Below are 288,358 nucleotides of genomic sequence, written 5' to 3' on the forward strand. Positions count from 1 at the left end.
CTCTGTGGTATCATCCTCTCATCTCTCTAAAGCCCTGCGTGAGAGGCAAAGCCATGATTATGATTTCCTTTTAGTGATACAGAAAGAGATGGATTTCAGAGAGATTGAAATGGCTCATTGGTGTGAACCACAGACTTAGGAATGAGAGGCCTTGGGCTCCTAGGCCTGCTCTGTCCCCAGAGCTGGGACCAAGCAGTCACCCTATCACAGGGCCTCAGTTTCCTTATTTGTACAAAAGGACTATTGCTTCTTTTGAGACACTGGTAGGTTCCAAAGGATGTAGCTTCTTTTTGATGATACTTTGAGAAACATCCAAACAAAACAAATAAAACTCGTCTCTATTATTCCAACGATCTACTAAATTGACAAATGAAAGAAGACAATGTTCAGGTACATTGTGGCTATTACGAATGAGCTCAAGGTAGCAAAAAAAAGTATTGTCCAAAAGCCTCTTGGGAGGAGTAGAGAGGCATATAACAGACCACAGGATCATTGTCTGGTTCCTTCTCTTTTAAGCCGACCATGGATGGCATATAAATGTCCCCATAACCATTCTCCACTTGCTAAATGTGTGATGTCCTTGATTACCATAATAGAGTAAGGACAGGAGAAAGGTAGTCTTGTTCAGTTTTAAAGGCAGCCTATCTCAAATCTGTTTTTTTGTTTACATATCATTTAAACAACCAACATGTCTTGCAGAAAAGTGATAATATTTTTTGGCAAGAAAGGATTGAGGGGTTATTAAACAAGAGTTGTATTTTCTGGCAATGTATTAGTATTATAATGCTATGACAAAATGACTATAATAAACTTATAAGGGAGAAAGATTTATTTTGGTTAAAGGTTTCGGAGGCTTTAGTCCATAGTCACTTGGCCCAATTTCTTTTGGGCCTGTGATGTGGCATTACATCATGGCAGAAGTGCATGGGAGAGGAAACATGTTCATCACCCAGTGGCCAGGAAACAGAGAGAAAGACAGGAAGGGGTCAGGGACCCAATATTTCCATTCAAGGGCATACACCCAATGACCTAACTTCCTTCCACTAGGCCCCACCCCCTCAAGGTTCCACCACCTACTAACAGTGCTAAGCTGAGGACCGCACCTTTAACATATGAGCCTTAGGGGGAAACTCCAGACCCACAATGGAGCATTTAGGTTGACTCTGTTTCCTTAGAAAACACTGGTTTAATCTATTTAAGTATTCTAAACTTTCCCTGTCCATTTGATTTGAGCTTTGACCATTCATTTGTTTTTCTTCAGTATATAAGTCTACAAGTAACTCTAAATAGTATGCAATGAGTAATTCCAGCCTCGTGCACACTGCTCACAAGGCCTGAGTTTTCTATGCAAAAAAAATGGCCTTATTTTTTCTAACACTTATAACAAGCATCGAGATTTTGCTTTATTGATTTTGATTTAATTTGGAATGTTTTCAGCCTTGAAACACTGGAAAAGCAGATGACTGAGTTGAAGAAATCTAGAAAAAATGTTCAAGTTTATATTACGGCTGTTTTTCCACTGAAGAAAACTTTGTGTGCATATGTGCTTAAAATGAATTTAGGGGAAATTTCTACTATAGAGAAATGGATTAGAATTCAGTAATGCTAATTCAAGAAGTTGTCTGTCAGTCAGCTTTTCATCACTATGACAAAAATACCAGACAAGAATGACTTAGAGGAGGAAAGATTTATTCTAGTTTATGGTTTTCAAGATCATGGCAGAAACAACATGGCGGAAGGGTGTGGTAGAAGAAAGATGCTCATATCATGGTAGCTAAGAAAAGAGAGAAAGAGAAAGAGTGAGAAAGGGTGGAAGAGAGAGAGAGAGATTGTGTGTGTGTGTGTGTGTGTGTGTGTGTGTGTGTGTGTAGGGAAAGGGCACCAGGAACAGATTTAGTCCTCAAGGCCATAGTCCCTAGTGAGCCACCTCCTCTAGCCATGCCTCATCTCAGAACTTTACTAAATTAGGGACCCTTCAACACATGAACTTTTGGGGGTTAAATTCCAGATCCAAACCATAACACTTTCCCAACTTGAGCTTCCTAAATTATTACTCAGTTCATCCACTTGAAGTTTCTTCATCAGGCACATATGCTTTATCTTTATGTATGGCCAAGATGTGTGCAATAGTTTATGAAGCCACCTATTGGGGAAATAAATCTGAGAAATATAAAATCTCAGGGATACAAGAAACTATAGATGTCCAATTTGAATTAACCAAGAGGGCTTTATCCTCACTCTAATATGTTAATTCCCACTTTGGGCTGTAAAGAAGAAGAAGAGAACTGAGCATGGTGGTGCACAGTAATGTCAGTACTTGGGAGGCTGAAACAGGAGTTTCAAAAGTTTGAAAACAGCCTCACCAAGTAGTGAGACTTTCAGGAACCTAGCGAGACTGTTTCAAAACAAAAAGGGTAAAAGGGCTGAGGATGTAGCTTCGATGTAGAATGTCCCTGGACTCAATATCTAGTACTACAAAAAAGGAAGAAAGGAAGGAAGGGAAAAGGAAGGAAGAAAGGAAGGAAGGAAGGAAGAAAGAAAGAAGGAAAGAAGGGATTGTCTCCTTCTGCCCTCTTTACTCGATAATTTTGATAACCCAACAGGTTAAGGCTTGATATTTTTTAGAATACATTTTACTGGAATGTCAGGCCACGGGTCTCCCTGCTAGGTGGGATGGGAATGGACAGGAGCACTAGTCCCTCTCCCTCTCACTCTGAGCCTCTTGGGACTGGATGCAAAGCTAATCTGTAATTCTTGGACATAGGCATTGATTTTTATAGTAAATGCAAGGAATATCAAGGAGCTAATGTGTTGGTTTAGGTTTTTGTTTTCTCATGGCAGTGTAAACATAGTTCAATAGACCAAACATTTTGTTCTAACATCCCAGATATGAAATGCTTTTAAAAATTTAAATTGAAGCCAGGTGTGGTGGCTCACGCTTGTAATCCCAGCATTCGGGAGGCTGAGACTGGAGGATCGCAGTTCACGGACAACCTCAGCTACTTAGTGAGGCTCTCTGCAACTTAGTGAGACCCTCTTTCAAAATAAAGAATAAAAAATAGGGCAGGGGATGTAGCTCGGAGGTCAAATGCCCCTGGGTTCCATTCCCAGACACGCAAAAAAAAAAAAAAAAATTAAATTGAGGCCAAGCGTGGTGGCGCACGTTTGTAATCCCCGTGCCTGGGAGGTGGAGACAGGAGGATCGCGCAGGTTCGAAGCCAGCCTCGCTGGCTTTAGAGACCCTGTTTTAAAAAACTATAAACGATAGGTTTCTGGGAGTGTAGCCCGAAGGTATAAGGGTTTCCAGGAACCCTAGTACCACCAAAAAAAAATTTAAAATTGAAAAACAATACCATGCTGTTTTATTACAATGGCTTTGTAGTATAAAGTCAGGTATTGTGATTCCTCCTGCATGGTTTTTGTTGCTGAGAACTACCTTGGCTATTCTGGGCTTTTTGTTATTCCAGACAAATTTAAGGACTGATTTTTCTATGTCTGTGAGGAATGATCTTGGTAGTTTAATGGGCATTGCATTAAATCTGTAGATCACTTTTGGGAGGATGGCCATTTTAATGATATTTATTCTGCCAATCCATGAACATGGAAGATCTTTCCATCTTCTAAGATCTTCTTTGATTTCTTTTTTCAGTGTTTTATAATTTTCTTTGTAGAGATCTTTTACCTCCTTGGTCCAGTTTATTCCTAGGTATTTTATTTTCTTGTGGGAGATCCTGAGTGGGAGTGTTTTCTGAATTTCTTTTTCAGTGGATTTATGGTTGGTGTACAGGAAAGCTTCTGATTTTTTAAGATTGATTTTGTATCCAGATACTTTGCTGAATTTGTTGATCAGTTCTATAAGCCTTTTGGTTGAGTTTGTTGGGTTTTCTAAATATAGTATCATGTCATCTGCAAATAGTGAAAGCTTAAGCTCTTCTTTTCCTATTTGTACTCCTTTGATTTCCTTTTCTTGCCTTATTGCTCTGGCTAGAGTCTCTAGTACTACATTGAAGAGAAGTGGTGATAGTGGACATCCTTGTCTCGTTCCAGTTTTTAGGGGGAATTCTTGAAGTTTTTCCCCCTTTAATATTATGTTAGCAGTGGGCTTATTATAGATTGCCTTAATAATGTTGAGATATGTTCCTTCTATTCCAATTCTCTGCAGTGTTTTTATCATAAATGGATGTTGAATTTTATCAAATGCTTTTTCAGCGTCTATTGAGATGATCATGTGTACACAATGGAATTTTACTCAGCCATCAAAAAAAACTCAATTACATCATTTTCAAGGAAATGGATGGAACTGGAGGACATTATGCTAAGTGAGATTAGTCAGTCACAAAAAATAAGAAATCAGATGCTTTCCCTAATATGTGAGAGTTAGGGAGAAATGTGTCATAGGAGGAACTCTGGAAAGAGGAAATCCTATAGAGGAGCAAACAAGACAACCTAAAGGAGGAGAAAGGAGGGGGGAAGAGGAAAATCTCTAAAACACATAAAGTACTTAAACATATCAAAGTCAATCACTAAGCCAAGCAAGGGAGGGAGGGACGGGGTGGGAGCGAAACAAGATTTTCCATCCAAAAGACAACTAAGATTAGTTATCTGTGGAGATTAATTATTTATGTTAAGTCTTTAACCTATCTAAATTGTATTGTTTGCTTTTATTGTTGTTAATTTTTAGGATTTCTAGTTGGAATATTAATATACCTTCAGATATAGCATTTGGAAATATTTTATCCCATTCTATCAGTAACTTTTAACTCTGTTTACATTGTCCTTGGATATACAATATTTTTTTTTATTTTTTAGGGAGTTTGTTTACCCTTCTGTTGCCTGTGCCATTGAAATCATATCCAAGAAATCACTGCCAATTTCAGTGTTGTGAGGTTTATGACCCAGATTTTCTTCTAAAAGTTTATAGTCTTAAGATTTATATTTAGGTCTTTTATCTATTTTGAGTTAATATTTGTATATGGGATTAGGTAAGGGTCCAATTTTATTCTTTCTCATGTAATTATTATTTTTCAACAATATTTAGTTAAAAGATTATTATTTCCTCCATCAAATGTTCGTGGAAACCTTGTCAAATATAACTTGACAATATATGGAAGATTTTAGCTCTATGATTTTATTTAGCTCCAATAGAGTTTATATATCTGCCTTTAGAACAGTACTACACTGTTTCAATTATTGTAGCTTTATATGGTTTGAAATCAGAAAATATACATCTTCTAACTTTGTTCTTTTTCGAGATTGTTTTGGGTATCTAGAGTCCATATTCCATATTAGGATAGATTTTTTTCCTGAAAAATAAATATATAAATATATGATAGTTTCACCTAAAAAAATATTCTCTGGTAAGAAAGAAAGCAAAAAGAAACATTGAAATGTTATCTTTAAGTTATCAAAAGCTTGGTATCAGACAAATGAAACTGTTATGTGAGATTATCATTTTTAATTTTGGATAAATTGCTATAATACTAGATGTCAACCACTAAGCCAAGCATGGGAAGGAGGGATGGGGAGAGAATGGGGTGGGGATCGGGTGGGGGTTGACTGGCGATGTGTGCATGTATGTCTACAAAAGTTTTCTTTGTATCCCACTATGATGTATGAATACAGTGCACCAATAAAAAATTAAAAAAAAAACAAATATACCACGTTGGTAACTTTAAAATAGCATTTGAGTACTTATTATGTTGGCAGAATTAAAAACTTGGAACTTAATGGGGTAAAGGATCAGACACAGAGCAAGAACAGTGGAAAGAAATTTCACAAGTACTAAAAGACAAAGGCAGTGATGGCTTGCCAGTGTCTAAAAAGCCTTGTTCAGTAACAGGGCACAATGAGGCAGAGGCAGCCCCACGTCCTGGAGCATTAACCACTTTAGGGCTTCTAATATTGCCTTGTTAGAAAGAGTCACTTATTAATCCTTAGGATTTTCTGCAGAAGATATGATTTATGCGATCATCAAGAAAATAATGCAAAGAGGTACAGATAAAAATCCAATAGATTAACTAAAATGAAATCCTAAAAAATATTCATTTAGCTAAAAAAGATGGTAAAATGATAGACCTTAAGTCCAATCATATCAATAATTATACTAGGTGTAAATTGACTAAACACTCAAATTAAAAGGCAAAGAATGCCAGGCTGAACAAGAAAATAATAACCAATATCATATCTACAAGAGACATATTTTATATACAAAAATATAGATAGGTTGAAACTAAATGATGAAAAAACATAGAGTGTGTAATTAGTAAACATTAGAAAAAATTGGCTGTTTAGTGTCAGAAAAGGATAGATTTAAGAGGAAGACCTTTACTTGAGACAAAGAACATTTTTAATGATAAAAGGAATAATTATCAGAAGTGCATAATAAATACAAATGTAAATTTACCCAATGATAGACTCTCAAAGAACATAGAACACCGACTAATACAATTAAAGTAAGAAATAGATAAATACACAATCCGCTGCTTTAGATTTTAATGACCCTCTTTTAGCAATATCTGCAACAAAAACATCATAAGAATACAGTTCTTTGAAAACATTATCATATGTGCAAATGAGAACCACTTATTAAAATATAAATGATTTAAAAAGACATATTATGGTATCTAATCACATGAAATACAGTTAGAAATCATTAAAAATAAGGAATCTAAAATATTTTATATTAAATAATGGACTTCTACATAAGTCATGATCCAAAGAGGAAATTATATGAGAAATTAAAAAATATTTGAGACCAAAAGATAATATAAATAAAAATTTTGTGGGTAAGAATTAAAATTGTGCCTAGAGAGAAGTTTATAAACTTAATTGCCTACTTAGGAAATGTCAAATAGAATTTATTGGGAGTCACGTTTTGGAACTGAATTGTACTAGGCCTCAGAGACCACTCAGGCCAAGTATCGCATAAACTAAGACTTTAGGAAGCAGAAAAATTCTTAAATAGACTTTTTTTTCCCCAAAAAACAGAAGATTCACAGCAACCAATCATAAAGGGCCCAGGCAACATAGGTTAATGTGAGAATGACCTTTCCTTTGCTTTAATTTTTTAAGAAAAGTTACCTGAAGTAAGCTGAATATTAGCCAGTCGTTTCATTTTTGTATTATTCTGCTTCCTTGTTCCTGCTCAAGTTATTTTATAAAAACCAACTTTTGGCCGAGCGTGGTGGCGCACACTTGTAATCCCCGCGCTTGGGAGGCTGAGACAGGAGAATCGCACAGGTTCGAAGCCAGCCTCAGCTTCTTAGTGAGGCTCTCAGCAACTTGGTGAGACCGTTTTCAAATAAAATATAAAATAGGTCTGGGAGTATAGCCCGGAGGCAGAAAGTCTCTGGGTTCCACCCCCAGTACCACCAATAAATAAATAAATAAATAAAAACACACAAAAAAACAAACAAACCCCCAACTTTTTGAGCTGGGCGTGGTGGCTCACCCTTGTAAATCCCAGCATTTGGGAGGCTGAGACCAAAGGATTGTGGTTTGTGGGCAGCCTTGGCAACTTAGTGAGGCCCTCCGTATCTTAGCGAGACCCTGTTTCAAAGCAAAGAATAAAAAATAGGGCAGGGCATATAGCTTGGAGGTCGAATGACCCTGGGTTCCATCCCCAGACTTGCAAAAAACAAAACAACAACAACAAAAAAAACCAACTTTTTTTGTGTGTGTGGTACTGGGTTTCTTGGAAGCCCTTCTACCTCTGGGCTATACTACCAGACCTATTTTATACTTTTTTTATTTCTGAAAACAGGGTCTCTTAAACCAGCGTGGCTGGCCTCGAATCCTCTTGTCTCGCCTCCCAAGTGTGGGGATTACAAGGGTTAGCCACCACACCCAGCAAAAAAAAAAAAAAAAAAAAAAAAAAAAATTGCTGTGTTCAACAGGATGCCTTTCTATATTTTTTATGGATAGGGTATTGCTGCCTGATTCATAAATCATTAATAAAAGACAGATATTAAATTCAAGTTGCAAAAATTTTGTCTTTTGACAAATATAAAGACTTAAAACAATAATCTAAATATTCATGTTAAATAGCTAAAAATATGAACAAATTAAATCCTAACCTAGAAGAAAGGTAATAATACAGACAAGAGCACAGATCAATTTAAAAGAAATTAAGCAACAGTTATAAGTAAAGTCAAAAGTGCTTTTATTCAACAATAAAATGAATAAAGCTATTAATTTTACTTATTTAAAAAAACCTGGCAGGATTAATAAAGAATGAGACACAAATTACCAACAATTAGGAATAAGAAAAAAGCTATCACGAGACCGTACAGATATCAAAAGGATAATATAAGGATTTTATGAGCGACATCATTGCAATAAATGCAACAACTTAGATAAATTTCCTTAAAAAACACAATTTACAAGATTAAAAATACTGACATCACCAAGACTGTAGTGAAATTATTGAGCTTAGCCATTAATATAAATTTATCATTTAGGAAAAAGTTTTGCAGTTTCTTATAAAGCTAAATCTATAGTGACTCAATGACCTAGCAATTTTGCTTCTAGATATTTGCTCAAAAAAAATAAACATATTTACCCACAAAAAATACTTATACGTGAATATTTGGAACATATTTATTAATCATAGTAAAAATTCAAGAGAAATGAAGTATCTATCATCAGGAGAATGGGTGAATAAGTCAACATTTATTCAATGGAATCCTACTCTATAACAGTATTCATCAAAAAGGATGAGTCTCAAATGTTATGCAAAAGAAGGTAGACAATAATAATATATTTATGTGCTAAATATATATACCTTATAATTTTGTTGGTAGGAATTTCTAGAGCCAGGCAAAAATTAGTTAGCAGTTAACACAGATAACAGACAACACCAGCACGCCCTAATTCCCAGCATGAATGAGAGAAAGCCAGTGTTCTTCGAGATCATGTGCGTCTGAACATTTCAGCCCAGACTCACTCTTATTATTTCCTTAATTTGGCCAGGACTTGGGGAACAGAAAGGACCTTTTAGGGACATAATGATGTTCTTTTTCCTTAAGGATGATATAGGTTTACATGGGTGGATCCAGTTAGGTATATGTATCTTAATGTGCATAAATTATAGTTAAAAGAAATTAAAAAGGACAAAAATGCCTGAACAAACTTTTCCTAAACATTCAGAAATCTTATATAGTAGTATTAAATTTGTATTATGCAAAAGAAGGTAGACAAAAAATAATATATTTATGTGTTAAATGTATATACCTTATAATTTTGTCGGTACGAATTTCTAGAGCCCGGCAAAATTAGTTAGCAGCTAACACAGATAACAGACAACACCAGCACACCCTAATTCCCAGCACGCACTGTTTACAAGTTCATGCTTAAAGACCTTCTAATAATCGTCCCATCACAGAACTCTTTTTTGTTGCTGTTGTTTGTTATTTTGTATTTTGTGTTTTGGCGCTGGACAAATTCAAGGACATTCTACCTCTAAGCTGCATCTCCAGCCTTTTTCATTTCTTTATTTTGAAATAGGTTCTTGCTAAGTTACCTTGAATTGGCATCACACCTGTGATCCTCTTGTCTCAGCCTCCCAAGTACTTGGGTTACAGATGTGTGCCACCATGCCTGACTTCATTACTTCTCTGAGGACTTTTACAGGTTTACCCTTTCATCCTCCTTCCTGACATCAATATTGCAGCTTTTGCTGCCGTCCTGTCATCCATGTGTCTGTGATTGTGCAATTTTGACTTCTCTATTCTCCAGTTCAATGATTCTTTCCTTTGTCTCTTCTATTCTTCTGTAGCCATTTGAAGAACTTGAAATTTTGACCATTGTATTTTTTTAGCTCTTAAATTTGATTCTTCTTTATATCTCCTATTAAACAAATATTTTTGCTGAAATTTCCTATTTTTTGTTTCAAACATACTTTTTATTGTTCACTAATAAATTTTTATAATGGCTGGTTTAAATATTTTTCAGATAATTCTAGCACTTTGTCATGTCATCTTGTTAACAATGTATTATCTTTTCTTATTCCATATAATAACTTCTTGGTTTTCAGTTAAAATTTGTCTTTGTCTTCATTCACGTCTGCTTTTTATCTTTACTAATTTTTCTATTCTACTTGGGTTGTTTCTATATTCTTTCTCTAATTATAAACACATAGCTTACTACTACTACTACTAGGCCTTCTTGTTTTTAACAATATGTCTCTCTAGCTATGAGTATTATTATATCCCACATGTTTAATATAGTATATTTTCCAGTATGTTTTTTATTTGCCACATGTATTATTTATTTTGATGTCTTTATTATTTATTTATTTATTTATTTATTTATTTATTTATTTATTTATTTATTTTGGTGGTACCGGGAATGGAACCCAGGGGCACTGTACCTGAGAGGTACACCCCTACCCCTAGTTTTTAGTCTTTTTATATTTGAAACAGGGGCTCACTGAGTTGTGAAGAGCCTTGCCAAGTAGCTGAGGCCGTCTGATAGCTGTGATCCTCTGGTCTCCGTCTCCCGAATGTTGGGATTACAAGCGTGAGCCATCACGCCTAGCAATGTCTTTAATTTTTTGAGGGCATTTTTTCCTCCCTAAATATCCACTACTGAATTCTAACTTGACTACATTTTGGCCAGAATCTTGCTTTATGCTTAAGTAGCAAAATTTCATGAATGTTCTATGTATTTTATTTCATTGTTTGTTTTGAAACAAGGTCTCACTAGGTTGCTGAGAGTTCTGCTAAATTGCTGAGGGTGGTCTCAAATCTGAGATCCTCCTGTCTTAGCCTCCCAACTGCTAACTCATGTCTGTTTTATTAGCAAAAGACGTTAAAATCTCCCTCTGTGATTATAGATTTTTAGTTTTCCTTGTGACTGTCGTCTTCTGCTTGCAAATGGTTGATGTTATATCATTAGGTGACTGTAAGTTTAGAATGAATCCTTATTTGAAAATTGTACCCTTTACAAACATCACGTAAGGACTCTCTCCTTTCTAATATTGTTTCTATGAAAGTTTATTTAAATACAAACTTTCTCTTTAGTGTTTGCATGGTCAAGTCTTCTGACCTTTGATTTTTTATTCTTCTTATACCTATTACAAACTACATAGCATTGGATTATTAACTTCTCTCCATCTTGATAATTTCTTTTAATGTTCAAGCTTAATATATTTATATCAATCTCATTACTTGCTAATTTGAATTTATTTTCTGCCATTTTTGTGACATTGCCTTGCTTTCCCCACACTTTTATCTTTATGCCTTACTTGCTTAAATTTTAATAAATTTTAAGTTAAAATTTTCACCAACATTTTGCATATTTCACCTTACACTTCTATTCTTCGAATAATTTCCCTTATAATTCATCACAATTAACAAAAATCTAACATAATTCATATCTCAACCTTACTCCTGACCAAGGCCTTAACACTGGCCATACCCTTCTCTTCTTTATGTTATGGATATAGTTTATTTTTTCTTTCTATCTAGTCAGTGACTCATTTCTCTCTCTTCCTTCCTCTTTCATCTTTAAAGTTAATATTTTAAAAATATTTTTCTAGCTGGGCGTGGTGGCACACGCTTGTAATCCCTGCACTTGGGAGGTGGAGAAAGGAGGATCGTGCTGGTTCGGAGCCAGCCTTGCTGGTTTAAGAGACCTTGTTTCCACATAAAAAGTACAAAAATAGGTCTGGGAGTGTAGCCCGTAGGAGTGTATCCCAGAGTTAAAAGGTCTTCCAAGAACCCCAGTACCACCAAAAAAAAAAAAATTTTTTTTTGTTTCTGGGCATGGTGGCCCACACTTGTAATCCCCACGCTTAGGAGGTGGAGACAGGAGGATCGCGCAGGTTCGAAGCCAACCGCGCTGGCTTAAGAGACCCTATTTCCAAATAAAAATATAAAAATAAAATAGGTCTGAGAGTGTAGCCCGGAGGTAGAAGGGTTTCCAGGAACCCCAGTACTATATATATATATATATATATATATATATATATATATATATATATATATAATCTGTTTATCATTTATTTACCATTCGTCCTTGAATTTTGTTCATTTTCCTTTCTCTTCAAGTAAGCACTTCAAAGGTTTCTTGAATGAATTCTGTTTGGGACAAGTTTTGCTTCTGTTTGAAAATAACTGTTTTATTCTGACTACTTAAAAGTGAGCTTAGTAGGGTACTCAATTCTAGGCCGACATTTATTTTTTCTCAGCACTGTGAAAACAGGATTCCATTGTCTTGGTATTCATGGTTGCTATTGACAAATCCATCTGTGCTGTTGACAAATCTCTTTCTTGATAAATAACACATTTACTACTTCTGGATGCTTTAAAGATCTTTTTATCTCTGCAGTCCACTATTTTGAATTGAGATGTGGATTTCATTCTGTAAATCTTCCCTGGGGCCTACTACAACTCTGAATTCATATATATTAGATCTAGAATATGATTACCTATGAGCTTTTTAAATAATGCCTTTCATCCTCACTACTCTTTCCTCCAGTTCCAACCGAGTGTGTGCTACTTATTTTCACTCTAGTTTTTGTCTTCTTTTCCATAATTTTCCCTTTGCCTCTGTATGTTCCATTTTTAGTATTTTTGACATCTATTTTCAGTTTCCTAATTTCTTTTTAATCTGTGTAAATATTTACAGTTTAACTTATCTATTTACTGTAGCATTTTTTTTTTTTTTAGAATCTCTATTTCTAGAAGCTCCTTCAAATAGAGGGGATCTTCCATGATACCAAACTCCTTTCTCATATTTCCCATCTTGCATTTCCTTAAAAATGTTTAAAGTCTTGTTTTAATTTTTATATTCAAAACTCTATAATCCAAAGAGTCTGGGATTCTTTCCTGATGTTTACTTATGTTGATTCTGCCTTATTTCCTTGTATATCTTGTCACTTTAGAGCTTTGGTTTGACTGAGCTTGACTTGGTGCCTGTTGGATTGAGGCTGGTCCTCCAGGGAAGATCTACATTTGCTTCTGTTCTTTATCCCAGAAAACTTATTCTGAATTCTCAGCTTAAGGTTTCACAGACAGTGTCAGCAGTCTAAATTTGAAACTTCAAATACACATGAGGCCAAGTTTGTGTTTTAGAGTGTGTTTGTGTGTGTGTGTGTGTGTGTACGTGCATGCACTACTCTCATGCACACACGCTTGCGCACACGCACATGCACACACCCAGAGATTGTTCAAGGTGCTTTTGTCTTCACCTTTGATGGAACAACTGGCATTGTACTGGACCTCCTGTCAAAAAAAAAGCATTAAAATGTACAAAACACATGAGACAACTCTTTCCAGACTTTAGGAAACAGGCAACACATGGTTTTGATTTCTGAGAGAAGGCAAACAAAGGAGAAGAGCTGATGAGACCACTGCAGCACTGTCTAGAGATCATCTGGACTGTTTTGTAGGGTGGAAGAGTCCAAAGGGAACACAGAAGTCTCTTAGCTAAAGAGAGGCTGGAGGCTGGGGAGGCCGAGTTGGTTGGAGGTGTGGAGCGCACTACTGAGAAAAAGAAGCTGTTTAGGTAAAGAGCTACGGGAATCTAGACAGGAAACTCCAGAGGTCTTCGGTTGGTCATTGTTATGGACTGAATTATCTCCCTTTCCTAACGCATATGTTGAAACTCTATTCATCAGTGCGGCTGTACTTGGAGACAGTGCCTTTGGGGACTGTATTTAATTAAGGCAACGTGAGGTCATAGGGTGGGGCTCAGAAGCAACAGGACTAATGTCCTTATATGAAGAGTAGACAGCAGAGTGCACTGACGCCTGTGTTCTCATTCTTTCTCTCTCCTCTCTCCTTTCTCCTCTCTCCTCTCCCCTCTCCCCCCCCTTCTCTCCTTCCTCTCTGTGCACAGAGAAGGCCATGTGAGGACACAATGAGAAAGCAGCTATTTACAAGCCAGAAAAGAAGCTTCACCAGGGACAACCCTGAGGGCACCTTGATCTTCAACTTCTGGCCTCCAGAACTATGACAATAAATTTCTGTTGTTTAAGCCACCCGGTCTGTGGTAGTTTGTTATGGCAGCCTAAACAGAAGAACAGAACTATTAAACTGCACATGTTGGTGATGAGTCTTCTTGACCCCAGATAAAGTACATCTACTGGGGAAAAAACGACTACAGAGTCGTTGTTAGTAGACCGTCTACTGAAGTTCACACGGGTTGCAACAGGTTTGGTTTCTAAATAGCCAGAGTGGAGAGACCTTGATAAGTACTTAGGACATTAAGAGAGGCCCTGGAAGGCCACACGTTAGGAGTAAGGCTAATCTAATCCTAGAGTAAGGAACACTAGGGAAGCTTTCTAACAGAAGTTTAAAATAAGCCTAGAAAGAACCAGACTGATCTACAAGTATATCAATTATCTGGCAGAATGTAACAGTCTGTGAGAATTATAGTCAAATCTAAATACCCAATAGTAGTGTCTATAATGTCCAGGGTACAATATTAAATTATTAGATAAGTGAAGAACAAAATGTGACTCATTGTAGGGGAAAAAATCAGTCAACAGAACCAGGAATGACAGAGATGAAGAAATAGATTACAAGACTTTAAAAGTTATTATAAATTCCAGAAATTACAATTTGTGAACACAGTGAGAGAACAAATCAGCAATCTTATTAGCCCAATAAAAACTATAAAAACTCTGAAGCACGTGTGTAACTACACACATATGTGTGTGTGTGTGTGTGTGTGTGTGTGTGTGAAATCTGAAGTATCTAAGTAAAGCATGTATATACTACTGAAGAAATGGCCAGTCAATTTGAAGAAAGAACAACAGAACTCATTAGGACCGAAGCACAGAGATAAAGAAAGAGAAAAAGAGGACTAGACTGAGTGTGTTAGATTTCTATTGCTGTGACAAAATACCTATACAAATTTAAAGGAGAAAAGATTGATTTTGCCTCACAGTTTCTGAGGTTTCAATCCATGGTTGCCTCAATTGGTTTTGGGCGAGGCATTGTATCATGGAGGTGGGAGAGTGTGGTGGAGAAGGCTACTCATCTGTGGCAGCCAGGGTTTCAATAACTCCTTCCAGGGCACACCCCCAGTGACCTAACTTCTTTCAACCATCCCCTACTTCCTAAAAGTTGCACCACCTCCCATGAGCAGCACAGGCTGGGGGGGGGGCAGGCTTTTTAACACATGAGCTTGTGGGGATATATAAGATCCAGACCCTAACATTCAATGACCTGTGTGGAAACCCAAGTGGTTTTGCATATGTGTAATTGGAGGAGATAAATGAGAAATATTAAGGACAGAAAATAATTATTTGAAAAAATAATAGCTGAAAAATTTTCATATTTGATAGAAACTCTAAACCTACAGGTTCAAAAGTTCCATAGAGAGTAAACATATGCTTGAATGGAGAGGTCATGAAATAGCCCATTGTTTTATACAATTATTATGTGCTAAAAATTAGAATTTTAAAAACTTATGAGAAAAGCTTACCTAGAGTTCTTTACCCTGCATAAATATCCTTCAAAAGTAAAAACTTAAAGGACATATTTAGATAAAAGAAAGCTGAGGGAAATTATTTTCAGGGGGCTTGAACAAAAATTGTTCAAGAAAGTTTTCAACACTGATGAAAATAATGAAAGGGAGAATTTATACGCACACAAATACAAAGTGCCAGAAAGAGTAAATACTTAGAAAAATGCAAAATACTCCCTCTCTCCCAATTTTTTACTTTCTCTTAAGGGTAATCGACTGTTGAGAACAACAATGATAAAAGTGTCTAGAAGAATTCAAAACACATAAACAATGTTTGACAATAACACAAATGATGGGGTGGAATAAAATAAAAGTATATTGAATCACATGTTATAGGTGAAAAAGTAAATTATTGCCAAGTGTGGTGGTGCTCTTTCTAGAACTAAGGCCAAGACAGAAAAATTTCCTTGTTGCCTTTCTTTGCCAGAAGATGGATTTTTCCAGTTTGATATTTTGCTGAGCACAGCCCCTTCAAATGTCTGTTGTATCTCTCCTGAGGACTCAGTTCCAAGTCTCAGTTTTGTATAAAAACCTTATCTTTTGTCTCCTCCAGCCACAAAAATCCTAAGCCTCTATTTCTGAGGCTAACAAACATCCTAGTGTCAGTTGTGAGCTTTGTGGCTGCACACAGTCCCGGCTTCCAGCACCCTGTCATTGCTGGCTGTTGAGGGTTTCCCTTCCGATCTTGCGCACTCCCCTATGCATTTAGAAATACGTGTGATGTTTTGTTTAGTGTCTAGGGGTTTTGTGGCTGGAGGGTTTTCAGATTATCTAGTTTCCATGTTTCTGGAACTTTAAGCCTGATATATAATTCTTTAGTTATTTTATGGGTTCAAATTACATTGGACTAATCAAAAGTTCCCTTGTCTAGAGCCAAATTTAGGCTTCAATTCCAGCCCTGGTATTCATGCCTTATGTAACTCTAAAAAGGGGGGTAAAACTTCTCTGAGTCTTAATTTCTATATGAGTTTTAGAGGTCATTATCCCAAGTTGTTTTTCAAGTTTGCTCTAAACATATTCTTAGACCACACAAAACACACCAGCAAAATATATTATCATTATTCATTCATTCACCAAACATTGAGTGTTCAGCCTGATATGCCTATAATCCCAGTACTTGGGAGGCTGAGACAGGAGGATAGCAGGTTTGAGGACACCCTCAGAAACTTAGTGAGGGTCTCAGAAACCTAGAAAGACCCAATTTCCAAATAAAAATAGATTCAGGGGTGTAACTCACAGGTAGAATTCCCCTGGGTTCAATCACCAATACCACACATGTACACAAAAAGATTGTACACTGTGTGGAAGACACCTTATAAGAGCTAGGAATAACAGACCTTAGATGTATATTTCACTGGTAAATTATTTAAGTTTAGGTGAAATAACAGAAGGGTGATAAGATTGAGAGTTTTTTTTTTTTTTTTTTTTTTTGGTGGTACTGGGGTTCGTGGAAACCCTCCTACCTCCAGGCTACACTCCCAGACCTATTTCACATTTTTTAAATTTGGAAACAGGGTCTCTTAAGCCAGGGAGGCTGGCTTCGAACCTGCGCGATCCTCTTGTCTCCACCTGCCAAGCGCGGGGATTACAAGCTTACAAGAGTGCGCCACCACACCCGGCAGAGATTGTCTTTGATAAGAGTTAGGAAATTCCTACTTGATGATGTGACATTTGACTTAAAATCTGAATGAAGATTAAAATGTTCTAAAATTAGATGGTGGTGATGATTATATAACCCTGGGAACCTACCAAAACATCCATTAAACTGTATACTTTAAATGGGTAAATTATACATATATGAATTATACTGTGATAGAGCTGTTGCTTAAAAATTCTGAAGAAGAGATAGCCAGGTGAAAATCTGGGGGAAAGAATAGTCTAGTCAAGGGAAGAGCAGCACAGACTCTGAGGCTGGAACTGGGCTTGGCCGGCGTGAGGGAAGGAAAGATGTGGTGTTGGGAGTTTGTGAGGGAGGAGACTGCAGTAGAGATCTTGTGTGCAGGTAGGAGTCAGATCCTGAAGGGCTTTATACTTCACTGAAGGTTTAAACGCGTTGATTCCATAAATCACTCAACACGATAGCTGATACATAGTAAGCATTCCAAACTGGTAGCCATTTCATAATGATGAAAGCCTGTTTCTTTTATAAGGGAAAATAAATATTTTTTAAAAGATGAAATCTACTTACTTTTTTTTGTGTGGTACTGGGGATTGAGCCCAGAGGCATTGTACCTCTCAGCTATAACTCCAGCCCCATTTTTTATTCTTTATTTAGAAACAGGGTCTCACTAAGTTGTGGAAGGCCTAAGTAACTGAGGCTACCCATGAACCTTCAATCCTCCTGTCTCAGCCTCCCAAGTACTGGGATAACAAGCATTTGCCACCATGCCTAGTTCTACTTACCTCTAACAGGCACAAATATGTTAACTACTACATCAAGTTAAAATTATAATTTTACAAGCCGGGCGTTGTGGCGCAGGCTTGTAATCCCCGCGCTTGGGAGGCTGAGACAGGAGGATTGCACAGGTTCGAAGCCAGCCTCAGCTACTTAGTGAGGCTCTCAGCAACTTAGTGAGACCCTGTTTCCAAATAAAATATAAAATGGGTCTGGGAGTATAGCCCGGAAGTAGAAAGCCTCTGGGTTCCACCCCCAGTACCACCAAAAAAAAAAAAAAAAAAAAAAATTGAATTAATCTTCTCTTTCTTTCTTTCTTTCTTTCTTTCTTTCTTTTAATGTAATCTATGTAATCTAGCATCACATAATGTTTTTCTGTAATAAAATGAGTTCAAAATCCATTTTAACAATCATAAGATCTTCAGTGGATTTTTTTTTTTAGAATTCAGAAAGTATAGCCAGGCGTGGTGGTGCATGCTTGTAATCCCAGCATTCAGGAGGCTGAGACCGGAGGATCGCGGTTCGTGGACAGCCTCAGCTACTTAGTGAGGCCCTCTGCAACTCAGTGAGACCCTGTTTCAAGAATAAAAAAATAAAAGAATAAAAAAATAGGGCAAGGGGTGTAGCTCAGAGGTCAAATGCCTCTGGGTTCCAGCCTCAGGCCCGCAAAACAAACAAACAAGAAAAAAGAAAAGTAGGATATAAACCAACATATACATTATTATTTTAAAAATGTAAGAATATCTGACAAAAAGTTGATGTAAAACATGTCAAATGTTAATAATACTTGGTTAAGGTGGTAGGGAGTAAATGTGATTTTTTGGTTTATTTTTCTTTCTCTTTTACACTCTCTTTTTAATATACATAGATTTTTTTATAATAATGCTGAGGAAATGATTCAGTTAACATGTTGTGAAAAATAGCAAGCTGAGTTTGAAAATGCCAGGGAGACAATTTGTTAGAACATTCTGGTTCCTACACAGACATTCGAGAAACATGTTGGGAAAGAATGATAGCATAGGCAATGAGAGTTACATTAAATGAGTTAAAAGGGCCAAAGCTCTTTAGGCTCTTACCCAATTTACTGAAATTTGTGATAGGTATATTAGATATATATCAAAAACTTCACAAAGTCATAACAAAACCATTTATTTAGCATTCTGATGTAACAATTTTACAACAAAAATTAGGAGTTTATCCAAGGGAACAAAAAGGAAAAAAAAAATTAAGATCATAAATACATTTGCTTTCCTAGGGAATGGTTTCTTACTAGTATGTTTTTATCCTCTTTGGTAATTGCTATATACAAAAATTATCCAACGATTTTATAGTAGAGAGCCCGTCTGTTCCAATATAGTCAATACCTCTGTATTTGAGTGTCCATTAATTACCTTCAATTAACCACTTTGCATTTGTAATAGTGTAAAAGGGAGAGTTCCTGAGTTTGGGAATCAGAAAGTTTTACTGCTGTGCCTCATACAGAAAGTAGACCATATGTCTTCTACAAGGGAGGCAATATTCTCCATTAGAGGTACCACCACTGTCTGTCACTGAGCCTTCCAAAGGTCTAAAAGCAGCAGCAGAGAAAGGTTAAACACACGCAATGCAAGCACCTTGCTCTATAAGCATCCAATATGTCACTATCCTCTAAGAGAACTGTTTTGATTGGAATTGTGATGACTTACAGGCTTTAGGACCTAGTTTTTTTCACTGCAAAGAGTAACTTTACCCTCAAGCTAGTATATAAAACCACACTGCATTTAGCTGATTTAATGAAATTTAATTTCTTGCTTTAAATCTTAGGAGAAGAAAAGCATTTCTGAAAGGTCTCTGTTAGGAGGGCAGATCGGGTGAGGCCTGTCTTATAGTAATGCTGATGATCATAGTTTGGTCATGACACGGTTCAACCTGTCAAAATCCAAGTTCTTTAAGGATAATTACTATTGCTTCTTTGGGTAAAACCTGAGTTTTTCATTAGAGTAAAATCATGTCTGACATTTCATAGAGCTCAAGTGCAAATAAAATGATTAATCATATTTATAAATATGCAAACTTATTCTCAAATCATATTAAAAAGGTATATTGCATTTGAGACGAAATGGCAAAACCCAAATTTTAACTGCCAAGAATTTTATGTAGAAAGTTTGTTTATTCAGTAATATAATCATAAAATAGTAATATTACAGTAATATAAATGGAAAGAAAGAGTGCAAAGTATTATTTTAAAACAGGAAAATGAGATTTTTTTTAAAGCCCACAGAAAGCTTTTAATTTGTAATGCCATTATTTCATGATAAATAAGATGTTTTTTCCATGATAGAAAAATCATGGTATGGTACCTGAATATTAAATAGAATCACTGCATATGATAGACATAATTAAAGTAATTACTTAATAATTAATTACTTATGTAATTGTTTGACCTCACTTAACACCTTTTTCTAAATGCTTTAACACATATAAAAAGCCAATAATTATCTACTAAAGGATGAAATTTTTTGGTATTCAATTACCCAAATACATATTTACTCATTAAATTAGAATACTAACTGCTTAATATGTAAAACTAGTTAAAATCGCGACTCTTCATTAAATATATTCCCCAACACTCTCATGAGGCTTAGCTTAAAAAATGACTTAAAAAAACTAGCTTGGGGGCAAATCACGAATACATTCTGAAACACAGCCAAAACAAAGAGTTTGATTTAAATGACTGAATTCAGAATAAGAACCAACTATTTTTGTACATTTTATTAATAAATTGGTTCTTTGTTCAAAGTCTCAAACATAAATGATATGAACAATATGCATGCATGAGACCTAATAAAAATGGCACTTCAGGGAAATTATTGCTTAACCTAGAAGAAAAATGTTACTGTTGGATTCCTGCCTGGGGCATAAATTGTGGTCTTGCATTAAAAAAGTAGGCTTTTGGATTCCCTGGCTTTTAATGATACTTTGAAACCTTTGTGTTTTCCATGTAGATATTTCAGACAAAATCTAAAATTTGAGAAGACACTTAACAAAATAAAACTTCCTCTTGGATGACAAAATATATTAATTGTACTATTACATAAATAGAATAAATCTGATTCATTGACTGGGCAAGTGCTGCCTGCTGAACCATCAATTCAAATTGAATTCAGTTCTGTGGCAAACAATTCATTTTCTCATTAGGCAATCCATGCTACCTTCAATAAGGCGAGTCCCACTTAGCCTCTGGCCATCTTTAAAACAAAGTTCTACCCCTGTAGATCATGCACAAAGATATGATTTCCTTAGCAGCTGGTTTAAGGAAACAGGTAGCAGAGATGCACATTTAAGAGAATATGAGTTCTTCAGAAGTTTCATCTAATTAGAGACCCCTCCCTTCCCATATTCTAGGATCAAGAAACTGAAACTTAAATGAAAAAATGAATCTGTGAAGTTAAAGACTTAAAGTTCTGTAATGCTTCTCAGACTCTTCATTGTTATTCTCAGAAGGAGAAGGAATTAGAGAAAACATATTATTACTGTTGTTTGAAGGAGAGTGTATTGTATATTATAAAGTGTTTATACTTTTTTAAGCTTTTTATAGCATTGATTAATGCACCAGTAATAACTGAGACCAGTATTCATTTGGTTATGCAAATTAAGTGGGGAAATCCGTAAAAATACATAGTATCTATCACTAGTAAGTTAACCAGTGAAGCACAAAGGAAAAGGAATATTACTTATAAATGCAGATGAATAAAAAGCATTTTTAGTAAGAAAATCTATCATTTTTATAAAACACGTTTCTATTTTAAACATCATTACTCAAGAAGCACACCAAAATACTATCAATAAGTGCTTTTATAATTTGAAGCAAAGCCACTGAGTTTTCTTCATTAAAAATACTGCTTTCAGGCATCTTTTTTGTCTGAGGTACTCTCTTCATGATGTTCGGGGCTGACTTTATTACTTGCAATGGGAGGAGTTGTCTGGACTTCATTTGGCAACGAAAACACATGACATGTCTGGAGGTCTAAGTATGTTGTGAATATCTTAGCATATTCTGGATGCCGTAGGGCAAAACTTTTGAATTCCTCTAGAAGAGGAGAAAAAATACAACAAATTAGGTGAATCTTCTTCTGGCAGAACGTAGATTAAAAAATGAACTCAATCATACAATTTTTGAAAAATTGTATTACTCAATTCATAGACATGGCTCATGGAAATCGCTTTTGGAAGATAGTTTTCCATTATCCAGTCAAGTTAAAGACATGCATACGTTCTCATCCTCTCTCTCTCTCTCTCTCTCTCTCTCTCTCTCTCTCTCTCTCTCTCTCTCTGACCCATTAGTTTTATTCCAAAGACTACAATCTAGAAAAATGCATGCATATTGTCTTCTGGAAGACAAGTATGATAATTCACAGTAATGTTATTCATAATAGGTTAAAAATGGAAACTAATCAAATTTCCATCAACAGTAGAAACAAATAGATTGTAGCATATTCGTGGAACATAATGCAATACAAGTGAATAATAGTCATGTGTCAACAAAGTTGATGAGTCTTAAAACCACAATGTTGAATGAAATAATCCCAATACAAAAGAACACAGATTGTGAAAGTCCATTTATATAAATTTCAAAAACTTAAGACTAAACAAAATATAGTATTTAAAGATATATACTTTTTCAGTAAAATCTTAAGATATTCTTAAGAGTAAGAATATCTTATAATGGTAAGATAAGGCAGATATTCTTCCTACCCACTCTCCTTTTTTTCCCTAAAGATAAGGTCTCCCTATGTTGCTCAGGCTGATCTCAAATTCCTGGGCTCAAGAAATTCTACCGCCTCAGCCCTCCAGGAGCTAGGACTTCAGGTGAGTGCCACTCTACCTAGCTCAGAAATTCCTCTTAAAGCTGGGGTAGCCATTCCTTCCTTTATGAGTGAGGAGGAGGCTGGTGGGAAGGGGCACACAGGATTCCTGAGGTTCTTGAAAAAAAGCTGGACCTGAATGGTCCAGCTTTACAAACTTCATTGTGCTCTATAATTGTTTTATTCTATTTACTATATTTTAGTAATAAAAATGTTTTAATAAAAGTCTTTACCCATGACTTTCTACTATTGGCTTTTAAAACTATTTTGGTTTTAACACTGGCATAGAAAAATAGAATCTTGAAAAGCTGAGTCCTGGCTTACCATCACTGATAGCTAGGAAGGGTATATAACAATCATATCATAAGAGTCTGAGCAGTGGACTTTAATCTCAAGTGTTTTAGGTTTAGGAACTAAGATAAAAGGTATAGAAGGCTTACTAAGGTAAATGTAAGGATTTGAATCTTAAACCTACAACAAGCTAGAGGTTTAAAATATAATAGTGCTCTCAATTTTTGAAATTTTTCTATACTATTTAAAATAGTATAGCCTATTTCAGTGATGGAGAAGAGGACTTAAAGGACTTCTAAGATAACTGAGCATGAGAGTTGATTTACTGAAAACAAAGACCTTCAATTTCAAGACCTGTCCTGTGTTCAAAAGATTAAGATTTCCTGTTGGGATGTCAGTGGCATGACATTTCTGGAAGTGTTGTGAATTAGCTGCATGTGAGATTTAGGCATTAACTGGACAAATGGGAAACCAAGATTAAAACAGTTTAAAGGATAATATTTATGATACATGCCAATGGCTAGGTTCAAAATAAAACCATACTTATATATCTCACACATTCCTAAAACCTGTGGACTTGTAAAATATTAGAGAAAGGAAGACGTTCCGTGTATTCTGAAAAGAAAAAAGCAGAAGTCCAAAGAACCAAAACAGACTTCCTCAAAAGTATTAGTACTACTTTCTAGTGAAATTCCAAATCATTTTTCAAAATTTGGTAGTTTCTAGTAATACAGTATTACTTATAAAAAGAAAAATCTCAAAGAATTAGCACACATGGGCTTAGGAAGCGTTATCATATACTTCCCCGTTTTATCCTTTCTCTCTCTCTCTTTTTTTTTTTAGTGAACTCAATAGATCAAGGGCCCTAGGCACTTAATTACCTAAAAGAGAAAATGGGACAGCCAAAATATCAGTAATTAAAAACAGAGTAAGAGAAATATGTGATCCACTTTCCCCATCCCATGGAAGTTAACAAGCCGAAACTCTTTGAACATCATAGGAAAAAGTAATTAAGTCATTAAGGAATCCCTCTCCAGGCTGAGGGGAAGGACTGGGGAAGATCAACCAGCCTGACTTCTATGGTATCAAGGGTAGGGCCGGAAGCAATCACCTACGCCTCTCCAGTGAGGTGTGCTTCTGCACAACTGTGCTATAAAATGCGGAGAAACTGAATTACCATCCTTCAGCCCTAAGTAACTTGTTTTGATGAGTGGATTTGAGCCACCAGGAGAAAGGACATTCACTAGTGGATGGGCCTTTCACTGTCTTACAGGACTTCCTCCACGGTGGTCTCTTTCTCACGAGGTTTGCTATTAAGATGAGACAATGAAAGTGAACACGGCTACAGTGATCACTGATACATGGCTTTATTGGTACCTTGGTCTGGATCCTCTCCAGTCATCACAACCAAGCCTGATGAATGTGTTCAGTGTTGACTGACCTTGCTGACAGCTGGTCACCATGATAGTAGACATGAGAGGCGCTACGGTACGAAGCCAGTAGTGCAGGCTCTAAGGCTCTAAGGCCAAGCTGTCTTGAGGCGTGACAGGAGGACTGACATGCCTCAGCTGGATGATCTTAGCAGAGTTACTTAGTCAAAAAGAATAAGTAAGTATACAGATTAAATCGGCTTTCTTTAAAGATTAAATGAGTCAATGTCTACAAAATGCTTAGAAGAGTTCCTGGCAGGTGAATTGTCAATAATTAGCTACTATTATTGCTATCACATTACTACTACTGTTATTTACAGCATCATTACTATCACATCATTACTATTATTTCTACTATTAGTGCTGAGTTAAGGGAAAAATGATTGTATAAGCTTCAATTCATAGTTCAGATGCCCTCCTTGTAAATCAGGCCAAACTGCCCACTCACCGTAGGAAATAGAGTCCCCTTGGGCAATTTCCTTGAAGAGACCAGAAACATCAAGGTCAGGCAGTCCCAGCGAAGCCTGTAGGATGGTAGAAAATTCTTCCTCTGTTATGTAGCCATCTTCATCAACATCAAAGAGCTGAAGGAAAAACAAATTATAAGAGTGAGTTCCCTCAGAGCACTACTGATATGGAATGATCTTGGAAAATAAACTCTTTAATAATTCAAACATTGATTGTGCCAGAGGATAAGATATGTACACGAAGAAAATATAGTCTCTGCTAATCTTAACAACACTTAAAGTTTAGAAAGAGACAGAATTAAAATAGTATCGCCGAGCATGGTGGCGCACGCTTGTAATCCCCGCGCTTGGGAGGCAGAGACAGGAGGATCGCGCAGGTTCGAAGCCAGTTGCGCACGCTGGCTTAGGAGACCCTGTTTCCAAATAAAAATGTAAAAATAGGTCTGGGAGTGTAGCCCAGAGGTAGAAGGGCTTCCAGGAACCCCAGTTCCACCAAAAATAAATAAATAAATAAATAAATAAATAAATAAATAAATAAATAAATAAAATAGGAACACAGGGACGTGGGCATCCTGTGGGAAACATGGTCAGAGGTTTTCCAGAGGAGCTGATATCAGAGATGGGTCTTAGACTATGAAGAGATGTTCCCAGAAGACACGAGAAATGGCATGTGACTGCCTGAGGCTCAAGTCAAGAGACAGAGGGATAAGTGGGAATCAGATCATGGTGGATATATAATGCCTCACCTAATCTTGTAGAATGATAATGGGAGGGGAGGTGATGTGATTATACACAAACTGAAGGAAATCTTTAAAGCAGTGTGGAGGATGAGCTGGAGGCAGGAGGCTGATAAGACTACAGGCAAGAAAACCAATTAAGTCCGGAGTATATGAACAGGAAGAACAGGACTTACAGAAGAGGTTTGTAGTAATGGAAAGGAAGGAGCCAAAATGGCTGAGGTTTTCTAGCTTGGGTACTTGGGTGAAAGCTGTTACATTAACAAAGAGAAGCATGGTAGCACAGGCACACACTTGTAACCTAGTACTGGGAGTCTGAGGCAGGAGGATTGAAGGTCCTGGACAGCCTTACCAACTTAGTGAGGCCCTCTACAATTTAGCAACTTAGTGAGACCCTGTTTCAAAATTAAAAAAAAAAATAGGGCTGTGGTTTAGCTTCGAGGTAAGATTATCCCTGGGTTCAATCCCCAGTACCCACCCCCATGCACAGAGAGGAAAGAGGGAGAGAGGGAGAGAGGGAGAGAGGGAGGGAGGGAGGGAGGGAGAGAGAGAGAGAGAGAGAGAGAGAGAGAGAGAGAGAGAGAGAGAGAAACAGTCAAAAGAACAAGTGCCAAATGAGATCCAGAGTTAAATCCAGACAAGTTAAATTAGAGCCAGAGGTGCCAGGAGTCAGTAAGAGATTCAGATATCAGTTCAGGAGATTAATGAAGCATGAGCTACAAATTCAGGTAACAACCGAAGCTATGGGCATGTCTGAGCTTATGTTAAAGAATGTGCAAAGGAAGGCAATACCCTGGAACAGCAGTCGAGGTGTGTGTAGGACAGAGGAACAGACAGATGAAGAAGTCAGACACGAGAGCCAGGAAACAGGAGCATGCAATGGTCTCGGAAGCTAGGGGAGAGTTTTCATAGCAGAGAAAGAGCTTCTGACAGTGGCAATGGCCAACAGAGTAAGATGCCACAGGAGGGCCAAGCAAGAAGTGAAATGGTTTGCTGGACTTGGTAATTAGAAGACTGTGATGATGTCAAGAAACATCAGGGGACTGGAAGGCAGATGGTAAAGGGATTCAAGAAAGGAAGAGAAGTGAAATGAGAAGGCAACTGGTATGGCCTCTTTGACAAAATTATAGAACAAAGGGTAGACTATAATAAAGTAGTAGCCAAGCATGGGAGGAGGTTGTCCTAGGAAGGGAAACGCTGAATATATTTTTAGGTGAAGGGGAAAAGGTAGTACAGTAGAATAGGTTGAGAGTCAAGCAGTAAAACAGGGATAAGTGGTAGATAATTAATATCCCTTAATCAGAATCTTCTCCTGGGTGTTAGGAATTTTAATGGTGTAAGCACTGACTCATAAGTATAAACTGATCCAAGTATTCAACAATACATGTAAAATTCACTTTACATGTATAATTCTTAATCCTCCTAACAGTCTTATGTCAGGGAGATCCCACTGTCAGCCTTGTCTTACAGATGGGACAGCTGAGGCCCGAGAGAGGTAACTTCTCCTAAGTCACCCAACTCGTAAGTGGTAGAACTAGAATTTACATCCAGGGAGATGACACCTAGAATTCCTGCTGTTGGAGTCAGTCTCTACTTCTGACCCAATGTAAGATCAAAAGCAGAGAAAATCAGGCACTATATAAGGTATGATAATCATGAAAAGAAAAAAAAAAGCAAGTGTTGAATAGTGTTGTAACTGCTCATGACAAGTGGGAAAAGAAAAGCATATTAACTTGACATTGTGATCTGCTGTCCCCAGCTGAGAAAGCACTGGATCCTAGTCCATTTTTTTTTTAACCACTTGGCTCCCAAACCAGGGGTATGATAGCTGGAAAGTGAGCAGTGAGTTAGCATCTGTTCTCACAAACTGTAAACTCCGAGCGAGGTCTTTATGTACTTTGGACTTCAGCAGTGGCTGCCAGGACTCAGAGACACCTCCTTCTTCACAAGCTCTAATGTTTCTTCAAAGGCCTCTGTTCCTAAACAACTGCCACCAACTCGTCTCAACAGTCGAAAGCCTTGGCACCAGTGGGTGCTTTGGTGGCCTGAACTTCTGTATACGCCCCTTCACCTGGTTCCTAATGGAGCTTTCACTTTTCCATCTGTCATGGCCACAACTACCCCTCCTCTCACTAAACTCTCCTTCTCCTTCACTTACTCATCGCTCCAACTGTCTCTGCTCCACAGCTCCTAGATCTGTAGCAAACCCTATTATCTGGGCTCTGGTAGAAAGTTTAACACCTCAGTTTCCTTTGGGGAATGATATCACCCCTGTTATACAGAATACTGTGGGACTCTTAATCGAAACACCCTGACTTTTCTATCAAGCACATAGTCCAAGACCATCCAGACCCTCCCTGGAACGTGAGTTATGAACTGAGATGGAGTGTGTGCACGTTAACTGCAGTGCCCAGGGGAGGGTTTGGGGCAGTTCCTATGGCTGAAACCTCTGCAGCTGCCTGATTCAAAGTTTGCTCCTCAGCCGACTCCCCGGCCTTATGACTAAGTCCACTTTGGTATCTGTCAGTCAGCCAGAGTCTTGTAACTAGAAAAACTATGAATGTTCTACCTCTCAAGGTCATTGTGAAGGTGAAATCAAAGATGGGAAGTTAACTATGAAGAGCCACCCCCCAAAAAATGAGATGTGAAAGAATCCTACATATAAAAGGTAACTAATAAATAAAAAATAAGAGTTTGTAAAAAACAATCCCCAAACATAAAGCACACATGAAAAAGGTTAAAAAGAACCAACAAAGAGTATGACCCTTGCTATCCTGAAAAAAAAAAAAAAACCTAATTATAGCCAAAACATCTTCCTTTCTTCCCTCCCCCATCCCCTAGCCAAGGCCTAGGCTAGATGAAATTCTCACGACTTCTTTAAAAACAGTAATTACTGTGATTAAGGGCCAAATTTTCTATCAGGTCTTTCATTGGTAAACCAAAAGTGATTATTTGCTCAGCTAAACTTATAATTACACATACAGTCCCAAAACAGAAACAGAAATATCTGGATTGGAATAAGTTAGCTATGTGTGTAATTTTAGGTTTTATGATGAATAAGTCTGCAAAAAGCTGGAGGTTTTAAACTTTAGAAATTTTCTGGCCCTTGCCTTATGGCCATCTGCTAAGAATCAACCACTTAGGTTCTTTATAGACTAAAAAGTTAACTTAGTTTAAACCAATCTGAAATAAAAAGTAAACTCAGGTGCTTCTCTACCAACGATAAGACACATGAAAATTCCCAAGGCTACTTATCGGCCTCTGAGGACTGAGAAGGAAGTCTTGGTGTCAGAGTCCTTCTCACTTCTGTGTAAGTTCCCTTCACATGGTCCCTCCTGGAGCCTTTATATCTGTCCTCGGCCACAACTACCCCAGGTCCCTCCCTTCACAAACTCTTCCATCTCCCTCACTCAACATTCCAATAGCTTCCCTGCTACACAGTTTCCTGAACCATTGTAAATTCCATGATCTGGGCTCTGGCAGAAAGTTTAACATCCCAGTTTTCTTTGAGGGAATGATATCCTCCCATTGTATAGAAAACTATGGGCCTGTTAATCAAAACATCTTTACTTTCCTTTCAAATAGTTCCAGACTAATCATACCTTTTTTTTTTTTTTTTTTTTTTTGGTGGTACTAGGGTTCCTGGAAGCCCTTCTACCTCCGGGCTACACTCCCAGACTTATTTTATATATTTTTTTAAAATTTGAAAACAGGGTCTCTTAAGCCAGCGAGGCTGGCTCCAAACCAGCGCGATCCTCCTGTCTCCGCCTCCCAAGCGTGGGGATTACAAGCATGAGCCACCACGCCCGGCTAATCATACCCTTTCTAAAATGTGAATTATGAATTGAATTTTTCCTCCTAGCATCAGTGGAAGAATACTCATTGGAATTACAGTGGGACATTCTTCTTAGAGAAAGTCAGGAAGAAAAGAGTAGGAAACATGAATAGAGAAGGTCATCGGCTTGTGCCCTGGTAGAAGCTGAGAGACCAATTAGCTACACAAGATTCCATGTACTCAGCTTGCTGAGGCAAGACGGAAGGTCAGGATTCTATTTTGCCAAAAAGATGGCCACAAGGGCTTAGAACTCACAGAGGACATCACCTGAGATAGTGACAGATGAAGCACCTTTACTCTCAGAATGAAAACACTGTGGAATGTCTTCCTCCTTCTCCTTTGGCACTTGTAAGTGGCAAATGGAGTTTACCACTCGCAATTCAAAAGGTCATCAAATTCTGCTGGGGACTGGGGCCACGGATTTTACTCATTTGCTTGCAACTGAGATTCCTGTGTTGCTTTGGTAAATAGATGTGATACTATAGCAGAAAGATATGCTGGGAGAGACTTGGAACATTTATGATGGTGTCCACCTGACATCACAAGAACAAAATAAATTCCTTCAGCACACTAACACTCAAAATACCTCTGATGCAAAGAATGAAAAATTAAGGACAGATCAGAACTTTCCCCACAGTAAATCAGGATGACTAGTGACAAGTGGTGTTTATTTATAATCCTCACTTCAGGGCTTCAAAATGAAAAGGCTGAAAAGAAAGAATTTCTAAAGTTAATTAGTTAAATCACCTGCTCTTCAATTTTGACGCTGTTTCTAAGGCTGCTTCCACTTTTGCTTAAATGAATGCTTGTGGTTTTTTTTTTTTATTCTCAGTAGCAATTGACTTAATCACATTATTCTCCTGTACTTGTCACAGCAGATCTATAAACTCATGTAACAGATTGACTGATTTTCAAATAATACACTTAGCGTCAACACTTGTTTATGAGGCCAAGCGAGATGCTGTCAGCAGGGTTGACAGTACCTTAAATGCCACCTGGATGATCTCTTCTGTGTTGGCTGGGTGGCACAAGACAGCCAGGCCGATCACGTATTCTCGGAAGTCAATACTGCCATCATTGTTCTATGAAAAGATAGGAAAAATAAATTAGGAAGGCCACTAGTTGAATTACTGCCAATCACACTGAAAGGTGAAATTCAAGTAAGCCACATAGTTCAACATCATCATGCATTGAGCTAATCTGGAGAAAAGTTCTCACTGAAACTGAACAGCAAGTAAGTGGCCCACCCATTCCCATCCCCAGTCCAGAGGGAAGACTTATTTTCTGTTTAGCAATAAACAATAGTTTTATCAATGAGACCATATACAGTGGTCCACCAGCGCCCAGTGTGGGTAGATTTCTCACCCTCATCTTGATGGGAGCCCCTGGGTTCAATGGTTCAATCCCCAGTGAGATAACACACACACACACACACACACACACACACACACACACACACACACACACAAACACAAACTGCCCTCTCTTTATATACTTGGTGGAATCAAAGCATTAATCCCACCATTAAGTGTCCTTCTAAGATGGCCATCATCAAAGAATGACCACAGGGTTCTAAAGAGTTACTGAAAAACCCTCCACATGTAGAAAACGGGAGAGAAACAGAAAAGGGGAAATTGGCAAATTAGGGCATAAATAGCAGCTACGTTCTTTCTTGTTTTGGCTTAATTTGTAGTAAGGCAGGAGTAACTGGAACAAACTTGGGCAAATTCAGTAGCTTCAAAAGATCCTGCACTTTTAAGCCAATAAAGATGAAACATGACTAGTAATGAGACACCAAGGATGAATTTGATGATAGCAATATGAAAAAAAGAATTAATAAATCCAATCCAGGCTAAGTACAGAGATTCCCTAAACATTAACTGCTCACCATACAGTACACTGATATAGTTTGACTGACAAATAGACACATCAGGGTAATCAGCACCACAGTCCGTAACAACATTTCACCATCTAAAAGTTTCAGAGAGGGCAGTTTGTGTGTGTGTGTGTGTGTGTGTGTGTGTGTGTGTGTGTATCTCACTGGGGATTGAACCATTGAACCCAGGGGCATTCTACCTCTGAGAGACACCCCCAGTGCTATTTTATTTTTACTTGGAAACAGGGTCTCACTAGTCTGATGGGAGTCTCAGTACTTGCCGAGACTATTCTCCAAACTGTGATCCTCCTGGCTCAGCCTCTCCGGTACTGGGATTACAAATGTGTGCCACCATTCTCGGCTTGAGAAGGCAGCGTTAAAGAACATGATTTCCTTCTTGTGCCACCACCATTTAATTTTTTATGTACCATGAAGGGCTATTTTTAATGAGTCTCAGAGGTTGAGAAGCTTATTGACACATAGCTAAATATTGCTTAACACTGATAAATTTCTTCTGCAATTGGCTTCTTCCATTATGCAATATAGAAGTCTTAAATAGAGGTTCTGATGAATAGGTCCAAAAGTGATTCATAGACACTAAAGTCACAATCATTGTTTGTTTGACCGGAAATACTTCTTTGGATTTATGTTGTATCTTTACTGTGAGGCATCCAATTTTTAGCTATACGACTAAGCCTTATGTATAATACAGGTCAAGCCTCATAACTCATTTTGCAGATGGAGAAATGGAAATATAATAGATCCTTAACATTACCACTAGTAATAGAACAAGGTAACATTCGAGACCCCTAATTTTCATCAAGTCATATATGAATGGTTTTGATGGACAAAATTATGTCAGACTCTTGATTTAATCACATGAGAAAGTATAGGCATGTTTTCATTCTAAGTAATATAAAGGGAATAGCATAAAATTATCCAGAGATATTATTTTACTGGATTAATAAAATAATACATCTGTAAGGTTCCAAATTAAAAATAAAATTTGGAATTAGGAGGATTCTTAGAAATTATTCAATGTCTTCATATTTACTAGTACAGACAGAAACTGAGACATTAGTTTCACTTCAGGTTACAAAAATCACTATTGCTACAATTGCAATTAAAATTTAGATAGTCTGACTACTAATCATTTAAAGTATGTAGCTTGATAAAATATATTCAAAACCATAAAAATTATACAGCTACATATACTGCTTTATTATATTTTTGAATAACATTATGATAAAAATCATCCCACAAATCCATGTTTTTTCTACTAAAAGCCTACTGAGTTCTTCAGGAAGAATTACAAACTTCATAAAAATAAAAATAACAAGACATTAAGACCTTTCAAGCCTTTTGCAGTTTTTATTTCATTTTTTTTAAGGTTCTTTGATTCTTAGCACCAATTTCTTTTTTAAAAAATTTTTTATTGGTCCATTATACATCATATTGGGGGTAAAAAACTTGTGTGGACATACATGTACTCATCACCGATTTAACCTCTACCCAATTCCAACCCCATTCCCTCCCCATCCCACCTTCCCTTGCTTGGCTTAGTAGCTGACTTCGATAAGTTTAAGTACATTGTGTGTTTTAGAGAATTTCCTTCTCCCCCCAACCCATCCCCTCATTTAGGTTGTCTTGTTTGATCCTCTCTAGAAGTTCCTTTTTCATCTAGAGTTCCTACTATGACCCATTTCTCCTTAGTTTTCACATATTACAGAAAGCATCCGATTTCTTATTTTTTGTGACAGACTAATCTTGCTTAGCATAATGTCCTCCAGTTCCATCCATTTCACTGAAAATGATGTAATTGAGTTTTTTTAATGGCTGAGTAAAATTCCATTGTGTACATATCCCACAGTTTTGTAATCCATTCATCTGTTGATGGACATCTTGGCTGGTGCCATAGTTTGGCTATGGTGAGTTGTGCAGCTATGAACATAGATACACATGCATTAGTTTGGTAGTTTGGTTTCCTTTCTTTTGGGTAGATACCCAGAAGTGGTATTGCTGGATCAAATAGTAGATTTGCTCCCATTCTTCTGAGGATTCCCCATACTGTTTTCCAAAGTGGTTGCACTAATTTGCAATCCCACCAACAATGTCTTAGAGTTCCCACTTCTCCACATCCTCGCCAGCATTTGTTCTTGTTTGTGTTTTGAATGATTGCCGTTCTAGTTGGAGTTAGATGAAATCTCAGGGTAGTTTTGATTTGCATCTCTCTGATTGTCTGGCCACATTTCAAAGCAAGAGACCAAGCTATCTGGAGGAAGGCCCTAATCCCTCCATAACCTATTCCAATTTGGACACAGACCAGAGTTGGAACCAAGGAGTTACCTTGAAGCAAAAAGAAGTATGACTAAGCCTCACTGAAGCTCCAGATGGATAAAAAAAGCATGGAAGTGTATGTGGGGTCACTGTGGGCCCACGGCCACGCAAGACCTTTCATCTGCCCAGCTGTGCCATATCGGCTGCCAAGGACAGTGGGAAGTTCCAGGCTACTTGTTCATATATTGTCCATTTAAAATTTTAGAAAGAATAAATGGTATGATTCTCAAGTGTCAGTTCTCCAAAGTTGTTTAACAGCTGTATTTATTCAATTCTTTTATTCATATCTAACAAGATATTCATCGCAACACTTTAAGTCTAGTAATGTCGTGTAATGGGTATTGTAGGCTATGGGTACTGAATCTTTTCCTTCCTTCCTTCCTTCCTTCCTTCCTTCCTTCCTTCCTTCCTTCCTTCTTTCCTTCCTTTCCTTTCCTTTCCTTTCCTTGCTTCCTTGTTTTTTTCTTGCTTTTCTTTCTGCAATACTGGAGATCAAACCCAGGGTATTTCTACCTTTGAGCTACACCCTAACCCTTTTTTTCTTTTAATTCTTTATTTTGAAACAGGATCTTGCTAAGTTGCAGAAGGCCTCACTAAGTAGCTGAGACTGGTCTTGAATCTGTGATTCTCCTGTCTCAGCCTCCCAAGTACTAGGATTTCAAGCATGTACCACTACACCCTATGAATGTATTTTTCAATGGTGAATTCCCAAGGGAGGAACTATTTTCTCTTTGTTGTGTTATAGTTATCATGTCTACATTGGGGAGATAATTTTTCAAAAGAATTTCAAAATGTTTGTATGAACAGAATTTACTTGTCAGCAACCAAAAAGAACAAAAAAGTCTTCAAAACTTTAAATGCAAAGGAAATATTCTTATCAAAATATAGTGAATTCTCATTTCTGCAAAAAAAAAAGTCAGAGGTATTCTGCCTCTCCAGATTACACACACACACACACACACACACACACACACACATATATATATATATATTTGGTGCTGGTGCTACTGGGAGTGGAACCCAGGGGCTTTTCCACCTCTGGGCAATACTCCCAGACCTATTTTATACTTTATTTGGAAACAGGGTCTCACTAAGTTGATGAGAGCCTCACTAAGTGGCTAAGGCTGGCTTCAAACCTGTGTGATCCTCCTGTCTCAGCCTCCCAAATGCTGGGATTACAAGCGTGTGCTACCACACCTGGCTGCCCTAGATATTTTGATGAAGAGTATATTTCTACCCATATGCAAATAAGTGTGCTACCAATTTCCTTGGAATTTGATTATTTTAATATACTTAGCATCAAAAGTAAACATTTCAAAAAGTAAACCTGAAAGTTCTTCAAAATCAACAGACATTAGATACCACTACCCTGCAGGTGCCTCCACAAATATTTTTAAGTGTCTACTTTGATTAGTTGTGCAATGCTATTGATAAGATTTCTTTCTTTCTTTCTTTCTTTCTTTCTTTCTTTCTTTCTTTCTTTCTTTCTTTCTTTCTTTCTTTCTTTCTTTCTTTCTTGGTGGTTCTGGGGTTCGTGGAAACCCTTCTACCTCTGGGTTACACTCCCAGACCTATTTTTAAACTTTTTATTTGGAAACAGGGTCTCTTAAGCCAGCACGGCTGGCTTCGAACCTGCGCGATCCTCCTGTCTGCCTCCCAAGCGTGGGGATTACAAGTGTGTGCCACCACGCCCGGCTTATTGATAAGATTTCTGACCAAGGTTGCTATATAAGTCAAGTTTTTAAAGCACATGTACTACTACTCGAAATACTTTAAAAGTGACCTTCATGAAATACAAAATCTGAATGGTTTTAGAAGTTCACTGCTGTTAGGTACAGAATACACGATTTCTTTTCCTATTTTACAGGTTACAGAATTTAGTATATTATATAAAGAAAAAGTTATTTTTAAAAATCATAAGATGTTTTGAAATTTAAAAATGTAAATGGCATAATTTCATATATTTTATCACTATTGGTTTCAATTTAATATATTTATTGTTGAGTGTTATAAATTCAAAAATAATGGGCTAAATGAATCAAAGACTATATCGTAGGCTATACGTAGTCTTCCATATAGAAGTAGATAACTTTTTTAAAAGTTGTCAACAGTTTCTCTAACACTGAAAATGTGCCTTTAAGATATTAAATACTTTATATATGTACACAGTGCCGATGCTAATCTCAATATCAGGTACAGAGAAGGGGAGGGAATGGGATGGGAGCTGGGGTAAGCTCACCAAGTTCTGTCTGCACATATGTCCCTATCATTCTGAGCTTCATTATGATGTGAGATTATAAAGTACCAATATAAGTATATATAATTAATTTTTAAAAAATCAAATATTGGAGCTGGGTGTGGTGCGCTTGGGAGGCTGAGACAAGAGGATCTCACAGGATCAAAGCCAGTCTCAGCTACTTAGTGAGGTTCTCAGCAACTTAGTGAAACCCTGTTTCCAAATAAAATAGAAAATAAGTCTGGGAGTATAGCCTAGAGGTAGAAAGCCCCTAGGTTCCATCCCCAGTACTCCCCGCAAAAAATCAAATATTGGGCGAAAACTACGAAATTCGACCTTTTTTTTTTTTGTGGTACTGGGGATGGAACCCAGGTCTGAGCTACACCTCCAGCCCTATTTTCTATTCTTTATTTTTGAAACAGGGTCTCACTGAGTTGCAAAGGGCCTCACTAAGTAGCTGAGGCTGTCCACGAACCATCAGCCTCCTGTCTCAGCCTCCCAAATGCTGGGATTACAAGTAAGCACCACCACACCCAGCTTCAACCATTTCTTAGGCTGTTGGTGATGCATAATGCGAAAGATTTGGTTTCTTTGAGAAATCTAGAGTTTTAGCTGAGTTTTCTAGTATGAATGCTGACAAATGAAGTTATTTATACAAATTCAGAAGAGAAACTCAGGTAATTTCAGAATGTTTCCCCATGTACATGCTATAAGAAAATTATAAAAGTAGGTAGTCTCCCAACTTGGGGAACAAGGGAAATGTTTAATATTAGTGTGAGATGATTGTCTTAACTTTTATAAAACACTGACAGTAAAGTTTAGAGCAAAGCTGCAGCCACATGTTCCCCTTTCCACAACCATCATGCAGAACAGCAAAATTATAAATTTTATGTTCCGAGTCTTTAAAAGACATTTTGGCAGTTTTTTTTTTTTTCTTTTCCTGGCTGCTCGCCTGTACCCATGCCCGACATATTCCTAGGCTTATTCTGAAATAGGGAGACCGATATTAATGTGCGGTTGTTGGCAGCAGTCCTATGCTTGCATAACCACACCTGGTGTAAGTAGCTTACCAGAACAAGTTAAATTATAAGTCCCTTGAGAAAAGTGGATGTGATCTCTGTGCTTGGCTCAGTTCAGAATGACGCGTGTGTGGTGTTCCATAAATACTATGTGATGGTGATGATGGTCCACACAGAGGCCAAATGCCCGCCTCTCCCGATTTCACTGCGGATTTCTAACAGGCAGACGGGGGCCCTTAACAGGCTAGTTACATCATTTCCACAGTTTCGGTTTTCTTCTAAAGAAGTCAAAAGAGGAAAGAAGAATTTATCTTTGAACTTAGGAGGACTTTTCAAAATAACTTGGGCTAGAGGGAATGCATTAAAAAGCAGAGCTGAAGGGGTAGAAATCAAACAGCAGACAGGTGAACAGAGCATTTGCAAATACAGCCCTGCTTGCTTACCAGGATCCTGGACTTTGTCTACTCCACTATAACAACCGGTATTGAAATTTTAAAATTGAACTATGGGCTACATACCAGAAAGGCAGGACTACCCCCGTTTTTGGTGGAAGTTTCCCAGTATTCCTTTTTTCTCCTGGATGGTGGCAATGCTGTTTTGGCTGGCACAGATTTGAAGGAAACAGCCACCCCTGAAGGGTTGCCAACTCTGGCTGCTCATTCTAATCACCAGAGAGCTATCAGAAAATTCACCTATGGGTCCCACCTCTCAAGAGACAGATTACACTTACTTGGAATGGGACTTCAGTATTCCCGAAGAATTCTCCTAGTGATTATAAACTGGAGCTAGGGCTGAGAACTACTAAAACAAGAGTCAGAAATCTCTGTTTATTTTTATCTGGTTACTGTTTAGGTGTTTTCTTTTTCTCTGTTGATTTTTTTCTCCTGCGTGAATCTTTCAAAGATAAGCAAAAGAATTTTCCTTGCTCTAAGGTAGGGCAAGACACAACAAGAGCCAGCTAACCTCAGCTGGGCATGCCTGATTTTGCATGAAGTGTGTGTGAGAGCAATCATTCTCGTTCACTAGGATAGCCAAAGACATCTGTGAACCACAGCTATGAGTTTTTATCCCTCAATGCCCTTGACCCTCTTTACTAATATAAGAATGAAACTGCTATACATTTATTTTACTAGAAAACATAACTGAAGAATTCTAGAATTTGAGCATAATATTTTAAAGTTACCCTTACACAAAACTGCTTCATTTCCCATTTCTGAACCTACTTCTATACAATTTATTAGGGTTCCTAGAAAGCACCTCTTATTTTTTTACATAATAGAAGGACCAGACGTGAAATTATGAGAAAAACAGGTTTTAAACTTCCCTCCTTATATTTTTAAAAGAAAATATATATCTCTTGAGTGTTTTTTGATTTATTCCAGGATTGAAAAGGAAATTCATTATTAACAACAGTCATGACAATGATAAAGTTCCAGGTCCTTAAAATTCATTTACCAAATAAACAATAACCTTTTAAAATCCACTCCATTAAAACTCGACACCTCCCCATCGCATCCATAAATCTAGTATCTCAAAAAGGGTAATATACAAACCACTCCCAACAGTGTTCATGAAAAAAAAATGTTTTAATGAAGCAGTAAAGAGTAGCATGCGATCAAAAATACGTGGGGTTGTGAAAACTCGCCAGGGAGATGACAGCCGTGGTCGGCTTGGCAAGGCTTTCCGCAGTCCCATCCTCTGGGGAAGGTCTGGACTCCTCCATCTGCCTCAGGAATACATGGTCAGCTGCAGCCATTCTCGGATAGACACCTGAATCAGGCCATCTGCATCTCTATCCAGAGACTTGAAGGCACGAAACATGGCATCCAGGCGCACCAGGCAGCCGATGAAGTTGTTAAAGTCCATGCTCCCGTCTTCGTCGGCATAGCGGCGGATGATCATCTGGTAAAGTTGTTCATTTAGCTGGAAGCCGGCTGCCTGCAGAGCTTCCCGCAGCTGAGAGTTTCCCAGGGACCCGGAGTGGTCCCTGTCGTACTGCTTATAGACACACTGCCACTTCTTGATGTTGTTCCACAGATACTTAAATTCTTCGAAACCCAGCTTCCCGGTAGTGTCGCTGTCCATGACAGACACGATGCTCCGGCAGGTGTCGAGGCTAAAGCCGTCTGTCTTCAGATCCTTGTGCTTGGCCAGGATTTTGTTAAGAATATTCATCAGGTCGGTGGCGCCCACCTCCATGTCTGGACCGGCCAGCTGGGCAAACTGCTGCCGAAAACGCCTGACTTCCTCGCTTTCGCAGGCTTCCACATTGGTGAAATGCTGGCGAGGGGGAGGCGGTTCGGGAGTGTATTGAGCTGCTGCAGCCTCGCTGATGAGATTCACAATCCCTCCAACTATCCCTCCAATATTTCCTCCTCCGCCTCCTCTTCTCTGCACACCTCCTCCAAGAAGGCCTCCAAGAGCCTCTCCAAGGCCTCGGTCTGCCCCTTCCAATATTGCCTTTGCAAGAAACATGTTCTTGGTTTAACAGGCAAGTGTAAAAGCTGCCGAACTCTTGGAGACGGTAGGAAGAGAGCTGAAATGGAGTGCAAGTGGCTCACTTGTGGAAGAACTGGCTTTTCTGTTCCAGCTTACACTGCACCACGCCTCAAGATGTGATGGTTCATCTCCAACCAATGCTGCCTGGATTCTGCTAGGTCCTAGCACCTGCCATATTTTACAGGGCCTCAATAAAATTGTTTTCTAGTCTTTCAGATGAATATTCATAAGTTATAGTATTATGACACATTCAAATTATTTTTAGGTGGAAAATATAATTATATAATTATGTAATATAATTATATAATTATATAAAAATAATATAATTGTTTTTAGGTGGTTCTTTTTCTTCGCACCTGAAAGATGGCATGTGTTTTCCTAACAGGTGAAGGTATTGGAAAAATATTTACCTGACACCCTGGGGTTAGCAAATATTTTCATATTGTGTGGTATTAGGGGTTGAACCCAGGGGCATTCTACTTCCAAAATACGCCCTCAGCCCTATTTTATTTTATTTATTTTATTTTGAAACAAGATCTCACTACATTAATGATATTATCACTATTTGCTGATGAGGTCCTCGCCTGATATCCTGACATCTAATATCATAGATTAATTTTCATATCTTAAGTAAATAAAATTACATAGGATATAGTTTTTATAATTTAAAAAAATTTAAATTGTGATAAAATATATATAAATGTGCAATTTATCATTAAGTGGCACTAACTATATTCGCATCATTGTTTAACCATTACCACTTCAATTTTTTTCATCTTGCCATACTGAAACTGTATCTATTAAACAAAACCTCCCATTCCTCCCTCCTCTCACCCTTCACAACCACCACTGTACTGTCTGTATGAGTTTGACTGCTCTACATGGCTTCTAAAAGTGAAATTATATAGTATTTGTCCTTTTGTGACTGCCTTATACCACTTAGCATAATGTGTTCAAAGTTCGTCCATGTTGCAGTATGCAGTCAGAATTTCCTTCTTTTCTTAAGATAAACATTCCATTGCATAAATATACCACATTCTGTTTTTTTCCATTGACCCATAGACACTTAGGTTGCTTGCTTCCCCCTTTTGGCTTTTGTGGACAATGCTGTTATGAACACAGCTGTATAAGCATCTGCTTAAGTCCCCGGTTTCAATTAATTTGGGTAGGTACCTAGAAGTGGAATTGCTGAATCAGGCAATAATTATATTATTACTCTTTTGAAGAATCGCTATACTGGTTTCCATCTGCACCATTTTACTTTCTCACAAGGGTTCAAATTATTCCATATCCTCTCCAACATCCGTTATTCTGTGTTGCTTTTGCTGATTTTTTAAATAATAGCTATCCTAATGAGTGTGAAGCAATATCTCACTATAGTTTTGATTCGTATTTCTTTAACAGTTTGTAATGTGGAACGTCTTCATGGGCTGACTGGCCATTTGTATATCTTTCTCGGAGAAATGTCCATTCTTGAATCATTTTTTAATCAGGCTATTTCTTTTCTGTCGTTGTTGGCTTGTAAAAGTTCTATAAATATTGTTGACGTTAATCACAAGATAGATGATTTCTAAATATTTTCTCCCCTCCTGTGGGTTACTTTTCCACTCTTTTGTTATTTATTTTTATGTATACAGGTTTTAAATCTTGATGGAGTCTTTTATTGCCTCTTCTTTGGGTATCGTAGCCAAAAATGTATTAAGAAACCCAGTGTTATGACACCTTTCCCTTATGTTTCCATCTGAGCAGTTTATAATGTCAGCTCTTATGTTCAGGTCTTTGACTCGTTTTGAGTTAATGTGTACATATGGCATAAGGTTAGGATCCAGCTCCATTATTTTGTGCGTGGATTTCTCAGCATCATTTGTTGAGTAGAGTGTCTTTTCTTCATTGAAGGGTCTTTATATCTTTATTGAAAACCACTTGACCATATATACAAAGGCTTATTTCTTGGCTCTGTATTCTATTTCATTAATTTATATGTCTGTCTTCATAATAATACCACATTATTTTGAATATTGCATATTTGCAGTAAATTTGAAATCAGAAAATGTGAGCTCTTCAATTTTGTTCGTTTTTCCCCTCCAAGAATGTTTTGTCCTATTCAGAGTGTCTTTATATTCCACATGAATTTTAGGATTGATTCTTCTATTTTTGTAAAATAAGTTGGGGTTTTGTTGGGAGTAGTCCTGGCATCTTAACCATATATATATTGCGGTACTAGGGATAAAACCCAGGGGAAAAGCTACCCCCCCAGTCCCATTTTTTAATCTTTTAATTAATTTATTTATTTTGAATTAGGGTCTCACTGAATTGCAAAGGGCCTCACTAAGTAGCTGAGGCTGCCCGTGAACTGTGACCCTCCTGTCTCAGCCTCCCAAATTCTCGGATTACACGCACATGCCACCATGCCTGGTTTATAAAATCTTTTAATCAATGAACACAGGTCATTTTTTCATTTATTTTTTTCTTCAATTTTTTAGCAATGCTTTGTAATTCTCAGTGTATAAGTCTTTAGTCTCCTTCATTATGTTTATTTCAAAGTGTTTTGTTCTTCTTAAAGCTATTATCATAGATTTGTTTTCTTAATTTATCTCTCAAATTGTTAATTGTTAGTGTTTAAAAACAGAATTAATTTTATGTAGTGATTTTACATCCTACAACTTTGCTAAATTCATTTTTTAGAACTAACCATTTTTTTGGTGGAACTGTATGGTTTATACAAAGAAATTCATGTCATCTGTGAACATAAATAGGCCCATTTCTTCCTTTCTAATTCATATGGCTTTTTTTCCCCTTTTTATTCTTTTTACCCTAACTCTGTTGGCTAGGACTTCTAGTTGAATAGAAAATGATATACTAGTTTTATAGTCTTGTTCCTTATTTTAGAAGAAAAGTTTTCAATTTTTACCACTGAATATGATGTTAGCTCTGGGCTTTAAATATATAGTGTTTATTAAGTTGAGACACATTTTTTCATTTCTATTTTGTTTTTAACTTGAAAGAATATTGAATTTTGACAAATGCTTTAAATATATGGTATTTATTAAATATATGGTTATTAAATATTTATTAAATATGTAAATATATGGTGTTTATTATTAAATATGCATTTATTATTTAATATGAAATTTATTTATATTATATTGTATATTATACATTGTATTATATTAATGTATTTATTATTAAATATAAATTTATTAAATATATGGTGTTTATTTTATTTATTTATTTTCTTGGTGGTACTGGGGTTCATGGAAAACCTTCTACCTTCGGGCTATACTCCCAGACCTATTCTTATATATTTTTTTTATTTGGAAACAGTGTCTCTTAAGACATCAAGGCTGGTTTCGAACCTGCGCAATCCTCCTGTCTTTGCCTCCTAAGCATGGGGATTACAAGTGTGCACCACCACGCCCAACTATGTGGTGTTTATTAAATATATGGTGTTTAAGTAAATGATCTTTATTAAATATATGGTGTTTATATATATGGTGTTTATTAAGTTGAGACACATTTTTCATTCCTACTTTGTTTTTAACTTGAAAGGATATTGAATTGTGTCAAATGCTTCTTTTGCATTAATTGAAAAGATAATAGGATCCCCCTCTTCTTCCTTCTTATAATGTGATGTATTATATTGAGTCATCTTTATATATTGAACCGTCCTTGCATTCCAAGAGTAAGTCCTATTTGATCATGGTATACAATTCTTCTAATAAGCTATTAAATGAATGCCAACATTTTTGAGAACTTTTATGTCAATTTTTATATGGCATATTGGTCTATAGATTTCTTGTAGTTTTTTATCTATAGTATTAAAGTAATACTGGGCTGCTGACTGACCGGACTTCCGGGAAGATGGAGACCTGGAAAAGCGGGGCTTAAGAGCCCTGCTAACAACCAATCTCCATTACCACAAAATCAGCGCCTTTCATAGCCAGAAAACACCATCACCAGAGAAACAAAAAAATCACCAGGCTCCAGAGAAGAAGGGGACTCAGAACGGAGCTCAGAGCCACAGAGGAGATACACCGGCCTCACGCCCGAGGACACGGCAGCAGCGCCATACTGCCGGCGGCAGCGGCAAATTCACCAGACAGCTACAGCGAGCCAAGGGACTCAGAGCGGAGCTCAAAACCAGAGAAGAAATACTCTAGCCTCACAGCCGAGGGTGTGGCAGCGGCGCCATATTGCCACTGGCAGCAGCAGCAGCGAAGTCACCGAGTCCACTACAGCTCCATCTGCATACTCAACAACAGTGAGTCAAATTGAGGGCCCCAGAGGAGAAATCCCAGTACTGCACTCCCAGGGATTTGACCTAGTGGGGGAGTGGTGGTGGCAGAGATCACACCATAGGAGAATGCCCAACCTGGCACCCCCCACGGTCTAAAGCAGCCTCATTTGACTCCCTGGGTCTGAGACTCTGCAATACAACCCAGTAAAGGAGTAGTAGGGACTGAGATACCACAGACTTGAGATCCAGAGCACCTTAAGTGAAGTCTTAGTGACCCAAGGGAAGAACTCAGAGAAGGCACAAACTTCTGAAATCATGGGAAAGAGGAATAACAATGGAGCAATGAATGCCCACAACCCCACAACTTCAGAACCCGATAAAACAGAAATCCAGAGATTTCTAGAAGATCAAATCAGGAAAATAACTGTAGAAATAATAGAGGTGTTTCGAAAAGAATTCAGAGAGAGCCAAAAAGAGATAAAGGATGCAATTAATGAAGTAAAGGCCTCAATTCAAAGTACAAACAACCGATTAGACCACATGGAGAATAGAATCTCGCTCTTAGAAGATGAGCAATCCAAAAATGAACACATAGTTTCTAATCTAGAAAAAAATATCCGACGGCAGCAATCTGACATTGAAGAAATATGGGCCCATTTTAAGAGAGCTAACCTAAGAATAACTGGAATAGAGGAGGAAAAAGAAGGTGAAACGGAAGGGATCAACAATCTCTTCAAAGAAGTAATAGCAGAAAATTTTCCAAACATAGAGCAAGAGGTTGATACACAGGTCCAGGAAACTTATAGAACTCCCTTTAGACAGGATCAGAGAAGAGGATCCCCACGCCACATAATTGTCAAAATGACCAATGTGGAAGCCAAGCAGAGAATCTTAAAGGCAACAAAAACAAAGGGCCAAGTGACATTCAGAGGCAAGCCAATTAGAATCACTCCAGACTTCCCAAACCAAGTCATGAGAGCCAGAAGGGCTTGGAGTAACATATTCCAAACTCTGAAAGAAAACAACTTCCAGCCAAAAATTTCCTACCCAGCAAAACTTTCTATCAAATTAGATGGAGAAATAAGAAGCTTCCATGACAAACAGAAACTGAAGGAATTTATGTCTTCAAAACCAGCGCTAGAGAAAATACTCAAAGAGATTAACTACAAAGAAGAATTAGGTAACACACACCAGAACCAGAGAAACAAGATTTTCCATCCAACAGACAACTAAGATTAGTTATCTGTGGAGATTCATTATTTATGTTAGTCTTATACCTATCTCTAAATTGTATTGTTTGCTTTTATTGTTGTTAATTTTTAGGATTTCTAGTTGGAATATTAATATACCTTCAGATATAGCATTTAGAAATATTTTATCCCATTCTATCAGTAACTTTTAACTCTGTTTACATTGTCTTTGAATATACAATATTTTTTTTTATTTTTTAGGGAGTTTGTATACTCTTCTGTTGCCTGTGCCATTGAAATCATATCCAAGAAATCATTGCCAATTTCAATGTTGTGAGGTTTTATGACCCAGATTTTCTTCTAAAAGTTTATAGTCTTAAGATTTATATTTAGGTCTTTTATCTATTTTGAGTTAATATTTGTATATGGGATTAGGTAAGGGTCCAATTTTATTCTTTTTCATGTAATTATTATTTTTCAACAATATTTAATTAAAAGATTATTATTTCCACCACCAAATGTTCGTGGAAACCTTGTCAAAAATAACTTGACAATATATGGAAGAATTTAGCTCTAGGCTTTTATTTAACTCCAATGGTTTATATATCTGCCTTTAGAACAGTACTACACTGTTTGAATTATTGTAGCTTTATATGGTTTGAAATCAGAAAATATATATCTTCTAGCTTTGTTCTTTTTCGAGATCGTTTTGGGTATCTAGAGTCCATATTGCATATTAGGATAGATTTTTTTTTCTGAAATATAAACATATAAATATATGATAGTTTCACCTAAAAAAAAAAAGAAAAAAAGAAATATTGAAATGTTATCTTTAAGTTATCAAAAGCTTGGTATCAAACAAATGAAACTGTTATGTGAGATTATCATTTTTAATTTTGGATAAATTGCTATAATACTAGATGTCAACCACTAAGCCAAGCATGGGAAGGAGGGATGGGGAGGGAATGGGGTGGGGATCGGGTGGGGGCTGACTGGGCAATGTGTGCATGTATGTCTACAAAAGTTTGTATCCCACTATGATGTATGAATACAGTGCACCAATAAAAAATTAAAAAAAGAAAAAAAATAAAGTAATACTGGCATCACAGAATAAGTTAGGACATGTTCCCTTCTCTTCAGTTGTTTGGAGGCGTTTAGGAAGAACTGGTATTAATTTTTCTTTAGATATTTTGTAAAATTCACCAGTGATATATCTGGTCTTGGGTTTTTCTTTGTTGTGAAGCTTTTGACTATTGACTTGATCTCCTTTCCAACTGATAGAGATCTTTCCAGTTTTCTATTTCTTCCTGAATCAGCTTGGTAAATTGTATAGTTCTAAAAATTTTTCTGTTATATCAAAGTTATTCGGTAGTTTGGTAGCAAAAAATAGTTTACAGTACTCATTTGTAATCCTTTTTACTTTTGTAGAATTCTTCTTTTTGGTCTAGCTTACATATCTATTGTCTTTCTAAATAATACACATGTGAAATTTAATTTTGTATTTTTTTTTTGTGCAGTGCTAGGGATTAAACCCAGGGGCATTCTAACTCTGAGCTACACTCCTAGCCCAATTTTATATTTTTTATTTGAAACAGGGTCTCACTAAGTTGCAGAGGGCCTCACTAGGTAGATGAGTCTGGCCTCAAACCCTGATCCTCCTGTCTCAGCCTCCCAAGTATTAGTATTACAAATGTGCACCACCACGCCCGACTGATTTTGTATTTTTAATATGCATCTTTAGAGGTCATTCTGTAACAGGAAGTCCCAGACAATACATTGAAAAACCTTGCCTTTGATACTAAATAAAATCAGAGTTCAAATCCTCTAAGGCTTTTTGGAATCTCTATTGGTGAACTGACAAATTATTGTATCACTTAGACCTTGGCCTTCAGTTTCAAATCTGCCAAATTATATCACCAGTGCAAACTTCAAAACAATTCAAATTACATTTTATGTACATATATATGAATGTGTCACAGTGAAACCTACCATTCGTAAATAATATGTACCAATAAATAAATATTTATAAAAAAAATTCACTCGGACTTGGGCTTAGTGCTTAGTATACATAAATAAACACAACTCAATTGTTGTGTCCAAGGATCAAGCAGATCCACAGAGACTGTTTGTAGTCAAAAGCTGATGTCTAAATTCACATTATACCATTACTACTAATCCACTATCTTCGCAGAAAATATATTTTGGTATTTAGTTCCCACAAATTCTGCTGAAAGACACAAGTGTTCCACACAAGAAAAGAAAACTCATAAAAGTTACGCTACTTATTTAAAATCGTGCCGCTAATACAGTGTAGTGCATTATCAAATCAGTATGGTTTTTCAAAGGGGAGCAATGAATTCTGCTGAGGCAAAAGAGAGAACAGGCTGATTATAAGCGGAATCAGAGTTCACTACATAGACAGGAGATCTAAAAGGACAGTAAAGTAAAAAACATAGAGGATCTGAAGGATGTAGAACTTATTAAAATTAAATTAAACATGTAGAATTATACACTGTAATGAAAATATATTTCTTGTGATCAATAAAATGGCATTGGATTGGAAAGGGCCTGAAATTGTCATGCTATAGAGTCTATCACAAAGGTTACTGCAGAACTGCTGTGATCTCAAATTTAAAGTCAGAGATCAGATGTGAAATTACTTTGGAAACTGTACAAGCCTAGAGCTGAATAATGATTATCCTAGCTATTATTTTAGAGTGAACAGGAACTAGGGCGCATTGTTCTCTTTACTACATGGGAGCAGTGTTCTATCTCCTTCTGCTTCACCCAGTGGTTTGTGTAAAACTCTGCAATGACTGGTTTTATTTTTCATGGGCACAATGAAATGGTCTCTGTGAACACCAAAGGACAGACAAATGTCTTCCTTAACCATATAGAAAAAGTACCACAAAAGGACTGCCTTCTTTTGAGGGGTTCACACGGGGCCATCTGGCCTTAGACATATTTGAACTCATTTACATAAGCTTCTCAGAGGAAATTACATGGTTTTGTTTTTATAATATTGCAAATAAACTTGATAGCATCCATGGTCATATACAATGTGCTTCCCTATGCCTGTCTAAAGTGTGTTTCTTTCTTCTTCTTCTTTTTTTTTTTTTTTGCATAGTCTAAATTCAATTCCTATCATTTAGTTTCTGCAAAAGCCAAGGGAATTTGGCTAACAGTTTCCCATAAGCTCTCAGAGAATTAAAAAACTCTTATTAGACTTATAAACTTTTTCTTCCCTGGACTATCTAATCTCTTATGGCTATTTATTAGAACATTAATAACAACCTTAGTTGTTATCTGGGAGAAAAGTCTATTGTCCAGATCTAGAGAAAAAGAGTAGAAGAAACCATAACTAATGGAAAATGAGTTATTTAACTTAAAAAGTAAACAATGACACATGAATGCTATTAGTAACATTATTCATAATAGCCCAAAGTAGAAACAAACTAAATGTCTACCAACTGGTGAAAGGATAATAAAATGTAATATATCCATGTAAAAAACATTATTCAGCAATAAAGTGGAATAAATTACTAAGTGCTACAGATGAACCTTAAAACATTATACTATGTGAACGAAACCAGATATAAGAGACTATATGTTGTATGGGATGTCCAGAAAAGGCGAGTCTATGGAGACAGAAAATAGAATTAATGGTTGCAGAGGCCTGGGACACAAGTAGGTGACAGGAATCTATAGTTCATGACACAGAAATTATATTGGGTTGATGAAAATATTCTAAAACTGACTGATGCCAATGGTTACATGACTTGGTAAATTCATTTTAGAATCACTGAATTGTATACCCGAAATGAGGGAATTATACAATGTATAAAATGAGCCTTAATATTTTTTAAAGTCAATTATAACACAGTTTATGGTAGAAAGGACACTGAGCTAGAAATCTTCATCCCAGGCCTGTATGTAAAGAGCTCTGTGGCCCTCGGCTTGTAACCTCACCCCATGCTAGAACCTTTCTCCAAATGAAGAGGACAGACACTTTGATACCAAAGCTTCTTTCAGTGTTACGGTTCTGGGAGTCTGGATTTTCATGTGCAGTGAAAGAGACAACAGCACCATTCTTATCTTGAGTTAAGTTGCCTTCTGATGCCTAGCCTTTTGATGCTATGTATTAATTTAACTGAATCATTCTGTATCCTGAATCTTGTTCCATGAATTTTAAAGACATACTTACTTGCCCTTATCCCACCTTAGCATACTTCCTGGTTTTCAAAAGTTTCCCTCATCATAACATATCAAGTATGGTGATCCTGCAAACAGAATTCCAAGATAAGAGGAACGGGCCTGGTTTGGACTAACACAGAAGGACTTAAAACTTCCAGTTTGGGTAATAGTTTTCTGTCAGGTGAGGATTTCACCTAGCTGTAACATGATCTGGACCAGACCCTCCTCATTTGTTAATAATTATGTCATAATGAATAAATTCACAAGCCTTCTAGAATCCATACAGAGATTATCTATTTTTCCCTTATCATTTTGGACTGTCAGGCATGGGGGAAATTAAATTGGTTTAACACAAACTGTACCTTACAAAGCCCTAATCTTTACTTCCTTATGCTCTTGAAGAGACTATTAACTGCTTACCTGCTCACTAAAAAATTTTTAATTGTTGCAGTCTGTTTATTCTGTTTCTATCCCAGGTAGACATGCGTTGAAAAGCCCAAAGTACTTAATTCTCATGCCTAAAAAGATTCCTAAGTAGAGCAATCGGAGAAAATACTATGATGGACTAAATGAGAGGGTTAAGTCAATCTGAGAATCAAAGAAATAAACGCTGTTATTTAGACTACAGAACTTCTAAGATAACTGAACGGAAAACTTCACCTGTCTCACCAAGGAAGCTATATCCACTTCTGAAAATCACATCATATCAATTAAGAGTAGATTTTATTTAGAAAATCCAAACTAACTGGGGTTAGAATCAAGATGAGGTCTTTTCATATGAATTGTGAAATGGTGTATGATCAAAAGGGAGCTGGGAATTTAAGGGACAGAAAATTTTACATTTATTTCTAATCATTTATGTCCCCTAATAATCCTGCACAAGATAACACACTACCTCCTCTAACAGGAAGGGGCAGGCTAGGATGCTTGTTATTGCTGGCACTCAAGACTTACGCTTGAACTAATACCAAGAACAGGACAGACAGGAAGAACCTGGGATAAAAACACATTCATTCCACATAATGAAACAGTAATAAAAGATCTACAGAAGTTTACAATAGCCAGAGGAGGCTCCATTGCCAAAGTGCTAAACTATACACACACATTTCCTGTCTAATATTTAAACAAACTACACAGTAATGCTGGAAGAACTCAGTACTAGGTAGCAGAAATGGGAAAAAAATCATAACATATGTCAATTTTTTACAGAACTAAAATAATAATCACTTAAGTTTTACTAGGCAATGGTCTATTGTGTACATAAGAGTAATGGAAAAAAGAGTCAGTGAGCTCATGCCAGACTAGAGCGAAGAAATTGGAAATCAATCTCCCTCCCTCCTTTTTTCTTTTATCTTTGAAGATGAGTGATATACCACTAGTTCAAACTGTGGAAGATATTAATAAAAGGTAGATTAGTAAAAAATAGAGATTCAAGCTGGGTGTGGTGGCGCAAGCTTGTATTCCCAACACTTGGGAGGCTGATACAGGAGGATTGCACAGGTTCGAAGCCAGCCTCAGCTACTCAGTGAGGCTCTCAGCAACTTAGTGAGACCCTGATTTCAAATAAAGTATAAAATAGGTCTGGGAGTATAGCTGGGAGGTAGAAAAGACCCTGGGTTCCACCCTCAGTACCACCAAAAAAAAAAAAAAAAGAGGATTCATAGTGGTCTGCTTTAAATCAGAAGTGAGATATTAAGCAAATTATTAATAGTCACTATAAAAAATAGTCATATGTCAGGTGTGGTGGTGTACACTTGTAATCCCAGTATTTGGGAGGTTGAAACAGGAGGATCACGGTTTGTGGACAGCCTCGGCTACTTAGTGAGGTTCTTTGCAATTCAGTGAGACCCTGTTTTAAAATAAAGAATAAAAAGCATAGGGCTAGGGGTGTAGCTGAGAGGTAGAATGCCCCTGGGCTCTATCCCCAGTACCACTCACACACAAATAAGTCATATAAGTACTGCCAGGCATCTTTCAATCCAGTCTGTAAATTTACCAATATGCTTTGTTTTCATCAGCTTATGAACTATAGCAGGGATCAGCAAATTACAGCTGGTGGGCCAAATCCAGACCAGTGCCAGAAAAGGCACAAAAAAAGGTAAATAAAATTGTATTAGGATTTAGCCATATCCATTTGTCTACACATTGTCTACAGCCATTTTCATACTACAGTAGCAGAGATGAATCTTTGCAGAGACCCTATGGCCTGCAAAGGAAAATAATTGTATGTGACTTTTTTACAAAAATATTTGCCAGCCGGGCATGATGGCGCACACTTGTAGTCCCAGTACTTGGGAGGCTGAGACTGGAGGATCAGAGTTTTCGGCCAGCCTAAGCTACATAGGGAGATCCTCTACAACTTTAGTGAGACCCTGTTTCAAAATAAAGAATAAAAAATAAGACTGAGGGTGTAATTCAGAGGTAGAATGCCCCTGGGTTCGATGCCCAGCACCACACACACAAAAAAAAAAACAAAACAAAAAAAAAAATTGTGCCAACTCTGGAATATAGTTTTGCCAGCAGTGAATATACATACTGTATGGTAAAAGCGTCAGAACAGTAAAACTGAATATATTCTGAAATATAGCAGGAAAGATATGCTAGTAGTAAGAGGTAAGAGGCAGATAATGTGGCTTGCTGGCAAGCTAACCACAAAATTAGGTTCTTCCTGAAATCTTTGAGGATGCAAAGGTGCATCGGGTACAGTGTCAGAGTAGCATAACAATCTACTCAACAACACGGTGCTCATGAGGGAGGGTGGACAAGGAGGCTCTTACAGCTATGATTTCAAGGCACTGTTAAAACTGTAAAAAATGACTGACTTAAAATTGTTTCTGACTTAGCCAGCATTATTTTTTTAACTTTAATTTTGTATTGGTATATTTTAGCCATACATCTTAATGGAGTATAAGATGGTGGAGGCATACATGCACCCTCCAGGGTGCTTACAAAATACCCAGTGATTTGAATTATGGATGTAAAAAGTTATTGAGATGCCACTATTTTCAACAATTGCTTCAGCTCTCACGCTTTCTCATCTAGACATCAGATTAATCTCCAATTAGCCTTTGAACTGGAGAGTTCAATACATGGTCATAAAAATAAATAAGATAAATTAAACCCAAAGATGAAAAGCATTTTCCCCCAGAGAAATAGGACCTTTCCAATTGAAACGATTACAAACTAGTGAACCATGCCGTACTTTGGGTGATGAATGCCATGTTTCTGATGGATCTGCACTGTCTGCTGTCAAATACCTGAGAATCTAAAGAACATGCTAGAAGGAACTAATAGCATTTTTTTTTTTTTGGTAGTACTGGGGACGGAACTCAGGGGCATTCTATCTCTGAGCAACATCTCCAGCCCTATTTTTTATTGTTTATTTTGAAACAAGGTCTCAATGAGTTGCAAAGGGCCTAAGTAGCTAAGGCTGCCTGTGAACCATGATCCTCTTGTCTCAGCCTCCCAAATGCTGGGATTACAAATGGGCACCACCACCCCCGGCTTCTAATAGCATATTTTTAAGAACAAACTGAGACCCCAAACACGATGTTTTTGTAGACCTGCAAAAATGTAGCTAAGAGGAAAGAATAAGGGAGTGGTAGTTGAATATAGTGGTGACTGAATACTCAGATCTGTTCTCCATGCACCAAATTCTAACCACAACTGCATTAGACTTGGGGAAAGACTGAGAAAAGAAGAGAGAAAAGGAGATAAGCTAAGAAGGGAACATGGAAGAGCTTGTGGTAGTTTTGCACAAGAATTTACAGCTGTTGAAAGAGCAATAGGAACACCTGCCTCCCACCAAGACCCTTCTTCCTTTCACACCCACCCCGCAGTAGGCATTCAACTTAGCAAGATGAGCTATTCCGAGAGAAACACACTATGAAGTGGCTGAGCTTCCCTGCTTTTCCCACCAAATGTTCACCAGCTAAGTTACTTACAAGAACTGAATAAACAAGCCTGGCATGGAGATGGGTATGTGCATAAGGTGTGGCTACAATTGCATAATTCAGCTTCTCAAAACAAAGACATCATCACAGGCATAGACATGCATGTGTGTCGAAAACAGAGAGAGAGAGAGAGAGAGAGAGAGAGAGAGAGAGAGAGAGAGAGAGAGAGAGAAGAGAGAAGACTCAAGTGTTTTAGTCATGAATTTTCCAGACTATTTTCTTCATCTTCTATATCAGAGATTAAAAGAAAAGCGCTTTATATACCAGCTTATCATTTATATCTAAAACTAAACCACAGCATACAAAGAAGTAAAGAAGACTCAGTTATGACTGGCGTGTGAGCTCACCGAGGCAGGACAAGGAGAAGTGTGATTGGCCAAATAGGCTGCAATTCTCAGCAGTCCCCCAGCTGCCTGGGTCCCTGTCTTCTCTAGTTCAGAGTGAGTCAGTCTAGCTACCTGGTAGTTGTTTTACTCCCACTGCTTCATGCGCCCTTTCTCACTCCCACATCATCCTATACCTAATGGTGCTACAGAAACAATGGGCTGTGGGTAGGGACCACCCCCTCATCACTACTCAGAGCTGATGGACACAGGCTGAAACTACAAGCCATTCTGAAACTACAAGCTATGACAGCTTGGCACCTGAAGGAAAGCAACCTCTAGAGATACTATTTTTAATTTTTTTATTAAAAATCTTGGTTAAGGGCCGGGCATGGTGGCGCATACTTGTAATCCCAGTATTTGGGAGGCTAAGACCAGAGGATCGTGGTTCATGGACAGATTCAGCTACTTAGTGAGGCCCTCTGCAACTTAGTGAGACCCTGTTTCAAAACAAAGAATAAAAGTCAGGGCAGGGGCTGTAGCTCGAATTCCCCTGGGTTCCATCCCCAGACCACCCCCCCAAAAAAAAATCCTGGTGAAGTTGGGCACGGTGGTATGTGCCTGTAATCCCAGTACCTGGGAGACTGAGACAGGAGGATTGCAGGTTTGAGGCCATACTTAGCAACTGAGCAAGACCCTGTTGCAAAACAAAAATAAAATAGGGTTGAGGGTAGGGTATTGCATGGAGGTAGAATGACTCTGGGTTCAATCTTCATTACACAAAATAAAATAATACTCTGGTGAGCATGATGCCCAACATGTGCTATAAACTTCCTTTGTCCCTGATTCGTGTCTCTTTTTCCCAAATTTTCTGGCATGTGCTGACCATATTCCTTCCTGTTACCAGTTTCATAGACAGAAAAATTTTATTTTAAATTACTTGCATGGTTTCTAGAGCCATCATGAAATATGCTACATAAATCTAACAGAAGACTAGTAGTTATACAAGAGAACAGGTACCTCTAATTTTACAACAGATACAGTTAATATCCAGTAATGTACTTGTATTTTCCTTTAAATCTTCATTACATTTTACAGGAATTCTGTGACATTGGTACATTATCATTTCCATATAGAAGGACAAATCTGTAAGCTGTCAGCAAGAGAGGCCCAGGTACTGCATGTACACGAAGGTTGTTTAACAGCATCACATTAACGAGTAGTCCATCTAACATCACACAGTAAGTCATTAGAAACATTGGCACTGGCAAGAAAGAAAGTAAGCAAACACAAAAATCCCTGTCTTCTATCATCAATCTATTATTTCTTTACAAACTATCTCTTCCTGGTAGTTTAAATAGGGAACTGGCTTCGGTACCAGCCAAAATGGAGTATGCTCTGTTCAGCCTCTGTCTTCCAATTACAACTAGAATCTCCGAACAAGTACAAAAACCAACTACGGATGGACAACATACTAGAGCAGGACTGGAGAGGAAAGTCAAAGCTTGAAGAACAACCATTGAGGCTGTAATACCGCAGAGGTGAGAAGGCAGGAGGACATTTTAAATTGTTAAAAGAAAAGAACAGCCAATTCAGAATACTGTATACAGTAGAAATTATGTTTCAGGAACATATTTGCATGGTTTTAGTAAAGTCACCTTCAGATAAGAAAAAGTAGAGAGATCATACTTCTAAATATTTACATAAGTGAAATGAAATTACCTACATTTACATAAATATGCATACATTTATGTTTATAAATATTTATATTTATAAATATATATGTAAAAATTATTAGGCTACAGCTATATTCCTAATTGCTTCAAATTACAAATGTTCTTCAGCTAGGGAATAAACTACCTACATTCACAAAATGGATTATTACTCAGCAGTAAAAGGGAACAAATTATTGAGATATACAACACCAGGGCTGAATTTTAAATGTATTATGCTAAGAAAAGAAGGCAGAATCAAAAGACTATAATACTGTATGATTCTACTTTTACAGCATCTGGAAAATTCAAACCTATAGGTATGGAGACTAGTGATGACCCAGGGTGAAAGGTGGGGGAGGGGCCTGACTACAGATGTAGCTACAAAGGGGCTTATTATTATTTATATAACTTTTGTAGATCCTAAATGTAGTGGTATTTAAAACCTCTATACATTTTCTAGAACTCACAAAATTGTAATTAAAACAGTGTATCTGACTATTGATTTTATATATTAAACAACAAATTGAAAATAGAGAAATATATATATATATATATATATATATATGTATGAATTTTTTTTTGCAGTTTTGGGGATGGAACCCAAGGGAATTCTACCTCCGATCTCCACCCCAGCCCTATCTTTTACTCTTTATTTTGAAACAGGGTCTCACTGAGTTGCAAAGGGCTTCACTAAGTAGCTGAGGCTGGATGTGAACTCAGATCCTCCTATCTCAGCCTCCCAAATACTGGCATTACAAGTGTGAGCAGCACCACACCCAGCTGAGAACTTAAAATCATGTATGGAACCAGCCAGGATGTCCATCAATAGATGAATGGATTACAAAACTATGGGATATTTATATAATGGAATTTTACTCAGCCATAAAGAAGAACAAAATTTTGTCATTTACGGGGAAAATGGACAGAACTGGGAGGACATTATGCTAAGTGAGATTAGTCAGTCACAAAAAAAAAAAAATAAGAAATCAGATGGTCTCCCTAATATGTGGAAGCTAGGGAGAAAATGGATCATAGGAAGAACTCTGGACAAAAAAGGAGATATTACAGATGAGCAAATAAGGAGACTTAACTGAGGGGGGTTGGGGAGGGCAAGAGGGAAATTCCCTAATGCACATTCTGTACATTAACAAACACATCAAAGTCAATCACTAAGCCGAACATGCGAAGGAAGGAGGGGGAGGGAATGGGGTAGAAACTGCGTATGGGCGAATTGGGGGATGTGCACACATATGCCTCTACCAGCTTCGTCTACTCCATTACAATGTATGATTACAACGCACCAATAAAAAATTTTTAACAAAAAGAGGAAAAAAATTCGATACACATTTCCTAAGAAAACTTTTGACAGTTCAATCACTTAATTGCATGTCCCTATTTATTCACAAGTAGCGAAGAGTTAAATTGAAACCTTCGTTTAAAACGTCATTTGAAAATTAAATCTATTTGATCTTCACATATTTGGGGGATGCGTTTTCACATATAAGTGTTAAAATTCTTCAAGTTATATAATATTAAAACTGTATACTATAAATATGGCTATATACTCATAAATGTTTATTTCAGATCTGGCGCTTAAATAAACACTATAATAAATGTTTTAATACCTATACATACAGTTTTAATTATTATTAATAGTCAGGGGAACATTGAATCATGCAATCAAACCACAGGCTCAGCCTTGATTCTTCCAACACTGCTCTAACAAATCTTTTGAATTCCTGCCAGTAACTCTTCTCTGTAGAGACTGGCAGAATAAAATATTAAATATTAAATTTTAACATACCCTGTCAAAGAGAGCAAAGAGTTGTCTCAAGACATCCGAAACAGGTAACTTTAAGTACTCTGCGAATTCTTCAATTCCAATTCTTCCTCCTTTTGAGGAACTTGCGATGGATGCGTACTCATCCAAATGTTTCCGAATACCATCCCAATCTAGTCTAAAGTTACAAATACATGTGGTTATCTCCTGCCGACTCACATGGACATTATACAAACACACTTGTAACACTTTGAGGGGAAGTATTTTATGTGTTAAATTTTAAAAGAAGAAAATAGGTATTTAAAAGTACATGCTGGATGCCGGGTGTGGTGGCGCACGCTTGTAATCCCCGCACTTCGGAGGCCGAGACAGGAGGATCGCGCCGGTTCGAAGCCAGCTGCGCTGGCTTAAGAGACCCTGTTTCCAAATAAAACTATAAAAATACATTTGGGAGTGTAGCCCGGAGGTAAAAGGGCTTCCAGGAACCCCAGTACCACCAAAAAAATGGAAAAAAAAACAAAAAACAAAAAACAAAAAAAAAACTACACGCTGGACATTTACATGAGCACTTATGTTTAAAAGCATAGTAGTACAACTGATAATTATCACAAGTATCTGAGTGAAAAAAGTAAATAAGAAGAGCATGTGGTTGAATAATAAATAATTCATGAGAAAAAATAAAAAAACAAATTTTAACCTAAAAACCTCTTAGTAAGTCATTAGTACCTATTAAGTTGTTATAAATTACAATTCTTGCTTTGAAGGAGTTGCCAGGCTGATAATGAATCTATATGTTACAAAATGTTATGATAGGGAGATTCACTAGAGTATAATCTCCTTAAATATTAGTTAAAAAATCAGGGTGGTAAAATACTAGAAAATATAGTAGTGAAGCTTATATCATTTTCTGTCTTTGTCATGTAGAATTAAACAAATAACCTAATATATCCAGTTTCAGTGTTTAGTTACACTTTTCAAATCTATGGAATACTGTGAACAAAATGGCAAAATGATATGTTTTTGTTATCTAGAAGATATTAATAATATTTTCTGTATCATTAAAATCTGAGCTTTGATATAGTTACTGGTTCTGCAACTCCTTTCTAGGAGGATGCCAAGGTCTATTAAATCAAAGTTCTTCTAATTCCTAAAAGAACTGACAACAGAATGAATGGTAATAAAATAGGGGTTTGGGAGTTATACCTTTTATACAATATAGGTCAAAGGAAATGTTCTAAGTGATATAAACTAGATCATAAGAATATAAAGCGGAGTTTTTACCTTTTAAAAAAAGGTACCCATAAGAGAAGAAAAAGGTAGATCAAAGGTAAATACAGAGAATTCAGTGATGGTCAGAATTGCTACCATACTGACATGTCAGTTACTGTTCCATATGTCTTGAAGTTCTGAGCTCCATATGCCAGATCACGTAATGATGCTGTCCTTCTTGTAAGAAAATGGAAGGACTGGGCAACTCCTCGGAGATATTTCTGAGTAGGGAGGCATATGAATCCATGTTTACTATCTCTTTAATTTCTTCCTCTGACCAGCATGCATATATTTCTGAATTAACTATTTTGTTTTGTTTTTGTGATTGAAACCGGGGCCTTGCACATGCTAGGAAAGGGTTCCACCACTGAGCTACATCCCTAACTTTTTAAACTTTCATTTTGAGACAGTGTCTTCCTGAATTACCCAGGCTGGTATCAAACTTGTGATCCTTCTGTCTTTGCATCCGAAGTAGCTGGGATTATGGGATTTTGAAAAATAAAACTAAATAAAATGGGAGATAATTTATAACCCTGGCTTTCCTAGTAAAGAACACCTGGTCCTAGAGCTGAGCCAAGAGAACACGTGGTCCAAGAGAAAATAAACATATAGATTTGCGGATTCCTTTTGATTATCTTTATAAAGTACAATGAAAAGAACATTATTTTAAAAGTACAGTAATTTAAAATACACTTACTTCAATTTCTGACTAATTTTAGTAAATTCCACCAACCCAGCTTCCATAGGCAGTGTGAGCTGCCCTGCTGAAATCATCAATCTGCAGTCTTCATAGGTGTGATCCGTGATTGGTATTCCCAAAGCTCTAAAAGTATCAAGGTGAAAATTGAAATTCAATTTTATTTAAATAAGCAATGACTTTTTATTATCTCTGAAATGGTAAAAAAAAAAAGGAAACCAAACTACCAAACTAATGCATACATATCTATGTTCATAGCTGCACAATTCACCATAGCCAAACTATGGAACCAGCCAAGATGTCCATCAACAGTTGATTGGATTACAAAACTGTGGGATATGTACACAATGGAATTTTACTCAGCCATAAAGAAAAACACAATTACATCATTTACAGGGAAATGAATGGAACTGGAGGACATTATGCTAAGTGAGATTAGTCAGTCACAGAAAATGAGAAATCAGATGCTTTCCCTAATATGTGAACTCTAGGGAGAAATGGGAAACAGGAGGGACTCCAGATGAAGAGGATCCTATAGAGGAGCAAATAAGGTGACCTAACTGAGGTGATGGGAGAAGGGAAGAGGGAAACTCTTCAAAGCACATGATGCACTTAAACATATCAAAGTCAATCACTAAGCCAAGCATGGGAAGGAAGGATGGGAAGGGAATAGGGTGGGAATCAGGTATGGGCTAGGGTGATGCCTGTATGTGTATACATGTGTATCTCTTTTATTCCATTAAGATGTATGACTACAATGCAATAATAAAAATTTAAAAAACAGTAATGAGTAGAAAGTATTTTCTACTTTTTAAGACCAGTAGACACTTTCCTTATGAAATAGTTGTATTTTTTTACTTCTTCACAGACTTAATATGACCCAAGAAAATCTCCTTCTATCTGCATGCTTGTTCACATATCTGATAATTTTTGCTTTGTGGTTTTTATTTTGTTTTGTATGTGGGGGGGGTATTGGAGATTTAACCCAGGAGCATTCTACCTCCAGCCACACCCCAGCCCTATTTATTTTTTGTTTTGAAACAAGGTCTCATTAGGTTACTGAGAGTCTCACTACTTTTCTGACACTCTCCTCGAACCAATGGTCCTCCCGTTTCAGCTTCCCAATGTCAAGCTGCTTTGTGTTTTAATTAGAAAAGTAACAATGGCTGACTTGTGTTTCATGAGAAGTCAAATGAAGACTTCAGCTGGGCTTCTAATGGAGTCTTTTACTAGCTGTGAACCTTGTGGCATTTAACCTAAGCTTCATTTTTCTCATCTGTACCTAGGTACAAATACTCTATTTCATAGGGTTATTTTAAGAACAAAAGAAAAATGCTAGTGGATAAATGGCATTTGTGCATATTGTAAGTATGCAATCTACCCAAACCACCAGCCATCTGTGTTTTCAGTTTTCATAACTAGACGTCACCTTCTTGCTACATAGCAATCTTCTAAAAGTACTGAAGCGAATTGATACGAAGCCAGTATTTGTTCCAGACCCAACATTCCCATCCTTGAAGGAAAGAATAACTTCTACTATCTACCTCACTCCTGCTAAAATACATGAGATAATTCCTGGAAGATGCTTCTCCATTAAATTTTTCTTCACAAATATTAACTGAAAATTATAAAATTATGTCTTCAGCTGTGTTTGACCATTGAATTACTTCTAGGAACACCTAATTTTGAATGAACACAATCAGAATAAAACATTTTCCCATCTAAAATATTTTTTTCTGGGCTGTTTTTCATTAATGCATATTTTGGCATAAGGATAAGATGGAAAATAACAGTTTAAAATATTTCAGAAATTATAATGTCAAATAGTATATCATAATAGTTAAGAAGAAGCCAGGCATGGTGGCTGGCATTTGTAATCCCAGTACTTGGGAGGCTGAGACAGGAGGATCGCAGGTTCGTGGCTAGTCTCAGCTTCTTAGTGAAGCCCTCCACAACTTAATGAGAACCTGTTTCAAAATAAAGAATAAAAAATAGCACTGGAGGTGTAGCTAGAAGATAGAATGCCCTGGGGTTCAATCCTCAGTACCACAAAAAATTATAATAATAACAATAATAACAGTAAGTAAGAAGTTGGGCTTTGGTATCAGGAAATATGGATTGGAGTCCCATTCAGTTCACTATCTATTATAATTGGGGGCAGACTACTTAGCTCCTGAGTCCATTTCCCTACATCCTCCATAGAGTTGCTTATGACTCCCTTTACACACTCAAGTGAAGGGCCTAACACAATATTTGGTAAGTACTTATTCACAATAGTAGTAGTAGTAGTAGTAGTAGTAGTAGTAGTAGTAGTAATACCACCATTACCGTCACATCTACTTTGCTTATTATCACTGTTGAATCCTTCTACCATATACTTTCCTACTTGAGTCTCATAATTATCATGGACACCGGAAAGAAAAGGAACTTTGGAAGGGACTTGTTCAAATTTGTGTAAATAATCAAGGTTTTTCTCAATTCTTCATGTAAGACCATTATACCCAGCTCCTCTCTAAAATTCAAAAAAAAGGCGGCCTAAACAACCCCTTCTCTGTTTTGAGGTATATTTTCAGAAGCCAAATTATCTGATATAAATTCTCTCAGTTCCAGATACGTGTGTGTTTGTGTGTGTGTGTGTGTGTGTGTGTGTGTGTACATACTGGGGGTGAAATTCTGAGGCAATCTACCTCTGAGCTATACCCCAAACCCTATTTAAGTTTTTATTTTGAAACAGGGTCTTGTGAAATTGCTGAGAGCCTTACTAAATTGCTCGGGCTGTCCTCAAAACTATGATCCTCCTGTCTTGGCCTTCCAAGTACTGGAATTACAAGCATGTACCACTATGCCCAGCTCATAATATTTACCTCTTAACTTGTGGATATAAGCTGATATGAAAACATATGTAACCGATGATGCAATAAAAGCAAATTTAGTATATAGAGTAGATAAAATAAGCACAATCAAGCACACTTAAGAGCAAAAACATTTTAGTAAACATTTATTCTACTTTATAAATAAATATTTTACTATGAAATGTTAAGATATATAAATCTGTCAGAATTACCCACACACATATACATATCTATCTGGCTACAAGAACAATTTCATCTCTGAAGCTAAATTCAGAGTTCCTGTTGAATGTTTATTAAGAGAAAAAATATTCCTAGTCTATTAGCTCCAAACCTCCTATTGGGGGATGACTGAGAGAGGAGTTGCCTGGGACAGAGAAGAAAGCTGGAGGGCCCTGGGGCTGCCTGGGTGGTGCTAAAGTGTCTTGAATTACAAGACAGGGGGTGATTTACCTAATTAGAATACTGGCCAGATAAAACTCCCTTAAGTGCAAGAAAATATTTACCTTATATTCTACAGTTTCTAAATCCTAAGTTTATAGCCATCCCTTCATAAGGATGACTTTTCCCTTCTTCTGTGTATATTTTCCCCTTGCACATTTTGTGGTGTTATAATCCCTAATGCCTTTGAAACACCCAGGCTTGGGCAACTCTATCGAAGTCAAAGGGACAGGAGGTGGGACTTGGTAGGCACAGCCGAAACCATCACAAGGCTCTGTCTCACAGTGACAGGTCAGGTTGGGAGAACCTCCCAGTTGCTGTGGAAGGCACTGACTGGTCTCTGTCAGCTATCCTATCCTGGTAAAGGCTCGACTGCATTAGTTTTCCATTAGAAAAGATTTGTAGATTGTTTTACTGACTATGTCCCTGGGCACATTATTTTACTTACCAAAATGTGTTGGGGAATAAGGTCCTGAAGAAAATATCCAAAAGTCTTAAAGCCATGTTAAGTGACATTTACCAAAACTTTTCAAATTATTTACTGTTTACAATTTCACCAAGGCACTTACTCAGCCATTATACTCCGCACTTTATTGGCATACAGGACAGGATCGTTTTTTTCTTCGTCATTTGGTACTTGAACAGGCATAAACTGAAAGACAAACACACCGTTTCTGTAACAAGCTGTAGGAACTAAGATATTAAATGCTAAATAAATTAATTTATAAACTACCAATATATTTAGTTTCCTTTCTAGAGCAGAGGTTATATGATGAAGCATAGAACTGGGCTTGGACTCAGAAGAGCTGTATCCAAGCCCTAGGCCTGCCTGTGTGTTAACTTTACTAAACTATCTCAGCTCTCAAGAGATAGCCATGATCACCGAAGGCCCTGGTTATTATGAGGGTGAGATGAGCCCACCTGAATTCTGGAAAGTATAAAACTGTGGCTGCTAACATGTTACTCTTGTAGCTGCATCTTCCCTGTCCATTTATGTGAAAATGTGCCTTCTTTTCTTTTTTGTCTTTTATAATTTTATCTTCTCTATTCATTTCAATGTCAACGTGTGTGTGTGTGTGTTTGCGCGCGTGTGTGTGTGTGGGTGCACGTGCGCTACTGGGGATTGAACCCAGGGGCATTCTACCTTTAAGCTATACCTCTAGCTCTATACTATTTTTATTTTGATAGAGGGTCTCACTAGGTTGATGAGAGTTTCACTACTTGCTGAGGCTGACTTCAAACCTGAGATCCTCCTGTCTCAGATTTCTAAGTACTAGGATTACAAGTATGCACCACCATACCTGGCTTACTATATTTTTATTATTTGATTAAATTCTATGTTTTGTTACTTCTTCTGTTTTAAAAAAAATAGTACTGGATTTCTGGCTCTTTCTTTAACACCATTTTTTGCTTTATTGTTTTTAAATTTTACCTTTTTTTCTCTACTTGATATTCTATGATGCCTCATTTGTACTATTCTTGTTTGTATTTGTGTTTTTCAATATTAAAAATGTTTTAGTGCAGGCCGGGTGTGGTGGCGCACACTTGTAATCCCCGCGCTTGGGAGGTGGAGACAAGGAGGATCGCAGGTTCAAAGCCAGCCGCTCGCGCTGGCTTAAGAGACCCTGTTTCCAATTAAAAAAAAAAAGTATAAAAAAATAGGTCTGGGAGTGTAGCCCGGAGGTAGAAGGCTTTCCAGGAACCCCAGTACCACCAAAAAAAAAAAAAAAAAAAAAGTTTTAGTGCTACATTCAACTCACTACATATTTTTGAGCACTTACTATATTCTAGGCAAGATTATTAGGACTCCTACTCTTGCTCTAAAGAAGATCTATATTATAATAGAATACACTAGATGAACACAACAATAACCAGATGCACTAAGTATCACTACCCCTACAACTTCAATTACAAATATGGCCTATAAGTTCAATTAACTTACCAAATGTCATACAAGTCACATGGCCCAATTCAACCCAAGGTTTATCATTTCTTATTTTCCTCACCAACCCATCCTTGCTGGAGTATAAGAGTGAGGGGTAGAGACTGATTAATTTATCTAGAGGGCAGAGAAATGTAGCCAAAGCAGGAGGTGGTGTCTGGGGAAAGGATACACACAGAAGACCTAATTCTGTATGGAATGCTCTACAGACAGCCAATACTTGATTGTGGTTTCTTTAGGATGTGTCATTTTGTCAACAGTTATTGTTTATTGAATTCTAACTATAAACCAGATGCCATACTAGATATTTCATATGCATCATTTTACTTAATTAACTTTTCTTTTATTTTACTATAAAGAATTAGAGTTCACAAAGATTAAACGACTTGCTCAAGGTGTCATGGCTCAATTCCCATTGCACAAATATCGCTTAGTCACCTATTAACAGCCCTGAAGACACAGCAAGGAAGTTCCTGCCCTCAAGCAGCTCTGCATGCAGTGGGGGTACACGCGTGATACCAGTAAGAGCCACCATCCATTAAGCATCTACTGTGTGCTGGGTACTCTATGTTAGGCACTTTCTGTGTTTAGTGTTCTTGAGAATTCCCTGAGGCAAGTTCTACCATTCTCATTTGATGATGAAGAATGGGGCTTAAAGAGTTTAAACAATACAGCCAAGGCCACATATAAATGGCACAGCTATGATTTGAAAAAAAAAAAAAAGAAAAATTTGTATAAAGAATTAACACTTTTTTTACTTGGACCAGTTTGAAATCTTGTTAATCCCATTAAAAGCTTTTGACACTGCCCCTACTACTATCAAGAGATAAAGTTTACACACAGGAATGACAAGACCAGGTCCCAGTGTCTGAACAGTAACCCCAGTAGTAGGAGCAAGAAGCGTGTGTGGAGGCTCCTGCAGTCGTTGCTGGAGGGACTCTAAGAATTAGAATGCAGGGAATGAGACTGTAGAGGGCAGCTGAGATACAAGAGGCATTTTTAAGATAAAACGTTTAAGACTTAACAGAATAATATGCTGTATGTCATCGTACTTTCCACTTTCATTTTATTAACTTATGCTCTGAGGGAGCTCTGCTATGTAATCCTGGGAAATTTGTTTAGTCTTTATGGGCCTCAGGTCCCTCCCCTGTCCAATGAAAACCTCTGACTAGGTGCACTCCAAGGTCCTTTCCAACTGGAATTCTATGTGTAGCTCTCCAATGAGCAGCCAGTTCTTCTTTAAAGTGGAAAAATACACTAAGCCACCAGAGGTCCCCATATCACCTAAATATCCAAGACAACAAGGTGTTTGCAAATAAATAAATACTACCCCAATTTCCCTCCTTCCTGATGTACTAACATTTCTTATATTTGCTTAGTATAAAGGTTCAAAAAGAAAACAGGTTAAAAATCAATACTTATACAACCTCTAACAAAATAGTGTAAGAAAAGAAAGTTTCAAATTATAAAATCATTCTTCAACAGAATTATTCATAAAAAGTCAAATGGCCATTTATAATATACTTGATTTATAGATCATGAAAACCCATACTAGAAAACCCTGAAAAATAAATTATTGCTACACTGTGAGCGTAACATAGTATAATGAACTATGATTTTGGTTTCTATTTGTATAGGTAATATTTTCCATAAAATGATTTTTGTAACTCTCATATTGGTATGGCATTTTATTTCTTGAAGAAATAAATTCCACTACAAACTAATTAAATGCCTTAATTTGACACTGTTGGGCCTTGGAGGTACCATGCTTCCTGAGAAGCAATTCAATAGAAATGTTAATAAAAACCCACCTCTCCTAGGATAAGACTTGACCCTCTAGACTATATTTCCTTTTTGTACAGTCATTCAAGGCTCACAACATAAACATACCTGTTATTTGGAAAGGAAGATCAACTAGAGAGGGAACTTACTGTCATAATCTATTATGGCCCCTAAGACACATTCAGGTGTCCCAGGGACTCCACCTCCCCCTGCTATCCCCACCTTTTCTCATTATACTAAGCACTCACTGACGACTCACGTGACATCCTGATTTCACAGTCCCTTCTCCTGCCCACAGACACTTGTCTCAACTCCATCTCAGCCATGGGGAAAAAAAATGCATATCACAATCTCCTCCTGACAGTTTCTTCAGTCATTTTCCCCTATGATCCACTAGTGTTTTCTTTTTTCCTAATCTGGTCTTGAATAGCTAATGACAACCTAATGATCACATCAGGACCTACTCTTCCTTCTGGCAACATCTGCCTGCCTGTCTACACCTTATGGAGCCAGACACCTCCACACAGCCCTTCTGTCATCTAGAGTCCGTCATTTCTGCCACACCTATAGTGACCCTGCTTTTTCACTCCTGTGAGAGCCACTGATGAGGGATGCCGAGTAAAGTCACCTGCACTCCAAGTGTGTCAAGTTGCAATGCCACGTCCATCTCACACCCCCCAGTCCACTGGCAGGTCACTTTCAACTTTGGAAAGAAGATCATCTACACCCTTTTCTACTGTACCTGAGACCGGCTCTTCAGCTCCATTCCCCTCTCTGCTTCAAATATTCTCCACACTTACACCAATTTTGTTCTGCACTACCCTGCCCCAGGTGAGGGAGAAACTGGCTGACGTGTTTCCCAGACTAACACATCCAGTCCTATAGTCCCCCACCTCTTCTTGGACAAAAGATGAAGTCCAAATTCCTTAGTTTACTTTTCAGTGCTAACTATTAGCCAGGGCTAGTCCTTTCCAAGGATGCTCAGTGAAACTAGCTTTTACTTCTTGTCCCTTGACCACATCAAGCACATTCCTTTCTCCCAAATGATGCCTAGAAAAAGGACGAGTGATGGCTGATGACACTGTCCTTGAGCTTCTCTTTTTCTTTTTTTATTCCTATTAGGAGAGAAATTTAAAAGGTCTTAACAAATATGCAATTCTAGTCCTTCTAATGATCTTTCTTTTAAGTCTTCAAAGACAGAAAATGCAAAAGAAGGAAATTATTTATGAATAACACTTGCTGCCTCCTTCTCAAAAGGAAAGAAACCTCCAGACGAGAAGGAAAATAAGATACTTACTGAACACTTACCACATGAAAGCACAGAAGAAACTTTATTAAATCCTTACAACTCTATTAAAGAGGTGTTGCTCTTCCCATTTTTTCAGGAAGAACATAGAGTTAGAGAGGTTTAAGTAATTTTCTTAAACACAAACAGGTGAAGTGGTAATACAATTGGAACAAAAACCCCAGTGAATACTCTTATAACACTCCATTTCTCAACTAGAACTTACAAATTCCAGAGTTTTATGAAGTTACAAAAGAAATTTGCTTTATTAGAACAAGTATATATTCGGTGTGTGTGTGTGTGTGTGTGTGTGTGTGTGTGTGTGTGTGTATGTGTAATGAGACAGAAGTTTAGTAAAAGATTGGGTTTAGATTCAAAATTAAAAATGATTTTAGTAGACCTGGATACTTAAAACATATAAAAATGTAGCCATGTGTTTCATAAGGACATTTTGATCAACAAGGGACCACATATATAATGGATACATACATACAATGGAGATCTTATATAAAATGAGGGTTTTTAGCCGGGCGTGGTGGCACAAGCTTGTAATCCCAGCATTCGGGAGGCTGAGACCAGAGGATTGTGGTTTGTGGACAGCCTCAGCTACTTAGTGAGGCCCTCTGAAACACAGTGAGACCCTGTTTCAAAATAAAGAATAAAAAATTGGGGAGGAGGTTTAGCTCGGAGGTCAAATGCCCCTGGATTCCATCCCCAGACCCACCCCCCACACACACAAAAATAAATAAATAAGTAAATAAATAAATGAGGGTGTTTTAAGATTACAGTGGAGCTATCCCTCCTATAGCCTATAATATGTTTGTATGTTAAGTATTATTATGAAAGAGTCAAAAAGTGTTTAAAAGCTACAGGTTTATAATGTTAAAAAGTTTTAAATAGCCATGGTGAATTTATTACTAAAGAAAGAAAAATTTAAAAGGACCTTAGTGTAGCCTAATTGTAGAGTGGTGACGGCCTTCAGCAGCCCTCCACCACACCTTCCCTCACCACGCACTCGCTGACTCGCCCAGGGCAACATCCAGACCCACACACTCTACTCAGGCGCCTTCTACAGCTGTGCTATTTTTTTTTTTTAACTGCACTTTTTCTATACTTTAGTCCACAAATATGTACCACTATGCTACACCTGCCTACAGCACTCGGTACAGTAACATACAAGTTTGCAGCCAACAAGCCATAGGCTATACCGTGCTCAGATGTGTAGTTGGCTATACCATCTAGGTTGTGAAAGTACATTCTATGATGTTTGCACAATGACAAAGTTTCCTGCTGACACATTTTTCTGGATATACATCCTTATCGTTAAGTGAGATATTAACTGTTTGAATCTTCCTTAAGTAACTGGCTTTTTGAAGACTTAAGAAGTAATATTTAAAGCTGGGCATGGGGGCACATGCTTGTAATCCCAGTATAGGTGTTGATCATAATGCTCGTTAATTTCAACCTTTTCTAAATGAAATATTCTCTTCAAATGAGAAAAAAATTATTTTTATTTCTTAGTGCAATGGAATGCCCCCCACCTCCCAGTTAGGATTTTGGGTGTAATGCTAGCCATTCTGCCTACTAAAAGCTTTGTAAAAGATTTTCCAAAGTAAAAAATGTTCTTATATATATTTATGCCTACAGAAAAAAAATTTATATATGTCTAATATACTGAGTGGCTTCTAAAGCCAACATGCTTTGAATGCATTATGAGATACAGCCTATAAAGAAAGTGGAGCCAGACATTGTGGCACAGACCTGTAATCTCAGTACAATGTGTTTGTATTGGAGACAATACAAAGGCCTGAAAGGCTGAGACTGGAGGATCAAAGATTTACAGGAAGATGAAAGGTTCACAGCCAGCCTCAGTAACTTAGTGAGGTTCTCAGCAACTTAGACTCTGCTTCAGAATAAAAAGTAAAAAGGGCTGGAGTTATAGCTTGGAGGTAGGAGTCCCTAGGTTCAATTCCCAGTATGAAACAAAGAAGGAAAGAAGAAAGGAAGGAGACTGGTTAGTCAATGCGAAAGTCCTATTTCCATTCATGAATTAGCTGCTACTCACATGGTGTTATATAGTCTGAGCATGAATATCCTTTAGTTAGACCATCTAGCAGGCTCTTAATTTACATCATACTCTGAGATGTTTCTTACTGGCTATCTTATTACAGTGCCTCTACACCATATGCTTATAAAGGTATGCTTGTGAAGTAGCTGGTTGACAAAAGTGATCACTAAAAGATACATAAGCACGTAGCTACTATGCCAATTACTAGTCAGAGATTAATTTTCACGGGCTGGGAATGCAGCTCGGTGATAAGAGAGCTTTCCCACCATGTGCAAGGTCCTAGGTTCAATCCCTAGCACTGAAAAAAATACAAAAGAATAATTTTCGATAGAATCATTCTGTAGACATCATTGCTCAAGGATGCCAGAGACCAACTCCACAAGGCATGAGGTTACATTTTTACAAAGAGCTAAGAGTCAAGAAAATAATAACTCTTCAAAACAAGTCACTATGTTGGTGAGGCAGAGAAGGATGGAGAAAAGGAGGTAAGAAAATATTCCTGTATTCCTAAAGAATTTGGTAATCATCATTCTTGAGGGGAAACTTGTGAAGCTAAAGATTAGAGCAGTCAATATACTGAGCTGTTCTGTGGCTCACAAAATTGTCTAAAAGGCCTCTTTAAAAATCCTCTCAAAGTTCACTTTAAAAAACCCACTTTTAATTACTTTAAAAAATAATACCGCATTTTAAAATTAGGTTTACCTAATATTCAAGAAATTCTAAAACAAGGATTTCTGTCAATTTTAAAGTAAAAGAAAAACAGAGGGGACTACTCTAAGTCAAATTTGAAAACAAGCATGGGATCGAGGGAGGGGGAGGGAATGGGATGGGGAGTGGATGAGGGCTAATTTGGATGTGTGTTTGTATATCCTCTCAAGTCTTGTATTCCAATGTGACATATGATTACAATGCACCAATAAAAATAAATTAAAAAAAAAGAAATTGGAACAATAAAATGAACCAAGACTTCAATCCAAGCTCCCCGTAGGGCAACTCAAGTTCTGCTCCATAGACATGGCGAAAAGCTGGAGCTTAAGCAGGGCCTAGTTCTTCACTGCATTGAGCCAGGGGCTGGATCTACTTAGTATCTTAGGTACTGCTTGGATATATTTTTAGTTGCATACAGAGGGAAAATAAGACATTCAGATATCATAAAGCAGGCAGTATCATACATGTAAAAATAAAGATATGTAAAATAAGAACATTAAATTTGAAGTCTATCATAAATTCCCGCCCTCTTACCCTGCATCACAATTCTAAAACATCCAATCTCTACTAATTCAATTCTTTTCAACCGGCTGAAAGCTATTTTTGTGAAATTACAGAACAAAGGGGACTTTCTTCTCATTGCTAGATAATACTGGGACTCAGAACCAGCTAGAGAAAGCAAATATTATGATTGTTAAAGCCAGCCAGCCACGACATGGAAAGGAAATGTGGTAATAGAGGGCAGGGCCAAAAAATAAAATGAGGAATTTACATACCTCTGTTGTATAATGTAGTTTGACCACGGATACATGTGCTAAACAAAATAAGTACAGTTCTGCGTGCATTTCCACATCTGTCGCTAGATCTTCTTTTAGCTAGAACAGGGTCAATTTAGAGAAAAAGACAGTGGTGGGGGTGGGGTGGGGGGAAGGGAGATATCTTTCAAATTTGCAGAGAAGATAGCATGGCTGTTTTAAGTATGGGTTGCGTTGTTTATTTAGAAAAGGAAACAAGGGTTAGACCACCTGAGCTGCCATTAAAGAAGGAAGAGAAATGCTCAGAGTTCTCAGGAACAATGTGATGCAGGTCTTCCTAAAATGTATTCTATAGAACACTGGTTCCAGAAGATCACCAAAGAAAAAAGGGTTCCGTGGTCAAACATTTCAAAGTACTGAGAAAGGAAAAATTTGGTTCATTTTGTTTATCCTGGTATTTCCTGAACTTCTTAGGACACAGGTTAGTGGTTAGTTTTTCTTCTCTTATTTTTCCCCTGGAATATCTAAGCAAGTCCTAAGAGCTGGTGTCATGTTTTTTAGTTGTACCGAGAAATACCATGCTAGTTTTAAAAATAAATGGTATGAAAAAAAACTGATAGATATTTTCAGACAATGTACAAATCTCAAGAAAAAATTCACTAAAGATAAAATCATTTTGAAATAGAATTAACTCTCCTGAATCATTCGCCATTGCCGACAACCTCTAAATGACTGGACAACTGAGCTATCCAACCAAGGAAAAGCACGTTCTTGTGAATTAAATTCCACAGTCCCGTAACTTAGAATACAGGCCTCCATTTGTATTATATGTGCAAATTTAAAGGTTTTTTTTCCCCCATAATCCATGGGTGTGATCAGAACACCCAGGCAAGCATCTTAAAGCCCAATATCCTAACCCTCTCCTTTGAGTAGTTTCTGAGGGTATTGCTTGGTATCTGAAACAATTCTAATACAACCAACCTTGGTCAGAAGTTTCAGAAGGCTCTAATTACTCTTCTGTTACGGCCATACCACTCTGAACGCACCAAAGATCATAATTACTCTTCTACTCCCCACCTGCCATGGGGCAGCTCAAACCAAAAGTGTGTCCTGCGAATGATTAATATGAGCCACCTCCACGTATGATTTCCTGAGGCCTCCCATGCGTAGAAGGATTCTCAGTGCGGACATCTGACCTCTGTGTCTCTCCCCAGCTCCCATCGGCACCTCTCAACTTCCACAGAACATGTTCTTCAAGGAGTTGTGGTGACCTTCTGGCCCTTTTGTATGGCTGTGAAGGCATACCATTCAACTTGACATTAAAGGGCATGGAGAGATTAAAATAAGGGAAACAAATCTGGACTCCAGGGTAGTTACATCTTAGAAGTTAGATATGTTTCCAAACGTGACTCCAAGGGCTAAATCTCACAGTATGGATTTAAATACACAATTTATAAAAAGATCAGAGCTGATTTTAACGGTAGTGGAACTTTTGTATCTGGTCTTTCCAAACTAGAAATTCAAAATTAACAGGCCAAATCTCAGCTTCCAAGGTTACATTTTAAATGACTTACCTCAACTTCTACCCTCGTGAAGGGCTGGCAGAGAGTAAGCACGGAAAGCTGCAGGCTGACAAGAAAAAAGAGAGGGACACCCTTATACGGTGATACAAGTATCATCCAATATTACTTCACAAACATTTCTTTACACACAGACACCCCCATACACACACACACACACACACACACACACACACACACACACTCTCAGTGTTTATAATGCTACACTGCAGTTGTGACATTTCTTGGGCCTAGACAAGTATTCGTATTCTGGTCATTCAAAAGTTAAATCACTAAATAAGAATTCATGATTCAGAACCACAGCTCAACAGACTAAACCCTAAATTTGCAGTTTCCTTGACAACATAGCCTTACAGGCCTATATCCCTAGAGAAACTATCCTATGGCACATTTTAAGGTACATAAATGTGTTTATGGAAAAAGTCCCAAGTAGAACACTACATTTCTAAAATCTTTTGATATTGAGAAATAAATCAGTGAACCTTTCCTTTAAAAGCAAAAACCTTATTAAAACTGCTCCAGATATTAATAAGTGTTTGGGTCATACGGGAATCACAGAAGTTTCAAATTTTATCATACAGCTGAACAAAGGCTTTCTTTAAAGTGGTTAACCAACTGTCTGAAAGAAATTTTTTTAAAGAGATGTTTCTACTTGTAGCTCTTCAGTGTATATTGACTTCCTGGATAAGATTTCTATGGGGTCTTTTTAGTTTAGACTCATTAGAGAGCTGACCCAGAAATTAGGCAGAATGGATTAGACTATATGTTTAATAAAACAACCCAAAGCCTTTTTGCTATTAAGAAATTAAAATATCTGCATAAATTACGTGAAAGGATTTACTTAAGAAAGTTAAAAATTTAAGCAAGGATTTTAGTTTAATTTTTTTTTAAAAGAAGGAAGCCAGGCATGGTGATGTATGCTTGTAATCCCAGCATTTGAGAGGCTGAGACCAGAGGATCACAGTTCTCAGACAGCCTCAGCTACTTAGTGATGTCCTCCGCAACTTAGTGAGACCTTGTTTCAAAATAAAGAAAAAAAAATAGGGCAGGGGTGCAGCTCAGAGGCCGAATGCCCCTGGGTTCCATCCCCAGACTCACAAATATATATATATGAACTTAGAAAGTTATATATATAATTTATATATTATTATATATTATATATTATATATATGTGAATTTAGAAAGTAATTTTTTTTGGTGGTACTGGGATTCCTGGAAACCCCTTCTACCTTCGGGCTACACTCCCAGACCTAATATATATATATATATATATATATATATATATATATATATATATATATATATATGGAGAGAGAGAGAGAGAGAGAGAGAGAGTGTGAGAGAGAGAGAAAATTTGGAAACAGGGTCTCGCTGACTTCAAACCAGGGCGATCCTCCTGTATCCACCTCCCAAGCATGGGGATTACAAGCGTGCACCACAACACCCGACTAGAAAGTAAATTTTTCAGTTTCTTTCTTTTTTTTTTTTTTTAGACAGGGTCTTGCTATGTCAATCAGGCTGGCCTTCAATTTGTAATCCTCCTGCCTCAGCCTCCAGAATAGCAGAGATTACAAGCATATACCACCACCTGGCATTAATTACAAATTGTTAATGGACAATTCTCAAACCATCCATCTTTAAGGAAAAAAATCTTTTACTATCTATAAACTCCCAACAAAATCAACCTACATTATTTACCATAAAGTAAATTATTTTAAAATAATTACTTTACTAATACATTGCAATTATATTTTTCTTTCCTTGAGCTACCTTTATTTGGTTTGGGTAGCAAGGATATTGGCTTTGGAGAATGAGTTTGGTAGTATTCCATCTCTTTCTCTTTCATAGAATAATTTTAGGAGCATTGGACTTAGCTCTTTTTTAAAGAATTTATAGAATTCATCTGGGAATCCACCAAGTCCCAGGCTTTTCTTTCTTGAAAGGCTTTTTCTTGCTGCTTCGATCTCATTGGTTGTCCCTGGCTTGTTTAGGTTTACTACATCATGTTGTTTCAATTTAGGTACTTTGAATGGGTCTAGAAATTGATATATTTCTTTTAGATTTTCTGATTTGTTTGAACATAAATTTTCAAAATATTTCTGATGATCCTCTGAATTTCTGCAGTGTCTGTGCTGATATCTCCCTTTTTGTATTTTATTAAAATGGGTCATTTCTCCCTTTGAGAATCTTCCAAGTTTGGAAAATTATATGGATATTCATGTAGATACCAGAAACATTCAGAACCCCAAATATATAAAATTAAAGATCTTCTGCAAGCCACATTATAATTGCAATGACTGACATGGCGATCAAGGAGAAAATCTTAAATTCAGCAAGAGCTAAAAGTCAGGTAACACTTAGAGGCAAACGAATTTGGATTACTACCGATTTCTCAGCCCAAATTCCAAAAGCCAGGAGAGCTTGGAATCACATTATCAAAAAACAAAAAACAAAAAAACCTACAACCAAGACTGTTATGGCCAGCTAAGTTATCTTTCAATGGAGAATGAAGAATCTTTCAAGAAGCAAAGGCTAAAATAATTCATGACTACTAAAGCTGGCACTTACAGAAATTGCTTAAGGAAATAATACATAAATAAGAAATAAAAATATATATCTAGAAAAGGGTCAAACTCTGTGAGAAGAGCAACTAAACAAATGAGAACTTAAATTGATTCTAAAAGCCAGGAATGGTGGCACACGCTTGTAATCCCAGTACTTGGGAGGCTGAGACAGGAGGATCACAAGTTTGAAGCCAGCCTCAGCAGCTTAGTGAGGCTCTCTGCAACTTAGTGAGACCCTGTTTCCAAATAAAATATAAAATAGGTCTGGAGGTGTAGCTCAGAGGTAGAAGGCACCTGGGTTCCATACCCAGTACCATAAAAAAATAAATAAATAAATTGATTTTACAAGAAGACAAAATTCAAAATGTCAGGAAATAGCAAACATCTCCTACAATAACAATGTAAATGGTCTCAACTCCAGTTAAAAGAATAGACTGGCTAAGTCAAGTAAAAATCAAAATCCAAGTCAATGTTGTCTGCAGGAAACAGGCAAAGATATAAAACAGTACAAGGTGAAAGAATGAAAAAAGAGACTCCACTCCATTCAAGTGAAAACCGAGAGCAAGCAGGAGTAGTTGCTCTCATACTAAATAAAGCAGATTTTAAGTCAAAACTTATCAGAAGACATAAAAACGGTCACCTCTTATTGATAAAGAGAATAATCCAACAAAAAACCATAATGATAACAAGCATTTATGGCCTAAACATCAATGTACCTACTTACATAAAAACAAACACTATTAAAATCCAAGCCCCCAAATACAATAATATAATAACTGGAAACGTCAAAACACCATTATCAACGTTAGATCAACCAGATAGAAGATCAATACTCTACAAACCTAAGTAATACTATAAGCCAAATTGATCTAATATATATTTAGAGAATATTTCACGCAACAGCTGAATTCACATTCTTCTCATCTGCTCATGGAACCTTCTACAAAACAGATCATATTCTAGGCCACAAAGTGAATATTAGTAAATTTTTTAAAAATGGATATATACCTTGCATCTTCTCAGATTATAATGGTCTGAAATTCGAAATCAACAGCAAGAAGATAAAGAGAAATTACATCAATGCGTGGAGATTGAACAATATGCTCTTAAATGAGAATTAATCGGAAGAAATAAGGGAAGAAATTTTTTTAAATTCTAGAATCAAATGAAAATGGAGACACAATATATGAAAATCTCTGGGACACTTTTTTTTTTTTTTTTTGGTGGTACTGGGGTTCCTGGAAGCCCTTCTACCTCCGGGCTACACTCCCAGACCTATTTTTACATTTTTATTTGGAAACAGGGTCTCCTAAGCCAGCGCGCGCGGCTGGCTTCGAACCTGCGCGATCCTCCTGTCTCTGCCTCCCAAGTGTGGGGATTACAAGCGTGCGCCACCACGCCCGGCCTCTGGAACACTTTGAAAGTTGTCTTAGGAGAATTTAAAGCACTAAGTGCCGACATTTTTAAAAAAATATTTAAAATAAAAAACTTAATGATGAATTTCAAGGCCCTTAAGCTTATTCACTGACTCTCTTCTTTCTTATGATAGATGTTTGGCATTAAATATCTTTCTTAGAATCTGCACATAGAATAGCACTCTGGAGCAAGGGCAACTGAAAAAGCTAATTTAGAAAATTAATTAAAACTAACTTTTCAATATAGTCCTCGAGACTCTTGCCACAGCAATAAGAGAAAGAAATCAAAAGAATTCAAATAGAAAGAGAGGGATTACAACTATTGTTGTTTGCAGATGACATGATTCTTTATCTAAAAGACCCAAAGAACTCAACCAAAAGACTACTGAAGCTGTTTAACCAATTCGGCAAAGTTGTAGTATACAAAATCAATCTAAAGAAATCAGATGCTTTTCTATATGCCAACAATGAATTCACAATGCACACACACACACACACACACACACACACACACACACACAATTTCATTCACTATAACCTTAAAACCAATGAAATACCTAGGAATAAACCTAACCAAAGACATAAAAGACCTCTACACTGAAAACTATAAAACTTTAAAGAAAGAAATTGAAAAAGATCTTGGAAGATGGAAAGATCTCCCTTGCTCATGAATAGGCAGAATAAATATCACTAAAATGGCCATTCTGCCAAACGTGATCTACAGATGCAATGCAATTCTTATCAAAAATACCAATGACATTCTCCATAGACCTAGAAAAATCAGTTATGGATCTTATATGGAGAGAGAAAAGACCCAGAATAGCCAAAGCAATCCTCAGCAATAAGAACCATGCAGGAGGTATCACAATCCCTGGCTTCAAATTACACTACAGAGCAATAGTAGTAAAAACAGCATGGTATTGGCACAACAATAGGAAAACAGACCAGTGGAACAGAATACAAGATACAGAAACAAACCCACACACCTATAGTCAATTGATCTTTGACAAAGGGGTCAAACTCATACACTGGAGAAAAGACAAATTTTTCAACAAATGGTGCTGGGAGAACTAGCTATCCATTTGTAGAAAGATGGAACTAAATCCTTACCTCTCATCATGCACAGGAATCAACGTGAGATGGATCAAAGACTTAGAAATTAGACCAGAGACTGTGAATTTAATAGAGGAGGGCACAGACTCAATACTCCAACATATAGGCACAGGCAGTAACATTCTCAACAAGACATCCAAAGCATGGGAAATTAAAACAAGGATTAACAAGTTGGATGGCATCAAACTAAAAAGTTTCTGCTCATCAAAGGAAACCATCAAGAACCTAAAGAGAAAGCCTACAAAATGGGAGATCTTTATCAGCCACCACTCTAATAGAGGGCTAATATTCAGAATATACAAAGATCTCAAAAGACTCTACACTAGCAAAACAAATAATCCAATCAAGAAATAGGCAACTGAATTGAATAGACACTTCACAGAAAAAGAGATAAAAATGGCCAATAGATACATGAAAAGATGTTCAACATCATTAGCCATTAGGGAGATGCAAATCAAAACTATTCTGAGATTCCAATCAGAGTGGAAAGCATAAAGAACTCTTATACTGTTGGTGGGAGTGCAAACTAGTTCAGCCACTATGGAGATCATTGTGGAGATTCCTTAGGAAATTGGGAATGGATCCACCATATGATCCAGCTCTACCACTCCTGGGTATTTTTCCAAAGATAACGAAATCAGAGAACTACAGTAACATATGCATACCCATGTTCATAGCAGCACAATTCATAATAGCCAAAATATGGAACCAACCTAGGTCTCCATCAACAGAAGAATGAATTGCAGAATTATGGGAAATACACACAATGGAATTCTACTCAGCTATAAAGACGAACAAAATCAGGTCATTAGCAAGAAGATGGAAAGACCTGGAGAACATAATGTTAAGAGAGATCAGCCAAGCTCAGAAAGAGAAGGGACATATGTTTTCTCTAATATGCCCAAACTAGGGACTATTAGGAATACCAGAGGGACTCCAGTTAGTGGAGGGGAAAGCTCAGCAAAGCTGAAATGGAAGGGTAGGAGAGGAAGAAGGCTGAGGTTGAATAATGGAGGAGCTACATTCAAATACGTGTAAAAGTATGAATGTAGCATGGTTAACCTGGACACTCATTGCTGGGAGAGGGGAAGGGGAAGTAGATCCACATAAAAAGAAAATAGAAAACACACACACACACACAAAAAGTAGATGCATAGTTATATGAGAAAGCTAGAGAGATATTCAGAAGTAAGGGTAATATCAGACAGATGAACAGAGACTTCAGGGGAATGACTGAGGGGGATTAGCGGAGTGGGGGAACAAAGAACATAATAGTAGAAATAATTATATGAATGCATACAAAATTACTAATACCAATCCCAATCTCAAAAATTGATAGGAATTACCAATTCCTCTCAACAGGTGAGGGCAAGGGGGGTACCTTGGTAGGGAGGGCACTAAGAGCTGTGTACATATGTTATTCTGACACTCTCCACCCCAGTATCACATTAAATTACAATGCACCAAATAAAAAAATAAGTAAACAAATAATAAGCTTATTATTTCAAAGAAATTATACACACATACAAAAATGGAAAAATTATGTAGTAATTTCTGCATAATTTCATAGTTTCAGAAGTTTGTTGGAATTTATAAAAGGTAATAAAGTCCAGCATACTTGAAGGGAAATAATGATTCCCTTTTAAATATTTCCATGTGGTTGCCACCTATGCATTAACAATGTTATTTGAGGTCTGGGTATCAAAACTGGGCAAGCCCCTGGGGAAAGTTCCCAAACCCAAGTTTGTCATATGGGTCTCACCAAAACTGAAAAAAGGCTCAGACTTTTATAAGCAGAACTAAACAAGAGATCTTGAAAGAAAGTTTAACTTTATATGATCGCTCTGATTTTTTTTAAAGAGGTCTTTTTCACTTCAATTTAACAGTGAAACTATATTCCTCTCTTAAATGCTTGCAGAAACTGCTGATCCATGTTCTTTTAAAATCCAAAACCAGAACTGAAATCATGATAGCTAGTTTTTCCACTTAAATCAAATACGTCATAATTATTTCAGGTTACGTAACTAATTTGACCTGAACTGAAATCATTGTAGCAAAGTATGGACAGAGACACTGAATAATGCTAAGTCTACAATGGGAATGAAAGTACAAAATCAGAGCTAAGTGTGATGCAAATGAGAAAACAAGAACTTGTGGACCATTTGAACATGACAGGTGACTAGAATTCTCCACTTGGGAGACAGCAGGGATTTGTTAATAGGCAAGCCAATGATGCTCTCTAAAATGGCATCGTTTACAAGATTTAAGATAGAGAAATATTTATTTTTATAAAAGCAAAGTTTTTGTTTTAAAAATAATTAAATTATCTTCCCTTTTCTTTACTAAAATAAAATGTGTATATTAACTTTCATAAACATAAGGGACTTACAATGTATACCCTTGCCATGTCCAGGTCACAGTATCCTACAAAAACAAGAGTATTTAAACTGTTAAACCGGAGGGGAAATAGCAAATAAAACAAAGGCCATATTTTAATATTAGCATACATGTATTTTTTCATAAAATTAAAGCAACGCGTTGTAAAGTAAAATAGGTGTACTATTATTAAAGAACGGTGAACTAATCTATGAGCTTTGGGATCATATGTCTACATAGCAATGATTCACCTTCCTATGTTACTATCTTTTTATGGCACAACTTGTTCTGATTTTTTTTAAATTATTGTATAGGCACAGCTATTTTTCTCGAAAAATGAACACATCTGGAAAACTAATTTGCTTATAAAAACAAAATATACTGATTCTCAGTAAAAGAGAGGGTTGTGCGGAAGAAAAATTAAAGTAGTAATATAGTGAAAGGATTTGAATACACAATAAATTCAAACTTGTAGGCAAAAGTACAACGTGTAAAAATCTGATAGATTTTGTTTTAGCCATAAATGCCCAAGGTTGAGAAACCAGCCACTTGAACTGATATAGAACTTTTAAGTAGTATAGATAACTAACAATTTCTCCTCATCTTTTTATATAAATTCTCTAGGAAAGAGTCCTCTCAGAACCAAAACCTCCCTTCAAGAGTCTTTATTGGGAAAACGGTGGTATAATCTATATCTAGAGGTCAATGATGTACCCCACTGCTACAGAAGAGACTGCTTCTTCCTGAACTAACTGTAGACTTTACATAGGATACCAAGTTCTTTGGTACTTAATAAAGCTACTTGGTTAGTAAGTACCAAGCCAGTAGTTAAAGATCCAGTTTCTCCCAAATTTATCCTGCTAATTTAATCCTTCTCTGGCAATAATGATTGCTGAATCAGGAAAAGTTCTTGTAAGCTTAATTATAATTACAGATGTCTACTACGAAGACTCATAATACCCTAAATCTGAGACTTACGGCATTACCAACAGAAGAGAGGCTAAGAATTGTCTTCCTGAAACTTAATAACAAAACAATATTTAATACTGGTATCAACAAATATGTGCCTATCTTGCAATTGTGTGTGGGTGGTAAAAGGGACTGAACACCGGGAGCTCTACACTCCCAGCTCTTTTTATTTTAAAACAGGATCTTGCTAAGTCACTATACTCTGGCCTCAAACCTGCCATCCTCCTCCCTCATTCTCCGAGAACTGAGACTATAGGCGTGAGCCGTGCATCTGATGCAGCATTTTTGAAGCTAGATGTGGCAATCAGAATGAATCTGCCAATCTTCTTCCACCATTTACCTACTCGGACCCTTATTCAACTATTAAAAAAGGCATCCTGGAAAATGCATGCTTGTTGGGCTACCTGAAACACTTCCCATAGTAAAACACTGTGCTTACCAGCTTGTTTGGGTATCTGAGGAGGACTGGCTGCACTGGAACTCCTGGAATGAAGGCTCCTACAACCACATTAAAATTTAATCACATGGATTATTTTATGCATAAAAGTTTTACAATAAGAAAAACAATTCTAAACAGTACACATATACTGATAGTTTAAGAGTATACATAACAGAAACTATCTGCTATATGTTGGTTAATTCCTAGTGTTTACCAAAATTTTTAAAATTAAAAATTAGAAATTTTTAAAATTAAGAATTTTTAAGCAAAATACTAAGTGCTATGCTTCAGGCATATATATATATATATATATATATATATATATATGATAGATATATTGATGATAGATATATTGATGACAGATATTGATTATATATATATATATACACATATCTACTGCTTTCCATTTCCCAATCATCCATTATTCAATAAGATTAAAAAAAAACTAGAAATTTGCCGGGCGTGGTGGCGCACGCTTGTAATCCCCACGCTTGGGAGGCAGAGACAGGAGGATCGCGCAGGTTCGAAGCTAGCTGCGCGCGCTGGCTTAGGAGACCCTGTTTCCAAATAAAAATGTAAAAATAGGTCTGGGAGTGTAGCCCGGAGATAGAAGGGCTTCCAGGAACCCCAGTACCACAAAAAAAAAAAAAAAACCAGAAATGACAAATTGGAGACAAAGAGAAAATAAGAATATCTAGATAAAACCAAATGACTGAAGCAAAAACTGCCCTACTTGATGGAAGTGAGTCAGAACTTTGGTACTGAGCATTCTAGCAGCCAAACAAAAACATTTTAAAGTGTTACAAGTTACAGTGAAAGCCACATTCAAGACTGTCTTCTAATCTTAAAAAAGAAGTGAACCTTAGAAAGCATTGAAGAAATTATAAATCACAATGAAAAAGGTTTTCTATTTCATGATACAGGACCCCAAATATCTGCTCAAAGTTCCTTGGAGGAAAAGAAGTCAGTGGTCTTTGCTCACAAGCACACGCACACATGTGTACACACACACACACACACGCGCGCACACACACACACGCGCACACACACACACACACGCGCGCGCGCACTCACACACACACACGCCAATATATGGATGTAGGGACTGAAGTAAGTTCTGTGGAATCATGTTAAAACTTTTTATCAGAAAAGAGAAAATGCTTAGAGTACTGGAAGTTATTTTGTTTATTACTATCTAAGCATTTGAAAAAGTTTCCATACTACTTTGTTATAATACATAATTTAATTTATCTCACCTGGTTTAAAAGTAATCAAACAGGAACGATTAGTACAAGTACCTTCTGGGAAAACTAGTATCTTGGGAGAAAAGGAATAGATTTAATATTTCAATCTAATTAATAGATTACTTCTTTACTCACTTTCCTCTGACTTCACAAACAGCTGCTAATGCTTATAAAACAAGAGTAAGATAAAAAGCTAACACCTAATTCTAATAAATACTAATAAATTCTAATAAAAACTGGAATCAGATCATTCACATTTTCTGTACAATACCGTCTGTCCATTACGATGATTCAAAAATAGATTTAGGCCAGGCGTGGTGGCGCATGCTTGTAATCCCAGCGCTTGGGATGCTGAGGCAGGAGGATCGCACAGGTTCAAAGCCAGCCTCAGCTACTTAGTGAGGCTCTCGGCAACTTGGTGAGACCCTGTTTCCAAACAAAATACAAAATAGGTCTGGGAGTGTAGCCCAGAGGTAGAGAAGTCCCTAGGTGCCACCCCAGGTACCACAAAAAAAAAAAAAAATAGATTTAGGCTTTGACTTGAGACTATACTTAACTTATAAATATACTACATTTTTTGTTAATGGTGAATACATTTTATAAAAAATATAGAGCGATGTAAGTCATGGTCAAAGTATATATTAGGTACACTATATTAAATTCTTTTTTCTGCTGTTATACATCCTTAAGGAAATAAGCTTTTAATATGTTTCAGTTTACCCACTCAATGACATTATCTCAAGCAACATATAGTTGAGGGACAATTTGAGGATAAAGGAGGATATGATTACAATGTGCTTTATGCTTACTAGAATTAGTTGGAATATGTTATATGATTTCTTTTTTGACATGTTTTAGCTTTTATTGCACTTCCTTTATGCTGTCCATGTAAAAAATACAAAGAATGATTAGTTTCTCCCTTTACTAAATAAGATAGTAGCTTGGTTTTCTGAAGTTTTTAAAGTTTAACCATAAGTAAAATGCTAAGTACATAAAATAAAAATAAAATATATGTACTCGTAGCAGTTAGTGATGGGTATTTTATAATAATTAGAAAAGGAAAACATTATTGGGCTAAACTGCTACAACTACAGATTACTTGTAAAGTAACAATCACGAACAGGTATAATTCTAATAATCAGATTCAATAGCAAATGTTCTATTCCTTGAAAATTCAAAGTTACATTATTAACAGTAAGTGGATATAGAGTGAATCATAAATCCAGAGCAGGAAGGGGCATTAAAAGTCACCTAGCAACTCTAAGGCTTAAATTCTTTCTACAACATCCCCCCCAAGTGGCTGATCAGCCAAAGCCTGAAAATTCTAGAAAAGGATTCCAAGTCAGAGCATCCTACCTTCGAACAGAGAGAAAGTTCTTCTTAAGATGACCAAAATGAGGTGAAATCGACCTCTTTTTTAACCTCCCACCTATTAACTAGCTATATTTCCCGGATCCAGAGAGAAAAGTCAAACCCTTATTCCAAATGCCACCTTTCCCCAACCATTTTAAAACCATGCCTCACATCCCGTGGTTTCTAAAGCCTCCTGGCCGGCCACACCTCTCCTGGGACTTTAATGTCTCCGTGTCATCGTGGGTGGACAGACCCTACAGCACCATTAGTTTGCTCAAGATCGCTTGCTTTCATCTGGGCACAGGCAGTGGAATACTAACTAGAATCATCTTTGGTTTCTTGTGTAATAAGTACTGCCCTCCTTGAACGGTAATTCCGGGGAGAAGGGTGATGGGTGGTAAAAGCACACAGTTTTTTATGTAATTTTGATACGGCCTCTGCACTGAAATGCCCTACCTAAATACACTTCAGAAAGGAGTAAAGATCTTAATCATCTTTTCAGTGAACCCAATATACCGTTGAAGATAATTAAACTTTATCTACTAAATTACATGATTTATCCATATTATTCAATAATAGAGTCAGAGGAAAAGAATCACTTTTTATGATAGAAAATAAAAATGGGATGCAAGGGTCTGACAAATAAAAAAGAATGATACTTTTAAGTTCACGGAGTATTTCACGGAACATCTTAATAGTCACTGGCTTATTCTCCACCCATTATGCTAAAGATACCTAGTATAGGTGTTCACAGACATTGCTGGGTGTGCATCCCAGTGAAGACATCTACAGATAACAAACTCACAATATATTTAAGCGACCATCTAGGTCGCCTTACCTGGGGCCATTCCCCTCCTGATCTTGCCCGCCTTATTATTTCATTTATTGTGTTCTTTCGGGAATCCGGATCTACCCGGGACACCAACACTGGCTGCATGGCCCGGAACAGTCCTTTACAATGAACAAAAAAAAAAACACAACCAAGTCATTCTTCGGCTAAAACCACCATAGCAGTAATGCTAGGTAAATCCTAAAGCAAATTTTATGAGAAATTAAAATGACAGAAAATCAAGGGGAATGATTTTAAAAATTACTCCAAATTTACTAAAACTTAGTTTCTAATTTTTAAAGAAGAAATGGATATTTCTATCTAAAAATATTCCACTGATTTTGCAGAAGTAACCTGCCCAAGCTATCAAGATGAAATGAAGCAAATGCAATTTAATCCCTACTGATCTTTTTTGTCAACTAACATTAAACCTTTGGAAGATACCGTGTCATTATCTTACTTGATTTTAGGAATAGACTGAAAATTGAATATATGAATTCATAGTACACAAAGGTAAGAGGCAATTATAACTCAGTTCACTATAATTTTCAGAACGTTTCCTAAATAACTTCCTACCACATACGAAAGCAGCCTCAATTTAAGAAGAGTTGCTACACAACTTTGCAGGAAAAAGAAAAACATATGATACAAAGCCTGGTAGTTACACTGAAGAAAAAAAATAAGAGTATCTCGGCTGAATGACGAGGCTGCCGGAAGGACTATTGTGCCTGCAGAGCCCCAGAACAACATCGGGCTACTTAAACACCCGATCTCTGCACGGGGTGCTCGCGATCACCGTGGGGCACCCAGGAGCAGTTACTTAGAGACAGATTCCTCAGGGAGCGACTGAAGCATGTGGCGGGGAAAACACTTCACTTGCTTCATTATTTTTTATGGCAGGAAGGACTTATTGTTCCACATCATAATTTTCAAAGAGTTTCGCATAGGTCCCTTGGGGAGATGCTGAGGCCAATAATGAAGAAAACAGAGCTAGGAAGAAAGACGTGGTACATTTATCAGTCTAATACTCTGAAGAGTAATTCATAACAAGAGCATGAAACCCGTGTTTAACCTGTGGCTAAGTAATCTCTCTAAAAAAATGAATAAATAAAAAATAAAGTATGTTTAGCATTTGAAAACTGGTCTTCTCGTCCTGGCTATATGTAAGAATAGAAAGATATAAGCCGGGCGTGGTGGCGCGTGCTTGTCATCCCAGCATTCGGGAGGCTGAGACCGGAGGATCTCAGTTGGCGGACAGCCTCAGCTACTTAGTGAGGCCCTCTGCAACTCAGTGAGACCCGGTTTCAAAATAAAGAATAAAAAAAAAAAAAAAAATAGGGCAGGGGGTATAGTAGCTCAGAGGTCAGATTCCCCTGGGTTCCATCCCCAGACCTGCCAAAAAAAAAAAAAAAAAAAAAAAGGATATGACAGTGTAGTGATATACAAAAGTTTAAAATAGAAGGATGAGGTTACAGATAAGGAAGTTCAACACTTCTTCATAAATTAATTCTTCTATATAATATAATATTTATTATTTATTTATTTATTTATTTATTTATTTATTTATTTTTGTGGTGCTGGAGAATGAACCCAGAAGCATTCTACCTCCAAGCTATACTCCCAGCCTGACTTTTTATTCTTTATTTTTGAAACAGGTCCTCACAAAGTAATTGAGGCTGGCCAAGAACCTAGAACCTTCTATCTCAGCCTCCCAAGTACTGGGGTTATAAGTGTTTACCACCACACCCAACTTAGAGAGTATCTTATTACAATAAAGATGCACTTGAAATACATACTGAAATGCAATACGCTTCAAATATCTCAAAGTTTTTAAAAAGTTTATGAAGAAACAATATATGATTAGTGCAAAGTATACGCATGAAAATATTCCATCTGTTAACCTAACTGGTACTTACTGCCAATCAGCGGGACCTGTGCATTTTCTTTCCTGGATACTAGAGAAGGTAACCCAGCTACGACACAGGCCACTCCATCAAAGAATGTCGAATGAGGGGCCACAACAAAAATTGGTGCTTCCAAGGGAGTTGCAATCTTTCCTTTCACAGAAACTGTAAATCCCATTGAAAAGAATACTGCATGACCAATAAACTTCAAAACCTTCTGAGATACTTTCCTTTGAAAAGACATAGACAAAAGACATAATTAGCTTTGGTGCTTGAAGCGGGCAGCGGGGCTTTACTCTAAAATACAATAAGAAATACAAAACAAGCCAGAGAATCTCATTTTAAAGTATTAGGTCTTGAATAATTTATGTATGTGTACGTACAAATAAACAAAAATGATGACTATTATGTATAACTATAGTAGACCAATGAAAAAGAAGAAACAAAAGTCTCTTAAAGAAAAATAATACAAGCGAAAGCGTAATAGCTAACACATGGATGGAGCTCTTTCTGCTAGGTGCCCCGCACTCTTCTAAAGGCTTTCTAGCTATCAACATCCTTAGCCTAATCTTTGAAGTAGGTATTGTTTTATTATTTTCCCCATTTTACAGATGAGAAAACAGAAGCACACAAGATACAGAAAGGTATTTTGACCAAGGATAAATGGCTAGTAAATGGTTCCAATATTTTATGACTCAAAAAAAAAAAAATGGTAAAAATGAGATCTCAGCACAGAAGCCTTCAAAGTCGTCATCTGAGGAATCCGTGTTGATGCACCTCCCCACTTTAGAACCCTCACACTGAAACTGTCCTCAGAATCATTTGAGAAATAAAATTTGGAAGTAAATCTTATCTGTATTACTATAGCTCTCACACATCATCAAAAATCTACAGAAGTGGGGGCTGGGGATGCAGCTCAGTGGTACAGCACGGCAGTACGCACATGGCCCTCGGGCCCAGCATGTGCAAGGCCCTGGGTTTGATCCTTAGTGCTCGGGTGCATTTACACACACACACACACACACACACACACACACACACACACACACACACAATCTTCACAAGTTAATTTGTCATTTCACTTCCATGGAACAGAGATGTACTTAAGCCATTCCAGAAATCTGTTTATTTCTTTAAAGATTAGCTCATGCATTAAAACAGTGCCTGGGACAGTGCTGAATATTCAAGATAAGAAAGATAAAGTCTCTGACTTGATAAGTTCAATGAGTTAGGGAAACAAAACAGACTCCTAGCAAGTACAAATACAGGGTGGCTATCTCAGTATGTGAACGAAAACACGATTTTTCATAAAAAGAAAAATAAAATATGTAGAGTGTCATCCACTGGTCTCTGTGGGCAGATGGTTTCAGGAACCCCCAGGGATAACAAAATCCTCAAATGCTCAAGTGCCTTATATAACACAATGTACTATTTGCATTTAACGTAAAATTTAAATAATCTCTAGATAACATAATATCTAATACAATGAAAATGCGATATAAATAGGTGGCACACTGCATTGGCTGGGGTAATCTTAAGAAAAATGTCTGTACATGTTTAGGATAGATGTATTTTTAAAATACCCTTGACCCACAGTTGGTTGAATCTGTGAATGTTGAACCCACAGATTTGGAGGGCTTATTGTATATCACCTAGAAAATACCGAAGGGGAGCTTTAAAATATAGCCTTCCTATTTACTTCCCTCAATATTTCTATAATAATACCATAAGAAACTATTATAAACTAACCTCTCAGGAAGTTTCTGTGACTTTTTTTCTCAGCAAGAAATTAGACACAGAAAACCTTTCATAAAACTTCAACTACCTTTAGAAATATGCCATATTCAGAGCCATTAAGCATTTTTATTCAAATATTTTAAACATGTTTTTATGTCTGGTCTACAGAATAACTTCAATGTTACCTGTCTGAGAGGAGAAAGATATACTGGTTTAACTGACAAAGGTAAAACTTTTTCTTCTAACATTTACTATATTTGTTTTCTGAATTCTCGGGCCATTCCTCCTGTCACTTCAGGTTTTCCTAAACCACTAACAACATACACCAAAGAGATAACCTAAAAGAAATTGGAGAACCATGAAAACCAGCCCTTGAAGTATCACTTTATACTACACAGCCTCAAGTTATAAAACAAAGAAATATAATTTGTAAGGACCGAGGCTTCACTGGAACGTCACCAACACTGGATTCGTTTCTACTTCGAACCAACTTTGTTTTTGATATTAACAGCTGTTCACTATAACAAGACCTAAAGAGAAAACTTCATATTATTAAAAACTTTCTGGAGCCGGGCGTGGTGGCGCACGCTTGTAATCCCAGCATTCGGGAGGCTGAGACCAGAGGATCACGGTTCGTGGACAGCCTCAGCTACTTAGTGAGGTCCTCTGCAACTTAGTGAGACTCTGTTTCAAAAAAATAAGGAATAAAAAAATAGGGCAGCGGGTGTAGCTCAGAGGTCAAATGCCCCTGGGTTCCATCCCCAAACCCACAAAAAAAAAAAAAAAAAAAAAAAAAAAAAAACTTTCTGGAACAGTATTCCTCCACAAAAAATTTTGGGGGATATAACCACATTTGATATTTGGATGAACGGGACATATCATTGTGTATGGAAAAAGAAAAAACTGTGCACAATTTCAGAGAATTCCTTAGTGTCCCAAAACAAATCTATAGATTTGGAATCTATGTGACATCCGTGAAGTCCACGTTAAGAAATCCCACTTACAAGACATACAGATGGCAGCAATTTAGTTCTGCCCAATAGGGATAAACTTCTACCAGTAGCTACCCTTGGAATTTGATAATACATTAGAAGCAGCTCCCTTCTGCCTCAGTGTTAACATTCAAAAAGGTAGGCTATACTGATGTAAACTGTTATTAATGATAATCGTTAAAGTAATCAATACAAATATAATTGATCGACTTAATTATATCAGTGTAGAAAGATATTACTGCAGAGAGACAAAAGCAAATGAAAAAGAACAGAAAAGGCAAAGGAAAGCAAACTGCTTAGTAGCTGCGATGGTTTGAGGCATCGTAACTGGATACCTTTTAGAACCAGAGGTAAATTGTTTTTTGACACTCAGAAAACAAAAGCTTTTAACACTGTGAAATTTACAACTTTAACAGAAGACTACCAGAGTATGTCTATACAGAAATTTTACATAAGTTAAGACCATTTTTATTTCAGAAGTTGTTAACATTGACTACTTATCACCGATTAAACTGTGAGAAACTTTTTTTATGCTTTTGATTTGCCTAGTATTTGGACATAATTTATTTCTTACCTCCTCCACTCAGCTATTGGGTGGGTCAACTTTTCAGGAGTAAACAGTGTGGCAATTAAGGCAAATGGCCATGACAATAATAAAAGTAATCCAACCAGTAAGGCACGAATTGGAAGCAGGACAATCCCAAAAAGGAGAATCTGAAAGTCAAAGTTGATAAAACACGAGTGACCATTATTTAAATACATTTCTTTTGAACAGAAATATACAGACAGGTGTGATAGTATACCTGATGCCAGCGACATGGGAGGCTGAGGTAGGAGGATCACAAGGTTGAGGCCAGCCTCAGCAACTTAGTGAGACAGACCCTGTCTCAAAATAAAAGATAAACAGGGTTGGGGGATGTAGCTCAGAGGTTAGTTCCTCTGGGTTTAGTTCCTCTAGCACCACAAAAACAAACAAACCAGAAACATGTAATAGGAAAGTTCCAAGCTATTTGTGTATTCACTCAAGGATGAATTGAGTACTATCCTGGACCGGACAAAGATTTAATCCCCCCAAAAATAAGAGACGTCATTTGACCTCACAAAGCCTATTATATACAAAACAAACAGTGGTGAAAGCCCTAAGACAGCTGAGCGCAGTGGTGCATGCTTGTAATCCCAGTACCTGAGAGGCTGACAGTGATTGTAGGTTCGTGGCCAGTCTCAGCTACTTAGTGAGGCCCTTCACAACTTACTGAGACCCTGTTTCAAAATAAAGAATGAGCTGGGTGTGGTGGCGCATGCTTGCAATCCCCGCGCTTGGGAGGCTGAGACAGGAGGATCGCACAGGTTCAAAGCCAGCCTCAGCTACTTAGTGAGGCTCTCAGCAACTCAGCGAGACCCTGTTTCCAAATAAAATATAAAATAGGTCTGGGAGTATAGCCTGGAGGTAGAAGGCCTATGGGTTCCATCCCTAGTACCAATAAATAAATAAAGAAAGAAAGAATAAAAAATAGGGCTGGGGGTATAGCTTGGAGGTAGAATGCCCTTGGGTTCAATTCCCAGCACCACAAAAAAAAAAGAAAGAGAGAGAGAGAGAAAGGAAGAAAGAGAGAAAGAATGAAAGAGAGAAAGAAAGAAACCTAAGATTTTTTTTTTTTGTATTTTTGTTTGTTTGGGGTTTTTTTTGCAGTACAGGGGATGGAACCCAGGGGCATTCTACCTCTGAACTACACCACAGCCCTATTTCTTATTCTTTATGTTTTTGAAACAGGGTCTCACTGAGTTGCGAAGGCCTCACTAAGTAGCTGAGGCTGTCCATGAACCGTGATCCTCCTGTCTCAGCCTCCCAAATGCTGGGGTTACAAGCGTGCGCCACCATGCCCGGCCAGCTTGACTATTTATCCATGAAAGTGAAAGAGCATGCTGAGGGCACAAAGGAAAGAGGCTGAGTTTGTAGCCAGAGAAAGCTAACTGGAGGAGTGGCTGAATGGTCTCACAACAAGCAAGTTACTAGTCAGGGAAAAGGGGGAAAAAGTGATTTTTGAGAGCTCTAAGTAGAAGAAAAAGCACAAATGAGGGTGCTAGAGTATGAAAAAGTAAATGCATTGTATGTACCTTCCAGCCCTTTGTGATTAATAACAATTAGGAGATAGAGGAGAAAATAAAAAATAAATATAACAAACGTAGCAGGAAATAATACATGAATACTTTCTATGGGCCAGGTACTCTAAGCATTTGCCATGTGGTTTTTCATTTGGTTGCAATCTCAAATTGCTTTATGTAAAATTTAAAAAGTGACATAGAGAAATAAATGTAATATTTTATTGCTTAATAAGATCATAGAGCTAGTAAATGGCAGAACAGGATTTGAACCTTATTTGGTTGGTCTTTGCTCTGCATTCTTACACCATACAGAGTTTCAAGTAAAATAAATTGTTCTTATATACAATATGCTGTCATTTTTCTATAAACAAATTACCCTTCTCAACCAGTGCCATCCTTCTGCCTTTTCTCTTGGCCCTCATATGAATCTAAGTACCATCAATTAACTCACAACGGCGCTTACCTGATTGCTGCCAGGTCACTCGCGTGCATGTGTGCTTGAGGTAAAAGTTACATATAAGGAAAAGCTCACGCAATCACAACCTGGATCGAGACACAAAACTTACGCACCACTCCGAATGTTACCTTTTCCCTCTTCCATTCAAGGCCCGTCCTCTGAGGCAGTCCACACTGAATATCTAGCATTACAGCTTAGTTTTGTCTGTTCTTCAATGTCACATAAATGCAGTCCTATGTGATGCATTCTTGTGTGTCTGACTGCTACTTCTCATAATTTTTAAAGTTCAGAGTTATATAGCTTCAATGTGAAATGTCTCCTGGAACCTCATGCTCCGAAGGCAGTCATATTCAGAGGCGGGTCCTTGTGGGCATCGCCAGGTATAATGTATACTATATAGTTCTATATACTGGAGCATGGAAGAGTTCAGCGTGTGTGTGTGTGTGTGTGTGTGTGTGTGTGTGTGTGTGTGGTCTGTCTCCCAGCCCCACTCAGCCGCATCATCTGGTGCCAATGCCCTCTGACCTTTTTCTGTCTCTCTTCTCCCTGTCATCATGCCCTAAGGACCTGCAGCCCCAGTTCCTGATTGACATGATTGATGGCAAGTAAAAAATGTACTATGTATTTATATGGACTAAAAAAATCTCCAGGCACATACACAAATAAGTTTTTCTTCCTCCATCTTGTATGGGTGTGTCAGGGGTTTGGGATCACATTGGTGGAAATACTGACTGAAACATTTAAATTATGTTGTTTTGTAATCAGTCGTTCATTCTTTCTGATTGAAGAGTATCATTCCACTGTATGACCATATGCTTACTTATTTTTATTTATTTTTGTAGTACTAGGGATTAAACCCAGAGGTGTTCTATCTCTGAGATATACCCCCAGCCCTCTTTTATTTTTGATTTTGAAACAGGGTCTTGCTAAGGTACCAAAGGCTAGCCTGAAACCTGTGATCCTCCTGTTTCAGCCTCCTAAGTACTGGGATTACAGGAGTGAGCCACATCTGGTCGACAAGTTGTTTATCAATTCTCCTGTTGTTGAACATTTTAGTTGTCTCCAATTGTGGGCTATGATAAATAAAGCCACTAGAAACATTCTTATACAAGTCCTTCTTTTTTCTGTCTCTCTATAAACATACATTTTCATTTTTCTTAAGTAAATACTAAAAAATAAAATTTCTCAGACATAGATGTTATTTAACTTTAAAGAAACTAACAACAACAACAAAAACTTTCCAAAGGAGTTGTAGCATCTTAAAGTATTATTGGCAATGTAACATCCTGTTCAACAGCTACTGTCAGTAATCTTTCAAAAAATCAACTCTATTAAGGTATAATTTACATTAAAAGGGACCTATTTTAAGCTCAGGGATGATGAGTTTTTAAAAGATATATGCCTATGGATATGAATATGACCTATTCATTCATCTATCCATCTATCCTTCTGCCACTACCTCAAGGCCTTAATTACTACAATTTTGAAATAAGTCTTTCACTCAGGTAGTATGTGACCTCCGACTATTTCTTCTTCAACATAATGATTTTTCAGGCAACTCTAGATCCTTTGCATTTCCACATTAATTTTAGAACTAATTTATCAGTTTCTAGACGCATATGCAAGCATGTTAGGATTTTATTAAGATTTTGATAAATCTACATGTCAATTTGGAAAGAATATATTAATAACATTGGTTCTTCCAATTTATAAGTATATATCTCCAATTATATAAGTCTTCATTAACTTCTCACTGCGATATTTTGTTTCTAGTATTTCCTATTTTACATATTTGGGTTAAAAATATTCCGAAGTAACTTATGTCATTTTATTGCTATTTTACCTGAGATTATTTCATTTTATTTGCAGTTGTTGAAAAGATCAGTCATTCTCCCACTGAGCTGTCTTAGCACCCTTGTGGAAATCAGTGGCTACAGATGCATGAGTTTACTTCTGGACTCAGTTCTATTCTACTGATCTATATGCTTAATGACTTTTATAAATGAATTTGGTAAAGCTTGCATTCATTGTCACATGTGGCTATTGACGTCTCTGATCGGTTAGCTTAGTTATCAGTTAGTCATCACTAACTGATAACTAACTAGTGGTGTTAGTCAGTCAGTTATCAGTTAGTGATAACTAACTAGTGACTCACCTTGTAATCCCAACATTTGGGAGGCTGAAACAGGAGGATCGCAGTTTGTGGACAGCATTGGCTACTTAGGGAGGCCCTTTGCAACCTGTTTCAAAAAAGAATAAAAAAATAGTACTGGGAGTGTAGCTCAGAGGTAGAATACCCCTGGGTTCAATCGAAGGAGGAGGAGGAGGAGGAGGAGGAGGAGGAGGAGGAGGAGGAGGAGGAGGAGGAGAGAAGAAGAAGAAGAAGAAGAGGAGGAGGAGGAGGGAAGGAAGGATGAAGAGGAGGAGGAGGGAGGAAGAAGAGGAGGAGGAGGAAAGAAGAAGAAGAGGAGGAGGAGGAGGAGGAGGAGATACCCTTAAGTACCTGAAACCAACAAGTCTCCCTGGGTTTGCAAATGGTTTCTGTGCGCATGTGCTGGCACACCTTCAATAGTGAGCCAGGCGATAGTTCACACTTCGCTGTCTTCGCTCTCCCCGTATATTTGTACAGAGCCTCCAGGTTAGTCAGAGAAGAGAGCTTAGGGCATTATTGGATCTTCTGGGGTATGTACATAACCTTCGGAATTGCACACATCTCTGCACAAGTGAATAGCAGTCTAGATTCTCAAGAATACAGCAATGCTTTTCAGAGTTCTCTAGGAACATTTCAACCCCCCTGGCTCTTTCTTTTAAGGTTTCTGGTTAACTTTTTGCCTCAGCAGTTACTCACTGTCCTAAGCTGCTGTGATGTTAAGCAATTGCTTCCGTTTTTGCAAACGCATCTGCAAAAAGGCTGCACGCACTGGCTGAGCTCCGCTACAGGTCAAAAAAGAGGCTTGGGAATGCAGTTTCCCTGGCAGCCAGCAGGCAGGTACAATGGTGGCATCTCTGTAGGAAAGGGGCTCTGAAAGAATCTTAACCCTACTCTTCTCCACTAGCAGACGCCAGGCTGCTGGTTTTCACCATGACTGCAGGCTGCTGGTTTTTGAGAGTAAGCTAAATTAAACTATCAATGCTTACTGTTTTTACCAAGACTTAGCATTTTTCTTGAACAAATGCTACTTGGATTACAGAAAACCACTGGTTAATTTTCAGAGATATCACCAAGTTGGTTCTTTTTGTTTTATTTTATTTATTTATTTTTTGATTTTTAAAATTTTTGCAATACTGAGAATGGAAACCAACCAGGGGCATTCTACCTGTTGGGGTCTGCTCAACTGCCAGACAGAACCTCCGATGAATTAGCTACATGTAGCGCCAAGCGCGTTGACATCTTCACAACCGCCTGACAAAACTTCCGATGAATCAGCTACATGTAGCGTCTTCATCAGAAGTTCTGTCTGGCAGTTGAGCAGACCCCAACACTACCTCCAAGCTACACTTCTAGCCCTATTTTTTTTTTTTTTATCATTCTTTAGTTTTGAAACAGGGTCTCACTAAGTAGTGAAGGGTCTAAGTAGCTGAGACTGGCCTCAAAATCTGTGATCCTCCTGTCTCAGCCTCCCAAGTATTGGGATTACAAGCATGCACTACCCCGCCCAGCTTATTCTTTTAATTTTTTAATTTAAATTTTTGCTAGTGTTCTCACTGCTTTCATGGAAAAGATGATTGTGTGTGTGTGTGTGTGTGTGTGGTACTGAAGGTGGAACCCAGGGGCTTTTCTACCTCTGGGCTCTACTCCTTGACCTATTTTTTTTATACTTTATTTGGAAACAGGGTCTCACTAAGTTGCTGAGAGCCTCACTAAGTAGTGGAGGCTGGCTTTGAACCTGCGCGATCCTCCTGTCTCAGCCTCCCAAGCGCGGGGATTACAAGCGTGCGCCACCACGCCCAGCAGAAAAGATGATTTTCACAGGACCTCACTTCACCACTTTTGCTGACATCCAATCTCAGTGTTTTTTCTGTTCTACTTTTTAGATTGAATAATTTCTGGTCATCCATCTTCAAGTTCACTGATCCTTTCTTCTACTGTTCCCAGTGTTCTGCTAAGCCCATTCAGTAAACTTTTCATTTTAGATATAACACCCTTCAGTTTCTGAATGTCATTTGGCTCTCTTTGTATAATTTCTTTCTCTATAGAGGTCGCTCCAACTATCTACTTATCACTTACTACTTACCTTTCTTATATCCTTAAGTATATTTATAACAGGTTAATAATTTTATTACCGGGTGTGGTGGTGCACTCCTGCAATCCCAGTACTTGGGAGGCTGAGACAGGAGGACTGCGGGTTCTTGACTAGCCTCAGACACTTCATGAGGCAACTTAGTGAGACCTTGTTTCAAAATAAAGAATTAAAAATAGGGTTAGGGGTGTAGCTTGGAGGTAGAATGCCTCTGAGTTCAATCCCTAATACTACAAATATATATATTCATATATACATATTCATATATATAAATCAATTAATTAAAAATAGTTTACCTGTAAATTCCTAGATCTGGTCATTTTAGTAACTATTTTAATGGATCAACCTTCATAAGTCATTTAGGCTTACTTTTTCTTTTGACTTTAGGACAAACTTTGCTATTTCTTTGAAATTTTAGTGGCCATTTTGTTCATTATTATTATTATTATTTTTATTATCATTATTATTATTATCATTATTGTTTTGGTGGTACTGGGGTTCCTGGAAACCCTTCTACCTCTGGACTACACTCCCAGGCCTATTTTCATATTTTTTTTAAAATTTGGAAACAGGGTCTCTTAAGCCAGCAAGGCTGGCTTCGAACCTGCGCGATCCTCCTGTCTCCGCCTCCCAAGCGCGGGGATTACAAGTGTGCGTCACCTGGTTTATATTGGCCATTTTGAATGCTATAGTACAGATATCTAGATTTGGTTATTTTCCTCTGATGAGTGTTTAAGTTTTTCCCCCTTAATGAGTAGATAAATTATCGTCTGATTACCTCTACCTTATGGAGGCTTGGTTTCATACTTTTTTAGAAAAAATTTTTGAAGTTTGCCCTTAGCCTTAGATTTACTTAAGCCTTGGTCTCAGGACATAACTTTTCTCCTAGGGTTTTATGGTTGTGAGGTTTTAATGGAAAGCCTGAGGTGTTTATCAAGGCCTTTATACTTGGGGTAATTCTAACTGTGCCTCCCCTATGGCAGTCACATTGGAAATATCTGCCATCTTCATTTTTTCCATTGTTTCTTCCCTCCAGGGCCCTTGAAGTCTCCTTTAATACATTGGTCCAAGTTCAGCCAAGAGCTTGAGAGACATTAACATGGCAATGTGGGGGCTGCTTTATTTCTAGCTCCCTTCTTTAATTTCCAGCTACTTTGACTAACCTGAATGCTGTCCTTTGACCCATGAGACCACAGGACTGAAGCTTTCTAGAAGTCCCCTCTCATGATGTTATGAGAAAACCCTCTGGAAAAAAAGAGGGGAAAGGGGCAGGAAATTTCACAGCATAATGCTGTTCGTTTAAGAAACAAATTCCCTCTAGTTTCTGTGTTTGTTGTTACTGTTCCATAGTACCCTTTTTATTTTTTTAGCCAGATTTAAAAATGTACCTATGGAAAGATTTATCTTGTTTAAGCTATTCCACTATTCCTGGGACCAGAACTAGTCTTGCTAAATTATTCTTCATTTGAAAGCTGGTGTGGATGTGTGAGTGTGTGTGTCAGTGTGTGTGTGAGTGTGCGCGTGCATGTGTGAGTGCGTGTGAGTGTGCGTGCGTGTGAGTGTGCGCGCATGTGTGAGTGTGTGTGCGTGCGTGCGTGTGAGTGTGTGCGTGTGCATGTGTGTGAGTGTGCGCGCGTGTGAGTGTGTGTGCGCGCATGCGTGAGTGTGTGTGTGCGTGCATGTGTGTGTGCTGTGTGAGTGTGTGCGTGTGCGTGTGTGTGTGAGTTGTGTGTGCGTGTGTGTGTGTGTGCACACGCGCGTGTGTTATTGGGGATGGAAATCCAGAGGTGTCCATCAGTGAGTTACAGCCCCAGTTTTTTTTTCTTTTCTTTTTTTCCATTTTGAGACAGAGTCTGGCTAAGTTGCCCAGGTTGTCCTTTAACTTGCGATCCTCCTATCTCAGCCTCCCAAGTACTACAGGCATGTACCACCCTGCCTGGCAAAGCTGACTTCTGAATATAGTAAAACTACTATCATTCTGTTTCCTATAAGACAACAGGCAAGACATATAGGAGCTCCAGAATAGAAGACATCTTGGATCCAGGAGGTTTTTCTTGAAGCTCTGTGAACGTGGCAGACCCACTATTTATTTGGAGTGTGTGACGTGAGGGAGAGTCAGGGAACAGGAGAGGAGATGAGATGATTAAAGTTTCCAAGTTCCTCTGGAATATCATTGGCTGAGATTCTCTCCTGAAAGATCTCATTACTAGAGTCCAAAATCTAATCTTGACTGCAACAAAGAATTATAACACAGACCCTGAAGAAAGATTTGGATTAAAAGTAAATTCCCATATGATTCATTCATATTCACATTAAGGAACCAATAAACAAGTTGTCAACTGTGGGGGTTTTGTGGACCATTTGCAAGGTTTGCTACAAATAACAGTATCAACTTTGAGGTAATTCTCCATCATATTTCCATTTGGGACTTTGTCATCTCTGTAGGGAGGCCTTCTCTCAGGTATTCTCTTATTTTCCTTTAGAGCACTTGCTAAAACATGAAATTATATATTGTGTTCCTGTTTTTTAACTTTCTTAGGGAAACGTAAGCTTTAGATGGGCAGGATCTTATTTCTCTTGCTCACTGCTATATTCCCAGAGATTAGCATTATTAATACCTAATATATTATAGGCATTCAAAAAATATTCTTGGCATAAATAAATGACTCCAAAATTATAGCCACTCATTTCAATCCCATATTCTAATGAAGAAATAAAAAGCAGGCTACCTTTAAATAGTAAAAAAAAAAAAAAAAAAAATGGAACAGCGGACAAAATTAAGCCTCATAATAATATGCAAAAGTGACAATAGTTTTTTTTTTTTGGTGTGTGTGTGTGTGTGTGTGTGTGTGTGTGTGTGTGTGTTACCAGGAAACCCAGGGGCATTCTACCTCCGAGCTACACCCTCAGCCCTATTTTTATTCTTTATTTTCAAACAGGGTCTCACTCAGTTGCAAAGGCCTCACTAAATAGCTGAGGCTGTCCTCAACCACAATCCTCCTGTCTCAGCCTCCCCAATGCGGAGAGCACCACACCCGGCTGACAGTAGTTCCTAAGCAAGGCACCGGTCATCATTCGATGTCTAACCTGAGTCTGAATTAATCACAGCAAGTATAAACTGGTCGTACTTAAATAAAAGGATACCCACTCTTTAAAATAAATAATATAGGCATCATTTTTTTCAGCTGTGTCTATTCAGATTTTCAGTTTACCAGTGATGCCACTGCAACATCTGATATATCGATTGAAAAATACAGATTGAAATACAGATTCAATATAGATTGAAAAAAATTTTTTTCAACAACACCAGGTTTAACACATTCCGTCTAAGTAGCAGAACTATCATTTTAACACTTAATTTGAGGCGCTATAATTTAATAATGCCTTTAAGATTTTACTTAAATTTAATAGATGAGTAGTCCGGGGAGGTTAAATAACTTGGCCAAAGTAACACAACTAATGGATGGCCAAGTCTGCTAAGCCTGATGATATTTCCATGGTACTACAATTCTTATAGAATTCTTCAGAAGAACTTTAGGCATTCACAGGCCCGATGATTAAAAACAAAATAAAAGCATCAAAACTTAGCAATTTAAGTGCAATATAAATATTTACAGTTATGCCGCTTTGGAGCCAACTAATGTGGACATACTTTCATTTAAATATGACCAATTTGACTAAATTTAATCCTGGATGTGTTTCAGACATTTCAGGATAAAGAAGGAACATCTATCCATTTAAAAACATGAACATCAACTTTTAAAACTTTCAGTGTCTTTACAAAGGGGTGTTACTACATCCCTGTATCTTCCTCTTCCTTCTCTCATACCCTTCTGCGGTCGGACATCCTTGTACCACGATTCTAACCATCACTCCGTGCTGCTTACTTAGCTCAGCACTTTACCTGGCCTTGCTAACAGCCCTGAGCTCTGCACACAAAAACGCTGGGAAAAGTTACACTAGTGTGAAATAGTGAAATTTGTGGGCTGGGCAATAAAACATCAAAACCATTTTTCCCCTGTGCAGAACCTACAGGACAAAAGTAGTCTCTCTCGTTCCGCAATCACTCATTTTATCAAAGAGGAAGTCCACAATGTGTATAACTGCTCATGGTAAGAGCAGCCCTTCACAAGATAGGAAAGGAGAGGACACTTGTGCAAATAGTCGTGTTGAACAGCGGAAGACTCTCTGGCCTGCCATTCACCTTTGAATCTTAAAAAAAAAAAAAAAAAAAAGCGTCCAGGTAAGAAACTATTTAAGATAAACTCTTGACCGCCTTCCACTGACTCACAGGTCTCCCGTTTCTTGGATTGTGATTCCTAGCCGGGATGCTCTAGTTCAACCAGATCATTCCAGCCTTACCTGTTGGTTCTAATTCCAGACCTGGGTTTTCCGCCTTCTCCCTGGCTCTCCCCACCCCAGGCGCACTCCTCTCCTCCCGTGAGGCAAAGACAGACTGCCCAAGCCCAGGCTCCTGCGGCAGCCAGCCCTCGCCGCGCTCACAAACGAAAGTCGAAATCCCTTTGGTGAAGTGCTCGTGTGGTTCACTTGCCGGTTTGGGGATGGAGTTGTTTTCGTGCTAAGTTTCTGCACTCCTCTCGGGCCCGCCTTGGCACCTCCACCTCGCACACCTCCCAGGGCCATCATCCCTCCCCTGGTCCAGTTTTCAGCCCCGCCCCCCGCCTGAGCCCCCGCCCCTCACCTGCACCCGCCTGGCCGCGCCGATCCGCGTCTGCTGCACGAAGGGGTTGCGCACCGGCGGCGGGAAGAAGGACGCCTGGCGGGGCACCATGGGCGGCCGCTGCGCCTCGTCCCCGACGCCGGCGCCGGGCACGGTGGCTGCCACCGCCGCCGCCTCCGCGCATCGGCTCATGGCCGAGCGGGCGTGGGACCCGGGCTGAGCGAAGGATGCTGAGCGAGCAGGCGAGCGCCGCGGCGCAGACCCAACAGGAGCCCCAGCCAGGGGCGCCGCTCGGGGGCCTCTGCGCACGCACCCAAATTACCTAGGCACCGACTTCGATGCCCCGCCCCCGGATCTAGTCACGCCCACTATCCTGGCCACACCCCCTCAGGTATCTGGTCCCTCCTCTTTGGTTGCATAACTCCGCCCCCTTGGAGTTGCCTGAGAGCAATGATCCTCAAGGCTACCCCTTAAGCTCCAGTGAGAGACACTTCAGGCAGAGTTCTCTGCGTAAGGCTCAGTCAGGCCTGGAGTTTAACTCGGTTTTACTGGCTCTGTGATGCGGGCATGTCCACAAACCTCTTCTGCCTCCTTCTGTGAAATAGGGACAAACAAACAAAACCTGGATCCAGCAATGCTACGGCAAAGACTTCAGGCTGGGTTGTTTGTCTGTGTTTGATTTCTGGAGTGTATTTTGGTTTTTTTTTGTGTGTGTAAACCGGTTTGAGTTGGGTGTCGGTAGGCTACAGCTGAAAGAGAAAACATAGAAATCGATACCAAGAGTGGAATCTGCCCACTCTGTACTTGGACTGACCGTGGGGAGATGGGACTCCAGAGGAAAATTGAGCTGTTACTAGAAAAGGCAGAACAGCAGCTGGCTTCCACAGATGAGGAACCTGACCCAGAAAAGGGAAATGATTCAGGGGTGGCTTCATTTCACCCTGGGGAAGTGCAAGAGCCTGTCTGAGCCTACATGAATGGAAGTGTGGGGGAGGGGTTGCCCCAGGACCTGAAACCAGTGGATTGAGCCCTGAGTGGCTGAGAGCTAAAGAGTTGAGATGATCCACTCATCTCAGAGCAGGCAAAGGGCCAGGATAACAATTAGTCTGGCCCTGGGAGAGCTCTCCTCCAAATCTATCCACTACTGAATCTCATTCTCTTGCTCTACCAGATAGTGTGCAGCTTTGAGTTAGTTAATGGTTTAAACTCTCTGGGCTTGCTGCCTCCTTTAGGAGTGGGAGATTAATTCCTACCCCATAGGATTATAGTAAATGCAGTAATGAATGTGTAATAGTAATAGCAAAGCACTCAAGAAATGGTAAGTTGGGGAGCAGCTGAACTTTCTCTCAATGTAATAAAGAACCTTAATATCAGCATATTATAAGCTGGGTGTGGTGGTGCACGCTGTAATCCCAGTACTTGGGAAGCTGAGGCAGGAGGATCGCGGGTTCACGGCCGGCCTCAGTACTTAATGAGGCCCTCTGCAACTTAGTGAGACCCTGTTTCAAAATGAAGAATAAGAAATAGGGCTGGGGGTGTAGCTCGGAGGACAAATGCCCCTGGTTTTCACCCCTAGTACTGCAAAAAAAAATTTTTTTTTTAATAGCAGCACATTAAGCCGGACATATGGCGCACACTCGTAATCCCAGCATTCGGGAGGCTGAGACTGGAGGACCGTGGTTCACGGACAGCCTCAGCTACTTAGTGAGGCTCTCTGCAACTTAGTGAGACCCTGTTTCAAATTAAAGAATAAAAAAAATAGGGCAGGGGGTGTAGCTCGGAGGTTGAACACCCCTGGGTTCCATCCCCAGACCCGCAAAAAAAAAAAAATAATAACAGTCCATTATAACTTTCCAGCCTAGGGGGGTCTTCATGCAGGGAGTAATACCTTCAAGGGATGCATGCCTTGTGGCTCTTTGCAGACACCTTCAGGAAGATTATCTGTCCAAGCCCTCAAGAGCCAAACCAGCAGGCAGACCATGGCAGGAGAAAAGGAGACTTTAGATCCATCCAGATCACCTCCAGGCAATCCTGTCCATTCCTCACTTCTTACCTGCCAGCTCCACCAGGAAAGGCCTAAAGCAACAGACTCTCAGATAACCAGAGCTGGCACGGACCTCCAAAAACAACCTGGGCCTTACATCTCTGCTTGGCAGCAGCTCCAAAATTTTATGTAGGAGAAGGCTTGGAGTGAAAAGTCTGGTAAGAATAAGGAGCAAGGTCACCATTAATCATAGCTGTGTTTAGAGAGCAAACACGTTATTCTACCCCCAGGTTTACTTAGAAAGATTTTGGGGGGGGGGTGTAGATAGTTCATGCTGCTGAGGAAACTTCTAGGCCTAGGACTAAAGTTTCTCTTCTAGGTCATTCTTTGGCCCTGCTTGTGAGTTCTGTTCCCTAACAGCAGGCTTCCTCATCAACAAAATGCAGTTAGTTAATGCTTTTTCCTTCTTTAGGTGGCTGTAAAAGTGAAAGTGACACATGATCAATTATGCATGCGAAGTATCTGGCACACTGTTAAGAAAAGGGTTGATGGTGTTGATCCTGGCTATACGCGCTAGCACTGTGGATGAAAGACTGCGACTGGGCTTTAGTTATGGCTTCACCGAACCCATAACTAAAGGATCGGAACTGCTGCTGGTTCACCTGCATCAAATCAGCAGGAGCTCGCCCACCCTGAGGTTCTCTTGCTGTTTATTTTGGCAGCACTGACCTTTCCTAGCACACAGCATCTGTACCCTGCAGGGAGCAGAGATTTGCTCTTTTTAAGTTTCCTCTTCTGGCTGGGGCTAGGGCTTTGCTAAAACAGATCGCAGACACTGCCACTCAATGGGTGTCTTTATTTATACTTGTTGCCATTTCCCATGGGGAACGGTTGAAGGGAGAGGGAGAAAGGGCTGAGCGGAAAGCCATGGCTTGGTTTTCCTCCATCCAGTGGAGGATGCAACTGAGTAGGATGGTCTAAATAGAGTGAGCGAGGAAACCATCGCTATTGTGGGCTGAGACGTACTGTGCAATGACCGGAACAACCTGAGTCCTTCAGATAGGGAGTGCAATACAGTAGAAAGATAAAAAGATCACAAGAGTAGGACAAAGTGCATACAAAGTAAACCGCTGATGTAGAGAAGGTTCTAAGGCAGCCAGCAGTGAGAAGCCAGGTGTCTGGGGTGGCCACCTGGCCAGGCCCCGTCCCACTGCCCCATGCCGGGCTGTCGGGCCACCAGTGCCCTCTTAAGATAGTCTGTTGGCTCCAAGGGTGCTGTGAGCCATTGAAGGCTGTAGAAAGAGAGAAAGCCAAACGTGGCAGCACCAGGGCAACCCAAACCAGGGCTGCATTGAGAATATTAAAGCATCTCTTTGGGGGTGGCTCTGAGGGGCGCTGGGATTGGAGGAGTAAGGAGGACCTGCAAGGTGGGGTACAGTCAGCACCTTTCTTTGGGTGAGAGTTGGAGATGCTCTCTGGAGTGTTAAATTACCAGGTGAGGGTGGGAATGCTGGTTAACTACAGAGCTGAGGGCAGAGCTGGCCAGGCCCCTCCAGGGCCTTTCCTGGTGCTCAGGGCCTGGTGTGCAGAGGGGTGGACAGGAAGGGCCGTGGGAGCCGTGGTCAGCTCAGCAGCCCAGCCAGTCTGATTTGACGCTTCCAAACTTCACGCTCTTCAGGCTTTGATTCTCCAGCTTCAGGTAGTAAGAACCCTTGAAGAAGTAGCTGTAACCTGGGACAGAGGAGGGAGAGAGGCTGTGACCACCCCATCATGGTTCACAGAAGGTACCTGGGAGTTTGGATGTCTGCCTAGCATAGGGAGGAAGCTTTTAAAACCGCAGAACCCCCCTCTGGGGCTGGAGGAGGAACATGGCTATGGAAGTAAGGTTTCTAAGGCCCTGTTTATGTTTCTGTAAGATGGGGACAGAGACATCGACCTCCTAGGGCTTGTGAAGGCATTAAATTAGCTAATATAAACTAATAATAACAGTACTGCCCTTCGCACAAGCACCAATCCAAGGGCTTTCCATACACGAGAGGTGAGGAGACAGAAGGCTTTCAGCTCTGTGAGGCTCACAGATGACTTTTATTTGGCTCCCCCAAGCTTTGTAATGTTATCCTTAACGTTTTGTCTAAAGTAGTAATTTATTTTTAATTCAGAGTAAGTTATAAAAGATGTAAACATCTAGAAATGTCACAGAAATATAGATTTCCAGCTTCTTTAAAAAAAATAACTAGAATATGTAAGAACAGTCGCCTGTTATTTCTTGCAGGCCACCAATTAGGAGAAGCTGAGAAACACCTGCCTGGTAATGAACCATATGTCCTCTGGTTCACCAGAGACCCCACCATTCCCTACTGTCTCCCAGCCTGCTTCACTCATTGTGCTGTCCATGTGACCCCTAGAAGTCTGGAAACTGTCCACTGCCCTTATTAACTATGATCCCCCTTACTTTGTTTAAAGTAGCACAGTGAGCACTTAGCAGGTGCTCAATAGATGTTTGACTGAAGATCATCCTTCACCCAGCACCTGACTACACACTGCCTTTTCTTGCTTGTCTGAACCCTTGAGCCGCTAGAGTTCAGAGCTATGTGCTCAGCATTTGACAGGGGCTCAAATATATCGTTGTGAAACTGAATTGGAATCTCCTCTGAAAAGCCAAACTGAACTCACTCCCAGGGCCCTCGAGAGCTCACAGGAAGCTACTTCAGGAATGTATCGTTTTCAAATTCTAAATTCCATCCCTTGCTGGCACTGGCCGTATTTTGTTCAGCAAAGGAACAGAGCTGAGTGGAGGCTCTCTGCCACACGAGCGACAGAGTGTGACAAAGTTTGCTTTGTCTGAAACAGAGCCATCCTTCTGCTAACAGGAGGTGGTCACAAGGCCTCCTGCAGAGCCCAGAAGGGCCTGGACCAAAACCCAGATTGGATCCGGGGCAGCAGGGGCAGCAGACCATGTTCCCTGCCCCCTCCTTCCCTGCAGCTGTGAGGGCCTTTCTAGGTCTCACTGCCTGGAGCCAGGCTGAGGAGAAGAGGTCAGGGGTCTGGATGCCTTCCCAGCCCTGGGCTGAAGGGGCTGCTTTGTTTTCCTGGGGCTCTCCGCTAGCCTGCCCCACACAATGAAGGAGGGTGGGTCAGGGGATCTGGGCCCTGGCCGGGGAGGGGAGTCCTAGAAAGCAGACAGAGTCCTGGGTAGCTCACCACTGCCCTGAGGGTCCAGGACGGCATCCAGGTTATCGGGGATGGCGTTCCAGGCATCTGCAATGAGCTTGGGGAAGCCGGGATCCATTTTCTTCTTCACCTCATTGTATCTGTAGGGACAGAGACGTGATGGACCAGTGGATGGACCAAGGGGCTTCTCTGAAGGGCCCTTCCCCCAGCCTGGAGAGGAGGGCACAGGCGATGGCTCCTGGGTGGACTTGGAAAACTGCACCTGGCCCTTCTGGGAGGCAGCCAGCAGTACTGCCTGTGCCTTTAGTCAGACCAAGACTGAATCCCAACACTGCTACTTCCTAATCACAAGAATTTGGACAATCCCATAAAAACAATCTACCCACATACATGTGCAGGCGTCTACCCCATGTCTAGTATTAAGTATTTGGAAAATGTTAGTTCTCTTAAAAACTTTGCTCGCTGCTGTAATCTCAGGAGTACTGGGACAGGGATCCAGAGATGGGGACCAGACTTATAATTCTTTCACTGTGTCATTTGAACAAGTGGAGATGACACCCCTTATCCTGGGAGATGACCAGGGCTGGGAGAGGGAGGTTACAGTGCAGGGTGGTGGGTGTGGGCCGAGACCTGTTAGTCACAGGGCAGACTACATGCCAGCCCGGTCCCAGCTGCAGCTCCTGTCAGCGTATACTTATCCCAGGCCCTGCCTTTAATTCACATAAATACCTTGAGCATTAGCTGGCAGGTTCTTCTCCCTGGCTAGCAACACCTGTCTTTTTAAATTTGGAAATGCTGCGATCACTTCAATTCCTTTGCTTCTCTGTTTACTCTCGACGTACTAGTTAGACTATAAATATGTAATGAGCTCCCACTCTGCACCTGTGGATAGCTCAGTTAACAAGATCAAGTCTTACCCTCACTTTTCTGGACAGATCTGTGTTTGAATGGCATCCTGATGGGAGTCAGGCTTTCCTCTGTGGTGCCTTTCAGCTGGTTCTCGTGTCTCCCTACCACCTCCACCAGGGACTCCAGCACCTCCCAAGGCTTCCTTTACCCAAGCTCTTCCTCTTTAGCCCATCCCCCCAGGAACCGCCATAACCATAGCTAACACTATTCTAGCAAAACCTGCTTCCTCATGATTTGAGTTACCCAAACCAAATTCCATAGCTTAAAACCAGTGTTCTCAGTCACCTCACCCTTTACCCCCTCAAACAACGTTCCCCAGGGTGATGATGGCTAGAGATGTGTTTCCCCCACTTGAACCTGCCCATATTTCCTTCTCATTCTACCCAGCAAGCAGGGAGGGCAGGAATCAATACTATTGTTCATGAGGAAAGTGAGGCTCGGAGTCATGAACCTATTTGCTTCCAAGTTCTTTTCATTCAGGGACAACACAGAGTTGTGGCACAGGATGTTGGCTCTGAAGGGGAATGCATCTCTTCCCTTTTCTTCTGTCCCCATTATCTTTTTTCCCCCCACGGGTCTGAGGATGGAACCCAAAGGCATTTGACTTCCAAGCTACACCCCCTGTCCTATTTTTTATTCTTAATTTTGAAACAGGGTCTCGCTAAGTTGCAGAGGGCCTCACTAAGTAGCTGAGGCTGTCAGAGAATCATGATCCTCCAGTCTCAGCCTCCCGAATGCTGGGATTACAAGGGTGTACCACCATGCCCGGCTGTCATCATTATCCAACCCATGGGCTATAACACTGTTTGGAAAGGTTTCACAGAAACTTTTCCTCTGCAGTGCACAGCAGGTATAAGAATGTGGACGTTTGTGTCCTGGCTTTTCAACTTTAGTCTCAGTATGCTTGACTTGGAAAATGAGCTAATCCTAGAATCTACCCTAAATGAGAAATCCAGGTGACATGCACAGCCTCGGGCCCAGGCTGGGCCCAGGCAGGTCAAAGAGCCTCTATTATTTCATTCAAATGTGTTCCAGCCACGTTCCCTGGCTGTGTTGTAAGCTGCAAGAGGGCAGAGTGGCTATTTCTGAACCACTATTCCCCAGCACCTAGCCAAGGGCCTGGCACACAGGAGATGTTGAATGTGTATTTGTGGGCTCAGTGGAAGCTTTGTGGGATACTAGAAATAGCTGCTCACCCTCTGTCACTTGGGGGCTCTCTATCTATCTCCAGCATAGATGCCTCCAGGAACTCTAAAGACCCATACCAGGATAGAGTCGCCATACACCAACCACGACTCCCATCTCCTGGGAGAAATCTATCCTTTAAAAGCCCAGCCCAGAGCCTGTGAGCAGCCCTTTAACTCCGCCCTCCTATGGGAAGCTCGCTGACCTTTCTCTGCAGAGCAGGCTCTCTGTCCTGGCTCCTGTCTCTGGGAAGTGGGTTTGCTATGGGCAGATAACTCCGCAAGGCACTGACATAGCTCGTGAGTTCCTATGAGCATGCACGCTCATGTCACAGGGACGCATCTGTTCTTGTGTGTGTGCGTAAAACGTCCTCGTAATCTGTGCTGCGAAGACTCTAGGGCTTTATGATTCTAAAATTCACATTTCCATGATTCTGTGCCTCCTGCCATCGAGGATTCTCAGACTTGGAAACTCGGAGCTGCGAAGCTGAGATGCCACTGGAGGTAGGTGGGCACGCTTGGGCCTGAGGCGGAGACCGGTGGTTTCCTGACTGACTGTTTTCCTTCTCACAGCTTGAGATACCAATCAGCTTAGATTGCTAAGTGTCTTAGCAACGTGCCCAGCCTTCTGCCCTGACACTGGCAGGCCCGGGACATAAGCAGCTTCTAAATTGGAGCAGCCAGGGAAGTGGGGGCGGGGAGCAGACAGAGGCCTGGGGGGAAACACGATTGTTCTGGGGAAAACACATAAAATTGCTCAGCAAGTCCTTCTACGTAGTTCTGGATAGAACCCAGAGGCAGTGGCAGTCACAGTGTCCACAGTGGACATTAGGAGAGAGGGAGGGAGAAGTCCACCAGGCCTCCCCCGCCCCACTGACCACATGACACAGGGGCCCAGTGGAGGGCCCTGGCGAGAACGCAGGAGAAGCATCCACAATCCCCGCTCAGGGCCAACACGCTTAAATGGAAAACAACTTGCCCAGGTTAGCTCATTTCCTGGGACTGAAGTTTCTTTGACTGACAAAGTGTGAAGAATTACAACCGAACTCCTGAGGTTCGGAATGCCTCTTACCACCACCCCTGAACACCGATCTCTAGGCCCCTTGGCCCTGACATCGCCTCTCAGAATGGGACTCTTCTCTTCAGATGACCTGGAACAGAGCCACCTGCTCCTACTGCTCTCCAGCCGGTCTGCGCCCAGAGCCACAGGGCCAGGCCTGGCCATGCCAGAGGGCTCCTGCTGCTCCCAAGGGGTGTGGTCCAAGTACTGACTCCCGTGGGTGGCTGCTGCACCCACCTCTCAGTCTTCACGTTTTTCCCTCTACCAGCCTCCAGCACTCCCTTCTCTGGGGACTCCAATACCTCAGGGATAGTGATGACTGGCTTGTTCTCTGGGAGCCAGCATGCCAGGGCTCAAAGCTCAACCTGGCACTATGGGGCTGTGTGACTTGAAGCTAGTTAGTTAGCCTTTCTGGACCCAGGTTTCCTCACCTACAAAATAAAAATCATAATGATGATGATGATGATGATGATAATACACACTTACATATACAGACTTTACAATACCCTTAGAACAGTGTCTATGGGCAGCTCTTATCTTCATTCTTTTGTTGTTGTTTTTGGTATTGGAGATAGAACCCAGAGGCATTCTACCTTTGATCTACATCCCCAATTCTTTATGTTTTGAAGTGGTCTCACTAGGTTACTGAGGATCTTATGTTGCCATGGCTGGCCTCAAACCTGTGATCCTCCTGTCTCCACTTCCCAAGTACTTGTATTACAGCGTTCACCACTATACCTGGTTCTCTTATCTTTAATCTTATTCCTTACCCTTCTTCATTGAATCCTAAAGTATGAGGCTCCAGACTAAATATTCATGGCCTAATCAGAGACAGCTGAGAAGGGAGATGCTGGCCAGGATTATAGCAGCCATGTGCACAGGGATGGTTAACCTTCTGGTGGCTGCTTAAAGGGCTGCAGCCCTGGCAGGTCAGATCAGAGAAGGGGCATCTTCTTCCACTCAGCCACAGCCGGCTGAGCTGCTACCCCGCCCCATCTCCTCACCTCCAGAATCTGTCTCCAGCGAAGATGTATGTCTTCTTGTTCTTGCTCCAGTTAAAGGCGGCGTCCACTCGCTGCACATCTGGCGGCAATCCCAGGCTAGTCAGCGGCTTGGGGTACCCTCGATCCAGAGTGCTGGCTGAATAGACCCAGTACTCATTCCCTGGGGTGGAAGACAAGGTGTGTTGGGGTCAGCACTGGCGTTCCCCAGGCCGGCCCGTGCCTCCTGTGCTCTGTCTGGCATGGGACCCGATGCAGCCGTTCTAACAAGACACGGCTTTCTGCTGGCGTCTGGGCTCAGCACTCGGAAGCAGGTCACACATACAGGGTTTTGAGTTGATTAGAGAAGATGTCAGGCTACAGAGGTAAGTAGCAGGTGAGACCCAGCATACAACAATGTAATACCTGCCATGATCTCCCTAATTTCCACAAAGGAGCCCTGAGAGGCAGAAGCTGCTCTGGCCAGGACCCACGGTCACTGTGGGATGGAGCAAACAGCTGTGGGAGATGGTAAGTACTCAAAAGTCTCGGCTGAGCTTTCAGCAACTCTTGGAACCTTCCCTGAGCCCCACCTCGGAGCAGGCAGGCTCCCCTTTCCTCCCATCATAGTGCACCCTGCCCTCTCTCCTAATGGCCAGCTTGTCTGTCTTCCCTATGAAGGAGCCGGGCGTGGCAGTGCACACCTGTTATCCCAGTACTTGGGAGGCTAAGACAAGAGGATCATAGGTTCAAAGCCAGACTTAGCAACTTAGTGAAGCTATCTGCATCTTAGCAAGACCCTGTTTCAAAATAAAATAGGGCTGGTAGTGTTGTGCGGAGGTATAATGCCCCTGGGTTCAATTCTCAGCACCACAATACATGCGTACGTACATACATACATACATACACACATACATACATATTGAAGGAGCAGGATTCCCAAACTTTAGCCACATGCACCCTTCCTTGTTGATTTTTCCCACTTTTAGAAATTCCTTGAACTATCATTTACTTAATATTTTTGCTTTTAATGCATTCATTTTGAAATCTTTAAATTTCTTTAAAAATTTTTTGTCTAAATATTTATTGAGTAATGCAATTCTTTCCTGATTTGAAAGGCTACCCTATTATTACCTCTGTTAAAATAAGTGTATATTAAGAATGAAAAAGGAAAAACCAATCAGTTTAAAAAATTTTAAAGTGATTGCTTGTCACAGGCTCTAGCACTAGAAAGATGTAAGAGACAGGCCAGTACTAAAGTGAGATTTTTTTTCCTTTCTTCTAGAAAAAGAAGTATCGGAAAAGGATTCAAAGGAAAGGAAATGTTCCCTCTGTAGGTTAAGCTACTTGATGCTGGGTTTCCGAACCATTCTCTCAGAAGAATCCCGTACTTTGGGAAATGGTGTTGAAAGAATGGATCCACTGAGGAGAGGGACCACCTGCAGGTGCCCAGAACTGTGGCTTGGGCAGAGGAGTGGGCCTGGGCCACGCAGGAGCCTGGGGCCATGTGCCCATGAGCCCAAGGCCAACAACACCCTCCGACACACCTGCAAAGAACACAGCCTTCTCCTCCTGTGGGGCCTCGTACACAGCATCAATCTTATCTGGGAGCTCAGGCCAGAATGTAGCCACCAGCAGGGGCCCGGTAGGCTTCTCGGAAGGTGTCACTGTCCGCCAAATGAACCTGGGGGTAAGAAGGGGACAAAGAAAGCTATACCTTCAGTATCTCGGCAGTTCTAACCACACCTGCCTCCCCAAGCCCATCCAGAAGCATCCCAGCGATGACTCCATGATGGGAGACGAAGGTAAGATCAAAGGAAGGTCAGAGAAGGAGTGGAGAATGGACAGAGTTCCCCCTGCAGTGTACCACACCTCCTCTAGAAAGCCTTCCTTGACTGCCTCCGTCTGTAGTGCTTTCCTTTAAGCTTCTCAAATCATCAGTTCTGAGTGCCTAGAACAATCTTTGTCTCATCCCTCCTATTTTATTAGAAGCCAGGTGAAGCAGGGGCTGGTGGTGCTCTAAAGTACTTCTTGAATTGAAATGGAATGAGTTCATGCACTTTGGCGAGAACAAGAGCTATGACTGATTAAGAGCCCACTAAGTTCCAAGCACTTCATATGCATTAAAAATCCAATCCTCATAATAGCATAATATGCACTGCTGATATTCTACCATCAATTATCTATTTTCCTCTCATTCTTCAGAATATCCCCATTCATGATCCATCACTAATACCACCTCTAGTCCCCACCCAAGCTCCATTCCCTAGAATCTCCTAAGAAAATACTGTAAGTCCAAGCTGTGGTTGTTTTGTTTATTTGTTTATTTTGTGGTGCTAGCAATTGTGAGCTGAAAGCCTTTCACATGCAAGGCAGTCACTGAGCTACATCTCTAGCCCTGTTTATTTTTATTTTGAGACAGGGTCTTGCCAAGTTGCACAGGCTGAACTCTTAACTTGCGATCCTTCTGCCTTGACCTCCAAGTAGCTGGGATTGCAGCTGTGTCATCTTGCCCAGTCAAGCCACTAGTTCTTTTTTTTTTTTTTTTTTTTGGTGGTGGTACTGGGGTTCCTGGAAGCCCTTCTACCTCCGGGCTACACTTCCAGACCTATTTTATATTTTGAAACAGGGTCTCATAAGCCAGCGCGGCTGGCTTCGAACCTGTGCAATCCTCCTGTCTCCACCTCCCAAGCGCAGGGATTACAAGCGTGCACCACCACACCTGGCAAGCCACTAGTTCTTAATGTATAGTCCCAGTCGAGCAGCCCCAGCACCCAGGGACTTGTTACAAATGCAACTTCTTGGGTTCACCTGAGATCTACGGAACACACTCTCTGGACTTGGAGCTGAGAATCTGTGTTTTGATAAACCTTCTAGATGATTCCAATGTATGGCAAAGTTTGAGAATGACTGGTGAAAAGCCAGTCAGAGTTTATCATTCCCTAGCAACTATTATTGATGTAGCTGCTGACACTTGACTTACGTTGGCAGGATGAGATTAAACAGATAGATTGGTATCTCATATCTAAGGATGTGCATTTGTGTGTCTGTATCTTTCTACTGGTTATAGAAAGCCTGTTGCCCCAACTGCCAATGGCGAACATCGCGTAACCATGAGGGGACACAGTCTTGGGATGAAGTCAATGTAAAGAATGGCAGTGGACAGAAATCGAGCCACTGACCCTGCTCTGCTCTTGGAAGCAGCCGTATCCTTGCACACTGTCATGTAAAAGGTATTTCTCGCCACTGTTTAAACTGACTTGAGTGGGGAGCAGCAGCAGGGAGGTGTCTCTATTGCAGCAAAATGATTCTTATTTGGCAAACCAAGTACATAGAGGTCATGATGTTGCCAGGATTCAAATCCAGATCTGACTCCAAAATCCATGTTGAATTATCCTGCAGTAATCTCTCTCTAGCACATGTTTATTGATTAATTCAATGAGCCCATTAAGCACTCATTTATGTCCTTTTAGAATAAAGTGTGAAGTGGCAGGTCAGGGGCAGTTCTGACTTGGGCCTGGGTGGAGTCCTTTCCTAGGTCCGTATTCTGACACGGGATGTGTGCTTGGGCTCCTCAGTGGGGAGTGCTCTGGGATACTTGCATTGCTCGAGAGCAGGGCTCTCACCTGCCTCTCCTTGTCCTAGGAAGGGGGATGCTGAGAAGAGCTGTTGCAGATCCCGACTTGGGCATTTAAGACCTAATGATACTTGATTTCTCACTGCGTTTCAGGCACATTTCTCTTTGTCTTCTGGCCATATCCCTGCTGGCCAGCAGACCCCGTGAGAGGAAGGGCACGTGTGCCCCAACACCTGGCCCCAGACCTGGGCAGGGGAGGCCCTTTGCAAGTTCATGAAACATATTCTAGCCTCACTAAGCTCCCTGTTTCTCTCTGAATATGCCAGGGACTTTTACATCTCCATATGTGGGCTTTGCGGTTTCCTGTCTTTTGCTTTTACCGACCTGTCACCCCTATGGCCATTCATCAGAATCTTGCTTCCTCCAAAAGGCCCTGTTCAAAGGCTGGTCCCTCTGTGAGCCCCCCCTTGACTGGGATGTGCCCACAAAAACATCTGCGAATGCTTCTGCAATCACATTTCTCTCATTCTGCCAAGTATTACTGCCAGTTTTCTATGCCTCGGTTTTCCAAACCACACTGATGATGGGCAAACTTTAATGTGCATGAAAAGCATTGCGGGAACTGGTTAAAATGCAGATTCCTGGAACCTTCCCACAGCGATTCCAGTCAAAAAGCTTGAGGCAGGGAGCAGAAACTCACACTTTTTTAATAAAAGCTTTTCAATGCATAATTGATGTCCAATAAACTGCATATGCTTGATGTAGAGAATGTGATGTTTTGAACTGTGTACACACGTGGGAAGCCACGGTCAAAACTGCGATCCACAGTCACCACCTTGTGCCCCCTTAGTCCCGCAGCCTCTCCAGCTGATGGGCATTCTGTCATGCTAGGTTAGTGTGCATTTTCTAGAATTCTATAGAAATGGAATTGCGCAGTATGCATACTTTCTGGCCTGGTTTCTTTCATATAGTATAATCATCTTGAGATTCATTCACATTGTAGTACAATCACTTTCTCACTTCTTGTAACTTCTGGGTAGTGGTCCATTGTGTGAATACATCTCAATTTGAGAAACCAGAGTTAGCACAGCCCAGGTGGTTCTGGCACTGGCAGACTATGTATCTGTCTTTGAGAGCACTTATCTAGCCACTCGGCAAACCCTCTGTCCCCAGCACATTGTCTTACCTCCTCCAGCTACTAAAGCCTAGCAATACAACTGTCACAGCAAGTAGCACGTATTTATTTGTCAATAATAATAGCAAATATGATTGAATACACTTATTGTGCCAGGCACTGTTCTAAGCAGTGACCTCATTTAATCCTTATGAATACTCTCTGGGATGCATTAGAATATTACCCCATTTTATAGATGTACCACAGGTCATTCTGTGACGCCCTCGGGGGTCCTCAGCCAGGGTTGAGGACATAAGAATGACGGGAAGGGGCAGAGGAGAAAGGACAGAAGGACAAGAAGCAAGCTCCCACACTCACCGGTCCTTGAAGAAGAAGATCTCCCCACGGATCTGAGCGATGCCATCAAAGACAATGTCCTGTTTGCAGATCTCAGGAGTGACAGGTCCCAGGGTCGGGGTGGGGCCGGTGCCGGTGCCCACGTCAGTGTCAGGGGAGGCCCCTGTGGGTGGGCGGGGACACCTGGCCTTAGATTCTCCCCAAATGCCAGGGTTCTCCCCACGAGGGTGGCCCCCAGCGCTGCCCAGTCAATCTGCCAGGGGTCAGAAGGACCGCGGGCCCAGGGAAATAAAGATGCTGTACTTGGAGAGAGGGGAGTGGAGAGAAACCGGAGTTTTACAGCCCCTTGCGCTGTGTAAAGTCCCTCCAAGGACATCACCTAATCAGCCCCCTCTCTGACCCCAGAAGTGGGTGTCATTATAATTCCTATGAGGAAACAGAGGCCCAGAAAGTTAATGTGGCTTAGACAAGGATTTAAACCCAAAGCTCAGGTTCTCATGCCCACAGAGTCAGGGCCGTCAGGGGCCACTCCTGTGTCCAGTATGAGGGTTCATTCTTCAAGGACTAATTCCTTTACTTCTTATAATTAGCAGCCACATCTCAGGAAACTGAGTCCAGAGAAGTAAAGACTTGCTCTCTCTTGCGGCTGGACAGTGGCAGGGGCAGTGCTCAAATCCAACACCTCTGGGTCCAGATCTTGGGTTCTCTCCCAAGTCCAACGTTGCTCAAGCTTCCTCACTCAAAAACCACGTTCATTATTTGGACCTAGTCCAGGTACCACCAGGACCACTATACATTCAATTTTTTTTTTAAAGAAATGGACCAACTTTTTAAATTCTAGCTTCACTGTAAGCACAAACAATAAAAATGAATCATTGATTTTTAGAGACTCATTGTTACACTTCTGCTACAAATTAAAATTTAAAAACATATTATCAAAACTGGGAACTTCCACTCCTATATCATTAAGGTCATTCCACACAATGAAAAACTGCCCTGTAGTCAGCTAACTGTCCTGGGTTCTAACCCCCACTCAGTTGATTAAAAACAGGTGACCTTGGGCTGGAAAGGTTGCCTTTCCGGACCTCGGTTTACACGCCTAAAAAATGGAGAACCCTAGAAATGGGAAGCCAAGAGGAGCCTAATCTATTACTGTTATTTAGAAAGGACAAGGTTTTCCAAGTGTCTCCTGAGAGCATGGCTCTGACCCCTGGATTAGGTCACCACCAACGGCCCCAGCTAGGCAGATTCTTGCTGGTGGCCACTCCCCGGGCCTCCCTCCCAGGTCCCCGAGCTGACACTTACCATAGAGCTCTTGGATGCCGTTGATGTCATCCTGGGACAGGCGGAAGTTCTTGGTGTAGGTGTAAATGGGAGCCATCAGGGCCCCAGGGTCCTGTGAGTGCTCCAGCCCCATGGCGTGGCCAAACTCGTGAGCTGCCACAAGGAACAGGCTGTACCCTGAGGGAGGGGGAGTTGAAATACAAAGAGAGAGGGGAAACTGGAGTCAGGACTGGCCCCAGCCAGGGAACTTGTGGGGACATCCCCAGGGTGGGGCTAAAAATCCTGACCATGTAACATCTTGATTTTTCCTCATCCTTGGGATTCTGGGATTAATAGACTATGCACATTGCTTTCCAGGAGGGTCAGCCAAAGTCCTCTTGCCCCTTTCCAGCACAGGCAGCCTTTGTGCTATAAAGGAGGACAAGGAGCATCTGCAAATCCTCTTTGTTAATAGGACTGTTCTGCTAAAAAATCAAACCATATTTTGAAAACCATACCTCCTGGCTGTTTGTGTTTCTATAAAGACTGGGGCAAAATCCTACTTCTCATTGTCTCTGAACAGGCAGGAGAGTGGGGATAGGCTGGCCCCAAGGCTCTCATCTCTGCTCCAGGGAAACAGTGCAAACCATCTCCACTTCCCCGGGGTCACCATAGACAGCAGGCGAACCCTGTGCCACACCCTGTCGCGGGTTGCATTAGGCTCTCTGCAGAAGATGCGTTCAAGCCTTAATCCTGGGATCTGTTTGTGTGACTTTCTTTGAAACTAGAGTCTTTGCAGATTCAATTAAGATGAAAGCTATGTTGATGTCACACTGGGGTAAAGCATGCCCTTCATCCAATATGGCTCCTGTCCTTATAAAAGGAAGAAAGACACATAGACAGACACAAAGAGGAGAAGACCACCCACTGACCAAGGTGGAGAATGGAACAGTACAGCCTTCAGAGGGAACAGGGCCTACCAATGTGTCGACCCAGACTCCAGAAGCCTGAAAGGAGCCATGTATGCCATTTCAAGCCACCATGTTATAACAGTTTGTCATGGCAACTGAAGGAAATGGATTCACCCCCCAGGGAGCCACCAATTATTCAGGGGGACTGAGAATTGCACCTTTAAGTAGAGGCTGATACAAATCAGGTAAAGTCAGGACCTGTCCCAGCATGAAATTTGGTGAGATGAGAAACACTCTTTGGACCAGCCTTGGGCATTCACCAAGATCCATCTCATTGTAAGTAAAAATTATAAAGCAACATCGAGAGGCTGGCCTAATCCCGGAAGGCCCTGGACCAGCCTTCTCACCTGGCCATTGTGGGTGACCAGGAGCTTTAAGCCCAATCCCCTGGGCATCATGGGCTATAAGGGGGACAGTGCCCAAGCACCCTGCTCACAGCACTGTTCATTATAAGGTCTGGGCAACCTCCTGGTCCCTCTGTCACACCAACGCGAGTTCCGAGGACAGAGAGTGGTCCCAGCAGCGGGTCCTTAGCACCCAGCACAGATAGGGACCCACCGAAGCAGGGGACCTGTCTTCAGCAGGCCTGGGCAGGACCTCAGCCCAGGTGGGAGGGATGGAAGTGCTGTATCTGGGGAGGCAGTGTCTGTGCTTGAGATAGGAGTGCCTGTCACAGACAGGTTTCCAGCCCAGGTTGGGGGATGTCCAGTGCCCAATGGCCCGATCCTCCTACCTTGGTCAGGGCAGAATCCCCACTTGCGGTCATCATCGTAGTTGGCTGTGGTACCGCACCACAGTTTCTCGTCACTGCGGCCGGCGCTGGTGCAGCTCTCGTAGGTGTTGCCCAGGAATTTGAAGGGGAAGACACAGGGGGCACCTTCCGAATTCCCGCCAACAGTGGACATGGCTGAGGGACAAGGGACATAGGTCAAAGGGCAGCAAAGGGTCTGAGGCCACCACCAGGGAGCTAGCCCTGGAGCCAATGTTAACAAACCACACCAAGGGCTAACTCCGCCCCAGGCACCGCGTCAAATGCTTTATCTACATCTTATCACCACCCCCAATAATCCTGGACCGTGGGGGGCACATGTTACTCACCTACAAAGAGAAACTAAGATGGAGAAACTGAGGCTTAGAGAGATTAAGAGACCTGCCTGGGCAAATATTACTAAGAAGTGTCAAATAGTTCAGGTTAAAACCCAGGCAGCCAGATTCCAGATGAGTCATTGGCCTCCCATGGATGGGGACAGAGAGGAGACAGGCCACAAGACTGAGCATCCCTGATGGCCCCAATGCACTTCCCTAGACCCAAAGGCACAGTCCTACAGAGACCAACATCTATGCCTACTACATAAAGCAGGCTCAGAAAACCAAGATGGAGGAAGGGAGAAGGAAGTCAGTCAGTCAGTCAGTCAGTCCTTAATGAAAAACAGAACCTAGGAGGAGATCCAGCTAGGAAAAGCAAGGAGGAGAGAGACTGCAAGGTGAGAGAGAGGGAGAGAGACAGGGGTACAAATCAGACAGGCAGACAGGGTCCCGGGCAGCCTGATGTTAAGTCATCAGCAATTTGGCAGAATTGGCTGGTGGTTCACATCTATTCTGGATTCTTTCTGTAAAAGCTGTTAAGGTCCTGTCTAGTCCCTATTCTGGGGAAGAGATGAGGAATGGTCAGGTGGGTTTTCTTCCATTCAGCAGGGTGGTTCTGGGCCCCACGGAGCAAGGGGAGGCGGTGACACCCACCAGTCTCGGGGCAGAAGCCGTACTTCTTGTCACGGTCATAGTCCTCGGTGGTGCCACACCAGCGGTAGCCATCCGTGCGGCCCTCGGTGGTGCAGCTGTTGTAGGAGGTGCCCTGGAAGCGGAAGGGGAACTTGCAGGGCTGTCCATCCGCGTTACCACCCATGGTGAACAGGGCTGTGGTGGGAGAGAAGAGAGGATGTGACTGAGAGACACCAGTTCACACCACAGAAATCATGGAGATTTTAAAACCATCTCTGCCGGCTGATAAAGCAGTTTCTCCCAGCTTCTGAAGAGGACCTCCGTCTCCTTGGGCCACCTGGTCCTTTTCCTGGGACCCTCATAGACATCAGCCTTGAAATGGTCAACCCAAGGTACATGGCAGGGGCCTCCAGAACCTACTACAACCCCAAGGTCACCATCCGCTCTGCCCAGTCAATACCCACACCATGTGGACTGCTCTGGGCACATCCACACAAGTCTCTCCATTTGAAAGATAAGGAAGCTGAGGCTCAGAGAAAGCTGGTTCTGGAACTTCTCATGGTCACATAAGAAGGGAATGGAGGTTGTAAATAAAAACTACAAAATGCACCCGATCTCTCTCGCACACCTTGACGCACGCACGCGCGCACACACACATATGTGAACACAAAGAGAAAGCTTCTCCTCCTTCAACCCTCAGCCCTTTCCTGGACATCCCTTCTGTGGTCCCTGCAGTAGGGAGAGGAGGAGAGGAAAGGAGGAGGCAGGCAGGAGGAGGGGGTGACTTTGGAAACCTTAGTACATACTCCAGGCTCCCACTCTGACCTCCCGAAGTCAGGCCATGGGGCTGGAGGACGGAGTGGAACTCAGGATCTGGCTTGTCTCTCTGAGGTTATCTCCTGCTTCCCCATCCTCTCATTTAACCCAAAGCTACAAAATGGTGTGTCTCTGGAGTTGCCAACTAGCAAAACCACAAGTGCATAACAAGGACCATCTGTGCACATCAGCGCCAGAGGTGACCTCACCAGCCCCCGTTAACTCCAGGGTGGCCAGAGTGGAGCCCAGTCCCCAAGCTACCCGCCGAATGACTTGGGGCCCCTGCTCACACTGTTCCACTCTCCCCCAAACAAGAGACCCCATCCTGTCATGCCAGAGCAATGGAAAAAGGCAAAACAAACCAGAGATGTTGGTGGCCTCAGAATGGGGAAAGGTAATATGTTAACTTCAACTGAAGCAGCCCCCGCCCGCGGCCGTAGCAGCTGCACTTCTGTTACCCAAGAAGCCCCCATCTCCTGTGGGATTCACCCCCCAGCAAGGAGAATGAGTGGCAGACACTGACTCAGCAGTCAGGAGGGGCTGAGTAATGACAGCCGCTGCTCGTGACTTGAACACGTGCGTGTGGTGTGCAGAAGCACCTGGCCAAAGCCCAAGTCAAAGTTAAGGCCCAATGCAGGGAAAAACCCTTCCAAACCCATGAAATACAGCTGCTTCTTTTCCCGCTATCAAGGCATCCTGTTCCAATCAGCAGATGACTCATGAAGGGTTAACGTCACCTGAATCCCTACTGGGAAATGTAAGATAAAGACAATATTTTTGCATAAAAATGTCTGACATATTAATGGTCAGTGGTTTGTGCTTTTACTTAATTCAAAGTTTGGATCTGGTAATAAAAGTATAAACAGGAAGACAATGAGCTAGCTATTTGTTTCTTTCCTTCAGTCATGATGGTTGGCACCCAGTGTTCAGTTGCAATGGGGTCAAAGAAACTCACGAACACATAAAATTAGAGCCCAAACCATGAGGAGCCTTTAAGTCTCTTTAGCTGGATGTGGTGGTGCATACCTGGAATCCCGGTACTTGTGAGGCTGAGACAGGAGGATTGTAGGTTTGAGGATGGCAATCTCAGCAACCTAGGTTGTCAGCAACTTAGTAAGACTCTTTCAAAATAAAAAATAAAAATAGAGCTGGGGATGTAGCTCAGAAGCAAAACACCCCTGGGTTCAGTTTTCAGCGAGAGAGAGAGAGGGACAGACAGACAGGCCTCTCTCTCTCTCTCTCTCTCTCTCTCTCTCTCTCTCTCTCTCTCACTCACTCACTCTCTTTCTCTCTGTATCTATCTCTATCTCTTCCCAGAGACTGAAAATTCTTTATCAAATGGGAAAGAAGGTAGTATTTAGAAAAAAATGTAGTTTTGGGGTTTTTTTATCTCTCGAATTATCAAATGTGATGACTTGAATATCAAGTCCAACATACTATTTATGATTTACAATTGTGAAGAGTGCCAAAGATGCTCTTAAAAAAGGATTGTGTGTGTATGTATGATGTCAATATCCTTATCCCCTCTTAACACTCTTCCTCCTACATGACTTCAAAATATTGTTTCAAACACTGACAACCACACACACATCAATACACAGTCAGGCCTGATGTCTTTGTTAAGACAGAGATGCAGACACAAGCCAGATAGTCTGGAAGAATAGAAAGATGGCCCTCTAGAGTCAGAGGGCACAGCTCCAGGACCACACGTTCACACACAGCCACTCAGGACCAGTGTAGGACCAGCAGCTGACATTCCCAGGGCAGCAGTTCCCAGATAGGCCAGGTACCTAGATCTGCCTAGATCTGCCTCCTTATCCCACTGCTGGGCCCTCCACCCATCCCCAGCCTCTCCTCAGGCCCTGGAGCCCTCAGTCCTGGGTGGGGGGAAGAGTGTGGTCCTAGAGACAGCCACTGAGCATTTTAATAATTCTAAATTAATTCTCGGATGTGTTATAAAAATAATCAGCACATCAAACCTGTGATTTCACAAATATTATTGCTAATAGTGAGACTTTAAAAAATCTGAACTGATTTAAAAAAGGTACTAAGTAAATGAAGTCTTCAGCCACACCACAGTTTCTATCAGCTATGGAAAGCATATACAACAATGGTCCCATACAATCTTATGTCCTATCATGGGTGGTGGTACATGCCTGTAATCCCAGTACTTGGGAGGCCGAGACAGGAGGATGGCAGGTTTTAAACTGGTCTCAGCAATTTAGTGAGACCCTCAACAACTTAGCATGATCTTTTCTCAAAATAAAAAGTAGAATAAGGCTGGGAGTATCACTCAGAGGTAGAATGCTCCTGGGTCCTGGATTCAATCTCCAATACCAAAAAAAAAAAAAAAAAAAAAGCAAAGCCAGGTACAGTGGTGCACACCTGTAATCCCAGTATTTGGGAGGTAGGGACAGGAGGATTATAGGTTCAAGACCAGCCTCAGCCACTTAGCGAGATTCTGTTTCAGTATAAAAGTAAAAATTAAAAACAGCTGTGGGTGCCGGGCATAATGGTGCACACTTGTAATCCCAGCGTTTGGGAGGCTGAGACAAGAGGATCGCGATTCACAGACAGCCTCAGCTACTTAGTGAGGCCCTTTGCAACTCAGTGAGACCCTGTTTCAAATAAAATAATTTAAAAAAATAGGGCTGGAGGTGTAGGCAGAATATCCCTGGGTTCTAGTCCCAGTACCTCAAAAAGAAAAATATAACAGCTGTGGGTGTAGCTTGAAGGTAGGATGCTCCTGGGTTCAATCCCAAATATGATTAAAAAAAAAAAGATGTATCTTCTAGTGACTTCATAGCCATCTTAGTAGGTGGATGTACAGTTCAGAATGTTTGCATAACAAGGTTGCCTAACTGAATTTCTTAGGATGTGTCACCATCGTTAGGTAATGCAGGACTATAGTGGTACAGATGAGAGGGAGGCCCAGCAATGCAGCACTGGTTCCAGGCAGCATGGAAGGTACCCAGGGGTTTGTGGGGGGATGCTGTGGACCACCATGGCAGGTGGACGGTGGGGGCAGTGAAAGCCTGAGAAGGCTGGAGGCTGCGCCAGGAAGTGGCCCAGGCGAATGCTCACCTTCGTGGGGGCAGAAGCCGTACTTGCCATCCTTCTCAAAGTTGTAGGTGGTGGAGCACCAGAGGAAGCCGTCGCTGCGGCCCGTGTCGGTGCAGCTGTTGTACTCCCGACCGTTGAACAGGAAGGGGAACTTGCAGTACTCTCCGTCCGCGTTCCCGTACTTCACTCGGACCACTGCAGGCGACATGGGTGGGGGCTCAACCTCTCCAGGACTTTCTTTGGAGGCCAGGGTTCTAAATCACCCATGAGCGTGACTCCCAGTCGCTTCCCATTGGAAGAGATGGAAGGGATCAAGTTTGCAGGGAACCATGCTCCCTGTTGCTAAGTAACGAGGAAGCAGCCGAGGACTGGAAAGGCCCGGGACACACTGAGGTCTCTCTCTTACCTTGCCCTTCTCCCAGGGTCCACAGCTCATCGTCGTCAAAGTGGGAATCTCCCCCAACACCAGAGCCCGGGGCAAAGGCATGCGCCAGGAGTCCGTCCTTGCCGTCGAAGGGGTACCCGTCCCCATGCTCTGAAACACACACGGGACCTCAGCTCTCCCTGCCCCACTGGACCCCAAACCTCACGCCACCCATGTCTGCAGCCCTTTAGCCCACTTAGCCTCTGGGCCCTTCCTCTGCCCATCAGGGCTGTGCAGGATGAGGAACACAGGCAGTGAGTGGAGATTTTCTGACCTGATTACCACCATCCTTTAATCCTGATTGCCAATCACTCCTTCAAATTCAAATGGCCCCTTATCTGTACCAACAACCTTTCCAGTCTATACTACCAATGACACTAAACCTACCCACATACTACAACATACCAGTGCCCTCACCACATGTCTCCAAAGGTCTATACCATCTCCCTCCCATCAATATTGTTCTCTTCGCCACCTCCTACCTTCACTATCAACCCCCGACACCCATAGCTCTATCCCTCATCCTCCTCTGCTACCATGGTCCAGCCCACCTACTCACGTCTACACTGTTCCCTCCAGCTTTACCCTCATCACCACACCACTCAGTGTCTACACCACCTACCCTCATGTCTATGCTGCTACCAGTATTCACACCACCAACTCACAAGGCAGCTTTGACCCTGGTTCCATTCGACTCACTCTCATGTCTCCACTGTCCACTGTGTCTGACCCTCTCTCCTACACAGCTCTGTAGTGTACACCGGTTATTCAACAAAACCACCTGTGATGGCGAAAATATTCTTTGTGCTGTATCACAGGTTCACAGGTTCCAGGCCGGCCTCAGCAACTTATCAAGACCCTCAGCAACTTAGCAGGACCTTGTTTCAATATAAAAAATAAATACATAAATAAAAGAGGCCGGTGTAAGCTGGTGTGGTGGCACATGCTTGTAATCCCAGCATTTGGGAGCCTGAGACAGGAGGTTTGAGGTTTGTAGACAGCCTTAGTTACTTAGTGAGGTTCTTTGCAACTCAGTAAGACCCTGAAGCCACAGGCCCCACGTGGCTATTAAGCACTCAACCTCTGGCTCGTGTGTCCAAGAACCTGATTTTGTTAATTTTTTTTTTCAGTACTGAAGACTGAACCCAGGGCCCTTGCTAGGCAAGTGCCCTACCACTGAGTCATATCCCCAGCCCTTTTTATTTTGTTTTATCACATTTCAATTTTCTTTTATTTTGAGACAGGGTCTCCATTAAGTTTCCCAGGCTGGCCTGGAACTTGCAATCCTCCTGCCTCCCAAGTAGCTAAGGTTACAGGCATGTACCACCACACCCAGCTAAGAAACTGAATTTTTTGTTGTTGTTGTTATGCTTCAAGGTATTAAACCCAGGGGAATCCGAACTCTGGGCCATACTCTCCCTCTCTCTCTATCTATCTATCTATATATTTAATTTTGAAACAAGATATCACCAAGTTGTTGAGAGTTTCCTTAGGTTACTGGGGCTGGTCTCAAACATGCAATCCTCCTGTCTCAGCCTCCTAAATACTGAAATTATAGACATGTACCAACTTGTCCACATTAAGGAGTCAAATTTTAATTAAAATCTTTTTTGTTTTGTTTTTGTTTTGTGTGGTACTGAGGATTGAACCTAGGGACATTCTACCTTCGAGCTACACCAGGCCCCCCTTTTTTGTGGTACTGGGGATGGAACCCAGGGGCATTCTACCTCCGAGCTATACTCCAGCCCAATTTTTTATTCTTTATTTTGAAACAGGGTCTTACTGAGTTGCCAAGAGCCTCAACTAAGTAGCCGAGGCTGTCTGTGAACCTCAGTCCTCCTGTCTCAACCTCCCACATGCTGGTATTACAAGTGTGCGCCACCACGCCAGTTTAAACCAGCCTCTTTTATTCAGGTATTTATTTTTTATTTTGAAGCAAGGTCCTGCTAAGTTGCTGAGGCTGGCCTGGAACCTGTGATTTTCCTATTTCAACCTCCCAAGTACTGAGGTTACAGGGATGTGCATTCACACCCGGCTTAAGAAGCTGAATTTTAATTAAAGTCTTTTTAACTAGTTTGAATGTAACTAACCACATGCATGCGGTGGCTGCCACCGGACAGGAAGTAGACCACTTGCTTCAGGGCTGCACTGCCTGCAGGCTGCAGCAGAGCACCCCCTCTGCCTCACATCTTGGTGGCTCTTCAGTGTCTGAGCCATGTTGTACAGCATCAGTGTCTACACACATCAGTGTCTACACACATCAGTGTCTACACACATCAGTGTCTACACGGGCTACTCTGCTATCCGAGCTGCCCTTGAATCCCCCTGCCTTTTTAATGTCCATGTTGCCCCCGGTCTCTACATCCTCTGCCTCCTCCACCAGCCCCTCTCCTACTTACCCCAGCGGCCAAAGTTGATCATGATGTCAGCCTCTCCATCGTGGATCCGTGAAAACCGCAGCGGGGTCACGTCACTCCAGACTTGGAAGGCGCGAGCGAAGGCATCGTCCACTGTCTCTGGGTCGAGATCGGGAGTGTAGCCAAGGATCCTAGGGTGGCGAAATGCAAGTGAGAGTGTTAGCACGTGTGCGTGTATGCTGGCGTCTGTGGGCAATGTCCCCGAGAGTGCATGAGCATACCGCAAGTAGTGCACACACCTAAGTGTGCCTGAGCACACACGGGTGTGTAAGCTTGTGTGGGAATGCGTATGTGCATGCTGACCAGAGCTCACTAAGAGGACAGCCTTTCCAAAAGGCCTCGAGGCCCCATGGAATCCACGTCAGTCAACGCTCTCAGGCCTGTCTTGGGAGCTTGATCTCTGGCTTCTCTGGGGAGTGAGGAGATGGGGGCCATAGAGTGCACTATGGGCCACAGGGCAGAGAGCTCAGCCTTGGAATTCAGAGCCAGCCACACTGAGAAAAGCTCTAAGCCCATTTAGCAACCGATTCTAACAAGTCTATATTATAAAGGCTAATTAGTAAACAGGTCATCATAGAGCTCCCTCTGCCTGCTCTGAGCCACCTAGTAGCAATCATGACTAATTCTTATTATACTCCCGCTGCATGTCAAACACAGTATCATACATGATTTAGCTCAGTTCCCCAGATGATCCTAGGAGGAAGGGATTTTACAGCCCATGTGTCAACTGGGAGGACAACGCTCAGAACACTGAGAAGCATGAAGCCCACACCCAGGCCTGCCTCCATCAAGAGCTTTGCATGCACTTCCCCTAAGAGGCTCAGCCCCAAAGGCCTCTCAGGGGTCCCAAATAGAGACAAGACACAGCAGAAGAAGGTTCAGTGTCCCTCAGCCCAGGCCCCTGCTGTGGCACCTGTATGTGATCTGGTTCTTGTCCCATTTGGGCTTGCGGGGAAAGAAGTTGTAGTTGGCCACGTCTGGGTTGCCGCAGCGCGGCTTCCGCATGGTCTCGATGGTGTTCTTGTCAAGGTCACCTGTCTCGGGCAGCCCGAAGAACTTCTGCATCTTCTTGAGGGCATCCTTCAGCACAAACAGGTTGCACTTCTCCCTGGGACAGCCGTAGTAGGTGTTCAAGTATTGCTGGAAGAAATGACAGCCAGGGCGAGGAGCCACGTTAGGACAGCACTGCACTCGTGGCCACAGGCTGCAGCGACCAGCCCTTCCTCCAGGTGGGACAAAATCCAGGGGTCCCTCAAGAGCTCTGTCACTCACCTGCTGATATAGCACAGCTGTAGAAAGCACAGCCACCCTATGGTCCTTACTATACACTAAAGTCAGTGTATGTTAACAATAACTCTTAGGGAAGATATTCTTGTCCCTACCATACAGAAGAAAATAGAGCCCAGAGAAGTTAAGAAACTTGTACCTCACAAATGGCACATCTGGATTTGGGACCATGCCATCTGATTCCAGAGCCCACGCTAGAATCATAACCACCCAGGACCCCTTCTTTACTTCCACCATCTCACTTAACCATCTAATTGCTGGGAACTGAGGATTCTTTCCTTTTTCCGTATTAAGGGTCTCAAAGGGCTGGGTGTGGTGGCGCACGCTTGTAATCCCCGTACTTGGGAGGCTGAGACAGAAGGATAGCAGGTTTGCGGACAGCCTCAGTTACTTAGTGAGGTCCTTAGTGAGACCCGGTTTCAAAATAAAGAATAAAATATAGGGCTGGGGTGTAGCTCGGAGGTAGAGTGCCCTGGGTTCCATCACCGGTACCGCAAAAAAAAAAAAAAAAAAAAAAAAAAAAAAAAAGGAGTCTCAAGGGCTATGTGCATTGGTTTAAGCAGCAGAACCTGGGTTCAAATCCTGGATCTGCCATTTCCAAAAATAAAATGGTCCTTCCTTCAGTGGTTCTTACACAAACAGAAGCCCCAACCAAACAGGCCCCAGGGACCAACCAATTCATTTATTTATTCAATGAATGCAGGTAGATACCTACATATGCCACACCTGTGCTACTGCTAGAGATAAAGGGGTGAACAAAACACAAAACACATTTATAGGTTCTAGGGTCCAAATCCCAGTGCAAAGTTAAATAAGTGGTAAGTGCTGTGTTGGAATGATAACAGGAGTCAGGAGACCTGTGATAGTGACTCTAACCTTGTTGGAGGGAGTTAGGAAATGGGAAGAAGATATAACAACAAGAATGATGACAGCTAATGCTTCTTGAATGCTCTCCAAGTGAAAGATACCCTTCTAAGTGTGGATGTAAGACTAGCTCTCCTTCAACCCTGAGAGAGGTACCATTATCATCCTCGGTTTGCAGGTGAAGAAACAGAAGCTACATCAGATGACCCAAAGGAGGCCCCAGATGACAGGTCAGTTGGCTAACACGGTCCCCCATTTGAAGCAGGTAGTTTAAGCCCAGAGCCCCTCTTCTCCAGCCCCCCACCGCATGTGTCTGAGCAACATGGACTTCCACTTGACTTGTAGTGGAGGTGTAAGGGGCCAGCAACCACTGGAGAATCCCGCTTCAAAGCTCCACTCTCATGGCCAACCAAGGGACCTGTAGTTAGGCCAGCCAGACCCTAAAATTAAGAAGATCTCCCAAACTATAAAACAGTGAAGATGGGGGTGTCACATTCTGAAAGTGTTCTCAGGTGGCCCTCAGGGCATGGGGTTCCTGCTCCAGAATGGAGAGGAGGCTGGAGGGAGGATAGGGGTTTCCAGAATAGCCAAGGCAGGAAGGGGTGAGGTGTCCGACGACCCACAACCTTATGAGCTTACAGGGTGCAGGCTGGGGGCACCAAGGGAGATACTTTTCAACTGCCTCGGAGGCCGCTTATGCAACGCCTTGGCCAAGAAGCCCCGTGAGCCAGGCGCAGGAGCCCTCACGAAATAACATCTGAGCCGCAGCTGGGAGCCCCGCCAGGAGGGAGGGCTCGCTGGCCGCTGGCTGCTCTCCGACCAGAGGGACCAGAGGGGCCCCAGCCCCATGCGACCAGGCCTGGGCGCCTGCCCCTCCTCCGAGCGTTGGCCAAACGCCCCTCCCTCAGGCCTCCGACCCCTTGGAGAAGTTCGAGGAAACTTTCCCCTGACCTTCCTAGCCAACTGGTCCAGTATGCCAGGCAAAAAAAAAAAAAAAAAAAAAAAAAAAAAAAAAAAAGGACCCTCTCCTTCTCTCCCTGCCCCGTTATTTGCCAAAGGGTCCCCTGGAGCTGTTTACCAAAGGCCCTTCTCCAGACTTACGCCAAAGTGCTCAGGAGCTTGCTAAGCTCCGCTTTGGCCAGCCTCAAATGTGCAAAAGTTTATCCAAAGTATGTGCCAAAGTACTCCCTCCCCCAAACTCCCTCCCCCAGTCCCGTTTGCAAGAGTGCAGGAGAGACCCCCTCACACTGCCTGCCAAAGGCCTACGGAGCCGCCTGCCAAGGGATCTGCTGCCAGCTCTCCAGATGTGTCCAAAAGCAGCGTACAAAGCCCGCCCCTTATCCCCAGATACAAGACAAAGTCCCCGTTATTTACAAACGGAGCCCTTTCCAGACGTTTGACAAAGCTCCCGCCCCCCTGCAGGGTCCCAGCCACCTCGATGTGTCCAGAAGGCGACCCAGCTGTCCATAAAACGCCACTTACCAAAGCTCCCCAAGTTTCCAAAGAAGACCCCTCCCCCAGCCTGCCGAGGACCCCCGGTCAGGGGTTCACCGAGGCTCTCCCCCACCCCAGGTGCCCACCGCGGGGGGCGCGAGGCCCCAGCCTGGGCCTCCGAAGTCTGTCTAAACTTGGCTCGTCGAGGCCGGCACAGCAACTCACCACGGCCAACTCTTTGTCAGTTTTGGGGGCGACGTCGCCGGGGAATTTGATGATGGGCGACGGCGCGGCGGCGGCGCGGCTCAGCAGGCAGGCGAGGAGGCAGAGGTACGGGCCGGCCAGCGCGCCCCGGGGCCCCGGCGCCCGCATCCTTGCGCTCCCGGGCCGGGTCGCCGGGGTCGCTGGCTCGCGCCGTGCGGTCGCGCCTCCGCCTGGCTGGCGCCGGCTCCGAGGGTCGGCTGCTGGCTGGGTCGCCCGGACTTAGCAGGGCTCAGCTGCTCATGGTCTGGTCCCTGCGCCGCGGCCGCTGCTCCTCCCGGTCCAGGCAACCCCTTTGTATATTTAAAGCCCCAGATGCACGCCCTCCAGCCACCGCCGGAGGAAGTCTGGATGCAGCGGAAACGAGGGCAGCCGCCAGATGTGGCCGGCTGGGCTGGGAGGGCTTTGGCACGCAGGGCTGGGGGAGGGGGCGCCTCGGGCCCGCCCTTCTCCGCCCCACCCCCACCCGCCCTGCTCGCTTCTCTTCGGTATTTTCTTCTTCACCCCCTCGCTCCCCAAAACACCAGACTTCTGAGTTCACCAGCAGTGCGACCTCAATCCGCCTAACAACTAAGGACCCCCTGCTGGTAAACATCTAGCGGGATTGCTTTAGGCACGGGATGCCCTGGGGTCGGAGGGTAACAGTACTTGGAGGGTCGTCCCGGGTCAGGTCTTGGTCCCTGGGGCAAGGGGCGGGGATGGGAAGGCTTGGTCAGAAACGTGATCAGAGGCCTTGAGCCAGAAGCCAGAGGTCCTAGATGTTGAGAGATGGGAGACCAGGGAGAGGTGACAGGCATCCAGATGGAGATGGATGGAAACACTGGAGAATTCCAGCCACCTTCCTGCCTTCCTCCTCAATCCCTCCTTCCTTTTCCCTTCCCTCCCTTTCTTCCGTGCACAAAGAGATAAGCATGTTACTTGGCCTCAGGCACAGCATTGGATGCTAGATGAATCTAGAGGACCACAGCCCTCAGGGCTCCCATCCCAGGGAAATGCCCCCTAAGTGAGGGAGGCCTGATCTTAGCCCCTAAACCAGGAGAGTCAGGGAAGGCTTCCAGAAAGCACTGACTTCCCAGCTGATCCCTCAAGAGCTAAAGGGGATGGGAGGATGCAGTGTGGGGGTGTGCAGGAGGCACAGGAGAAGGAGGTTCCAGAAAGGTAGAGGAAATCCAGCCGGACGTCAGCAGGGACCAGCCTGGCAAGGGGAGAGATGAGACTGGAACCTGCAGGGACTAGTTTGAGGCAAGGGCATGGGACAAGGTCCACAGGGCTCTGCCTGGGATTCAGGGTCTGCATTTCTGGGCTCAGGGGTCTTCTGACAAGTATGGGCTTGCCTGCCTGGCTTCCTGAGAGGAGGCTGTGGGAGGCCCGGGTGGGGGCAGAACAGCCAGGGAGAAGGCTTGGCTGTTGGGGGAGGGCGAGCCTGAGGTCCTCTAGGGAAGGGGATTGCCTCCTGGCCCACACCCATTTGGCTGGTGTCCATGTCCTGTGGATAGCCAGAGAGCCGACTTGGAGAGCCCAGAGCAAAGGGAGCTCGAATGGAAAATGTTGTCTCACTAAAGCAGGCCTTGCGAACTCGTGGCCTGTGGGCTGCAGCCAGCCAGAACAGCAATTTGAAATTTGGGAAACGCTATGTAAAAATCAAGACTTTCTGGTTTTCTTTTTTAAAAAAAATTTTCCCCAATCCTGGCAACACTAGGTACCAATTTCCATTTGGGAATCATCAGCTGAAGCCGGGTAGCGGCTATCCCCTCCAGATGAGGCAGGGAATGGGTTGGCCACAGTCCTCGCCGCTCTCTGGTGCCTTCCCTGCAACTCTTCTCTCTTTTGCTTCTTGTCATCACTTGCCTGCCTTTGTTCACAGAGAAGCGGGATCTCCAGAATGCTCTGAGAATTTCTCAGACAGAGGAGGGAACTGAGGACCAGTGGGGTCCCTGACATGCATGATGGAAAAGTTTTTCAGCATGTGGCCGTAGAGGTACAGAGATTTATTTAGAAAAGTAAGGAACATACATCCAAGGGAGAATGCAGGCCATCCCCAGAGAGAGGCGTGTTTGGGAGTTCCGGTGGTGTGATCACAACACAGTTTATGGTGATCTGGCCATCTGCATCCTTGACACTTGACATAATTTCCATTGTATGATCAATAGATAATGTTGGAAAGTTCCCCAACTTATAGGTTTCTCAAAATGTGTTATTTGCCTTGCTTTAACTTCTTATTGGAAAAGTAAACAGTGTACAAAGGTTAGCTAGCTAGGTTAGCTCTTTTTTTTTTTTTTTTTTTTTTTTTTTGGTGGTAATGGTACTAGGGATTGGACCCAGGAACATTCCACCTCTGAATTATACCTCCAGCCCTACCTAATTTTTTTTTTTGAAACAAGATCTCTAACCAGGCATGGTGGCACATGCTTCCAATCCCAGTACTTAGGAGGCTGAGACAGGAGGATCACAGGTTTGTGGCCAGCCTCAGCTATTTAGTGAGGCCCTCTGCAACTTAGTGAGAGCTTGTTTCCAAAATAAATAATAAAAAATGGGGCTAGGGGTATAGTTTGGGTATAGTTTGGGTAGAATGCCCCTGGGTTCCATCCCTAGTCCTACAAGAAAGAAAGAAAGAAAGAAAGAAAGAAAGAAAGAAAGAAAGAAAGAAAGAAAGAAAGAAAGAACTCACTAAGTTGTTGAGACCAACCTCAAATCTATGATCCTCCTGTCTCAGCCTCCCAAGTACTGGGATTACAGGTGTCACCACCCACAGCTCTGTCTAATTAATGTTAAGATTTACAGATTTCCCAGGAATTGCAGAGTGACAGGCCATGCAGAGATCATGGCTTGGGCGAGGAGGCATGAGGAACCTAGCACCAGGCTTTCATACTGAAGTGATATGTTCCATGTTTTCCCTTTATAGCTCCCTTCTATCTATTTCTTTCATTTTATTCTACCTCAATTCTAGTTTGTCCTTGTTTGGGGTTTTTTTTGGGGGGGTACTGGTATTGAACCCAGGGTTATTCCCCATCTGAGCTATACCTTCAGCCCTATGTTTTTATTTTAAAAGAGGGTCTCACTAAGTTGCAGAGGGTCTTGCTAAGTTGCTGAGGCTGGCCTTGACTTTACAATCCTCTTATCTGAGCCTCCCAAATTCTGGGATTACAGGCATGTGCTACCATAGCAAGCCCAGTCAGTTTGAGGTTTTGACCTTTCCTGAAAAGTCTCTCTTGAGACACAGAAGCCTTGCCAATGTGGCTTTAGTGCTCTTCAGACAAACATCAGTAAAGTTTTGGCCTTCCAAGAGCATCAATGCTCACTGAGGATGCTTGGTGCCTACTTGGCAATGACAGCAGCTATGGAAGCAGCGCTCATTGAGAGAGGCAAGGGTCCCCAGAGGCAAGGGTCCCCGGAGGCAGTGACAGTGCTCAGCAGAGGCAAAGGACCAGGAGGGTGTGGCCAGGATCTAGTGGTAATGGACTTGATGGTGAGCATATAAGGTGCACCTTGGGGCCTCTGAGCACCCTTGGGGTTCTCTTCCCATACGTGGGGACCCTGGGAGCATTCTGAGGCAAAGCCACAGAAGGAAGGCAACCAGATGCACTGCTGACTTTATATGTGAAAACCTCTTACCTAGCAAACCACAGAGACTGGGGCTGTGTTGCTGATGCAGTCCTTTTTAGTCAGTCCCAGTATGGATGCAAGAAGGCTGTGTTGTGGGTAGAACTGTGTTCCCCAGAAAGATACATCCAGGGCCTAATCCCCACGAATGAGTGTTTAAATGGAAATAGGGTCTTCGAGATATAATCCAGGTAAAATGAACCTGGGTGCGGTGGCACACACCTGTCCCATCCCAGCTATGCTGCAATCTTAGGCAGGAGGATCTCAAGTTCAAACTCAGCCTTGTCAATTTATGAAGACTTTATTACCTCAAAATAAAAAAAAGTAAAAAGGAATGGGGATGTATTTCTGTGGTAGAACATCCCTGGGATCAATCTCCAGTAGCACAAAATAAAAGTAAAGATGAGATCACGTCGTTGAGGGTTGAAACTACTCCAGTAACTGATATCCTTAAAGAAGATGAAAAATTTGAACAAGAAGCAAAAGGTAGAACTCCCTGTGACCATGGAAACTGAGATTGGAGGGATGCAGTTGCAAGACGAGATGCTGGCAGCCACCAGGTGCTGGGAGAGGCAGGGAGGGCTAATGTAGGGCATTCAGGGAGACTGGCCCTGCAGGCACCTTGATTTTGAGTTTCCAGCCTCCAGAATTGACCAGTTGTTTTAAGGCACTCATTCTCTCTAATTTGTTACAGCAGTCCTAATAAAGTATACAGGCTGCAACTGGAGGTATAGGGGTATAGCATGGATGTCAGTCATTCATTCAGGAATTTTTTTTTTTTTTTTTTTTTTTGGTACCAGGGTTTGAACCCAGGGATGTTCTACCTCTGAGCTACACCTCCAGCATTTTTGGAAAAAAATTTTTTTTGAAACAGTCCCACTGTTGCTGAGGCTAGCTTCAAACCTGCAATCCTCCTGTCTCAGCCTCCAAGTACTGGGATTAGAGGTGTGCACCACTGCGCTCAGCCAGGAATCTCTTACTGAGCACTGCTCCGCAAGAGACGGCGTAGGACAGTGTGTGTTGAAGAGAGAGGCTACGGTGCAGCCCGCATAGCCATGAAGCCGGAGCTGGGCGGCTGGTGGCCCTGGCTGGCTCCCCGCCGCAGCCCTTTCTTCTCTGGGACGCTTCCTTTCCCCAGCTCCAGGTTGGTGCCATCTCCTGTCCCCACAGTGGCAGTGTGACCCCAGCCAGGCTAGGAAGCAGATCCATAGCCCCTTGACGGAAGCCACACCAAAGAGAGCAGATCTAGGCAGGGAGAGAGAGGACAGACAGACAGATGGACAGGCAGCCAGCCAGCCCCGGGTTCCAGCCTTGCCCAAGGCCAGAATGGTCTGCATTTATTCTCTGTGAGCCCCTGAATCTCCTTCCCCAAGGCTGGGATTTGCTTTGTTTCTGCTTAAGCCGGAGTCTCTGTCACTGAAAGCTGAGTCTCTGTCACTTGCCACCCAAGAGCCTTGAGAGTGAGGAATAACTTAGCTGACAGGCCAGGGCCGAGGCCTCCGCCTGGGGCCAGTCCTCACTTGTCTCTCACTCTTGGTCCCAGGTTCATCTGAGAATGATCGCTCCGAGGGGTCCACACGTGTGCAGGACAGCCTTCCCCCAGGCCAGGGACTCCCAGGCAGGTGTAGGATTCTCATCTGGAGCCCCAAGCTCAGGCCCTGGCCGGGGATAGTGAATTCCAGCCACCAGCGGCCCTGGAGGCTGCAGCGGTTACTCCGCTTAAAATCCTTTGTGGACTTTGACTCATCAGAATAAAACCTCAAATCCTTGGCACAACTGGTAGGACCTTCCACGACCTGCCTGAACTTCCAGCAGCCACCAGGAGCCTAGGAGATGGCCCGCCCAGATAAGGATAATTTAAAGAGAGTCAACTGACAAAGGGCTAAATTCCAAACCCCCCGTGGGTGGCCCGCAGGGAAGCAGGAGGTAGAGACAGTCATCATCCCAGGCCTGGAGCAGGGGCCCTTGAATGAAGCAGCCAGAGAAGCTGACCTCAGTCTCCTCCCTCCCTGCCAACTCTTGCTGGGATCCCATTGCTGCACCCAGCTCAAAGCCCAAACGGGTGCACTTCCAGGCCCTGCGGCCCCAGGGTGGAGGTGGAGAGCCAAGGTGGGGACAGAAGTGCCCCCCAGCACTGCAACTCCTGTCCCAGCACACTGGCCCTGGCCCTCTAAGTCCGGGCACACTGCCCTTCTGTTTCTGCCTCCTGTGACAGCTCTAGAGGTGGCCGCTGAGATCTTTCAACTCAGTTCAGCAGCAGGGTGTGTGGAGCTGGGGGCCCAGGCTGCAGGGCCTTCAGGGTCTGCCTGTGCTTTGGAGCCCAGCCATTCTCCTTCCCGTCAGGCCCCGGCCCCAAAGTGAACCCAGCTCACTCCCTGTTCCCTTGGCCTGCAAAGCCACCACTGAGGTCTCAGCCTACATGTCGCCTCCTCCATGAAGCCTCCTGGAATGGCCATCCTCAAAACGATCCACTCCTCTCATTTCCTTGCTGGACAATCATCTTGAAGTAATTTTGCTATGTTAATTTCCTGTTTCCTTCCTGGAATGTCAGCTGTGCCCACCCAGTGCCTACAAGAGGGTTTCACACACAGTAGTTGTTCAGCAAATATCTGAATAAATGAAGGGTCTTATTCTAGTGTTGGGAGGAGGAAGCGCACAGTAAGTATAGCGTGCGGGTTTGCGGTCCTCCCCGCAGAAGAAGTCCTTGGGCTGACCTGAAATGCTGGAGCTTCTTTTGTCTTGAAAAAGCACAGACTTCATCTGGGCTCTTCCTGTCTGTTCTGCGGGATGCCTTAGATTCAGGAGAGTCTCTGGGTTCAAGAGCAGGAGGCATGTTGGTCTAGGTTCCTGGTGGGGCTTCCCTTCCTGGCAGTGAAGGGCGAGGCCTCGAGTCTGCGGGACCTTGGGGAGACAGAGGACAGGCAAGTCCCCGTTTGGCTTTATTGGTCACTTGGATGGACCCATGGACCTCCAGGCAGCTCAAACATCTTGCTGGGCTGCAGCTCTGACCTCCTGAGCCCCCACCTGCTCACACCTCCCCCTGCTGGATCTCTGCAAGCTGGGCCATGCTGCCGCCAGATCACTCCCCCATCCCTCCCTTCTGTGAGCCTGGGGGGTCAGGACTGGATGTGGTGCAGACCCCGCACGCCCCCATTCTGTGCACAGCTAGCATGCCTGGCTCATCCTGGAAGCCAGGTTTCCTCCCAGCATGTGATTCAGGCCCGGGGAGCCTTGAAACCTCCAGACCACTGTGCTAAAAGGACCCCACAGGGAGCCCATGGACAGTTTTAGGGGGTAGTTAATTCCTGCCTTAGAGTAGAAGAGGAAGTAGAATGAGGTCGGATAGAAGAAATAAAAGAAATAGGTGGAAGAGAGACATAAAAGGAAGGACAAGAAAAATGCAACTGCAATAGGAAAGCCTGTGCTAACTTCCTCCAGGCCTCATAGTCCAAGGAAATCGGAAAATCTTAGCTTTAACCCAAAACTTTACTTACCTTCGTGCACTGTTAATTAATCTCAGCATCTTGAGGCACGCCTGGCTGGAGGGTTGGTAGGGGCTAGGAAGGGCTGAGGGCTCTGGCGGGCATCCCTGGTTTAGTTTCTTCCCTTGGGCGGAGGCCATGCTGAGGCCCGTGGCACTCCATTCTCCTTTCTCTCTTGGCTGACTGCAGGGGCAGCCCCAAGAACTCTCCCCCAGGAAACTCTAATTTGCTGTTCTCGCCCTGTCCAGAGCTGGGCTTTGCAGGCCACCCATGAGACATCCCAAATGGCACCTGGGCTCATTCCTTTGTCCAGTAATTACACTAACTGCCTCTCGGGCCTCTAATGAGAATCTATTAATATTTACTAAACATTTGACATTGCCTGACATACATGCAGTAGGCACTTAAGAGTGGATCACTGTCTTTACAGCAATATTCGCTGGGCCTGTGTGCGCCCTGGCATGCTTAAGGGTCTTTGCTGAAGGTCTGGGCGCCGAAGCCTTTCACTGGGAGCGCGTTCCCCGACCACCGCTAGATGGCGCTCACACGGGGCGGGGTCGGATATCCATCACTCTGAAATAGAACCCGGCCTCCTCTGACCCCGGAGCTGCTCTCTGGGGCTTAGAACTGCCTAAGCAGAGATGGATGCCAGCAGCAGCTCCCAGAGCTCGGGTTCTCTAAGGCAGGCCTGCTCCCGCGCAGACAGACCTCGCCATCTGGTGGCCACTTCTGGAAAACCCGCCTCAGGTATGGGAGCCGCCTGGGCCAGACCATTTTCTGGGCTTGTGGCTCCATCTAGTGGCAATAATGCGAAATCACGCTTCAGCCGCCGAATCTCCTAAACAGGTTCTTAAAATTCTAGGACTAAGGCCGGGCGTGGTGGCCCAAGTTTGTAATCCCAGTATTCGGGAGGCGGAGACCAGAGGATCGCGGTTCATTGTCAGTCTCAGCTACTTTTAACGAAACCCGTCGCAACTCAGTGAGACCCTGAAAAAAAAGACTATAAAAGTATGACAGGGGGTGAATAAAAGTATGACAGGGGGTGAAGGTAGCTCGGAGGTAGAATGTCCCTGGTAGGAGCCTGAGGATGGGGGTTCTCCTACCAGCCTAAGCATCTTAGCGAAGCCCTTCACAATTCAGTAAGACCTTGTTTCAAAAAATGAAAAAAACTAAAAAAGAAAAGGGCTGGGGGTGTAGAATGCCCTTGGGTTCCATCCCCAGTACTGAAAAAAAAAAAAAATTCTAGGACTCTACCTTAGAATTACAGAATCAGAATTCTCTCGAACTCATAGAACTTACAACTCATAAAACTTACATTTTAAATAAGATTCTCACATGAGAAGCTAGACCTTAAAGGGAGTTCAGCTGATGCGCTTGTACCTAGGTTTCACCTATTCAGTAATAAAATCATCACTTTCCCTCTCACAAATATCACTGACTCCATGTTAGCACTACAGTCATCTTAGGGAGAATGGGCAGGCTGGGATTCTCATTTCTCATTTGAAGAAGACAGGCCTGAGTTATCCTGGGGCAGGACCACCTTGGCCCCGGGGTCCTATGATGCTCTTGTCTATCAGTCTGCTTGTTACTATAGCAACCTCATTTGCCCATCCTTCACCCAGTTGTAGTGAAGGTGGGGTTGAGTACTGACCTGTGAATTACTGACAGGGAAGGTACATAAAGCTACAATAATAATAGGTGCATTTGTAACACGTGCTACAAAATAGGGTCCATTCAAAACACTTTACATGTTATTGGCTTGTCTTATCCTCAAAATAAACTCCTGAAGATATATCATTATGATTATCACCCCATATACACCAGGAAAAACTCACTGAAGGTCTCAAAGTGAATGAGTATTAACCTGGGAAGCCTTCTGGGAAGCCTGCTTTGGAGCCCAGGTTCTCAGCCTCATGCTGCCCAGCAGCCCCAGAGCAGGCAATGTTTGGCCTGTGTACCATGGGCGGCAGCATGATCTTCTCTCTGGGCTTCTTTGGCCCGCATACCCTCTGTCTCTCTTTGGGTCTCTTCATTCTTGGCCACAAATTTGCCTGAAATGTTTATGAAGCCCCATACTGGGCACTGGAAATACAGCAGAAATGAACTATAGTCATTTCTTGTGGTGCTTACATTTCTTTTTTTGTCTTTGAGAAGTGTATTTTATTTTTTATTGGTGCATTATAGTCATACATCTTTATGGGGTAAAGATGGTAGAGGCATACATGCACATATCACTCATGTAGCCCTTCTCAGTTCCCACCCCGTTCCCTCCCTCCTCATGTTTAGCTTAGTGATTGACTTTGATTTGTTTGTGAAAGTACATCAGGTACATTAGAGAATGTCCCTCTTCCCCCTCTCAGCCCCCTGTTAGGTCTCCTTATTTGCTCATCTATGGTTTCTTCTCCTCTATCTAGAATTCCTCCGATGACCCTTTTCCTCCCTAACTTCTGCAGATTGGGGAGTGCAGACAATTTCTTACTTTTGGTGACTGACTAATCTCACTTAGCATAATGTTCTCCAGTTCCATCCATTTCCTTGTAAATGGCGTCATTTTGTTCTTTTTTATGGCCGAGTAAAATTCCACTGTGTACATATCCCACAGTTTTGTAATCCATTCATCTGTTGATGGCCACCTTGGCTCGTTCCATAGTTTGGCAATGGTGAATTGTGCAGCTATGAACATAGATACACATGCATTCGTTTGGTAGTTTGGTTTCCATTCTTTTTGGTAGTTACCCAGAAGTGATATTGCTGGATCATATGGTAAATTCATTCCCATTCTTCTGAGAATCCTCCATACTGTTTTCCAAAGTGGTGACACTAGTTTGCAATCCCACCAACAAAGTATTAGAGTTCCCACTTCTCCACATGCTCAGCATTTGTAGCTGTTTGTGGTTTTAGTCATTGCCATTCTAGTTGGAGTTAGGAGATGGGCACTCCATCGCAAGCAAACGAGATGATTTTAGGCTGTAAACACCTCCACATCTCTAGCCCCGCCTGGTGCTTCATTGAAAGATGAAGAGGGTGAGAAGGAAGGAGTAGAAATCCCGATGTGTGGCAGGGCCAGGGAGGCTGGGGGGGAGGCTGGAGGGATGCAGGGAGTCACGCTTAGCTGGGGTCCCTAAGTTCTTCCTGCCAGGAGCCAGTCGCTGTCTCCGACAGCCAGCTGGTGACCCCAATCCCTCTGGGCCATGCTTGTGTTTTTCTGAGAATCTGCTCAATCTTCTTTCCTGCCCCAGCCCCTCCCCTCCCGAGAGAACCTGCTGGACTCTAGTCCAGCACCGTCCCTCCCGCCACAGACCTCAGGCCCCATAGTGCACGGGGGCCCGCAGCCCTCCCTCAGGTCAGTTAGCTGGGCCTGCCCTCCCTGCTTGGCAGCATGAGGGACTGGCAGAGTACGGGCCTCCCTCACACCGTGGCCTCCCTGTGGCCAGTGCCTTCGCCCAGAACTTAAGAGGTCTTCAGGTAGAATTGCAGGCTGTGGAGGGGCCAGGGTTCTCAAGTGGACCTCACGAGCAATGATGAGTCCTCAGGCATATCCTCAGGCCAACGTGGAGTGAGGGAGGCCAGCCTTCCTTTCTCAGCCTCTATGTATCCAGGGATTCCCAGCCCAGGGCCCGTCATCGGCCTCATGCTGTGGGGTGGACACAAGTGTGATGTGCCCACGCTGCACCCAGAAGCACCCCTGCCCTGCTGACTCTTGCAGCAGGGTGGAGCCTGTGGTCTGGGCTGGGGAGGGGCTGATCCTCCAAGCCAGACAGAGGAGCCCAGAGGATGCCCAGAGGACGCCCAGGCCACTGGCCTCAAGGCCAAGAAAACTCAAAGGCGGGAACCAGAGGTAGGAAACGCCGTCCTGGACAAAGGACAATACACATCGCGTTTAAAGGGCCCTGGCTGGAGGTGTTTCACCATGCTGTGTTCAAAAAGTGAGGTTCCAAGTACAAGTGCAGAATTCCAGCCTCCTCTTTAAAGGCATTTGCGTATCTGATGCCCTGGTCCAGCACCCCGTGGCCACAGCTGGCTGGAGCTAAGCCCTGCGGGATCCCCATGCACTCGAAATTCACCCCAGGCCTCTCCACTCTCTGTCACACCCAAACCACTTCACACCTGTAGGCTGTCTCCTGTAGACAGTGGGAGCCACAGCAGGCCTTTGTGCAGGTGGGAAGTGTGTTCGGATTTCTGTGGGAGGCTGCAAGGGAGAAGAAATGAGGAAGACTGTGGAGTCCAGATGGAGAGGCTGAGGGTCTCAGCTGGCATGGCAGAAGTGCAGGGCGGTTTCCAGGGCCAGGATGTGGCCTGGCTCTGGCTCTTTGCTGGGAGGATGGAAAGGTTGCTGCAGCTGGGGAAACACGAGGGTCCCAACACGAGCTGCCTGGTGGTTGTACTGATCATAGTTAGCAGCTAACAAGGGCTAACCATGTGGCAGGCATTTTACAAAGTATTCGTCCACCCACTCATCCATCCATCCATCCGTCCATCCATCCAGAAGATATGAGCTGAGCCAGGTAAAATCATTGTCCCTGTTTTACAGATGGAGAAACAGCCTCAGTTTCCCCACCTGTAAAAGAAGTTTACCATATATCTACCTTGGGACATGGTTCAGAGGAGCTTGATTGAGATGATGTGCAGACTGTGCTTAGCCTGGAACATAGTAGCTTCTCAAATATTTGAGGCAGGGGCCAACTTTGTCAACTCTTGCAGTCCCTGCCATTTCTGTCTTTGAAACAGTGTTTCTATTTTTTCAGTCTGGCCCACTTTCTGATCACTTTGTAGAGAAGGGAATGAAGGGAATGAAACCTGACCACAAAGTGCTTGGAATTACTGCTATGTGGGGGTCAGGAGGCAGAGATTAGTTGCCCGGCTCTGTCTCACAAACAAATTAATGGAGTGGCAGCTTTTGGTGCAAAATACAACTCTTGTCAAAAGGATTATGTGAACTAAATCCAGTGAGAATATGCCGTGATCCTCTGAGGGTGTGTGTGAGCGCACGCACAGGCACATGTGCGCACGTGTGCGTTTAAAGCAAAGCTTTAATAATCATACGTTTACGACTAATAAATTGGGTCCTTTAATTCCATTGCAGTAAGCCTTTGAAATATAATCTCTCATTTCAGAACATGGCTTTTCGTAATTATAATTCTCCAGCACGCATTACTACTTATAATTAAATTCACTTTTAAGGAATCTGAAGCTTTTTTTTTTGGTGGATTATCTGTTTGTACAATGTCATGATGGTAAAATTAATTTATAATCTGTTGAAGACATTTGGTTAGTTTTTGGATAAAAAAACATGCATTCTGCTATTGATCAAAAGCTGCAAAGTCAGATAAGATGCACAAAATGTACGCTGTTTCTCATCGATGGGCTCCAGCAAAGACAGAGTAAAGCCAAACACGTCTCTCCCGTCCCTCCCTCCATAAAGCCCAGCTAGCCCCATGAAAGGAATGTTTGCGTTACTTGAAAAGATGTCTGCAAATGCTAAATTATAGTCAAATTATCTGCTGGAGATGATGCGGAGTCATAAATTTTGAGATGCAATTGACCAAAGGGCTGGATAACAGGCAAAGAGAGACCTTGAAAGGCCCCTAAGGGGTGAACATCTGGGGGGATGAGCAGATGAGCTGCACACACAAAAAGATAAGCAGACAAGGAAGAAGGAACCTGGAGCTCAGAGAGCCAGGCTGGGGAGAGAGGGCTGCATGGCCTGGCAGCTGCAGATACCAATGGGCTCATGCTTTATTACTGGGCCCAAGGTCAAGGCTGGGTGCACCCAGGAATGGACAAGGTCCCCACTGGGCTTCCAGAGGAGCCAGCATTCCTCAAAGAGGGGATGTCAAGGGTGATGGGGAAATTTCTCCCCACATGCAGAAATGTGCTTGCTAGTGTATTCCTGGGCTCAAGGCCCAGAAAATCTCTGCTTCAGTGACATTTTTTTTTTTTTCCTGTGAGGGGTAACTTGAGTTAGAAGTCAAGTATTTAGAATGAACCTGAGGACCTAGGTAACTTTTTTTCTCTTTCTTTCTTTCTTTCTTTCTTTCTTTCTTTCTTTCTTTCTTTCTTTCTTTCTTTGTCATACTGGGGATTGAACCAGGGGCATTCTACCTCTGAGCTATAGTCACAGCCTTATTTTATTCTTTATTTGGAAACTGGGTCTTGCTAAGTTGTTGAGGGTTTTGCTAAGTTGTTTAGGCTGGCCTCAAACCTGCAATATTCCTATCTCAGCTTCCAATGTACTGGGATTACAGGTGTGAGCCACCTTGCCTGGCCCTGGTTAACTTTTGGAGAAAGATATAGAGGGTACCTCCAGGTTTTGGGGTAACAGTCATAGAAGCCAGATGGCTTGCTGCTCCAATAGCGAGCTTCGGGAGCCAGAGGTAGGGAGATGGTCCGGGGGGTCAATGTATGTCTCCATGTGACTGCCTGTCTGTGTGTCCACATGTAAGCGTCTGAGTGTGTGTGTCTGTGCTGTCTCAGTGTCTGTGTGTCTGTTTTCTTTTTTTTTAATTTTATTTTATTGGTGCACTGTATTCATACATCATAGTGGGATACAAACTTTTGTAGACATACATGCACACATCGCCCAGTCAGCCCCCACCCGATCCCCACCCCATTCTCTCCCCATCCCTCCCTCCCATGCTTGGCTTAGTGGTTGACATCTAGTATTATAGCAATTTATCCAAAATTAAAAATGAAAATCTCACATAACAGTTTCATTTGTCTGATACCAAGCTTTTGATGTCTTAAAGATAACATTTCAATATTTCTTTTTGCTTTCTTTCTTACCAGAGAATATTTTTTTCTTTTTTTTAGGTGAAACTATCATATATTTATTTTTCAGAAAAAAATCTATCCTGATATGGAATATGGACTCTAGATACCCAAAACAATCTCGAAGCAAAAACAAAGCTAGAAGATGTATATTTTCTGATTTCAAACCATATAAAGCTACAATAATTGAAACAGTGTAGTACTGTTCTAAAGGCAGATATATAGACCATTGGAGTTAAATACAAGCCTAGAGCTAACTTCTTCCCTATATTGTCAAGTTATTTTTGACAAGGTTTCCACGAAGATTTGGTGGTGGAAATAATAATCTTTTAACTAAATATTGTTGAAAAATAATAATTACATGGAAAAGAATAAAATTGGACCCTTACCTAATCCCACATACAAGTATTAACTCAAAATAGATAAAAGACCTAAATATAAATCTTAAGATTATAAACTTTTAGGAGAAAATCTGGGTCATAAAACCTCACAACATTGAAATTGGCAGTGATTTCTTGGATATGATTTCAATGGCACAGGCAACAGAAGAATATACAAACTCCCTAAAAAATAAAAGAAAATATTGTATATCCAAAGACAATGTAAACAGAGTTAAAAGTTACTAATAGAATTGGATAAAATATTTCCAAATGCTATATCTGAAGGTATATTAATATTCCAACTAGAAATCCTAAAAATTAACAACAATAAAGGCAAACAATACAATTTAGAGATAGGTAAAAGACTAACATAAATAATGAATCTCCACAGATAACCAATCTTAGTTGTCTGTTGGATGGAAACTCTTGTTTCTCTGGTTCTGGTGAGTGTTACCTATTTCTTCTTTGTAGTTAATCTCTTTGAGTATTTTCTCTAGCGCTGGTTTTGAAGACATAAATTCCTTCAGTTTCTGTTTGTCATGGAAGCTTCTTATTTCTCCATCTAATTTGATAGAAACTTTTGCTGGGTAGGAAATTTTTGGCTGGAAGTTGTTTTCTTTCAGAGTTTGGAATATGTTACTCCAAGCCCTTCTGGCTCTCATGACTTGGTTTGGGCAGTCTGGAGTGATTCTAATTGGTTTGCCTCTGAATGTCACTTGGCCCTTTGTTTTTGTTGCCTTTAAGATTCTCTGCTTGGCTTCCACATTGGTCATTTTGACAATTATATGGCGTGGGGATCCTCTTCTCGGATCCTGTCTAAAGGGAGTTCTATAAGTTTCCTGGATCTGTGTATCAACCTCTTGCTCTATATTTGGAAAATTTTTCTGCTATTACTTCCTTGAAGAGATTGTTGATCCCTTTGGTATCACTTTCTTTTCCCTCCTCTATTCCAATTATTCTTAGGTTAGATCTCTTAAGATGGGCCCATATTTCTTCAATGTCAGATTCCTGCTGTTGGATATCTTTTTCTAGATTAGAAACTATGCATTCATTTTTGGATTGCTCATCTTCTAAGAGCGAGATTCTGTTCTCCATGTGGTCTAATCGGTTGTTTGTGCTTTGAATTGAGGCCTTTACTTCATTAATTGCATCCTTTATCTCTTTTTGGCTCTCTCTGAGTTCTTTTCGAAGCACCTCTATTATTTCTACAGTTATTTTCCTGATTTGATCTTCTAGAAATCTCTGATTTTCTGTTTTATCGGGTTCTGATGTTGTGGGGTTGTGCACATTCATTACTTCAGTGTTATTCCTCTTTCCCATGATTTCGGAGGTTTGTGCCTTCTCTGGGTTCTTCCCTTGGGTCACTATGGCTTCACTTAAGGTGCTCTGGATCTCGAGTCTGTATTATCTCAGACCCTACTACTCCTTTACTGGGTTGTATCACAGAGTCTCCGACCCAGGGAATCGATAGAGGCTGCTTTAAACTATAGGGGGTGCCAGGTTGCACGCTCTCCTATGGTGTGATATCTCTGCCACCACCACTCCCTCACTGGGTCAAGTCCCAGGAGGCACAATACTGGGATTTCTCCTCTGTGGCCCGCAATTTGACTCACTGTTCTTGAGTACGTAGATGTAGCTGTACTGGACTCGGTGAATTCACTGCTGCTGCCGCCGCCGGTGGCAATATGGCGCCTCTGCCACGCCCTCGGCCATGAGGCTGGCGTATTTTTTCTTCTCTGGTTTTGATTTCCACTCTGAATCCCTGCAGCGTGTTCTGAGCTCAGTCACTGGGAGCTTTAAATGCTGTCTGCGCCGAAAGATCCCGCCTGGCTGTTCCGCATCGGCTCACCTCGGCTTGCTGTAGCCGTCCGCTGAGTTCGCCGCTGCCGCCGGCAGTATGGCGCTGCTGCCGCGTCCTCGGGCGCGTGTGTCTCCTCTGTGGCCCTGAGCTCTGTTCTCAGTCCGCTTTCTCTCTGGAGCCTGGTGGTTTTTATGTTTTTCTGGTGATGGTGTTTTCTGGCTATGAAAGGCGCTCTTTTTGTGGTAATGGAGATTGGTTGTTAGCGGGACTCTTAAGCCCCGCTTTTCTCGGTCGCCATCTTCCCGGAACTGTGTGTCTGTTTTCTTTGTGGGGTGTGTATGTAGCTGTGCCTGTGTTGGAGGGTAGAAACCCATAAGTCTGTCTATCTGCGTGTCTGTGTCTTAGCCCACAAACTAGATCATGTATAAACTACAGAACTTATTTCTTACAGGGCTAGAGGCTGGAAATCTAAACTCAAGGTGCCGGGGGCCTTGCTGTCTGCTGAGGGCTCCTGGCTATCTGGAAGTCACTAGCTCCTTGGTGCATCCTTATGTGGTAGGAGGGGAGGATTCTCTCCAGCCTCTCTGTGGTGTGTGTGTGTGTGTGTGTGTGTGTGTGTGTGTGGTGCTGGGGATTGAATCCAGAAACATTCTACCTCTATGCTCCACCCCCAGCTCCATTTTTATTTTGCATTTAGAAACAGGGTCTGCCAACTTGTTGAGAGTCTCACTACATTGTTGAGGCTGGACTCTAACCTGTGCTCCTCTTATCTCAGCCTCCCAAGTACAAGGGTTACAGGTATTCACCACCAAGCCTGGCTCAGCCTCTTTTATAGCTGCAGAAATTACATTGAGGAGGGCTCAATGATAAACCTGTCTGGTTTATCACCTCCCCAAGACTCCACACCCTCATACCATTCAATTAGGAGTTAAGATTTCACACTGTGAATTGGGGGGGGGCATGAACAGTCAGACCACCACTGTGTGTGTGTGTGTGTGTGTGTGTGTGTGTGTGTCTAGTGCCTGAGTGCATGTGATGTTCCTTTGTATCTGTGTCTGTGTGGAAGTGTGTGAGTGTGTCTCTCTGTACGTGCTGTATGTATATGGTGTGTGTCTGGAATCTAGATGTGTGTTTGTATGCCTCACGCAAGTCTCTTCTCTTCTCTGGTCTTTCATTCTCCATCAGTAAATGGGTTTTCCCAAGGAGGTAGTAAATACATGAAGGTTGCACCTACTCTGCCCAGTCTCTGTGCTAGGCACGGGGGCCACAAAAGCAAGAAGCAAGGGCCTTGTCTTCACAAGGTACAAGCAGCATCGGGTGGGGGATTATGAGACTGGTGTCTTCCCGGGGTCCTCGGTCAAGAGCCAGGAGGCGACCACCTCTCAGGCAGACCCTGCCTTCCCACCGTTACCTGAGCGCCGCCTCCGCCATGCTCCACTGCCATGCTGAGGACCAGGGGGCACTGCCAGGGACTGCTGGACGACTAGCTCCCCTGACTGCAGCCCAGGCACCGCCGCTCTCTGAGGACACGATGGGCGTCACTTTCTCTGTCTTCCTTTGACTAGAGGCACACCGAGCTGCAGAGTGAGCCCTCGCTTGGGCGGGTCAAGCAGAGGTGAGGTCAGCGCAGGGTCAGCGCCGGCCTTGGGCCTGAGATGGAGTCAAGGCGGAGCAGGAATTGTCACCACGGGAACTCGGCCTCACAGAGATTCCCCAGCCTGTGCCCTGAGAAAAGAGACCCCTGAACAAGGGAGGTGAAGCCCGGCTGGTTGGTACACAAATGTGAGCTCAGAACTTGGGAGATTGAGACTGGAGGAACACAGGCTGATGGCCAGCCTCAGCAACATAGTGAGGCTCTCTGCTACTTAGTGCAGAGACCCTCTTTCAAAATAAAGAATAAAATAGAGCTGGGCTGTGGCTCATAGAGAGGCTGCCCCAGTACCACACACAAATATGCACGCACACACACACACACACACACACAGGAGGTCAGTAGATCAAGGTCAACAGCTCACGTGCAACTAAGAGGCCAAGATAGACCTGAAGATCTTGGCTTTTGAGCTCTGAACTGCACTTAAAAGCAGGCACATCATATTATTTTTTTTTATTTTTTTATTTTTTTGGTGGTACTGGGGTTCCTGGAAGCCCTTCTACCTCCGGGCTACACTCCCAGACCTATTTTATATTTTTGAAACAGGGTCTCTTACACCAGCGCGGCTGGCTTCGAACCTGCGCGATCCTCCTGTCTCCACCTCCCAAGAGCAGGGATTACAAGCGTGCGCCACCACGCCCGGCGGCACATCATATTATTAAAACTCTATCTGGATGCCTCTTTCTCTAGAGCCAAGAACAGCAGGACCACAATGGAGCTAGAGATAAAACTGGATTTGGGTTGCCCCAGGTGTGGTGGCGCACGCTTGTAATCCCCGCGCTTGGGAGGCTAAGATGGGAGGAACACACAGGTTTGAAGCCAGCCGCTCTGGCTTAAGAGACCCTGTTTCCAAATAAAAATATAAAAATAGGTCTGGGAGTATAGCCTGCAGGTAGAAGGGCTTCCAGGAACCCCAGTACCACCAAAAAATAAAAAAAGAAATTGGATTTGGGTTATCCCCATTCCCATTTTTTTATCGTATTACCTTGTACCTGAAGGTACTAATAAATATTCAGTTAATGAGTGTACAGATTGATCTATATATAGATAAACAGATGAATGAATAAGTAGAAGGATAGATAAATTGATTGATGGAAGGATGAATGGATGGTTGGGTGGGTGGGTGGGTGGATGAATGGACAGATGGAGAATGGATACTAAAATCAAGAAATGAGACCAAGGCCAGATGGTCCCTTCCTTGGATTAAAGACAAGAATTTGCCCACACATATAATTTTATTTTTGTCATAGAGTTGGGCCACAGAGAGTTTTAAATATTTAATAAGTAGCCGGTGTAAAATCAAGAGATTTCACATCTTAAACATGCAGGTGTGTAGATTTTCTTTTTTAAAAAAAATAATCAGAAGCCAGGTCTTGGTGGCGCACGTTTCTAATCCCAGCATTTGGGAGGCTGAGACAGGAGGATCATGGTTTGCAGCCAGCCTCAGCTACTTAGTGAGGCCCTTTGCAACTCAGTGAGACCCTGTTTCAAAATAAAATATAAAAAATAGGACTAGGGCGTATCTCGGAAGTAGAATGCCCCTGGGTTCCATCCAGCACCTAAATAAATAAATAAATAAATAATCAGAACACCTGGTGACACCAGGCATGCTTCCCACCTGAAGTAGAATAGCAGCTTCCCCTTTTGAAAGAATGATTTCTAGCTTACTGCAGTCCCTAGCATTCCTTATTGCCCTTGACCTGCCTCAAATTCTCAGTTACACCGCTTCTTAGCCCCATACGCATTTGTACTTTTTATACTATTATTGGTACATTATAGTCTCACATCATTATGTAGTTCATAGTGATGGTAACAAGCACTTGGGCTTCCCCCGGCTCCCTCCCACTCCTCCCTTCCCCAGACAGGGTATTGAGATTGACCTTGGTATGTACATGTCAATGGAAGTGCTTCCTTCATGATGCTCCCTGTTCCCTAGACCACCTCTCTGGCTCCACTGAAGCTTCCCTTCTCTGAAGTCCCTTTGGTATTCCAATTACTCCCTAGCTTCCCCATAATGGAGAGAGCATATGACTCTGCTTTCTGTGACTGGCTAATTTCACTCAATGGAGGCCTGGGGTTCTCAACATACTGTTTCCAGTTCCATCTGTTTTCCTATACATGACATCGTTTTGTTCTTCTTTATTGCTTAGTAGAACTTCATTGTGTGGCTACCCCATGATTTTGTGTTCCATTTATCTGTTGATGGACATCTAGGTCGGTTCCATAATTTGGTCATTGTGAATTATGCCGCTATAAACATGAATATACATATATTACTATAATTTTCTGATTTTGGTCCCTTTGGAATGATTCTCAGGAGTGGTATAACTGGATTATATGGTGGATCCATTCCCAGTTTGCTGAGGGATCTCCACATTGATTTCCATTGTGGCTACACTAATTTGCAATCCCACCATCAGTGTAGAAGAGTTCCAGTCTCCCCACGTCCTCGCCAGCATTTATCATTATTTGGCTTCTTGATGATTGCCATTCTGATTGGGTAAATGAAAGCTCAGTGTAGTTTTGATTTGCATCTCTGATTGTTAATGCTGTTGAACATTTTTATGTATTTATTAGCCTTCTGTAGCTCTTCATTTGTAAAGTGTCTATTCAATTCAATTGCCCATTTCCTGATTGGTTTATTTATTTTTTAGTGTTGAGTCTTTTAAGTACTTGTATATCCCAAATATTAGTCCTTTATCAGAGGGATAGCTGGTGAAGATCTTCTCCCATTCTGTAGGTTCTCCCTTTTTAGACTCTTGATGCTTTCCTTTGATGGGCAGACGCCGTTTAGTTTCATGCCATCCCATTTATTCACTCTTGTTCTAATTTTCTGTCATTCTATTTCCCTGAGCTCACTGGTCTATCTGAAGCTGGTGCTGCCTCTTTGGCCCCTTGGTGGCAGATGGGGTCGACCCAGCCTCAGCTTAAGATGCTGAGCCGCATCAAGCAGGTCTCCGCACGCGGCCTCCCTCCAGATTCCCACGGGGAGGGTCAAGGGTCAAGACAAGGGTCTCTCGTGGCAGAAAAGAAGAAAGAGGTGGGTGCCTGTGTCGAGGAGGCCAGCAGGCACTTTTGAGGGAAGAAATGCCAGCCTTCTGGAAGTAAAAAGCAAATGCTTTCTGAAAATGTCCCTTACGCATTTTTGTATTTCCCTGACATTTTAATTAAGGCTGGAGCACTCTTTGGGGAGCTCTGCTCTGAAGTTGAAATCACTTTAATATGCTGCCCCAGCATCCAGCCAGAGATGAATGGAGGCCTGGGGTTCTCATATGTTCCTGGTACTTAACAATTCTTTTTCACAATGCATTATGATGTTAAGAGGGTTTATGAGTTTCTATTGGCTAAGTACAGCCATATCAAATTATATTTTGCTCAGTGGATTTTGCTCTAAGAAGATTAAAGAACACCCAGGCCTTCCCCTGTAGGAAGCAGGTCCCCAGATCACCTCTGGGCAGCCCAGGGGGGTAAAGCAGTTGCTACGAAGGGACAAAGTGGCTCCAGTTGAGAGAGCAGGTGCATGGTCTTGGCTCTCAGGTCACAGTTTGCACTCGAGTGCCACATCCTCAACGGCTCTCCAAGCTGAGGAGGAGTCTATGTCAAAGAGGAATCAAATCTCCCATAAAATCCCCCTCAACTCAGCTGGGCATGGTGGCACATGCCTATAATCCCCATACTTGGGAGACTGAGACGGGAGGATTGCAGACTCAAAGCCAGTCTCAGGAAGTCAGCACTACTCTCTGCAACCTAGTGAGGGCTGGGGGTGTAGCTCAGAGACGAAATGTCCCTGAGTTTAAACACCAGTACCAAAACAAAACAAAACACAAACGCCTCGACTCTTCCATTACAATATTTTTCACCTACTTTGGCATGCACTGTTCTTCTCTTGGTGGCTGAAACGTGAACATAATCAAAGGTGGGCGATGTGAGGTGTCCTCACCATGCTTTGCATTCCCAGCGTCGGTTTGATGTAGTTCAGTGGCTGGCTCGTGCCGACAGTGCGCTTGTTCTCTATCAAAATAGCTTTTTCTACATCATCTAAACTTTGTGTGAAATGACTCCCACAAGCATTGTGAGTGATGTTGTCAGTGTGAGATCATTATGTAGCCTCCAAAACGGAGGAATGCTGAAATAGAAGCTGCTATCAAGGTTTGGGAATTTCAAATTAAGTGGGGAAAAGAGGACTCGTTTAATATGTGTTTTTGGAGAAGTGAGTACTTGCCTGGAAAAAAAAGTACATAAAGTTGGATCTCTACCTCATAACTCCTCCCCAAATAAATTCCACGGAAAATGTTTTTAGGCATACAATAAAATGCAAAATAATTAAAGAAAATATACAGGAATTTTAAAATAATCTCAGGGTAATTCATGGAAACTAAAATACTATTTTTCAATTATCTGACTGGCAAAATTACAAAGTTTGATAATGTATTGTATTTAGGAGGTTCTGAAAAAAATACCCACAATCTAATTAGTACATACTCTACCTTCTCTAGATAGATTCATGAAAAAGAAGTCCTTGTCTCTGGCGGGGGGACTGGGTGGCTGGGTAATATGTGAGAGAGACTTTTCAAAACTTCAGAGTCTAGAACTATGTATTACCTACTAATATAAATATACATGGATATGATATATGTGTATATGTTTATATACATACATGTAAATATATGCATATAATATGTAAATATAAATATAATCACTATATGTAAGCCATAATAAAACATGATTTTAGAGTACACGTGCAATATTGCTGGCATGATTCTTATACTTGTTTTTCCATTAATAGTTGCCAATGTGAGCTTTAGCCCCACAACAAACATTTGAGGATTTAAACTTAAGAATGACTGTTCTCCTTTCTCTGTTGCTCTCCAAGCCCCTCACAACCTCAGGCCTGAGAGAACTAGCAGAGAATAAGAACCCAGTAAATGCTGCTGGAGGATCCAATGCTCCAGCCTCTACTCAAAGGTGAACCAGGAAGAACCACTTTCTTGCCACTTTTCTTTTCAGGAGTTCAATCTAAACATTTAGTCTTTCTGGTATCTGAGAAAGATTGGATAGACTCAACTGACAGGCCAACCAGGGCCAGAGGTGACAGAAAAAAAAAAAAAAAAAAAGATTAGGTCTAGTCACACGACTTTGAACAAGCTCTAAGTCTCTGTTTCCTGTTCAGTAAAGTGGAGATAATAGTAACTACCTTCTAAAAGACTGGTGATTGCTAACTGAATTGAATTTAATACTTTTATTAGTAAAAAGCAGATACACATCTTGGTCATAATGGAGATCAATGAAAGTGAGAGACGGGAAAAAGGATCAATCAGTGGTGATGGCCTTGGACGTGGTGATGAAAAATGGCAGGGAGTGAAAATATTAGGAGTGTGTATTAGTCCATTTTCAGTTGCTATAACAAAATGCCTCCCAGTGAGTACTTATAAAGAACACAGGTGGCCAGATATGGTGTCACATGCCTGTAATCCCAAACTTCCCAACTAGGACTCAGGCTGTATCCCAGTTCTACTGTTTGGTATGTGGAGAACCTTCCATAAATGTAAATGTTTCTTTGGTGTGGGATGGGGTGGGGCAGGGTGGGGTGGTGTCTCACTGGTCTGAGTGGAAATAATTTTCCCTAAGTTCACTCATGGGTTTTGTTTTTGTTTTTAAGAGTCAGATGGAATAAAGGATGAAAAAGTGCAGACTGTGAAAACCATGCATATTAATAATTCCTAGAGTGTCCATGCCTCTCACCGACCCAGGCTCTGGATCTGTTTAAGTGCCACCTCTCTTGGTGTGTGTGCTTGGCCATTTATACAGCTGGTTCCTGACCGTTTGCACTTCAGGGTAAATGCAGAGGTTTGGAGAAGTCAGCAGCAGGGAAAACAAACCACTGTAGTCAAATAATAGCAGTAATGACAAGAGTAATAATAATAATAATAATAATAATAATAATAATAAATAACAGCCAGGTGTGGTGGTGCACAGTTGTAATCCCAGCACTGGGGAGGCTGAGACAGGAGGATCGAGGTTTGTGGCCAGCCTCAGCTACTTAGTGAGGCCCTTAAGACTCTGTTTCAAAATTAGGAATAAAAAATAAAGCTGGGGATGAAGCTCGAAGGTAGAATGCCCCTGGGTTCCATCCCCAGTACAATAATAATAATAATAATAATATTATTATTATTATTATTATTAATATTAATAGTAAACAGCAGTGAGCATTGAGTACTAACTCTGTGTTGGTCCCAGGACAGGCTTATCTAGGAGACTAGAGGTACAGAAGGAGAATCAATGGACAACATTAAATGTGCCAACAGAGGGCTCTGTGCCTCATTCACTGTGCATGCGTGATCTGTTTCTTGGCTCTCCTCCTCTCTTCCCCCTGTAGTGCTGCCTAAGGGGCAAGGAGACAGAGGGGTGGGGAAGAGGAAGCTGGGCTTCAGAGAGGCCTGCTTCCTCAGAAAGGCCAAGCCTGAGTGTTGGTCTCATCCTCTATCAGTCCTGGCATCTCTGATGGTGTAATAAATAATGAGATTTCCAAACTATGGGAGATCTAGGTCACGGCCTGACTTTGCCAGGGGTGTGCTATGTGCTGTGCGCTGTGGCCAGGTCTCATTTCCCCTCTTAGTTTTATCATCTGTTCTGTTGAGAGATCTGTGATTCTGCCCTTCCCTGGCCTTCATTCAGTAGCCCCTGCTCTTAAATCTGGGTGAATCGGGACAAGAGAGACACCTTCAGTCCCAGGTAGGCACATGACCTTGATCACTGCTATTGGATTCAGGATGGGCAGTTGCCCCCAGCAGAGTCACAGAGATGCCCAGTGGGATTTGTTGAGATCTCTGAGTGAGAACATAAGATGTATCCTGTGGTACTCAGTCCTATAAGCATGGGGGCTGGAGTTTCTGGCAGCCTTTTTGCTACCATGAGGTAAGCATCTGTCTGAATATGGAACCAATACAGCCAAAGTGATGCCAAGAGATAGGGAAACTCAGTCCTGGGGACAGTGTCAGAGCACCTGCTCCTGGTGCTCCTGACCAGACTTCTCTGTACTGTTCTGTTTATGAGCCAATACACCTGAGCATCATGGCTCGTATTTCTTGAAACCAATTTGACTTGGGTTCCTGTCACTTGATGCGCTTACGTTGTGATTATATGATTTACGCAGGGGCCATCATGACCCTTTTCAGTTTGGGAATCTCAAAGCGTCAGGCCACCTATGAGCATCCTGGGAGTGAGTGGGGCTGGTGCAGGAAACGGAGTCACAGGACCTCAACCACGGCTGCCTTCTCTCAGTGTGGAGCGGGCTCGCCCAGTGTCCCACGGGGAGAAGCACGTGTGAGTCCACTGGCTCGAAACCTTCGTTAGCATAACTGTTGTGATGCAGGAAGATTCATGATGTGACTGTGGTGCATGGCTCCAGACCTCACTCAGGTGTCAGGTAGTAAACAGTAGACACATTTCTAAGTACTGAAAAACACCTGGCCCCAGGGGTTTCAGACGAGGGTGGGCAGCCTTGGAGTATCCTCCACTGGAATCCTAGAAGCTGTCAAATAAGACACCGCCTTCCTGCTGTTCTGGAAGAGGTGGGAGGTCTGCGACGGCCACATGGGGGCACTGAGATGCACCCCAGGGTGACAAATGCTGGACACTAAGTTGCCTCCAGCCCTTGGGTCCTGCCTCTGTGTCGCAGCCCGATCCCCGCTGTTGCACATCACAACCCCACATCAGCAGCAGCCTTGAAGGCCAGTCTTCTTTACACAGGGTGGTGGGGACCATGGCAGGCTGGGGAGGGTCCTTCCTGGACACCCCTCTGGCCCGTCATTATCTTTGAACTGTGAAAACAATCTCCTTTGGTATCTGCTGGGCGGAGGAACCAGGGCGCCCTTCTGATGCCACTGCCTTCCGGTGCTCAGTTTGCTTATGTACAATGGCAATATATTTACATAAGATCTATGCCCATCTTCCCACAGACTTTAAGTAATCTCTAGATGACTTATAATATGTAATACAATGTAAATGGTATGCAAACAGTTGTTATACTGTATTGTTTAGGGAATATGGCAAGAAAAAAAAACAGCCTCTGTGTAATCAGTACATATGCAACTTTTTTCTAGAATCAGTCCACAGTTGTTTGGACCCATGGGGGGGGACCCCCAGATACAGAGGGCCGATGCCCTAACGCCAGCGGCTGTGGTCTGTGCATCAGCTCCCGCCCTGCTCAAGTCAGCCCTGGGTGAGGCCGTCTGTCTCATTTCAGACCAGAGTCCGAGGGCCCAACATGCCTTCTGTCTTACTCAGAGCCACAAGAGGAACACTGGGGCTGGGCAGCCCTTATCCCTCGAGAGCTTCTCTTGATCTGGTCCGTGTGCAGAGGTGACAGCCCGGTGGAAACCCTGGCAGGTTGGGTTTTGAGAGGAAGGAGATGGAGAGGAATAGGGAGAAGTAAGGGATTCAGTATCTCGAAAGGCCAAAATGAGAGGAGGCAGATAAGGCCCTTTCAGACCATTTGCTCCAACGCTCTTGTTTCCTCCACGGGGAAAATGTGGATGGTGACAGATTCAAGAAAACACAATAGGTTTGGAACAGAGAAAAGGGCTATGATAGCGGTTTCAGGGACGGGATCACAGAACCTGATAAGTTAATTCTGGGCTTTGCCCTTTGCCACCCTTTTGCCTGCAAAGTTCATGCACTTGCTTAGTGGAGGGAGGGTATGCTTCCACTAAGGCCTGGGGGCTCTGCTCTCTCTCCCCAGAACGACATCCCCTCGGGTGAGTTTCCCTTCCTCTTTTCCTCTCTGGACTTTGAGGAGCCCCGCCAGGTGGGGGGATAGTCACCCTTGTGCCCCCAGGAGGGCTAAACTGCAGAGAAGCCTGGATAAAGAAGTGGAGATCAAGACAGAAGGAAGAAATGGAATGAAGGGGCTGGCCTGAAAGTGTCCTGTGCAATAGAAAGCGTTTGGCCTCTGGCACGCGCATCCGCAGGAGACGGCTCAGCTTCTTTATAAAGTGGTGGGTTTTGTGTGAGCAGATGCAGCGTGTTTTCCTATGAGGAATCGATGATTAAATTATCAGAAACCAAGCTAGAAACCAGGCTGCCTGCATATCCCCCGCGTGTCCCCCGAGTCTCCCCGGCACCTCCTGCTTATGAGGTGCCAGCCCTGTCTCCGCAGCTTTAGTTTAAATGTCCAACACATCTTATTAATGAAAGTAATAAGCTGTTGTTTATTATATGTCATAATGGGGAATATGACTATTTAATATAAATCTGACATTTAAATTCCACTTAGTTCTGAGATGTGGACGATATCAAGGCAAAACTCTTTTACCCTGGAGTGAAAACTCCCTGGGTTTGCATTTTAAAGCATTGAAGTTTTCAAAGTAATCAGGTTCCTTCTTTTTTTTTTTTTCCCCTTCCAGAGGAACCAAATTGTGAAGACATCTGTTCTGTTATTAATTTCACATAAATCTTAAGCTCCTCAAGGCCAGAAATGAGGCTTCATTCACGTCGAATTAATGAAACATGATTGTAAGCCCCTTGCATGGAAATGCTGTCACCGGCTCTGAGCTGCTTATAAGCACTGAGTAATCTCGGAAACTGCCAGGGGACAGCCACTTGAAATCCGCCCTCCCCTCCCCCCGCCACCCGAAAACAATATCTGAAAATATCACAACACTAACTATATCCTGAAAGATTAATAGCAGATGAGAATTTCTGGGAAATGAATCAGACTTTCCCAGTAAAGGATACGAAGATCTCGGGCGAAAGCAGATTGCACAATTGAAGAGCTCTTTGGATACAGTTTAATAACTGCACCTCGGGCACCCGGTGATGCGCCCGCCTGTGGGAGGGGGATCCTGGAAGTCCATGTAGAGATGGCTTTTGGGGAAATGTTGCAATTGTGGTGTGTTTGACAAGGACTTGAAATGAAAAACATTGACTGGCCGAAGCTCGATTCATGTGTTGGGTGTGTGGAAGAATGCACGTGTGTGTATGTTGTGTGCACATGTGCATACTAAACTATGTGCAAATGTGCGCATGTGTATGATCGCATGTATATAAGCATGTGTATGTACATGTATGAGTAAGAAATGTCTGTTGCAAGTTCGTGTTTGTGAGTTGCATGAAAAGATGTGTGTGAGTTTGTGCATGTGGATGTGTCAATAATGTGTGTGTGAGTGTGTGTATGTGTGTGTGCTGAGTATATACATAGACACACATACAAGGTCTCTCAACATAGACATGAATCAGCCGGGAATGCATCTTAAACAGTAGCTCAACGTTATCCCATACCCATCTGAGCCATTCTTGAAAAGAACTTACTCCTGAGGTTTTGGGTGTGTGAGGCTTGAATATATATATATATATATATATATATATATATATATATATATATATCCGAAAATGCCAACAGGAAGATTGTCTGGAGGGGGGCTTGGGAGGGGGACCCTGAGATTTCTTAATCAAACTTCCAAGTGTTATTTTTGGTCTTCCGCTGAGCTGGGACCCAAAAAAGAATCTGCATATGATATTTACATCTCAAATCTTCAGAGTCTCATTAGCTTTGATATTTATTTATTTATTTATTTGCAAAAAAAGGAATTTAAATCAAACAAGAGAGGCACAAAAGTAAAACCTTTGAATGTAGTGCAAAATTAATTAAAACAGGCAGCCGATGGGTAGAGCAGAGCACAATAGATGTCAGAAGAAAGACAATGAAACGAATTAGACGCAGAGGGGAAAATCCTTCCTCATTTAGTGACCATCCATTGGTAATTAATAAGTCACAACTATTGATATTCAAAGAAAAATGTCAGAATTATAACCCTTGTTTTTCTAGAAGCTCCCTTTCCTTAGGTTCTATTCTTCCAAACCAAGCCAATCAAATGACTGGATGTTGTATTTTATTATGTTTTGGGGAGATGGTTTAGTCTCTTCCAGCAACTGCTTAGATCTCACTGTCCTCAAAATAGCGTGCAGGTGGACTGAATTTGACTGTCAGCAGAGAAAGATGCATTCAGACGTAAGGGAGGCCGAACTCCAGGGGTTCGCATGAGCCCAAACGGTGGAGTCAATTTGTATATATGAATAGATGCAATTCCAGCTACATTTTTTTTGCCCCTGGATATTTTAAGGTTTTGTTTCATGATCCATGATTGTAAATCTGTGATAAACAGTTTCATCCAGCCAGTTGAAAAAAACCCTTGACCATCAATATGAGAAAGACTTCCAGCTTGGCTTAGCATAAGACAGCATCTAGGGGTCTGGCTTTCTTGTTGAAAGCGCTTTTGAATGAAATGATCAGTCAATATTTATGCATTTTGTCCTTCTGTATTATGCAACAGCACAAATGTACAACTGGCCCATTGGGAGGACTTAACACATAGCCAGCCTGTCGCAAAATTTTCAAGTTGGCCACATGTGTCTCTGCAGGTCCCAGGTCTTTTTTCAGATTCTTTTGGAGTCTTCTTTCTACTAGTCCCCTAGCCCAGTGCTTAAAGCTTTCAGGATGACCCTGGGTCTCTGCTGACCTACTAGCAGCAGGCTTTGAGGACTACCTTGATGAGCGTTAGATCAGATTTTAAAGATGGTGAAGATGTTAATGGCACTTCAGGCTTGTGGCAGTTGGAAGAAAGGACTGCTTTGGAACAGAAGGTCTTTCTAACGATTCCTCAAAGCTCCCATGCACAGAGGTAGCCCTGTTTAGATATATCATAAGTTAGGCCGGATTTCAGTTTTTCTCCATGTAAAGCAGATGGAATTGAGCTAGAACTAGAATGATCTTTAAGATTTATTAAAGCTCATAAAATTAGCAACTGTAACCTATAGTGAGAGCAGGAAGGGGAAGGAAATGAAAGATTTGTCATGAACAAAGAAAACCAAAGCTCATACTTGTAAGTAATATATGGATTAATTGATTGACTGGTTCAGTGTGTGTGTTTGTGATCTCTATGAGCCAGGTCCTGTATCACAGTTTTTATTTTTACATCATTTTGCTTAACTCTTGTAAGAACATTTTGAGGTGGGCATTGCTAATAAGAGTGATGGTTACTGGACATGGTGGTACACACTTGTCATTCCAGCATTTGGGAGACTGAGACAGGAGGATCATGGTTTGAGGACAGCCTCAGCTACTTAGTGAGGCCCTTTGCAACTCAGTGAGACCCTGTTTCAAAATAAAGAATAAAAAATAGGGCTGGGGGTGTAGCTCAGAGGTAGAATGCCCCTGGGTTCCATCCCCAGAACGGAAAAAAAAAAAAAAAGGGTCAATGTATTTAACTATTAATGTGCCAGGCATTGGTTACTAGATGAGGAAAAATAGAAGAGGAACCAGGGTTGCTGGCTGGAATGGGGACAGGGAGACTGCCAGCTACCCTGTGGGATGTTTCAATTTTTAAACGACTAGTACAGGGTGTACCTTTGGATATAGCTGAGCTTCAGCTCTGATTTCCATTCTCCCTATTCTGCAGAAAATAAGGCTGAGGTTCTGAAAGGTCAAGTGAATTTCTCAAGGTCAACCCACCAGAAAGATAGGCCAGTTTCAAAAAGTGAGTTGGAAGGCACAGTAAGTCTTTAGGAGCCCAAAGTTCCTCTTCTTAACCATTATGCTGATTGCAGATTGCCTCTAAGTTGACTTCAGAGTGCCCCAGGCTGTTCCAGCATTTCTTCACAAACTTATAAGATTTCAGAATCCAGTTTGAATGGGGGAAGAGTTGCTGTATTTAGCAAATAAAAGTACGGGCTGCTCATTTAAATTAGAATTTCAGATAAACAACAAATAATGTATGTATCAAATAAAAATTCATGATGCTCACTTAAATTAGAATTTCAGATAAATAACAAATAATGTACTTGTATTTTTTTTTTCTTTTGCAGTACTGGGGATGGAACCCAGGGGCATTCTACCTCTGAGCTACACCTTCAGCCCTATTTTTTATTCTTTATTTTGAAACAGAGTCTCACTCAGTTGCAAATGGACTCACTAAGTAGCTGAGGTTGTCCAGGAACTACAATCCTACTGTCTCAGCCTCCCAAATGCTGGGATTACAAGCGTGTGCCACCATGCCCAGCCTGTACTTGTATAATTATAAAATACTGAGTGGTATATAGTTATTTAAAAAAAAAAACTTTTGCTTATCTGAAAATCTAATATAACCGGACATCTTAGGTATCATCTGGAAACCCTAAGTGGGAACAGGGTGGTCGGTCACAGGAATACAAAGAAATTTCTAATAACAAGACATTGCAATCTATAGAAAAACTTGATTTTCTAAGAAGACCCTTTTCCAAAGCCGATGCCCTCAGTTGTAATCAGGTCTCATCCAAACTCATCCTCAGTAGCTTCTTGAGTCTATAGTCATAGAATTCCAAAGCCAACCAAGGTCATCTAAGCCAACACCCCACCTCGCTTTCTGCCTCTTCCTAGCCTCTCTCCACACCAGAAGGCAGAAACCAGGGCACCAGCCCCGTGGCTTGGCTTTGAAGCCAGGGAACATAGTCCAGGAGGCGTGCCTCGTCTCCAGAGCACATGGAAACTATTCCCTCCTGAAGGCCTTCATGGTCAGCCTGCTGTGAGGCTCATGGTTGCTCAGCCGCAGTTATAATTTCTCCAGTACCCCCACCCCAGCCCAGATGGCATTTATTAGAACACAGTGCTTTTCAAAAGCAAACTGCATCCTAATTAAAGGCTGGCCATCTGAAGCCTGTTTGCAAATGAGAAAAAATTAAGCAACTACTATGAGCAGTGTAACGTGTCGCTTTCGGTTAGAACACTGCTGTCAGTCCACACAAGCCGAGGGTGTCCTCTGCCTGGGCTGTTCCTCGTCTGCATCCCATTGCTCTGTTGCACAACAGACACAGATGAACCGGGAGGCCAAACGGCATAGCTGAAATTGCTTTGGGGAAAAAGCCGCCTTGGCTTTTATTTTAATTTCTTCCTCTCACAGGCTGCAAACACCAGGCCTGGGATGAGGCCTTAACTAAAGACGGTCTGGAGTCCTTGAATTAGTCCACTCTCTCTGCCCATGGGTTGGTTTCTGGGACCAGGGGAACACAGGAAGAACAAGGCCTCTGTCTCACCTTTGCACCAGGAAGGAAATAAACTGGTGGAGAATAGAAGTAGCCCTTCTCTGGGGTGGAGCTTCTTATGCTTGGTTCCTGAGTCCCCTAAGGATTTCATGAAAAGAGAAAGCCTATGAGCTGATAGGAAACAAATGATATATACATATACATACATACATACATACATACATACATACATACATACATACATATATATATATATATACACCTTTTAGCAGAAAGCTGGCATTTACTTCCATTTCATTTTATTTATTTTTTTCTTTTTCTTCTCCTGTGCTACTGGCGATTGAACCCCGAGGCCTTTTATCTCTGAGCTCTGCTCTCAGCCCTTTTTAATTTTTTGTTTTGAAACAGTGTCTCACTAAGTTGTTGAGAATCTAGATAAGTTTCTCAGGCTGATCTGGAACCTGGGATCCTCCTGTCTCAGCCTCCCAAGTACTGGGATTATAGGCATGCACCACCATACCCAACTTTATTTATTTATTTATTTGGTGGTACCGGGGTTCCTGGAAGCCCTTCTACCTCTGGGCTACACTCCCAAACCTATTTGTATACTTTTTATTTTGGAACCTGCACGATCCTCCTGTCTCTGACTCCCAAGTGCAGGGATTACAAGCGTGCGCCACCACGCCCGGCCAACTTTAATTTTAAATATGGGTAGCACATTACAATTTATCAGCACTCCCTGTGACTTCTGTGATTTTGTCACCAATAGCAGTCACAGATATTTTTGTATCACATTATGGTTATATGCATCCGATTACTATCTGGAAATTGTACCATTATTAGGCCCACTTCTATATCTTGTTATTTAGTAAAGGTAATATTTAGTATATTTAGTATTATTTACTATATTAATTTGAAAAAAATCGTAATATTTACTGTATTAATTTGAAAAATAGATAATTGTTATTTATATATAAAGTTTTATTTGTAATCCCATTTTCTATTTCACGTGCATGAAAATATTATTCTGTAATGAACCCTAGAGGCTTTATGCTAAATGAAATAAGCCAGACATAAAAAGACAAATTTTGTGTGGTGCCACTTATACAGGTTACAGAGTCATCAGTTCCCTGGGCAGCAAATAGAGTAAAGTGCAGAGGCAGGAAGAAATAGTGAGCTGTTGTTTAATGGAGAGCGTCTCAGTTGAGAACACAAAGTTCTGGCAAGGGATAGTGGCTACGGCTGTGCGGCAGTGTGAATGAACTTAATGCTGCTCAACTATACCCTTAGAAATGTAGCTGGGTGTGGCAGCACATAACTATGATTTTAGTACTTGGGAGGCTGAGACAGGAGGATCACAGGTTTGAGACCAGCCTCAGCAACATAGCGAGAATGAGACTTTGTTTAAAATAAAAAATAAAACCTGGGCGTGGTGGCACATGCTTTAAATCCCCACACTTGGGAGGCTGAGTCAGGAGGATCGTACGGGTTCAAAGCCAGCCTCAGCTACTTAGTGAGGCTCTCAGTAACTCAGTGAGACCATATTTCCAAATAAAATATAAAAATAGATCTGGGAGTATGGCCCAGAGGTAGAAAGCCCCTAGGTTCCACCCCCAGTACCATAAATAAATAAATAAATAAATAAATAAATAAATAATAAAATAGGGCTGGGGGTGTAATTCAGAGGGACTATGCTGGGTTCAATCCCAGTACAAAAAAAAAAAAATTGCTAAGGTGGCCCTTACAGTTACAGCCCCTGTAACTTTGGTAACTCAAGAGGCCGAGAAAGAAAGATCACAAGTTTGAGGCCGCCCTGGACAACTAAGAAAGATCCTGTCTCAAAACAAAAAATAAAAAAAGGATTTTGGGTGTGATTTTGGTGTAGTAGGTTCTCCTGAATTTGATCTCCAAAAAAATAAAGGAAAGAAACAAACAGTAAATTTTGTGTCACGTGGTTTTATTATGACTTTTAAAAATCCACCAGAACAGTGCAGATATTTTTATATTGCATTAAAAACCCCAGATTATTTTAAAAAGGGGTTGGCAGGCCCACCAGAGGGGCTGTGGCACAAACTAGGCTAAGATCCCCTGGTTCCAGGGAAATAGCCCCTCCCAGGGACTGGTCTACCTCTCCAGGTCTGTTCTGACTGGAGGCAGCCGTCTCTGTCTTTATGGACAAAGTCAGATTCACTGTCACTGGGGCCGCGTTCTGCGACCAGGCTCACCTGGGGGTGCCGTCTTCACAGCCTTCTGAGCAGCCCTCTAATACCCCAGCTGAACCTACTGCCTGCCCGGAGCCTCCTAGGCTTCTCTCTCTACTTAATTAAAGGGCTATTTGACCAGTGTCGGAGAAGCCCTGAAGCCATAGTTGCACCAAACTGAGACTTTCTTCTTGATTTAGGAAGGAAACCTGCTCTCTGAGTCAATAGGACTTAACACCTCGTCCACAGACACTGATGTGCATCTCACTTCCTCACATTCTGTGAGACATTACAGGAGCTTCCTGAAGTCACAGGACCCTGTGAAGTTAGCACTCTCAGGAGCAGCACTTTGCAAATGAGGAACTGAAAATCAGAAGGGTCAAGTGAACTTTTCTGACCTCCCCACGCCATATTTTGTTCCAAACATCTCCCATAATGAGTTTCCTTAGAGGGGAAGCCCAGGGCTCATGCTGTGATTGGTTCTCTTTGAAAATCTGGCTTAAAGCCTGACAGAGAAAAGGAAGGATGAACCGACTGAAGGTTGTCAGAGCCTTGGAACCATGAGCTTCCAAACCAGCTGGTTTGTCCCATCTGTTTTAGATGAAAAAAACGAGGCACAGAAATGACCCACAGAAGAGGCAAAGCCGGGGCCTCTGGCCCCTGGTGTTCTGGCTTCAGCTTCTCCAGGCTTCTGCTTTGCTCGTGTGACATTGGTTGGTTTCTGCCTGGTCTGAGTCCCTGTGGTGGAGGAAATGGGGGGGCAGGGTCTGCATTAGGAATGTGTCCTGCTCCTTGGGCCCCACTGCACCTCTTAAGTTGACACCAAAACAGCACCCTCATCACAGTGCCGAGCTCCGGATGCAGATCGTCTCAATCATTCTGAAACTTTGAATTCTGAAGCTTTCTGACCTTGGCCCTGTTGGAGCATTCTTGGCACTATTATCTACTCAAATGCTTTCTTTCTTCTAAATGGACCTGCTTTTAAAACTTCAATCCATTTACCGACCAAACAGATTTTTCACGTTACTACTATAAATAGACCACCAGTCACCATAAAAATTGCCCCAATAAAAAAAGAAAATATTTATTAAATTTTACTTCAGTACTGCTGCCTGCAGTAGGCTCTGAGCCTGAAGTCTTCTTTCTGTTAAAACACAGAGAACAAAACAAAAGAAATAATTAGCAAGTGTTAGGTGTTAAAGACACGCTAGCCCTGGTGGAGACTTTCTTGATGTAATTAGGAAAATCCAAAGAGAGTTTAAAAGGGCATAATGTATTTACGGTGTGAAATGATGCTATTTATTGCATCTGAGTATCATCTAAAATTATTCCAAGTGCCACCGATGGTTTCTGTTTCTTTGGCAACACTCCACTGTCTTGGCTCATGTTTGTAACAACCCTATGCCATTAGTAGGGTACTAGTTAGTACTGTTTTGCTTGGTAGGTGCAGAGAAATTGCCCCATTAGCTCAACGTAGCACAGCCAACAGGGACACCCCTGTTTTCACAGACTCCAGACCTGTAGCTCCTGCCCCAACCTTAGTGGTACTCTATTCTGGGGCAATATTTGGCCAGCACTAGAGCATTTAACAGTTTCTGTGACTCCCCATGAGTTTCCACGGCGCCCACGCACACCCCTCTGCAGGGAGCCCCATGGTGAGATGGATTGCAAGATCACAGCTGCACACACACACACACACACACACACACACACACACAACAGCTGTACAGCCAGACAAGCCTGGACCAAATCTGACTTAGTGGGTAAAAATGACATTGATGCAGAGAAAGAGGAGAGGACAGGAGAGGGAAAGAATGAAAGCGAGCGATGGAGAGGAGACTCAGTGTCCTCATCGGGAAAATGGGGACAACAAAACCTATGGTTGGTTGCTGGGAGGACTTGGAAACACATCAGGTGCTCCCCTCTCACTCACCCCTCCTCCCTTCCCTTCTCTTCTCCTTCCCCTCTCTCATACATAGGCATAAATATGCATAGGTATTTGTATATATTTTGAGATAAAAATGAGGATTTTTGTAGCCAAGGTTTGTGCTGACATGAAAATAAATGGGACACTGGGGATGAGGAAGGCCAGGCAGCCAGGATCTCCTTGATCTTTAGGGCAATCTTGCTAGAAGCTGGTCCCCATGGAGGTGTGATGGAGCATTGTCCAGGAAGCCCCCCCAGAGCCTGCAATCCCACCCTTGGCATCCATGGCTTTGGGTTAAGCATAGCTCTCACTCCTGCAGCCCTTCCAGAGATGTGCAAGAGCTGACTTGGGGAGCCACAGATATGTTTGGGGTGCTATTTTTCAATAGAGGTTCTAAGGGAAATGGAGACCAGGAGAAATGGAAGGAGGTGGGAAAAGACTGGGACTGGCCATGAAAAGTTGCTTTACCCTCTCACAGGGCTGAAAGGTCCCAGGGAGTTGGTGTGCCTAAGGGTAAGCTGTGGCTTGCCAAAGGCACAGGTAAAAGAAGGCAAAGGGCATCATTCCTGTGGTGCATGGCTGTGTCAGCTTCCTCTGGCCCGACTCTTATCTCCTACCGGTAGAAGGGCAAGGCTGATGGGAAGGCGTGATTGCAGCGTACAGGGCCTGCTTCCCATCGCTAGCAAACCACTTCCTCGGGCTCCCTTGAGCCCGGCACATCTGCTAACCCAGTGGGATTTTATTTTTAAGGACCTGAGAAAACACAAACATGGGCGCTCGTGAGATGTGCAGGATCTACAAATCCTCATGAGGTGCTAGTGGGAATTCTAACTTGTTCTGTGACACTGAATAAGATGGTCCCCTCTCTGGGCCCCTGTTCCCTGAGCTGAAAATTGTGTGTGTGTGTGTGTGTGTGTGTGTGTGTGTGTGTGTGTGTGTGTGTGTAAGTCAGTGGTAGCTGATGTCTAAAGCTCTTCTGGTTCTTGTACTTAAAAATCATAACAAAATGGATACTACTTTCCCAGAAAAATACATACACATTGGGAATGTAGAGAGAAAAATTTACAAATATTATTGCATACTGAAGCCCAGTTTCTACAGAGCCAGATGCCTACATAATAAGAAAAATCGAACTAAATGGCACATTATCAATTGCCAGACAAATGGAGGTATAGAAAGCTAAGGCTCATATTTACTGGCACTAAATTAATGAGCTGATTCTGAATCTACGCATCAGAAATCAGATAATGGCAATATGATTTCTTTTGCACTGTAAGGAGTTGTAAAAAAAAAAAACTGAGCAAGTATTTTGACAGGAGATTTCCCACTGAATATGCAGCATTACAACTCTGGAAAAATCCATAGCTGTGACAAACATCGGCAATCTGTTCATCCTAGTCTCTGCTGGTTGCCATTGTTTTCTCCCGTCACCTGACTGGCCCAGATGTTTGACTTTGAAACTTTGTTTTATCCAGAAAATGACTGCATGTCCAAGGCAGAAAGGGAGAGAGAGGCCTGGCCGGACACATCAACACCGGCCTTGTTGGCTGTGAGCAAGGTCAACGCCCCGGAGCGTGGTGGGCTGAGCCCCTCGCAGAGGAGGCTGCTCTGCGCCTCGAGGCCGGCGTCAGCCAGCCAGTGAGGCCTGGGGCCCATGTGCTTCCCAGAAACATCCCAGCCTCCCATTTGATCTGGGTTCCTGCTGGACCTCAGCAGCGCCTCTTGCCAACTGGTGGCTTTTCATTTTCTTCTGCCCCGAGCCTTTTTCCAATGTGTGAAACTGCTTTTTCTCTCTTTCTGTGGTTGCCTGGGTCTCTGTGCTTGGTGCAAGGGTCCTGCTGGGTCCAGGCTTTTGCAAAAACGACTTTTCAGAAAGGTCAGTTTCCCCTCTAGAAATTTCAGCACCCCACCTATTTTGATAGTCTACACTTTCTGCCTCTCTGTCATTTGCTGTGTTTGGCTGGGGGAGGGGTACCAGAGCTAGAGGAGACTCTCCAGGGAGGGAACACTTGAGTCTACTGTTGGTTCTAGGGCTGAAAATGGCAAGAAAATCAAGCAAGGAAGAGAAGAAGAGCCCCGGGGTAGACCGCGTGGGTGGGGAGATGCCGGGCATGTTCTGGGGCATTTGGTAGGCAGCAACATGGATTGCTGGAGCACATGCCCTGTGGCAGTGTTGATAAAAGCTGGAGAGGCGGGAAGGGCAGGTGGGCCCACGGTCCAGAGTGATGCGGATGCTCTGCTATGCTTTGGGCTTGTCCTGAGGTCACTGGAAGCCTTTGGCATCTCAAAGCCCAAGAACCATGTGGTCAAATCTCTTGTAACCAGCAATGGATTGAGTTGGAAGAGAGACAGGAGGCATGAGGAGGAGAGAGAAGACATAAACAAAAGTCTGCACAAGAGGCAAAACGCCAAGCTGAGTGGTTTCAGTAGCGGCAAGTGGTGGACAAGGAGAAGAGGTGAAGTGAGGACCACATCTGTGGGTCTGTGTACAGAGTGCGAGAGAGATCGGACTTAGAGACAGAGCCCAAGTGTCCATGCTGGGCTCTGGGAAGACGAAGCAGGAGGAAGGCTCAGGGAAGAACTTAGTGTAGGTTTACACTAAGATAAGCAATGAATAAACAAGGCAGAAAGGTACTTTGGGGCTTTGTAGTGTCCATTTGCACACTCTGCAAGCTATTTATGAGTGCATATGCATGATTTTTGAACACCTAAGAGATTCATGCTGAGTTGGTATACAGAGCCTCTTGGTCACAAAGGCCATTTTCTTTTCACCCTTGCTGCTGGGAAAATCCCACTCGGCCTTCAAGGCCTGGCTGCAGTGTCATCCTATGGAAACAGAGCGGTCACCTTTCCCCTGGTGTCGCTATGCTGTTATGCGGTAGCAGCCCCTGTGTTGCAGACCTGGAGCACAGGGTCTCGTGTCTCTCAATCTATGATGGGCATATTGATTTAATCTTTAAATCTCCCATCTGGCACAGTGCTTAATATGGAGAAATTGCCGTGAACATCGAAGAAGAAATTCATAATGTTGTTCATGTCCTTCTTACAGCATCAGATCCGAGGCACAGGGAAACATAAGGGCTCATGTCCCATCAAACAGTGATCTTAGACCAGGTCTCTCGGGGCTTTCTCTCTCACTTAGACTTTTCCAGGAGACTCACACTCAAGGTTTTAACAGGTCTTTTTCACACACTGTTAGCTGTAAATTAGAGGTCCCGTAGAAATCAAGAGATTTCACAATGAGATTTGAATGTCTTGTTTTTTATTTGTTTTCTTATTTGTTGTATGCTAGGAGGTCTGGAGGCATTGAACAGCATCTATTACTATTTTGCCACACTCTCTACTACCTCCCAAGGATTCCCCCAACACTTGGTGGGAAGATAGCCACTACCATTGCACTTGTGCTGTTGTTTATTCCTACACAAAGGAGTGCTATTTATTTATTTATTTATTTATTTATTTATTTATTTATTTATTGGTGGTACTGGGGATGGAACCCTTCTACCTCTGGGCTATACTCCCAGACCTATTTTATATTTTTATTTGGAAACAGGGTCAGCGCGGCTGGCTTTGAACCTGCGCGCTCCTCCTGTCTCCGCCCCCTAAGCTCGGGGATTACAAGTGTGCGCCACAATGAGCAGGAGTGTTATTTTATAGTTACAGCTTTAATAAACATGGAAGCACAGTGAAAATGGAGTGGGCCTCCTGTTCGGAGAATGAGGAGGAATATAGTTTTTGGTGGGAATAACGACCATTCCTATAAGCCTTTGTTTTTGTTTTATTGCATTAGGGGTGATTAAACCCTGGGCCTTGCACATGCTAAGCACATGCTCTACCACTGAGCTCCCATATGCTGTCTTTCAGATGTAAATATTCACACACACACCTCGGACCACCCAGGCAGGGCATCGAGACTCCACAGAGAGGCAGTGGGCCAGCGGTCAGGGACAGGCCTTCGTGGGGGATCTTGGACAAGCTGTGTAGCCTCCCTGTACCTGTTTTCTCATCTGCAAGATGGGGCGGTGACGGTAACAGCTCTCCCGTGGGTGGTGTGAGGACCCAAGGAAGCAGGGAGTGAGAAGAGCTAGTGAGAGCATCCGACACTTAGCAAGTTGGCAGGGGACAGAAGCTATTTTTGTCATTATGGTGAGTGGCAACATATTGACTTATCCACTCTTTAGTTAATTCATTTGGAAAACATATATCGACTTAGTGACTAAGAAGGTTGATGCCTTTGAGAAATGCCACACCATACAATTTAAAGGTTTCTCAGTCCACATCAGTGGTTTTTAATCTTGGATATGCACAGAAATTATCTGGGCTGTGTTGTTCTTGTAGAATACGCCTCTGGACCCACTCAAGACCAATTCCTCCAGAACTTTTGGAAGGGTTTTAGTAGGCCAGGTGATAGTAGGCCAGGGTGAGCACTCTCCTGAGGCCGGGGCCAGGGTGTGCACACCCAGAGAGTGGGCTCCTTAAACTGTACACTGAAACACTCCAGTGTCCTCACCTGGTCCCTGCCTTCCTTCAAACCACTAGAACAGAAATGGCTGGGATTTTCCCCCTATTTTTTAATAGTAGTCCCCACTACCCACAGGGAATACTTTTCAAGATCCTCATGAGATGCACTAACCGCAGTTAGGCAGAATTCTACAGTACCTACAATGGCAGTGCACCCATACTACACCCTCAGTTAACATTTATTGAAAGAGTAGAAAAATGGATGCAGGAATAGATCCTCCTCCTAGGGTTTGGGATGTAGTTGCGTCTTTGCTGGAGTATGCCAGGCCTGTTTTATAGAAACCAGAGAGGTGTATTCCTAGACTTCAGATGGCCAATAGTTCTAGAACCTTGGAAGACAACTGGGACAGTTTATCCCAAACGAAAGCATTCATGTCTCACCATTCCAATCTTTTCTGGATCTGCATCCCACTAGAACTATCTGCTCAACAGTTTCTGGACATCAGTTCATGGTTACTTATATCTGTATGTTTGATAAAGAAGCCTTATGGAAATCAGATCTATAGAGAAAAAACATACTATCACTTAAATGGACCTGTAACTATAAAAACAAGTAGAAAGAAAATAAATCAGGTTTTAAATTCTAGCTAGATGCCTAGATGGCCTGCTGAGGGAAGTGAGCCTACACCCTCTTTTATCTATCTATCTATCTATCTATCTATCTATCTATCTATCTATCTATCTATTTTTTGCAGTACTGAAGATGGAACCCAGGGGCATTCTATCTCTGAGCTATACCCTTAGCCCTATTTTTTTATTCTTTATTTTAAATCAGGATCTTGCTAAGTTGTGGAGGCCTCACTAAGTAGCTGAGGCTGGCCATGAACCCGGACCCTCCTGTCTCAGCCTCCCAAGTGCTGGGATTACAAGTGTGCACCACCACGTCCGGCTCTGCGCCCTCTTCTCTTACCAGTATGCAGAGAGGCTGGGAACCTAGGGGACGTGTCAAAACCATATTAGCATTGGACTGGGGATTTCTTGTACTGGAAATCAGGGGCCAAAAAGGGTACAGAGTAATATTCATTCTTTCCAAGTTAGTATTACTTAACACCATACACCCTTGTTTATCACGGGAACCCACATATATGGTACCTAACCATCAGTAATACTCATCCACCTGGGAAGATCTTTAGCCCAACCTTCTGATTTCACAAGATTGAGGTTCAAAGGGGAGAAGGGCCTACCTCAGAACTTGCCATTTATTCATTCACACACTCATTTGACCTCTCCCTATTGAACACCAGTGCCGGGCATTGTGAACCAGACAGGCCAAATCCCAGCCACCAAGGAGGTAGCATCCCAAGGGCAGAAGAGGAAATACACTCTGCTGATCCCTGACACATTACCCTTTCCCCTGCCCCTTCCCCTCTGCCAGGGGCATCTCCATCACTCCTGCCTGCACCCTGCCTACACAGGTGACAGGGCCCTGGGTGTGACAGGAACATCTTTTCATTTTAATAAAGGGGCAACATTTCCACTCCATCCTGGGCTCCGCTTCCCCACAGCACGTACTTTGGGAACGCTGCTAATTTCAGCGTCTGGCTTCCAGACCCAGACGTCCAAACAAGTACCTTTCATCTTGGTTTTGTGACACAGAGAACCTTCAATATTGGGAACAGATAGCCTTGGAGGTGGGCTCATATCTCTCAGCAAGATTGCTGTAACTTAACTCTCCTGCACCCGATCAAGGCCTTCTCTCTGCCTCATAGGTATTTTAATACAAATGTTCCTTTCATTTGACTGATTGAAGGTCTCCAACCTGCAATAAATGAAACATCTGATCCCCTTGAATCCAAATCACTTTTTCTTTGATTTTCTTTTACTTCTATTTCTTCATCCTTTGTTCTACAGCTCGAGTCAAATTTCCCTTTAGAAATTGAAAGAATGTGTGTGGAGTTTTTCCTGCCCTTTTTTTCTCTTCTTCTTCTTCTTCTTCTTAAACCGAGCTCTAGTGCGACTGCTGGCTCACGGTCTAGAATATTAAGACCCAACTCAATGGCGCCCTGTCTCCAGCCCTGTGCGTGGCGCGCCTCCGTCCCCCACCCCCAGTGTGGCAATGGCCTAACAAATTGGCCTCTGTGCCCGATCACTGAAGCTGGCCTCCCCAGTAACCCCTAGGTCTGGGAGAAAACAAGACAAAAGTTGTTTTCCTGTACTGAAAGAGCTAAGTTATCCACGCACAAAGGCCCACATGTTGGCATCTGGCTACAGAGCCCGGCCTTTAATTGCCTTTATAATGACTCAGACCATCCGCGTTGTATTGAGTGCTTAGGATCAGGTAACGGGCCAGAAGGGATGTGTCAGTCTCTGGAGTGATCAGCGTGTGCACACCGGTCATTTCAAAAGGCAAGCGGGCTCACTGGGAAGCCTTTGTGCATTCCCTGCTACGACTGTATCCCGTGTCCACACTTAGCCAGGATGCGCCCCCCAGTCAAGGGACTGGCCTTGCACCTGGGACGGCTTGCACATTAAGGAGTAGTGTTAACTATCATGTGCCAGTAAAACCATCTCCCACCTGGGCGCAGGTACACGCCTACCATCCGAGTACTTGAGGAGACTGAGTTGGGAGAATCGCTGGTTTGAGGCCAGCCTCAGCAACTTAGGGAGACTCTGTTTCAAAATAAAAAAGGGCTGGGTTGGATGAATCTCAGAAGTAGAGCCTCCCCTTTCCCCGACCTGCCCCGGGTACAATTTCCAGTAAGACAAAGCAAAACAAGGAAGGCTTATCTCTTCGGGGTGACTGGGTAGGTATTGGGAGGCAGTCACAGGAACACTCTGTCCTGCTCTCCTGTGCCCTCCCAGACTCACCTGTTGAAGCCTAATCCCCGTTCTGATGCTATCAAGAGGTGGGGCCTTTGGGAGGCGACCAAGACATAAGCTCCCTTCTAAAAGGGGCCTGAGGGAGATTTTCTTTGTTCTTTTACCATGTTGAGGATACAGCAAGAAAATGCTATCTAGGAGGAACAGATTCTCACCAGACACCAAATCCTTCAGTGCCTTGACCCTGGACGTCCAAACCTGCAGAACCGAGAGAAATAAGTTGCTTCTTCGAAGCATTTTGTCATGGCAGCCTGAACAGACTAAGACCTACTCCTTAATCTCGGGCCTCCTGGGCTGAGCACAGCCCTTGGCCTCAAGGAGCTGTCTGCAGGTGACCTCTGGCTGCCTGCCATTCACCCACCCAAGGCCAGCCGTCGGCCTGGCAGGTGGCCCGGTCACCCCCGCCTGCTGGCACCCACATGACTTAGTCTCCTTCCATGCTGTGCCAGGGTCGGCTGCGTGTCCAAAGAGAAAATGGCAGAAGTGACTGGGTATCCTTTCCTAGAATGGTAGAGAAGATGTGGCTTTGTCTTAGCTGACACTGTGTTCCGTCTGTCTGTCTGTCTCTCTTTCTTCCTTTTTCCAGACCTCTCTCAAATCTTTTGCTCTGGAAAGCAAGCTGTCACCATGTTATTGAGCGGCCCGAGGGAGAGGCCCACGGGGCAAAAGCCGAAGCCTCCAGGCAGCAGCCAGGGAGAAGCAGGCCTCTCCACAAGCACATGAGGACGTCTGCACGTGGATTCTCTAGTCCCTGTGGGTCCTTGATGACTTCAGCCCCAGCTGACAGCCTGCCCTCCGCCCCGCTAAGACCCAGCACCTCTCGGCTAGGCTGCTCCTCATTCCTGACCCTCAGATACCACAGGAACTGACGCTCTTGTTGTTTCCTGCTTCGAGGTTTGGGAGGACATTGCCATGCCATGACAGGTAAGTGAGACATGGTGTGAACTAGTCCGAGGCTGCCCAAGGAGCTCCTGCTCAGCCTACCCAAGCTGTGAGGCAGACTTCACCGTGTTTTCAGGGCCCCTTGTTCGCCTCCTCCTAGTCCCAGCCCGGGTAGTGGCCCCTCCAAGAGTTAGTGTCATGATGAAGGCAGTTCATAGACCTAAAGTGCTTGGATACTTACGCAGCTCCAGCGATGTAGAAGTTTTTATGCAAGCATTAGAATCTAGGCTTCTGCTATGGCCTTAATGTTTGTTCCCCCACCCGCACCCCCCCAGTCCATCTGTTGAAGCCTTCTCACCAGTATGTTGGGTTTGGGAGGTGATTGGTTTACATAAGCATATGTGGGCTCTGGTGCCCCATGAAAAGAGGTAGACGATCACTTTTGCTGTCATGAGACAAGCCAGCAAGAGGGCGGCTGTCCACAAACCAGGAAGAGAACCCTTCCAGAAACCAAGTCATCTGCTGCTTGGTCCTGACTTCCCAGACTCAGCAACCATGAACAGGGAATATCTGTTGTCTAAGTCACCTGATTTATGGTATGTTGCTATAGGAACCCAAATTCAGTGAGGCAAACCCCACCAAGGCCTTGCTTTGACCTGCAGGCCCAAAGAGTTCCTGGGGAGCTTTCTTCTCTCCTACAGGTCCTGCCAAGACACTTTAATTTTATGGGGCTGAAGGTTCCCTTCTGCAGTCTCTTCTCTGAGTGGCAGGGCTCAGCAGGTCCAAGATTCCTGCCCAATCTTCCTGGTTCCTTTACTCTACACCTATAGGTCCAGATCGCTGGAATGGGGTTTGGGGTTCTTTCCTAGAAATGGTTCTGTCATGCTGCAGGGTGGCTGGTGTGATGAAAGATAGGCTGGTGGTCGTGAGGTAACTGAGGCTGGGTGGCTGCTGTAGCCAGGAATTTAAATACACCATGCCTGCAATTAGGGGATCTTGTACTGAGGAGCATCTCTGTGTCAAAGCCTTAGGAGGAGGCAGAGAGAAGCCAGGCAAGGACCAGCCCTTGAGAGAGCCTTGGTGAAGGGTGAGACACAGAGGCAGTTTCTCTAAAGTAGTCCACAAGTCGAGCCGTGAGAACTGGTCGGCAAATATTAACTGAGCATCTGCTTTGTGCTGCAAATAACTCAGCATGGAGGACACAGCGCTCCACGGAAGGGGCAGTGGAAGCATTCTTAAATGTTCTTGCTGTCTGCCTGGCAATTGACATACCTCCCTATGTTCATGCATCTATTCAGGAAGTAAGTATTTATTGAGTTCCTTCTGTATGCGAGGCACTGTTTTAGTTGCTGAGAATACAAAACTGAACAAAACTGAAAAACTGTGGGCCCTTGGGAACTTACATTCTAGGTGAGGGAAATGAAATACACAACGAGTGCCTTTGGTCTTACTTTCCCAGAAGAAGATGCTGAGACAAGGGTTCTGGTGCTAGTGGCTTGTTAAGGGAGCACTCTCAGGGGAGATCTGCGAGGGGAAGGGAAGCAGGACAAGGAAGGGGAAGAAGCCAAACAATAGTGTACTTTCAGCCTGGGCCCCAGCCTTCCCAGGTATCTTTCAGGGCCCGCTTCTTTTGAGAGCAAGGCTCCGGGCCTTCGCTCCATAGGGTCTGCATGGGGAGGGGCCCGAAGAGTGAACCTGAGGGCTCTTCTGTCCCTCTCTGCAGTCCCTCAACAAAGCAGCTGCAGCGGCCAAGGGCTATCTATCCCCTGGAAGGAAGTTTCAGCTAGGAAAGCAAAGCCCAGAAAGCTTGGGGGCATGTGCAGAAACAGCAAAGGGGATCCTAGGGAATCCAGGCCATCACATGATAGACAAAAACAGGACAGGTAGAATAAGCCCTACGATTTGGGGGAAGGTAATCCACCAATCCTGAGGTCTCCACACACAGGGGCTCTGCTAACCTAATAGGAGCTCCTGAGAGTCTTGGTGTCTCTAATCTTGGGATGACTTGGCCGATGGACAGTGAGACTAGCCATGGATAGCTCAGTGCCGTCCCCATGCCCCTGCCCATGACTCTCTCCTTTAAGAGCTCGGAAGGGGAGGGCAGTGCCTGGGTGCTTTCTTAGAGTCCCTGGTACTGGGAAGAACAACACAGGCAGGAGAATGGAGAATTGCAGGTGCTCTCTCCTTTGGGGGGAAACGAACACCTAGGCCAGAAGGCAAAGGTGGGGTGCCTGGAGGCTCAGTCCAGAAAGGGGAGGCAGCGCATGCACAGAGCTCGAAGGAGAAAGTGCACGGCCCTGGGAGGAGTCTGCATGTGGTGGAAGAGGAGGGGGTTGTTCCAAGTGAGGCGGGAAGAGGAGAGTGGCTTTGGACAGGGGAATTTGGTGATTGTGATCCAAGGATCCCTTGGTTTCCAAGTATGGAAAAGACAGGAGGGGGCAAGGGAGAAAAGCAGAGAGATCAGTTAGGGACTAAGGCAGTGGTTCAAGTGAGAACAGATGGGGTGAAAAATGGTCAGATTTGGACTGTGTTTCTGAGGTTTGCCATTGGACTGGCTGGCTATGTGTTGTGGAAAGGCAGACGAGTGTGTCAGGGACTCTGCAGCAGCCGCTGTTGATGTCACACCTACCTGTCCTTTCTTTACCTCCTCAGAGCCCCACTCCCAGTGCCAGCCTGTGTGTCCTGTTGTCTGAGGCTTTCTGCAGATTGCTGCAGCTCAGTCAGGTGCCTACGTCCCCAAGAAGGCCAGATGGATCCCCTGGGCACGGCCTCCACCCATGCCTAGTGAGAGTTGGTACACACAGCCAGTTCCCCACCCGGCATGAGATCTGTGCGTGCCTCTGACCTGAGCTCACTGCCAGCAGAGTGGACACCCTGACAGGTCTGAGTCCAAAGTCCAGGCACAAGTTCTAGTTACACCGATGTTGTCAAGGGAGATCCATGCTCAACAGGAGCTACAGACACAAATCACAGATGTTGTCAGAGGAAGACCTGCAACACTGTCCTAAAAAACTTTAGGCCTTAAAATCAGACTACCCTGAGCTGGAAGGCTGGCCCCTCACTCAGAACTCAGCCTCTGTAGGAGAGTCAATTAACTTTGCTTAGTTCCTCTATGCGTAAAATAATAGCAATAGAGTTGTTGGGATACCAAGAATATAAACAAACAAAACAACAACAAAAAACCATACTGAAATCCTCTAATGTTCTGAGTATAGGTAGATCTTTTAAGTGGAAGCTAATAGTATTCACATGATTATGTAAAAACATTTCACTCTATAACCTAGTAGAATTCTGTAGTTGGGTATCTTTCTCTAAATTCCTGTTGAACATCACGAAGAACAACTTCAGCATTCAGTTCACATGGTCTAACGTTTCACGCATTCCAGATATTGCTCAAAATTGTGCTGTTTCCTTCATTTCAAATATGATTGTAATATATTCTTCCTCTTTGCCTATTATGAAAAATGAACATAAATATTCTTCAAGATGTCTATAATGCAAAACAAACAAACAAAAACAAACCCATAATGAATTCAACTAAGAAAGGGATCTAATATATCATACGAAGGCCCTTCTCTGGAATGAAAAAGTTACTCCTATTTTTTATTTTATTTTATTATTTTATTTTATTTTTTGTGGTACTGGGGATGGAACCCACGGGTATTCTACCTTTGAGCTACACCCCCAGTCCTATTTGTTTATTTATGTATTTATTTATTTATTTTTGGTGGGTCTGGGGATGGAACCCAGGGACATTCTACCTCCAAGCTACACTCCCTGCCCTATTTTTTATTCTTTATTTTGAAACAGGGTTTCACTGAGTCGTGGAGGGCCTCACTATGTAGCTGAGGCTGTCCATGAACCACGATCCTCCAGTCTAGTCTTTCTATTTTTGTTTGTTTGCTTGCTTGTTTCTTTGTTTGTTTGTTTGTTTTGGTGGTACTGGGGTTCCTGGAATCCCTTCTACCTCGGGGCTACACTCCCAGACCTATTTTTATATTTTTATTTGGAAACAGGGTCTCTTAAGCCAGCGAGGCTGGCTTGGAACCTGCGTGATCCTCCTGTCTCCGCCTCTCAAGAGCAGGGATTACAAGCATGCACCACCATGCCCAGCTAGTATGCTTCAAGACATCAAATATAATGCAAAACAAACAAAAACAAACCCATAAAGGAGTCCCCTAAGAAAAGGATCTAATACATCATACTAATTCCCTTCTCTGGAATGAAAAGCTGCTTCTATTTGGTTGCCTTTGATTATCAGGCGGCACCTTTGAATGTCCCAGCACTACTGCTTCTATAGAATAAGTAAAAGACGACTTAGGCAGAAGTCTTAGGCAGCCACATGCTAGCCTCTCACCTCACTGTGATAAGTAAGTTGAGGGAGAGGGAGAGGGAGAGGGAGAGGGAGAGGGAGAGAGAGAGAGAGAGAGAGAGAGAGAGAGAGAGAGAGAGAGAGAGAGAAAGGGAGGGGGTTGACTAACTGTTTCTTTCCCTCCAGGTTTAAGTGTCATCCTGACTTACATGCCCGTCCCCAGTCATATGTCACAAATGGTAGCACATACACCCAAGCCGTGCATGGGGACTCAGAGGAAATCTCCAGGCTGGTGCTTCTGCTGGTGTATGTGACAGGCCAGTGGCTACATCCTGACTCCGGCCATCAGAAAGTCCAGCTCAGGTGCGTGGGGCTCTGTGTCCCCCTCCTGTGTGGGGCTGAGCTTGGCCACGAAGGGTCCTGGCTCGGGCACTGTGTCCCCTGTGGCTACATCACCAGGAGCCCAGGGCTGGGCTGTTTGCAAGTTTCTTAACGTGTACTATAGTTAGCTTTAAAGGTTCTCTTTGTCCTGAAAGCTCTCTCAACAACAGTCTCTCTCTCTACTTTCCCTTCCTCGTTTTTTATGTCTGGATTCCTTTCAGGCGTGGTTGGAAACCTGCTGTTGTGAGCTTGCATGGAGGAGCCGAAGCTTCTCACGTCCTCCTGCTTGTTACTGGTAGGAAGGCAGACTTCAAAAGGCCCCGCGCCGGCTCCCCATGCGGCCCGGCTCTTCCTGTATAATGCGGAGAGGGAATCGGAGCCTTTGCGCTTCCCTTGCTCAGATCATACCAGTTCAGTCTCTCCTTCACTTAATTTGTACCTGGAGTCGTCCTCGCGGGCACAGTGGTGGTGGGTGAGCAGGAAGGTCAGAGGGCGAAAGGACCCAGGCTGCTTGTCAGGCCTGGTAAAGGAGGGGGCGGTGCTGAGCGGCCTTGACCCCAGTGCACCTGCCTCCCCAGGCCTAGCTGCTCCCCTTTCTGAAGCCATAAGATGAGTAGCTTGGGATAAGTGAGTGTTAAAGTCTTTCCAGCCCCATTACTCTGATCTCATTTCATATTCTGTCTCTCAAAATATGGACTTGGGCCACCAGGTGTGATACGCTTGTAATCCCAGCATTTGGGAGGCTGAGGCAGGAGGATCGTGGTTCACGGGCAACCTCAGCTACTTAGTGAGGCCCTTTGCAAATCAGTGATACCCTGTTTCAAAAAAAAAAAGAATAAAAAATAGGGTTGGGTGTGTAGCTCAGAGGTAGAATGTCCCTGGGTTTATTTCCCAGTATATATATGAATTTGGGCCACCGGGCGTGGTGGCACATACTTATAATCCCACTACTTGGGAGGCTGAGACAGGAGGATTATAAGTTCAAAGCCAGTCTCAGCAGTTTAGTGAGGCTCTCAGCAACTTAGTGAGACTCTGTTTCCTTATAAACTATAAAACAGGTCTGGAGGTGTAGCTCAGAGGTAGAAGGCCCCTAGGTTCCATCCCCAGTACAAAAAAAAAAAGGACTTGGCCACCTTGCTTAATCTCTGGGCCTCTTTTCCTTGCCTCTGTGGTGGAGGCTGGGAAGTGGCTCAGGGAGCAATGGCCACCAGGGTGGAGAGTGTGTAGCTGCTGCCCAGAGCTGAGAGGAGCCCAGTGGATGGCCTTTAAATATGCAGCCTTTCCTCTGTGTCACCCATACACATGTGGCATGCCCAGGGAATCTTTTTTTTTTTTTTTTTTTTTTTTTCGTGGTACTGGGGTTTCTGAAAGCCCTTCTACCGCTGGGCTACACTACCAGACATATTTTATATTTTTTTATTTGGAAACAGGGTCTCTTAATCCAGCAAGGCTGGTTCTGAACCAGCGCGATCCTCCTGTCTCAGCCTCCCAAGAGCGGGGATTACAAGCGTGCGCCACCACGCCCGGCTGCCCAGGGAATCTTAATGTGATATGTTTATCCTAGTAAATATTTTAGGCATTGTGGGCCATGTAGGGTTTCTGTCGCATCTTTTTTCTTCAACTATTTAAACAGGTGAAAACCATTCTTAGCTTGCAGACGTCACACACACCTGGAGGGCTAGAGTTGGTCTGCAAGCCTCAGTCTGTTCCTCTCTGTTCTAGAGAGAGACTGCTTGGGTTCAAATCTCATCTTGGACTCTTACTGGCTGTGTGATGTTAGGTGAGTCATTTAACCTTCCAGATTACTTCCTTCATGTACCAAAATGAGACTGTCCGTGCCCTTCTCGTAGTGCAAAGCCCTGAGACTGGGGCATGTTGGCCTGTCCCAGAACTTCAAGGATGGCAGGACAGCAGCGAGACTGAATGTTCCCCAGAGAGAAGGGAGCTCACACGTCAGAGAGCAGGGAGCTGGAGGAGGGTGACGATGGTGCCGGGCTTTGCTGCCCATGGGAACACCTTTCTGTCCGGGGAGGCTGGGGTGGGGGCCAGACTCCTCTCCTCATTCATTCCCACCACAGCCATTTTTTGTCTCATCCAACTGATATGCATTCAGGACCTGCTGCACCCAGCATTGCTATCTCCTCTTTGTATGGACACACGTTGTCATCTTTGATCTTAGGGGCTCAATGTTGAGCAGGGATAGATGATCATAACCCAAATAAGCACACCAAAATAAGAGTGCTCTGCAGCAGAGGGATGGAGGGGGTGACCAATCTGACCCGCTTTGGCCATCAGAGAAGCTATGGGAGGAGGGACGCTGGAGCACAGGCGTGGCTGCTCGGTGGATGTACTCACGGCCCCTTGAGGAGCTCAGTGGAGGCTGAGGTGTCAAGAAGGGAGAGTGAGGGGCCCCTGGGTGGGAACGCGAGGCTGGGCAGTGGCTGATGAATGGATGGCTCTCTCCAAGACTTGCAGACTGGCCACAGACCCTCGTGTCTTCCTACTGAGAGCAGAGAATCCTCTGCAGGGGTTAGAGCAGGGCATGGCCTGAGCACATTTGTGGGGGAGATCAGAGCAATTCCAGGCTGTTGATAAAAAAAGAAGTTATTACAGGGTATAGGGGTGTTGCTAAGTGGTAGAGCAGGTGCTTAGCATGCAGGAGGCCCTAGTTTTGATTACACACACACACACATACACACACACACACACACACAAATAAATAAATAAATAACTTATTACAGCTAATGAGTTGAAAACTTGAGTGGATACAGGGAGGTTGGAGGGAAGTACATGGACTCTAGACATATTTTTCAGGTAGGATCAGGAGAACTGGGAGGAAGATTGGTGGTGCTGTATTGAAATGCCTCTGAGATTTGGGGATGGTGTCCCCGGACAAAGGGTGGCTGGATGCTGGTTAGAGGACTGGAGTCTTGCCCTTTTCCACTGCTGTGATCTGCAGAAACGGGGCTCCTGGAAGGGAAGGGCCATGGCTGGTTCCCTCCCCACACCTGGCCCTCACAGCAGCAGCTGGCTCCGAGTTTGCCCAGTGAGGGGACCAACCACGCCTACTCCAGAAGTCAGGAGAACCTGGGAAGCAGAGGGAGTGGGCTAGAACAGCATGAGGTCACGTCACGCAGTTTGGACTTGATGAGGACAAGGCTGGGAGTCTGTGGGTCTTCTACAACAAACGGTGTAAAATCATGGACCATGATTTACGTGTCGATTTCTCAAGGGGACTTAGTAAGGCATCTTCTGTGACCACTCCTTTTCACTCCACCCCCCTTTAGAGTCTCTTTCCAGAGATCGCTTTGAAAAGGACCCTCAGGCAGATTCCTACCTCAAGACCTCTGCAGTGCTGTGGTGAACACCTCTCCTCTCCACCACCACAGCCCAGGGCTCTTCTCTCGGTTAACTCCTTACAGCCATTTGTCGTGTGCATGGGTGGCCTTCCCTGATCCCCCAGGCTACATTATTCATTCTCCTGTGCGGCACATTTCACAGTGGCCATTAATCACTTGTTCTTAATGTGTGGCCTGACTCTCGCTGGTTTATGATCCCCACACCTAGCTCAGCGCTGGCACACAGTGGTACACAGTGAATAGCGGTGGGAGGGAAGAATGGGCCAGGGCTATGCAGTCTTAGGACTGGATGAGCCACCAACCAACTCAAATCATTCAATGGTGCCTTAGAAAGAAAAGATTTTGCTTTATATTTCATGAGAATGCTTGCATTTTATGAGATAAAATAAACCTTTGGTGAAAGGAACATACCTCTTGTAATGGAGAGAATATTTCATAAGTATAGGTGCCCATGGCTCCCATCTATCCCCTCTATAAATCATGATCTCTGTGGCCACACCACCATCATTGTTCCAGTGAGGAGGAACTTGACCTTGAGGAGGAATGTGACTTAAGGTGGTGCTGTGGCTTGGATACAGAATGTGCCCTGGAAGAGCTGATGTGTTAGCAATGCAGAAATGTTCAGGGGCTAAATAATTGAGTCCTGAGGGTTCTAATCCCATCAGTGGATAAACCCACTGATGATTAATAACTTCAACGGGTCTACCTGGTGGCAGCATAGGCAGGTAGGGTGCGGCTAGAGGAGATAGGTCCCCTCTACTGCCCTGTCTCTTCTTCCCGCTGCCCAGCCTGCGCCCTGCAGACATGACCCAACCTAACATGGTCTAAAACCTCTGAAACCACCAGGATGGTGAGTCTCCAAATAAAATCTCTCTTCCTCTAATTGTACCATTGGTATTTTGGTCACAGCCATGAAAATGCCGACTGAAACAGGTGGAGACGCCCGGGCCAGATGGGAAGAAGAGGTGGACCAAACCACTGTCCAGGCCAGCAGCGGGGCACACACAGGTGGGGGACAGGTGAGCAGCGGTCTCACTGGGAAGAGGCACGTGGGGTGAATCCTGAGAGTAAAGCGGAACAGCCACCATCGCAGATGCAGGGAACAATCAGAGGATATCGTGTTGAGAAGGCAATCCTCCCTGCTGTCATAGGTGAGAGGATTGGAAGGGATGATTTTAACCAAGAGGAGATGCTTCCCGCAGAAGGAATAGCACCATTTCTAACTGGCTAGTAAAATGTTATGAATCTATGACCCAATATGTGTTGCCAATGTCAAGAAGCTTATGGGCCTCATTAGATCACTGATAGAAGACACAGCAGCCATACTTTTTCTGTGCATCTAAGCAGTAGTTTGACTGAAATGCAGCCCTTCCCTCTGCGCTCACTAATGCTGAACCCTCGGGACACCCCTGGACATCAGCCTCCCAGCCCCCTCTCAGCCACCCGATGAGCACCAGGCTCGCCTTCTCTTTCACCACACTGTCCTCTCCACCCTCACCCTCCGCCTTTTTCATAAACAGGATGTCTCATGCTGAATAACTAGGATAATATGATGGCAGACACCAAATGGGAGTGACAGGGCTGAGTGTGAGAGCTCCTAGCTTCCAGCTCAGCTTCCCAGGCTCCAGAAAATCTTATCTGAGATAATGATGCACAGGAAATACCAATGTTTGAAAGGGTGTGTGTGCATCAGGGTGAGGGGCTGTCTGTCTGCAACCACGCTTCTTCACGTCTATGATTGTGATTACGGATGGGCTGTGTCAGCTCACCTGTCCACACAAACACTGGGGCCTGTGCACATTTCAGTCCGTCCCCCCCACCCACCAGGCCCCTTCGACAAACACACTAACTCCATGATTCCCTGTGGTCACTCTTGCCCATGAATCCCACTGCAAAATTAACACTCCGTCTTCAGGTCCCAGATTGTCATCCAGTCCAACTCCAACTCCTCTCCCTCCTACCAGGAGTTAACTTTTGAGCATGTCTCATGGTTGTATCATAAAACAATGGCAAAGCAGTTTAATGGGACCTTTTCTAAAGTGCACACTGGCATCTGATACCAAATGAGAATGCTTAGCACTTGAAGAGAGCGTTTTATCTTCAAAGCACTTTGCTACCATTAGTGGTCACATTTGCGGGAGGTAGACTCACTTTCCCCTCCATCATGCTGAATCTTGTCAGCTGGAATCTGGAAGAAGTGAGAAGCAAGAGGCTGGCTGGGAATGCTGAAAATAAATACTGGGGAGTCTCAGGGAAATACTCATTTCCATTCCAATTTCTCCCAATCACATCGCTGTCTTTTTGTTTTGTTTTGTTTTGTTTTGTTTTGTTTGTTTGTTTGTTTTCTAGTTTGAACAGGATATGCTTTGCTGCAGGAACAAACACTCCCCCAGTCTCAGGGACTTCTGACGTCAGAAATAGATTTCGGATGCATGCTACATGTCCAGCGAGCCCGCTAGGGCTCTTCTCTGGGGCTCTCCTTCCCAGGGGACCCAGAATGAGAACAGCCACCATCTGAGATGATGAAAAACACCTTGGTAAAGGGAAGGAGAGAGTGAGTCACTGGCTCACTGGCTCTTAAAGCACCTACTTGGAACTGTCACATGTCACTTCTGCTCACACTTCATCTGCTGAAATAAGCCACGGGACACACCCACAGGAAGCGTGGGGCCTCTGGGGGTCTTCCTGGATCTCTCTCTCAAACATGATCACCTTTCCTTCCTCCGTCTCTATCTTAGCCCTTCCCCTCCCCACACACACCCCAGCAGCTTCTCTAGTGTGTGTACAGGACACAATTTCAGCTGAAGCCCAGCTCCGTCTGTTTTTCCTAAATTCACCCTTATTTCTTTTCCCCAATCTGCTCTGTTCTTCAGTAAGAGGAGATTTCCCAGTATGCAAATCTTATCTCTCACTCCAAGTCAACGTTTTTTTTTTCTTTTTTGCAGTTCTTGCAAAAATAAACAAACAAACAAAACCCCAGGGGCAGTCTACCTCTAGGCTACAGCCCCAGTCCTATTTTATTTTTTAATTTGAAACACGGTCTCCCTAAGTTGCTGAGGGCCTCACAAAGTTGCTGAGGTTGACTGTGAACCTGCGATCTTCCTGACCTAGCCTCCCAAGTACTGGGATTACAAGCGTGGGCCATCACATCTGGCTAACTCAAACCCTTTTGTTGGGTTTTCATTGTGTCTCTCCTGTGCCTGAAGTGGTCACTGTGGCTGGGCCCTGGCTTTCCTGCCAGCCTCACTTCAAACCATGTTTCCCATCACTCATCTAAGTCCTGAGCCACTGGACCTTTGCACTTGTAATTCTCTCAACCTGGAAAGCTTCCTGTCCTACCACCTTACCCGGGTAACATCCTTCAGCTCCTAGTCAGTCATGCCTTTGCCAGAGAAATCTCTCTGATAGCCATCAGCAAGTCGAACTACAGAAAATCATCCTCTTGTGGGATCCTCCCTGCAGAAAGAACTATATTTGTTTGTACCATTGGTTAGCTAGAAGCTCCATGAGGGCAGAGGCCTTGTTTGGTATTTTCTCAGCTCTCTGTTTCCACAACCTAATAGCACAGTCCTGCCACTTTGTAAATTTGATTGAATGAATGAATTTTTCATAAGCTCCTCCCCTTTAAATTGACCTGTAGTAGTTGAGCTCATCCTTTCTGGGCCCGATGCAGAGTGAATGAAATGTGCATGGTACCTCTGTTGCATCTTGTGAAGGTTGGTGTTGCCCACATCTCAGATCACATCCTTCCTCCTCCCTCTCTCTCCCTCTTCACCCTTCTCGAGTGATCAGCCTTCTTGCTCTTCCAGGGCAAGCCCATTTCTACCTCAGGCCCTTAGCACTTGCTGCTTCCTCTGCCTGAAATGTGCTTCCCCAGATCTTTCCATGGTTTTCTGTCTCACTTAATTCAGACAAATGGTCAAGGATCACCTCCCTCCAGAAAAGTCTTCTCTATTGAAAGTAGACTTTCCCCTTTCTATTTCTGCACCCCGCTTTTAAAAACAGTCATGGCTTTTATAAAAGTATGGTGTTTAATTACTTACTTATTGTCTGATTCTTCAATGGAATACATATTCCATTAAAGCTGGAGCCATCTGTCTTCCTTAGCAGAGTATCTTCAGCCTCTGAATGAAGATGGAAACCCGGGGGCTCCATGAATATGGTATCCATTTATTGGTGAGTCTTGTCACTGGGGGAAGTGATCAAGAGATTTAGTTTGACTGATATTTTAGTTGTATTGTAAGAGATATTTTCTCATTCCCGTAGGAATGGGAGGATTGCTATCCAAAATCCAATTTATTTCTCTTTCATTTGTTTCTCTGTGTCTCTGTCTTTCTCCACCAATCAAAGTCATATACAACGTGCAAACACAAGGCATCCGCGTGACAACTTTATTAGATCATTAGTTGAGGTGGTGGAAAGTTGACATTCTTTGATTTTCTCCTTCATGTGTTGTCGATTTCAAATAAATTAAGTTAATCCCAAGAAAACAAAGTCTGAATTTCACAATTTTCTGAGAATTATTGGAACCAGGTCTTCGACACAAGATATGAGTCTATAAATATTTTCAATGCTTAATGTAGTAATTACATTTTGGTGCTGATTCACACATAAATGTTTTTCTATTTCTACCACATGCATGTTGGAGTATACATATTTTTCTCTCTCTCTTTTTTTTCCCCAGAAAAGCACATAAAATACAAATCTTTCTACTTCAAAGTGGCAGCCGAGGAGTTAGAGTTCTAAATATTCTCTGATTTGGAATGGTGTTCTGCTAGCATGAAACCAACGCTTCATCAAAGTGGTTTGCTTCAATCAGGGTTGTCCCGGCGAGATATGAATTATGAATCATATCTTCTGTTTTACATGGGAAATGGGAGCTCTGAGGTGGATCGCACTCCAACAGATGGACTCCAGGTAGTTTCATGTCTTCTGCCGCTTATGTTTTGCTTCTAATGTCATTTTCAAAGATTCCATCATTAACTTCAGAGGCTCCTGGGCAAAGAACTTTCAACAACTAAATACGGGTTTTGGCAAAGGTTCCAACAGCCAACCAAGGAAGGTTGCCCTGCGGTGGTTGAGGAAGCCCAAACAAACAGGCAAGCAGGATGGGCAGGAGGGAGGGGACCGGGAGAGAACCCCCACCCACCCCCGGGTTCTCAGCTCCTTCCCAGACAGGAATGAAAGGAGAGCACTAGAGGATGGATTGGAGTTCTGGTAGACAAAGTCTAACTCAGGTTTCTGTCTCTCATGGAGACTGTGAGGGGCCGGGACCAGAGCTGAGCAGATAGGAGGTGATTCTGCTATAGGGATGGTGAGACGTCAAAATACTGGCTGGGAAAAAGCCCTCCAGTGCTCATTTTCTGGAGCTGCTAAAAACAAATAATCACAGCCTGGGTGATTGAAGACAAGATTTCTTCTCTCAGTGTTCCAGAAACCAGATGCCCAAGGTCCAAGGAATGGGGCCAGGCTCACTCTGGAGGTGCTGGGACAGAATTTTTCCTGGCCTCTTCCAGCTTCTGGTGGCTCCAAGGCTTCTTGGCTGTGGCCACATTCCTCTAGTTTATGCCTCCATTTTTTTTTTTTTGTGTGTGTGTGTGTGTATGTGGTACTAGGGACTAAGTGAAGGGCATTCTGCCTCTAAGCTACATTCCCAGCATTATTTATTTGGAAATAGGATCTCCCTAAGTTGCTGAAGATCTCGATAAATTGCTGAGGCTGGCCTTAAACCTGCAATCCTCCTGTCTCTGCATCCTAAGTACTGGCATTACAAGTCTTCAACGCTGGGTCCAGCTCTGCCTCATCTGTATATGGCCTTTCCCTCTGTGTCTCTGTGTCCTCTCCTCTTCTTACAAGTAAGCTAGACATTAGAATAAGGTCCATCTTAAATCTAAGATTCTGTCATTTTGAGATTATTAACCAATTATATCTACAAACACTCTATTTTCAAATAAAACCATCTCTCCTAAACATAAATTGAGGGTGCTTTATAATTCACCCCTCCACCCAAGTGACTCTGTTGCCCTGGCTTTTTTGCCTCTTTTGTTGGGACCCCTTGAGCCTCCTCTCAATCTGAAATGTTAACAGCTGGTACAGTAGGGCCTCAGGACCCTGGCCCAGCCCCTGGGCGGGATGGAAGATTAAGGGCTCTGTCTGCTCTGGCATCTTGACCCAGTAAACAGCATAGATGTGCTCAGGTGAGCTCAGCTGAGGATTCACGAGGCTTTAGTCTCAGGTGGAGGGAAGAGGTGACTAGGGAGTTTGTTCTAGGATGAGCAGTGCCGAGTACCTGGGCATGCGTAACCAGGGCTGGAGTGTGTGAGAACAGTCTGTTAAGCCAAGCAGAATAACTTCACTGTGTGCCTGGGCAAAGCATGTTTTCCTGCACCTCTCCCTTCCTGTGTGTGGTTTCTTTGCTTGGGATGCTCTTATCTCTCCTCTCCTTGGCCTATACCATAGACCCCTTTTATCGGCCCTTTCACTTTCTGAGGTTTCTGTTACTCATGGTCAAGTGAGGCCCCAAATTATTACATGGAGAGTTCTAGAAAGAGACAATTCACGAGTGTTGAATAACACAGTGTTCTGAGTAGTGTGATGACCTTTGGACCATTTACTGCTCCATCCTAATCCCCGAGTCTAGCGTATCTGTGCCCCAAGCTGCCCTTCCATGGTCGACCAGTAGTCATCTGTTATCAGGTGGACTATCACAATATGGCAGTCATTGAGTCCCAAGAGCCTTTATTTTATGTAATATTGGCCTAAAGGTATAAGAGTAGTGATGGGGACAATTTGGATATGCCAAAGAGAAGCTATAAAATACTTCCTTTAAGTGAAAGGTGAAAATTCTTGACTTCTTAAGGAAAGAAAAAAAATCATATGCTGAGGTTGCTAAGATCCACAGCATAATCTTTTGAGAGTGCCCACATTCACATAACTTATGTGATAATATATTATTCTATTATTCTGTTTTGTTTAGTTATTTTTGTAAATATTTTATTGTGATATTAAGCACCATAGCTACTTTTTTCTTTTTTAATATATGATTTTGGATACATTGCAATCTACATTATAATGAGGTTCAGAGCAATAGAAACAGACATGCGTACAGTACTGGCGTGTTTCCCTCCAAATTCCTCCCCACTCCTTCCCCATCTCCGTTATATATTACCCATAAATTCATATACGTAGTGAGCATTGAGTTAAGATGTTAACCTCTTACTATGTTTAATTTATATTTTAAAATTCCTATAAATATGGTATACATAGGATTCGGTACCATCTGTGAATAATGGGGGACCACTCTGCTCCACATTCTCCATGGCCTTTTAGAATTATATTCCCACTGATGTGCTGAGAATCCATTTCCCATTCCCCCTGCTCTGAACTGCAGGAGAGGGCGGGGACCAGAGGCCTGGAGAGTTTGAATCTCACTCCCTGGATCAACTCGCTTCCAGCTGGATTCAATCAGTGGGAGGCAGAGCTGGGACCTGGGGGCAGTGGGAAGGGAGAAGCCAGGCCTTTCCCCATAGACTCTGCAGATGGCTGACTCTCCAGCATCAGCTTTCCTTCCCCTGGCCTTCTAGATCTAACTGGAGCTGCTGTGCTTCCAGTTCCAGTCCCCGCCTCCTCCTCTGTCTCTCCAGCTCAGGGGCGGCGGCTTCCTACTGCTATTGCCATTCTGGCTGTCAATCATGGAATGTTTGAACTCTGATTTCCCCCTCTCATTGGTACCGATTTCCTGTTATAAATTTCTTCTGTATTAAGCAGACTGAGCGAAATGCACCAGTCACACTGTCTCCCTATTTACCTTCATACCTGTGAGACTGTGAATCTGAGACTGTGAACGTGCACAGGACAGGACCTGTGTTATCCTGTTCCTCGATTCTTCTCTCCTACCAGAGCTTTCTTCTCCCAACCCTCCCTTTTCAGGGCCTTGTGCATAGGAGCCTCACATTAAATGCCTGTTGTTTGAATAAATAAATGATAGACAAAACTGGCTTTCTGAAAGCTTACAACCTGGTGAGTAAAAATTGTTTTCTATTTCCCTGAGATGATTTACAGGACTCTGTTCTTTAACTACATAACCGTCATTACAAGCATTATGTGTTAACACTGGAGAGCTTTTTCCCCACCAGAATTTCAACATTTAACAATTCCTACAACAGAATCACCTCCCATCTGCCCAGCTCTGTTCCAGCCCCATCATAGTTCAGATGAGATAAAAGTCTGAGATTAATCATGGGTTGTAGATGAAATTAGATCCAAGTGCCAGGACTTTCATACATTTATTTGATTAATGTCTACATGTTCATCTACACGGAGCGAAGCATGGAGCAGTCTGCTTAGCTCTCTGCATTGCCCCAGCACAGGGCCCATCATATAGTAAATGCTCATGAAATCAGTGTTAATGGTATAGCCCAGGTAGGCCTTCAAACTTTCTGATTACTTTGAAGTCAGAAAAGAATATTTAGTTTTACTTACCCTAGATGGAAAAAGAAAATGTAAGAAAATAAAATTGAACGAGAAAGCATCAAGAAATTTTACTTGCATTACCAAAATAATATATACTTTTACTCTCCGTAGTTAATGTAAATTGGATTCCACTTGAGTTTAGAGATCTCTGTTCATCAGGCAAAAAAAAAATCTTTCTTCTAGAATTATACAGTTAGCAATCCAAACTTCCCTCTGCCATGGTCCTACAGCTCCCCAGGCACTCCTGTGCCTGAGCGGGCACTGATCAGACCACGCATTTTATAGTTGTACATACCTGAGTCTCTCACAGTAACCTGGAGGGCAAGGACTGTCTTGGGAGTAGCCATTGGTGCTGTGTGCATATATTTTGGTTCTTTCCTTCTTTTTCAGCACCTGGTAGGATTGCATTTCCCAACCCCGTTTAAAATTAGTCATGGGCAATGAACTGAGAAATGACATGTATCACCTCTAGGGGGAAGCACCATGAACAAGGGCATGATTTATTAGGTCTCTTCCCCAAGGCTGCCTATGGAAGCACCCATTGAACCTGGGACTCTGAATTAATTGGATGTGTAGAGCCCCCTGCTGGTCAGAGATGGATCTGCAGCATAAATGAGAGAACACACTGCTTTAAATTCTAAGAGTAATCTTAGATCTTGACCCTGCTGTGTGACCCCACCGCTCGTGACTAATATACATGTCTTCTTTTTTTCTTTTTTAGCTTCTAGAGTCAGCATAGTCCCTGATGTATAGTGGGCCCTTAATTGAGAAATAAATGTAAACAGACTTCTTAGCTTCAAAAGGCGCATCTTTCATTTGAGTAACCAGAGCAGTAAGTGGTGCGGAATACATTGTGCTAAGGGCAGGTTGGACTTAGTAGACAGTCTAATTTTCTTTCTTTTTATTTTATTTATTTATTTTTGGTGGTACTGGGGGTGGAGCCCAGGGGCTTTTCTACCTCCAGGCTATACTCCCAGACCTATTTTACATTTTATTTGGAAACAGGGTCTCACTAAGTTACTGAGAGCCTCACTAAGTAGCTGAGGCTGGCTTCAAACCTGCACGGTTCTCCTGTCTCAGCCTCCCAGGCGCGGGGATTACAAGCGTGCGCCACCACGCCCAGCCTGACAGTCTAGCTTTCAAACTGGAGTGCCATGTCGGCTTCAATCCTATCTCGATGATAGGTTTACAGTTTATAATACTTCTCTGAGCATACTTGTTTTTAGCAGGGCTTTGGTAGTTAAAAATAAGAAAAGGAAAGAAGAAAGGAAAAGAGAATTAATACTTGCTGCTAAGATAAAATGAGGCCGAAGAATCAGCAGGTGGGTGTAGATGCGCTTGTTTCCTGTCTGTCCATTCTTGAGGCATAAGTTAATGTGCTAATTTATCTGCTACCCACTGCTCTTGGCTACTCACGCACTCCTCCATTTTACAGGTATCCAGTGGGTACTTACGGGCTTCCAGTTCCTTTGTTAGGTACCAGGAGGATATAATGTGATCTATTCTCTTAAGAAACTCACCGTTGCACAAGGAGGAAGAGTCAGTGTAATTGCTGTCAAGTCCAGCTCCAGGATGGCCGGGAGGGATCTATCCAGTACAGGCACGGAGTTCCCCTCCCTTTCCCCCAACCAGCCTTCATCCTTTCATCCTGCAGTCCTCCACACACCTTTAAACTCCTCATTCTTGGCTCACCTCGCCAGCACAGCAGTTTGTCGAGACAAGTGAGGTGAGCACATTGTCCCCCTTCGCAGGTAAGACACGCTGAGGAACTAACACACTCAGCCAGAGTCAGTATCAGAACTGGGACAAACACCTCACGGGAGGTTTTTGTTGTTGTTGGGTGTTGTTGTTTTGTTTTGTTTTGGTTTTTTGGTGGTACTGGGGATGGAACCCAGGGGTCTTCTACCTCCAGACTACACTCCCTCCCTCCCTATTTTATATTTCATTTGGAAACAGGGTCTCTTAAGCCAGCAAGGCTGGCTTTGAACCTGCGCGACCCTCTTGTCTCTGCCTCCCAAGTGCGGGGATTACAAGCATGTGCCACGCGTCACGCCTGGCTGTTGTTTTGTTTTGATTTGATTTTTTCAGAAAGAGAACACCTTTGTCACTTCTAGGCAAGAAAACCAGTCCAGAGCACAGTGACTTCCTCATCTGGTAAAAGTCATTTTTGGTGAGTTAAGTGTCAAAACCAAGACTACAATATAAATATAAACAAACACACAAAAAAAGTAAGCACCAGAAAATAACAAGTGTTGGCAAAGAAATGTGGAGAAATCAATCCTTTGCCTTGTTGATAGACATGCAAAATTGTTTGGTCACAGAAAATTAGAAATTTTCAAAAAATTTTCAAAAAATTAGACTTTTCAAAAACTTCAACATATTGTTACTGTGTGGTGCAGAAATTTCACTCCTAGGTGTGTGTGTGTGTGTGTGTGTGTGTGTGTGTGTGTGCATGTGTGCGGTGTGTGTGTGTATACAAATAAATTGAAAACAAGGACTCACATATTTTTATTATATAAACAACTACATATTTACAAATTTATGTTCACAGAAACAGTATTCACAATAGCCAAGAGGTGTAAGCAAGCTAAGAGCTCATGACAGATGTGAGATAAACAAAATACGGTGCATACCTACGACAGATTATCGTTCAGCCTTGAAAACAAAGGCAAGTCTAGTGCATGCCGCAATGTGGACGAACCTTGAGGACATTAGGGAAATGCAAATCAAAACTCCAGTGAGGCACTACTTTGAAATAAATTTCAAAGATCCTCTCAGATGTCAGGCACAAAGAGGAGGTAAGGTGGGTGAGTTTGGTGGGCATCCCATTAGGAAGCCTGATATCAAAAAACCAGAAAAGAACAAGTGTTGGCATTGTGTCAGTTTCTACAGAAATTGGAACTCTTGAACACCACCGGGGGGGTGGGGGTGTTCAATGGTGGAGCCGGGGGGTGGGGGTGTTCAATGGTGGAGCCAATGTGGAAACAGTATGGTGGTTCCTGAAAACATTAAATAGAACTACAGTGTGATCCAGCAACTCTACGCATGGGTATGTACCCCCAAACAATGGAGAGCGTGGACTCTAGTGGGCTACTTATATACCAGTGCTTGCAGCAGCATTATTCCTAATAGACAAAAGGTAGAGACAACCAAAACGTCCATTGGCAGGTGAACAGATAAAATTTTGTTTATGCAGACAGTTGGGTAGTATTAAGCCTTAAAGGGGAAGGAAATTCTGCAATGTGTTATGATGCTGGGCTAAGTGAAACAAGATAGACACAGAAAGACACACATTGCAGGACTCGTGTATATGAAGTGGGTGTCAAAGTCATAGAGACAGAAAGTGAGGGGCAATGGAGATTTACTCTTTAAAGATACAGAATTTAAGATGGAAAGATGAAAAAAGATGTGGAGATGGATGATAATGCTGTGACACTGATATATATATATATATATATATATATATATATATATATATATATATATATATATTTTTTTTTTTTTTTCAGAACTGGAGATGGAACCCAGGGGCATTCTACCTTTAAGTTACACCTCCAGCTCTATTTATTATTCTTTATTTTGAAACAGGGTCTCACTAAGTTGCAGAAAGCCTCACTAAGTAGCTGAGGCTGGCTGCGAAGCCACAATCCTCCTGTCTCAGCCTTTTAAGTACTAGGATTTCAAGTGTGCATCACCATGCCTGGCCTGTGAATATATTTAATGCCACTGGTTGTAGGCTCAAAAGAGGTTAAAATGGTAAATTTGTGTCATGAATTGTGCATTTTGCTGGAGGGGGGGAGAGTTGAACTCAGAGGTATTCTATCTCTCAGATACACTCTCAGATTTTATCTTTTTAATTTGAAACAGTGTCTTGCTAGATTGCTGAATATCTTGCTAGGTTGCTGAAGCTGGCCTCGAATTTGGGATCCTCCTGTTTCAGTACTGAAATCACAGGTATGCATCATGTGTTATATATATTTTATTACAAAATAAAAACTTAAATACAATTCTCTAGATTTACAAACTTCCTGAATGTGTCATCCAAGCCATGTGGACTTAAAAAAAAAAAAACAACAACAACAACTGGATCTAACCTAAGCAACTTAGGGAGACCCTTGGGAACTTGGCAAGACTCTGTTTCAAAAAAAAAAAAAATTTAAACCTTGTGTATAAATACTTGGGAGGCTGAGACAAGAGGAGGATCCCAGGTTTGAGAACATCTCAACAACTTAGTAAGACTCTCAGCAATCTAACAAGATTCTGTTTCAAAAGAAAACAGAAAAAGGGCTGGGGATATAGCCCAGAGGTAGGATGCTCCTGGCTTCAATCCTTAGTACCTCACATACAAAAAAAAAGAATTGTGGGTATAGCTCAGAGGATGTCCCTGGGTTCAATGGCCAGGACCATAAATAAATAAATAAATAAATAAATAAATAAATAAATAAATAGTAAATAAAGACATACATACATACATAGCTAGGCATGGTGCCACACACCTGTGATCCCAGTGCTTGGAGGCCTAAGACAGGAGGATCACAGGTTTAGAACTGGCCTCAGCAGCCTAGTGAGTGTCAGCAACGCAACCTGGTAAGATATTGTTTCAAAATAGAAAATAGAAAGGGCTGGAGGTGTAGCTCAGAGATGGGATGTCCTTGGGCTTAGCCTCCAATAACACACACACACACACACACACACACACACACACACACACACACACTGTCAATCAAAACAGAGGACCGGGGATATAGCCTACTGGTAGAATATGTGCCTAGCGTTAAAATGGTTCTGTAAACTCTAAAATACTATATATAAGACCTAAAAAAATAAAAATGAAAAAAAAAGAGTTCTGATTGACTAGCTAAAAAATCTTCATGTTGATTGGTTTTGCTTGAAACCAAAACCAATTAAATTCAAGAGACAGAAACATTCAGCTGACAACAGCCTTCGAGGACCCCTCCAAACTCTCCTTCCCTGGCCCCCGCGCCGAGCGTGGGGTGTGCAGCTTCTGCGTGCCACCGGACACAATCAATACCGCCAGTGTTCTGCACACAGCGCTTAATGCCAGAAGTGGAGGAGGCAGGTGGATAGCTTTGCAGTGGGGAGAAGGAAAGCTGGCAACCAGGTATCTGTTACTCAGGGAGAGATGAAAGAGGACTCAGCAGGCCCTTTCAAAGCTGAACGCAGCCTGTATGGTCAGATCACGCATAGCCAGCCAGCTGGGCCACAGGAATTTCTTCCACCACCACTGACCAAACCAGGCAAACTTCTCCGGGCTGCTTGTGTTAATAGGTTGTTAATGATTGATGCCAGGACCTTTTATGTCACCAAATGAAAGGCAGAAGCAAGGCCCTGACTCCGGCGTTGATGACTACCCCGGCACTTGTTCCTTTGCAGAGACGGAATTTTAAAACATTTATGTTAGCTGAGCCGGAGCCGGCTACACAACAGCTTGCACAGCAATGAAACGATCTTGTCTGGTGCTCGCCTCCCTTTGTTCTTTCACTCAGACATTAAAAATACAGCAGGCTAAAAGGAGAAAATAAATTTCAAAGATCCTCCTGGATGGCAGGCGCAAAGAGAGGTGAGGTGCGCAGTGAGTTTGCTAAACAGATAAAGCAAGAGGGTCGGAGATGTGCTGCTGATTCTTTGGAGACTGGGGCTTCAGTCTGCCGCTGCTCTGGGGAGCCTCAGTGGGGGATTTCAAACACGAGGGCCTGCGGTACCTGGTGCCCGTGCCTGAGTTTGGGGCTTTTATGGTGCATTAAAGAAAGACTCTGAGTTTTTCTAGACCTCTCCAGCAAGACAGTTTTCCTCTGTGCTCTCAGCCCAGTGAGGCTGATAGTTTCCAAAAGTGATGTGGCTTGGATCCTTAAAAAAATAAACTTATTTGTTGACATGTAATATAAATGTGAAAAGTGCACAAATTACACGTATGCAATCCTATATGTGTATTAGGTATATATATATGTATATATATGCTCTCTTCTTGGGCACATCTGTGTGACCCCCCCCCACCTGGATCAATAAACCAAACATTAGTTTGAGCATGTTATGTCCAAAGCACTGAAGTTATTTCTTTGGAACTTGTTTCCTGTTGCAGCTTAGATTCTCGCCTACTTTGATAACTGTTAATAAATAGGATGATCATATAATTTATCGTCCCAATAGTCTAGCATTTAAACATATTTGTGCAAGCATCCACTGAGATGTGAAATACCTTTCAGAGTGAAAATGTACAACAAGCATAAGTTGGAATTGTCCCAGGAAGCAATAGTGTATGTTTACCACACCAGTAACAAGCAGCTGCACATCAATCAGGCACTGTGTTCCAGACTCTCCACTTACCACGCCCTTCCTCTGCACACATTTCTCCCTGCTCTGGGATGCAGGAGGCAGATTCCTGTGGAATGCATTTCTGTCTCTCTTTTCCCTCTGGCTTCAGCCAATGAGAAGTCTAGCAGGAGATGAGAGATGGAAGGAGAGAGAAGACAGAGTACTTCTTCCCTAGGACTTCCCTGCACTGGTATGGTACCCCCGACAGTGGCCGCCCTCTTCAATGACTACAGAGCCTCTCAGGAGGCCCTCTTCCAAGATCCAGCCCTCTCCAACTTCCCGTGTATGATTTTCTTCTCCGTTCCTCTGAAGCCTAAGGGAGATAGGATAGCTTTCAGCTATTTCTTGTCTCTAGATGCCTCCATCTCCTTCAAGCCTGTGCTATGCCTGCAAGCACCTCTTGCTTTGTAGCCTCCTCATTTGAACCCTCTGAGTCAACTTGTTTCCTGCTGGGATCTTGACTGGTGCATCTGCTTGTGATGGGCCACCACTCACTCTATGCACACCATCACTTGGAGTCTTTTCAGTGGCCCATGAAGTAGGTAATTCTTGTTATCCCCATTTGGTAGAAGAATAACCCGAGGACTGAGGTTAAATCAGTCACCAAGATGCACAGCTAGAAGCTGGTGGAACCAGGTCGTGTAGGAGTGACTAGAATCTGGGGACCATGAGGTGGGTCTTGCTCAAAGTGGTTCTCAAACTGATGCCTCGGGACCTCTTAGCACATCCCAGAACAGCTGGACGTCTCTAGTAGTTCAGTGCAAAGGCTTCAGAGGGGAGACGCAGAGCAGCGTAAGTCTCAGGTGGATTGTCTCTAAATAGATGAAATGCTGACCTTCTGTATCTTTCTCTTTTGAGCTGTTTCTTTAATACTGTAGAGCAGTACAATGCCCAGACTTGCAGCATCAGCATCACCTGGAACTTCAAAGTACAAACTCCCGGCCCACTACAGACCAACTCAGACTGAGCTAAGTTTTAACAACACTTCTGTGTTGCTGAGGCTCCTACAGCATCCTACCTAAAGCCTTGGACTGTCTGGTCATCAGAGCTCCCTGGAGACCGAAGCCCAAAGTCTTTCTTTGTTCCATGGGACTGAGAACAAGCAAGATGACATAAAATCCCAGCTCCCCTGCTCTCCTTCTTTCACTGGGACCCTCTCTCTACCAGTGCAGTGGTTATTATCATCGAAGCTATTGTCTTGAATACTTCAGGGTCACGAACAAATCCTGAGCCTGATTAGCAAGGAACCCCAGGACCTGCTGGCTTTACAGCCTGAGGCGATCCTAATGGGGACCCCAAATGTTGAGGAGGAGTCCTTGACTGATGTGAGAACAACCTTAATGTGTGTGTGTGTGTGTGTGTGTGTGTGTGTGTGTGTGTGTATCTGAACCTAGGGGCATTCTACCTCTGAGCTATACACCCAGCACTATTTTTTGTTTGTTTGTTTTTAACAGAATCGCTCAAGGTTGCTGAGAGTCTTGGCAAGTTGCTGTGCCTGGCCTAGAACCTACGACCCTCCTGTCTCAGCCTCTCAAGTACTAGGAGTACAAGCAGGCACCAACACAACTTTAAGTTGGGTTGTATTACTTGATAAAAGGTAACAGAAACTAAATTAAGGGAGAAACAAAAGGTGTGTACTATGAGAGGTATCAGATTGTGTATTAGCTGGGCTTCAATCAGAAATGCAAAACCAATGAAAGATACATATTAAGAAGTCTATAAGCCAGGAGTGGTGGCCCATAGGATAATAGGAATATATATTATCCTACAATCTCAATGTTTGAGAGGCTGAGACAGGTTTCACAAGTTCAAGGACAGCCTCTGCAGTTTAGGGGTTCTCAGAAACTTAGTGAAACCTTGTTTATAAATAAATAACTTAGTAAATAAATAAATAAATAAATAAATAAATAAATAGGGCTGGTAATGGATGTAGCTCAGAGATAGACTGCCCCTGGGTTTGATCCTTGGTATCACATGCAGAAATAATAATAACATAAAACTTACCATCTCAACATACTTTTTTTTGTAGTGGCAGGAATTGAACTTGGGCATTCTACCTCTGAGTTACACCTCCAGCCCTATTTTTTTTTTTTTTTGTACTGGGGGTGGAACCCAGAGGCATTCTACCTCCAAGCTACACCCCCAGCCCTATTTTTTATTCCTTAATTTGAAACAGGGTCTCACTGAGTTGCAAAGAGCCTAAGTAGCTCAGTCTATCCCTGAACCGCCATTCTCCTGTCTCAGCCTCCCAAATGCTGGGATTACAAGTGAGTGCCACCACACCCGGCTCCCAGTCCTAATTTTAACTTTTTACTTTGAAACAGGGTGTCACTATGTTGCGGAGGACATCACAAAGTAGCTGAGGCTGGATGTGAACCTGCGATCCTCCTGTCTCAGTCTCCCAAGTACTGGGGGATTACAAGTGTGTGCCACCATGACCAGCTAATCTTACCCATTTTTAAATGTAAAGTTCAATAGTAAGTGTATTCACATTGTTGTGCAACAGATCTCTAGAAGTGTGAGTGAGTGTGTGTGTGTGTGTGTGTGTGTGTGTGTGTGTGTGTGTGTGTGTTACTGGAGACTGAATCCAGAAATACTCTACCTCTGACCTGTACCCTATACCTATTTTTTTAAATTTAGAACTAGGGTCCCACTTAGTTGCTGAGAGTCATGCTAAGTTGCAGAGCCTCCCCTCTGAACTGTGATTCTCCTCTCTCAGTCTCCCAAGTACTGAGATTACAGGCAGGTGCCATAAAACTTTTCATCTTGCAAAACTGGAGTTCAATAGCCATGAAAAAACAATCGTCCATTTCCTATTTTGTCCATTCCCTAGAAACCACCATTCTACTTATTGTTTCTTTGAACTGAATACTTTAGATACTACTGAGTGTAAGTGCAATCACAGCATTTTTCTTTTTATGACTGGATCACCTTACTTTGCATAATATTTTCAAGGTCATCTACATATATCCCTCTTTTTGTGGTTGCATAGGACTGCGTTGTATGGATATGCAATATTTACTTAACCAATCCTCCATGGATGGACATTTAAACTGTTTTCAATATTTAATCATAACCAAAAATGTCACAGCAAAAATGCTCATACATATGTTATTTATACTTGTAAAGATGTATTTCCTGATTTCATGAAGAGTATACAATTTATACACCAGTAACATTGAACCCTAGAGTGAAACAAAGACTACTAGATTACCCAAGAAGAGAAGGGAGAAGAAGGAACTTTAGGTGGTCACAATGAGAGACGTGTTGAATATGGCTGATAGCAACATCAGAAATACGTTCTTGCCTTCAGAGTCCCTAATCGGTTTTAACTTTGAGACATAGGTGATTACTGAAAAGGAACAACCTACACCATTGCTTCTACCATCGTAACCAAAGGGAAAATATAATCTGCATAATGTACCAAATGTTGTCATATAACATGACAGTGGACAATCCCTGCTCATCAGAAAAACTGGGCTCAGAAGTCTCATTCATGGAAAGAGAGCTGAAGGATTTCCAGGAAGAGATTATTTACTGTTCATAAAAATTATTTTCATTGTTGTTATTGGACTAAATCTCAGGAGCTACGATGATGGCAATATTAGTTACTGCCCAGAGAATTTCAGTATGGTGGAATTACAAGTGCTTCATCTTAATGCTTCTATAAGTATGAACTGCATGCATTTATAATTATCACTTGGCACATGATAAATTTGAATTTTACTTTTGAAATTATCTTTCTAAAGAATACAAAGGGAGTACAATTTTGTGCAAGTTTTTTCTTATTAACTTTATTTCTAATTTTAGTCTCCAATACTATTTGTAATTAATGGAATCTTCTGTCCCCCTTTAGGGAATTTTTTTATGTTGACTTGATACAATTTTATTTTTCAGGGGTGGTTATTGGCTACGGAGTAATTTAACTTACATATAAATTTGAATTTTTCAGCTACATTGGAATAATTTCAATGGATTGGAATTTCCAGGGAAAAGTATACGCAAAACCTATATTTGAATAAATTTCCTCCTATTTGGAGTAAGTTCTTCCATTGTTGTGTTGGAGTTTTCCAGCTCCTAAAGCTGTGCAAACAATATATATATATTATGTATATTATGTATATTAATATACATAATATCATAATACATATATTATGATGAAGGAATATTGAAAGGCAGTGCTTTTTCCATATTTTAATGTTAAACTGGATTCTCTTCATGTAGCCTTAGATTTCATTTGTGTTCTTTTATGGTCTTGCTTTCTTCTCATGTACCTTGTATGTTAACATTCTATCATGTATTGCCATTGAAATACTGTATTTCCTTTTTTTACTGTGATGTTTTAGTTTTTGATGTACAGAAATATGTATTGAAATATAATCATGTTTGTATCCCATTAAAAAAAAAAGATGTATTTCCTGGGTAAATTTCTAGAAATGACTGTGTCCCAGAATTGATAATGTGTGTACTGTATCAGATGTTACCCAGTTCCTTCCCTAGGAGGCACACTATCTCAAATTTCCTTCAGCAATCTCTGAGCATCCCTGTTTCCCTGCAACAGCTCCAACAAAGTGTGTCTATAAACTTTGGAATATTTACTCAAGTGATGAGTGGGAGACAATACCTCGGTGCCATTTTAATTTTCAGTTGCATTATTATGAGTTCCATGAATGATCTTCATGTGTTTAAGGACCATTTAGTATATATTGTATTGTGAACAACAACATAGATTTACTTATTTGGGGGATGGCTAATCTCCCTCTCTTAATTTTTGTCAGAGATAACACTCTTAACAACTCTACTTTCTATAAATTAATAACATAAAGAAGACAGATTGATTTTTTAAATTTAAAATTAAAAGAAGATAGATTTGTTTTTTAAATTTATTGTTATTATTTTTGTTGTTGTTGTTGTCTAACATTCAATTTCCCTTTCTTAAAAGGCTCTCTGACTTCTCTCTGGGAAATGTCCTGGTGTATGGAACCCGAGTGGGCCAGTCCCACCCCTCCCAGCTCTGGCCATGATGGTGGTGAACACAGTTTTAGGCCGTCAGGAGAAGCTCCCCTCATTGACCCTTGAGCGGGACCGTAGGACACTGGACGGTCATTTGCCTCCAGTAGCAATAGTGCTGAGCTACTTCACCAGCTCTGCCAGGAGGCTTTGCTATCTACGGGTTTGCAGCCCTGCACTTGTAAGGTTTCAGGTTCCAGCTGGTCCCAAGTCCACTTGTTCTGGCTCTGGGTGTGGCTCTGAGCCCCAAGAATCTCCCAGATAACCAATGGCTATGGTTTAGTCTCTTCAACATTGGTTTCTGTCACTAGCTCTCTTTGATGGTTCATTTTATGGGTCAACTTGACTGGACTAATAGGTGCCCAGATAGCTGAGAAAACATGATAAATATAATTATAAATAATTTAATTGGCACATAATATTTATAGGGTACCATGTGACATTTCAATACATGTACACAGCGTGTAATGGTTTGATCTGGTAATGACATATCCATCACTTCAAATATTTGGTATTTCCTTGTATTGAAAACATTCAAAGTCCTCTCTAGTAGCTATTTGGAAATAAGCAATCAATTGTTGTCGACCACGATGTCTTAATTTGCTATGAAGCTTTAGACATTTTTCCTCTTATCTAACTGCACCCCCTTTTCCATTAACCATCCTCACTCCATCCCTTCCTCCCCCACACCCTTCCCCAGGTCTGGTAACCTCTGTCCTCTCTACTTCTACAAAATCAACTTTGGTAAAACATCACTTCTGCATGTGTCTGTGAGGCTGTTTCTGGAAGAGATCAGCATTTGAGTCCGTAGACCGAGCCCAGAGCATCCATCCTCACGATGGCCAGTGGGCTGGGTGCCATCCAATCTGTTGAGGGCCTCGAGAACAAAAACACAGAGGAAGAGTGAATGTGCTCTCTGCTGAAGCCGGGCACCTGTCATCTCCTGCCTTTGGTTCTCAGGCCTTCAGACTTGGACCAGGACTGATCCCATTGGCCTCAAGTTCTCAGGCCTTCGGGTTTGGGCTGGAGCTGCACCACCAGCTTGCCTGGGCCCCTGCTTTCAGGCAGCGGATTGGGGGACTGCTCAAGCTCTATAGCGATGTGAGCCAATGCTTCATAGTCTATTTCTTTCCATGTTCCTGTATATAGACTATTGGTTCTGTTTCTCTGGAAAGACCTACTAATGTTCCCAATAATCCAAGTTCATTTTTCGCTTGACAATAACGATTTGGCTCCCACAGGCACTATTCTGTACATGAGGAACATAGTCATAGACAAGACAGAAAAATTCCTGCCTTCCTCCTGGAGTGCTCGTTCTGGCAGAGGAGGAAGGGGGAGAGTTACAGGCTGTCGAAAGGTAACAAGTGCTTTGGAGAAAAAAGCAGCGAAGGGCAGGGAGTGGAGTGGGTGGTGGCAATGCATAAGGAGGTGGATGGAGAAGGACCCTGAGAAGCTGACAGTCAAGTGCAGACCTGAAGGAGACAAGGACGAGACGTGCAGATGATGGGAGGAAAAGCTCCAAGCAGAAAGTGCCACGGTTCTGAGCCATGCCTGGTGAGTGTGAAGATACCATGGGCCTAGAGGGCCAGGAGGTGCGAGGCGGGCCAAGGAAATGATTGTGTGGAGTCCTATAAAAAACTTGGAATTTTCTCCTGAGAGATGTGGGAGCCATGGAATGTTTCTGAGCAGAAAAGCAGCCGTATAAGACTTATTTAATAAACCTTTCTGGCTCCTGAGTAGAGAATAAATTACAGAAGCAAGGAGAGGTGGGCAGGGATCCTAGTGAAGAGACAGAAATTATGCAATCACCCTAGAATCTATGGTGCTTTTTTTTTTCAGATCTGGGGATGGAACCCAGAAGCATTTGACCTCTGAGCTGCACCCCCTGCCCTAATTTTTATTCTTTATTTTGAGACAGGGTCTCATTAAGTTGCAGAGGGTCTTGCTAAGTAATTGAGGCTGTCTGCAAACCACGATCCTCCGGTCTCAGCCTCCCGAATGCTGGGATTACAAGCGTGCGCCACCAAGCCCGGCATCTATGGTGCTTTAGACCACTGTGGTAGTGAGGGTAGACACATTAAAGAGATATTTTAAAAATTTCTCTATGCTACACTTAACATCCTCTTAAATACTTATGATGGCCTGTGTGTAATGCTTATAGAACTACTGTGTTACGCATTTAAATTTCATGCCACAGACTAAAAGTGTGATTGAGTTCAAAGGAGAGGAGAGCGCCGAGGGTGGGCTGGCCTTCAGGGTCTCAACTGTCTGCTCACAAGACACGGAGTGGAAGTACTATTGGGAGCATGCAGACAAGCAAAGGGAGACTTTGGGCTCTAGTCGGGAAATCACACAAAAAGTAAATATATGGAAACAAATGGCTGGTTTTCATAAAAACTCTAAGGAAGGGTAAAATAAAATTGGTCCAGGAATTGGTGGAAATGGAAAATCTAAGGCAGTCTCTATTGTAAAGGAAGAGAAAAAGCTAAGAGAAGAAGGGAATGAAGGAGTTCATATTAGGGTGTTGAAAGGGCATGTACCAACATCCTGAGGCAGGAATGTGCAGGTTATGCTGGAAGAACCAGGGAAGGGTTTGAATGTTACTTTAACCAACTGCCCCTGCCTGTCTCCTTTTTCACATACATATGCGCATTCTGTGTCAACTCCAATTCAGCTGTTTTGTTCTTTGGGGGCAGCATGTGGAGCTATTTCTTAATTGCTCTATATTTAGCTTTGCCTAAAAAATCTATAATTTGAAAACCACCAAGGGCTGGGCTGGTAATTCATCTTTCCTGGTTGATTTAATCTCTGGCCTTCATCGCTGAGCCAGCCCACCAAGGCAACAGAGTGTGCCAGTCATGATGGAAGTGTTTTTTTGACAAAGCATCTGCTCCCCCAAAGCTGGCCTGGGTCCAGCCACCAAATCCCGCAGTGGTCCTGGGGCCCCCTCAGCTCACTTTCCTAAGAAAGGCTGGAAGGCAGAACAGCGGGCACAGCGGGATGGAGGTAGTGGGTGGTGCCCCGTGTCCTGCAGAAATGTGGTTCTGGGTTGTGTTATTTCAAGCTACATCATTTCCTCTCTCAGGCCTCAGTTTTCTCACCTGTCAGATGGATTGGACTGGATTAGGGGCCCCAGGTAGAGGAAACATCCTATTCAGGGTCAGTGGGACTCGCAATTGGCACAGCGCCAATGGGGTCGTTTACGATACCTGTCACAATGTGAAAGGTACATTCTCTTGGATGCGGCAGTCCCATCTCTTCCGATTCGTACACAGATTAGCATGCATGAGGAATTCACATTATCACTGTTTGAAGCAGCAGAGGACTGGAAGCCACCTACAATTATCACACCACGGAGCTATAATTGGGGTGGGTCCTCACAAGGGGACACTGTCCAGACACTGAAGGGGATGAGCCGAATCTATGTATGGATAAGGTAGGATGCCTAAAATATATTGCATATAAAACAACAAAATATGTGCACATTTGTGTTTTCTAAAAAGGGAATGTAATGCATGTCCCTAGACGTGTTGTATCTCTAGAAAGAGACGCGTGAAACTGATGACGTGGTTGTCCTGGAGACTGCAGGCCAGGGAGGGAAGGAGATTTCCTTTGCACTATGCAATCCTACATCAGTATCTGAAGTACTTCCTGCTTGCATGATTTACATAGTCAACAATTTTTTTAAAAATAAGAAGTTCTTAGAGCCCACAAGACCAGATAGGCAACGTCAGTGATTGAAGTGGGCAGGGATTCAACCAAAATGGAGCCCAGTGGACGCTGGGGAACTGGAGTGCACGGTCCACTCAAGGCAACAGCTGTCACTCAAACCCGCTCAGCAATGGCCCCGGGGCGAGGGGCCGGAGCGGCCAGACCTGACCTCTCCAGAGAAACACAGATTCCTGTTTTAATGCAAACTCTTCCTAAGCCTAATGGTTGCTAACAAATTAAAACTTACAAACAAAACAAAACGCTGCTCCATGGGTCAAAAAGAAAAATCTGGTATGATCATTTATTGCTGGCATTCCGTTTGGACTGCTTGTTAGGAGACAGGTAGATTCCTTTCACTTTAAGAGTCCGGGGCACATGCAGACGTCGCATATAGTTTTGCACGAGCACAAAGCACGTTTTTTTTTCAGTTTGGTACAGGTGACTCTGCAAATGGTGACCACGACTAGTGGGGCACGGTAGTGGCTTCACACCAGCCACCGTGGCAAATAGAAAGGGCTCTGGTCTTTGGTGCGCATGAGACGCTCGGCCTGAAGCCATCCTGGAGCACTCTGAATATGGCAGTGGTTGGGTACAGCACTGCCATGGGGACACAGAGCCTGGGCGCTCGTCCTGTGAGAGTTAGTCTGGGTCGTCAATTTGACTGGATCATGAAACACCTATGCAAGTATATGAACGTATCACCAGCAATCTCACTGTTGTGTACAATCATAATGCACCAATAAAATGTTTTTAAGGACTGTGCTCAAGCCCAGAAAGGTTATTTTCCAACACTGAAATGACCCAGGGGAGGGAATTAAAAAAAAAAAAAAACACTCAAAACAGAATAACAAAACCATGGCAAAGCAAAAATTTCTTAAGTAACCCATACCTTTGCCACACCAGTATCAATCCACTTGTATTGTCTACATTTACCCAATGGTGAATAAATAGAGGCTTTTGGCATTGTTAGAGTTATGAGCTGCACAGGAAAGATGTTAGAATTGAACAGCTAATAAATAATGTATTAAAGAGCAATTGTTTATTTCCTCTGGTCTAATAGTAGTTGCCTGCTTCTCCCTGAATGAATTGGTTTCCTAGGCTATAGATCTCAAACAAACAAACAAACAAACAAACAAACAAACAAACAACATTAAAGCCAGCCTTTCCACAGGCTGCACAGGGCGTAAGGCGTGAAGAGAGTAACGCTGACCAGAAAGGAAGTTTTCTATTCACACACCCCGCCCCAGAGCAGTCTGGGCAGAGAAGCCTCAAAGACACACTTGAAAGATTATTGGAGAGGTGGGCGGGCCCCCAGTAGGAGACCATCCCAAAGTTTCCCCAATTATGGGCGAAGGCAAATCTGCAGAGAGAGCAGAGAGCGATAGCTTGGTATAAAACCCTCAGATAGAATCAACACAGGGCCCAGGAGCCACTGTGCAGGCGGAAGACTGGCCCCGTGTGTGCAGGGAGACCTTGGGGCGGGGTGGCACCGAGCCACTGTGCTGGGCATCACTAAGGCACCAGTGCTGGCCTCCCCCTGGCCCGCCTCTGCTCTCCCCTCTCCAGCCCGTTCTCTGCAGACTCCCAGCAGAAGCTGTGTGCAGTCTGTGGAGTGCCAGGCTCTATGTACCAAGCTCTGGGCTGGGAACTTTCAGACCTGACCTCTTTCCAACCACAAACCAGCCAATGCAATGGAGAAAGTGAGGTTTGGACACAGAGGCCACGGGGGATTCGAACCCAGGACCCTCGGTCTCCAGTGCCCAAAATCTTTTCACCAAGGAACCCACCTGGATTCCTGTTGTTTAGGAGGAGAAAGGTTTAAGTTCTTAAGATATTCCAGGCCCCTTCCCTCTCTGCCATCATTTCTCCTCCTGTACAATGGCACTCTCAATCATTTCTGGAACATTCTTTGCATCATCTTGCACTTGCTCTTTCCCTGAGACCTCCCTCCCCTTCCCTACTGTGGCTTGGCACAGCTCTGTGAACCTGCCCTCTGGTCTCTCCTGGGGGACAGGGCACCACACCCTGCCAAGTACTGTGGTTCACCATCTGCCCCTCCACCAGCTCCTCCACCCCTTGCTCCACAGAGCTCACCTGCGCTGCCACGCCATTCCCCGGAGCCATTGTTAAGCTGTCACCTTTGGCCTACAGGTCACGGGTTGGTTCTAGCCCCATGCCACTCTCCGTATATACCGTAGCCCTTGGCACACGATAGAGAGGACGCTGGCCTCACCGCCCCCATTCTGACGGAGAGGACAAGCCTCATTCTGCTAACAGCATTCCTTGGTGGGGACAATGAGATGGTGTGTTGAAATCAACCCTTTAAGCTTGCTGAGTCAATATCATTATTATAAATATTTACATGTTTTGAATTTTCCTCCTGCACGTTTTGCCCTTCAAATGTCTTTGTGAAGAAAAAAAAAGAAGTGGGAGAAAAATCTTTCCCCAGTTTTTATAGATGGGAAAACAGGAACTTATAAAGGCTGAGTGACTTACTTAAGGGAGGAAACAGAAATAAAACCCTGAGAGGGTCTCTAACTTTATAGCTCCTTGTGTTTTCATTAGATCGCAGGGTCTCTTTAACAGTCCTTCTGTTTTTATTCTCAGAGAAATAATAATTTTAATAACAAATTCAACAAGCTCTTGGTGAGTACCCACTTTACATTAGAAAGAGATCCAAATACTGGTCTGGCTCCAGGAGTCCTTAGTTTATTAGTTCCAGCCCAGGAAATACAGCCATAGTAAGAGCCCAGGGAGCAAGAGGTAGGAGAGACCAGGACGTGGATAAATGGGCTGCCTGACTCTTCATCTCCACTGATCGTGGACCAGTTGGGGACTTTGGTTAACTGTTCTTTGACTCACTTTTTTCATCTGTTAACGTATTTCTCTCAGAGGGATGTTTTAAAATCTTAAAAGCTATCAAGTGCATAGAACAGTATCTTGCATAAATAAAGGCTCAGTTAATACAACTGCTTTTTCACCTAACAAACATTTGGTAATACAAGGCATGTTTTAGGCACGGGGTTTATAGCAATGATCAGAATAAAGTCCCTGACCTCATGGGGTAGGGAATTTTTGTTACTCTGACAGATAGCTTTTTGTTACTGTAACAGATAGCTGAGGTGATCAGCTTACGAAGAGAAAAAGGTTATTTTGGCTCACCGTTTTGGAGGTTTCAGTCCATGATGCATTGTCCCTGTTGCTTTGCACCTGTGGTAGCGGTCATACCAGGAGAATGCAGTGGAAAGAACTGCATTTACCTTCTGGCAGTGAAATAAAAGAAGCAGAGAAGACTGGGTGTCACAATGCCCTTGGAGGACATTCTCCCAATGACCTCCTGCTAGGTCCCACCTCTTAAAGTTTCCATCACTGCCTATTCCCATCAAGCTGTGGACCCAGCCTTTGGGGGACATTTAAGATTCAAACTATAGCATGGCACTTATCACTATGTGGAGAGGGAAGTAATAAACACAGAAAAATACAAAAATTAGACAATTTGGCTAACTTCCTTGAATAAACTGTGTAGGTTGTTTTATTTTTTGTTTGATTTGATCAATAATGTGAACAGTTATTGGGTCATTGATTCAAGGCTTCTACATAATTGACCTTCTACAGATTCTCACTTTATACCCATGTCTTATTGCCGGTTACTCCCTGGTAAGCCAACTGCCTAGGGGACAAGAAGTACATGTTAGCTTAGAACTAAAACTAACTTGGGGTTTAGATAATAGATGCTATAAACTCAAGATGTGCTTAATTTTAGAACTTGAAAACTCCAGTGTCTGCTGAGGTCAGGTGGGTGGCATAAATGAGGGCAGCTAGTTGGCATGGGAACCGGGAGATTTCTGTCTCAGGGAGACGGGACCCAGGGTGGCTAAGTTTTCTAATATTTTTTTAAATAGGGAGTGATCTAGAATTTTAATATAAAATTAAAACAATTTTATTCATGGCAACAAACTCATCTTAAAGAAATGGCTCTGTTGATCTGGGCCACATGTAGATTAAGCCAACCTTCCCTTCTGGAAGGTCAAGCTCGTCTTGGGAACGACTTGCTTTGTAGAGATCCTCAATTTCTATCATTGCACAGAATTTTCAACTTTGTTCTAGACCGCCCTGCCTTTGAAGACACTGCTATTTTCTTCTCTTTGTTTTTTAAGCATTGTCTGTGCCAGTGGTCTTTCTAAATAGATTTCTGTGCTGAACCGCCGCATCATAGACAGCCTAGAGGTCTTGGGAGGCCGAGTTCTCTCTTGCCTGCTTTGGGGTGGGCCTCCAAGGCCACGTAAGGGTGGGGAATATCACCCGTCTTGTTCTCCCAACATTAACAATCACTCACTCTTTGTTCTTGCCGTCATGTTTGTTTTCTTTGCATATTAATATGTCCCTGAGCAGCACACTTTAAATCTGAGAGGGAGCGAGTGTGGGGAGAAGGAACATACAGCCATATCCATCGTCTTCCTGGCATAATACAGATGAAACCAGAGCCCCGCGGGCCTCCTGTGCTCACTGCACATATCCAGGAGACTTTGGCTCTTTGTGTTTCAAAGATTACAGCATTAAAGTAACCGGTCACCCCATCCCAGAATATTGTCAGCTGCACGGCTGAGCTGGGCTCGATTCTGCCTCAGTGGTGGGTGAAAGGCAGAGAACTGGAGGCCAGACCCGTGTGTGAGTGTGAGGGATTGCGGACTGTGGCGTTCACAGAGCCAGCCCAGGCAGCTTTGAATCCTAGGAAGCTTGGAGGGTTGTGGACCCTGGCCTTCACTGCATGGCATTCAGAACTGATGAGTTTGAATTTTTCTAAGCAGCCCTTCCAGCACACACGAAACACCACCACCTCTGAGGCCGTGGTTCTGAGATTCGACTTGTCGCAGTGTCTCCTGGCAGGCTTAAAAACACAAGGTTTGGGCCCCGCCTCCAGATGTTAACTCAGAATGTCTAGGGCAGGACCCAAGTATATGCATTTCTAGCAAGTTTCCAGGTGATGCTGATGCTATTGGTTCAGGGACCTCGCTTTGAAAATCATGGTTCCAAGGAACTAATAAGCAGGCGTATAAAAGTTTGAAAGTGCTTCCCTTTCAAACACCTACTGCTCTTTGTAAATAGTATTTAAAGGTTGCCAGGCTTGCCTAGGGGAGACAGAACTGGGAAAACCCGGGTTTCCTCCCTGACCCTGCTTCACCAGCTGTGTGGCCTTGGGTTAATACTTACTTTCTCTCAACCACATTTTTTTCCACCTGGAAACTGAAAATAATAACCCCATCTCTACTGAAGAGACCCCAATAATTTTGGGGTGTGTATGTGTGTTTTGCAAATCTCAGATAAGGACTGGAGATCAAAAGTTTCATTGTAATGGAAATTGTTGGGTTTTTTGAGAGAGAGAGAGAGCGGAAGAGAGAGAGAGAGAGAGAGAGAGAGAGAGAGAGAGAGAGAGAGAGAGAGAGAGAGAGAGAGAATCCTCAGTCTCTGAAAACTCCTCCAACCTGAGAAATGGGTTTACTTACTATAGTAGTCAAAGCTCTTAATATCGACGTGTGGATGTTTGTAATGGATTGCTCTCCAGTTTTTTTTTTTTTTTTCTGGGGATTCGTTTTAAAAATAATGTGTTTTTCAGAACTGTTGATTTGAAAAATAATGTAGAATCCAGAAGGAGATGCATCAGGCCAGGACTCAGGACTCGAAGCAGATGCTGGGATCGTGGCAAGCCGCAAGCTGCGCCTTCACAAGGGTGGGGCCTGCCTCGCTCAGCACTGTCTCAGGGCTCCTTTTCTTACAGGAGTGGAAACTCCCATGATCTGCTCTGGAGTTCTTTCCTGATTATAAACAGATATTTCTTTCCTTTGTTGGCTCAGCCCACAGCCGCACGGGGGCAAGACTAGGAGAATGTTTTCTGTTACATTGTTCAGGCCTGTCGGCAGTATCAAACCTACAGGCCGGGCTGAGTTGGCAGAAGGGTGCCTGGAAATCGGACAAACCGTTCCAAATGATAACAGCAGAAATGGAGATGGGAACCTGGCGCTCTGAGATAAGGCGAGTGGCCCACCTCCCCTGCTCCTGAGCACAGGCCCGGGTTCTCCTAGGCAAAGTCTCAAGAGGGTGTGCACTGCCATCCTAGGCTTTTGCCCACTGTGTGCATTTAACCGGACACTTAATTCCTATCATAGCATATGTCTAATATGGACCATGTTAAAACAAAAGCAAAACTATAGCCAGATTGATGGTAATATAGGTTTAATATCACCACTCCGCTCTCAGCTTGGGAGTGGGTAATTTAATTAAAGCAAAGAAAAAAAGAACGTGGGAGCTGATGCCTGCTTCATGTCGCCCTGCCACCAGAGCCCAGCCTCCGCAGCATCAGCCATTCCTAAGACAAAGATTGATGAGGTGATACTACACGTTTCAGGTGAGCCGGGGCCTCCCAGGGGTGTAGAGAGACTTGGAGTCCTGGAATCCTGGCACAGTTCAGCCAGAAAAATGTGTAGAGATTGTCAAGGCAAACTGCCTTGTTTTAGAAGTGGAAAATCTGGGGTCTAAAAGTCAGAAAGGACCTGTCTCAGTGAAGGAATTTGAGAACTAAAGTCCAACCTGGAAGGAACCTTAAAGTCCTGTCAACCTGCCTGTTCGCAGGACACCAGCAGGTGACTACATCTCCTTTTTCACAGAAATACCTCCCGTGACAGGGCGCTCCCTGCGCTCAGGGGAGTCTCCTTCCTCCCGCTGCAGCGGGGCGCGTTGGGCCCCCACTCTGCTTGAAATCTGTCTGTCCATGGCTTCTGTTTATGTCCCTGGGAGATCCACAAAGGAATCCCAGTCTTCCTTACGTTGCCATTCCTGTGGATATCTGAGGTCACCTACCCTGATTCCTTCCTTCTGTCCTTCCTTCCTGTACTGATTAAACCTAGAGGCATTTTACCCTCAAGATAACCCCCCCAGCTCTTTTTACTTTTTATTTTGAAACAGGGCCTCACTAAGTTGCTGAGGGTCTTGCTAAATTGCTACGGCTGTGACCCTCCTGTCTCAGCTTCACAAGTACTGGGATTGCAGACATGTGCCACTGCCCAGACCTATAGTGTTTTCTCTTTTTTTGCAAATGTTTTTTATTGGTGCATTGTAGTCATACATCTTAATGAGGTACGGGATGGTAGAGGCATGCATGCACACATCACTCATTTCGCCCTTATATACCTTTTCTCTTCTCCAGGACAATCACCTTTTATACCCTCTGTGATTCAGTGTGGATTTTTCTTAGCACCCAATCACTCTGCTTGGATATCTCCACATTCTTCTTAAAAAATATGTTGCTTCAAACTAGATGCAATCTTTCTGTAGTCTGGTTAACATGATCATGTCCTTTGTTCTTTTTTTTTTTTTTTTTTTTTGGTGGTACTGGGGTTCCTGGAAACACTTCTACCTCCGAGCTATACTCTTAGACCTATTTTTATACTTTTTAAATTTGGAAAAGGGTCTCTTAAGCCAGCACGGCTGGCTGGCTTTGAACCTGCACGATCCTCCTGTCTCCGCCTCCCAAGCACGGGGATTATAAGCGTGTGCCACCATGCCCGGATATATCCTTTGTTCTTAAAACTTTATGGCTATCAATTTATCCTAAAATCAAATCAAGTGCTTTCATAATAAATAATTTAGGTTTCCTTTATTTGTAAGTGATTACAAATTTAATTCTAACCAGTTTAAGTAAAAGTGGGAATATAATAAATCACATAACTTCAAAGTCAGGGGTGGGCATCAGGTATGACTGGATCCAGGGGTTCAGGTATAATCTGTTTGAGGTAGGTATCTAATAGGTATTTATTCAGCTTTCCTGCATATTGGCAGTATTCCCAGGCAACATAAATACCAGCCATTTCAAGCTTAAATCCTCAAAGTTAAAAGTACATAGCAGTAACAGAGAGTGGGCCTCGGTATTAATTTTCTCGGGTTGCTATAACAAGGTACTACAAATGGAGTGGCTTAAACAATAGAACGCGACTGCCTCTTGATTCTGGATACTAGACGCCTGAGCTCAATGTGTCACCAAGGCTGGTTCCTTCTGAGGGCTGTAGCCAAGAGTCTGTCCATCCTTCTTTCCTTGTATCTGGTGGTAGCCAGCCAGATTTGGATTCCTTGGCTTATAGAAACATCACTCCCATCTGCTCTACCTGCACATGTAGTGTGTGTGTGTGTGTGTGTGTGTGTGTCCAAATTCTCCCCTTTTTAATATACTTTTATTGGTGCATTGTATTTATACATCACAATGAGGTTCTGAGTGCTAGGAACATACATGAACACCAAACTTAGCGTGTTCCCCCAATTTTTTTTTTTTTTTTTTTTGGTGGTACTGGGGTTCCTGGAAGCCCTTCTACCTCCGGACTACACTCCCAGACCTATTTTTTATACTTTTTTATTTGGAAACAGGGTCTCCTAAGCCAGCGCGCGCGGCTGGCTTCGAACCTGCGCGATCCTCCTGTCTCTGCCTCCCAAGCGCGGGGATTACAAGCGTGCGCCACCACGCCCAGCCAAATTTTCTTTTTTTAATAACGACACCAGTCATATTATATTAGGCATCTACCCTCTTCCAACATCACCTCCTCTTAACCAAACACATCAGCAACAACTCCATTTCCAAATAGGGTCACCTTCTGAGATGCTGAGGGTTAGAACTTCAACATGTGAGTTGGGAGTAGGGGGACAGTTCAACCCAAACCACCTCTTCATAACAGCACTACCGAGACTCCCGGGCATCTCCTGGGCCCTCATGACCACACACCTGCCGCTGAGCTGCTGCTGTGGCACCGATTTTACCCTGGATTCTGGTGGAAGCCACACACCCCTTAACTTCAGGGACAGCTGGGGAGGCTGGGAAGGATCTCTAGGGAAAGAAGGGGCTCCATTAGGAGAAGACACTTGAGCACTGGGAAGAGGAGCCCACCGATGGGCTCGACCACATCCTTTTAAACCAAAAGAGGAAAGTTGCGCTGCCGCCCAACTGTTTCTGTTCTCGCGAGGTATCCTGGATGTCGCTTCTGCCCCTGGTAGCTTTGTGTCTCACATTCATTTCTTTTCATATTGGAAGATTAAAACAATAGCTTCTGGTTATCATCCCACATATTATTGATTAAAATCCTCGCCCGAAGACCTTCCGTCTCACTCTGCAGCGTGGCGTGATTTACTTTTCTTTTTACTCCCTGTAACATGTGATTAATGCTGATCTCCGGAGTCCCGGTGAGATGAGGCTGGGTGTCAGGTACGATTTGTCAGCTCGGAAGTATAGATTATTTTATGTTTCTCGAACTTTGTGGCCAAGGGAACACAGCCCTTGATTGTTAAATCCATCCCCACTTTCCCCTGGGCTATGAAATGCCAGAAACATTAAATAGCCCACTTAATACATCACCTCATTCTGTATGCTCGACTATTTTGTTTTTAATTTTTCTTCCCTTTCCCGGCTGCTCACATGAAATGGGATCAAAGAAAAAAAAATTATCCTCACTGGATTTTGTTAAAATATTAATAGGTTAGGGTTGACTGGCTAAATTGAATATCTTTGCTGATCTCACTCGCATGTTGAACTTGTGCTTAGGAAAATATGTTTCCTAGGTGATAACCTTTTATGTACCAGCCTGACTTCATTGAAATGCATAGAGATAAAAATATGTCACGCTCAGCGGCTCTGCTATTCTTGTGTGGCACTGCGATTATTCAGATGGTAATTGACCCCCACCTGTAGACAGCTCCGATTCTGTAGTCAATCATTTCATTTGATGTTAAAATATGTGAAAGTACAATTATATAATTTACATTACAAATCATGCTGAATGCCAGGGGCCTCTGAACCGCTGACAACCGCAAAGGAATCGGGGGTTGCGGGGAGAGAACTCTGGTCAATAAATGAAGTGAATTACACCGGGTGAGGGGTTCAACTTTTCTTATTTGTGTCCACAACAAGAGCTTTTGTGCATGTGTCATTGAGTGAACGCCTATGGCCTTCTCTTTGCACCATAAATGGCAGCGTTTTAGTCGTCTTTTCTAAGGACGCCTCTTCCCCTCCTGGCAAAGAATTGCTCCTCAAGGCCTCCCATTAGGTAAAGAAGTGGGGGCTTGTGGAGGACAGAAAGGGAAAGTAGAGCTTGAAAGGGTAGACAATATCAGGCCTGGAAGTGTAGAAGGTCACTGAGGCTTCTCCATGGGAACTCAGCCCAGGCCCAGGCTCAGGGGACAGCCTTGTCAAACTGGCTCTCGCGTTGCCTGACTCTAGATCCGATCCTTCAACCGTGGGGTGTGTTGTAATATTATTAGCAGTCACAGCTATCTGTGTAGTTTCTGACACATGCCCAGCGCTGAGTTAAACATTTTATATAGCATTATCTAAACAACATCCCCCACATTTATATAATGTGGATCTGCTGTTGGTCATTCCTGTTCAGACAGAGAAAAGGGGCGCGGGGTCACAGGGCCTGTCTGAGCAGGATCGACACTAAGTGCTCTTGGCAGCAGGCTCTGGGCTGTTGGCTTACCTGGTCTTTTGAGTCAAGCCTCAGATGCTTAGTCGCCTCAGGAGACTGGGGAAGTGTGCAGGACATGGTCTCTGTTCAGAGGGGCTCATGGGAAAGTAGGTGCATTGGGTTGGAGTGGGGACTGTTACAGTGTAAGATGTTAACGAATGTTACCATTTGGGGGTGACCATTACCATTTAGGGGAACAATTCCCGGGGACCTTTGTTAGACCCCCAGAAATAATTCCCCTCAAAAACTCCGTGGGTTCTTGTCCTGAGCTAAGGATAAATATCCGATAATCTGGACTCTTGCTGAAGGTTTAAATGAGTTTATTAACAAGAGAGAAATACAGAGACAGTTACAGCCCCATGCTATTCAGGAGTGGCATGGGGGGGGTGTTAAGAATGAATTCACCAAACAAGACACGGAACAGCGTTTTTATAGACATGACATCCTCCATCTTGTTTTACGTAACTCTGACATAAGTAAAGTCTATCCCCTTGATTTTCCTACCAAACTTTGGTCTACGCCCAGGTTTCTTTCTTTCTTTCTTTCTTTCTTTCTTTCTTTCTTTCTTTCTTTCTTTCTTTCTCTCTTTCTTTCTGGGTCTGGGGATGGAACCCAGGGGCATTCGACCTCCAAGCTACACCCCCTGCCCTATTATTTTTCCTTTATTTTGAAACCAGGTCTCACTGAGTTGCAAGAGCCTCACTAAGTAGCTGAGGCTGTCTGCGAACCGTGATCCTTTGGTCTCAGCCTCCCGAATGCTGGGATTACAAGTGTGCACCACCACGCCCGGCTAGGTTTCTCCTTTCTTGAAGGTTGATCCTCTACTACCATCCTAACTAGATTATCCATTATTATGTAAACCTGTGTTTAGAATGAGGAAGTCCTAGCTCCCCTTCTCTTTCCACTTGTTAATTACCTTTAGCTAGGTCAATTTAAGTTATAATAGCTGCCTGCTTCTTGCCCAAATCAAGTCCTTCCTCAGGTCTGCTCACAAAATGTTTTGTGAAATATATTTATTAATAATCAGAGCTTTCTCAAATCTTCCTAAGCCATTCCCAATACTGGTACAGGGATCCTTGGTGCAGGTGACCCAAGTAGAGAACTCACCAGCCACAGAGCTCTGGAGGGAGGTGGAGCACCGCCAGCCCGCTGTTGTGATGAAGAGGGCAAATCTAGTTGTGCGCCAGCACTTCCTGGAGATTAGGGATGGAGGGCTGTTGCTTCTCCAAAAGATGCAAAGTGGGAAGTTTCCTTCCCACTTTGAGGCTGCCCACACCTATCCATGGGTTTGCTCTTTCTCCTACCACTTTCCACAACAGCTGAGTGGAGAAGTCCACAGTCCATGGGGCCTCTGGCTTGCAGAGTGGGTGGACTACTGGTCTAGGCATACATTAAAAAAAAAAAAAGCTCCACTCCCTACAAAGTGATTCTGGGCACAAGGGCTGGCTGGGTTGGTTCCTGATGTGAACACCTGATCTTTTAAATGTGCTGGGCACCCTGCCCTGTTGGCTAAAAGGCGTTGCTTGGCTGCCAGTGCCCCTCGCACGGGTGTGAGCTGGCTCCTGAGCAACATCCGGCCTGGCAGTGTTTTTGAAGAGCACATGAGAGACTGAGGCACCTGCAGCAGGTGCCCAGGGTGGACAGCGCGGCAGATCCCGCTCTCCTCTCCTCTCCTCTCCTCTCCTCTCCTCTCCTCTCCTCTCCTCTCCTCTCACCTCTCAGCAGTTGCTAGGAGCACAGTGTCTGGGGACAGACCCCTGGCCCACGCTCTGTTCTCTGCTGCAGGCAGATCTAGTACCTCGGCTTCCTCCTTGCTCAGCAAAATGAACAGTAGCGCCTGCCTTATAGATTCATTATAAAAACTAGAAGAACAAAGCACTTCAAACAGCTCCTGTTACAGAGTAACATTAGGTCAGTGCAAATTTCTTTCCTTTTTTCTTAAATAAGGGTCATCTGTTTGGGGGGGGGGGGTTCTGGGGATGGAACCCAAAGGCATTCGACCTCTAAGCTATACCCCCTGCCCAATTTTTTATTCTTTATTTTGAAACAGGGTCTCACTAAGTTGCGGAGGGCCTCACTTAGTAGCTGAGGCTGTCCACAAACTGTGATCCTCTGGTCTCAGCCTCCCAAATGCTGGGATTATAAGCGTGTACCACCATACCTGGCTGGATCATCTTGTATTTTTTAACCTGATTATATACACAAGCAAATTCATTTGTAATAAACCTCAAGTCAAATATACAGCTTCTAAATACTGTTTTAAATTCTGTTCAGGGGCCTTCAGGATGTTAGATATTCCACTGGGAACCCCAAAGAGTCAATTCAAACCATTGGCCTGGCTTCAAATAACTCCACAAATTGCCCCCTACTTTCCTTTGTGACATTCTCTCTCAGTGACGGCTTACCAGGTCCCTTATGCTCTGTTTATTCAGGAACTTAAAAAAATTTCAGGTGTGGTGGTGCACCCCTATAGGCTCAGTACTTGGGAGGCAGACAAAGGATCACAGGTTCATAGCCAGCCTCAGCAACTTAGCGAGATCCTGTTTCAAATTAAAAAAAAAAAAAGGGGCTGGGAGTGTAGCTCAGAAGTAAAATACCCCTTGGTTCAATCCCCAGTAACACACACACACACACACACACACACACACACACACACACACGTGCGCACGCGCGCGCGCGTTTAGTTATTTTATCCAGAGGTGGTGTTCTATCCAGTGGTTAAGTACACAGATCTGGGTTGGAATTCCAGTTCTGTGCCATCTTAGCTGTGTAGTATCAGTGACTCAGCCTCTCCCTGTGTCTCCACTTTCTCATCTGTAAAATGGGGGTAATAATAGAAGCTATCTCATTAGAGGGAGTAGAACAGTCGAAGGGGTTAATTCATGAAAGTTTTTAGCCCAGAACTTGGTCAAAGAAAGAGCTCCTGAAATGTGAGCTAGTGGAGTCTTTGGCATTGAGTCAGGGCTGTATGTCAAATACAAGTCACTAAGCCTGAATAATGCACCAAAGAATGAATCAAGATGAACAGGTCCCCTCCTGGACCAGTGTTTCAGGACCTCCCAGCCCCTCTTCCCCACTGGAGACTTCTCAGCAGAGGTTGGGACATAGGAAGGTTGACCGAAAGGAGTGGGTGGTTTGCCCTCCCAGTCAGAAATCCTAGCAAAAGAAACCGCCCATTTGGTGAATGAACCAGCCAGTCAGGCCAGGGAGAATTTCCCAGACATTTTCTGGAGACTAATTTCGAAAGTGAATTGAGACATTATCTTTAATTAAAGCGGCGATCTACCCCCATGGGTCTCCCATCCCTAGATGCCCAAGTGATGGCCTCTTCTTCTCCCCTCCCTGCTTTCTCTTCCCCCTGTTAATTTCAAGCCCATCGGAGGGCCAGTTTAATAAATTGGTTTTAATGGAAATTTAGCCAACATGAATAATAATGAAATGTAAAATTATTCCTTAGCTAATGAACAGCCAGCGGCTTTGGGGTTAATTGCTTGCTTCTGGTGTCGGCTTATTTATATCGAGATAGAATTGTAATCGGACTGAGTTTCCCAGGGCCTCATCTCCTTGATCATCACTTACCTCCGGGTTTATTCTTTATCAGGAGTCATTGTGTACTAATCTCTCCCACTTGTGATCCACTTGTGAATGAATTAATTACCTAGTTAAAGTTGAGTGGGTTTTTTCCCCCCCTTCTTTAAAACACAGAAAGCGTCTTTTCTCACCTTGTTATCTGCAGACTTACTGTGAAGGAAATGTTAACACTCGGGTGGTGATGATAGCATTTTGCGCCAGCGCTGTGCTTTTGTTCCAAAGATAGCCACGGGCGTTGGATTAGTCAATCTCAGGCTGCTATAACAGACTCCCAGAAACCCAGCTACCCAAAGAACAAACATTTATTTCTCACATTTCTGGAGGCTGAGAAGTTCAAGATCAAGGTGCTGGTAGATCTGACGGCAGGCGAAGGCTGCATCCGGGTTTGCAGAGGGCTGCCTTCTCTATCCTCTTCCCTGGCAGAGAGGACCAGAGGGAGCCAGCTCTCCTGTAAGGGCGCTAATCCACCCCAGCAAGGCTCCCTCTCAGGCCCAATCGCCCTGCCCAAGGACCCACCTCCAAATACCATCACATTGGGGGTTAGGTGATGGTTTGTTGACTCTAACACTAAAAACACAGGTAAAAAAAGAGAAAAAAATAAGAAAAGAAAGACTAAATCAAAACCAAAGACTTTTGTGCAACAGAGGACACAGAGTAAAAAGATAAGAAGAGTTAGGATATATAAAGAATTCCTACAATTCAACAACAAAAACCAAACAACCTGATTCAAAACTGGACAAAGAACCTGAAAAAGAAATGCAAATAAATAACACGCAGGAAAAAAGATGCTCAGCGACCCTAATCATTATATATCACCTCACGTCCATTAGAATGCTGATATTTCAATCAATCAATCAATCAATCAGTAATCAATCAAGCAGAAAATAATGTGTTGATGAGGATGAAGACAAATTGAAATCATTGTGAAGTACTGGTGGGAATGTAAGATGATACAGCTGCTGTGGGAAAATTGTATGGTGTTTCCTCAAAAAAATAAGCACAGAATCACCATATGGTAAGGCCATTCTATTTCTGGGTATATTCTCCCAAAGAATTGAAAACAGGGAATCAAAGAAGTATTGTTTTACCCATATTAATAGTAGAATAATTGTCCACAATAGACAAAAGGTGAAAATCAACCTTTTGTCCATCCACAAGCATCAGGAAACAAGTGTCACGGACATACAATGGAAAAGTTTTCAGTCCTAAAAAAGTGAAGGAAATTATAACATATGCTCCTCCGTGGGTTAAACTTGAAAGTAAAACAAGCCAGTCACCAAAAGACAAAGACAGTATGACTCCCCTCATATGAGGTAGCTAGAGCTGCCAAACTCAGACACAGAAAGAAGAGTGGGTGCCACAAGGTGGGGGCAATAAGAACTATTGTTTAGTAGGTACAGAGTCGAAGTGGGGTGGTATGAAGAGCGTTCTATGGATAGATCGTAGGGACCATATCATCATACTTCATGCCATTGAACTGTACACTTAAAAATGGTTATGGTGAAGCCGGGCGTGGTGGCGCACACTTGTAATCCCCACGCTTAGGAGGTGGAGACAGGAGGATCGCGCAGGTTCGAAGCCAGCCGTGCTGACGTAAGAGACCCTGTTTCCAAAAATAAAATAGGTCTGGGAGTATAGCCCGGAGGTAGAAGGGCTTCCAGGAACCCCAGTACCACCAAAAAAAAAAAAAAAAGGTTATGATGGTAAATTTTATGTTATATGTATTTAACCTTTTACTCCAATTAGATTTTTAAAAAATCACTCAAAGAAGACCCAGGACAGGGTGATGCATGCTTGTAATCCCAGTACTTGAGAGACTGACAGAGGAGGATCACAGTTTCAAGGCCAGCCTCAGCAACATACTGAAGCTCTCGGCAACTTAGTGAGATCATTTCCAAATAAAAATAAGTAAATAAATAAATAAATTAATTAATTAAATACGATAGGGCTGGAGTGTAGCTCAAAGGTAGAAAGCTCCTGGGTTTAATCCTCAGCACTATACACACAGAATCGCTCAGGGAAGGGTTTTTAGGAAGTGCGAGCTGGACCCTGGGGATAAATGCTTTTAAGAGGGTTCCAGGTGATGCTGATGATTAGCCACTGCTTTCTTCCTGCTGTTCCTCTCTCTGATTCTAGAATTCTACGTGTTGTTCATATCTTTCATCTACAGAAAACTTTTTTTTCCCCTCACTCTGGCCAGAAGGTTGGGGGAGCGAGATTTGAATATTAGGACCACGGGAACTTACATTTCAGTTGCTTATTTTCTCAGCTTTCCTGCATAAGGGCAGATCTTATCCCAGCTCTATCTTGCAAAGTATAGAGTATATTCCCACACAAAGTCTTTCTTTGTGTGGGAATCCTCTCTGGAAACATCATTGGGTGAGGAGAGTGGCTACTGTATTTTTTGTCAGGCCAGGCATAGGAGATCACACCAAAGAGCCAAGTGCCCTGGTACCAAAAGTCATAAATTCACAGTGTCGTACTCCCAATCACATAACCAGCACAACCTCCCAATCACATAAGCTAATACTTCTGTGTGACAGATGAGGAAACTATAGAGGAGCAAATAAGACAACCTAGCTGAGGGGATGGGAGGGGGAAGAAGGAAACTCTCTAAAGCACATGATAAACAAACATAGATGTCAACCACTAAGCCAAGCATGGGAAGGAGGGGTGGTGGGGATTGGGTAGGGGCTGACTGGGTGGTGTGTGCATGTCTACACAAGTGTTTTACCCCATTATGATGTATGAATACAAATGCACCAATAAAAATTAAAAAAAGATAAATAATGGGATAGATGTAAGGTCACATGATGGATCTACTTTTATAGAGTTGTTTAGTCATTTTTTTTTCCTATTGTGAGTGATAAAAATAAAAAAAACACCACCAACATACACTGGCTTAAGCAAGAAAGATTACATATTAGTTCAGTAACTGAAAAGTCCCTGGGCATAATTTCAGTCTCTTAGCTCAGCTGTTCTCCATCTTGGCAGTTACAGAAGGACAAGATGGCTGAAGGCATGTATTTACCCTGAGTTAAGTCTAACAGAACAGAGTTCACCCCAAAATCCAAGGTGAAACCTCATTGGTTCGGATGAGATTATGTCCATCTCTGAACCAATCACAGGAGGCCAGGGAATGTGATATTCTGATTGGCTTTTGCCCTTGGGGCACAGGCTGGAATTAATTTAGGTGCAGTGCTAGGCTGCACTAGGGGCTGAGGAAGTCTCACTTTACACCCTGATGTGGAAACATACCCAACGAGGCATCAGGGCTGTAGCTGGGCTCTCTGGAGCTTGTTCAGCTGTTTATAGACTTGACAAGCTAGATCTGAATTCAATTCATTCTACCTATACATCCAGATTATGTTTGTCTTAGGACAATGTCGCCAAAGGAGTCCCGAGTGCCCACTGTGAACCTTCCAACCCATCTCACTGAAAATTCTAATTCAGTAGATTCCATATGGAAACTGAGTCTATTTTAGGTTTTGTCTTGCTAAGTCACTATTTCCTCCCGTTCCTTCTTTTGTATAACTTGAGATGAGAACATTGAATCCCAAAAAGATTATATATATATTATATATAATATATATTATACATTATATATTATATATTATATATTATATATGCATATCTTATATATAAGATATATATTGCAGTACTGGGGACAGAACCCAGGGGCATTCTACCTCTGAGCTACATTCTCAGCCATATTTTTTTATTGTTTATTTTGAAACAGGGTCTCGCTGAGTTGCAAAGGGCCTTACTAAGTAGCTGAGGCTGGCTGAGAACCCGGATCCTCCTGTTTCAGCCTCCCAAATGCTGGGATTACAAGCGTTTTCGATTGTGTAAAAATAGTTCTAGCACTCACCTACCTTGTGTGTGTGTGTGTGTGTGTGTGTGTGGTACTGAAGATGGAACCCTTCTATCTCCGGGCTACACTCCCAGACCTATTTTGTATTTTATTTGAAAACAGGGTCTCTTAAACCAGCGTGGGTGGCTTCAAACCTGTGCCATCCTCCTGTCTCCGCCTCCCAAGCGCGGGGATTACAAGCGTGCGCCACCACGCCCAGCATCACCTATCCTTTAAAAAGTAATTTACCCCTCTCCTTTCTTTCTTTCTCTCTCTCTCTTTTTTTTTTTTTTTTGGTGGTACTGGGGTTCCTGGAAGCCCTTATACCTCCGGGCTACACTCCCAGACCTATTTTATATTTTTGAAACAGGGTCTCACGCCAGCGCGGCTGGCTTCGAACCTGCGCGATCCTCCTGTCTCCGCCTCCCAAGCGCGGGGATTACAAGCGTGCGCCACCACGCCCGGCATCACCTACCCTTTAAAAAGTAATTTACCCCTCTCTTTTAAAGCCCTGGTGGAACAGGCCTTAGATGACCATCCTGTGTTGTGCACGACCTTGACAGCTGAGCCGTCCTTGCTCAGGTCCTTTCTCTTATCCTTCAGGATAAGCATTGTCCTTTTCCCTTGGCAACAGCTTCACAGTCACCTCACCCCAGAGACCTCTATAAAAATATCCTCACGCCAGTTCACAGAGCAGTAACAATGTGCCCAGGAGCGAATTTCTCTTCAAATTATAAAAGAAAACATCAACATCTAAATATATCAGCCATGATGAGTCTTCTATTTTTGATGCATTGTTGTACAGCTTGAGATCCAGAGATCTTAATGTCCTGAGCTTTGTGGAAATTAGACTGGAGCTATTAAAAGCAATGAATGTTCCTCTCTCTATTTTTATTTATTTAGGTTTCACAATGCAATTACTTAAGAGGCCTTCGGAAGAAATCCCGAGGATTGCCTTCAATCAGCAGAGTGCAAGTGTCGCCTTTTGTGATCTGGCGAATGAACGATGTGAGGGAATAGCTCCCTTCGGTGTCGCTGTGTATTCTTCATTAAGGGCTAATTGCTGTGGCCTCCAAATGAAATATGGCAAAGCGTTCCACCTCCGTGCCAGTTTGTTTAAAATCCGCAAAGCTTTATTATTAACACTATTTAATTATGAGAGTGTCAGCCATGGAGAATTCCAAACCCACACGCCCCCTTCATCATTAGTAACAGGGCAAAAATGAAACACTTTCAACAATGAAGGGTTCATATTTCAAGCTTATACAGTAGCTGCTAAAAGGCTATACTCAGAAAATCAATTTTATTAAAGTCCTTCAAGCACTAAAGGGACTTGCATGCAACTAAGCAATTTTAAAAACATGTCCATGAGCCGCGACTTTTGGATTCACGTTTTTAGTGGGGTTATTTTTGAGTATTTTCAATATTGTCTCCTTACAGTGGGGTCAAAAGTGATTTAGAGAGGGGGCGAGCAGGAAGAAAGGAACACGTCCTTCTCTGAGTTTTTCCTTGCCTCAATTTCCAACAGACATGGGGATCTATGGAACTGGCCATCCAGGGAAGAGGAAAGGAACAGCCTGAAGAACTCATGTAGACCTGAACAGGGAGGAAGGCAGTGAAAGCAAAAAGGACATCTTTCTTCCTTTATTACATTTTACTTACTTTTTTTCCCCATTTAAAACTCTGGAAAATAATAGCTAAGTATGGCACAAAGCCACAGCCTCACCAGTTTAGGCCCTGAAGCCTGCGTGGAACATCCACAGCTTTCCAAATTCCGCTAACCCTTCCAGAACCGCGTTTTGTTCGGACTCCTCCCTTGGCAATTCATTGAACGTCTGCTACAATTGTCTACACTGCTTATTCTTGTCCTCCACCTTATTGTTGGTGTTTCTTGTGTTTTCTCTCTTCTAAGATGTCTCAAGTGTTTTGGGAGCAGAGACACCGAATCCATCTCCTGGAACCATGAAGTCACCAGCTTTTCCCCTGAACTGTCATGAACTGTTATTTTTCTTTTTCATCACTGTTTAACTTGTTACCCTACCCTGCCCTCTCTGTCTAGCCTTTTTGCAGAGTCTTTGGTGAGGTGTGGCTTCTGTTCCCAGAGAGTCTAGCATGGTGCACGGACACAGCAGGAGTTCATTATACATCAGTGGACCTCTTAGCCCATTACTAATCTATGGATTCACCTGTGGCTGCTCTTCAAGCGGGCCCAGTGCTTTTAGCCTCTTAGGTATTTATTTCAAGGTTTGTGTTTTTTTTTAAATGGTACTGAGGATTGAACCCAGGGGTGTTCTACCTCCAAGTTACCCCGTAGCCCTATTTTATTTTGAAACAGTCTTACTAGACTTATGAGAGTCTTGCTACTTGCTGAGGCTGTCCTTGAACCTGCAATCCTCCTGTCTTAGCCTCCCAAGTACTGGGATTATAGGCATGCACCACCAGGCCAGGCTCCAGAATTATTTTTTTATACTTTTATTGGTACATTATACATCATAGTGAGATTCAGAATGATATAAACAGGAATGCACATATCCCTTGGTCTATTTCCTTCCACAGGCCACTAAGTATTTTCATATTCTTATTTTGGACCAGTTGTAAGAGCACGTAGGTCTAACTGTGGACTCCTGTGTTTGGGAGCCTGGGGTTAAATCCTGGCACTGTCTGTTTTGAGGTGGATCATCTTCTGAGGTGGCTGATTAATGACTTGAAGGCAGGAGCTGGGCCTTGTGCTTTTCAGTTCCTTGCCTGGTTTGGAGAAGTGGTAAAGAGTTTGGGCTTTGTCAGCAAACAGGCCTCACTTGAATAGGGATTGGTACTATCCCTGTGTGACCTTGGGCCGGACTCTCTCTCTCTCTCTCTCTCTCTCTCTCTCTCTCTCTCTCTCTCTTTCTCTCTCTCTCTCTCTCTCCCTGCTAGGGACTGAACCCAAGGGCTTTCTACCTCTGAGCTATACTCCCAGCAGAGGGTCTCACTAAGTTGCTAAGGCCAGCCACAAACCTGCAATCTTCCCATCTCACCTTCCAAGTACATACAGGGTTCACAGGCATGCACCACTATGCCCAGCTGGGCATTCCTCTCTTTAAGGGTAAAATGAGGACAAAAATGACCATTCCACAGGATCGTCCTAAGAGTTAAATGTAATAATTCACTTGCAATGTGCCATACTTACCACTGGACGAGGTAAATAAGCTCTATGAGTGGGTGCTATTGATAATAAAAACATACAACAAGGCTCTTGTATTCTTGATGTAGTTAGGATTAAGTTTGCTGAAAGTTTAAGTTTCAGAATATAAGTAGTTTGGAGAAGCCCAGATATTTATTTGTTTGAGGTTATTTATTTATTTATTTACTTATTTATTCATATTTGTGGTACTGAGGATTGAACTCAGGGGCATTCTATCTCCGAGCTACAACCCCAGCCCTATTTATTATTATTATTTTTTATTTTATTTTTTAGTGGTGGTACTGGGGTTCCTGGAAACCTTTCTACCTCTGGGCTACACTCCCAGACCTATTTTTATAAATCTTTTTTTTAATTTGGAAAGAGGATATCTTAAGCCAGCATGGCTGGCTTCGAACCTGTGCGATTCTCCTGTCTTTACCTCCCAAGCGCAGGAATTACAAGTGTGCACCACCACACCCGGCTTTATTCTTTATTTTGAAACAGGGTCTCACTGTGTTGCAAAGGGCCTAAGTAGCCGAGGCTGGCCACAAACCATGATCTTCCTGTATCAGCCTCCCAAATGCCGGGATTACAAGCATGTGCCACCATACCCAGCAAGCCTGGATATTTAAGTCCAGTCCTGTCTTTCCACGGCACTAGGCAAACCCTTTCCCATCTGTTTTAACATCTTTGAAATGGGTCTAATCACACTGGCCCTGTTTGCCTTCTAACACTGGTGTGCAGCCAACAGAAAAGAGTGGATGTAAAGGGAACACACAATTATCTGTTTCTATCTAAAATAAATACTTGTCAAGTCTTGATGCTGGCCCGGCGCCTTCTACTGCGACGAAGACACATGGGGTTCACCTCCTTCCTCCAGGACAAGGTGGGCCTAACGGACCCAGTAATAAGCCTAACTTATATTGGAAACTTGGTATGGAGCTGGTGCTGCTCCCAGCAGTCTGCAGGCTAACCCACTCAGTATTTGTGACAGGGTATTAGGGCAGGTATTTGGTGATACTGGGGATTGAAGGTAGGGGCATTCCATATGTGAGCTACATCCCCAGCCCTTTTTATTTTTGTATTTTATTATGAAACATCATCTCAATAAGTTACCATGTGCTACTGACTTTGAACCTGTGATCCTCCTATTTCAACCTCCTAAGTACTAGGATTACAGGCAGGTACCACTGTACCTGATCAGGAATCTATTTTAATAAAAACACAAATATATTGTAAGGTATCAGGTCATTACCATATTTATATGAAGTTTCTCTCCTCATGTGACTGTTTACAAAGATCATCCCCAGTTCAAGTTCATATGAAAAGCTTCCTGTCAACTGGTCTACATATTTTTAGTTTAGTTTTACATTTATGTCTTTCATAAATATTGGACTGCAATTTATTTGGGCATAGAGAGTGAAGTGAAATTCTAACCTTGTAATTTCTAAAGAGTGAATCAATTTCCTCCCCCACCATTTCATTAAGTCATTATTAATTTCCTGACTTATTGGAAATACTCCTTTATCAAACAAATGATTATGTAAATTTGACTTTGTTTCTGAGCTTTCTTCTCATCTGCGGACCAACGTCTGCCCGTTTGTGCTTTAATATGACCGTTGCCGTTGCTGGTTGGTTAAAATGAATCAATACCTGATGACTGCACATTAATAATATTCCAAACTGAGGAGGTTGGCTGTGAGGTCAAAGACGACATGGGCCTCTCACGTCAGGACTCTGAGTGCCTGGGCAGTGGCTATCGGGGCTCTGATCCAATGCGTCGAGTTTGCCAACACGTCGATTCCACAAATGGTTGGTGGGAAGTCTTGACAACTGTCACTGCTCCGTGTGTAAGAGAAAAGGACACACAAGGTGGTCAGGTGAAGGCTTCATTTTTCATGGAACTTTCCAGAGGCACTTAGAGATTGTTTCTCACGCTCACTCAATGTGGATCTGTGGTGCAGATTTGAGCAAGGCAACCACTTCAGTGTGTGGAATAAACCCACATGGTTCAGGGGTAACAGAGACAAATTTGGGGGCTCTTTGCCTCAAACTCAGTGCTATACATGTCTACACACAGGGAGCCACGGAATCCCTCTGGAGTCTGGAGCTACAGGAAGTAGTGCCACGTGAAGTGTCCCCCTTCACCTTCTGAGTAACTTTGGACAAAGTCATTGATCTCTCTGCACCCAGATTTTTTCTTTTGTGAAATGTAAATTATAATTTCTGCCCATCTTCTATGGCTAAAGATGAAGTGAGATGATATGAGAACTACAGTCAGACCATAATTCTTTTTGTAGATATGTTTTTAGAAAAAAATATATATATGGGTTTTTTAAAATATATTTTTCATTACTCATCAGGGAAAAAATTAGGTTGTTCAGTAGACTTGAAAAGTTTGAGAGGTATAAAATCCCCCAAATACCAATAATGAGATAGCATGGGGGAAGCCACTCACTGGAGTGTTTATTTTTGTTGTTGTTGTTAGAAACGTTCTTCTGCTAACACGAGAAGGGTGCAGTTGAGATCCTACACTTATAAAAACACTTTCTTATATTTTTAAGAAATCTAATGCTGTACATGCTGTACATGGTGGGCATGGGAGAGGCAATGCCCAGTGAGCGCAGGTTCCCACCCTTCCACGGACGTCCATGCAGGCTTCGGGTGACATCTTTGCTACATAAAGATTTGAAGTTGTGAAATTTTCTAGTGAACTCCCTCAAATACCTATTTCTTCTCATCGTTTTTACTTCTAGTCCTTCTGTTCTCTTTAGACTTTTCTCCAATTAGGTCCTTTTCCTTTGTGAAAGCTCTTGTCAAAGTCGCCGATGACCTCGCTCTTGCTAAATTCCTTGGTTAAGTCTTAAGATTTCATTTGATGCAGCCTCACGACAATGTCTGACATACCTGGCCATTCTTTCTTCCAGGAGGCGCATTTTCCTTGGCTTCCAGTACACCATACTCCCCCGGGCCTCCTCCCACCTCCATGACAATCCTTTCTTAACTGGAGATCTTCTATATCCTGCCAACTTGGAATGCTGAAGCATCCCCGGGCTCAGTTCTCAAACCTCTTTCTCTTCTCCCCTCTTTTGTCCTCCGCCCTCTTTTTCTTCTCTTCTTTGGTTAGACTCATGCCTTTGGTTATTTTTCTTTCTTGCTACTCATCCAGTCTCATGGCTCCAAATATCACTCTTTTTTTCTTGGTACTGGAGATTGTCTCCAGGGACATTTTTACCTCTAAGCTACACCTCCAGTCCTACTTTTCCCTTCCTCCCTTCTTTCCTCCCCTTCCTCCCTTCCTCCCCTTCCTTCCTTCTTCCCCTTCCATCCTTCCTCCCTTCCTCCCTTTCTTCCTTCCTTTCTTTCTTTCCTTCATCTTGCTAAGTTCCTGAGACTGGCCTTGAATCTTCACTCTTCCTTTCTTAGCTTCCCAAGTACTGAGACTACACACATGTGCCACCATGCCCAGCTGAATACCAACTTAAAACACATCTCCAAGTGAGACTTCCCTCCTGAACTTCAGGCTCACCTACCCAATTGTCTGTTGAACATCTCCACCTGGGTGTCTAAAATGCATCTCATACTTAATCTATAGAAAACCACATTCCTACCAACCCGGTCCAAGCCAACACCATCTTGTCATCCCACTCATTGTCCAGGGGCGCTGCTGGACAGCTGCAATGACCTCTGGTCTGCCTGGCCTCTTTCCATTCTTGTGACAGACTTTCAAGGGAATCCAAATAATCTGTCAAAATCTAAATCGGATCACATTTTTCCTCTGATCAAAGCCTTCCAACAGCTCCAGCTCTTCCTTGGAAGGGAAGTCAGATCCTCACAGTGGCGATGGGCCCCCACTCCCCAGCCTCCCACCGTCCCGCTTGGCCTCACTTGCCTGTTTGTTGCTCTTGTCGCTGGGCCTCTGCGCTTTGTACCTGCTGTTCCCTCAGCCTGATTGTTCTCAGGTATCCACATGGCTTGCACCTTTACTGCCTTCAGGTCTCTGCTCAGATGTCCCCAAACATGGAGGCCATGCTCCTCGGACAAAACAGCAAACCCCACCCTTACCTTCACGGGCCCCTTCACCTTCATTCATTTTTTATTTTATCATCACTTGCCATATATTCGTTTGTGCTGGGCTCATCTAGGTGCTTATACATATTTGTTGGGCGAGTGACCAAAGGAGGCCTGCTAGCACAAATGCCTAGGAAAGTCGTGTGTCTGTCTACTGGCTGCTTCCCTCTGGGGTGGAGGGACAGCCACTGCTACCCAGTTCATGGACTTGCCTTTGCTACGTCTCTAAGGGGCCTGGAGAGATAGCAGAGCTTCGACGAGGCTCTGAGGCCCAGCTCCTGGTGATCCACCTGGCAGGATGGGACAGGCAAGGCCAGAGACTGTCTCCTCGCCTGGCTCGGGCAGGCAGGAGAGGAAGGGGTGGCAGTATGGTCAGCATGAATCTGGGAAGGAGACGGCTACTTCACAAGGGAGACTGAAAGTTCTGCAGGCTGCCATCATAACTGCCAAGTTTGTTGTCCTAGGTTTGTAGCGGAATTGTCTGGAGTTATTTCCTCCGGGGAACTAATAATGTGTGCCAGCCATTACCCTTTTAAGTCAAAACACTATCTTTATCACAGGGTACTGAGGCGCTGCTTTCAGGGTTGTGGGGAAGGGCGAGGGTCCATGACTGAGTGGCTCCGGGAGACTCCCAAGTCCTTCTTCAGCCTGGGGCAGCTCCCCCGCCCAAGCCTTCTAGGGGGAACCCCATCTTGAGACACGAGAGCACCCCTGCGCTGGAGCTCGGGGAAGAAAGCCAACCCACACAGGGCTGGTTTAGGCTTTCAGTTCTGAGATAGCGATCAGGGGGGAAAATTCCCTGCGTTTGTGGAATCATAAATTTTTTAAGGTCTCTTGGCTCCACTTTTAAATTTAGTGCCTGAATAAAATGTTGGCTCAAGCTCCATATTCGATTACTAAAAATCATACGCAGGCCTGAGAGACGAGTCTTCATGCACCTGCCTGCTCATCTGAAGACATCGAAACGTGGCTCTCATCACCGTGGTCGGAGGGGTCCAGCACCCTGAGTGTGCGCTTGTTAAACGAGAGGCTGGGATAAGAAGCCTTTAAAACTTTTTTACCAAAAATACTTGTAACCATTCCAGACCTACTTTTACCAAATTCATAGTTTTGCTTTTCCCCTGGATTTTTAAAGAAATTCATGAACACACATGTACAAATGTGTACGTGAGTGATTACTGAAAGGAAGGAAGGTCAGGAAAAATACAGATCAAATTGATAATAATGATTATCATTGGAGAGAGACCCAACACAGGAGATAGGGCGTGGTGGCGCACGCTTGTAACCCCAGCATTCGGGAGGCTGAGACAGAAGGATCGCAGTTCATGGACAGCCTTAGCTACATAGTGAGGCCTTCTACAACTTAGTGAGACCCTGTTTCAAAATAAAGAATAAAAAATAGGGCAGAAGCTGTAGCTGGGTTTCATCCCCAGACCCACAAAAGAAGGTAACTTTTACCTTATATGTTGTTTTTTTCTAGAAATATACACACAAACACACACACGTACACACATACATATATATATATATACACACACATATGCGTAGTCATGCACTTGTTTAATTAAGTTTAAACTAGCACATCATCATTCTAGACAATCTAGAAACCATATTAATAGTGTAAAATGAATTTTATTTCTCATTCCAGAGATGACCCTGTTAATATGATGGCCTGTTACATAAGGGAAAGTTTCCTAATGACCAGGTCTGCTCATGCAAGTATCTTTATAAATGTCACCAGGGCTTTGCTTTTATAGATGGGGCAATAGCCTTGTTTTCGTGGCCGAAAGTGATGACGCAGCCTTTCTCCTAAATAAAAAAATCAACCATAAAATGCTCTGAGGACTAAAAATGTTAAAAGTGTCCATTCCGACCACTTTAAAAGCATTTCAGAAACATCTGCACATTTCATTTTTGGTGCATTATGGATCATATGAGTCCCAGGCATGATAAATATTTACCTAAACGAGGAGAGAGGGGACAAGTCACTAACAGAAAAGAGAGGTGAGAGATGCTGAGAGAAGGAGAGGACTTCTAATTTCTATTTTAAAGAAAGTTTAATAAAAGCCAACTTCCTCCCAATGGCTCTATCAGACCTACAAAACAAAGCCATAAACACCTGGAGTTCAGGTGTGGCGAGCAGGGCACAATGGATACATTCTTTAAAACAAAACAAAACAAACAAGCCTACAAACATCTAATGTGTATTTTAGAAACTTTTTCCATGAACTTCGACTAAAGTTTAACAAGCATAACAAAGTGTGTGCTGGCATAAGCTAGGCTGTGTTATAAGCATTAAAATGGAGAAACAAATGCCCATAACTGGAAAAAGTATTTTTAATATTAAACAATTCTCAAAATAATGCACCAAGTTAGGATGTAGAGTACAACGACAATTTTTAATATTGCCCCAAAGCAAACAACAAATAAATAACAAAAGCCTAACAGAGACACAGCAAGGATGATCGCAGCTTTCATATTAGAAATGAAAAGAGGTTTCTGGGTGAAGAGGAAGAGGAGAGAAATGGCAGCAGAATCACGGGTTTCTTATTTACTAGGAGGTAACCAAGAAAGGAACTCTTCACTGGAACCTCCAGCCAGGGTCCCGGGACCCTGGCAAGGCCCTTCTTGGGGGGTATTTCCCAGTTATCAGCTGTGTTCTCCCCTACCAGCCTGTACCTTGGGTCTCTGTAGCCAGGTTCCCAGTATAGCAGCCCCAGTGTACACATGACAGGTAAGAGAAGCAGGTGAGGTTTCAGATGATGTGTGGGGCTCATACTTGAAAGGCCATTTCTTGGTTTCTTTGCTTGAGTTATCGAATCTGTCATTTTTAATCATTTCCATAGTGATTCAACCCTCATAAACACAATTTCTGTGCTGGAAAAGCTGAGTCACAAATGAAGAAGACTTGATTCAAAGATTTACATTTTCGTTCTGAAGATGAACTGACTGAGCTGGGCGTGGTGGCGCATGCTTGTAATCCCAGTATGTGGGAGGCTGGGACAGGAGAATTGTAGGTTCACAGCCAACCTCAACAACTTAGCAAGGCTCTTCACAACTTAGTGAAACCCTGTTTCAAAAGTAAAGAATAAAAAATAGTACTGGGGAGCCGGGCGTGGTGGCGCACACTTGTAATCCCAGCATTCGGGAGGTTGAGACCAGAGGATTGCGGTTCGCAGACAGCCTCAGCTGCTTAGTGAGGCCCTCTGCAACTCAGTGAGACCCGTTTTCAAAGTAAAGAATAAAAAATAGGGCAGGGGGTGTAGCCCAGAGGTCGAATGCCCCTGGGTTCCATCCCCAGACCCGCAAAAAAACCAAAAATAGTGCTGGGGGTGTAGCTCAGAAGTAGAATGCCTCTGGGTTCCATTCCCAGTACCTAATAAATAAATAAATAAATAAATAAATAAATAAATAAACAAATAAATAAGTATATTAAAAAAAAACCTGACTGTAACTCAGGCAGGGTTAGCAGGAGGTAAAGGACACTGGTCCCAATTCAGATGCTTCAACCACCTGCTCAACACCCTGATGTTCGCTTCTAGGAGTGGGGGTAACGTTACCAATTCATGGTGGAGAGTCAGTAACTTTTTCTCCTATCAAGTTAAAATCCAGCTCTACAATCCTTCACCCCATGGTCTGTGCTGTAGGGTCTCACATATCCCCGGAGTCATCTCTGTGTGTCTTCAGCTGTTCCTTAATTCATGTCTCCCGGTCCCTTTCCTATGGGCTCATCAGGCGACCACCAATACTCCCTTTGGCTGGAACAGATTGTTCGAATCAAGACTCCTTCCAAACCAAGTGAGAGGAACCCAACTCAAATGGGCTTCTACTAAAGCAGGGAAGTGTTTGTCTACATCACGGGGAAGTGTAGCAGCGGGCTTCAGGCACAGCTCAACCTGTGGGCTCAATCGTAGTCTTAGAACTCGGTTTCATGGTCTCCGTCCCTCCATTCCACTTCTGTCTGTTAGGTCCCATAGTGGCAAGATGGTCACCAGCATCTCTAGACCTCTGCTTTCGCTTTCTGGCTCAGGAGGAAACAGGCTTCTGGCAAAGTCCTGATCCTCATTGGCCTGAACTGGATCACGCCCCATCTCTGCATGGAGAGCTGAAGCCGCAACTGTACTGGAGCCATGGCTGGCCTGGCATGGATCAAATCCCTATCCTAGAGCGGTGCTGGAGTCAATGTCTCCTGAGACACAGGAGCTGAGAGTGGAGATCTGCCCTGGGGAAATGGCAGTTCTGTTTCTAAAGGGAGGAAGAGAGGAAGCTGGAAGTCCAGCGGCAGCCGGACGAAGTGAAAGTCCATCACAGGAGTCAGAAGACTGGGGGCAGTCAGAAGACTATTGAAGAGTTTAAGAAGTAGCTCTACAATCCTTCGCCCCATGGCTGGGGAATGTGCTTTGTGAACGCAGGGGCAGCCTCCCCCTTGGGCTTTGATAAAAGCTTTTCCTCACCACTTTTCGGCTTGGGTACCATTCACACTGTCAGGTTGTTGTCACGTTGTTCAGATGGAAAGTTGATTTTTACACTTAAATTAGGTTGCTTAAAAAAGAAAAAAACAACTAGCTGCTCTCCCTTTCTTCTTCCTTCCCCGCCTTACTTTGTTTAAAGACAATACTCCTGTGCTGGGACCCACAGAGCCTTCTGGTGCTCAGTGTAGACTAAGGAGGTGGGAAATGGGGCTAGGAGGGTTTCTAAGAGCATCAGAAAGTGCTTGTACCAAGTGGTCAAGAAACCGGGGTCCCACTGGAGGGGCTTCTGCCCCACATGGAAATTGGTTTTAGAAATAGGAATGAACAATAACACTACTTAGTGTGCAGTCCCCACGACAGAATGGCAGGGTCTGAAGGACATTATGTCTAGACTATATTCTTCTAACGTTTTTTTTTTTTTTTTCCTGTTACTGGGGGTTTGGAACCAGAAGTATTCTACCTGTGAGCCACACCTGAGCCCTTTTCATTTTTTATTTTGAAACAGAATCTTGGTAGGTTGCCAAGTTTGGCTTTGAACCTTCAATCCTCCTATCTCAGTCTCCCAAGTACTGGGATTACAGGTAAGCACCACCATGCCTGGCTCTTCTAAACTTTTTATTATTTTTTTAATGGTAATGGGGGTGAAACCCAGAGGCTTTCTACTTCCGGGCTATACTCCCAGACCTATTTTTTATATTTTATTTGGAAACAGGGTCTCACTAAGTTGCTGAGAGCCTCACTAAGTAACTGAAGCTGGCTTCGAACCTGTGCGATCCTCCTGTCTCAGCTTCCCAAGTGCAGGGATTACAAGTGTGTGCCACCATGCTCGGCTTCTTCTAAACTTTTAAGATTCTAAAGAGTAGCCAGGAATGGTGGTGTGCTCCTGCAATCCCAGTACTTGGGAGGCTGAGATAGGAGAATCACAGGTTCAAGGCTAGCCTGGGAAATCTAGGGAAACTGTTAGAAACCTGCTGAGAACTTGTTTCAAAAGAAAAAATAAAATCAGGCTGAGGGTGTAGCTTGGAAGTAGAATACCCCAGGTTTAATCATTAATAAAACACACACACACACACACACACACACACACACACACACACACTGAAATATGCCAAAATAAAATATAGCAGGAACATTTTAGGAAATATAGTGATAAAACATCAGCATCCCAATTACACAACATCCTGTAACAAATCTGTTTAGCTAAAACATACTAGTTTGACTGAGACAAATCAGCAGAAAAATAGCTAAAGGACTTAACCACAGTTCACCAATTAATAGATAGTGATGAAAGATCGACCTTCATTGTAATTAAAAATGCAGTTTGAAACAAGATGCAAAGTTTTTCTTTCTTATTTTTTTGTGAGTGGCGGGCAGGAGATGTTCATCCCAGGGTTTGTACATGCCAGGCAAGCCCTCTCCCTCTGAGCTACATCCCCAGTTCTTAAGGTAAAGGTATTTAAAATGATGATATCCAGAGTTGGTAAACATGAGTATTAAATGTTTTGATTAAAAATTATCAGAAGTACTTATAAAGATTTATGGTTGAGGAATAATTAATGAAGCTTTTTTTGGTAATAGCAAAAAAATTAGCAAACCTGTATTTTGTGGGGTTTTTTTTTTTTTGGTGGTACTGGAGTGGAACCCAAGGGCTTTTCTACCTCTGGGATATACTCCCAGACCTCTTTATTATATTTTATTTGGAGACAGGGTCTCACTAAGTTTCTGAGGGCCTCACTAAGCAGCTGAGGCTGGCTTCGAACCTGTGCAGTCTTCCTGTCTCAGCCTCCCAAGAGCTGGTATTACAAGTGTGCGCCACCACGCCTGGCACAAACCTGTATTTTGAATAATAGGAGAATAGTTAAGAGTCATGAAAAGTCGTTATTTTGAAAGATTTGATGACATGACAAATGTTTAAAATATATTTTATGCTAATAGGAAAATTATGAAATAATATATGTTTGTGTATTGTGTGTACATATCCAACATTTGTATGTATGTATATGTGTGTGTGTGTATATATATATATATATACATATATTTACCTATATATTTATGTTATGTTGGCTTGAAGGAAGAAGGAAGAAATATTGGAAGGATAGTTTTTTTCTCTTTCTTTTTTTTTTATTTTGGTTCTGGGTATTGTATCGAGGGGTATTCTACTTTTGAGCTACATCCTAGCCCTTTTATTTTTTATTTTGAAACAGGGTCTCACTCAGTTGCTAAGGCTGGCCTTAAACCTGTGATCCACCTGTCTCAGCCTCGCAAGTACTGGGATTACAGGCCTGCACCATGGTGCCTGACAGAAAGATAATTTCTATAATAATAATTGTGGATTTGGGGTGATGGGTGACTTTTGTGTATGTTTTTTTCATACTTTCTATTATTAAAATAATAATGTTAACAATACCCACTGTTCATTGAGGGTTTTTCATATACCAGGCCCTGTAATAAGTTCTTCACATAGATTAATTAATTCATCACAGCACTACCCTGTGAGATAGATATTATAATTATTCTCACTTTATAAATGAGGAAACTGAGGGGTGCACCCACTGAAAGCCCACGCCCCTCTTCTAGACCATGCTCGTCCTGGCATGCTTCCTGGAAGGATGAGTCTTACAAGTGTTGGATATTTACTGAGCACCCTGAGTCCCCTGAAGACAGGGCCTCCTTAGGGACCAGTGAGGCTGGAGCAGACTACCTGCCCTAGTCATCCTTTACTGGTTAGCGCTCACATGCTATGAGTTCTGTGGCTCTTTCCCCTTGTCTTTCTCCTAAAAGGAAATGGGAGACACCCCGGAGGAAGTACCATGTACAATTCCAGTCCTGTCTGCTGTGCAACTTCAGGCAAGTGGTTCACTGCCTCGGATCTCAGTTTCCAGCTGGGGTTAGACTTGCTGCCCTGAGGCTCTGACGATTCTATTCAAGAAAGAGGATCTCTAAATAGCTCAGGGACATTGCCAGGAGCCTGAATAAGTCAGTCCTGTTCTTCAGACCCCAAAGCAGGATATCTCAGCCCACTTCAAAACCCCTGGTGCCTCCGAGGCATGAATGCTGAAATCCATGCACGCGCACACCCATTCATTCATGCACCCAGTCCTCACCTGCCACTTTTCCCCAAGTGTTCCTAGTTCAGTCCCCAAGAGGGCTTTGTTGGGTGGCTACTAAGTGACTTTTTGAAATCTGGAGGAAAATATATTTTTATGTAGACACAAGAAGAGAAACATCAAAGACAATTAAGATTTTGTGAATGTCTCCCTGTTTTTGAACTCTCCCTCATCACCCATCAGCTCTCACCCATCAACCTTACAGAGAGTCTGCTGAGCTTTTTTAAGTGGGGAGGTCTGTGGACCTCGGGGAGGGAGTTGACCCCCACAGACTCTGTCCAGCCCTGTCCCCACTCAGGACTCAGTCCTGTGCACGTTGGTGAGGTGGCTGCTGCGGGGGACTACTTTGTGTGTAAGGATTGAGCAGGAAGAGAGAAGCCTGGGGAAGAGGAATCGTCTCCTGGGGATTCATAGGAGCCTTGAGTGGGAGTGGGAAGAATTGAGTGAGCTCCATGACATCCCCCCCTATGCCAACCCTTGACTCCTTACCTGCGGCTCGCAGATCCTGCCCTGGAGGAAGCTCTCATCTCACCCCCTCTCCACTCCCTGCACAATGGCAAGAACTTACCAGCGTATTCCCCACCTGGGGCCCTGGCTCTTGCTGCCCCTCCTGCTGGGAGGCTTTTCTCTGGGCTCTCCCCACCTGACTGGTTTCTTCAACTCACAGGCAGAACTACCTTTTTGCCTCACTCTCAGCTGAGACTCTCCAGCACCTTAGATCGAGGACACCCAGAATGATGCAGAATGCATGCTTGGTATATACCCAATTCAGGAATAATTCTTTCAAGAGCATCCCCGAGGGCTGCCCAGAGGAGGCGCCTGAGAGCTGGACACTAGACACCTCCCTGAGCACCCCTCCCAGCCAGTGTCTTATTTTTTTCCATCCGGTCCCCAGGATGACCTCATCCCTGCCTGCACTCGATTTCAGCCACTGTCCCTGCTCAAGCTCTCACCACGACGCTGGCTCGCCGTCCCGTCCATTCTTAGCTGCCCTATTTCTGGTGCTTAATTACAGTCCTGCGATGCAGACAATGAGGATGCCATCATTCTCAAAAGATGATTGTGTCTGCTCGCTCTTTTGTCCAGAGCAGAAAGACCGCAAGACTGTCCGGGTCATAAAGAAGAGCGCTGTGTTAGTTGGCAACCATTTCAGAGAGCGCTTAGAGTGATGCTGTCTGTCACCAAGCTCGGGGCTCAGCTCAAAGGCCCGTGCAGCTTCCGATCTGCTCTGGGCAGCCTGTCTTAGTAAATTAGTGACAATTTTTAGACCCGTGCTTAGACTCTGTTTAGACTCTTATTTTGTTGTTGTTGTTGTTGCTGTTGTTGTTTTGAAATGTGTGTGTGTGCATGCGTGTGTGTGTGTGTGTGTGTGTGTGTGTGTGTGTGTGTGTGTGCGTGTATGACAAGAACTGGAGTTTTTCCAGCCAGGAGCAAATTTATACACTTAACTGTTTGGGTGGACGTGTCTCCCATGTATGGCCCAAGTTAAGTCCTTGGCAAAGACACCTGGCTCCACTGGACATGCCAGAAGATAAAACTTTTCAAATTCCTTTGAAAATGTCCAAGACCTGGTTGAGGGGAGGAAGAGAGGGTGGTCGTTGGCTCCAAAGGGAGCAAATTAACATTGATGACTGAAAAGAATGCTGTGTACGAAACGAGAAAAAAATATTTTGCAGCTGAAAAATACATGTACTATGGGGACATGAGTGCATCTTAATATATTCGACAGGGCATAGGCAGCTGTAACACAGAAGGGCGGTGTCCAGCCGGGAGGGCTTTTGGAGGGCCTTCTCGGCCAGCAGGGTTGCCTTCTCTCTTCTCTTGACCTCCCTAGAAGCCACCTAGGAAACTCTGAAGAAAAAGCTTTTGTGGTTGTAGGGGAGAGCTTTTATTTCTCCATCATAAATTGGAGAGTTTCAACTTGGCTGGCAAGAGGAAGATTTAAGAATTAAAATGATGAAAACTTATAAAATCTTTCCAACAGGACGGTAATTGCAGTAATAATCCCTTTTGTTATAGAAGCTACTGTATTATGGGTGACCTTGGCTTCCATCATGTAGCGTTACCTTTAGCTCGGAATCTATAACTCAGGGGACTATTAATTATCTTGCCATAAGTGCCGGCCTGAGTGGGGGCCTTTCTGAAGCCGTAAATGCCACATCGATATGGAGCAGAGCTCCTGGGCTGCCTGACGGCTGTTATCAGCGATTAGGGTTCAGCAGCCCGTGGTCAAAGTCAGGAGATTATTCCTGCATAGGCTCCCGCACTGCCTCAAACTTTGCTGATCACTGTGACCTCTATCCGTGATTCACCTCGGCTTGTAAAACAAAATAGTTTATATATACAATGGAAACCCTCCTACTTTTTCTTTAACCACACCCCTTGGGTACGGTGTGTTCTGCTGTTCAGAGTTGGGAAAAGGTAAAACACTGGGTTTCAAAATATGTTTTCTTTTCCCCCCTCGGGGCATTTCTTTTCTAGCCTACAGTTCATCCTATAGAATTAACATCCTCATCTCCCATCATTTATTATCATTGGGATAGAGAACATTAAATATCCTATATCCAATTTAATAAATGTTTAATATACTACATGGGGGATAACACCATGAAGACATATATTTTGAAATGAGTTAGAAATCAGATTAAAGGAGGGCATTTCATCTGCCATCTTTTTCTTAAAAGGGCTAGCCTGCCCCAAACCCGTGTTCCCACTACTCAGCATCCGTTGGAAATTTTATCCTACGATTTTAATCTGCAGTTACAGCCAAGGAACTAGACGTTCTCCACAGTCCTGCCTAACCCCAAAGCAAAATTTCCATTTTCCCCCCGCTAATGCCCTAATTGAATTGAGGGGTCGGTTATGTTTTGCATAGGCATTCGCCCCACATCAATGGCACACATTCAGAAAGAGACTTATGGAGTGGATCAGATAAATATGGGCTGCAAATGTGCTGATTTACCCCAGCTTGTAAAACAAAACAATTTACGTATACAATTTAAACATTCTTTCTAGTTTTTCACAAACCACATCCCTTGGGTGTATAATTGAGATTTCCTTGCCACCCAGAAGATAGCGAGATAGCCCGCTGGGCTTTGTTCCTCTTCCGTGGGAGGGCAGCGGGGCTGGGCTGGGAGCTGCTTCTTAGAAATGATCCAGGGCTGCTGGACCAGCCGGCAACACTAGGGAGCAGGCTGACACAAGAATTATGGATGTGATACAGACACCACTCTGAAAAGCAGCCGCCCCTGCAAAGAGATGCCTTGTCGGTTTCCTTCTTTATTTCTCTTTTTTTCGGCCTTGGGAGAGAGCAGGAGTAATCAGAGGGAAGAGGGACACGTTTTACACTCAAAGGCCCCTGCCAGCCTCACCACGCTGCCATGAACAGGTTGCCCACATGGAGCTCAGAAAAAGGGATATCCCCCCCCCCCCGCCTTGGTACTTCTAGGGCTGAGTCCTGGAGGAAGGGGTGCAGATGTTCTTGTAAGGGAGGCTGTGGCCTGGCCAAAGACCAGAATCTCCTTCAGTGACTAAGGGGCCTGCGTACCATTTTCCTAGTGGATGTCACAAGAGCTGTAATAAACTGGCTTGTCCTGACCATTTGCCAGTCAAGAAAGAATGGAAAGAAAGAAAGAAAAAGGGAAGAAGAAAGCCACTGAATTATACAATGGAATATTATACCACAGTTAAAAGGGATGGGATAGATTGTTGAGTAGCAAAAGCAAGCCATAGAATTTTACAAATGCACCAAACATGGCTTATGAATTCTGATATATATAACAAAAGTACAAAGACAAAGGCAAAAAATAAAGACAGGAATTAAGTCCAGCCACTGGGGAAGCAGGACAGGAAGTAGAGGGGCAAGACGGGGATGGGGATGCAATACTTCAGTGTTAGGTACACAATTTTGATAATTTTATTTGTATTTAAGTAATTGGAAGAAAATAAAACTCAAAAGTTTATGTTTATGATTTTCTTTGCATATTATACCTAAAGCAATTTTTTAAAAAAAATTAGAAATCTAAATATATGAACCACAGACAGAAGCCCACTTTGAGCCCAGCCCAGGCCCAAGGTCCATGAGCCTCAAGAGAGAAAACAGCTCAAAAGTTGCAGATGTCAGTTGTCTTCATCATTCGAAATCGCACCATTTGGGTGCAACTGAGTCTCTTTTCTCTTCCCACCCCTCTCCTTTTAGTCAGATTAAACTTATTGATTAGAGCCCATTAGTATGTAATGGATTGTTAATTTGACTCTTTTTACAAATCATATTTATCTGCACCAATAAAATATTTGGATTTAATATTCACATGTCACATTTATGGCGATGTTGATTGAGGGCCAAGCAATTTGAAGGGAAAGCAGGCACCTTTATTCACAGAGACGAACGTACAATTCTTAGCTCCACGAACTCTTCGGAGGTAGGGAATTTAAATCTGAGGAAAATTAGAGAAAAGGAGAGAAATAAACCTATCCCCTTTTATTTTTTGCAAACTCCAGAGAAATCCTTACATACAGCATCTGCATGCTTTTCAGGAATAAAGCAGAGTTGGGGCACCCCAGGGTGTTATACTTGAGTTATTTAAAATGTGCTTGCAAAAATCCTGCTGGGAACAAAAATCAGATTTTCGGTAAACATCAATTGAGTTATGGCCTCTTCTACTCATTTCTCCTATGGAAGAAAATAGAGCCCAAAGAAAGATCAAGTCCTTGCCTCCTTTTGCTGATAGAGGGCACTTACAGGCAGTTGCTTCAAGAGAAAACATGAATATGTTTTCCGTGTATTTCAAATAGATATTAACCGAATGCTGCAGGTGATAGAGCTGCTGGGAATTCAGGACACAAATAGTGAAAAGCGCTACCGTTTACCCAGTGCCCATTCTCTGCCTGGCTCCTGGAGTGACGATAAAAATATTTACCATCCCGCACAGCGTGAGCGGCAGCCAGTTGAAGTGAATGCCAGTCGAAAAGAAAACAAAACAAAACAAAAAAAACAGGTAAGCTCTACTGGCGTGCCAGCCAGGGCGTGCGGCCTGCTTATTTCTTGAATAGGAAATGCTGCAGCTACACTCACTTAACGTTCAGTATAGGAATAGATTTGCCTACATGAACGATGGATTTATTCTTGCATTTTTTTTTACTTTAAAACATGTGGATGTTTATATTTGTACCATTCTTAATGCGTGTGTGTGTGTGTGTGTGTGTGTGTGTGTGTGTGTGTGTGTATTTTTGCTTCCTTCTTTCATTTTGAAGAACCACAACAAGGCTTTGGGGAAGCAAGCCGACTACACATTTTAAATAAATAAAAAATAAATACATGCTTTTCCCCGATCCTGGCCAAATCCCATTACAAAGAGAACCAAGACACCATCAGAATTCTTTTGTTGCCCAGGGGGGTTGTCCTATCAATATTGTATAAAGCAAGCAGGTCACTGACGAGGCCTCAGAGTTCTTTTTATTATTTCAAGGATTTGGGGTGATATGCGTTGTAATGGGAGCCAATCTGTACAAATGCAATTTCTTTTTTGCAAGGTGGCAGCAAATATGTCTCCACTGCCAGTGATGGGCTGTGACAGTGGTCCACGATCTTTGCAGACAAAGAGCGAGACTGGTCATCATTAACGATGGGGCGTGATCACGACAACTTTTTTTTTTTTTTTTTTTTTGACAGCCAGCTTCAACAGAAACTATAGGCAGCCTGTTGTCAAGTCGTTTTACTGAGCTCAGGAAATTTCGGTTTGTCACTTAACAGCCACAGGTCAGAAGCAAGATGCTTTGAACACGAACTGTGATTTTGTCCAGTTATCTTCTGAGGTGGTGAGATCTTTCGCCACTGTGAAATAACTTAATTTTTGAAACAGTAACCTCTTTTTTTTTTTAAAGCCTCTTAACATACCTGTTTTCATAGTGAATACTAGAACATTGTTTTCTCCTCTAAGAAACTCAACCCCCTCCCAAAGTAGTCATCATCCCAGATAAGTATGTAGTGAGGCGGCATATACTGAGGAAGTGGGGCTTTTTCCTGCACTCAGCAGAAATCTGGTGTCAGAAGCAGAAATCGGCCCTTGTAAGTGCGTGGTTGATAGTTATGTAGCTCTTCCTTTACTGCCCAGATCTTAGGGGATAAATTTTTACACAAATATGTCATGGCTCCTGACTGAACTTGTAAAATTCTAGAAAACAGGGAAAAGATTCTGTTTCCTTATTCCTTTCTGTAGGACCTAACAAAGTAATTTTTGTTGTTTGTTTGTCTGTTTTAGTACTAGAGGTTGAACCCAGAGGTATTCTGCCTCTGAGCCCCACTCCGAGCTCTATTTTATTTTTATTTTATTTGCTAAGTTGCCGAGAGTCTTGCTAAGTTGTTGAGCCTGGCTGTGAATCTGCGATCCTTCTGTCTCAGCCTCCCAAGTACTGGAATTACAGGCGTGCGCCATTATGCCCAGCCAAAATAAGTATTTCCTGATTCCGTGGTAAGTTTCAAAATTAGAAATGTTCTTAAAATCTTGACCACATTACTTCCAATACTAGCAATGGTGTTATTTTTTATCATCTCTGAACCCAGTATAACAACTTGAGAATTAATTAAATGTTACGCAATTCTAAGCTATTTTGGCTATTGTAAGAACCAAGTTATAAGGCAAAATATTTGTAAAATACATAATAATGATTTATATAAAACATGGTACTCCCTCTGGCTTAAGATGCTCTATAAAACCACAGGCCATTTGGCTTCTGCAACATTCAAGACATCTTAAGACGATAAGTACCATGCAATTTTATAAATACTTTGCAAGAGCTAAATGACTCTAACTTTGAAAGTTGCCCACTGTTCTATGAGGCTTGAGGTTGGAACTTGCTTTGCATTTTTGTCTTTGAATACGCTGCACTCAGGTTGATGCAGGCAAGTTAGTGTGGGCGCTTAATGGTGTATCACAAAAGGATTTAACTTAATTCCACCATAATGAATTAATTCTCTCAGCGACACTGTTTTCATTATGGATTTAATGACATCACCTTGGCCAGGATTCAGGCATTCGGAACCCTAAGTTGTCCTGAACTATAGAGAAACAAAAAAAGAAAGATGATTGTGTTTGGTGTCTACTTGGACACCAACTGCAGATGAGAGGACAGGACATGGAGAACAGTTATTGAGTCATTGAGTTAAAAATAAAACTCCTAACACCAGTGAGGAATTTGGAGTCCACACTTGCTTAGATTGTCCCTAGGGACCTTCATTTTGCAAAAATGTGAAACCAAGAAGAAGAAGAAGAAAACCTCAGTGTTCTTTTCACTTGCTTATGTCGTGATTAGTTGTTGTGAACATAAAAGGACACATATGCAATCTTAGTCATAATTCAGAAACAAGTTTTCACCAGCTGAGGAAAGGGGGGAATGGGTGTAAAAATATTTATGCCGCCCTTCGGAGGAGGACTGTGTTTGATTTCCTTTCGGATTTGTTTATTTTGTGGAATTAGAGGGATGGTGCATCCTATTTTATAGGCTTGTATTGTTATCCCAGGAATGTTTTGGCAGATGCAAAATTAGAAACAAATTTTGTGTGTTCGCCAGTGCTCTTTGGGGGCCCAAAAGGCCAGAAATAAAGTCTAGTGGTTTGTCAACAGAGCTCCAGGAAGCCACAAGGAAACAGGGCTTAGGAACCAAATTGCTCAAAATGCGGAAGAAACGGAAAATACACAGCAGATGTGCCCAGACTAGAGCGCAAGCCTTGGGAAGGGCCACGGTAATGCTAATTGCTCTCAAACAATGGCTGCTTGCACCAGGAGATGAGAGACAGCCCCATTTCACTCTGATTCTGCTCTATAAACATCTTTCCGGGATTTGGAATTGATAATTGCAGACACAAAGACACACACTTGGCCTAATTTACCCGCCTATCTGGAGTTCTGGGTGTTACCTTGCAGGTCTGGTCTGGGGGCAGATGGTTTCTGCCAGCTTCAATGAAACTAGAAAACACAAATTCTGTATTTTTCCCCCACACCATTGAAAGGGGCTGGTTTGCAGTGCCTTGGGTGTTGAAATGAGAGGTGCTATGATGATTTTTCAGAAGCGTTCCTTATGCTTAAAAATGGGCAACACTGCCTAAAATCAGAGCATTGAGGGTGGAGGGTGGCATCAGTCAATACTGGTACCGCGTCTGAGTTAGTGAATGCTCCAGCAAAACAGAGAGCATTTCCAGTGTCCATTTCTAAACAAAAACGTGGCTTTAGTCAGTTAGTCACTTATTAACTCAGTGGTTTCCAAACATCATTTCCATACTAACTTCATAATTTTTTGGCTATGTCCTAGTATTCTGTCTGTCTGTCTGTCTGTCTGTCTGTATGTATGTATGTATGTGTTTTGGTGATACTGGGGATTGAACCTAAGGACATTCTACTTCTACTTTTCATCTATTTCCCCAGCTCTATTTTATTTTTTAGTTTGAAATAGGGTCCCACGAAGTTGCTGAGGCTGGCCTCGAACCTGCAATCCTCTTGTCTCATTCTCTCAAGTCCTGGGATTACAGGTGCACACCTCCCGTGCCCAGTTCCAAGTATCCCTCTTCTGATCACTTATTGTCTTTTCAAGCAGACTTGCTTTCTAAAAATAAATTTATTTTAAAAAGAAGTTCAAAACTTCCCTTTGTGGAAGTTTGTGTCCTTCCAAACCCCAAGTATCACCAATATAATGTAAACCACCAAAATAACGGCTGTTTCTCTAAGGCCCTCTGAGAACCAAGCCTTCTTATTCTTCATTAAAAATGGAAATTATTATGTCAAATGGAAATATTGGTGTCAAATAAGTGCTAATGATGGAGTAAGACCAGTGGAGAACATCTCTTTTGGAAATCACAAGAATGTAAAGTATAAAAATAAAAGGACTAAATAACTTTTTTTAAACCAAATATTCACAATGGCTGTATCTCCTGGGTAGAACTACTAATCAATCTTATCCAGAAGGTGTTCTGTCTACTGAGCCAGAAAGTACCCATCAGAACAGTTTATATGTACCTCTAGGTTTCCTAGACATGTGCTGAATTCTGTAGTGTAAGTTATATGGGACATAGAGCAGGGTGGGTTAGTTAGCGGCTCTTTCTCCAGAGCTTAGCTGCAGGCATATTTATTGTTCTCACGGGCATCCTCACAGTAATTAGTAAGTGTAATGACACAGGCATCCCACTCTACAGATGAAAAAACTAAGGCCAAGAGAAGCTTACTCACCCCAGATAACAGCTCAATCTGGTGCACTGCAGTGTAGAAAGCCTTAATGTCTATGTTTTACACAAACAAAGCTCATTGATGGGTGATGTTTTGTTTCTAGGCAAATAAGAGCTCTGTCTAGAAAGGTGCCTGCCTTCTCTGTCGGGTAGCTATTGCCACACAACACTGCAGACTGAGTCACACCAGAACCCAGTGACGTAAAACCACCACGTTCACTCCTTGTCGTTCAGACGCGAGTGGGTGGACAGGAGGGGTGGGCTCGGGCCCACCAGCGAGCCGGCTGCGTCCCACAGGTCTCCCTCGTCCTCTCCTGGGACCCCAGGACGTGGGCTCTCTAGCGCAATGGCAGAGAGGCAAACTGTCAGGCTTAAGAGGACAAGTGTGACGACCTCGTGAGCACAGTCCAAGGTTGGTGGCATCGGGACTGTGAGCGTCCCACTGGCCACGGCGGGACCAAAGTCAGAGATAGGGAGGTGCGCTGCACCTTTAGCGGAAGATATGAATGACCATGACCAAGAACCGGACACCGGGAGGGATGGTTGGCCTTGGTGGGTCCATACTACAGCCTCCCAACCCCTCTGCTTTTTTTTCTCCTCTTCCCCTTTTTCTTTTTCTTTCTATTTTTCTTTTTTTTGTACTGGGGGTTGAAACCAGAGACATTCTAACCTTTGAACTACATCCCTACCTCTATTTTATGTTTTATTTTGAAACAGGGTCTCACTGGGGTGCTAAGGGCTTTGCTAAGCTGCTGAGGCTGGCCTCGAACCTGAGATCCTCCTGTCTCAGCCTCCATTGTACTAAGATTACTGGTATGCTCCACTACACAGCTTTCAATTCTTCTTAAAGATAGGAGTCTCAAGGAACATCTCAATTTAATCCCAGTTCATTTGGAGGAATATTGCACAGCCAAAGGAGGAATGATAGCTACTAAGTATCTAATACAGGTCTTTTTGTTTCCATCAGAAGAAAACTGAATTTCAAGGAGAAGGATGCCTTTCCAGGTCAAAGAACAAGGCAGTGGCGGTGGAGCGGGCCAGGCCATCAGATGTTTCCCACTCCAAGAGACAGTGTTTCATCCACTGCTTTTCCCTGAAGTTTCTGTTTCTCTCTTTTTTTTCTTTCCTTTTTTCTTTCCTCCCTCCCTCCCTCCCTCCCTTCCTTCCTTCCTTCCTTCCTTCCTTCCCTCCTCCCTTCCTTCCTGTGCTAGGGAGTGAACCCAAGGATAGTCTACCTTCAATCTACACCCAACCCTTTTTTATTTTGAAACAGGGTCTTGCTTAATTGCTGAGGCTGACCTCAAACCTGCAATCTTCCTGTCTCAGCCTCCCAAGTGCTGGGATCACAGGGGTGCACCACAACACCCGACTTTCTTTGTCACTTTAAAATAAGATGTACTAAACTCCACTGAAAATGAGATGCCTTATTTAAGAGTGGCAAAATAAAGATGTGCACAGAAGTTACAGTAATGGTATTTTGGGTACACTCCTCCCTTGTAACTGAAATTACATGCTAGGCATGACCACGGGCTCACATCTAAGCTGATAATTTCACAGACCGAGTTGCCCTATTTTAAAGTCTTTTAAAAGCAAAAACAGTAGTGAAGTCATTTGTATCCCACCATTCTATATATTACACAATATATAGCCCAATATATTTTAGCCAGTGAAGGAAAATATTCTAGTTTTCTTTACACTCAGGGCATGAAAACGTTTCCATTTGAAGCCTTGATGACGTTCTCTTTTCCTTCCCTGATGAAGTCCATTTCACTTACTTAGGTGAATTTACTTAGGTAACTTACTTTGGACCCACCCCTTCCAAAGCTAGAAAGTGAACTAGCCTGCCGATGAAGAAAGAGGCACCGATCTCCCCTTAGGGCCGAGCCTCTGGCAGAGGAAGGTCTTGGATCCCAGGCCCGAAGATCAAGGGTGTCCTCTACAGACAAACCCGCTCCGCACAGAGCAGCTGGCCACTAGTCCAGAGTGTGCAGCCAGGACATCGCCCGCTCCGTGACGCGTACGACCTGCAGTACCGTCTTGCAAATGCCCAGACCATGAGCAGTCGGTTTGTACAACACAAAGTTACTGCGAAACCTTTCCAGAAGCCGGGGACCACAGTGCGGGGCTGGATCAGAGAACTCTCGAAACCAAAAAGACCCAAGAGATAATCTCAGCTTCTCATTTTCAGATGGGAAAAGAGGACCAGAGAGGTGAAGTGTTCTGTCTAGCACAGCACAGCTTGCAGCTGGCGAGGCCAAGGGTTGGTTTGGTTGTTACTGTTAGGAGATGTTGTTCTCCTCTCCACAGGGAGCGCTCGTGGGGGGCTGGGTTTCTGCTGATTTAATCTCTGCTGTTCTTATTAACGTATTAGTATCTTTAGAACTGACACGGAGATCCCTGGCTGCTCTGGGAGTTATTCCCGAGGCTCAAAGCAGAGCGCTGTGGCCGCTGTGGGCAGAATGTGATCAATGTGAGCCGTAACCGGTCCGTACAGTTGCACTGCATTTTATGGTTTTAAAAAGCATTTTACAAATTGGAATCATATGCCTTTGACTCCGTAATTCCACATTCCCTGAAAGTGACTTCAAAAGAAAAAATAGTAAATATATATATTTTAAATATTAGAACACAAAGATGTTCATGGCAGTGATTTTTAGAGTGGTACAAGGTTTGCAACAAAGCAAAAGTCCAACAGTATTAAACGGCTTAGGTAAGTGGTCTGGCGTGGCCACTTTGGTGATGCGAAAGTACTTAGGGGTAATATTAAGTAAAAAAGTTAGACGCAAAACTGATCAGATTATGCTATGTGTATGTATGGATATGTCACCGTGAAACCTACTATTCGGTATAATTATTGTGCATCAATAAAATTGTCTTAAAAGTCAGATGTAAAACTGTGTATCCTCTCAATGAAAACATAAAAATGCAAGAGTTTATATCCAAACACCCAAACTCAAATTATAAATGTTAAAAAAATAAAACAAAAAGAACACACAACAAACAATGATAAAAAAAAATCTTCGGTTGTTTGGGATTGGATAGGGTACAGGTAAAGGTCTTTAAAAACTGTATTTAGGAGGTTCTATATTTTGTTTAATGAGCATTTATTATAGTGCCAACCTTTTATTTAAAAATAAAAGTAATGTCCATGTTTATTATCTCATTTGATCACTACAGCCTCCTTAGCAGCCCAAAGTATACTTCATTATCTGTCTTTACATAAACAATGCTACTCATGTTTGAAGATTAAAAAGAAAAACTTAACTATTCTAGTGAGAGTTGAAGCTGAGATTCATACTAAGAGTTTAGACTCCTCTGCCAGTGCTCTCGCCCAGACCCTTTTGAACAGCCTCTGTTGCAACTCTGCCCCATCCTCTTGGTCTTACCATCTTCAGTGTCACCCAAGGACAGCAAGCTTTGTGACAACTAAGAAAAACACCTTTGGCTCCATGGTCCTAGTGGAAAGATAGTATCTTCTACTTCACCTTTATTTACATTCTAGAACAAGGTACATCTCATAGAAGCAATGTTTTTCGCTGCCTCAGCTTTAGAACTCAGTTGAATTTTGGGTACTATTCCCCAAACCTGGAGCAGACCCAGTCTTAGAAACCCTGTGAGAGATCGATTATCATTTTCACTGCACAGGAGGAGCAGCTGAGGCCTCAAGCGATTAAATAACTCTCCCAGGATGACCTACAAAGGAAATCCCTGCACTGGCAGCTCCCACCTCTGACTGACCACTAGTCCAAGCTTTCTCAGACTTCCCGATCTTAAGACCCCCGTGGTCATGTACCCGCAAGAGTGCGAGCCCATTATGTAACTTTTATTACAACATATTGCTATAATTGTTTTATTTACTTTTAGTGTTTGTTAATCTCTTACTGTGACCAGTTTGTAAAAAGAACCTACCCATACATTTGCATGCATAGAAAAAATAGCAAGGCTCAGTCGTCTTTGCAGTTTCAGGAATGCACTGGGGAGTACAGGACCATATCTTTTGTTGGATAAAGGGGGAGTACTTCAGACGCCCACGTCTCTCATGTCAGCTACAACTGAGTAGTTCTCGGGTTGGGCCTGGTCATCTGGATTAGTAGCAAGTGGCTTAGGCGAGGCTCATGATCACGCACCGCTGTCACAGATGAAAACATTAAACCCATAGGCTGCCCAGGAAACAAACCTCTGCTTCTGTCCTTCCTGTCTCCCTGCACCTGAATTTAGGCTGTGCTTCTAAAGAGCAAGTTTAGCTAAGCATAGCTCAGCCTTCATCTGCTGGGAAAAAGTAAAGCTGAGTGATTCCCACCCCCAGAAAATGGCCAGTCAGAAATACACTGTGATTGAGATTCTGGCCAAACATCTGAGACAAACAAATAAAACCCTAGATTCGTAATTGCTACTGGGAATCATAAAAGTTCTACTCAATTATGTCAATATTTCAGCTATTTTTTTTTTTTTGCAGTATTGGGGATGAAATCCAGGGGAATTCTACCTCTGAGCTATGACCCCAGCCCTACTTTTTATTCTTTATTTTGAAACAGGGCCTTACTGAATTGCAAAGGGCCTTCATTAAGTATCTGAGGCTGTCTGCAAACCGTGATCCTCCTGTCTCAGCCTTCCAAATGCTGGGATTACAAGTGTGCGCCACCATGCCAGGCTCTTCAGCTATTTCTTTCTCTTTTTTTTTGGGCGGGGGGATACTGAGGATGGAACCCAGGGGTCTCTGAGTTACACCTGTGGGCCTAGTTTTTATTCTTTATTTTTGAAACAGGGTCTCACTGAGTTGCAAAGGGCTTCACTAAGTAGCTGAGGCTGTCTGCGAACCACAATCCTCCGGTTTCAGCCTCCCAAATGCTGGGATTACAAGTGTGCGCCACCACGCCCGGCTTCAGTTGTTTCTTAACTGGAAGTTGTTTCTTCCTTATGGAAGGGGATGCTGTTTTTATTGCTACCTTCATTTTAATTCTCCTCTGATTGCCGAGATTAAGATAAATAACTTGTTAAAGACAGTGTATCATGATGAAAAAGTTCTTGACAGAGACCCAGGAAATCCGAGTGTTCCTGAAAAAATGGCTCTGTGTTCTTGGGGAAACGTTCCACACTCCTGGGCCTCAGCTTTCCAGCCTATGAAATGGGAGGTTGTTGGAAGGAGTTCTCCCCAGCACCCGTGCTGTATCTGGCAACCTTGAATCAGACAGGGCTGGGCTGTAGCTCAGTGACAGAGTGCTTGCTTAGCAAGCATGAGGCTCTGCTTCCAGCCTCAGCAAAGAAAATAATAAATAAAACAACAACAACAAAAAAAGATAAAACCAACGTAGCAAAACAAAAATAGAAACAAACGCACTTACTCTAACACATTATGCTCACTTCAGAAACTCTGCCCAGTGAGTCTGTGCTAATATACTTGAGACGGTATTCAACGAATGCTCTCTGGGCCCCTCTTCTGTGCCAAGAAATCGGTATAGAGGCTGGGAATAAAATGATGAGCCCATCCTAAGTTCACTGCAAATTAAACGAAGCAAAATAACCTGAGCTGGAAGTGTTTGTAATCTAGTGAGAAAGACCAGTAATGAATCATGTAAATACGTATAATATTAGGACAGAGGCAAGTGCGGGAAAAAGACAGGTGTGGTACCATGAACTTGTAGGTCAAGGAGGCTGCAGAGGAGGTGATGATGCCTGGGGATAGAGAGAGAACTCGTGATTTATGGCTTATTTTGCCTTACAGCATATGTCAGCAGTCAAACTTTAAATGAATGGAAATTTTAAAAGAAAATTGGTTCAAAGGAGAAATAATCTTTGTCTACGATCAGGAAATTTGTTCCAATCCTAACTACGGATATCCCCCCTATCTGAGAGGGATCGGTTCCAAGACCCTCGGTGAATGTCTGAAACTGCTGATAGCACCAATCGCTATAATGCGATGCTTTTTCTATCTTAAACAAGCACTTCTCCTGCCTTGTGTCTGTAACATGTTTAGTTAGAGGTGTGACCCAGTCAAATTACCATGAATTCCTGTCCCCTTGTATACAATTTCATGGGTAGGAGATCCACTCTTACCATAGACCTAAGCAACTTTAGTATGCGACTTTTAATTTCCTTAGGTCTAAAACTTTCACCTTTTCACTGAAAGAAAGCACTTTGCAGCTTCTCTTTGGAATATCTGAATTGCCAGCATCAGTACTCTTGTGCTTTGGGGTCATTATTAAACAAAATATGGTGACTTGAACACAAGCTCTATGATACTGTAACTGTCAATGATCTACCACTGAGCTATGTCCCCGGCCTTGTAAATTCTCTTAACAGGGGGGATTTTGTCTTTGCTGCTCAGAAGCTCCTTAGTCAGATACAATTCCATTCCCTAATTTTAGTCTGATACAATTCCATTCCCTAATTTTGCTTTCATTGTTTATGCTTTTAAGGACACATCCAAAAAAAAAAAAAAAAAGGAAATCAATGTCTCTGAGTGTTTTCCTTGTTTTCTTCTAATAGTTTTGTAGTTTCAGCTCTTACATTTAGGTTCTTGATTCATATTGAGTTGTGTGTGTGTGTGTGTGTGTGTGTGTGTGTGTGTGTGTGATAAGAGGTAAAGATTCAGTTTCATTCTTCTGCTCGTGTATATCCGTTTTCCTCTCTGCCATGTACTGAAGAGACTCCTTTCTCCAGTACATGTGCTTGGTGACTTAGTTGAGAATCTGTCGGCTGTAAATACATGGGTTAGTGTCTGGGTTTTCGGTTCTGTCCCACTGTCGTAGGTGTTTGTCTCTAGGTCAGCGCCATGCTGTTTTGATTGGTACAGCTCTGTGGCGATGCTTGGCCCTCTCAATTCTCTTTCATTGAGATACCTCTCTAGCTCTGGACCAGCACCACACTGTTTTAATCACTGCATCTTTTTAACACGTTCTAAAATTTAGCAGAGCTGGTCTTGTTATTTTTTTTATTTCCAGAATTTTCCTGTCTTTTATAAGATTATTTTTCCATATGAATTTTATATCCTCATTAAAGTTACTTCAAAAAAATCTCTATAAGCATTTTAACTAATAATAACTTCCTTCTGTTAAAGGCTCTTTATTATCCATTTTCCATTATTCCACACAGTAAAAATAATAATACCAGGATGAAGGACCCGAGGTCAGAGAAGCAATGACATTGACCCCTAGTCACATAAGTCTCAAATCCAGGTTATCTTCCTCCCCTCTCTCTTTCCATCCTTTCCTCCCTTCCTTCCTTCCTTCCTTCCTTCCACAGGGTTGAACTCAGGAGCATTCTACCTCTGAGCTACATCCCCAGCTGTTTTTAGTTTTTAAATTATAAAACAGGATCTCACTAAGTTTCCGATTGTCTTAAATTACTAAGGCTGGCCTCAAATCTGCAATCCTTTGGTCTCAGCCTCCCAAGTACTGGTATGTGTCACCAGGCCCAGCCAAATGCACATTTTCTGACTCAAAATCTAGGATTCTTTTCATCATCTTCAGGGAAATACAACAAAGAAACTAGTTTATAGAGAGGAGGGGAAAATACTGTCATCTTTATAGGCAGCCTGGAAGAGAACTGGCCAGTACGAACTCATGCAGAATCCAGGTGTGTTAAGTTGTACATGTCAAATGAAGCCTCCTTTCAACCTATATTGTACAATTCTGACCTTCCGTGGGTTAGTCCCTACAAATGACCATGGGGCAGTTTGGTACTACAGAACTTCTTGTTAATATCATGTATTAGGTACGGCTATACTGTTGCTTTGGGATGCTAACTTAAGAATGGGGGAAGAGCCGGGCGTGGTGGCGCAGGCTTGTGATCCCAGCATTCGGGAGGCTGAGACCGGAGGATCGCGGTTCGCGGACAGCCTCAGTTTATTAGTGAGGCCCTCCACAACTCAGTGAGACCCTGTTTCAAAATAAAGAATAAAAAATAGAGCAAAGGGGAGTAGTTCAGTGGTCAAATGCCTCTTGGTTCCATCCCCAACCCCTCAAAAAATTATGCTGAGATTTTGATTGTGTTTAAATTTGGATATTCTAAGTAGATAGGATTTCAGTTGAAATACACTAATGATTTTTTTTACTATGCAAATCTTAGTGGTTCCTTAGCAACAGAACAAGTATTTCCTCTCTAATGCTGTGTTTGTTAGTTTAGAGAAGGTACACAATAAGTTAATTAGAGATGATTTGTAAATGTACTGTTATGCTGCTTGCTTTTTTAACAAACACTTTAAAATAAACAGAAGTTTATTTTTCATACGGTCGATTTATTTGTTGTCTTCAGAACCTTTTCTCAACCAATATTTGGAATAAAGTTATTTTGATGTTTTGGGTTGTAACTTCTAATTACAGATGTGCTTAGTCTGGAGAAACACAGATATATAAAAATACAACCTGTAAATGAACAATGCTGGATCATTATCAGAATTCTAGGTTGTCAAAGGGAATACGTGGAGCCCTTTGATTTCGTGGGAGAGAGGACTTAGGCACAGAGTAAGCAAAGGGCTTGGGAGCCCAGGGTCTGTACTTGGCTCAACTTCTGATCAAACCCAAGACGCCCGTCTTAGCTTGGGCTGCCATAACAAACCCTCAGCATGGTGGCTTAAACAACAGGAGTCTGTTTCCTCACAATCTGGAGGTTGAGCGTCCATGGGCAAGATGTCAGCACGGTTGGTTTCTGGTGAAAGCGCTCTTCCAGGCTTGAAGACAACCACCCTCTGAATATGTGTGTGTGTGTGTGTGTGTGTGTGTGTGTGTGTGTGTGTGTGCGTTAGTGGGGATTGAACTCAGGGGTATTCTAGTTCTGAGCTATACTTTCAGCCCTTTTTACTTTTTTTTTTAATTTTGAAACAAGATATAGGTTTCTGAGACTAACCTCGAACCTGTGATCCTCCTGTCTCAGCTTCCCAAATACCAGGATTACAGGCTTGTGCCACCAGGCCAGGCTAAAGACCATGCGCTTGTGTCTTTATAGCAGAGAAAGGGAAAGAGGGAGAGGGAGAGAGGAAGGGAGCAGCTTGCAGGTGTCTCTTAGAAGGGCATGAAGATCACGAGGATGCTGCCCTCATGACCTCATCTAACCCTAGCTGCTCCCCGAAGTTCCCACCTGCAAAATGCCATCCCCATGGTGGTTGACTGGGGCTTCAGCGCCTGATTTAAGGAGGTGCAAGCACCCAGTCCCCACCCTGCTTGTCATACCCACTTCCTTCTGAGGTTTGTCCCCTCTTCCATAAGTAATCAGATCTTTAGTATCTTTTAACTAGGGTTTGTTTATACTTCTGTCTCTTTTCTACTGAACTCAGGCTTGATTTCTGCCCAAGTTACCCTCCTGCCCCTTCCTCCACGATGGCTGAGCTGACCCACATTACATATGATTTAGGAACTGCTTTAGGGAAGGGGATAAAAACAGGGGGTGTCCTCAGCAGGAAAATTCTATAATATTAGAATAAATTCTCTTTTTTTTCTTTTTACTGATACTAGAGATTGAACCCAGGGGCATCCTACCTCCAAACTAAGCCCTAGCCCTATTTTTGAAACAAGTTCTGACTAAGTTGCAGAGGGCTTCGCTCAAGTAGCTGAGGCTGACCACGAACCTGTGATATTCCTGTCTCCTGTCTCAACCTCCCAAGTACTGAGATTACAAGTATCCACCACTGTACCCAGTTTAAAAATAAAGCAGAAGCCAGGCGTGGTGGCACATGCTTGTAATTCCCGCACTTGGGAAGCTGAGACAGGAGGATCGCACAGGTTCGAAGCCAGCCTCAGCTACGGAGACCCTGTTTCCAAATAAAATATAAAATAGGTCTGGGAGTATAGCCCGGAAGTAGAAAACCTCTAGGTTCCACCCCCAGTACCACAAAAATAATAATAATAATAAAATAAAGTGGAGAGCTTTGAGGAAAAGGCAATAAAGATTCATTCTAGAGAATGGTGGCAAAAGGAAGGCCATTTACCATCAGCGAAGCAATGTCCAGAGAATATCGATGTTCTAAACCTGGGCGGGGGGGGGGTATGTCCCCATAAACCCACCTAAGTAAGGTATCAAAAATAAAAAATGCACTTAATGTACCTAACTCAAAAACATCAAAGCTTAGCAACGCAGCAGTGCACTGTGGAGTCTGGTGGCTCCCCTCTCCACCAGGTGGGACCAGGGGCTGCAGTGCGCTGCTGGGAAAATCCAGCCTCAGTTATCAGCTGTGTGAACTCCATAGTTCCAGGTCTTGAACTGCGGAAGGGAATAGGTCATCCCACGCAGGTGGACCAGTTGTGAGGGTGAAGACGAGACACGGTGGAAAGTTTGCAGACGGTGCACTGAACGCACACAGGGGTGACTGGGCTGGAAAGCGAGTGTCCCCCCACCCCGCGCACGCCATGGGCGCAGCCCCCACTGATGTCATTCCATACACACTTGCCAAGGACTGAGCCCTTGGCCAGGGACTCCTTCCTTTGACAGGTAAAGGAAGTGTAATTGCTAAAGTGGTACTCTCCCTCCATCTCAGCTAAGAGCCTTGCTTTTATGGCTGTTACTGCTCTAGGATTCCAATTAGCTTTTTCTGCAGGGATGGGGGTGGCGGCGACGTGGTCTGAGCTGGTGCAATATACTTTTCCACAGTCCCCGTGCCGACAAAGATAAACAGTCAGAGATACTCGACTGCACGTCTCTTGGGACTGACAGGCTCGAAACTTTACCCCTGGTTTCATTCTCTCCAGAGGGGGAAAAAGGCACCTGATGTATTCAATATGATCACCTCAATGAAGCCAGGCTTTTAAAAATAAGATGTAAAGTCACCCATTTCTCTGCAGTTGAAATGCTCATCTAATGGGGCTTGGGTCTCTTCTTGTTTCTATGTTTTCCTTCGACCGCCAAGCAGGGTGACGATGACTCTGATTACTTCCCTTGGCACTTTTCTTCTGGCTCCTGAAGTGGACCCGTGCCACGCTTGGGCTGGCTGGCGCTTTCTTTACAGTCTTCTCACAATGGTACTTGTGCTGGACACTTCCCATAGGACCCTGCAGATCTCTTGTCTGCCATTTGTGCCCTTAGAGGCTGACCCCGACACATATGGTCTTTGGGACCCCCTGGTGTCTTCCAGAGGAGTTTGGCAGTGACCCCTTCCTCTACCTCCGGCCACAGCCCCTGTCGGGGTGGCCTGGCTTGTATCTCTCGGGTCTCACTAATAACACTCCCGGCTCCTGTTGCTGCCATTCTCTGGCTGCGTCTCCACCCTGCTGGCGCCCTCAGCCAGTACCTCTGTAAACAGTGCCCCTCCGGCGATGCCCTCCGCGTTCCTGCTGGCTAAGACAACACCGCAGTCTCCATCGGAGGACTTTTCCTTCTCCCACTCAATAATACCGGCAGGGCATTGCATCGATGGGCCCCACCTTCCTTTAGCAGAGATGAGAAGAGTGGGAAGGAGCACAAGGCTCAGGCGGCCCTGGGGTGGGGGTGGGGGCTTTTGGCTGCTGTCTCTGGCAGAGTAATCAGAAAGATTGACGAGTAGTTCCTGTTGCTCAGACTCCCAGAACTGCCCAGGCCAGTGGCTCTCCAGGCCTGGTCCCCACCACACTCCCAGGACCTTCCAATCAGTTTCTTTCTGCTCCAGGGAGCTGGAGTAGGTTTCTGCTGCTTACTACCAGAGGATCTTCATGGAATCATCTGCTGAGCAGCTCTTCCAGGAACCGCCTTCCCAGGACATCCAGACGGCGGTGCCCAGAGGTCCTTCCTGTCCTTCCTGGGGGAAGTTGGCCCCGTTGCCTGCCTTCAGTACCTGTACTCACCAGTTGTTGAATTTTAATACCTCCCCAACAATTCACACGTGCACCCCTTCTCTGCAAGAGGAACTTTTCCAGGTGCCCCTCCTGCTGGTGATTGCTGAGGTTTGCCCATGATTCCCGTTTGTGTTGGTGCAGGACCCCAGATCTGAGCTCTACCAACAAATGGCAAATACTCTGAGGATACACACTGAGCCCAAAGAAGCTGAAACCTGCAGCCCTTCAGCACAGACCTGGTTTGGGAAATGCTATTATCCTGACTTGATTCAAGTGCAGACACAAATACTGTTTGATAGTTAAAGATTATAATAATTAATTAATTAAATTATTATCATTATTATATTGTGTGTGTGTGTGTGTGTGTGTGTGTGTGTGTGTGTGTGTTAGTGAGAATTGAACCCAGGGGCATTCTACCTCTGTACTAGACCCAGAGCCCTATTCTATTTTTATTTTTATTTTTTTATTTTTATTTATTTTTTTTCAGTACTGGGAATAGAACCCAGGAGCATTGTACCTCCAAGCTATACCCCCAACCCTATTTTTTTTAATCTTTTCATTTCATTTTTTATTTTTTGGTGGTACTGGGGGTAGAACCCAGGGACTTTTCTACCTCCCGGCTATACTCCCAGAGCTATTTTATACTTTATTTGGAAACAGGGTCTCACTAAGTTGCCGAGAGTCTCACTGAATAGCTGAGGCTGGCTTCAAACCTGTGAGATCCTCCTTCTCAGTCTCCCAAGCGCTGGGATTACAAGCATGCACCACCAAGCCTGGCTTCCTAGTCTTTCCATTTTTGAAACAGTCTCACTGAGTTGTGAAGGACCTTGCTAAGAAGCTGAGACTGGCTTTGAACCTGTGATCCTCTTGACTCAGCCTCCCAAGTACTGGGATTACAAGCATGTGCCATCATGCCCAACGATGGCTGGCTTTTCAAGTGATACTTTAAAAATATTGGGAGATGCCCAGCCTGGGGGTGGCAGTTGTCTGATAAAAATCTCTGATGATACTTGGATGGCCCCATAAATAGAAAGGACCAGAAGCTTCTACACATGGCAGGCTGGGGCATGGGGAGTGAGTAGGCCCAATTGTTGCGAATGCAGCTTCTCCTATGACCAGCTGAGAAAAGATCATTTTTTTTTTGAGGGATCCTCAAAGTTTTGGAGCACATGCACACGCCACCTTACAACTACTTGGAATGACCCCTTGCCTGGAGGGTGAAAAGCTGGAACTCTTCCTGTTCCTCTTTGCTCAAGGATTGTGCCTTTCATATCCCCTGGATCTTGGGAAAAGTGGCTTTTTTTTTTTTTTTGTAGAGTGCACAAGAGGACAAAGAGCCTGCTTCTACCCCCCCCCCCCCAAGCTGGTTGAGGCATATGTAATTATGTTAACTCACCCCGCTGCTGTGGGAGAATCCTTCTTTCTACTTCCTCAGATGCCTCTCCTTAGACCACCAAGACTGGAGCTAAAAAGATGTTAGGCCTAGAATATAGTTTAAGATTCATTTTATCTGTCCCTTCTTTTGTGGCTTAAATTGTTCCTCCCACAGTCAAAAATAAGTAGCTGAATTCTAATCCCCACTACCCATGAATATGACTTGATTTGGAAATAAGATCTTGGTAGGTGTAATTAAATGGATCATATTGAGGCGTGGTCATCCTGAATTTAGGGCCCTAAAATCCCATAACCGGTGTCTTTATAAGTGATAGAGAAGGAGGAGGAGGAGGAGGAGGAGGAGAAGGAGGAGGAGGAGAAGGAGGAGGAGGAGGAGGAGGCGGCGGCAGCTAAATGAAGAAAGAGGAAGAGACTGGGGTGGTGCTAACACAAACCAAGCAACACCAGGAGCCACCAGGAAGCACCTCTCCCAAGACCTTCTGAGCCATGATTCTCCAGGACCTTGATTCTGGACTTCCAGTCTCCATGACTGTAAAAGAATAAATTGAAGCCATCAAAGGGACTAAGAAGCCCTTTAGTGATTAATAACTAAGGTTTAAGAGGAAAGCACTTGGCTACATTCTTTTAGGGATTAGACATGATCACTGAAGGATTAGAATCCATGTCTCCTGACTCCCAACATTTGAAGTTTTCTATATTTCCCCCTTGTATGAATTATTTTTCCATCAGAAAGAGGGACAGACATCCAGTGCTTAGCATATCTTTCACCCGTGCCCTAGGGTCGAGAACAGAAGGACCCACTGGTCAGTCTATTAGTCATCTGTTAAATCAGCCTCTCCTGTGTCAGACACAGTGCTGGGCGTGGTTGGGAATAAACAACACAGCTCCCCACCCCAAGCAGGTTATGGTCTCCTTGAGTTGGACAGGATAGGAGAGTAGGGGAGAAAGTAGGCACATGGAATTGTAATGCAGTGCTTGATGTGTATTTATTAGGATAGATTACATTATTTTTAGCCCAGCATGGTGGCACACACTTGTAATCCAAGTACTTGGGATGCTGAGACAGGAGGATTGCAGGTTCAAAGCAGCCTCAGCAACCTAGTGAGGCCATCTGCAACTTAGGAAAGCCTGTTTTCCAAATAAAAGATTAAAATAGGTTTGGGTGTATAGCTCAGAGGTAGAATGCCCCTGAGTTTTTCCATCCCCAGTACCACCAAAAAAAAAAAAGATACTTTTTTTTTTAAGGCAGTGGCTGGTTTCATAAGAGATTCTTAAGCGTAAATTGGCCCACGCCAAACTTATGTCCCCAAGCCCTGGTTAGCATGAATGTCCCTTATTTAAATGACAGATTTAAGTTATGTATAGTTAGTTATTCATTTATACAGTATTAACTTTCTGGGGTAGTGTTTTGGTCCTTTCTATGTTGATATAACTGAATACCACAGATTGGATCATTTAAAATGAATAAAAGTTTATAGCTGATGGTTTTAGAGGTTGGGGCATCCCAGAGAACGGCAGGGGTAGCTGGTGAGGCCTTCTTGCTGCATCCTGGCATAGGGGAGGGCATCACATGGGGAGACAGAGAGAACATGTCAGAGAGTTCTTTCTTTCTTTCTTTCTTTCTTTCTTTCTTTCTTTCTTTCTTTCTTTCTTTCTTTCTTTCTTATTATGTTTGTGGTGTGGGGACTGAACTCAGGGCCATTCTTCCTCTGAGCTACATTCCCAGTCCCACTTTATTATTATTATTTTTGAAATAAGGCCTCACTAGGCTCATTAAAATCTCACTACTTGCTGAGGCTGTCCTCCAACCCTCCTATCTCAGCCTCCCACACCCTGAAAGCACTAGATCTCATCTCAGAAGCTAAGCAGGGTCGGGTTGGGTTAGTGCTTGATTGCGAGAGCTCACTTCTATAACAGTAGCTGCAATAACACACTCGATATCCTATGGGTTTGATAGCCACAATTGGACTAGCTGGTTCATAAGGCAGAGCTCTCCACGCCCGTCACCTCCCCACGACTCCACCTCCAGATACCATTCACACAGGAACCTGGAGATTAAATTCTTAACACATTAAACCACAGTAGGTGGGGACACCCTGTCCTCATTCAATGACTGTATGCATGACTGTCCTTCTAACCCTTTTACATTCCACCTAGGGTCACCTTTGTTCACAGCGGTGCACCCCCCTCCACTTCCCAATTCAAAGCTCTTTGGGGGACAGGCCACATGGCCACGTCAGCTCTGTTCTGTCCACAGTGCCTCGCTCAATGTAGAGCATCCAGAAGGTGATTAATAACTATCTCCAAAGAGAACAAGAGCTCCTGCATAAATCCACACTTCTGCATCTAACTCAGTCTTACCCTGTTTCTGAAGAATGTGATGGTTAAAAGACAACTCACAGGCTGGAGGAAAATGTTTACAATGTATAAAGTGAACATAGGATTAGTACTGAGACTATAATAAGAGATTTTGTAAATCAATAAGAGAAAAACCAGTCTCCGGCAGAAAAAGTGGTAAGGAATATGGACAGGTGAGTCACAAAGAAAAGTTGTCTGACCTCACTAGTAACAAGGAAGCTGGAATCAAAAGATACAATAGATGAGCAAATAAGGCGATCTGAGGGGGATGGGAGGGGAAGAGGGCAATTTCCTAATGTACATGATGAGCATTCACAAACATATCAAAGTCAGTCACTAAGCCAAACTTGAGAAGGACGGAGGGGAGAGGGAATGGGGTGGGAATTGGATAAGGGCTAATTGGGTGATGTGTGCATGTGTGCCTCTACCATCTTGTACTCCATTAAGATATACAACTACAATGCACCAATAATAAATTAAAAAAAATAAAAATGAAATGCACTTGCACACCCACTATCCTATCCAGACTTTTAAACATCAGATAACATCAAGTATAGGCAGAATGTGGGATATAGGTAGTCTCATGTATCATTGGAGGCTGAAAGCCACCAGCAGCCGAGGGTCCTAGAAGCTGGCAAAGAGCATTTTAGTCCTGGTGTGATCTGAGCAGTGCACCCCAGCATTTGCCACATATACCCACACCTATGTTCTATGGCTGGGGAGAATATCAACCAAGATTTTAAAAGAACTTTGTGAACTACAAAGAACACGAGGTGATTTAAACGACTCTTGCCAAAAACAAGTAGAAATGTTAGCACTCCATAACTACACACAATGATTATTTCTTAACCTAAAGAAATCTTTTGTCAAAAATAAATACATTTTAAAGATTTTTAATTAGTGCATTGTATTTACACATCATAATGGGGTAAAAAATGTGTGTAGACATAAATGTACACATCACCCAGCCAGCCCCCACCCAGTCCCCACCTCACTCCCTCCCCATCCCTCCCTCCCATGCTTGATTTAGTGGTTGACTTTGATATGAATAAGTACATCATGCGCTTTAAAGAGTTTCCCTCTCCCCACCTCCCATCCCCACAGTTAGGTTGCATTATTTGCTCCTCCATAGGATCTCCTTTTTCTTTCTTTCTTTCTTTCTTTCTTTCTTTCTTTCTTTCTTTCTTTCTTTCTTTCTTTCTTTCTTTCTTTCTTTCTTTCTTTTTTGTGTGTGTGGTACTGGGGGTGAAACCCAGAGGCTTTCTACCTCTGGGCTATACTCCCAGACCTTTTCTTTATATTTTATTTGGAAACAGGGTCTCACTAAGTTGCTGAGAGCCTCACCAAGCAGCTGAGACTGGCTTCGAACCCGTGCGATCCTCCTGTCTCAGCCTCCCAAGCGTGGGGATTACAAGCGTGCGCCACCACGCCCGGCTCTAGGATCTCCTTTTTCACCTGGAGTTCCTCCTATGACCCCATTCACCCTAGCTTTCACATATTAGGGAAAGCATCCAATTCCTTACTTTTTTTGACTGACTAATCTTGCTTAACATAATGTCCTCAAGATCCATCCATTTCCCTGAAAATACCACAATTATATTTTTTATGGCTGAGTAAAATTCCATTGTGTATGCATCCCAGTTTTGTAATCCTTTCATCTGTTGATGGACATCTTGGCTGCTTCCACAGTTTGGCTATGGTGAATTGTGCAGCTATGAACATAGATACACATGCATTAGTTTGGTAGTTTGGTTTCCTTTCTTTTGGGTAGATAGCCAGAAGTGGTATTGCTGGATTGAATGGTAGATTTGTTCTTATTCTTCTGAGGATTCTCCATACTGTTTTCCAAAGTGGTTGTACTAATTTGCAATCCCACCAACAATGTTTTAGAGTTCCCGTTTCTCCACATCCTCACGAGCATCTGTTGTTGTTTGTGTTTTGAATGATTGCCATTCTAGTTGGAGTTAGGTGGAATCTCAGGGTAGTTTTGATTTGCATCTCTAAGAGAGCATAGGTCCAACACTGCAACACATAGGCACAGATAAATACTTTCTCAACAAGACCTCAAAGGCACAACAAACCAAAATGTGAATCAATGCATGAGATTGCATGAAATTGAAGAGCTTCTGTTCAGCAAAGGAAACTGTCAAGAACCTCAACCGAGAGCCAACAGAATGGGAGAAGATTTTTGCCACCTACACCTCCAATAGAGGACTAATATCTAGAATATACAGAGAACTGGAGAAACTTAACACTAAAAAATGATCGAACCAAAAAATGGGCAAGCGAACTAAATAGACACTTCACGAAAGAATAAATACATCTTTAAACTAAAAATCTATGCAAAAAAGGTTAGGTGATTTTGTACTCCCCATTGTCTCTATCAACCTCCCCCATCCCTTTTTAGTTCATATATACCGCTAAATTCAAATTCATAATACTTATGCACAGCCTTTGAATCAGTGTTGAAGAGAGTTTGTTTTATACTTTTTCTTTCTTTTAGAGTCTATGTAAGGATTTGATTATATCAAAGATAGGAAAAAAGCCAAACAAACAGAAATACAAGTGAGAGAAGGTCAGCTGTATTTTATCTCTCTCTTGCTCCATGAAGAGATATGGGTACCAGAATCCTAGAGAAAAAAATAGACCTTAAAACACTAAGTCCAGAAGGTGCCTAGGCAGAGGCAAGTCCACATCAGCCTGATCTGGCAACTGCTCTGCGCATTTTCACTTAGGAATGATGAACAGAGAGGTGATGCTAAATTGTTAGGGCCCCTCTGATTATCTGAATTTAACACAGACCTGGCACATGTCAGAAAGGTGAGAGCCAAGGTGGAGGGTAATGGGCTCTGGATGGTCATTCATGCTGTGACCCTCATCTGTTTGATTATATTAAATCCTAAGAGTAAAGCCACCCTGCTTGAATTGAAAGTTGAGACTGTGGCACAACTTTGAGGCTGTGGATACTTTAGCCAACAGCCCAAAGATTAGAAACACTCTGCCTGAAGGTAGTGTATCTATTTCTTCCTGATGCTGTAGAGTGTTCTATGGGCTTGCAGTGTTTTGGAAATGTCACATTTGACTCGGGAGTTCTCTTCTGCTCATGGAACTTGACAACCCACCTTGGGGGTCACTTTAACTGGGGAGAAGGGAGATAAGCAGCTCCTCACTGATTTCTGAGCTACTTTCTCCAAAAAGGGACCAGTGCTTTCGAGGGAAATTGGATATGATCCCTTGGATATGAAATGAAAATACTAGGATTTCTTATTTTCTAGCTTGGTAAAATGATTATTTTGTGCATATGTGTGTTGTATGTTATAGTATGTGCATATCACTTATAAATAAACACATCTGTATTTTTCCTCTTTGAGACATTTTTGCCAATAGTAATACATATCCCCCTACTCCAGAGAGGCTGAACTTTTAGAAGACCACTGGCCTGTTCCTTCCTTAAGTAGCTGGTGAAGATGAAAAGTGTCCTCTGCTGGAACATTGCCTATGTGCACAAAGCTCAGCAGACGGTTTTAAGAGGTTCAGAGAGTCCCCTAAAGTCCACACATGGATCCCTGGGAAAACATTCTTGTTTCCACATGTCCTCATCCAGAGATTATTCTAGCATGTCCTTTAGGCCACTCTGGCATCTGGTCACCCATTACGGTCCTCAGCTGTGGAGTCTGACATCAGCCCTGCAGGGTCTCATTACATTCCTTCTAGCTGCAGACTTCCTGAGCTCAGAGTGATGAACCCCAAATAATGGGGCATCACCCACTTAGGTGGGACAGGCTGAGCGTGCAGCCACCCCTCCCTCCTGTCCCTCATTGTTCACATTTGTACATTCAGATTTATTAGGTGTTTTTTCATTAACCTTGTAGAACATTTAGAAAGATAAAGACATAAACTAAAACCATTAAAATACAATCTCATTTTCCAGAGATAACAACAATCCACATTTTGGCACATGACCTTGAAATCCGCTTTTCCATGCATATTTGTACCTATAATTTTAATTGATATTAAAATTATAGGTACATAATTGTGTTCTGTAACTTACACCTCTACCTATATTAAAATTATAGGTACAAATGTGGGGTTAATTTTAATATTCATTTAAAACCCTTCTGAGTTTACCCTGAAATATTCATGCTTGTATTTTTAAAAATATTCATTTAATATCTTGTATTGGATTTTTAAAGAAAGGTTTTTCTTGAACAAATATGAGGGAGATAATTGAGCTTTTGTGCATCTAGCCAAAAATAAGTACATAACTATGGAGGTTCCTAGGATCTTGAACTCAAAGCAGAAATGGGTCTCTTTTCTACTCATACATCTTTGATCTACTCTCCAAATTTCTGTAAAACATCTCCTCCCCTCAGTCCTTCTCCTCTTTCCCTTGTCTGACCTCCCATTCCTCGTTCACTTATTTTTCCAGCATAGGTTTTTTGGGGTCTACCTTTTGTCAGTCACTGAGATCGCTCCAGGGGAAAGGGTGAGCAAAATAGACTGAATAGACTGAATTTCCTTCCCCTCTCTCTCTCTCTCTCTCTCTCTCTCTCTCTCTCTCTCTCTCTCTCTCTCTCTCTCTCTCTCATCCTGAGTCATTTTCTATCATTTGTATCCCACCTGTAGTCAGCCATTTTTATTTTCTTCTGTAACTGACACCTCTAGAAACATCCGCATGATGTTCAGGTGCCTTCTCCAGGGATCAGTGTTCCATAAGCTGTCACATCCACGAAAGAGGCCTCTCTCTGCTGAATTTATGGATTGGCAAAGCCATTTCGTTAAAAAAAATGATTAATGATAATTAACATTTTAACTTCAGGCCATTTAACGGCACCCGACAAAGAGGTCAAGTGAAACTCATGGGTGTCATATGTCAAATATCACCATTATGAGACCGGGCTGAACAGTAGCTGAGCTTTAGATGAAGAAGGCGTGGGAGGACCCACAGATGGAGCTTCTACACTGTTCCTGGGGCAGCTTCCCTGCTGCCCACAGGCACAGGGATGCCAGCTAAACCCCAAATGAGAAGTGTGTGGACCTTGGTTGGATTGTGTGCTTGAGAACTCAGTTTTGTAAAAAAAAAAATGTGACCAGTTCCCCACTCTCTCCTGCCTCACGTGCTGCTCACTGAGGCAATGTCGCTGAGTGTCCAGCAATAGAGACTTAATTTCTGAAGCTGCCCAACCTTGCTCACTCTGTGGCTTGACTTCACCCTCTGAGTTGAGAACCCTGAGCACCATTGGTCTTCAGGTCCTTATCTCCCATCCTCATCTTGCCCCACCAGGCTTCATTTCTGCTTCCCCCCCTCCTATTTCCTTCCCTCTCCTCCTGCTCTCTGTCTGCTTCTGGACCACCCTTCTGCCATGCCTCTTCTGGCTCCAACCAGCTCCCAGGAACCTTTCCTGCAGGCATCTCCCTTCATGCCTCTGCCCTGGCCCAATAGATGGGGCCCAAACAGATGCCACAACAGCAAAAGGATGAATAAGAATGAACACATTTCAAAAATGAAAGGCAAAAATGAAAGGCTGGAGTCTTCCTGGGAAGTGAGGAGATGCAGGATTGGGGGCTAGACAAGATGGCAGGCTCGATGTGCTATATCTGGCCACACGGGCTTGTGTTGAGGTGGCAGCTGGTAATGGAAAGGAGCACTCTCCCGGTGAGGGAGGACGGCTCCCAAGGGCAAGAACGATGTCATGGTGAGGCATGGGGCACCCCATGCTCCAATTTCCAGCATCTGAGGAGCAGCCCTTTGCTGCCAGGGCTGGGACCTCATGCGTGAGACTGATCCTCACTGATCGTCAGGATGTGAATGGCAAGCTTAGACTGCTCCTCATTTTCTCTGGAGATCAGCCTTAGCTGAACAAGTTAGTAAGCTAAATTTGCTGCATGCGTGCACGGCAGTCCTCAGTTCAATGAAGACTTAACTATCCAACTGACTCAGCCTCGCCATCATCTGGGAACTAAATTCTAGTTTTATCCCATTTTACTTATAAAGAAACTGGGGCTCAGACATGTTAAAGAAAGTTGTTCACTGTCACCCAGAAACACATGCTCACAGGACAGGAAAATGAACCTAGCTTGGTCTGATTCCTGGATCCACATTCTTACTCAGGCTTCCAAGCTCCCTGCCATCAGAGTGCTCTGTGGTAGCCAGGCAGTAAGAGAAGGGCAGATGTAAATAATGGGACACCATAAGACACTGCCTTCTGTTCCAAAAAAAAAAAAAACCACATTTATTTAAATATGCAAAAGTGAATAAAAATTTTGATGTAAAAATAATACATGTTTGCATATGGCCTAAATCTTGCAGGTGAAAGGAGAAATAACAGAGGCTGGTGAGCTGCGACCTGCACACGGCGGGCCAGGGTACCCAGCGCTAGTGGGCAAGTTTGGGGAGCAGTGGGGAACAATGAGGAGTTTTTCAATGTACTGAAATTTTGTCCCACTGTTAAGACAAGTAGCTGTCCAGTGTCCTGCAGCTACTCTGACCTTGCATGGTGTGCCAATGTCAATAGCTGTTGTCCCCAGTGATAGGCCTCCAGTTTGGTACTTAGAGATTCTCTTTATGCACTTAAAAGGCATCATTAGTACCAAGTGGCTATTAAAGCAGTCTTGCTCTTCGGAATGATTTTTTTGAAGCAAATGCAGAGGAAACGTGTTGAGGGTTGAAGTCATTAGCTGCGACCACAGAAGGACTGACCGTGGGCAACTGCGCCATTAATCTTGAAGAGGGGAAGTGAGAGCAATTCATAAAATCTGTTTGGTGAGATTTCTCCCTAAATGGACACCCGGACAAATGACCCCATGTCTTTGCTCTAGGTAAAGAGAGACACGTGTGACATCAACTTGGCATAATGAGTTGTGGGGACCAGCAGTGATTCCAAGCAGGGCCCGCTGAGCAGGGGAGCAGGAGGGCAGTTCCAGCTGATGTTTGCCAAAACGTGGGCCAGACACAATCCTAATACTTCAGGTACTAACTGTTTAGTCTTCACAATAGTCCCGTCGGGTAGGTCCTGTTATTATTCCCATTTTGGAGGCAAGGAAACCAAGGTCCAGAGAGGTTATGTCATGTGTCTGAGGTTATACAGCTAGGAAAGGGCAGAGCTAGGATTCAAACTCAGTTGGCTTGGTTTCAAAGGCTGTGTTCTTACCACTGTGTCGCACAGCAAGACCTTAGAGTGGGTATACTCAGTGCCCTAACTCTGTCAAACCCAGGGCCTCACGTTCGCTAGGCAATTGTTCTACCATGGAGATATTCCCCAGACTTTCAACCTTTTTGGCACAGGCTTTGGGGTTACACAAACCTGGATTTGTACCCCAAATCTGTTACTTCCTGGTTGTTGGATCTCAGACAAAAAGCTTCATTTCATTAAGACTTTTTTCTTATTTATAGAGTGGAGAGTTGTTAGGAAATTATCTGAAATGTCAGGCAGTCGGTGCTTGAATGCATATCACCAGCCTCTTCTCCCACATCAAGGGGACAGACATGTCAAGCCAGGGCACTGACAGGAGGGGATAGAGCAGGATCCCTGCCTCAACCAGACCAGCGTCAGAGAGGCAGGACCCTCTTCTTTGCCACCACTGCTTGACTGCCCTTTTTCACTTTGGGTTTGGGGTGAGAACCTATTATATTTGTGTCTCCTTCTAATTTATTTCTTGAAGCCCTAACCCTCAATGTGACTATAGCTGGAGACAGGACCTGTGAAGAGATGATAAAGATTAAATGAAGTTATAAGAGTGGGGCATGATCTGTTAGGGCTGTGTCCTCATTACAAGAGCAAGAGATAGCAAGCTCTCTGTCTTTTCTACATGAGCAAGTGACCCTCTGCAAGTCAGGTAGAAGCCCTGGCCAGGAATGGAATTGCTGGCACCTTGACCTACACTTCTCAGGGTGAAGAACTGTCAGGACATAAACTTCAGATGGTTAATTCTAGCACTCAGCTGACTAAGGCTTGCCTCTCATCAGCGTATTGAATGGAAGACTTAAGTCTGGCAGTACAGTCAAAGCTGACCCTTCACCAGTGCTGCAGCTTGGGTAAGATGGCTACAAACTCTGCTACTCTCCCCATGAAGTGGAGACCTGAATTTACTATGGAGGAAAATAGGAGATGCACAGAGCTTGGTAGAAGCCAAAGGCTTCTAGACTTTGTCAGCCAACTTTCTCCCCTCCCCCTGCTGCCACCCCCTCTACACACACACACACACACACACACACACACACACACACACACACACACATCTAGAAAATGCTGAGGGTGGAAAGATAAACATCTGGTTGTAGTTCATTCATTCATTCCCAGCATTTATTGTACTCTGGAATCACATGAGAATTTTGAAAAATACTGCTGGGCCACAGCCCTAGAGGTTGGATTTAATTGGTCAGGGGTATCTGGGTATCAATGCTAAAAGTTAAAACAAAAATATATAGTCCTGGCTGATGTTATGCACCATGCAGGCCGAACCACAGCTCAACTCCTCCTCATTCTCACTGTTAGTATCCGCGTTGTAGAGTATGTATGCTGGATTTTAAATAAAGCCCAGTCATGAATTTAAAGATGGTCCAAATGAGGAAAGCCCAGTGAATGAAGACACAAGTTTCTGGTGATCCCATTGGTAATTATCATGCTTCTCTTAGTCTGTTTTCTATTGCTATAACAAAATACCCAAGACTAAGAAATCTATAAAAAATGGAGAAGTTTATTTGGCTCACAGCTGTTTGGCTGGAAGTCCAAGAGCATGGCACTTTCATGTACTTAGCTACTGCCTGGGCTTTTACAGCATCTTAACATGGTCAAGGGCAACACACATGAGTCAAAGCAGCTCAGGAGCTCTGGTCGCTCTTACTCTTTTTATAAAGCCACTAATGCCATACCAGGGGCCCCACCCTTATGACCTCATCTAATCCAAATACCTCTCAAAGGTCTTCAAATACCACTCAGGTATGAATTTGAGTATTCTTATTTCAGCACATAAAAGTTTTGGGGGAACATTTAATCCATCAAAATGTTCTACATTAATACAGATGAAGTCACCAAAGAGTAGAGTGTGTTACCCCTGGCAATGTGGGCTGACACAAAATAATGCTGATTTCAGAATAACCCACATGCTTCCCTTCTCAAATCCCTTTCAGCCCTCAAAGGAGATGTTTCTGTTCGGTGCTAGCTTGCCTTTAACAATTCTTGCCACCCACCAACATCCAAGTAACATTGATCTCAGTCTTGATCCGGATGAGAGAATTCTAGAACTTACAGAAGAGCCACCTCCCAGCCGGGCGTGGTGGCGCACGCTTTTAATCCCCGCGCTTGGGAGGCTGAGACAGGAGGATCGCACAGGTTCGAAGCCAGCCTCAGCTACTTAGTGAGGCTCTCAGCAACTTAGTGAGACCCTGTTTCCAAATAAAGTAAAAAATAGGTCTGGGAGTATAGCCCGGAGGTAGAAAGCCTCTGGATTCCAGAAGAAGGAGAAGGAGAAGGAGGAGAAGGAGAAGAAGAGCCATTTCCCATTTTGAAATAAACAATTAATAAAAGTTATTCCTTTTATCCAACAGTATTCCTGTTCCTCTTAACCTATGTCCATCCTCTTCTCCCACATCCTTCCCAGGCACTAAAAAACAGTATTATTTTCTTTCTTTCTTTCTTTCTTTCTTTCTTTCTTTCTTTCTTTCTTTCTGTGGGATCAACTTTTTAGCCTTTGGATATAAGTCATAACATGAAGTATTTGTCATCCTGTGTCTCTGCAACTTAACTTTTGTGTATATGTGTGCAGTACTAGGGATTGAACCTAGGGCCATTCTATCTCTGAGCTACACTCCCAACTCTATTTTATTTTATTTATTTTTTATTTTTAAACAAGATCTCACTGAGTTGCTGAGACTGTCCTCAAGCCTGTGATCCTTCTGTCTCAACCTCCAAAGTACTGAGATTATAGGCATGTACCCTACCTCTGGCTGCAACTTAACTTTTAATGAAGATAATTAACTATGCTGATAGAGGGGCTCCTCTGCCATATTATTGAGGTGTGCCCTCAATAATATGTTCAGAGTAAGACTTCATTTCTTACTCTGATCCCAGAGAAAGGGAAAAACATGTCTCACTTAGGGGGGCATGAAGGTTAAAAGAAAGAATGAATCATAAAAAACAGCAAGGCTTGTTGGTTCCGAAGATAAATTTCAAAAGTTGCATGGAGAAGAAATTTTGTTCAAAAAAGAAAGAATTTTTGTCGGGTGTTGTGGTACATGCTTGGAATCCCAGTACTTGGGAGGTTGAGACAGGAGGAACTGGGTTCTCAGCTAGCTTCAGCTACTTAGTGAAGCCCTCCACAACTTGATGAGACCTTGTTTCAAAATAAAGAATAAAGTAGGGCTGGTGATTCAGAGGTAGAATGCCTCTGGATTCCATCACAGGCACTACAAGAAAGAAAGGAAGGAAGGAAGGAAGGAAGGAAGGAAGGAAGGAAGGAAGGAAAGAAGGAAGGGAAACTTTCTAAATATTCAGGCTAGAACTGGCTGTTGGGAGATAGCCAGGGTAGAGAATTATTTTATTTAATTGAGATACTGTCTTTCCTTTCTAGTATTTGATTTCCCCAAATTTGTACAGATTATTGTCTGTATGCTCATGTTTAGGAACAGAATTCTTTGTGCACTAAGGTACAGGGCACTAAGATGCTTCTGACCCTGGGATCCTAAGTTGTCTTCAGGCAAATGAGATGGGTTGGTTAGTTCCTAGGTCTCTTCCTTCTGCTCCAAGAACAAGCAGTCTTTGAGCTTCAGGATGAGGTACCAGAGCAGAACCAGATGAAGTTGGATGTCAGTTCAGATTAAATCTGGGAGGAAACGCTGGTACCAGTTACTGGGAACCAGTTTACTCTGGGCAGCAGCAGGTCCCATGCCCTTCTGCTGAGTTGAGGTTCTCTCTGCCCACTTGAGGTTCAGCCACCAGGACTCAGGCCAGGATTCCAGAGCATGAACTAATATATTCATAGAGTCTCCAAAACATATGCTCTTAATAATTGAATAAAAGAACCTTAAAATAATAGTGCATTATCAGGAGAGTCTAGGAATCAGTCTTGCTGGACATGGTGGTGAAGCCTGTAATTCCAGCACCTGGGAGACTGAGACAGGAGGGTCTCAGGTTCTAGACCAGTCTCAGCAACTTAGTGAGGCCCTCGGCAATGGTACAACAGACTGAATGTGTGTTCATCCCCCCAAAAAAATTCCTATATTGAAACCAAACCCTAAATGTGATGGCATCCGAAGGTGGGGTCTTGGGGGTGATTAGGTCCTGAGTGTGTAGCCTTCCTGAACGACATCCGGGACCTTACCAAAGAGAGCCCTGAGAACGCTCTGCCTTTTCCACCATAAGCAGATGCAATGAGAAAGTGCTGCCCAGAAACCAGAAAATGTCCTCTCCAAACACCGAATCTGCTGGTCTGGATCTTCCATTCCCCAGAACCGTGAGAAATGAATTGCTGTAGTGTATAAGCTGTCCAGTCTGTTTGTTCTGTTGCAGCATCCATATGGACTAAGAAACAGGGTACCGAGTTTGGCCCACGGAAAGGGTTCCAGGGGCTGTGATTATTACTAGCAGGGTCATAGAATCTTAAAGTTAAAAGTGGCCAGAGAATCCTCTGTGAGTCCACTGCCTTACTAGTGATGCCTGGCACAAGAGGAAATCAATGGCAGAAGAAGACCCAGGGGATGGATCTGCTTCCCCGGTGGAGTTTCCCTTCCTCCAGGGGGCTCCACCCACTGCCACTGCCCAGGCAAGGAAGAGGGCACCTTAGCTGGGTTGTCAGTCCAAACCTCAAGCTCAACCTTTTGCGTTTACCCACCCACGCTCACTTTGCAGAGCTCATGGCTGGTCCAGCTGTCTGTAGGCACCTGCAGGCTGAGCAGAGGAGAGCAGAGCCACCTCCTCCCTTTCTTTGCTCTGATGTTTAATCAAAACTCGATTCAAAATATGATTCTGGGAGATTATATTGGGAGATTTGCAGGAGGCTCTCGGTGGGGGCAGAGATAGTGGCAACAGATTGTGGCTGAAGACCTGAGGCTGGGATAATCTCGGGCTCAGACGTGCCATTCTCAGGCTCTTCTCCTGGACCCCTGGAGCCTGCCATCCTCTGGAGGGGACACTGAGCGCCAGCATGGAGAACTAGATTATCTCAGTATTGCACGGCTGAGGAACAAAGAGAGGAAGGGGCCTGTCCAAGCTGCACAACAAGGCAGCCCTGCAACTGAGAAGGGAAGGCAGGTTTCTGGAGTGAGGCTACCTACCCCCTCCAGCCCTATTTTAGCCCACTGTCTTTGAGACAATCCTAGGCTGCCGACTCCTGCTCTGGGCTGGGAAAGGGGGAAAGGTTCTCAGAGACAAGAAATGTTTCCTGGAGATGAAGAAATAACTTCCTGGGAGCCTGGGTGGAAAGGTGGAGAAGTGGGGAGGGGGACTCCTTTCCCAAGATTCACTGTGCCTGCTCCCTAAGGCTGGCTGGCTGGAAACTGTAGCAAACCAGACTGAAAACTAGATTCCCCATCCTGGACCCCTGGATTCTAGCCCCTGCTCAGCCACATGACCTTGGGTGCTTAGCTGTACGACCTTGGGTATAGGCAGCGAGGCCCTTTTCCAAATCTGAACTTCAGAGTCCCATCTCCCAGGGCTGACTCAGTGCTGTCAAGGGTCCTTATTCCCTCCCACTAAATAGCTAGCTAGAGCCCATCCTCAACGAAGCCCCGCAGGGAAGCCTGTGCCGCCTGGTGCAGGATCTGAGGGGTCTACCTGGCCCCCCAGGAGGGGGTGGGGTCGAGAGCGCCTTGAAAGAAACCTCCAGCTAATGCTCTTTATTACAAGCGTTAATCCCGCAAAGCCGACTGGAAATAATGTTTATCTTTTCGCAGTTTAATTTTCCGGACCCTAAGCCGCGGGTCAGTGAGGGCGACTGGCGAGTCCCGGGGGAGGCTGGGGTGGGACCAGCTGTTGCCCAGGAGCAAAACAAGCAGGGAGGGGGTGTCCCTGGGGAGGCAAGCCGAGCCAGGAAGAGAGGGAGGAAGGGAGGGAAGGAGGGAGGGAGGAAGGGAAGCAAGAGAGCAGGAACTTGAAGAAGGGCAGTGAACTCAGATCGGAAGCCAGGGCCCCTCTCTACCAAGGACTTGTGTGACTCTGAATCTGCCCCCTGCCTTCCCATTAGACCTCAGTTTCCTGGTCTGAGGATTGAAGTTTGTGGGTTTTTTTTTTTTTTTCAGGTCTGGGGATGAAACCAGGGACATTTGACCTCTGAGCTATACCCCCTGCCCTATTTTTTATTCTTTATTTTGAAACCGGATCTCATTTAGTTGCAAAGGGCCTCACTAAGTAGCTGAGGCCATCCGCAAACCTCCATCCTCTGGTCTCAGCCTCCCAAATGCTGGGATTACAAGCGCTCCTGCCACCAGGCCCGGCTCTAAGTTTGTGTTTTTGTAATGCAGGATCATTAAAGGGCCTTACGACTCCACTCCGCAGGGGTCTTTTCTAAAGAAAAGAAGAGAAGGTGGGGCCAAAGGGTCTGGGGGATGCGGTGCAGTCTCAGGACAGCTCCTCTCCCTCTTTTCTGCTTTTCAACTCTCCTCTCGGCAGCCTCCAAAGGTCTTAAAATCTCCTGGGAAGGTGGCAAAGCCTTCTTGCACCAGACTTCGCTGCGGTTCGGCGGTGACCCTGCAGATCGTCATCCCCTGCCAGCTGCAGCAGGCAGCTGCCCCGTGTGGGTGCTGCGGGTACTGGAGGATCTGGCCGGTGCACGCAGGTGCTAGCTGCCCTCCTCAGGTCCCGTCAGCTCCCCCGACTTCCCTCCAGGGCACTGTCCCGCCCCTCTTCCCTGAGGCCAAAGCCGCCGAACCCTAGGACTCCAACCTAACTTCAGGAGCCTCCTCCAGCCAGTGTCCTGAGGACACCTAAAAATTGAATCCCAACCCCCAAAGCGGGATGCCACTCCACAGGGGACAAAGCCCCCTACCTGCGCCATCCCCCCCCCCCTTCACCGCGCACCCTTTGGTTGGCCCTTACCTGAAGTGTTGGCCAACAATGGAAACTGGGCAGAAAGAGCAGCCCCTCTGGCCTCTCACTAAGCTTAGCTTTTCTCTCCCGATCACCAGATCCCCAGCGAGGCACCAAGGGACAGCTAAGATTATCTCCATCACCCCCTCCCTAGAAATTTACAACCTGTTCCCTAGCACAGAGCAGGACATCACTCTCCACCGGGCTCTGGCTCTCCATCCTCAGAGGGGCTTCAGCCTGCGTGGTTGCACTGGGGCTTTGGGTCCTAAACCATAGGTATCCTTCCACGCTGGTTGCTGGGTCAGCTCTGCTCTAGGAATTGAAGGAATTGAGGTCTGCAGCCCCCTCACCCCCCAGAACCCCAGGCTGCATCCTCTCCTCCACCTTGACTTTTCCAAGCACCCTGGCACAGATAGGCCGCACAGTGAAGTTTCTGCTTGATTATTTTTAAGGACTTGAGGGAGGTGGAGGAAAAGATGGGAGTGGTCCTTAGGGGCCAGATCAACGATGGAATTACAACGTGAATGGGGCAGAGTGAGGGGCAGGGTGAGCCCGAGGAGAAGGGCGCAGACCTTTTATCCAGCAGAGGAAGGGAGCCCGCAGAGTCCCCTGGGCGGACTCACCCAGTCTTCAGACAGGGTGCCCTGCCACCTCCTCCCGGAATCTGATTCACACTGCCCGCCACTCCACTAACAGGTCTGCGTGCAGGATGGCTGCTGGGAGGGTTTTTGTGTGTGTTATCTGTTTAGCAAGTGAAAACTCTCCATCCTGGCTGACAGTCGAGGTTTCACAGTTTCTTAGCATGGACGTGAGTTTGAAAGGTGAGACCCATTTCCAAAATTCTTCTGCAAATCGTGGCCATTGCGCTAACCTGCTGAGAAAGGAAAGGTTGATTAAAACCCTAAGATCAGCTGGTGGCTGGCAAGTCCTAAGGTATCCGAGGTCAGCTGTGCCTCATCAGAGGAAAGCAAGAGTCTAGAAGTAATGAGCTTCCCAGAGGTGATGCAGGAACCTGCTATGTGTACATTCAAATAACAGTGTAACCCAGTTTTCTAAGCCAGTAGCTAATTCTGAGAGAAAATACTACAGAGTAGAATCTGACAGTAATTTCTGGAGGCTGTCAAATGCTTGGGAAATGCCCCTTTGTAGGGTAAACTTCCCTATACCAGGTTCTAGGCAGGAGACCCTGACTAGAAGCTTTACCTTGCTTGAGAATGAGCCTTTTTATGAGTGTTTGATCTCCAGGGACAGCACCCACCATGGACTCCCAAGTGGTCTAAGTCAGGGGCATGTCTACACTGCCCAGAGGTTTTAGTGGGCCATCGCAGGCCTGCAGGCTGGACTCAAGAAGTGACCTTAGGCCCATAGTGTGGTTTGGATCACCCCACCCCCAAAATGTCTCTGAAATCTTGGGCACCTGCCAAGCCCTAGGAGACTATGGGTACTAGCACATCAGGGACATCAGTCTTTTTCTCTAAAAGGCAGGCAGGGCACCTGGGCATGTGTGCTAGAGGGATGTGGAGATACACATCTGGCACGATTAGCAGAACAGTGGATCACAGTACATAGATCTAAGGTGATCCGTCTTTCCAGTGTGATCCTAGTAATTTAGTGTCTCCCTCTGAGTTTATTACTATTTTTTGGCTTTGAAATAAGGAGGGAGGAGAACTAGACCCTTTACCCCTCAGTATCCCTTTGAAGGATGCCTTGGGACCAGTTCTGAACCTAGGCTCCTGCCAAAGGCAGAGAGGGTGTGTAATGGCTGGGTTGGGGGCGGTGGCCTTTTGGACAGACACTCCCAGCACCCTCGGGGACCCACTACCTTCTGCTCCGGAAGGGTACTGGCACAGCACAGCAGGCTCCCTCCGCCTCGGACAGGGCGCACAGTTCAGAGGCAGCCCGTGCAGGGCCAACGTGGAGTCTCCAAAGGCTTTGGCTAAGCGGGAAGATTCCTCGCACGCGGAGTCTCTGGGGAGCGCGGGTCGCCTGGCGGAGCCTAGACGTTGTGCGGGGCTCCTGTGGCACTCGGGACCTCGTGGCCTGGGCCTGGCTGAGGGCGCACCTTCCGCAGCGCCGGCTGCCGCGGTGTGCGCCAGAGACCAGATGCGCGGTTTCTCGCCGCTGCAGGTGTAATGCATGATCATCGCAGGGCCCCCAGGCTCCGCCGCAATGAAGGTGGCTTCTTCGGACCCTGGGGGCTCGCTGAAGGAGAAGCAGGGCGCCTCCAGGCCGCACTCCCGGCTCTGCACCCGGCCCTCTCTAGCTGAGGCGCACGGGGCTGGCAGAGACTCCTGCGAGCCTTTGTGAAACTCCACCAGCCTGTCCTCAGCGGTGTCCAAGGTTTCTTCTTCTTCCGCATCCTCCTCTTCCTCCTCTTCCTCCAGGTCTTCCAGGTCACTCAGCCGGAGCCCCGGGGCATCCTGGCTTGCAGTAACGTCTGCAGAAAATCAGAGCAAGTGAGAAAAGCCCAGAGGCCCAAGGGAAATTGAAGAGAATGCCCACCTCCAAGAAGCTTTTAGCGAGATGCGCCCTGTGTGCACTGTGCACTGAGAGGGTTCTCAGTGTAATTCACAAGACCTGGCCGGCCATCGGCACACTCGGGCAGCGGTAGGACATCTTCTAGTGGATCTGACACTCTGGAGGGGATGGGCAGCAGTCAGTATGTAAATGTTTTCATAATGATACAAATGGCAAAGGAAAAGTAGGCGGTTGTGATGGAGAATAACTGGGAGCTACTCTGGCTTGGTCCAGGCCTTTCTGAGCTGATACTTTGGGGAAGAAAGTGATTCTGTAAAGGATTCCTGGCAGAGTGATGTGCAGCAGCAAAGGTCCTGGGATGTGCAGAGCCTCCGCATGTAAGGGTAGGAGGAGCACCTTCCAGGAAATTTCCCCACAGGGTGGCTTCACATCCCTGCTTTGGCGGCTGGTATAACCTAGCAAGCAGGTGAGGTGGTGCAGGCAGTGGGTACCTTTGGTGTCCTCTTCTAGGCAGCCCAGTGACTCCTGGGCTCTGGCCTCCACCTTCCTCTCCTCCCCGCCTTTGTTCTTGGGCGCCCAGGTCATCTTGTTCTCCTTCTTGAGGCGCCGGCGTGCATTGGCGAACCAGGTGGACACCTGGGTGAGGGTCATCTTGGTGATGATGGCCAGCATGATCTTCTCGCCCTTGGTGGGGTAGGGGTTCTTGCGGTGCTCGTTAAGCCAGGCTTTGAGCGTGGCCGTGGTCTCCCGTGTGGCGTTCTTCCTGCGTCCAGCACTGCTCAGCTCCACCCCACCATACCTGTGGGGAAAAGAGCTCTGGAACTGGGGGCTTTCCAAGGGGACAGCTTGTCGCCTGGAAGTGCGACTCTGCTCCCTCCTCCTCCTGTCCCATCACCCACCCCACCTAGGTGGGGAGCAAGAGGGAGAGCCAGCCACCCAGGTGTCCCAGCACCCCTCACCTGTCGTATTGGTATTGCCCCAGAGTCGGCTCATAGGGATAATAGGTTCCTGGTTGTGTCAGGCTGGATGTAAAACTCCCTGCAGCCTCCTTAAAGTCATACTGTGGATTCTGGGGAAAGAAGAAGGGGACTGAGGATGGGGATGGCCAAGCTTGGGGAGGGTGCAGACAGTGGGGCCATGGCCTCTGGGGTCAAGCCTGGTTCACATCCCAGTCCTACCACTTGCACTGGCTCTGTGATCTTGGGCACAGTTGTTTAACCACCACTCTGTGCCTCAGTTTCTCCCCTAGTAAAATGGATATGGTGCTAGTACCTAGGGGTTTTTTGAGAAGACCATGTGGGCAGTATACCAGGGCTTGGCAGAACACCTGGGGCAGAAGAGCCGGTAGCTACATATTAGCTACTCTCTGACTGTTAGTAATTGTCCACACACACACACACACACACACACACACACACACACACACACACCAGCTAAAGAAATGCCCAACTGCTCTCCTCCCAGAGCTATCCCTGGCCCTTTCTTTGCATCTGGATGATTTTGGGTAAGGTAATTAACCTCTCACTCCCTTCTGTAGATTGAAGATAGCACTGGCTTACCTAGCACACAGAATTAATAGAAATGTTTTGCAAATAGCAAGGAGTTCTGCAAACCGTAAGGCGCTAAAAGTTGGATTTTTGTCCTTATACACCAGGGTAACCACTTTCCTTTCCTTGGAGCTGTGCAACCCTCCTGGCTCTCCTTGGAGACATCACACTGGATTTCACCTGCTGCTGCTGCCCTTGCCCCCAGGTCCCACATGTCTTAATGGGGCAGTTCAGACCCAGGCTCTACTCCACATACTCACCAAAGCCCCATACAGGGGAGGTGGCTCTGGTCCATAAGGCAGGTAGCCAGGGTAGCTCTGGGCAGCTGCAGCAGCTGTGTAGGGCGCGCCGTAGATGCCCAGGGCGGCGCCCAGCTCTGGCCGTGCACTGCCCAGCAACCGACTGTCATAGGGTGCACAGCACAGGGCAGGCGCTGGGGTAGAGCCTGAGGTCACCTCTGAGACGGAGCGTGGGGCAGACTCACAGCAAGTGGCACTGGAGCTTGCAGACACCAGGAACTATGAGGATGAAAAAGGGGTCACTGAAGGTCAGGGATCTCGCCCCCCACACGCCCTAACTCCAGCCCCATGGAATCAGAAAGAAGTAGGGATCTGTCTGATCACTCCTTCATGCATTCCTTCACCCTATTTTAACTCATTGGTACCAAGTGCTGAGCATTCTGCTAGCTGCTGGAATGACAAGAATTTTCAGGAAAAGCAACCCACCCAAACAAACTGCTCTTAGAGAAGTGCCCATGCCTAAGGCCCAGAATCCCAAGGAGACAGGGAAGGGAGAAATTTCAGAAACTGAAATTGGAGACCAAATCCCCTGCTCCCTATACCCCTGATGAGATCTTATAGAAGCGGAGCTAGAAGTTAGCCTTAGAGACCATTGTCTACATTGCATCCCATTTTATTAGAAAGAAAATCCAGGACTAGAGAGAAGACTGGTCCAAGATCACACGGCGGGTCAAAGGTCGAGCTGACACTAGATCCCAGGAAAGAATAACCAGCACTCTGGGAAGAAACTGGAGGACAGTGGTTGGGGTCCCCAGAATTGTCCCAAGAAAACACTTGTCACTGCAGGACACCCACCCTAATTTTGAGGGAACCAGGGCAGAAGTTGGACCAGCCCAAGGAAGGCATTGGGTAAGAACAGATGTCAACAAATTAGCAGGGACGATGTGGTAAGAAAGACAGTGCTCTGCACTAAAGGTCTTCCCCCTGAGAACTTCCCGGCCACCTCTTGGCATCGGGACAAGCAGGAGGCCTGACTGCAAAGGTCCCTGAGATCCCAGGACCCCGCTGGTGGCCAGGTTCACACGATTTCCAGCATGCACTTGCTGGGGCATGGACCATTCTCAGTCAGGGCTGAAGGATGTCGGAGGAGGCTGTATACATTACCGGCCCTTGCTCCCTCTGTCTTCCCCTGGGAACTCCAAGAAAGGGAAGGTCTGGGGCAGGTGCGCCAATCTAGCGTCCCCTCCACCCGGCTGTCCCCCACCCTTCATGAAGGCACTTCTTACCTGGGAAGCGCCGCCATAAGGGTGTCCGAAATGCGGGAAGGACATGGTGGCTGTCCCTGGCCTGTCTCTCTCTTCCCTTAGAAGTTCCCCTCTCAGCCCCGCGGTTCCGCTCCCCTAGCAGCGCGGCGTCTCCCTTCCTTAAGCCGCTGCGGGTGCCCAGCGCCGGTTCCTTCGTCCACTTGGAGCGACTGGAGGCAGAGCCGAGGGCAGCCCAGCTGCCGAGCCCTGCGCTCGGGAAGGCGCCCCTCCAGCCCGCGGGGTCCAGAAGACAGAAGGGCCCATGGATGGGCAGGGGAAGGAAGAAGGCGCGGGTTCCCAAAGGCGCCTGGTGGCCAGGTGAGGCGCGGCGCGGGGCTGTGAGGCTCCGGAGATGTCCCAGTCCAAGGTGGCCAGAGGCTCAAGGTGACGTCACGATAATCCCGGGCTGCCAGACGGGACCCCGGGCCCCGGGGCCCCGGGCCACCAAGCCTGCCAAGCGCAGCCAGCCCGTGTGCGTGTGCGCGCGCTCTCAGACCACGCTCACACTTGCTCCGGGTGGTTTGTGCAGCCGGTGAGGAGCGTCAGAGACCCTGACCCTCTCTGCTCGGCGCTAAATCCTACCCCCTTTCGCCTGGAGCTCACGCGCGCGCACGCACACACAGACTCTCTCCAAATTACCCTGGAGAAGTAGGAGAAACGCCTCCCTCTGCGCCGCGCGGGCCCCGGGCGCAGCGCGCTCACCTCCTCCCCGAGGAGGTGAGAGGCAACTGGGGCGGCGAGGGAGGAGAGAATACAAAAGAAACCTGGAGAAAAGTGGGGGAGAAAGGCCAGGGGGAGCAGGAGGAGGGGAGATGAGTCTAAGTGAACGGAGGCGCGGGGTGGGGAGGGAGCTGGGGTGGAGGAAGGCTGGGCGGAGGCTGAGCCCTGGCAGGTGGAGTGCGGAGGCTCGGGGGAGCAGCCTCCAGCCCGGCTCCTCCGCCCCTCAGCCGCGGGAAAGTTCGTTCGCACCACGGAATCCGGGAAGCGTTGGTGGATTCCACTGGGCCTCCCATCTCTATCCTGGGGATCCAGCTCCCGCTTCAGTCTCCCCAAGACTCTGTCTAATCCGGGCTTTCTAAGCCCTAGTCTTTGCGGGGGCCCTGACCCCAGGCTTCTGTGCAGCTGTCTGGCCCTCTAATAGGCCAATAGTGCCCCTCCAGGCCAAGGTTCGGGACCCCTCAGATTTCGCCTGGAACCGCCAAGTCTGACCCTTACAACTGCAGACTGCAAGCAGAGACCCCTGGACAGATCCTCCCCAGGCCAGGCTCCACTTGTTTGCCTGTGCCGCCTGCGGTGTCTGCGGGGAGCCCGACCGGAGCCAGGCGTCTGGGCCCGGCTGCAGCCTCTGCGTTCCGCTGGGGGTGGCGCTGGAGAGCCACAGTGGAGAGCTCCGGGATGGAGCGCCATTCTTGGCTCTCAGCCCCGATGACCGCTGGGCCCAGGGGTGAGATCCCCGCCCCATCTCCCGGTCCTCAAAAGGGTACTGGTGGCCGGATGTGTGTGTGTGTGTGTGTGGGGGGGGTGCTTGCTGATGCCGAGGAGGGGCCAGCTTCCCGAAAAGGAGCGACCAGGTAGCACTGTAGACCCGGCATATCAGAAAGCCCAATTCCCAGGCCTCTGAGCACTGAGCCTCCTTTCTGCAAGCCCTATAACCTACAACATCCAGAGGCAAAAAGCGGCCCCAAGTCTGGAGAAGGAAGGTCTTAGGCAGGTGCTGCTGAGTTCTGGTGGAGTTTGCAGCCAGGAAACCTCAGAAAACCTTTCTTTTCGCTCTGCGAGGTCACCAGGCACTTTACACTTAATAAAACCGCTCTCCCTGGCTGCAGCTCCCTCAGGAGTCTTGGGATTGGCTCAAGGGCTCAGTTTGATTTTCTAATTGAAACACAAGATCTTGAGGTCCAGCAGATCTGAGCAGCAGTGGGTTCTCATCCTGCCGGGGAAACCCAGTGACAAGGGGCAAAGTCTGGGCCCCTGGCCTGGGGATGTCTGCTGCTTGCTTGTCTCTGACACCTTGCAGCCAGTGACCTCTTTAGAAAGACAGCTCTGGTTCTTTGGCCCCCCACCCTTTCCTTCACAGATTCTGCAGAACTCAGAAGGATTTTAAAGAGGCCGCAAACCACAGCCTATGCTGCCTAAGAAATTATCAACAATTGAGAACAAGCTCCATTCTAAATGCTAACAAACCCAGCTGCTCCTGGGGAATTCTGCTACCTTGGAGAAACTATGCTTCCAACCCGGGAAACTCCTAGTTAGACAAGAATTATAGTCATCACCAGATTAACTTAGTGACAAAAATTCACAGTAATAAATAGATCCCTAGATTTTTTCAAAATGCACGTTGGAGACATCCACCCATTTGCAGCTTGGATACATCTAAGCTATTTTTTTTAAAGCAAGGATTGAAGAGTATTCATTAAATTAGTCCCTTGGGGAAGATTACTACTAATTAATTAATTGCAAACATTTCCAGAGGGAAGGTATGTCAATTGTAAAGTAATAAAATTAGATAGTTGAAATACTTACTCAGCAACTTTGATTGCCCATTTGTTCCTAAGCGGATTTTTTTTTTTTTTTATGACAGAAAAATGGGTATGGTGCTGGAGAAAAAGCATTAGCAGTGTCCCTTGGTGATATGGTTGCAAAGCGGAAACTACCATATAGGATTTATTGATTTTTCAGCTGATTTATAAGATCTCTGTGGTATCGATGCTGGATGCCAGGGCTCCAGGTTTGCTCTGTCATTGCTCTAGGATTAAAGAAAAGCAACAAGATTTTTTTAAAGAGAAAAAAAAAGGGTGAAAAAATACATTTGAAGGCCGGACTGGGACAATACAGAAGCATTTTTCTCCTGAGGAAATGAAAAATAAACAAACAAAAGAGTATGTCTTATGTTAAGATACCTTATCTATTGTCTTTATGGTTTGGTGGCTTCTATCAGAATGCCACCCAGGGAGGAAGGCACCCCCCCCACTCCCCGCCGTATTTCTGGCCTTGAGACACCTCGATTTAATATTTCCTTCCCAGGCTGATGCTGGACCCACAGCAAAGCTCCCTTGTATTGATGACATTTGATTGTTACCATCTTGAGTACTTAGTGAGATTCCCTAAAAATCTTTCTATCATTTTGGAACCTTTATAACAAACAAAGCCAGCAGGTTAAGCCAACATCAACCTCTGGTGGAAATCTCTGGTGTAAAGAAGCATGTTTCTTGGAAAGTACAATTCAGGGAGGCTGCAGTGGAATTTGTTTTCGTCTTCCTGTCTCTTCCCAGGACTCCTTTCTGCAGCCCTGGGCTCCGAGCTTCTCTCCACCATGACAGCTTTTCATTGCTTTGTTCAGCACTGATTAATTTAGTTTCAGGGGGAAATCCCCAATTGTATATGTGTGCACATAGAATTTTATTGAAGCAGGTAAATAAATCTATCAAATACAGACCCTCCCCGTTATATTTAAGGGAGACATCCCACCGAATATATTTTGAACAGATGCTATAGATTCTTTTGTTGTTTGGTGCAACATGCCCCATAGTTTCTCTAGCTGCTCATTAAAACTAATAAGAAACAAAGCAAACGAAGGCCTGTTCGGACCACAGAGAGCACTAACCCACGTTGTTTATTTGAAGTTCATATTGTCTTGCATTAAATGCACTGATGGTCCTGAGCAGGCAGGGTAAAGGATGTGAGTTTGACAATTAGCTTGAAAACAGGAGCCTCAAAAACAAATAAGCAAACACACACACACACACACACACACACACACACACACACACACACAGACAAATAATTTTTTTTTTACCCAAAAAACTTTTTGGGTAAAATGTCTATGTTTTTCTAATGACTTAAAAAGGCAGTAGATTTTATGGGGAAGGAGAGGGAATAACAACCCAGAATTCAGCTCCGTCATCAGCTTCGACATCTCAAATCACAGAAGAAATGAGTGAGTATGTGGGCATAACAACATAGTCGGAAACGTGCTAAATTACATTTTTTTAAGTACAGAATCATTTTGGTGACTGTTTTTGAACGGAGAAGAATGAAATTTCCTCAAATTTATGCATGAATGAACAAGCGCAGCTGGGCAGATGCATTCATAATTTATACTGATCAGTCACCGCAGGTCTCCCAGAGTGAAGCAGCAATGAACACTAATTGTTTTGACGGAAGTAGTGTGTGTGGCTTCTGATTGTGAACCGGGGTGAGTCCTGCCTTGAGTGGTTACATATTGTCAACAGCAACTCTGGCATCAGGAAGAGAAAAGAGAAAGACAATCGTTCCGGGATGAGAGTGTTCATCTTGTTTGTCCGGGATGAGAGCGTTCATCTTGTTTGTCAGGAAGGTGGCACATAGGAAGAAAGAATTAACTTCTTCCAGATAAAGTACAAATGCCATGAAACCGAATGCAGCAGAGACCTGGGTTTTCAGCATTTTACCTGAGCTTGGAGTGAAAATTGACAGCTTGTAAACAACAGCAAAATTTTTTTGCATTGTGTCCAGTGCTTGGGAGCCTTCCTAAGACACTGATGAGGATGTTAGGTGTTCAAGGTCATTTCAGAGCCAGGCAGGTGACAGAAAGGACCCAAATCCAGGCCTCCTGGTTTAGGGTCTTTCTGTAAGACCGTGTTTCAAGCGTGCACAAAAGCCAGACACAGCCAGGAGGGGCTGCTACTTCCAGCTAAACTGTGTGAATGCATGTGAAGCGCCTTGTAATTACACAGTGTAATTTATCAGGGAAAATATCTAAAAAGAGGCTCTTCTTTGAGCAAAGGAGTTCAGAATCTCTTTGGCATGCTTTCATATCAATCTATATTACAAAAGTGCTTCTGTGATAATTTGGGCATTTTAGAAATTTGATGTGGGTCATTCATTAAAATGGCAAACAGAAAGTAGATCTTTCTGCTTTCTGAAAGTATATAAAAAACAGCAATAAAAAAAATTTTTTTTGGCAGTACTGGGGATGGAACCCAGGGGCATTCTACCTCTGAGCTACATCTCCTGCCCTGTTTTTTTTTATTCTTTATTTTGAAACAGGGTCTCACTGAGTTGCAAAGGGCCTCGCTAAGTAGCTGAAGCTATCTGTGAATGATGATCCTCCTGTCTCAGCCTCCCAAATGCTGGGATTACAAGCGTGTGCCACGACACCTGGCTAAAATTTTTTTAAACCTTGTTTAAAAACATCAGCTGGGATAGTGGCTATATATTTATACTGGTTTAAAAAACAGTTATAGAATTTAGCTACTATTTTTATTTTTTATTTTATTTTATTTTTGGTGGTACTGGGGATGGAACCCTTCTACCTCCGGGCTGCACTCTCAGACCTATTTTTTTAATATATATTTTATTTGGAAACAGGGTCTCTTAAGCCAGCAAGGCCGGCTTCGAACCTGCGCAATCCTCCTGTCTCCGCCTCCCAAGCGTGGGGATTACAAGCATGTGCCACCACGCCCGGCTTCAGAATACAATTCGTGCGCGTGTGTGTGTGTGAACCCAGGGGAATTATACCTCTGAGCTATACTTCCAGTCCTATTTTATTTATATTTGGAAACAGGGTCTCCCTAGGTTGATGAGTCTCACTACTTGCTAGGACTGGCCTCAAACCTGTGATCCTCTTGTTTCAGCCTCCCATGTACTGGAGTTACAGACGTGTGCTGCCATGCCTGGTTGCAGATTCTTAGTTATTTTTATCCCACAAATGATGACATCATTCCCATGATAAGCTCAAGGCATCTAATGTGCTTTTTTTTGTGGTGGTACTGGGGTTCCTGGAAGCCCTTCTACCTCCGGGCTACACTCCCAGACCTATTTTTACATTTTTATTTGGAAACAGGGTCTCGTAAGCCAGTGCAGCTGGCTTCGAACCTGCGGGATCCTCCTGTCTCCGCCTCACAAGCACGGGGATTACAAGCATCCGCCACCACGCCCGGCCATCTAATATGCTTTTAAGAAATTAAGCTTTAAAGTAAACAACAGATGTATAAATTGAAAACCAGGGAACCGGTTTTGAAGCCAGTCTTTGAGAAAGAAATACATTGTAAGCAATAAAGACTTTAAAGGGACAATATATAGGGACTCATGGACATAAGGTACCACCTTTTTTTCTCTGCCACGGAGCCTGGGAGTGGTCCTTGAGCGTACAATAAGGTATCATGAACACCTGGGGCCAGTGTCTTGGCCCTACCTGCAGTGGGGTTGGGTGTTTCTGCC

General features: G+C 43.2%; 4 protein-coding genes across 4 annotated transcripts; all 4 read right to left on the reverse strand.

Moving 5' to 3' along the window:
- Nucleotides 1-21,756: 21,756 nt before the first annotated feature.
- Nucleotides 21,757-100,820, reverse strand: LPCAT2 (lysophosphatidylcholine acyltransferase 2; the record flags this gene model as incomplete). Its single annotated transcript, XM_080703530.1, has 14 exons — nucleotides 21,757-21,941; nucleotides 24,886-25,021; nucleotides 30,460-30,558; nucleotides 56,860-57,013; nucleotides 58,802-58,927; nucleotides 62,661-62,743; nucleotides 72,206-72,260; nucleotides 79,693-79,727; nucleotides 81,088-81,146; nucleotides 82,344-82,404; nucleotides 84,523-84,635; nucleotides 86,430-86,647; nucleotides 89,721-89,860; nucleotides 100,650-100,820. The coding sequence occupies 14 exons, from the start codon at nucleotides 100,818-100,820 to the stop codon at nucleotides 21,757-21,759; spliced, it is 1,635 nt and encodes a 544-aa protein (XP_080559656.1).
- On the reverse strand, nucleotides 38,673-39,419 carry CAPNS2 (calpain small subunit 2; the record flags this gene model as incomplete). Its single annotated transcript, XM_080702503.1, has 1 exon — nucleotides 38,673-39,419. The coding sequence occupies one exon, from the start codon at nucleotides 39,417-39,419 to the stop codon at nucleotides 38,673-38,675; it is 747 nt and encodes a 248-aa protein (XP_080558629.1).
- A 3,419-nt stretch (nucleotides 100,821-104,239) lies between the features above and the next one.
- Nucleotides 104,240-129,594, reverse strand: MMP2 (matrix metallopeptidase 2; the record flags this gene model as incomplete). The annotated part of the gene is made up of 13 exons (XM_080702500.1): nucleotides 104,240-104,343; nucleotides 105,814-105,923; nucleotides 109,941-110,100; nucleotides 111,464-111,600; nucleotides 114,986-115,127; nucleotides 116,270-116,425; nucleotides 117,932-118,105; nucleotides 118,939-119,112; nucleotides 122,818-122,991; nucleotides 123,203-123,331; nucleotides 125,620-125,768; nucleotides 126,551-126,777; nucleotides 129,448-129,594. 13 exons carry the CDS (start codon nucleotides 129,592-129,594, stop codon nucleotides 104,240-104,242), a joined length of 1,983 nt encoding a protein of 660 aa, XP_080558626.1.
- Nucleotides 129,595-247,293: 117,699 nt separating this feature from the next.
- Nucleotides 247,294-282,184, reverse strand: IRX6 (iroquois homeobox 6; the record flags this gene model as incomplete). The annotated part of the gene is made up of 6 exons (XM_080703534.1): nucleotides 247,294-247,565; nucleotides 278,412-279,026; nucleotides 279,559-279,866; nucleotides 280,027-280,136; nucleotides 280,875-281,132; nucleotides 282,140-282,184. 6 exons carry the CDS (start codon nucleotides 282,182-282,184, stop codon nucleotides 247,294-247,296), a joined length of 1,608 nt encoding a protein of 535 aa, XP_080559660.1.
- Nucleotides 282,185-288,358: the final 6,174 nt, after the last annotated feature.

Source organism: Muscardinus avellanarius, assembly GCF_963383645.1.
Source record: "Muscardinus avellanarius genome assembly, chromosome: 10".
Lineage (NCBI taxonomy): Eukaryota > Metazoa > Chordata > Mammalia > Rodentia > Gliridae > Muscardinus > Muscardinus avellanarius.